The sequence below is a fragment of the Pelodiscus sinensis genome, chromosome 1, assembly GCF_049634645.1.
Source record: "Pelodiscus sinensis isolate JC-2024 chromosome 1, ASM4963464v1, whole genome shotgun sequence".
Classification (NCBI taxonomy): Eukaryota; Metazoa; Chordata; order Testudines; family Trionychidae; genus Pelodiscus; species Pelodiscus sinensis.
Genome location: NC_134711.1, coordinates 15218504 through 15424237, shown reverse-complemented (window position 1 = coordinate 15424237; position 205734 = coordinate 15218504). Strand labels below are relative to the sequence as shown.

Here is a 205734-nt window from a genome sequence, read left to right as displayed (position 1 = left end):
AATTTGGGGTTATGTCTACAGTGGAGCTGGCGGTGTGACTCTCAACTGTATCTGTTCTTGCTCTCGTCAAAATGGCACATTACAAAAGTATAGCCACTGTATCATGGGTAGTACCAGGCAGTTGCATGGCCTAGCCACCATGGGTACAAATCCACCGGAAGCCAGTGGATACATACTCAGCACATCTAGCCTGTTTGTGCTACCATGGCTACATTACAATTCTTAGGCTGTGTCTACACTGGCCACATAACCCGTAATAACTATGGAAATGAAAGAAGTCAGAATAGGGAAATGCGCGGGGGATTTAAATATCCCCCGCAGGATTTAAATAAACATGGCCGCCGCTTTTTTCCAGCTTGGGGAAAAGCCGGAAAAGAGCCCCCTACTTGCAAGTAGGAATAAGAGATCCTCTTAGGGCTTTATTCCGGAGGATTGCGCCAGTCTGGACGCTCTTTTCCGGCTTTTCCCCAAGCCGGAAAAAGCGGCAGCCATGTTTATTTAAATCCCGCGGGGGATATTTAAATCCCCCGTGCATTTCCCTATTCTGACTTCTCTCATTTCCATAGCTATTACGGGATATGTGGCCAGTATAGACACAGCCCCCGTGTGCTGGGCTTATGACAGCAAATGCGAGTCTACGTAAGCTGGGAATCATACCCTTAGCTGTAGGGAGAGGTATAGCCTAAGGTTCAGGAGTGCAAGGTTCAAGCCAACCCATTACAACTGGTCATTACAATGGCACCTAAATGGGTTCAATCTGTGAGTGTAAATTGGCCCTGCTACGCTTAAGGGCTGTTGCAGGACATCCAGCCCTTAACCCCAAAAGCAATATTATCTCTAAGGATCAAAACTCAGCCCCGGATCTGTTTCAAGTACCATTCACAATTTTGGTTTGAGAGAGACTTGAAGCCATGCTACAAAAAGGATAGGACAGAACCTTTGCAGAAAGATTCGAACCTCTCAGAAAATCAGTTCTTGAGATGTATATGGACAAAGTGATTATGAACTGAAAAGATACCCATAAATCACATGACATGCCTGAGGAATGCACAGGTGAATGTAAAATTTAAGTCAGTTGCAGTATGTATATCTCTTCCTGAGTTAAGTTTCATTCCTAGTTTGGAATCCAAGCCGTCTGCTCTTGTTTTGGCAAGGTACTTGACCACAAGATAAGGCTACCCAATCTTTTGTTTTGATTTCCACCCTCTTTTCCCTCCCTCCCCTTAAATGGCTCAGCATTTCTCACTGGGATCATCACTCTGCTATCTGCAGCAATGTGTTTAAAATGTGGTCCTGTAAAAATAGAAATCAGGTTTGTTTCTTTGAAGGTAGCATTTAATCCTCATATATTTTGTGATCTTGAAGATTTCAGCTGCACAGATTCAAAACGATCTTGTTTTTCCTGCAATGAAAAGAGACAAGTTCCCATCAATCATGATTTCTCAGATTCACTCCGAAGTGTACTAACATCTCTTCACTTGGTATAAAAAGTCAGGCACCAAATTTCTGGTCTCAGTAGCTTGAGTGAAACTCCTCTTAAAGACTTTATTGAGATAGTGCCACAGTAAGGGTATGTCTAGACTGCATCCCTCTGTCGGCAGAGTGATGCAGATTAGTCAAGTTGACAATGCAAATGAGGCAGGGATTTAAATATCCCGTGGCTAATTTGCATAAAAATGTCCACCACGTTTTGCCGACTCAGCTCTTTGTCGGCAAAAAGCGGCAGTCTAGAGGGGGATCTGCCGAGAAAGAAAGCCTTTTTCGACAGATCCCTTATGCCTCCTGCAAGGAGGTTTAAAGGATCTGTCGAAAAAGGCTTTCTTTCTCGACAGATCCGCCTCTAGACTGCTGCTTTTTGCCGACAAAGTGCTGAGTCAGCAAAACGTGGCGGACATTTTTATGCAAATTAGGCACAGAATATTTAAATCCCTGCCTCATTTGAAATGTCGACCTGCCTAATCTGCATTCCTCTGTCGACAGAGGGATGCAGTCTAGACATACCCTAAATGAGAGCAGAAGATAGCCTTTAATTCTGAACTAACTTTAACATTTCTAGATATAAAAATTCATAATCTTCAAAATTCCACTGTGAGGTAGAAAGGATAGAAAATAGTAGTGTCTGCTTTATAGGATTAAACTGATAGGCCCTTAGGTACATACACAAATGCACGGCAGTGACAGAGAAATCAAGGTTACGGATTTTATGACCGAATGACAAAGGAAGTATTATGCATTGCTGCACAAAAACACAAAACAATCCAGAGTGAGAGCAGATTGAGCAAAAAACCGAGAATGAGAAACTCCTGAAATCTAATCCCAACACTGACCCGAATTCCTTTGGTAGGCTTGACCCATTAGGCCTCCGTTCAACAGAACACTTACCATACTTAACAGGCGTTGACCTTTCTGCGCATGAATTGCCCCCTTTCCGAGGGCTACGTCTACACCAGTTTACCTCAGCACTAACCTATGGCACTTGGGGGTGTAAATAAGCCAACCTTGAACAACATACGCTACACTCATGTAAGTGCTCGTGTGCACAGCACTGTGTCACTGAGGTAGACCCAGCTGTTTGCGGAGCTGGTTTTATTATGCTGATGGGCAGTGCAGGTGCATTGACAGGACTGCACTGGTGCAGTTTTGTACTAGGGATGTAATTGTTTAACCAATTAACTGATACGTTTATGCTTATCAGTGATCAGCACTGGTTAAACTCCTCATAGGACTGCTGGCAGCCCAACGGGGCTGAGAGCACCGGCCGCCCCACAGGAGCTGCAGCAGCCCAATGGGTCCCAGAGCACGAGCCCCGTCAATGAGACCAGGAACCCTGGCAGTCCTGTGGGCCTGGGAGCACCTACAGGGGAGTCACACTAGTCCTGGCAGCCCTACAGGGCCAGGAGCTGCAGCAGCCCCAGAGTTAATGGTGCAACTGACAGAAATTTCTATCGGTTACATGGTTAATATTTCCCCCTCCCCATTTTTTACATCCCTACTCCATACATGTAGACATGCCCTAAGTCAGTGGTTTTCATAATTATGTCTCAGGCTCACCCAGGTAAACTGCTGGTGGGCCCATGACATTTTGTTTATCTAGGTGTCCTTAGACATGGTTCATCATTGCCAGACAATGGCACTCAGCTGGGCTGTGAGAAACCCAGGTGCAAACCTCTGCTCCGAATCTAGGTGAGAGCACTAGGCACCAGCCTGCAGAGCCAGTTTCGAGTCCAATTACTCCTGTGGGCACTGTTCCACAATGTACAAATATTTAAATATGCACTGGGTCAAAGAAAGAGCCTGCATCTGCAGCCCAGTGGTTAGGGAGCTTAGCTGAAATGCAGGTAACACAAATTCAAGTCCCTCTTGCAAAGGAAGCATTAAAAGAAAGATCTCCCACAGTCTGGGTGAGTGTCCTAATCACCAGGCTTGTCTATGACATGTCAGTCTCTTGTTTATGAACATCAAATGTTCCACATCAGAACGAAAACAAATCTCAAAACCTCAAAATATGTCCTGAAAAGGAATTGTTATTTTCTAGCCTTCCCTAAAATGTACCTCTCCAGAACATTGTGGATACACCCAAGTTGAGTCTCCTGCAGAGTATTGCACTGACAACACTGTAAATGATTGTAGCTGGTGCAAAGTGAAACACTGATGTAAAGGTGGCAAACTCTAAACAGATGAGGAAATACGTTTTCATTTTGTGTAGAGTGTGGATCTCATTGCCACAGGAGGCTACTGAGGCTAAGAACTCCAGGATACTGGACAGAGGAAAATATTGGCTGGTTTTGAGACTATTGGTGTGTAAAGGCTGAGAATCCCTGTAGCTACTTAAAGCTTTGTGACTCAACACACTGATGAAATTAAGCTTTCATAAGAGACTGAGCATTTATACGGCAGGCAAGAACATCCACAGCTGTACTAGTTAATACTAAAAAATATTTTGGAACGAGATGAATCTAAATTCACACTTTGGAGTTTAAAACCAATCTTTAACTATTATGACCTGATGCATGTGCAGGGTCAGACTTTTCCATAGCTGCACATTGGAGAGTTTCTTGCACATTCCTCTGTACAGGCAGTCCCCAACTTACGCGGATCCGACTTATGTCGGATCCGCACTTACGAACGGGGCTTTCTCGCCCCGGAGGTCGAGGTGGCGGATTGCTACCTGCGAGCTCCGGGGCGAGAAAGCCCCGTTCGTAAGCTGCTCCGGTGCCCCTGGTCTGCTGGAGACTGTCTCCAGCAGACCAGGGGCACCGGGCAGGTTCCCGCGCTTCTGAGGCTTTGCTAGAGCAAAGCCTCAGAAGCGCGGGAACCCGCCGCGGCTGCCGCTTCAGTCCCGGTGCCTGTGGTCTGCTGGGGACGGTCCCCAGCAGACCACAGGCACCGGGACTGAAGCGGCAGCCGCGGCGGGTTCCCGCGCTTCTAAGGCTTTGCCAGAGCCTCTGGTGCCCCTGGTCTGCTGGAGACTTTGCTCTGGCAAAGCCTCAGAAGCGCGGGGAACCGCTGCTGCTGCCGCTTCTGTCCCGGTGCCTGTGGTCTGCTGGGGACCGTCCCCAGCAGACCACAGGCACCGGGACTGAAGCGGCAGCCGCGGCGGGTCCCGCACCTCTGAGGCTTTGCCAGAGCAAAGCCTCAGAGGCGCGGCACCCCGCTGCGGCTCTGCTCCCCGTGTCCCTGGTCTGCTGGGGGGGGGAGGCGCAGCTAGTGTGCCCCCCCCCAGCAGACCAGGCTTTTGTTTTGGACCCTGGGGCAGAGCAGCTGGGGCGCTGCCAATTGGTCCTGCAGCGCCGCTCTGGGCACTACTGGACCAACCCAGCAGCACCCCAGCTGCTCTGCCCCAGGTCCTGAGTCAGCCGCTGCTGGTCAGTTTCAGCAGCGGCTGAATCAGGACGCCTGGGGCAGAGCAGATGGGGTGCTGCTGGGTTGGCCCAGTAGCACCAAGGAACAGTGCTACTGGAGCAACCCAGCAGCACCCCAGCTGCTCTGCCCCAGGTGTCCCCAAGTCAGCTTCTGCTGAAACTGACCAGCGCTGACTACAGGAAGCCCGAGGCAGAGTTGCTCTGCCCCGGGCTTCCTGGAATCAGCTGCTGATCAGTTTCAGCAGCAGCTAACTTGGGACCTGGGGTTCTTAAGTTGATTCTGTATGTAAGTCAGAACTGGCGGTCAGTTTCAGCAGCCGCTGAATCTGGACGCCAGTTCCGACTTACATACAGATTCAACTTAAGAACAAACCTACAGTCCCTATCTTGTACGTAACCCGGGGACTGCCTGTACTTAGTCTTTTCCAGCATAGAAATTCCTCCATTTGGTGTTGCCATTACAATAATACTGCAAATACAGTAAATATTTTCCTTTTTCACATTCAGGGCCAAGCTGTGCATGACTTAGCTATTCAAACACCTCAATAATGTCAAGAGAAGTTTTGGAACACTGAAAAGACATGCCCTAGGATCTGATAATCCTATTTTTAATATATTTCTGATTTTTTTCTCTCTCTTAGTTTATACATCTTTACATTGTCCTTGTCCCTTACATTTTTTCCCTCTCTCATCTGTTTTTTAAAAGACATTGTACTTCTCATCTTTTGCATTAATGAAATGTGTTGCCTATCAAATGTGTTTTGAGACACTATATCATCAATCCTCAAATCTGGATATAGGATGCAGATTTGAGCAAGCTAACGAGATCCTCAAGGCTGAGTTTGGCACCTCTGATTATCCAGAAGATGAAAAAAAGAAGTCAGAGATATCTGACAGGCTTATTTGAAAAGGTAATAATGAATATAGAAACCTGAGAAAAGAATAGTCTGAAAACATTGCACTGGTGTGCATGTGATCACTACTTTCAATATAAAGCACTAACCTTATTTTTAAAGTATGAAACCTATTTCTTCCATCAATTATTCCTCTTTTCTTCCAATCATTACAGGCCCAGGCCCAGAAACTTCCTCACCCACACATTTAAACTCATCAAGATTATTCATGCTAGTAAACACTACAGTTAGCAACAGAAGCGATCAAAATTTTTCTCTACACTCAGCAGGAGAGAGCTGATCGATTTCACAAAATCAGCACTTCTGAGTCATTTTCTTTTTTTGCAAGGGTCAAAATGGGGGAGAGGGGGACTTTTGGGGGAGAGCCAGAGGAAGGAGGAACACTTTGCTTTAAAAAAAAAATCATTTTTGAAATTGTTGAATTTTCAGTATGCTATATTTCCCTCCTCGTTTTTGTTCTTACCACTACAATACAATGAATTAGATCCAAATGTGGGGTCCTTTCTCCACTTTTTCATCTGGCCCTTCTAATTTTTCCAAAGTTGAAGATATGGGAAAATTTCATATGGAAAAAAATTTAAAATGGACAAAAAAGGGGGGGGGAAGATGTCCCTCCATGTCATTCATTCTGTCTCATTCACTGGCCAAAAGGAATATCTGAAACAAGAAGGGCAAAAAGCCCATCAATCTGAAAATTTGAAAATTGGGGTTTTGGTGAAGAACTGGAAAATTTTAAAAACAAAAAGCTTATGAAAATTGTCAGTTAAAAATGCAATTTTTCAGCAAAGGGCTGATCCACTTTGAAGAAGAAGAAGATATCTGTATAGCTTAACACTTAGAATTTCCCAACTCTCCCTCATCTTTGGCTTCTGTTTTTTGTTTTTGTGATTTTGGAGGGCGGGGTTGTTTGTTTTTGGCTTTATCTAATTTAGAGCCCTAGTCTGTAAACACTACAGATTACTTTTGTGCTCTCCCTTGCTATAGATGGGATTTCTCAGGGCAATAAATGCAACTCCAACCATTAGATGTGCATGTACAGATTGGTTCCCAAACTGTGGTCTGTGGACCTCCAGTGGTCCACAGAGCACTGGGAGATCAACTATGGAGAGCTGACTAGATAGTTGACACTTTCATAATGTTGATTTTCCATGTAAGCTGCTATGGAAGCCCCTGGGACGATGTTCAATCAGTGATGAGAGGTGACCTGTGTGAGCATGAAGGGAGAAGTGTTCATCAGACAAACTCTTTTCAGTCGTTCTCCATACTCTGAAGATCCGTGATATTAGTTCTTTGGGGAAGAGAGAATCCTGCAGCATTTTCTGTTGTGAGCAGTCCCATTGGCATTAATGGAGCCCTGTGGATCTATGATGTATGCGTTTGCAAGTTAGTTATTGTAGCCTCTATTTAAAATGGAATGAATAGTTCTGTGTTAAACTAGTGTCCATAGAGCAGGAGTGGGCAAAAGGGCCTCCGTGGGCCGGATCAGGCCTGCCACGCGGGTGGATCCAACCTGCGGAGGTCCTGCTGCTCCCCTGCCCCCAGGCCTATTACGGCCTGGGGGCAGGGGAGTGTGCGAAGCCATCTCTGCTCTGTCCCTGTCCTGCGAGCAGTGCACGGCGCTTGAAAGCATCGCGTGCTCCTGGAAGGGCGGAAGGAAGCTTCGCGCACTCCTCCACCCCCAGGCTCGAATTGGCCTGAGGGCGGGGAAGCAGCGTGGCATCCGCGGGTCGGACCCACCTCCGTGGGTCGGAGAAGCTTCATGTGCTCCCCCCGCCCCAGGCCTTAATTGAAGCTCGTGGGGAAGGCACAAGCCCTTTAAATAGAAGCAGCTGAAAGGGCTCGCAGCTCCCGGCCCCGCCGCTAACGTGTTGCCTAGGAGCTGGGGAGGCGAAAGCCCTTTAAAGTGCTTCTATTTAAAGGGCTTGTGCCTTCCCTGCAGCTGCTAAATAGAAGCAGTTGAAAGGGCTCACGCATCATGTTAGGGGGCGGGGATGGGAACTGCCACACGGGCCAGATAAAGAACCTAGGCAGGCCAGATCCAGCCTGCTGACAGGCTCTTGCCCAGCCCGGATATAAATTCTAAGGTGGTGGTTCCCAGCCTTTTTTATACCACGGACTAGCAAGCTCATTCAAACTATTGGTGGACCAGCACTGGAATATTTGCACATTCATTATGGTAATTAATGTATTTGTATATTTGCATATTCGTTGTGGTGATTATAAGAGGCCATGTGTTATTTTACATTGCATCTGTAGGCATACAATGCATGTCATTGTAACCATAGCCCATGGCATATGAGGCAAATCAAAGGAGGGGGGACATGGTTAAAAAGAATTTGAAAAACTGCTGCACACACACATTTTAAAAAAACAATAAAATAGTTGCTAATACTTGCTAAAGGGTATTCTCCAGTCCACACCTTTGGCCTCAACTGCACCAGAATTAAAGAGGAAGTGGTTAACAGGTCTGACAGTGTTGACACATTCAGCACATTAATATTTTTCTATGCACTTAATTATGCATAATAATGCATAATAATAATGCGTGTGCACGCTGGCTGGGAGCAGCTGGAGGCCAGGGGGAGGCTGCTGCCAAGCAGGGAAGGAGGAGAACGGGCTTGCAGGGGCAGCCGCTCCTTTTGTCAGACATGCATCTGACGAAGTGGGTCTTTGCCCACGAAAGCTTATGCTCCAACACTTTGGTTAGTCTATAAGGTGCCAGAGGACTCCTCGCCGCTTCTGCAGATTCAGACTAGACTGTACTGCTCCCAGCCCCCAGCCGAGGGGGAAGCTTGGAGCCTCCCCTCCCAAGCCAGATATAGTTGGTTGTAGTTCTTGCCACTTCCCCAACAGGTCCCCAAGAGCAGCTTGAGGAACAGGACATGTGGGAAGGAGTGCAGGCAAGGGCCAAGGACATAAGAAGTAGAGAATGACCCCCGTGAGAACAGTCCTTTAAAATGGAAAATGACAAGGAGGTAGCATGAGCTACAGACTCAAAAGAGCCATTTCACCATTGCATACTTTTGTATCCAAATGGTGAAATCCAGGAACTTTGGATACTAGTTCCTGATGGATTTCTAAATGGAATTTCTGTTCCTTGAGCAATTACGCAAGCGGGGAACAGAGAATGGACAAGTAGCCCTCTACCACATCTGTCTGGTCCCTTGAACACCATGGTGTGCGGCATAGTGGCAACCATGACTCTTCTAGGTGATCTGTTGTTATAAAGTTACTACGTCTTTAATATGATTTAATTTGCATTTTTTATCATTTCAACTGATATCATCAGTGTTTGGCCTTTTTATTTTTATTAATTTAAATGTCCATGGCTGTGAAAAATTATCATTTTAAGCAATTTTTTATTCTTATTGATTTAAATGTTCACAGATGCAGGAAATCTGGGGATCAGACAATGGGAAGAGTCGGACAATAATTTACTGACGGTAGGCACTGAGATTCAAAAAGCTAAAGCTTTATAACCATTAAAACACAAATTGTTAACATCATGTGGGGGCAAAATATTCTAAGTGAATATCCATAAATCCAACTCTAATAAGCTGTCAAGTAGTATTTGTCTTACTTTGCCGATCTCTACATTCCAGTCCAATCATTGGAAATATTTTTGTTCATTTGTGTGTGAATAATGAACTTGAGGTTTATCAACATTTATTAATAAAAATCACATTCTTCTAAGTCTAAGTACTATACTTCCTTACCTTCCTGCCTGTTTGGCTTATCTCTGCTAAAAGCATTTCCTCCGATGAGATAAACAGACAATTTCTCAGTTCTGCTGCATATCAGCTTACAATTGTGTGTGGCTATTACTAGAAAGATAACCCCCTAACCATCAGGGCAAAGTTGGTGGTACAGTACATAATGCTGAACCAGCATGATATTTATAGCTGGCATAGTGTACCAGGAAGAGAGGCAGCCGAATGTATGCTGCTGGATGGTCCATGCTGACAGTACCCAGCCCTTCCACATAGGGTCTCCTCTGTCTGTACAGCAGCCAGCCCCGCCAGGAGACAGGGTGGAGGGGTGGGGTTGGGGGGCGGGGTGGCAATGCCGGAGGAGCTGCAGGCCTGGGACCACCCAGTGTCCCCACGTTCTGCTCCTTTCCCTGCTCTGGTTCCTGGATCCTGAGAACTGCAGCAGGAAAAGGAGCAGAATCCCCAGCCCTGCCCCCTGACCTTGCAGAGAGCTGCATCTGCTCAGGCTCCCTGCGCTGTGGGATAGGGCTGGGAGCATTACAGGCACTGGAGGAGCTGCCAGTGTCCTCCCTTCCCCACTGCTGTTCCCAGGTGGCCGGGGTGGCCGCCCTTCACGCGGCGCTTGGCCCCAGTCAAGCACCACAGCCACTCTCCACGTGGCACTTGGTCCCAGCCAAGCACCGCAGCCGCCCTCCACTCAGCCCCGTCAGCTGGGTGCTGAAACTGCTGCAGACCAGCAGTTGGGAACTGCTATTCTAAGGGATCTCATGAACTCTCTAATGCTATGTTCATACTCACATACTCAAAGAGATCAGAGTTTGATGGATCTTGTAACAAGCAGTAATCAATAGAAGAGGAGTGGTTCCTCTTGGGGTTGTCACAAAGCCGTCTTCCCGTAGGGTCTTCCCACCAATCCATTCAAGGCACCCCCTGTTATCTTGATGTTCTGACCAAACCTAACACTTAATGCATATGCATGAAGGTTCCAACTTCCTTTTCCTTTTCTGTTCTTCCACACCTCATCGGCTTTGGGGTTTCCTGCTTTTCACAGGTTGTTCTTTTAGCTGCCTTATTCTAATTAGCATTTATGTATGCAAATCTGTCTCCATAGTGACCTGCGATCAGGTACCTTGTGCTCCAGATGGACATGTTGAGGTCTCTTTTTCCAGAGCATCACCTATTAGCACATTCTTAACAGTAATCTTGAAACCTTACTGCCAAAAAGTCATTCTTAGGTCACCCATTTGTGTCAAGTCTCCTTTTAAGACTGAGTCCTAGTGTGGCTAAGCTGAAATCTTCTAGCCTGTAGGCCTTAGATTGCTTCCTTACATTACTGGTATTGCTAATGCACACGTATCACTCCTAGGTACATGTCAGATTTATATTCTTATAAGCCTCTCCTACTTCTATCTATTCATCACACATTGATTATATATGAAATAACATAACCACCACAATAACACAATTATATAATAAAATTAGCTAATTAGCCACATTAAACGAACAGTACTACATCAGTGTCCATAAAAATAATAATATTAATGCTCACCTTTGTGGCCAAGGACTTGAGCTTTCCCAGCAATGACTGTTTATTTGAATATACTATTTCCTCTTCATTATCTTCTCCTTCCATTATAGCACAGCTGTCAGCAGCTGGAAGCTCACACTCCTTTGAATTAGCTGTCATCACTAATTTGGAATATTTATACTCCAACCTAAAGGTACAAACATGGACAGTTATTTTTTAATACCTCGTGCTCTAGCTGCAATAGGTAAAGTGGTCAGAACAGCATCTGCAGCTATTCTGTAGGGTTATTTGTTAGGCGTTCTTTGAGAATTAGAAGTTGTATTTTAAGAATCAGAAGTATAAAAGCATTTCCTGTTTTCCAGACTAGAACAGAAAAAATTCTGTCCCACGAAGTTTTTAAATCAAAGACTTTTTTTTAGACTTTTTCGAAAATATATGCTCAAGAGAAAGCAGAAACCATTAGCATGATTCAGGAATCAGTGGGCAGAATTCTGTGGCTTGTATTATACAAGAGGTCAGACTACATGGTCATAATGGTCCATTTTGGTTTTGATATCTATGAATTTAACAAATCGCTATTGCTTTTTGACCTTAAGCCAACCTATGTCAGGGGTTAGGAGGACACTTCTCAGGGGTATCTTGCACCTTCCTCTGCAGCATCTTTTATGGTCTCCATTGGAGACAGGAAATTGGGCTAAGTGGACAACTCAAGTAACCAGGTATGGCATTTCCAACACTGTATTAGGGTTTGAATTCAAACCCAGTGGAATCTTCGGGAGTCTTTCATAGAATCATAGGGTTGAAAGAAACCTCAGGAGGTCATTGAGTTCAATCCCCTGCCCAAAGCAGGACCACCCCCAACTAAATCATCCCAGCCAGGGTTTTATCAAACCGGACTTAAAAACCTCTAGGGATGGAGATTCAACCACCTCCCTAGGTCACACATTCCAGTGCTTCATCACCTTTCTAGTGAAATAGTTTTTCCTAATATCCAACCTAGACCTCTCTCACTGCAACTTGACTTTCCAGTGACTTCACAGAGCTCTGGATCAGGCTTTTGATTCATTTTGGTATGTCACTTGAAATGCACAAAACTCACTTCTGATTTTTCTTCCAGAAGTAGCAGGTTAAGGCTACGAGCAGAACAGCTGTGAATGCACCAACACCCGCTCCTACTTTTAACCAAAAGTCCATAGTTTCACAGGTGTTGACTCTTTTCTCAGGCAAGGGAATCCCTTTAATGCACTGCTTTGGCTCATTCCAGACATACAAGGTTTCCTTAAAAAAACAAAAGGAGAGAGAAAACAGAAAAGTGAAGAGAAGGTAGAGAATGTTCATGGACATTTTGAGATAGTGAAATTATAAGAGAAGTGATGTGGTATTTACTTTTTAAAAAATCTATTTTTGACCTATTAGGGACAGAATCTCCACTGGGTTTTGCACCTTTTCTCCCTGCACTGGGAGGATGTATACTGGGTGTAAATGCCAGGGAGAACTCCCTGCTGGCACAAGGATATCTCTGCCAGGTCTCTGCCTGTGGAGTCCCCTCATTCAGCACTGAACAAGAGATGTTGAGTGCGGGAGTGGTGTAATTGGGCTGTGACATTCAGCACCCTACCCCGTGAAGCAATTTAGCATATGTCTACATTGCAATCAGAGGTGTGATTGCACCCCAGATTGGCATATCCAGGCTAGTTCTTATGTAGTTCTAATCTAGCTTCCTCTCTAAAAATAGCAGTGAAGATGATGCAAACCCACATTGCAGAAAGAGTACCAGGACCATCCTTACAAATTACAGGGCCATACACAACTGCAGCACCTTCACCATGCAGTTTCTGCCAGGGACCTGGGGCTTCCTTCTCCTCACTCATGTGGCTTCTGCTGGGGACCTGGGGCTCAAGGCTTCCCTACTACCCCGCCCCTGCTTTTCTCACTCTACCCTCATGTAACTTCCAGTGAGGCCTGTGGGCTTCCCTGGAGCAGAGCGGAGCTGCAGAGACTAGGGGCTCCTCTCTGCCACCAGCCTGGAAGCAAGGAGGCATCACTAGCTGGCTGCTGCTGGCCAAGAAAAAGGACCATGTGGGGAAGGGGAGAAGGGACAGGGAGAAGCCCTGACAATGAACAGGACAGAGCATCCGTGGAGAGGAGCCAGAGTAGAACTAGCAAGAGGCATATCCTCAGGCATACAAGAACACATGGTGCCCTGCATTTTCAAGTGCCCTATGCAGCCACATATTTCATGCATGTCTAGGAATGGCCCTGAAGGGTTCGTACCCTGGATTCTGGTCCAACTGACTAGTCCATGCTGCTGTGTCTTATGTGCGAGCTACTAGAGCTAGTGCAGCTATACCTACAAGAGCTGGAATCACACCTCCGATTGCAGTGTAGACATACTCACAGAGCAGTGTGGTAGCTACTTCACTCTACACAGGGGCTTGGGACAGCCCTGATAATTAAGGATTTTAACGGGCTCACCAACACCCCAACCCCTTGCTCCTGCACAGACATGAGTTCTTGTGAAGGGCAGAATATAGCCCATGTCTCCAAAATGTCTTGGCCTAGTAACCTGAGATTTAAAGGTAGAAATAATTTTGGGATGAGACTGACTGCATTCCCCCCATGTCATGGCTGCAGGCACAGGGACAGAAGAAAGAATGTGCGCTCCTCACACAGGCTAGCAGAGATTGGGATGAACAGAGGGGGGAATGGGCACCACTTGCCTCTGACATGGGGGTCAGCATAGCAGGTCTGGAATGGGGAAGGCTAGTGGCAGATAACTTCTCCCAGGAGTACAGAAGGTATAGGGAATGAATTGTGAATCTTTCCCTGATCTGCTCTTGGAGCAGTGCAACTACATGATGTGCAGACACCACCTAGCCCTGTAGCTCTCATACAGGCAATTTAACAGCACCCCCGACCCCACACAGCTCGTCTCATTTGACTCAAAGGCATCAGCCCTCTACCTGAAATCCTTTTTTGCAAGCTCCCTCAATCTCATGGTAGTCATGCTCTGTGCACAAAGGGCAAGCCTCTGCACTTTCCCACAAGAAGTAGAAGATGCATCCATCACAGGTACCAGCGGGGCATGTGCTAGAAGAAAAGCAAAATTTGTTAGGTTGCATACCAGAGAAGGGAGAACTGGTCTGGATTCTAAGCCTCCAGCCTACTGCTAATAATAATTATGATAAATCCATTGATTTATCTTTTCCAAAATAAACCAAAAAAACCCAGAGAGTTTTCAATCAGTGATTTCAATAATTCATTCAACATTTCCAAAATAAACCAAAAAAGCTGAGGGAAAGAGTTCTCAATCAGTGAAATATCTTGCTTCAAGTGTAAAAAGTGTTAGTCTTGCAAAATTTCTGGCAATAAAAGTCCAGGTACAACTGATACTATAGTAAGGAGAAAGAGGATATAAACTTCTATAGACTAGAAGCAGGCAATGAAGGCACTGAAGTTAATCCAGATTTGCACCAATGTGAGGTGAAAATCTGAGCCATATTAAACTCGGAAAATATGTTCTAGTATCCTTTAAAAGCACTTTCTAAGATGACGTTACATCAATTTCTGATTTCATAACTGTGTTTTATAAATCTCCCTTGTACATAAGGGTGTCTTTCTGATGTTGTCCAATCAATGAATTATAGAAATTAAACAATTATGTTTTATGAATTGAGCTATATTGCCATGTACTGTAATACACCAAAGGCCAATTTTTCAAAAGTGGTCAATGATTTGAAGTGTCTCAAGTTGGACATGCCAAAATTGAGCCAACCTAAATCAGGATCCACCTTTGAAAATTGTGATTTGAGCATTTTTCACTTTGTGTCTCTCTGCCTGCTTCACCTAAATGAAAGCTGTCTGTAATTTATGTAGATGTCACTGTTCTGTAAAGACAAATGAATTTGCATAAACTGTCAAAATTACAGCTATATTTCATCCACATAATTTATACATCTGTCACTAAGTGGCAAGGTAATACAGATATCCGCTCTAGTGACTCAGATACAGAATACATTTGCAGAATACATTTTGTATGTGAGGGAAGCTGAGAAACAAAATTTAGCAGGCTGTATTCATCCTTTATATAACTCTAATCATTTCACTGGCAAATGTCTAGAATTATAGAATCATAGAATCATAGGACTGGAAGGGACCTCGAGAGGTCATCGAGTCCAGCCCCCCGCCCTCAAGGCAGGAGCAAGCTCCGTCTACACCATCCCTGACAGATGTCTATCTAACCTGTTCTTAAATATCTCCAGAGAGGGAGATTCCACCACCTCCCTTGGCAATTTATTCCAATATTTGACCACCCTGACAGTTAGGAATTTTTTCCTAATGTCCAATCTAAACCTCCCCTGCTGCACTTTCAGCCCATTACTCCTTGTGCTGTCCTCAGAAACCAAGAGGAACAAATTTTCTCCTTCCTCCTTGTGACACCCTTTTAGATATTTGAAAACCGCTATCATGTCCCCCCTTAATCTTCTTTTTTCCAAACTAAACAAGCCCAGTTCATGAAGCCTGGCTTCATAGGTCATGTTCTCTAGACCTTTAATCATTCTTGTCGCTCTTCTCTGTACCCTTTCCAATTTCTCCACATCTTTCTTGAAATGTGGCGCCCAGAACTGGACACAGTACTCCAGCTGAGGCCTAACTAGTGCAGAGTAGAGCGGCAGAATGACTTCACGAGTTTTGCTTACAACACACCTGTTGATACAACCTAGAATCATATTTGCTTTTTTTGCAACAGCATCACACTGACGACTCATATTCAACTTGTGGTCCACTATGACCCCTAGATCCCTTTCTGCCATGCTCCTTCCTAGACAGTCGCTTCCCATCTTGTATGTATGGAACTGATTGTTCCTTCCTAAGTGGAGCACTTGGCATTTCTCTTTATTAAACCTCATCCTGTTTACCTCTGACCATTTCTCTAACTTGCTAAGGTCATTTTGAATTATGTCCCTATCCTCCAAAGAAGTTGCAACCCCACCCAGTTTGGTATCATCTGCAAACTTAATAAGCGTACTCTCTATCCCAATATCTACATCATTGATGAAGATATTGAACAGTACGGGTCCCAAAACAGACCCTTGAGGAACTCCACTTGTTATCCCTTTCCAGCAGGATTTAGAACCGTTAACAACAACTCTCTGACTACGGTTATCCAGCCAATTATGCACCCACCTTATCGTGGCCCTATCTAAGTTATATTTGCCTAGTTTATCAATAAGAATATCATGCGAGACCGTATCAAATGCCTTACTAAAGTCTAGGTATATGACATCCACCGCTTCTCCCTTATCCACAAGGCTCGTTATCTTATCAAAGAAAGCTATCAGATTAGTTTGGCATGACTTGTTCTTCACAAACCCATGCTGGCTATTCCCTATCACTTTATTACCTTCCAAGTGTTTGCATTTGATTTCCTTAATTACCTGCTCCATTATCTTCCCTGGGACAGACGTTAAACTGACCGGTCTATAGTTTCCTGGGTTGTTCTTATTCCCCTTTTTATAGATGGGCACAATATTTGCCCTTTTCCAGTCTTCTGGAATCTCCCCTGTCTGCCATGATTTTTCAAAGATCATAGCTAAAGGCTCAGATACCTCCTCTATCAGCTCCTTGAGTATCCTGGGATGCATTTCATCAGGAGGAATGCTATAAATTATTAGAAAAAAATGCAATATGTTTATTATTGGAGGAATGCTATAAATTATTATATATTTATATTATAGGAGAAATGCTATAAATTATTAGAAAAAAATGCAATATGTTTGGGAAGAGTTCATCTCTGGCAAAACCCACTGGCAGCAAAAAGGGGTGGCAGACCTGTGCTAGTCCCTGGGGTACCTCGATTGGGGGAGATTTTGTCCCAATCTATTTTTCTAGTAATATCTAGCATTTCCCCTGCAGTTACAGATATTTGTGTGAATGAGAAACAGGACCCCAGGTTTCTATTAATGTTGTGGGTAACCCCACCATTGCTGCCACCGCAAAACCAGAAGCCCATTTCTTTTTCTTATTCAAGATGTTCAGGCAAAAACTCTTATTACTGTAATTACAGATGCTCTTTCTATATGCTCTGAACTGATAGGGAAACATTCCTGGACAAGAGCCTTGAGTGACTGCAAGGAAGTAGTTGCTATTTCAGTACACTAAGGGGATTGTTAACCATGCTTAGATCAGGTCTACACTACCAGATTACTACAGGATTCTTAAGAAGAGAAAAAAAATGAATCCTATTATAATTATCACTTTTAGTATATGGAAAAGTTCCTATAGAAAATCCAGCTAGAGGCCTCACCTCTCTCCATCTCTGCTCTGCCCTCTTCCTGCCCTTGCCCCACACCACCCCTGCTCTGATTCTTGCTCTGCCCCCTGCTCTACCCCCGCCCCACCTCTTCCCCCAATCAAGGTACCCCGGGGACTAGCACAGGTCTGCCACCCCCAAATACTCAATGGCATTTGGGGTGGAGGAAACGGAGCCAAGCAGCCCCAGTTGTTTTGCTCCCCTGGCCATGTGGCTCCACTTCCTGCCAGGGAGTGCAGGGGCTGTCCTGCCACCTTGCTCTGCTTCCTCCCACTGCTGCCAGTAAGTGCAAGGGGGCCGGACCCTCCTGCAAGGCCAGCTCCCATCCCCTGCTAGTCCTCCTTCCGGCTAGCCCCTCCTGCCCTCAGCATTTGGATGACCCCTTGGGCCCCCCCACACCCCCCCCCCTCTCTCTCTCTCTCTCTCACACACACACACACACACACACACACACACACACACACATCACCCCTACAGCTGCTGCAATTGTGATGCTTTGGGTGATTTCCTCTGTAAGTGGCAGACACACTATATAATAGCTAATTAGCAGAAGGATGTTTCCCAGCCTACTGAACAGGTAACAGCTTCTCCACAAACCTGAGAAGTCTAAATAGCCCCATTTAATGATCAATTAGTGGAAGAGAACACTATTTGCACCTCCATGACACTTGCTCAGTTGTTGTTAACGGCAGGTAGATTGGATCTAATGTTGACAGTAACTGGGTCTATTCAACAGTGAAAAATATGCAATTGGTTCATTAAATCTGGATCAGGCTCGCCACAGTAAAACTGATTTAAGAGAGATCTGTAATGTCCCCCTGAAACTGGTCTCACATTTCTGACCTAGCATTAATAAAATCCAGAGAGCTAGAGAACCAACCTCACTTGCCTTGATATAACTAATTCAGAACACAGCCTCTGGATCATGAGGGGCAACACGTGGAAGGAAAACAAAGGGGGCATCAGCTAAACAGGGCATGTGAGCTCCCCATGTGACTCCCTACCCCAGGGCCCTGCATTCTACCTGTCCATCCCTTCCCCATCCCACGTTACCTGGGGAGGGGAGGGGGGCTCTGTCCCATGCAGCCAGCAGTGTCCCCTCCCCGGCAGTGTAGCCAGAGGCTGCTTGGGAGAGTGCAGCCTCTGCACTGCTGCACCAGACTGCATGGCCAGAAGGGGAGAGGATCTGGCTTCACCGCCTCTTTCCTTCCCAGCTCTGGCCCCAGCAGCCACGCTGGTGCACCGCATGGCTGTACTGCCCCCTCCCCCAGCCCTGTCCTCTGGCAGAGCTGCACAGACCCCAAGAGACACAGCTGCGTGGAGGGGCTGCTGCTGCACCAGAGGAACTGCCACGCTTCATTCACCAGTGCCGTTAATGTGCCCGGCCAGGCATCTAGAGAGGGGCATGTGACTCTCTCTGCCTCTCCCCACCTTCATCTCTCAGGAGCACTGGTAGGCCTGTTTCCCATGTTCCTTTCATCTCACACCCTGGCTAACCCAACAAGAAACTACAATGAAGGCATTGCTTATGTAGACATTTTGTTACAGGTACAGACATTTACTTTGATACTAAATACTCTGCTTGGACTGTTATTGGATTACGATCTTCTTCAGTCAGTCCCAGGTGAGGGGAATCATACATCTGAGCACCTCGCTATCTTTAATGTATTTATCTTCTCAACACCCGTGTGAGTTAGAAAAGTGCCACATTGTATAGCTGGGGAACTGAGACACACAGAGGCTAAGTCACACAGGAAGACCATGACAAAGTAATGAGGAGTCCTGTGGCACCTTAGAAACTAACAGATTTACTAGGGCTAAACTTTTGTGAGTAAAACCCACTTCCTCAGATGAATTGGAATGGAAGTTACAGAAGCAGGAGTATATATAAGGAAGAAGTTTCTTGTATTAAGGAAGCTAGTCAAGTCAAGGTAGAAGTGCTCATTCACAGCATTGGTGTGGAGAGGTGAATATACAGAGAGGGGAAATTGCCTTTGTAATGCATCAATCAGTGGAGATGCTTATTTAATCCTAAATTGATAGTGTTGAATTTGCAAATGAATTCCAGTTCAGATGTCTCTCTTTGTAACCAATTTTCAAAATTCTTCTGTAGAAGGCTGGCTACTTTAAAATCCATCACTGAATGCCCAGGGAGGTTAAAGTGTTCCCCTACAGGTTTATGCGTGTTACCATTCCTGATATCTGATTTGTTTTGTTTTATCCTTTGGCATAGAGACTGTCTGGTTTGCCCAACATACATTGATGGCACTTGATGTCATAGATCACATTAGTGGATATGCAGTTGTATGAGCCCCTGATCTTGTGACTTCTGTGGTTAGGTTCTGTGATGGTGTCACTTGTATAGATATGTGGACAGAGTTGACAATGGGGTTTGTCGCAGGGATAGGTTCCTGAGTATGTGTTTCTGTGGTATGATGTGTGGCTGATGATGAGTTATTTGTTTTAGGTTGGGGGGGCTGCCTGTAGGCTAAGACCAACCTGTCTCCTAGAGTCTGTGAGCATGAGGGATCTTTTTCCAGGATTGTATGTACAGGCAGTCCCCGACTTACGTGGATCCGACTTACGTCGGATCCCTAGATACGAACGGGGTGAGGCAACTCCCGCACATGCGCAGCAGCATTCCCGGGGCTCGCTCACCTGGGTCCTAGGATCCTCCTCCTCCTCGGGCCGGCTCCGACTGGGGTCCCGCAGAGCTGCCGGGCAGAGGAAAAGTGCCTCCCCACGCCCGCTGCCCCCCCCCACCCCCCTGCCAGCAACAGGCTGCCCCCTCCCCTGAGCAACAGGCTGCCGAACAGACAAAAGCAGCCTCTCTGCCCCTCCTCCCCTCTATACATGCCGGCTCCCGGAGCGCAGCAGCGTCCCCGGGGCTCGCTCACCTGGGTCCTAGAATCCACCTCCTCCTCCTCTTCGGCCGGCTCCAACTGGCCTCTGCCTGCAGCAGCTGGCCACAGGGACAGAGATCCCGCAGAGCTGCCGGGCAGAGGAAAAGTGCCTCCCCACGCCTGCTGCCCCCCCCCCCCCCGCGGCCTCGCATCCTGCACGCCTCCCCCCTCCCCCCCTGCCAGCAACAGGCTGCCCCCTCCCCTGAGCAACAGGCTGCGGAACAGCAGACAAAAGCAGCCTCTCCGCCCCTCCTCCCCCTATACATGCTGGGCTCCCTGGGCAAACAAAGACTCCACCAAAACAAACAAAGTGCTGGCCTCATTGTGTTAGCAAAAAAAGGACCCTCCTCCTAGAACCCTGGGTGGTGTGTGGAAATAAAGCTATTAGCTCAAAGCATGGTGCAGAGCTGTTTGGTATTTGATGAGTTACTCCTTTAGTCCTGAGTTTGTCACAGGGAAATCTTCTGAACAGGGGAACAGACAGCAAAACAAACATTAGAGGGGAGTTAACCTTTCCCTATGCTATCCAAAACTAAAAAAAATGTTTGGCTAGAGTTTCCCCTACAATATGTACCAGTTCCGACTTACATACAAATTCAACTTAAGAACAAACCTACAGTCCCTATCTTGTACGTAACCCGGGGACTGCCTGTAGTTTGTCAATGATGCACTGGATGAGTTTTAGCTTGGGGCTGTAGGTAATAATCAGTGGTGTTCTGTGATTTACCTTGTTGGGCTTGTCATGAAGCAGGTGACTTCAGGGTACTCGTCTAGCTCTATCAATCTGTTTCTTCATTTTCTCAAGTGGGTATTTAAGTTTTAAGAATATATGATATAAGCCCTGTAGGTGTTGGTCTCTGTCTGAGGGACTGGAGCACATACAGTTGTATCTTAAGGCTTGGCTGTATACAGTGGATTGTGTGATGTGTCCTGGATGGAAGCTAGAGGTATGTAGGTAAGAATAAAGGTCAGTAGGTTTCCAGTATAGGGTGGTGTTTATGTGACCATCATTTATTTGTACTGTAGTGTCCAGGAAGTGGCAATGGAACTAAGGTCTCCTGAATTCCAAGCTAGTACCCCAAGCTCTGCATCATCCTTCCTATCTTCTTCATCATCATCATCTTCTTTTCTTCCATAAATTGAGGAGATGGCCTGTACAAACATACAATGTAGTGGTCCAGCTGAGAGGGGTTAAAGGAGACTAGAGACTAGAGGGGTTAAAGAAGACTAGACTGCACATAACCCAGCCAATCAGGGATAGGCTTATTAGGAGCCAATCCGAAGACAGCTTGCTGGGGCAACCCTGCTATAAAAGGCAGCTCAGCAGAGCAGAGATGAGTCTCTCCCTGAGAAACGAGTAGGACTAGCTGCTGAGGGAAGCACTCTGAACAGAGCAGTGTTGGGCAGGGCAACAGTGCAGCGAGAGCTCTGGCCACTGCCAGACAGAAGGCCTTGACATAAGGGTGGAGTGAGTTCAGGGCTACAGGGAAGTGGCACAGGGAAGGCAGGTAGTAAAGGGGCACAGAGGAGGGCAGTAAGAGGCTGCCACTCAAGGGTTCTGGTCCTGGGACCCAGAGTAATGGGCAGGCCTGTACCACTGCTTTTTCCCCCACTAGCCGCTGAAGAGAGTGACCAAGCAAAGGACTGCAGCTTGTCCCTGAGGGAGGGGATAGATTTGAGACTGCAGTTCACCACTGTAGCGCAGGGCCGGACTGAGCTGCTGGTACTCCCAGAAGGGGAGAGAATGGAGTGGTGGGCACTGCTGGAGGCTGTGTCCTGAAGCAGACACTGCGGTCCAAGGAGTGACGCAGCTCCGGAACCAGAGGGTGGAAGTAGGGACATGAACAAAGGGCAAGACACGAGCCAAGGCTGTGCACTCAAGCTGCACAGAGCTAATTCCCAGACTGACTGGCAGAAGGCGCTGCAGCAGTGAGTCCAATCCACTACAGGTAGCGGGTTCAAAACAAACAAAAGGAAGTTTTTCTTCACACAGCGCACGGTTGGCCTACGGAACCCCTTGCCAAAGGAGGTTGTGAAGACCAAGATATTAACAGGGTTCAAGAAAAAACTAGATAAATTCATGGAGGTTAGGTCCATCAATGGCTGTTAGCTAGAATGGCCAGGAATGGTGCCCCTAGCCTCTATCAGAGGCTGGGAATGGGTGACAGGAGATAGATTTCTTGATGATTTCCTGTTCTGTTTATTCCCTCTGGGGCATCTGGCATTGGCCACTGTTGGAAGACAGGATACTATGCTAGATGGTCTTTTGGTCTGACCTAGTCTGGCCCTTCTTATGTTCTTATTACATATGAGCTTTGCATTTTGCCTGAAGGTGAACAGAACTTTTTGATCTCTGATCATTATATATGCAAGGGCCTGGGAGCTCCTGAGGAGTGAGGAAGCAGACCTGGGAGAAAGAAGTGTTTGGGGAGAAATCCTGTTACTGTTTCTTTAACAGGCCCAGGACCAGGAGAATGGTAGAGGGGGTGGGCAAAGCTCTCCTCTCCCCCAAACAGTTGGGGATGAGCTGAGAGACAGAGTCCAACATAAATGCAACATCCTCTCTCTCAGGACCAGGAAAATGCAAGGAACTGCCAGTAGGTAAAAGCTGGCCTGCTGAGCAGCCTAAGGCCAAGGGATCTGCTGAGAAAGAAGCTGTAAAAGCCTTATAGCGGGTTAGTGCACCACTCAGTTCCAGGAAGGAGGGCTGAGGATCTTTGCTTAAGAAGGACAAGATGATCTGACCAACAGAACCCAGCTCCAGAAGGAGAGTGGGAGACCGTTTAAGGAGAGAGTGAGGGTATGTCTACACTGCCACCCTAGTTCAAACTAGGGTGGCTAATGTAGGCATTCGAAGTTGCAAATTTAAATATCCCGGGCTTCATTTGCATCTTACCGGGCGCCGCCATTTTTAAATCCCCGTTAGTGCGGACTCCGTGCCCGCGGCGACACGCGGCACGGAGTAGGTAGTTCGAATTAGGCTCTCTAATTCGAACTACCGGTATGAGGTGTACCAGTAGTTCGAATTAGGGAGCCTAATTCGAACTACCTACTCCATGCCGCGTGTCGCCGCGGTCACGGAGTCCACACTAACGGGGATTTAAAAATGGCGGCGCCCGGCAAGATGCAAATGAAGCCTGGGATATTTAAATCCCGGGCTTCATTTGCAACTTCGAATGCCTACATTAGCCACCCTAGTTCGAACTAGGGTGGCAGTATAGACATACCCTGAGGGATTAATTAATACAACCCCATTCCAGAGAGCTAGGGACTCCTGCTTAAGGAAAATCTGAAGAGGAGTAATCCAAAGCCATCATTCAGAAACAGAGACCATTTCTCCTGCAGGGAAAAATCACAGGGTTAGAAGGGTGACCGCTCGGGTCACCAAGGCTAAACCCCTGCCAAGAGGCAGGCTTTGTTGTGTCTAGACCAGTGGTTCCCAAACTTTTCAGCATCAATCCCCCTTTTTGATTTTTGAGAAACCCTCATGGCCCTCCGTTACCCCCAGCAGCCAAACTTGTTGAACAAAAAAAAAAAAAAAAAAAAAAAAAAAAAAAAAAAAGGAATGGACCCGGCTGAAAAACAGCAGAACTTAGAGGGGAGGCCATGCGCCCTCTGGAATTTCTGCACGCCCCCCCAGTTTGGGAATCCATGGTCAGCCTCTTGCTGAAATCTTCCAATGATGGAGCTGCCATAACCTATCTGGGCATCTGCTCCATTGTCCTACTGTTCTGACAATTAGGAAGTCTTTCCTCAGATTTAATCTAAATCTGCAGTAGTTTTGAACCCACTGCTGTTTTGCCATGAAGGAGGATGCCTGAGGGAGCGCATGGCCTAAGTGTTTCCGAGTAAGAGCCTATTTATGCTTATGGCTGTGATTAATAAACAAGGCCCTGGAACAAAGGGGGCACTTAGATTAAAAAAAAAACTTTGTATGGGCTTGTTTATAACCCAAGTGAATGGAACTCAGGTTGGACTGACCTGTGGCCCCATGCCTGGGTTGACCTCCATGCTATTGCACAAGCCTCACCCCCCAGGCCTTAAAACTCTCCTTAAAACTGTCCTTTGCTGTGATGCCTACAAAACATTTGACAACAATTGGTCTGCAGTCATGCTGAATTGACTGTATGTCATGCTGACCAGCATGGCCTCATGGTTTCCTTGTACTGCCCTATCGGTTGCCTCTTGTCTTATCTTGGACTGTAAGCTTTTGGGGACAGCTACTGTTTCTTTGTACCGCACCAAGCACAAAAGGATACATGATTGGGAGTCAGTGGCACATACAAAGTATTGGCACTGATTCAGAGAGTATAAGGCCTTCTCTTTGTTAAATTAAACAGACTGAGCTCCAGGATACTGTCACTATAAGGCAGGTTTTCCAATCCTTTAATCATTCTCATGTCTCTTCCCTGAACCCTCTCCAATTTATCACCATACGAGAACTGGACACAGTATTCTAGTAGAGCAGCCCTGGACAACCTAGGATAGTGAGGGGGCCAACTGAATTGTAGCAGCTTTTTGGTTGGAAGCAGAGGGAGCGCACGGCACGTACACTCAATGTTGTGTGCATGCACTTCACTTCACGTGCCTTTGCTTCATGTGCATGTCACTATGCAGACGGAAACCAGGGGAATCTGGCATGGGCAACAGTAAACAAAATGTCTCATGGGCATAGAACCTCGCTGGACCATGGATTGCCCACCACTGTAGTAGAGGATGCACAAGTGCAAAATAGAGAGGTTAAATAAACCCCCTATCATACACTTTTTCCGGGCTTTATTGCCTAAGAGCGGGTATGGAATCTACAATCATGGGTATCATAGCCAGCAATAGCTAGAATATGCTGCCAGCAGTTTACCTGGAGGTGATGTATGCATGGATCACAGTGGCCTGGTACTCACCTGGAAGAAATGTGTGAGATCTTTTGGACACTCTCTTCTCACTACCTGCTAATATAAGGCAACTAAAAGAGTTTTACCAAGGATGGGTTAAGAGGACCGGGCACTACTGTAATACTCTCAGTTCAATACCTGGGAACTGAAATATCGCCTTGGCCTGGCTTGGTGGGATTACACCTCATCACCACAACAGTTGCACGTCCATTTTCACAGGAAGTTGTAACTGTAGAAGACCTAATATGAAATAAGACCATAGTTTGCAATGAGCATTGATTTCACTTTAAAAAATGACAACTTGCACAGTAAATGTACATTTCCATGTATGCACACAATTCTAATTTATATGTACCTGCCTGTAGCTATTGGAGCGGACCCCTAGGCTCTCCTTCCCACTAGGCAGAAGCCAAAGGCAACATGAGGTAACATGAGGTCATGTCCCCCCCCTGCCCCCAGATTTCTACCAGGGTTTGCTGGCCCTGTTTGGTCACATGATGCTGCTAGGCCCTCTCCCTGCATGGCAGCTGCTAGAGCGTGCAAGCTGTGGCCATCAGGAGAGCCAGGGCAAACGGCTGTGAGCTGCAGAGAGAGCTGCTGCTTTTGCAGCTGGCTCTCCCTGTAGATCTAAGGCAACAGCCCCTCCCTGCAGCTCCCAGCACTCTGTCGCTGCCTCTCCATGAGGAGCTAATTCTTGGGAGCTGCAGAGAGAGTCTGCTCAGTGTAAGGGGGGCCATGACTCCTCACACCTCCTCACCAGTCTAGTAGGCAGAGAATGGGAAGGCATGGAGGCTCCTCAAGTCTCACTGTAACTGTAAAAGAGGTGCATGAGACTCATGAACTGTGGTTTAGCCACCCCTGCTATAGAGAGTTGGGGGACTCTGCCTGGCTTCCAGCAGTGCTGAATCACTCTGACCCAAGTCAGCCCCTAAGCCAAAATAACAGTATTAGAAAATCATAACCACAGAGATCATGGGCTGAATGTTACTCTGCTAGAGACTGGCAAAGTTTATTAAACGAATGTTTGTGAGCAAGTTTAAATCACAAGTTCAACAGCAATGGAATGGACAGGGTATCCAGGGACAGATTTTTGGGTTGGGGGAGAGTGGGTACATAATTTAATTTACATTTTAGTTACACAGAGATACTACAATCATCTCTCTCTCTCTCTCTCTCTCTCTCAGATACTACAACCATCTCTCTCTCTCTCAGGGTATGTCTACACTACAGCGCTAATTCGAACTAACTTAGTTCGAATTAGTTAATTTGAACTAAGCTAATTCGAACTAACGCAGCTAGAACTAAAAACTAGTTCAAATTAGCGTTTTGCTAATTCGAACTAGCGCGTCCACATTAAGTGGACCCTGAAGCGGGGTTAAGGATGGCCGGAAGCAGTGCCGGCAGGGCATCAGAGGAGGACTTAGAGCGTGGAAATGCTGTCTCAGGCTAGCCGAGGGCTGTGCTTAAAGGGTCCCGACCCCCACCCCGGACAGACAGTTCTCAGGGGTGCCCTGCTTGCAAAGCAGCCCTGGCTTGGAGTGCCCTGAGTGCCCACACTGGGCACATCACAGCACTCGGCCATCAGCCCGGCTGCACTTGCCGCAGGCTGTCATCTGGAGAGAGGGGGCAATTGGGGGGCTGCAGGAGAGCTTCCACCCCCAGAAGCCCGCAGAGCCAGCCCAGTCCTCCCCATCGGGGGCTCGTGCCCCATTCTTCCCTCACCTCCTTCCACTTACCCTTCCCTAGCCCCTCTTCTTGATGTACAAAATAAAGATAACATGTCTTCCAAAATGGAATCTGTCTTTATTGAACAAAACTGGGGGAGACTGGGAAAAGGAGGTGGGAGAGGGGAAGAGAAAGGCTGGGAGAGGGGAGGGCAACTACAATGATCAGGGGTTGGGAACAGGTCCCATATGAAGAGAGGCTAAAGAGACTGGGACTTTTCAGCTTAGAATAGAGGAGACGGAGGGGGGACAGGATAGAGGTCTCTAAAAGCAGGAGTTGGGTGGAGAGGGTGCATACAGAAAAGTTCTTCATTAGTTCCCATAAAGGAGGACTAGAGGACACCAAAGGAAAGGAATGGGTAGCAGGCTTCAAACTAGAAACAGAAAGTTCTTCTTCACAAAGCAAAGAGTCAACGTGTGGAACTCCTTGCTGCAGGAGGCTGTGAAGGCTAGAACTGGAACAGAGTTTAAAGGGAAGTGAGATCAAGTCATGGAGGTTGGGTCCATGGAGTGGTATTAGCCAGGGGGTAGGAGTGGTGTCCCTGCCCAAGGTTTGTGGAAGGCTGGAGAGGGATGGCACGAGACAAATGGCTTGGTCACTGTCTTCGGTCCATCCCCTCCAGGGTCCCTAGGGTTGGCCGCTGTCGGCAGACAGGCTACTGGGCTAGATGGACCTTTGGCCTGACCCAGGACGGCCATTGTAAGCTCAGGGCACAGGGTCGGGGGTCTCAGTGGACCCCCTTGATTTTCATGCACACCTGCTCCTGGGTGGCCAGGCTGGCAGCTATCCTGCCCAAGCCGGCCACTTTCCTGTGCCTAGTGCGGAGATCGTGGACGAGGTCCATGATGTCCGCACTAGCCCAGGAGGGTGCCCGCCTCTTGCGGTACCGGGCAAGCTCCCGGGAGCTGCCAGCCTGGTCCCGGGAAGAGGGGGAGGGCTGGGGGGCATCGGGTGGGTGGCTCGATCCGTGCCAGGTGCAGGGTCTGCTGGCTGGGTGCTGGCAGGCTTGCACCTGGCACGGGCACCGTAGCCAGCCCGTGCCCCTTTAAGGGGTCCGGGGCCGGGAGGGGGGGCAGACGAGTTTCCCTGGTGTTGGCCAGAGTGGCCACCAGGGAAACCTGGGGAGGGCTAGCCTCCCACTAGTTCGAATTAAGGGGCTACACATCCCTTAATTCGAACTAGCTAGTTCGAACTAGGCTTAATCCTCATGGAATGAGAATTACCTAGTTCGAACTAAGCGCTCCATTAGTTCGAATTAAATTCGAACTAACGGAGCGCTAGTGTAGCGCCTATGAAAGTTAGTTCGAACTAACGTCCGTTAGTTCGAACTAACTTTGTAGTGTAGACATACTCCCAGAGATACAATATATTCATTCTCTCTCTCTCTCTCTCTCTCTCTCTCAATAATAGAGATGCAGCCGTATTAGTCTGGTCTTGCTGAAACAAAAAACAGGACTATGTAGCACTTTAAAGACTAACAAGATGGTTTATTAGGTGATGAGTTTTTATGGGCCAGACCCCCCCCCCCCTCACCCTTCCTCTGTTCTAAAATCTGATTTGTCAATTTTATATGTGTTCACTTTTTTTTATTGTGTCCCTTTGGTATATATGGTCATGCCAATTTTCTTCCACAATTTGATCTGAGGAAGTGGGTCTGGCCCATGAAAGCTCACCGAATAAACCATCTTGTTAGTCTTTAAAGTGCTGCATAGTCCTGTCTTTTATCTCTCTCTCTCTCAGTGATACTACAATCTCACACACACACACACACACACACACACACACACACACACACAGAAGTGGCAAACTACAATTCCCTGCAAGTGAAAAAGTTGGACAGGACTCCCTGGATGACATATGCTGCACAGATAAACCCTCTAAACCCTCTGTAGGCTAATGGCTTAAAACCACAATAATCTTATCCAAAGTAGGGTTGCTGGTCAGGATAGTACCTGGAGGAACAAACTAGGAAGAGAACACTGCAGGCTGAGAAAGTTTCATTTTGTAACAACATGTAAAAATAAAAATAAATGCAAAAGGACGCATATACACGTAAAGCACTCTTTCAAAAAGGAAACTAAGAAGCAGCCAGGACCCAGAATACAAAATTGAAGATGGCACCTGGAAATATCCAAGCTCTCCTTTTTTAAATCAGAAATAACTCAGATTTGTGCAAGCCCCGCTGCATTTCTTGATTTTAGAGCCTACACGTCAGCATGCCTATCAGTCTGAGCCCAGCGCTGGATGGGTGCCTCAAAGACCTTACCCTACATCTACATTCTCTTTAAACAATTAAAAGAGCATTGATGATCCTCCAACAGAGAGTTTTCTACCTACTTGAAAAAGAAATTCACATCAGGTATTGTCCTTGGAGGAGATGGAAACATTTCTGTTTCAATGTTAATGTTTCCCAGTGTGGTTTCAACCGTAGCTCCTAAAAATAATAGTGACAAATTAAGCATGTGGTTTTTGAAAGGTGCGTGCTTTGTATTTTATAATGTGTGCTTACCAGTAAAGGCATTTGATTTCTAATTATGAATTTGTCTAGTAATTTGCATTATGCACAATTTTTTTAAAATAAACACTGTGAATTTCTATCCCTTTCATAAGGTACAATTTTATTATTGAAGGATAAGCAGTAAAACAAAGTGCTAATATTAAACTTCACAGTCCAAGACAGTTTTACATTTTTCAAAGGGAATGGCCACTTTGTGCAGGATTCCATGTTTTCAACCCTAGCGAGTGAATTCCTAACCAAATGACAGAGATCGTGTAATAATTAACAGGGTGAGCTTCCCTGTGCTACCCTATGCTGTCCTGTCACAATGCATGGGAGGACTGCTTCTTAGGGGTTAAAAGTTTGTGCTCCATGCTCATTCTATGTCTGCAGAGACAGCCAATGAGGAGGATGGTCCTAGTCAACTAGGCCAGGTCTACACTAAAAGGGAAGGTCAGATCAAGATGTGCAACTCCAGCTATTTGAGCTATTACGTAGCTGGAGTTGACATACCTCGATTCGAGTTTTCACATTGTCCCCACAGCAAGAGGCTGACAGGAGCAAACGCTCCCGTTGGCTTCCTTTCTTCTTGCAGAAGCAGGAGTACGGGCTGCCAACGGGGCAGCCCTCTGAGTCACATTTAGCAGGTCTTAATTAGACCCGCTAAATCAAACTCCAGTAGATCAATTGCAGCAGTGTCAATCTTCCACTGAGTGAAGAGATGGCCCTAGAGACAGGTAAAAAGTAAAGGGTCAAATTCACAAACTTTCTTTTACAATAAATGTTTTGCCATTAGGTTGTAATGAAATTCCTAAGCAACTCCCTTATCTCCCTGCACTGTGACCCTTAGGGTTAGGGGGCCTACCAAGGGTAGTATGGGAAACAATGAATTACATATGTTGTAGCTTCACCTCCTAAGTAAGTGAAAAGAAGAAAGCTAAGGAACGGGAGGAGCTTTAGTTCTTTCATTGGCCAGCACAGTGGGAAAACAAATTAGTTCATGGTATAGACCAGTAGCTGCTTACTTCTCCCCTGGAGCAAATGGGGAGCCAGATATCGAATTGTGGCTCTAATGTACCTTTGGCTTGCTCATGTGGTGATGCAGCTCTTCACTGCTCCTTACTCTGGGCTACACTCTTAAACTACTATACTATATATTTTAGAGTATTTGTTTAATCAAGAACATCTCCTAAATGGTAAGAACTAGGACCACCAAATTTGGTGCACTGCTTCCTCTTATCATAACTTAAAGCAATGTCAAGGTTTGTTTGTGCCAGGAAAACAGGATGTGCCTGGAATGGGACTGTCTCATATAAAACCAAACAGAAAACAGAATCACCAAACCAAGCATAGTCCTCAAAACTGACATAACTGAGCAAATGTTGAAAGAGACTGAACCAAGATGAGCCAGAAAAATAGGATGAACCTGCAATAGGACTGCTTTTCAATTAACCTTACCACAAAAAAAGAGAGAGATAAAATGGAGAAATTCAGATTAGTGCTCTGTTTTGGCACAGCTAAATCAGTGCATAAGGTTTGAAAACTAAAAGACAATGTTATTGGAAACCCAACTGACTATAGCCCTTTTTTGTTAAAACACAGTGAATAATAAGAGTTTATAGGGCTGAAGAAAAAAATACACTTGATGGAATTCCCATTTTAAAAAAACTACTAAAAAATTTTCAAATGAAAAATTTTAACAATTCTGGATTTTTAAGAAATCCGAAATAAAAATTAACTTTGTACATATAACACTGTATTTTTGAAAAATAAAAGCATTTTAATAATGCATGTACATTTCCTTTTTATTTTCAAAAAAACTTACGTGAGTTACAGACCTGAGCAATACCGAATAAATCTGCCAGTCGTAAATATAATATTGTGAAACCTTGAAAACAGGTTTCTTCCCTAAAATACCTTCTCCATTCCCCCTGCCAAGGTGCCTGAAAGCAATCTGATGACAAAACACTCTCGCTTTTGTTTCTGTGTGGTTCTTTGTTCACTGCTAGGCTTGAAGCATGACAGCACCTGCCATACGTGGGGAGCACCTAGTGCACAGAGCATCCCTACTCTGCCAACGCCTCAGTGATCAGAGAAGTGAAAACACATTAGGAGTGTGTGATCCTAAGAGCACTGTTGGAGGGGAAGGGCTCACTGGTCTCAGGCAATGGCTTTCAGCTGGCCAGACCAGGTCAGCGTACCCCAACTCACATACGTCATACTCTGTAACTAACATCTCCTATCATATGTCATTGGAAAACTAATAACTCAGTGAACCTTGGTAAGAAATCGATCCTGCACAAAGACCATCAGTTGTTAAGTCATAGTTATTAGAAAGTATATGTTCTATTGTTTCATTTATAATTGTTTCTATCTTCATTTCTTATATGTGAACTCACTGAATTCTGGGTATATTTGTTAATAAATTGGTTTCATTTTTCTATAAACCCACTCAGTGCTGTGTTTGCAGGGAATAGTGTATTTACCCCCATTGAGTTAACAAGCTGTAATGTGCTTTTGTCTCTTTACAGGAGCAATGAACTTTATTCTTTCTCTGAGCAGTCCAAATGAGAGCTGGACACATCAAGGCCCATGGTTCTGAGGAAATTCAGGACTGGGAGAGTGTAGGGGGTCACCTGGCTGGTTATAACCAAGGCTGGTGGAAGTCAGAGTGAAGCTGTAGACAAGTTGCTGTGGTCAGAGCGGCCTTAGCACACTGACACTCAGGGATGGTCTACATTGGGAACATACATTGGCATAGCTACATGTCTCAGGCATGTGAAAAATCCATACCCCTGAGAGACATAGCTATGCCAATGTATCCTGATCGAATTTCAGGTATAGAAGTTGTAGGTTCACAAAAGAATTCTTCCATCAACCTAGATCGTGCCTCTGGGGAGGCGAATTACCTACACCGGCAGAACACCTCCCATCAGCATAGGTAGTGTTTACACTGAAGTACTACAATGGCACAGCAGCAGCTGTGCTGCTATAATGGTTTAAGTGCAGACAGACCTTTAGGGTGTAACCTGCATGCTTGTAGGCTGGCAGTGAGCGTCCCAGCCTGGAAACGATAACAGCAAACCAACATACGGCATTCCGGGTTGCAGGGTATGTGCCGACACAAACCCTTAACAAACTGGTCTGAACTGTACCACTAGAACCAGAGCCGTCCTGTCCATTGGGCAGCCCAGGGGACTAGGCCTGTCCCTGAAATTCACTGGCGGCAGTGGGGAGTGGAGCAACCTGGCCACAGCCCGCTTCGCCAGCTCTGCATCCTCGGCTTCCCATTGCTGGTGAGTGGGGAGGGCGAGGGTGGTTTCACCCCTTCCTCCAAATCCCCTTCTTTGAGCAATGCAGCTGGGAGCCAGGAGAGTGGCGGTTCACTCCACTTCCCACCACCGCCGCCGGTGAGTGCAGAAGTAGGCCCAACCCCTGCTGCCAATGCCAGACCCCCTGCTAATCTCCCAGCCACATCACTCGGGAACAGGGTCTTGGGGGAAAGGTTGCAATGGGGGTGGAGCAGGGCAGGAAGAGGCGAAGCAGAGTGGAGTGAGGGTGAAGCAGGGGCAGGAAGAAGCAAAGTGGAAGCAGGGCCTGGGGCAGAGAAGGGCTTGTCCCAGCACCCACAACCGCCTAGGAATGGCCCTGACCACAACAATGACCACCTGCAAACTAATAAATAGTGGGCCTTCTCCACAGAGAGACTAAGCCGCTGCAATCCCCACTGATGTGCACCGGCTTTGCAGGACGAGGCCATAAAGCAATATCACCCTTTTTCTTAGCTGCAGGTGAACAGAACAGTCTGCCGAGTCTTCCTCAGGAACAAAAAGTAAAAGGCACGTACCTAAGAATGTATCAGCCAGGCTGTTGGACTGCAGAGCCAGTGCTGTTCTGAACCCCTTACTGTCGGATGGGATGATCGTAGACTGGCATACAAAAGATCCCACCCAGCTTGAATAGTCTTCTGATTCAGCCACCATGTCCTTTACGGTGACATCTGTTATATTGTCTGTGCAAATCGCCATCTTCTTTCCCTAAGGATATTAAACAATAAAGGGGAGATATTAACTTTCAGCCTTATTTTCAGCCTTAGGAGGGAGGGGTTGCAAACACAGCGTACTTTCCCCATTCCAGCTTAAAAACAAGTAGCTATTGGCAGCAAGAAAGAGACAAACTGCAACATTATTTTTTCAACATGAAGCTTTCCATTAAATTCTGGTACAAATTCTGAAGCATCAGTCTCCTACTTGTGATACTAAGCACCTTTATTTCTTTATCTTGACAACATGGTGTTTATTTGCAAAGCAAAATAAAATGCCATATAAAAGAAAACTGTATTTCCCTTAACCATAAAATGGTACGCTATAAAATACCTTATTATCTTGTGTTTAAGCTGGAAGAAAGAGTATAAATGCATATAAAGCATAAGCGAATGTATATTAGGTTTTAGCCTGCATTAATATGTCCTGGAGTCATGCGTATATTTCATTACAGACTGATGGTAAAATTGCAGAGCCACAACATTAAAGCAATTTACTCACAAAGGGCCCAAATTTGCAAGCTAATGAGCACTCCATGTTCCTGGTCCAACAAACCATGTAAGCACAGGCTTAACTCAAAGGATGTGTGTCACTCCAAAATGAGGGGACTTCTCCACTGCTTAACATTACACAGGAAGAGACCAGATGCTGAGCCCTGAGGATCTGCTTCAGTTAAGCAATTAAGCACCTATGCATTTTAAGCATGCAATTAGGCCCACTGGATTACTTACATGCTTTCATTTAAGCATGGCCTTCAGTGCCTTGACAGATCAGGGTACATACTAGCATTGTGTTGGTGCATTTCAAGACACAGATTTAGCCCTGGTTGTTGGAAATCCTGGTTTTCTAAATGAACCAGGAGCATATGCAGTAAACTACATAGGTTATATGCTTTTCACCACTGCTCCAAAAGCCTGAAAACAGAAAGCCACAGGAAGTGCAGGCTGTGGCATAGCTGGGCATCACCGGGCACCATAGACTGAAACCCAGGGAGCCTTGAGGAAAGATAGCAGCAGCAGAGTCTGACTGCTAGCTCAGCAGCATACCACATTAACAGCAGGTTTATGACTGGATTTAGGAGACCCCCCCTGTCATGAGAACAAAGGAAAATCAGTGAGGCTGCACAGCTAGCAAGCTCCATTTCTGTACAGCAATTCAGCCATCAGCACTTCCGTGCCCTCACCGGAAAATCATTCTGCCATACACAGCAGCCTCATGCAGAGCTGCAATCAAAGCCCAATGAAAAGTGGTTGTGTTAAGCAGGGCCCATTTGCATAAGGAGCTGAGGGAGCCGAGGACTCTTAGCTGCAACTAAGTTCAAGTCGCAACAAACTAGTGAGATGCTGCCCTATACCGATGTCAGGAAATTCACACTCTGAGGGTACGTCTAGATTACATGCCTCTGCCGAGACAGGCATGTAAAGTAGGCTACTCGACACAGTCAATGAAGTGGGGATTTAAATATTGCCGGCTTCGTTAAAATAAAAATGGCCACCGCGCTGTGCCGGCTCAGCTGATCGTTGGCACAGCGCACATGTCAAGACATGGATTGGTCAACCAGGAAAGCCTTTGTCGACCGCTCTCTTACACCTCATGAAACAAGATTTACAGGAGCGGTCGACAAAGGCTTCCTTTGTCGACTGAGCCACGTCTTGACTCAAGCGCTGTGCTGACGATCAGCTGAGCCGGCACAGCATGGCGGCCATTTTTATTTTAATGAAGCCGGGGATATTTAAATCCCCGCTTCATTGACTATGTCGGGTAGCCTATTTTACTTGCCTCTGTCGGCAGAGGCATGTAGTCTAGACATACCCTGAGTGTACAGCTAGCCCTGCCTGCCTGCAAAAGCCAACACTCACCTCATTCCCACACAGGCTGATGTTAAAGAAATGAAAGAACTTTGTCCCTTTGGATGTAAAACTGGGTCCATTCATTAATGACCCCACCCCGCTGAGGTTGGTAAAGTCATAATTCAGGCTCTGGTTGTCCTTGAGGTAAGAGAGCGTGCAGTCACTGAAGCAGATGGAGTGATCCTTTGGGAAGGAGAGAAGGTAAATATTACTGGACAGTACTGACCCCAATAACTCCCCTTCCTTTGTTAAAGTAAAGAAAGAGTACTTTCTATCTCTCTGGCTCATCCCTTCCCCTCCTCCTAGATTGGTCAGATGACAGCTCCCACTCCTGTTCCAAACTACCTGAACCACAGTTTCTGTCTGCTATACACTACTGTTATTACATCGCAGTCTGAAGTGAGACTAGAATTCCGGCCAGCAGAGGTAGTGGCAAATTTATTTAATCCCAATTAAATCAGTCTCAGTCTTTGTCCTCTACAGCAGCTAGATAACATAGAGCAGTTACAAGTCCATTACTACATTTGCACCAGTGAGCTGGTGTTTTGAGTCAGCCAGGAGAAGCTTGTAGATCCCTGGGTTCAATCTGTGCAGATTGACTAGACAGGGTTTCATTACACATTGCGGGATGCACAAAAATAGAAATGTAGAATATCAAGGCACATTTACAAACGGAAGTTACACAGGGATGAATTTAGAGCTATGAAACATTGATTTTAACTACACTGTAGAACTAGTACCCCGGTGGTTTTTTTACAGTGAAGCAGTAAGACCTGCCCTTTGAGTGTTTATATTACACTCTCCCATTCTGCCCTTAGTCAGGGATAGAACCACTTTTGGTCTCTGTACCTTGTTGCTTTTACTGCCAGGCCCACATGGGATACAAGCTTCTCTGCCGTACGCCTGATGTATAGACAGATATGTGTTGGTTGGGCACTCCTTGCATTGGTTGGTTTCCTTCTCAATGTAGTGTCCAGCAGGACAGGGTATGCAGGATGATCCAGACTGTTCAGACCCCAGTGCACAGGCCCGGCAAAATGAGGCAACTCCATCTAACACATTGGTCACCGTGATCGAGTAGATCTTTGCCACGTCATGTATGAATTGCCTGCTCTGAAACAAGAGCAGAAGAAATAATCCCAGAGCTTCTCTTGAGTCACACTTTAAATAGTTAAAGAGACAACTTCCGAGCAATGACTAAAACTCAGCAGTTCCTGGCTGACGTACGCTCAGAGCATTCCCTCCACTGACAAATTCCTACAACTCCCGGCCATTCCCCACCTCCACCTCATTCTAGATTACAAAGTTCACAGCCTGTACCAGTGCAAGTCTGTTTCCATTTGAAATCCAAAAGTTGGCTTCTAGCAGTACGTGATTATCAGCACCTGACTGTGCTAAATGTAACTCCTACATTCATATCTCAGGGAGGAGATCATACCTGAACTGTATATACATTTGTTTAGCTAACTCATGTGTGGACAGGTGGAAAATAGGGGGAATGAAATCAAGCATGGAAATGTCTTCTTTTTTTTTGCCTGTCTAAAGAAATGATTAAGTGAATTTTGAGCTAGGTTGATAAACGTGGAAGTGAAGTCCTTTGCCTCGGAAAAGGCAGCAGCAATGCGCAGTTGCTCACAATCACATCATCTAGGTACTCGATGGAGAAGTAGTCTCCATGCTTAGTTACTCCTATCTCTACTGAGATTACGAACCATGGTGCCAAGACAACAGTAGTGGCTTTGTGATCTCTCTACTTAGACTTCTAAGTGCTCTACCGCTTCATGTCACATAAGCAACCAAGCAGTCATTTGATGATGATGACTTGGTCTTCATAGAATCACAGAACTCTAGAACTGGAAGGCACCTCGGGCCCCACTCCCTGGCCGTGTACGTCACCGCCCCGTCCCCTTCCCCTCCAACCGTGTCGCTCGGCTGACTTCTGCCACTCCGCTGGGCCACCACAGGGGAGCAAGCAGCACAAGAGGCCATTTGGGTGCTGCATGAGGAGCGTGGAGCCCAAACAGCCGTTTGGGCTCTGTGGTCCCCCGAGTGAGAGGCAGGAGAGGGAGAAGAGAAAGAGAGAGACTGAGAGAGAGGCAGGGGGCAGAGGCGAGCTGAGGGTGGGGGGAGGCAGGAGGAGGAGGAGGAGAGAGAGAGAGAGACGGACATGGAGGAGAGACACGAAAATCCCGTTTTATGATGGGCTATTGACTAGTTACTCCAGAAGAGTCTATAAAGAACACAGAAAAACTCAGAGATAAATACATAGTGATATCTCCCTTAGGCTGTCCTCAGTGAAGGTATTAGCAGAACCTGTGATGAAGAAAAGCGCTGGGCTACCTTCAGAGGTGAACTATAAAAGGAGACTTCATCTGTACATAAAGACTGCCTCCTAACGCCGCCAGATTTAAGGAGACTTTGAGTGAACTGCAATGTAGATGCCGCTCACACAAGTCAGAACTTCCCCAAAACACTTCTACACCTAATAAGGATGAAAGACCCAAGTTCAGCAAGGCTCTTAAACACCTGCCTAATTTCCAACACAAGAAAAGTTGCAATGACAGTCTTTTCACATTTTCCAGTGGGGCTACTCTCAAGGTCAAAGCTAGGCATTAGGGATGTTAGGGTCAGTTAACTGAATAGTCAAGTGAGAGCATTATTTCCTATCGGTTACTCGATTATTCTATAGTCCTGGGGAAGGGGCAGCAGCCAGTGCTCTCCGGCCCCATTCCTGGGGAGACCCCTGCCACCCTGTGCTGCTGCCTTTGTATCTGAGGCAGCAGTGCAGGGTGGCAGCAGACCCTGTCCATGTGGGGTTTGAGCTCCCCACGGACAGAGGCTGCTGTGGGAGGGAAGGGGGTGTGGGATAGGGATCAGCCTCTGTCTGTGGGGAGCTTGGACCCCTCGTGGACAGGGGCTGCTGCCACAGAGCAGCCTCTGTCCACAGCAAGCCTGGGTCTGCTGTGGGCAGAGGCTGCTTCATGGCAGCCTTCCCTGCCCCCGCCCCCCACCCCTGCAGCAGCATGGTGAGGAGGGAGGGAGGCAGGCAGCACTGCAGAGCTGGTGCTGGGGGGAGCTGGCTCTTATGCCGGCTCCTGCTTCCCTCCCCATTTGTTGCCTCTGATACAGCAAGGGGAGGGGAATGTGAGTAGTTGAGAAGATTAACCAATAAGCCTTGGTTTATTGGTTAATTATATACTTGACTACTTGTTTACATCCCTACTTAGGCATGTACCTTGCTGAATCATGGCCCATATGCAGGGTGCTGAGAAAGACATAACAGGATGGACAACACAGAAGTGCAAGCACAGGAAGTTTATACAGTGGGATTCGTTCCCTTAATATTTATAACATTTTATCTTTCTTTGGGGTCCCAATTCAGCACATTTCATGTCACTCTCTAATACTACTAGGGCAAGACTACACCTAATTTGTATCAGATGGAAGCAAATTTGGGTCTGAAATGAGGGTCATCCTTTCCAATAATGGGGGATCAACTGGATCATTAACCTGTTTGGATATAGCCCAAGATCTTTTTCTTTTAGGAATTTACACAATTTTTCTATGTCATTTCTTCCTTTTGACCCAGGTACTTTCCATCTTCCTATTCGACCACTATTGGAAGTCCAATATATCCACAGCCACAGATCTAGATGGCAGAATCTGGAAGTTAAGACGGACAGGAGGTCTACTATCTACCAGTTTTCTCTAGATTATGAACAGAGAAACAGGGTGGAGTGGGGTAGGAACTCTGGGCACTTTGAGCAAATGTCAAGAGGAGGCTATGTTGTTAAATTTTGTACTTAAAGCAAGCATCAAATACTTACATCTTGGCCCTGGTTTGTCCTCTGGAAGGCCCATGTGAATGTGAAGGAAGCATTTTTAGAGATAATGTGAGTGTAAGACTGTTTCTCCTTCGTCCTGCCCCAGGATTCCACCACATTCGTGTTTTTCCTATTAATATCCTAAAAATGTACACAGTAAAATTAAAAACAGTATCGTGGAATAATACTAAATGTCAGTGCAATACAGGAATAGCTATAAGACCTTACTTAGTGACTCCTCCAAGTTACACAGTGAGTGAATGGCAGAATCAGGAATAGAACCCAACTTTTCTGAGTCCAAATCCCATGCCCTGTAACCTGAACCATGCTAGTATTATACTTTAGGGACCAAACCCTTAATCATATTGAAGTCAGTGGGAGTTTGCCAATGGCTTGAATGATTCAGTTTAGTCCTTTCTCATTTTCTTTTAAAATAATCTGGTAACGGAAAAGAACAGGCTCATTACCATGAGTGATGGAGAAGACCTGCTAGATTATCAATTAAATATCCCTGCAGGGCATTGCAGGTATAAACGAATGCCACATTTAATCTTAGTCGTAATACACCTAGCACGGCTAATTCATGTCCATATACAACTATTAAAGAGGTATGTGGAATACCAAGCTCCTATCCCTCTGTCACAGGGGGAGAGGTCTCACTTACCACCATAAAGTACATCACGCAATCTGCTGAACAGATGGTCTCAAAAATAAAAGTAATCCGTCCTAGTTCTGACCCAGTTGCCCCTGTCACAGATGTTGGAGGTCTGTTTAACAGAGAGGAAATGAAATATGTCACAGGGGCTACATCTAGACTGCAGGCTTCTTTTGGAAGAAGCTTTTCCAGAAGAGATCTTCCGAAAAAACTTCTTCCGAAAAAGCGCGTCCACACTGCCAAAGCGCATTGAAAAAACAATCTGCGTTTTCGAAAGATAGCACCTGCACTGAATGGATACTATCTCGCATTTCAGCTGTGATTACTATGGACAGAGTGGCCACCAGGGCACCTGTGCTTTTTCCTCTTTCCTCTTCTTTTGAAAGAACTCCCTTTTCCCAGTTCACACACGCTTTTTTCCAAAAGAGCTCTTTCGCAAAAAGGTTTCTTCCTCATAGAAAGAGATTTACTAGTGTCGGAAAAAAACCTTCTGTTTTTTCAATTTTTTTTCAAAAGAACACAATTGCAGTGTGGACATAAGTGAAGTTTTTCCGGAAAAACGATAGTTTTTCCAAAACACTCTGTAGTGTAGACATAGCCAGGTTGTATAAGGACAACTAGCCATCAGTTATGAAACCTATCCTAATGTAACTGAGTTTTGTATTGGTATCACTAATTCAATGCAGAGGGTGATTTTTATTTACTTATTTCCCATAATGAACATACAGTTCTACCTGTCTGGATCTCTGGGGAAGTCCAGTCAAATGTCATGCCTAATGCCTGGCATGTTCTCTCCAGCCCAGTTGCTATTCAAGCAAAAAAAGCATTTGCAGGTTTCCAAACAGGCTCAGTTAGCATCTCTCATTGGGCTTCTTTGCACGGACTTCCTGCCCAGGTACTGTTACCCCATAATTCCCATACAGGCCTGCATCCAGCTGGGAGCTCTGGCAGCCATACTCTGTCCCACATGCATCTCTCTCCACAATTCCCAGTGTCTCCCTCCAGTTCCCTGCTGTTATGTGACTCCCACCTCCAAAAAGACTGGCCAATTCCCATTTTGGGTTTCGGACTCTCCCCTTTACCTGGCCGGGGAAAGGGAAAGTGCATGGGGAGGATGCTGATGGGAAACACAATCCCTGCAGAGCCAGGAGAAAGGGGATGTATGGTAGGGAGGAGGTTGCTGGGAATTGTAGTCCACCTTTCTTCTTGTGAAACCCAGACCCTAGTGAAGCAGAGCTAATAGAGCACATCAGAGAGGGGACACATGCACTCAGAGACACTGTAATCTTTTTCTTTTGCCTTACTTGTTGGTTGTCCTTCCTTAATCTAAAATAGAAGTTAGCCATATGGCTACCTGTTGTGTAAAGGAATACACCACACCGCTGACTTCTGCAGGACTGCTTACATAAGTAAGCTCTACAGCAGGGGTGGGCAAAAGGGCCCCCGTGGGCTGGATCCAGCCGGTGGAGGCCCTGCTGCTCCCGCGCCCCGAGGCCAATTAAGGCCTGGGGGTAGGGGAGTGTGCGAAGCCTCCTTCCGCCCTGCCAGGAGCATGTGGCTCTTTGAAGCACCGCACACTGCTCGCAGGGCGGAGGGAGAGCGGAGGAGGCTTTGTGCGCTCCCTGCCCCCAGGCCAATCAGGGTCTGCGGGCGGGGGAGCTGCATGAAACTTCCTTCGCCCTGCCCTGGCCCTGCGAAGAGCCTGCAGCACTTCTAAGTGCCACATGCTCCTGTCAGGGTGGGAGGAGGCTTCCCGCACTCCCCCTCCCCCAAGTTCTGACTGGCCTGGGAGTGGGGGAGTGTGCCAAGCCTCTTCCAGGGCATGGGTGCCTAGTGGGAAGAGGAGCAAAGGGGCTTCCCCACCCCCAGACCAATCATGGTCTGGGGGTAGGGTAGCCCCACCCCTTCCTGTTTAGGCCCTGCCCCTTCCAGGGTGGCCCAGAGCCACTTCAACATTTTTTGAAGTGACCCTCAGGCAAAAATTATTGCCCACCCCTGCTCTACAGGGTCACAGCCTACAGCCTGATTCAGGTCTCACTGGTTTGACTTCAGTGGACTTGAACCTGATTTGTTCCAGTCTAACTGAGAGAACAATATGGCCCTTTGTCATTGGCCAAGGCCCTGACCCTGCTTTCACACGCAATGATTTCACTCCCTGCAGTTGTAAGAAGAAGCCTGATTGCAGATTCATCATGTCGCCGACAGTCCCAACCACAATAAAATACTAGATAATGAATTACTTATGCATGATCTAGTACTGGAAAATCAGGCTTGGTCGACACTACTGCTTACACCTGTGTAACTTGTATCACACAAGGGTATGAATAAGATACACCAGCCTAAGTGCCGCTGTGGACAGCGCTATGTTGACGGGAGAGCTCTGCCCACTGATCAAACGTCTGCCTTTCGCGGAGGTAGATTTATTACGCTGATGGAAGAGATCTCTCCTGGCAGTGTAAAGTGTCTACACCAGATGCACTACAACAACACAGCAGCGCTCCTAGTGTAGACTCAACCACTATAACTTTCGTTCCATTGCATTCCAAGCATAAGCCAATATGAAACAGAGAAGAGAGGAGAATAGAAGAAAAGCTGACAAAGAAACTAGGTTTCTTACTTAAACCCTGGGATGTGCAGGTTCAGGATAAGATAATCATTGTCAGAGCCTCCTGCCCCACTCCGGATGTGATCACCTGCCACTTCCCAACCTGCAAAGGGAAAAATCCATTTTTTTTACAAGAAACAGTGCATTTAAATTTTCAAGTCTCGCTATATAAAGTACTTTTGAAAATTATTTATTAAATACATTATTTAAAACAAATCTTTAGAAGAAATTGTAAAATCCTAATCAACTGTTTTAAAAGAAAGAAAATAAGGAACAGCTAATGCCTAACTTAACACAGACCATGCTGGGTCAGTCCAATGGTCCATCTAGCCCAATATCCTGTCTTCCAGCAGTGGCCAGTGCCAGACACTTCAGGGGAATGGACAGAACAGGTCAATTATCCAATGATCCAATTCCTGTTGTCCAGTTTCAGCTTTTGACAGTCAGAAGTTAAGGGATACCTAGAATATGGGCATGCATTCCTGACCTCTTGGCTAATAGCCTTTGATGGAACTCTTATACATGAAATTAATTAATTCTTTTTTTGAATCACTTGTATTTTGGCCTTTACAATTTCCCCTGGCAACAAATTCCACTGGTGGACTGTGTGTTGTATGAAGAAGTACTTCCTAACATTTTTTTAAAAATCTGCAGCCTATTAACTTTACTGGGTAAACCCCTGGTTCTTATGTTACATAAAAGGTTAAATAACAATTCCCTGTTCACATTCTCCATAACATTCACAATTCTATAGATCCCTATCATTTCTCTCTTTGGGTATGTCTACACTACCACCCTAGTTCGAACTAGGGTTGTAATGTAGGCAACCGGAGTTGCAAATGAAGCCCGGGATTTGAATTTCCCGGGCTTCATTTGCATATAGCCGGGCGCCGCCATTTTTAAATGTCCGCTAGTGCGGACTCCGTGCCGCGCAGCTACACGCGGCACGGACTAGGTAGTTCTGACTAGGCTTCCTATTCCGAACTACTGTTACTCCTTCCTGGGCTTCATTTGCAACTCCGGTTGCCTACATTACCACCCTAGTTCAAACTAGGGTAGTAGTGTAGACATACCCTTTGTTGTCTCTTTTCTAAGCTGACCAGTCCCAAACTTTTTAAATAAGTCCTTGGATGGAACAACTTTCATAGCTGCAATCAGTTGTGTTGTCTTTCTCTGTAACTTTTCCAGTACTAATACAGTAGAACCTCTGAGTTACAAACACCTAAGGAATGGGGGCTGTTGGGAACTCTAAAATGTTTGTAACTCTGAATAGAACATTGTGTTGTTTTTTCAAAAGGTTAGGATTAAATCAATGGTGGCAGTTATAAGATGCAAGGAAAGGCCCAACCTCTCACCTCTTCCTATCCCTATTCAGTCTTCCTGAAGGCTCCCACAATTTTCTTTAGAAAGAAATTTTAGAAGAGTGGGGGTTTTTCAAATACCATTTACAATAAAACTCCAGTGGTCCGGAATCCAATGGTCCAGCGCTCCTGATAGTCCGGCACCATCTGGAACCCGGAAGTGCTCCGGGCAGCCGGACAATTAGAGCTGCTCTGCCCCCAGTTTCTCCGATTCAGCCGCTGCTGAAACTGACCAGTGGCTGACTCCGGGAAGCCCGGGGCACAGCACGCTCTGCCCCAGGCTTCCTGTAGTCAGCGGCTGACTTGGGGACGCCTGGGGCAGAGCAGTTGGGGTGCTGCCGGGTTGGTCCCGCAGCGCTGAGGGGCGCATCCTCCCCCCCCCACTCCACCCCAGACTCTTCATAGCCCCCCCTTCCTATAGTCCGGCATATCTGATAATCCGGCACCCCCTGGGTCCTAAAGGTGCCGGATTATCGGAAGTTTACTGTATTACATTTGCATTCAAGGATTTGGCTGGGAGGGACTGAGCGGGGAGAGGAAGGGAAGAACAAAGGGAGACAGTGGGGAAGAGGGCAGGGCGTGGGCAGAGTGGGGCAGGTCTGGAATGGTGCAGGTGTGGAGTTTGGATGGGGCCACTGGCAGGGGAGCAGTTTGACTCCTCAAGCAGCAACTTCACCCACTGCCTACTATCTGAACAATGACTTAATGCAGCTTTGAAACTTTACTATCAGAAGAAAATTGCCGCTTTTAACCATCTTAATTTAAACAAGCAGTGAAGCGGTTTCTTTACCTTGTCAACTCTTTCTTTTATCTTTCTCTTAGATATTTAGTAGGTCATGTTTAACACAGTACTGGATTGCTACCTGATTGCGTACTTCCGATTCCAAATGTGGTGTTTGGTTGACCGGTCAGTTCATAACTCTGGTGTTTTAACTCTGAGGTTCTACTGTCTATTGTCTTGGAACTGGAGTAACCAAAAATGCATTCAAATTTCATGGTGTGGAAGGGTGTAGATTATGGTATTTTCTGTCTATATCCCTTTCTTACTGGTTCCTAATATTCATTTGGTTTGTTGATTGCCACTGCAGATTGAGCAGATGTTTTCAGAGAACAATCCATGTTGATTCCAAGATCTCTTTTTTTGAGTGGTGAAAGCTAATGTCTATCATCCTCCTGCAATTTCTGGAAGTTAGCTATTGTCAATTTAAGATGTAAATATCAGTCTAAAGTCATGATTTAGCAAACCAAATGAAATTCTATGAACTGTAATACAAAAGATCTATCTAGATCAGTGTTTCTTAAACTGTGTTCCACGGCATATCAGTGTGCCGTGGAGAACAACAGAATTCAAAATGGCAGCCCTTAAAGGGGCAGGTGACTTTTTTTTTTCCTCAATAACTTTCCCCTGACCCTTTTTTCTCAATAACTCCCCCCCAATGCTTTTCCCCCCCTCCGCGACCTTTTTTTTAAGTTAAGCATGTGCTTCTTTCTGTGCTTTGCTGACTCAAGGCCTGACTTACATCATCCTAGAAGTCTGACAGTGTAAAATAGAAAGCAATTGTTCACCAGGGTCTTACACAGAACAGAACAGGAAAAATTCTTCACAGCACTAGCAGAAGGATGGACTGGGAAATTTTTTAACAGGAATATTTTCAAGGTATTCTGTGACATCTCTCTGCTGCCATCTCAGTGCACATGTAGGGCATTAGATTGGCTTGACACAAAGATTGAAAACTTGGTTTGTTTTCAAAAATGATAATAAAATGTCCTTGAACATCATAGTGATCGTGTTCAAAAGCTTCAGAGGAGGAGCCAAGTTAGTCTGTAACAGGAAAACTTAAAAAACAACAAATAGTCTGGTAGCACCTTAAAGACTAACAAAATATATAGATTTACATGTTTTGTTAGTCTTTAAGGTTCTATTAGATTGTATGTTGTAGGTTTTTTATAGTGATCATGAGGCATTAGGGAAGGCACACATGGAGAGAACCAAAAGAGAACTCAGACGACAGATTGTTTTTTCTAAGATAGACTTCTAGATGCCTAACAGTGTACTATGAGCCAGATCTTCATCTGGTATAAATTGGTGTAGCTCCAGGGAAGTCAATGGAGCCAAAAAGGTTACACTAGTTGCAGATGTGTATTTCTTCTTTTCTGTTATTCAGCAAGCTTTACATCTGGTAGAGTTATCTAATCCTTGCACAGTGAAAGGAAGAAAAGCTGCAAGTTGGGATGAACTGCATAAAGCAAATATATTCCCTAGGATAGACATTCAAATGTGGTGAGCAGCATCCATGAAAGGCAGGCAAGTAATGAGATAGAAAGGCTGGCTTACCATTCATTCCATCACACCGTGAATTGCCAACATTGAAACAAGAAGTCTTCATATTGGCCGGCAGAACATTCCACCATTTATATTCAAAGCCAAGAGCCGGTTCAGTCCCAGCAGGGCAGGGCTTACATTCTACAGGAAGAGAAAGGCAAGACAAGAAAATGACACGCAGTAAGTGAATATCTAACACAGCGCTTTAAGACTTTTAATATGTTCATACCAGCCAACAGACATATCCAGGAGTCATCATGTTAAATAACGGCAGCAAATAATTAAAACAAAGCATTTTGGGGATTAACTGGAACACTTCAGTTCTTCATCTCTCCCTCCCTCCCAAATCCTGCTCCAGTCTCATTTAACCAATAGTTATTTTATGGACCAGAACACTGACTTACAGGGACATGTGAAAAAAATGTAGGCAACACACAAACACATGACAGCCCCCAGAAAAACAAGCAAAGTCTGTGGGTGACTGACTGCCATGAGTTACTGAAAAGGCATGTTCTCATACCCTGTTTTCCATCTGAATACATGCCCTGAGGGCAAGGAGCACAGGAAGATGATCCGTTGTTGTAAAACCCAGGGTTGCATGGCGGACAATCCTTCTTCTCTCCAGAAGGAGGCAGTTTCAATGCATCAGGAAGATCCTCTCTGCAGATTTTAGGCTCTATCCATTTGTACATTATCTGAGTCTGAAATGGAAAAGTATGAGAGTCACATGTTACATGAAGCAGTATTAGGATTCAAACAAAGCTCATAATTAACATTCATCTGAAGGAGCCGAGTGTTTTTGGTGGGGCACAGACATGAAAAATGAGAACCAATCAGAACATTTTGGACTCACATGTTAAGTGAATACAAGGTAGTCATGGGAGGAGACTGTTATTCAGACTGGGAATTAATCTGCTGTTAAGAGTCTTACTACAGGAGTGCCATAGTAGAGCTCAGGCTGATCCCGGGGAATGCAAGAGATAAAGTTGTGCTCTCAGAGCCATGATGGGAGAGCAGACAGGACTACTGATTGCAATTCGTGGCAGTCGTAGCCTAAAAAGGGTGGAGAGACGTGAGTCCGAGCTGGATGGTTACTCATTATGAGAATGAGAGCAGTGGTCCCCTTGGACTCTTCTCAGAAGTTCCCATATGGTCACTAGAAGAGCATAGCCTTGGGATGGCTGGAAAGGATAGCCAGCACCCCTAGACTCACCCCAATAGATGTGACAGCAAGTCCCACTTGCCTCTCTGAGCTGGGCTAGGGTTTGGGGTTCCCAGATGCTTTGGCCAACAGAGCCCTAATTTTAGATTAGTTGTTGCGGTCGGCTTTTTTTTTTTTTTTTTTTTTTTTTACTTAAGTTTTCCTTTCTTCCTAAGTTGTTCTTTTCTCATTCCCCTTCTCACCATTTCTTTTCCCTCCCTCTCTTCCTGATCTCTCCTCTTCCTCTGCTGCTTTTTTCCTTTTAGTTCTTCCAGCCTGGCTGGAGTTGAAGCAGGAGACTCAGGTAATGAGACGTATCCTCATTACTAAAGAAACAGAAAAAATTCTTACATGGTCAAGTCTTTGCCACCCCGACCCATTAACCTTTTTGTGGCTGCCCCAAGAAGGCGGGATGGGTGCCCCACAGTTTGAAAATTAATGGATTAGGCATTGGATTAGTCCCATAATGATTTAATAACTTAATATCAGAAAACCAGCTATGTTCCAAAGTGGAAAAATATACATAGGATCCAATTTGACAATGTTTTTAATGGTAAGCCACTGACAGCATGTATGTCTCTCTTTGCCTTTCTGGAGACAACTGCCACAATAGAAGACAACTGCCACGTAGTGACAGGGAAAATCCAAGGTAAATATGCAGCCCTTTTAGTGTTCTAAGCTGCAGTGCAGTTGACATGGCCTTGCCAGCATATAGTTCTATCTGTAGCAGGTGTGCATGCCATTAAAATAAAACATTACTACTACTACTACTAGCTCGCATATAGTGTTTTCCATCTGTAGATATCAAAATGTATCATTAGCCCCATTTTGTTAATGGGGAAACCAAGGCAAAATGATTTGTCCAAGGTCATGAAGCAAGCCACTAGCAGATCCAAGAATAGAACTCAGATCTCCAGAGCACCACTGAAGGGCAGACTTCCATTAACTTCAATAGGCTTTGGAACAGTCCCATAGGGCATTACTTCTCAACCAAGGGTATGCATACTCTTGGGGGCATGCAGAAGTCTTCCAAGGGGTACATCTACTCATCTAGATATTTGCCGAGTTTTAAAACAGGCTACATAAAAAGAAATACCAAAAAGTCAATACAATATAAAATTTCATATAGATAATGACATGTTTATATTGCTCTATACTCTGAAATATAGTTGTGATGAGTTCATTTGATAGTAGTTTTAGAAAAAGGTCACGAAAGGTGTATCTACACAGTACCCTTATCTCAAAATAAGCTATGCAATTTGCATTATGCAAATTGCATAGCTTATTTGGAGGTAATTTCAAAATAAAGTGCTATTCCAACAAGTCCCTTAACCATCATGGAACAAGGATTACAGGGATGCCGGAATAGTACACCTGTCATTTTGAAATATATTTTGAAATAACGGGGGTGTTTAAAGACACAGAATTGCTATTTTGGGATATTTCCAGGATCTTGAAATAGTGCCACTGTCTAGACATAGCCCAAGAGGGCAGAAGTGGTGGACTGGATCTCAGCGTTGGTAGGCTAATCAAAGCAAGTAAGTCTTGAGAAGGGACTTGAATTTCACAGATCAATGATAGCAAAAGCTGCCAGAGACTGCAATTACAGCCTGCTACCGTGGGGTGCAGTGGTAAAGGTGATTAATTTGCCGAGTCATTAGAAAGAGGTTGCAGAGTATCATGCGGCTTGAAGCGTGTGTGTGATGAGTCAAGGTTACGCATGCTGCCAGGTTCTGAAACTGAATGTTCCAATAGGACTTTTGCTAAAGCAGGTGACACTACAAAGAGAGGAATAATCAGCAGCCAACCGTAAGCTGAAAGGCTCCATCTTTTTAGCAGGTGTAGCTCCAGCTGGGTATCAATTAAATAGATTTTGATGACTTGCTGAGGCAGATACCTTGCTACCCTTGTTCCCCTCCCCCTCTTCTCAGATCTAAGGTGGGTGAGACTCACTTGGAGTCAAAGCATCTAGGGTTTGGCAATGTAGTTCTGAAGGATCAACTCCCAGACCATACAGGAGCTATGGTGGGAAGTGCTGTAAGGAACAGCTGCTTCAACCTCTAAATCCAATCTACAGTCCCACAGAGCTTTGGCCAAGGAGTTCCCATGAGACTACGGGGGAGGGGAACGAGAGTAGAGCCACAAAACCGGCACATTCCAAATGCAGCTCATTCTCTAATAAATCTGGCCGCCCTTGGTTTACACTGTCTAGTCCAGGGGTGGCCAACCTGCGGCTCTCAAGCCACATGCAGCCCTTTGCTCAAAGAAATGCTGCTCTTGCTTGTTTGGAGCCACACGCCCGTGACTGCTCACGGCCGCTCTGCGCACATACCCCAGCGCCTGGAGGGAGAAGTGCATGGCTGCAGCAGCTCTGGTGAGACCCAGGCATTGGGTTAGAGCAGGGAGGCTGGGGGTACCTGGCTCTTGGGGAGGGCTGTGTGCATTGGGTTAGAGTGGGGTGGCTGGGGGTACCTGGCTCTTGGGGAGGGCTGTGTGCATTGGGTTACAGCACCTTAAACTCAAAATCTTCATGGATGCAGAATAAGGCAGCCAACGTAGATGTCATATTTCAATTCCAAAGCAAAAAAAAGAATCAACATCTACCTGGTTTACACTGTGTTTCTTTAAGGAAAATTCAAAGGCAATTGTTTGCCAGGATGAAGCAATTATTCTGAGATGAGTCTCTCCTTTATTGTTTTTGAACCTGTCATATTTGCAGTCTGGGACAGACCTGAATTTTTAGAACTATAAGTAAAAAAAAAAAAAAAACTAGGAAACCATACCAGAGATCAACAAGCTGGAGTGAAACAGGCACTTCAAATTGTGCTAATTTACTTCTCAGTTCAGTTTAATTTAAAAAAACTCACAGGCCATAATAGGGCAATAGTGTGACATTTAAAATATATGGTGGGGATGCTTATTTTTAGAGTGAGAATATTACTGTATTTTCAAAGCATTTTTTTTTATTTGATATTTGTTCCTTGTCAAGTTCTCTGAAGATCTATGGACTGGCTATGAATTTTTTAAATGACTAGAGACTTTTTTATTGGTTTTTGTCTGAAATGTCCTGTAATTGTTATTACTTATTTTTATCACTACATTTTGTGTGGTGTGATATATATGAGAGAGAGAGAGAGAGAGAGATAGCTCTTTGTGCTCTATCCACAGTTATTTTGGCTCTTAGTCTCTAACTGGTTGGCCATCCCAGGTCTAATCCTAGTGAATGAATCCTCAAGATGCTCCAGTGAGGCACATATGTGTCATTTCCATCAAAGCCCTGATGCTGCAAACACATACACTCATGAGTCATCCTAATGACCTAGTCAGACTGATCACACATGCAAGTGTTTACAAGATTAGGATCTTCCATACCATGGTGCTAGAGATCTTAGAAAAACCGAAGAGTGACGAGCATTTACAGATGGATGAGTTGATAGAGGGTGTGGTTAAGGGACTTGCCCGAGGCCACTGAATCAGTACTTGACACAGGATAAGAATTCAGAAATTCCTGGCTCCCTCTCCTGTGCTCAGGTCATTAGGATCTCAAATGACTCCACAAACTAGTGAATAATATGAAACTGAGTGATCACTTGACTTACCTTTCCTTCCCTATCGCACAGTGTGTGGATCTGGAAAAAGTCTTTGTTCGTACAAGGAGGACGCTCTGTACATTGACTGGATCCTTCATCTGAAAAGAGAAGAGGAGGAACAGAGTGGTAAATGATTTCCAAGGGGCCAAAAATGGAGGTATCCTGCCAGACTCCAAGATGAGACAGGACAAATGCTAATTCGGGAACAAAACTACATTAACTGGAATTTTTGAAGGAGCCTAAAAGAACCAAGCACTCCAGTCCCATTGAAATCTAATGTGTTCCTTTGTGACAAGCTCAGCCATTATTGTACTGTCTGATGCTCTGCGCTGGCATCTGTACAGTCAGGCAAGCACCTAAGCCCTTTTCTCCATGATAAAAGTGAAACCCCAATTTGCATCGGCCATGCAAGCATTGTAATCGAGTCCTTATCTGGCAAGAAATGAAAAATGACTTCTCTGTCCCTTCTGAAACATTTCACTGTGCTGGGGCCAGAATGCGTTCCCATTGAAGTCAATTGCAAAATTCCCCTTAATGTCAATGGGAGCAGGCACAGCTCCCTAATCAGTGTCCGTATTAACATGAGCAGTTAAACTGATAGCAGAGCTTTCTGGCAGGTAATCAGTTCTTTATACAAAACGTTTACCTATAAGAAAAAGAACTGTAGATGCTCACTTCCCTGCTAGAGCAACAGCACAAAAGGGCAGTATGTGGGATAGCATCACAGTATTGTGTGCGTACATGCCCCAAATATGCTACTTATCACAGTCTATTCAACAAACAAACAATCTGACTTCTCTTCCATACTAGCTATCCCCGCGCTCGCTATCATTTCTCATATGCCCACGCGGATGAGGCCGCAGCTGGAGTTCTGTGTTCAGTTCCAAGTGCCACACATAAGGAAAAATATGGACAAATTGGAGAATCCAGAGAAGAGCAACAAAAATGAGACAAAGTTTAGACAACCTGACCTGTGAGGAAAGGTTAAAAATAACGGGCATCTTTAACCATGAGAAAAAAGCATTGGGGTGGATGGAAACCAGACACCAATCTTCAGCTAGTGAAGGACTGTTATAAAGGGGAGGATGACTGACTGTTCTCCAAGACCACTGAAGGTAAAATGATGAGAAATGGGATTAATCTGTAGCAATGGAGACTCAGGTTAGATATTAGGGGAAAACTGTCTAATTCTCAGGGTTGTTAATCTCTGGAACACACTTCCAAGGAAGATTGTGGAAACCCCATCATTGAAGATTTTTAAGAACAGGTGAGACAAACACCTGTCAGGGATGGTCTAGGGCATGATCGTCCCAAGGAGTGTGTGAGGCCTGGGGCAACCCCCACCTGCCAGAGTCCCCACCCTGCCCCTGCTCTGCCCCTTCTCCAAGCTCTACCCCTCCTCTGCTTCCCCTCCACCACCTTGCCCCTGAGCAATGCAGACCAGGAGATTACAGGGGGCCTGGCATGGCAGCAACAGGCACCACCCCATCCCCACTCACCCAGCAGCCTCCTCCACTGCCCTCTCCTGGCCCGCTGCTCCTATGGTATGCCCACATCTTGAATACTGTGTACAGATGTGGTCTCCTCACCTCAAAAAAGATATTTTGGCCTTGGAAAGGGTTCAGAAAAGGGCAACTAAAATGATTAGGGGTTTGGAACGGGTCCCATATGAGGAGAGGTTAAAGCGACTGGGACTTTTCAGTTTAGAAAAGAGGAGACTGAGGGGGGATATGATAGAGGTCTATAAAATCATGAGTGGTGTGGAGAGGGCTGATAAAGAAAAGTTATTTATTAGTTCCCTAAACAGAAGAACTAGAGGACACCAAATGAAATTAATGGGGAGCAGGTTTAAAACGAATAAAAGAAAGTTCTTCTTCACACAGCGTGTAGTCAACCTGTGGAACTCCTTGCCAGAGGAGGCTGTGAAGGCTAGGACTATAATAGAGTTTAAAAAGAAGCTAGATAATTTCATGGAGGTTAGGTCCATAAAAGGCTATTAGCCAGGGGATAAAATGGTGTCCTTGGCCTCTGTCTGTCAGAGGCTGGAGAGGGATGGCAGGAGACAAATCGCTTGATCATTGTCTTCGGTCCACCCTCTCTGGGGCACCTGGTGCTGGCCACTGTCGGTAGACAGGATACTGGGCTAGATGGACCTTTGATCTGACCCAGTACGGCCGTTCTTATGTTCTTATGCTTCTCTGCAGCAGCAGTGAGAGGAGCACTTTGGGGCTGGGACTCTCTGATTCCTGCTGCTGCGAAGCTGAGCACAGCGGGCCAAGAGGGTGGCATGGTGGGGTGGAGCAGACTGGCAACTGTCAGGCTGCTTCAGCTCCCGCTGCCCACATGATGAAAGCAGGGGCTGAATCCTGCTGTGGTCCCACGCCAGGACCCCGTAATCCTCCCAAGTCTCTCCCATCCATAAGATGGCTGCGGGAGCTGCCACAAGGCTCCCACAAGCATGGGGCTTTGGTATATTTGGTCCCACCTCAGCTCAGGGGCTGGAATGGGGGACTTCCTGACATCCCTTCCTTCATATATACACATGACAAACCCCTTGCCTGATTCTACCCCAGAATCCCAGGCAGAAATTGGCACAGAAAATATATATATATATTAGAAGCATCTGGCTGTGAGTCCATCTATCTGTCTGCAAGTCCATTTATTCAAGAGCTCCTAAACAGCAACAGCTAGGATGACCAAATTTGATATGCAGCTTCCTCTACTCCTATATTAAAGCAAGGTCCAGGGTTGGTTGTGGCAGGAAAACAGAATGTGCCTGGAATTTGATTGTTTTCCATAACATGGAAAAGGGGGGAGTTGATTGAAGGGAGAAGATATTGCAGTCACCATTGAGGACAGCGAGGGTGAAGGACAGCTATACTGCAGAGTGGCCAATGGGGGCAGCCACACCAGGAAGGGAGGGGCTGCTGGAGCTGGGGTGCATCATCTTGCTGGCCCAGGAAAGCGTCCCCCCAGGCCAAACCCCTCCCCATGGCACTCAGCCGCAGCATCGGACTGAGTGGGGGGAAGCCCTGCCAGCCCCACTGCTGCAGCCTCATGTCCCCGCCCCCCCAAACACCACTGGGGCCGGGAAGCTCAGCCCCAGCCCCACCCCACCCCCGCAGGACCCACAGGCAGCCCTCCTCAGTACCACCAGGTCGCCCTGCATGGCCACACAGGCCCCCTCTCTCTCAGGCCCAGGGAGCACCACTGGGGCTAACCTGAACCCTACCCCACCCCCCCTCCACCTGTGGGCCTAGGCCTGAGGAGCACCACTGGGAGGTCTCCACGCCACCTGCACTCCACCCCAGGCGGGAGGCCTTCATTCCACCCTGCCCCTTCTGCCCCCAAGCCAGACCCGGGGAGCACCACTGGGAGGCCTCCATGACCCCACCCCAGCCCCAGCCCAATGCCCCTCCACTGCCTCAAGTCGGATCCCCCTCCCCCAGTCCCAGTCTGGACTCAGGCAACTCTGGTTAAGTCTTAAAAGTAATCCATAATTGGACCACTTTTATTCCACCACAAGTAACACCTGCCTACTCTCTCCACCTTCAAATTCGCCAGAAAACATAATCCCAGCTGCATAATCTCCCCTCTCCAACTCTGAAGTGGTCATGGAGGAGACTGATCAGTGGGTGCACCACTCTGAGGCCCTGAGTGAGAAAAGTACTTACCACATGCTTAACTCCAAGGACAAGAGTAGGCCCATAGGGACTGCCCACAGGGACTACACACGTGCCTGCAGTTAAACCTGTGCTTAAGTCCAATGAAGCTCTGTCGTGGATGAATTTAGTCAATTGTACTTGTTAGTGTCTAGTTGCTCCCATGGTAGGGACACAGAGGAGCCCCAAAGGCTATCACATGACCAATCTGCAGCCAATCCACCATGTGCTCTGATTCTGTCAAATCTCCCAACACAAAAAGAGGTGAACCAGGTGACTGTTGGATGAGAGACCTCCAGGAAAAACTTGAGTGTGCAAGAAAGCAGTGGGGAGCTGTCAGTAATAAGTACTGAACCAGTGGTTACCACACTACTGATGCCATCATTTAGAGGCAATCTAAAACCAGGGCCATTGTAGATTTCATGCTGTTAAGAGCATGAGAATTATAAATTCTGACCACATTCCAGTGGGAGCCATTATAAATTGCCAGCATAAATTCCCTCTGCAATGTCAGATGGTCACCATATTAATTTTGTTTTGTGTCCCAATCTCTTATGACTACATCTCAATTGTGGACAAAGTAACTTCTCTGTATGCATAGGTATGGAGAGCTGATGATAATACTGAAGCAGACTCATGTATTCATGTATTCTTTTTGGCTCATGCCCTGTACCTGCATAATGTGTTTCTTCGCTGCAGCTGATGCATTCCTTAGCTCCTTTCTCTGAGTAGGTATTTCTGGGACACACTTGGCAATTGGAAGACCCAGGTCTATCACTGAATGTACCAGGTTTGCATGGAAAACATTCAGATGTATATGCAACTCCTGTAAAGCAAAGCACAGGTTAGGCACAAAAATAGAGAGCAACTGCATATACTCAGTTGTTTTGGGGGAAACTGAAATGGTATAACACCACTGAACAATCACAGGCTATGTCTACACTGCAGGCTTCTTGTGCAAGAACTTTTTGCACAAGAGTTCCTGCGCAAGAGCGCATACACACTACCATGTACTTCTGCGCAAGAGATGTGCTTTTGTGCAAGGGTGTCCATGGCAGCATGGACGCTCTCTTGTGCAAGAAAGCTCTGATGGCCACTTTAGCCATAGGGGTTTCTTGTTCATGAAACCCCTGTTCCTGTCCACACTAGCCTTTTTGTGCAAGAGTTCTTGCACCGAAAGGATTATTTCTCATGGTGAGAGGAATAATAAGGGTCTGTTTTGGGGCCCGTACTGTTCAATATCTTCATCAATGATGTAGATATTGGGATAGAGAATACGCTTATTAAGTTTGCAGATGATACCAAACTGGGTGGGGTTGCGACTTCTTTGGAGGATAGGGACATAATTCAAAATGACCTAAGCAAGTTAGAGAAATGGTCAGAGATAAACAGGATGAAGTTTAATAAAGAGAAATGCAAAGTGCTCCACTTAGGAAGGAACAATCAGTTCCATACATACAAGATGAGAAGCGACTGTCTAGGAAGGAGCATGGCGGAAAGAGATCTAGGGGTCATAGTGGACCACAAGCTGAATATGAGTCAACAGTGTGATGCTGTTGCAAAAAAAGCAAATATGATTCTAGGTTGTATCAACAGGTGTGTTGTAAGCAAAACTCGTGAAGTCATTCTGCCGCTCTACTCTGCGCTAGTTAGGCCTCAGCTGGAGTACTGTGTCCAGTTCTGGGCGCCACATTTCAAGAAAGATGTGGAGAAATTGGAAAGGGTACAGAGAAGAGCGACAAGAATGATTAAAGGTCTTGAGAACATGACCTATGAAGCCAGGCTTCATGAACTGGGCTTGTTTTAGTTTGGAAAAAAGAAGATTAAGGGGGGACATGATAGCGGTTTTCAAATATCTAAAAGGGTGTCACAAGGAGGAAGGAGAAAATTTGTTCCTCTTGGTTTCTGAGGACAGGACAAGGAGTAATGGGCTTAAAGTGCAGCAAGGGAGGTTTAGATTGGACATTAGGAAAAAATTCCTAACTGTCAGGGTGGTCAAATATTGGAATAAATTGCCAAGGGAGGTGGTGGAATCTCCCTCTCTGGAGATATTTAAGAACAGGTTAGATAGACATCTGTCAGGGATGGTGTAGACGGAGCTTGGTCCTGCCTTGAGGGCGGGGGGCTGGACTCGATGACCTCTCGAGGTCCCTTCCAATCCTATGATTCTATGAATTCTTGCGTAAAAAGCCCTCTCTTCTGATGATCTACTCTAAACATTCTTGCACGAGAACAGGCTTCTAGTGTGGACGCTCTGCAAGTTTTTGTGCAAGAACAGTCGTTCTTGTGCAAGAAGCCCGCAGTGTAGACATAGCCACAAACAATTGTGGCTAGTCTGAGCCAGTTGGGGTATGCGGAGACACTGGCACTGCAGTACTCACTCAGGCCAAACTCCCATTCCCTTTAACAAGAATTTGAATGGATGAGCATTATATTATAAGAAACCAAGGGCCTACCTATACCTGGACATTTACCAACATAGCTATTCTGGAATATTACAGTAAAATTCCCAAGTGTACCAAAGTCCTGAGTGTTTTATAATGTAATGCACTATTCTAGAATAATTATTCTGTAACAGTTATTCAGTGTTAGTCCTCACTCTGATTCTGGAAGAGTTATTTTGGCACATTTCCAAGTGTAGACAAGCCCAGCTGTAATAAAGGCCTGCTATGCTGTGCTGTTGCAGACTGCCGGAGTTTTTTTTCTTTTTGCAGTTTCCAATCTTCCCCAGCAGGTGTCAGGATTTACGAATTAATTCCATGCATCGTATTTCTCAGGACAACAGTGGCCTGGCCTGGATAGTTTCCTAGAACAGTGGTCACCAACCAGTAGATTGAGATTTACTGGTAGATTCTGGAGCCTCTGACAGTGATCCTGACTGGTTTGGCCAAAAAGATATCAAGCACTAGCACTTCAGTTGCCCTTCCATCCACTGTCCTGCTGCCTTTGAGTTGCCCCCTTGGGAGCCTCCTACTTGCTGTGCAGGGTATGGAAGAGAGAAAGGGGGATGCTGATATCAGGCTGTCCCTCCTCCCCCCACTCATGTATCCTATCTCCACACAGAGGGCATGTTTACACTACAGAGTTTTTTTGGAAAAACAGCCATTTTTCCGAAAAAACTTCAATTACGTCCACGCTGCAATCACGTTCTTTTTGAAAGAAAATCAAAAGAACAGAGGGGTTTTTCCGACATTGGTAAACCTCTTTCTACGAGAAAGAAGCCTTTTTCCAAAAGAGCTATTTGGAAAAAGGCATGTGTGGATGGGAAAGAGGGAGTTCTTTCGCAAGAAGAAAGAGGAAAAAGCACAGGTGCCCTTGTGGCCATTCCACCCATAGTAATCACAGCTTACTTGCAAGATAGCATCCATTCAGTCTGGATGTTCTCTTTCAAAAAAGCAGATAACTTTTTCGATGCACTTCAGCAGTGTGGACGCTTCCGAAAGAAGCTTGCAGTCTAGACATAGCCAGAGAGATGTGGATGGAGGGAGCTTTGCAATGCAAATCTGTCACTCACACACTGTGTGTGTGTGTCTGTCTTTCTCACAAACACCCACTGTCCTTCCCTCTCATCTCTTGACCCAATACATACATGGGGGGTTGTTTTTACTCCTTTTACTGCTTGCAAAGTGTGCTATTTTTTGTTTTTGACTGGTCTGTGCATTTCATCATTTTCATTTCTCTCTCATGCTTAAATTTTATTCTTTGAGTAGTGAGTTCTAAAATGTCGAACCTGTTGTGGCTGGAGTCATTATCCCGATGGCAACTGCTGCTCCTGGAAGTGGCTGGCATGTCCCTGCAGCCCCTGAGAGAGGCTGAGCAGGGGGGTCTCCACATGCTGTCTTTGCCTGCAGACACCACTCCTGCACCTCCCATTGATCAGTAATGGGGAAACATGGCCAGTAGAAGCTGTGGGCTCAGTGCACATGGCGCAATGGAGCCACTGCTGAACATGCCAGCTGCTTTCAGGAGGGATGCAGGGCCAGGGCAGGAGTAAGCCTGCCCTTACCCCACTGCTCCACCACCTGGAAGCTGTCTCAGTTAAATGGTGCCCAGGCAGACCCTGCTTCCTGTATCCCTATCCCAGCCCTGAACCTCCTCCTACACCCAAACTCCTGCCTCAGACGTGAGTCCCCCTGCACCCAAACTCCTTCCCAGAGCTTGCACCCTGAAGCCTCTCCTGGATCCCAGTTCCCCACCCTGGGCTAAAGCCTGAGCCCCTCCACACTCCAAACCCCTTGGCCCAAGACCAGAACCTGCATCCCAACCTCCTACCCCCACCTGGTGCAAGTGAGTGAGGATGGGGGAGGAAGAGGAAAGGAGTGAGCAGGGGGAGGCCTCGGAGAACAGGTGGAGGAGGAGCAGGGCCTCAAAGAAGGGGCGGGAAGGAAGTGGGGCAAAGGTATTTGGGTTTGAGGTAGATCTTACATTGCACTTAAATTGAAAAAGTGATCTTGTGGTTAAAAAGGTTGGAGACCACTGTCCTAAAGATTTGGAAGAGTAAAAAAAGGATGCATGGAATAATTACTTTAAATAAGGCAGACAGAAGGAAAGAAGGAAGGAAAGAAGAGAAGAGTTTACTGTGTCAATGATGTCAAATGTTTTCTCACAAAACAAAGTATCTGTCCTTAAAAGAAAAAAACATCAATTATTATTGCAATGTACAATAGACGTAGTTAATGGTATTCCATACCTTCAATTGTGATGTTTTTCACCAGAACAGGTTTCACCACTTTAGATCCCATGAGAATCCCTGTTGTTCGCCAATATAATATATTTGTACCGGATTTCAAAGCTACCTGCGAGAACAAAAGTATGATACTTCACATCATCTCTCTATCGACCCTCTGCCTGCAGTTGTTCTTTTATTCCCTCATGCGTGTCACTCATTTCAGTGACTCATTTTCCTCACATCTTTGGAGCATTTGCAGACTTTCTGGGCAACAGCTCTGTAAATCCAGGGCTGTAGGAGGCACAGATCAATAAGAAGGATGCAACAGTGCCCTCTCTATGGTGGGCAGAAGCAGCTATTATGGGAAACACCTGGCTCTGACACCTCTCTTGGCGAGATGCACTGCAAGTCCCCCTGAGCCAATAGGAAGCAGAGTGTGGGGTGGGGAGGGAAGAGTCATGTTCCCATCCCCTATCCAGCCAAACAACAGCTGGACATGCCCACCACCCCAGGAGTTGCTAAGCATTCCCCTGGTGCATCCGCTCAGTCATTTTTAACTCTACTTCTGGACTCTGTTCTGGATCTAGGATCATAATCAATGGGATTGTTTGTAAAGACACACAATTCACTTTTTAAGAAAACAGGGTCTGTATTTGAACTAGCCCTACTTTTACATGAGTTCTCTTTTATGACTTGGGGTTTTCAAGAGCGCTCAGCCTCGGCCTATCTCTGCTATGTTTGATATCAATGGGCTTACCTAGTGCTTGAGGGCACTAAAAATGTGAGCCATTTAAACTGTAGTGAAAGCAGTACAACACCGCAAGAAAAAATGTTTATGAGTAGACTAAGCCTGAGTCTGGGGGTTAATGGCTGATGAAATTTGTTCACCACAAAGAAACTCAGGGCTAGTTTACATGTTTTGGGCCCTGACTGAACACAACCTATGAAGAAACCAATTTGGTTCAATGAGTCAATCTGCGGACCTTTAGTCCAATTTCAGAGGAGCTGAATGTGCAACGCTTGCACCAATTCAGCTAAACTGTGACACAGGGCCACAAAGGGTTACACAACTAGCAGGCTAACTGACCCAAATTCAACTTTTAGAGACATATTAGTAGATAAGATTTGTGGTTTTGTGTGTTTCTATATATAGTTAGAAGTTAACAATATAATCAAAGAGTTCCTGTCTGTCACTGTATAATTTTAATTCACAGATCAAACGGAGATATTAATATTTAAATTAACTGTAAATGTAGCCATATCACTGTTTTGATTTCTCTTTGAAGTATATAGCAAATTACCAGCAAATGGTGAGATAGGAAACTGCCTTCTGTGAATCCATGTCACTAATTACTGGTGATATTTAGGAAATCAGTTACTTCAAAGACACTATTGGGTTAAGAGGCTGCCTAGAAAATGCATAAAGGGTTCTTGAGACCTGATCCTTTCATCTTAATTCTTCTCGTGCTTCATCAGGGGAAGTTTGAGCCACAAGATTGAAATCTCCAGTTTCATTCTGGAACACCCAGATATTGAACCTATAGACTCATTCTGAAAGACTTTGCAACTCTAAAGCTCACCGTCTCTGCTAAGAACTATATTCATGACTATATGTATAATTGGATAATGATATTTTAACCAACTCTCTTTCTCAATAAATTGTAGTTTCGTTAAGAAGACTTGGCTGTGTGTATTTGGATAAGATCTGAAATATTCATTCATTTGGTGGGTTAATCTGTCCGATTGGGATTGGTAGAACTTTTTTGTATGATGAACAAGACTTTCCGTGCTATTTTCATTCTATTTGACTTGGCTGGGAGAAAGTCCCTAGCTGGGCTGCTTAAAAAGAAGGATGGTTTTAGCTTCTGGGCAACTAATAAGGTATTGTAGAAGCTGTTTTGGCTTGGTAAATCTAATTAGCAGAATAACCATCAGTTTTGAGGGTTGTCTGACCCCTTCTTTGCAGTTTGCCCTAACTAAACAATCTCTGTTGGGACCCCAGTCACAACTGGTTTACAAACTGCTGAGAAAAATCAGTGCAGCCTAGCCCCTAGAAATTCACTTGAAACTAAAAGGCTAGAACCTACCCTCAAATGTGCACATACAACACCAGAAGACTGCAGTCTCATTCACTTGGCGGGGAATAGTCTACATGCATGTGAATGAGCAAGTGTTTAGGAAGATAAGGCTCAAGATTAATGGGAGCGCCCCGAGGAATTTGAATTCCCATATATCTGCCTGACTTCTTAAAGGACCTGATTCAGTGCAGTCAGTGGGAAGGCCTGCATAGACAGACAGGCTTTGGATCTGGCCTTTTGAACATGCATCCGTTTAGAGCGTGTATCACTTGCTCCTCAGAAAAGCTGTGCTCTTCTCATTGAATTCACAGGACGCAGCCCTCCCTTGCTCACATATAGGAATCAATCATTATAAATGAACATAAGAGAAGCTCTGTGGTGTGATACTTAGCACTTACGGAATGAAAACGCCATTCGCCATTGTCTGTTAATTTCACCCATTTGTCGGCTGTGGAGTCCATCTCTTTGCACTGATCATTTTGAATCTGTCAATTAAAAACAGTAGCCACAATGAGACACCAGGCTAACAGGCTGAGGCAGGATGCACCACAGGAGGATGTCTATAGACCAATGGCAAGGTGATTCTGTTTTCTATCACCACCACACTGAGAGGGCTTCCAAATACAGGGCTAAATTCTGTCTTCTGCCTGAGGAGAAGGGATTGGACCAGGGATGTGCCACCTCTCAGCTGAGTGCCTTAGCCACTGAGCTGAAAATACAAAAGAGATTCTCCTCCTCATGCTTCTGCTTTGTGTAGACATAAGTGGCGTCTGAGCCTACTTAACAAGTCAGCTCACACTCGGGGATATTCTGATGTGGGTCTCTCTCCAGCTCACCCAGTGAAGTTGTTCCACTTACACTGATTAATTAAATATTAACTGAGAAAGTGCAAGAATCCCTGGGTAGGCAAGCAGTGAAAGCACCAATCAGAGAAGCAGCACATCCTTTTTCCAATCCTTTCCCCTGTTCAGCCAGAGCAGGATTTGAACCTCAGGTCTCCTCCTGCCACTCCCCCAGAGAGTAGCTTAGCCTCCTGAAGCATGTCTTGCTGCTGCTATTTTGGGTAGAGTTAGGGGTGCTCTGAGCATACCTTTAGATCAGGCTCTATAGGTGAATGAGGGAAGGAATGCCTATTTTTCCCTGGTTTGCGGCTCACGCAAGGATTAGGTGAGAGACAGGAATCCAGACACCTAGAGTGGGACAGCAGTGCATGTGCCCAGAGGCACCAACAAGGACATCAAGAGAACTTCTACTGCAAAGCAATAGGTGCTGAATGAGTTTAGTATCAACAGGGTTAGGTGGCAGCTAAGCAGGGACTTTGTGCATGATAGCGGAGCCCAAACGAAGGCACTTAAAATGGGGATTAGGACCTAAATAGTGTACTTTTGTGCATCTGGGCCAATGTGTCTCTGTGCCTCGGTTTCCCCATCTTTAAAATGATGTTAATGGGACTGCCCTACCTCATAGGGATGTGGGAGTTTAAACACATGAAAAGATCATAAGGTATTTAGGTACTGGGGGCCATATAAATCTTTAAGACAGATAGAGTTTATACCTAAATTCTAGGCAGATGCTGATGAAAGATGAATAATATTTACTTAACCCTGCATTCTGGGGAAAAGTGCATTCTTAAAACCTTATTACATATGGAACCTTAAACAGTAGAGCATCAGAATGAAAATCTAGCTGCCAAGTTACAATTATTTGGTTAACGGCTTTTAAAATGATAGCCTGCTAATTGATATAGAAAGAGGGGATGGCAAACCTAAAGAAGTGAACAACTATCAGTGTTAAGTTGATAAGAGCAAATAATAAGTGGGAAGCAGCTTTTAGACGTAGCGCTCAAACATTTTTGCTTTTGTGTAAGAGAAAAATCAATCATTAGTCAAGAAACCACAGGGAAAATCATATTCTACTATATGCATCTGGCAGTAAAAGCACATTTTGCTGCTTACTTCTTATGAACCAGGTACGACCTATGATAAAAAGTGAAAGAGGTTTAATACAGTATGCACTTTCTATTATCAAAGTGCAGTAGATTTTATTGAAGCAGCAGACGCAGCAATAAAGTGCCTCAGGCGTCAAAATCAAGTTATTTTTGTCTTCCTTTCTTATCCCTTACGAAGGGCAGTGGTGCTTTGCACTTAAATAGAGAGGCTCTCAACCCAGCATCTCAGAATACTGTACAAATATTAATTAAGGCCTAGCACCACTGTGACAGTGCTTTGCAGACGGCAATGACTCATCTGCCAGAGAACACAAGGGGGGAGGTGGACAATTTCCAGCATACTTATTGTGAACTGCCGTCTCTCTCTGTTTTAGGTCCTCATTTGCCCTCTTTCTCAACATTCAGCAGCAAATGCAACACTGACCAGCAAAGCAAGATAGCTCAGGGTGGAATCTTTCAGAGCCCTTAACTGACTTGTAAGTCCCATTGAAAATTAATGAGATCTGTGCTCCTAAACCTTTTTATCATTATTAATTTTTATTTGGATTACCATAGCTCCTAGGAGTCACAATCATAGACTAGGCACTGTGCTAAATGCTGTACAAATATAGAACAAAAAGATGTTCCCTGCCCACAAGGAGCTTAGAATGTAAGAGACAACAGACAGATACAGACAGAAGTACAAGTAAACAATGAGATTGTCTTGGTCAGCATGATAGGCTGTCTCTGCAAGTTGTCAAGTTTTTTGTAGGTGTCATAGCAAAGGAGAGTTTTAAGGAGGGATCTGAAGGTGGATAATGAGTTAGCTTTGTGGCTGTTGACAGGGAGCATCTCCCAAACAGGAGAGGACACATGGGAGAAAGCACAAAAGGTACATGACTGAGGAAAGTGCCAAGTGGACAATGAAAGCTGTGTTGGGCTCTTTTGAAAGTCCCAATCGCAAGCCTCAGAAATAGCTCACTTTTCATCCTTCTCTCTGCATGATAGTGACACAGACTGAGCCTTTCCCAAAGATGGACACCAAGATTTGCAAAGATGACTAGTGATTTTCAGTGCCCTGCTTGAAACACCTTTCAGAGGAAGCAGGTTCTCAGCTCTTTCTGAAAATCAGACCCCTTATAGGTGTCTCAAATCAGACAACCAAAAACCAAGGCTTCCATAATCACCAGCCATTTCTGAAACTTTTGGCTTAAGCTGCCACCTATGAGATTGGGATTCTCAGTTCCTGAACGTCATAAGGACATTCACATATGCAGATTCACATAACTCACAACGTAAACAATGCTACACAAACAAGCCAAACTAGATTACATTTGTTTTAGCATTGGCTGAACAAGAAGTAGGACTGTGTGGATTTGTAGGCTTTAAAGTTTTACGTTACCACACTTGAAAACAATGTAACAAAAAAAATCTACATTTGTAAAGTGCACTTTCCCAAGAAAGAAATTGCACTACAGTACTTGGATGAGGTGAATTGAAAAATACTATTTATTTTGTTTATCTTTTTATAGTGCAAATATTTGAATTAAAAAATAATATAAAGTGAGTTCTGTGTTGTAACTAAAATTAATATATTTGAAAATTCTCAGAGGGGTAACTATGTCAGTCTGTAATTTTAGAAACAATGAGTAGTCCTGTGGCACCTTAGAGAATAACAAAAATATATATAGTATCATGAGATTTCATGGGCAAAACCCACTTCCTCAGAAGAGATGGAACCTGGAGTAGAAATGACAGGAACCCAAGAATTTATAATAGGAAAAGAAGAGTGGGGGAAGGTACCTGTCAATTGGAAGATAACTGAGTGTGCTGGAAAGCTCCCATACTTAGTTTTTTATGTAAATGAGGTGTTAAATGCACAGAAGGTTGGCTTTATAATGTGCAGTTCAGTTCAAGCCTAGGGAGAGAGTATCAAATTTGCATATGAAGGTCAATTCCGCACTCTCTCTCTCTCTGTAACTGGCCTTTGAAATTTCTTTGTAGAAGAACGGCTACTTTTAAATCCATTAATGAGTGCCCAAGCAGGTTAAAATGTTCCCCTACAGGTTTATGTGTTACCATTTCTGATGTCAGACTTGTGTTCTTTGTTGTAGAGACTGCCCAGTTTGGCCAATATACATGGCAGAGGGGTACTGCTGACACCTGATGGCATAGATCACATTAGAGGATAGTTTTATGAGCCCCTGATATTGTGGTTTATGTGCTTAGGTCCTGTGATGGTGTCACTTGTATAGATGTGTGGACAGAGTTGGCAACACAATAAACCCCATTGCCAGATGGCATGCCACTGACAGAACTGTGCAAACTATGGGCAACCTGGATGAATAAAATGCAAATAGTAAAGTGGAAGCATAAATGGTAGAGAAGAAATGAGATTTTTAAAATATGTTCAGATTTAATAAGCCAAAGAGACACTAATAACATGGATGAGGAGAAAATAAAATTGATTCCAAAATACATCTTTATCTGGAACATATCTCTTTACTTTGAGGTTAAATTTGGAATATAAAAGCCTTACAAAAAACTCAAAGAAGATGTTGTTGTCAATATACTGGTATTCAAAGAAGACAGAACCAGACTTCTTCAGATGTACAGCATAGATCAGAGAAACAGTGCAGTCATCTCTGTTTGACTCTATGTAATTCCCATGAGGAGTCCACGAAGAGCTGGATAAACAAACCAAGGTTTATTTTACATCACAGACAGCCTAACCACATTTATAACATTCTTATTTAAAAATATATATTCATATATAGGATGCAAACTTTAGTTTCCCACATATTTTTCACAGGTTACCTTTTGGAAATCCAAATTCTGAATGGGGCAAAAGCATGTTGTTTCCTGAAACTTCTAATGCATCCTAACTGGGAAGGCTTTCATACCACTTGTCTAGGATACAGAGGGACATAGTCTTAAGAACAGGCCTTCTGCAATCAGCATGGATCATGCAGGGTGTAAAAGTAGCTTTAAGCTATCTTTACTTCTCTATAATCTTGGAGCCACTCAGGCACAAGTGAAAGCAGCTCAGGGCTGATCCAAGTTTCTCTGGCTGTTAATGATGTCTAATAGGCCATTATGACAGCAAGGGATTGATTGACAGTAGGGGCTACCTAGCCTGTCCGGTCATGCCCCTCTGCTAGTCCTACACCACCTGAAGAGTCCCCCCGTACAGAGAAAGGCTCAGGTAGAGGATGAAGCTGACTTCGTGCAAGTGGATCAGTAGGATCAAATAGGTTCCTTTTGATTTATCCTTCAGTTTCAACCATTCAAAATTGCCAAAGTGTGATTTTTGGCAATGTGCAGAGATTGCTTTTATATACTTTTCTATACTTACACAGCCTAGCATGCTTAATTGTCCCATGTTATCCAGCTAATGGCATTGCCAAGTTCCAAGAGCCTCCACTAACACATAACCAGCATTCCACGCTGAGGGGCAGAGTTTACCCATCACCACCTACTGTGATAATTCCAGGTTAGTATGCTATTGGAGCAGCTGGTTCCCACAACAAACTATAGGCTTGATCCATAGCCCATTGAAATCCATGAGCATTAAACCAGCCCCTTCACTGGTGTGGCCACAGACCAACCCAGACGCCTCTTACTTGTTACAGCTGTCTGCTTTATTCTCCGCTGATTCAACAGCAGTGTCCATGAAAGTGGCTACATTGGAGAATCCTGCTGGCAGCTCATCCCATTCATCAAACTTGATCCCACTGCCCAAGGAATACGTCCCCTCAGCACATTTACTGCACACTTGATTCTTCATTTCGAGGTATTCACCGGAAGCACAAGAAAAAGCTGTGAAGACAATCATTTACATCTGATTAACCATAAAGGCAATTAGCAGTAGCAGTTAGCTGTCACTAAAGAAACCAGTCATGAAAGTCCCAGCCATGAAAATCAGGAACACGATGAATCAGTTCAGAAAACCACTGTAAAACTCGGCTTCTGTTTTTCTACTTAACCGACAGCACTGGATAGCCCCATCTCAAGTCACAGCAATTGATCTGATTGTCTCCATTAGCAAAGAGGAATTTTTTAAAAATCGACACCTACAGACTGCATGTGTAGCTTGCCTATGGAAAAACATGTTTATGTCACTGTTATTACAGTCAGCGTCATCACCTGCCTAATTCCTTTCACCCACCAGTTGCATCTTGTGTTGGACTAAGCTTGCAAGCTCTTTGGAACAGCACCTGCCTTTTGTTGATGTCTGTATAATATACAATAGGGTGGGCCTTTACTGTGAATGCTGTTATTTTTATTCTATCAAACATAAATTTCATCTATGTGTAGACTAAATACAGTATCTCAATATATGTAACAAATAATAACAATTTAATGGCCAAGGTCTCCATTTTTTCCCCACCCATGATTCCAAAACCACCAACTTTACTCTCCCACTATCTAGGTATTTATATGGCCATCATCACTGTGGTATCCAAACATCTCTCAATAATTAATTAATATTGTACACACAGCACTCCTAACCAAGTAACTCACTCAAGGTTACAATGGAAATGGCTGAGCTAGGAACTGAACCCACAATTCCTGAGTACCAGTCCAGTGCACGATCCACTAATAGACCATCCTTCCAATATAGCTATTTCCTTCCATGATTTAATATAGCTGTTCCAGTCCCCATCGCTGTACCTTTGCTGCCCCCTGTGGTCATTCTACAATATAACTCCCTCCTACCAGACCCCCTCCCTTTCCATTTTATCAGAAACAATGAAATTCCAGGCACATCCCATTGTCTTGGCACAATCAAAGCCTTACATTGCTTTAAGTTATGATAAGAGAAAGCTGTGTACCAAATTTAGTGCTCCGAGCTCTTACTGTTTAGGAGCAGTTCTTGAACAAATGGACTCACAGACAGACAGATAGATGCACATTTCTAAAATATATAGTAAGATGCAATTAATTATTACTATGATTTATATCTCCACTCTTTAAAAATATATGATGAGGCACCATAGCCAAGTGGAGGAATTCCCAAGCTAATCCACCAATGGCCCCCAAACCATCCACTTTTGCCTTCTGCAATCTCCAACCCATTCATTCGTTCATGGACTAATGGATTTTGCAAGCCCCATCCTATGTGATTAGTAAAGCACCATTTATACTCATGGAGCCAGAGCCTCATCTAATGTAAACTGGCATAAATCAATTCAAACCAGCCAAGGATGTAATACGTGATATTGTATACATGTACTGATGTTTATCTAACAGCAGAAGAATCTGTTGGATGTAAAACACTCTGAGAAAAGAGTGATATAGTAGCAGAAATTGCAGGTCCTATTCAAATCCAGCTAAGCCTGAATTTCAAGTTCCTACTCAGGTATGACTCACAACCAGCATTCCTTTGTGTAAATCATACTTGACTGGCCCCGCTAGAAGGTACTAGATGAAAGATCAATAGACGGGACAAATTCTCCTCTCCGTAACATTGGTGCAACCTCCATAAATTTAAAAAAAACCACTGTATCCAATCTCATACCATACTCACGAAATGAACAGGAATCTATTTAGGTCTCAAAGTAGGAAAGAATCCCTTTTCAGGAAGGGGGCTGGACTTTAAACAAATGTTTAAATGCCACTGAAATGGTATTTAAAACACAGGGTTTTGTTAAAAAATAAATGGAGAATACTGCTACACCACATTCCAAATTTGTGAACTTCAAACAGGGGATTGGTTTCCAAGAGAAAGTCACTGCCAAACTGACAGTATGGCAAGCCTCAGAGCCTCTTGTTTGGCTTCTAATGGAAGGGACCAGAGAGGACTGAGCTAATTGAGTTAGTTTTGTTCAATTCCTTCTGCTCTGATAATTTCAAATGAGGGGAAAGGAAAAATCATTGCAACCTTTTGAAAGAGGAACAGCCTCAATGACAAGGCAGACTGCTGTCCAGGAGGCTCGAGCTCAAACACTGACCTTCAGCACTAGAGACAAAGACCACTGGAAAGTGTTGTGTCCATCCCACCCCACGAGGCCCAGAGGGAGACCATTCCCCCTTGCTGCTGTGTCTCTAAAGACTGACATAAAAGAGAATTAGCAGCCTCGGAGGCCCTGGGGAGGGGGAAGCATCAAACAGTCTAGGGTTTCAGACAGGGCAGTGCAGCAGTAGTCCAGGGCAACAACAGTCAGCCCATCTTGCCTCAGGCAGATGCTTAAGATGGGGAGGTAGAGGTGGCCACCCAAGGAGTGTGAGAGCAGCAAGGCGGCTTGGGGACCGGGGCAAACCCTACTCCATGGGTCCCCAAGAGTGCTGGAGGGCTCCACACGCTGACCAGGATTCTGGTCACAGACCGATTATTGTCTGGTGCCCCTGGGATACTTCCTATGATCCTCTCACTGGGTACTTTCAGCTCATGGGGGTCCTCTGTTTCCTCAGGTTACACAGCTAGCAGCAATCCCAGCAACTCTTCAGCATCCTTGTCGACTGGCAGCTCTGGCAGTCCCTTTAGACCCTCAGCTCTGCAGAGGTCCCCCTTGGGCACAACCCCCAGCAGTGGGTTGGAGGGGGGCTGTCTCCTTTGCTGACACCAGCCCAACTGAGCTAAAAAGCCTGCCTGCCTTTTATACTTTCTGTCCTGCTCTACTGTGTCTTATGGGATGGACATGATTTCCTGGCTCTGACCTGGCCTGGTCCCCATCCTCCAGGCATGACAAGAGGCCACCCTTGCATGTTCCTTCCCAGCATGATGCTGTATCCTAAATGCAAAAGGCTAGAGGCTAAGGTACCCGCACTGGTGTCCTTCATGACCTGTTGCCAGTTTAAGGATGTGTGGTTTTTCACTATGATGGAAGACCTGCCCACAAGATAATGGAGAGCTTCTATCACCCACTTAACAGCTAGAGCTTCTTTCTCAATGATGGAATAGTTGTGTTTCTGTGGGAATAGCTTCTGGGTGATGTAGAAGTCTGGATATTCCTCCCATAGATGTTCTGGGAGAAGAGAGCATCAAGTCCTACCACTGACAAGTCCATTGGGACAATGAAGCCATGAGTGAAGTCAGGACTGTACAGTACTAGTTCTTGGCATAGGTGGTCCTTCAGTCACCGAAAAGCCTCTTTGCATTTGGGGGACCAACACGCCCATTGCAGGCTTCCCTTAGTGAATAGCTTGGTCAAGGATGCAGTAATTATGGCAAAACCATGAATGAATCAACTGTAATACCCCACCATTCACCTCACTTGTGTTTGCGGTGGTTGAGGTTGGGTAGCCTGTATAGTCTAAATCAGGATTACTCAACATGTGGCCCATGGGCCGCATGCGGCCCGCTTGTTTGCGGCCCGCGTTGCAATGTGTGTTGTCATGGGGCTCAACATGTGACCTGTGGGTGGGATCCTTTCAACATGACCTCCACTGGGAACATGCTCCTCAATGGCAAGGAGTCTCCCAGGTGGAGTGAGCACTGAAAGACACAAGTGGATGGGCTGGCTGGAACAGATGGGTACAGGGTGTTGGCGTTTTTAGTCCCAGAGAAGAGGTACTGGGAGCACCGGGGCATTGTAGGAAGTGCTTTGTATTCATGCCCATCAGTGTGAAAGAAGCTATTTGCATATATATTTGCACGAATATGCAACCACACTTAAGTTGCGGCCCTCGGCATGTGCTCTCGGGGCTTCCAAAGTTGAGTAGCCCTGGTCTAGATCTTTCCAACTAGGGGAGTGCATCTTATCTTGCCTGAGGGTGTAATCAATGTATGTGGTCTCTTGCTCTCTTCTTAGGGTTTGCAGTCAGTTGTGGCTCCTGGAGGGTCCCTAAAATGGTTGCCACCTGATTCAGGTGGTCCTCCCAGTAGTGACTGTAGATCACTATGTCATAGAATTAGGCCACAACATACTCAATATGAGGCTGCAGCAGATGATCCATCGGCCTAGTTTAGAAGATTGCAGGGGCTCCATGAAGGCTGAAGGGCATGCTGGTAAACTGGTAGAGACTGCTGAGTGTAGCAAAGGCCATCTTTTCTTTGACCCAGGTTCCAGGGGTTACTAGCATATCCCCCTGGTCAAATCCAAGGTGGTGATGTAGCAGGTCTCTGAATCAATCAAGTAGCTCATCAATCCAGGGCACTGGACATGGGCTGAATTTAGAGATAGTGTTGATCCTCCAGAAATGACTGCAGAATAGGAGGTTCCCATCTCGTTTGGGAACCAGCACTCTGGAACTGCACTACTCACTCTGGGTATGTCTACACTACCCTCCTAGTTCGAACTAGGAGGGTAATGTAGGCATACCGCACTTGCAAATGAAGCCTGGGATTTGAATTTCCCGGGCTTCATTTGCATAAGCGGGGAGCCGCCATTTTTAAATCCCCGCTTGTTCGACCCCGTGTAGCGCGGCTACACGGGGCTCGAACTAGGTAGTTCGGACTAGGTTCCTATTCCGAACTACCGGTACACCTCGTGGAACGTGGAATGAGGTGTACCAGTAGTTCGGAATAGGAATCCTAGTCCAAACTACCTAGTTCGAGCCCCGTGTAGCCGTGCTACACGGGGTTCGAACAAGCGGGGATTTAAAAATGGCGGCTCCCCGCTTATGCAAATGAAGCCCGGGAAATTCAAATCCCGGGCTTCATTTGCAAGTGCGGTATGCCTACATTACCCCGCTAGTTCGAACTAGTGGGGTTAGTGTAGACATACCCTCTGTGGCTTCTCAGCGTCCCGTAACTCTGCATTGCCTGGTCTTCCTGCTCTACCACATACTGCATTTGACGTGGGAGAGGTCTCGTTACCTCACGAGCCACTTCCCGGTATTGGTCTGGATACTCTGCCAGACCAGGGTGGTCTGTCCACACAATGCTGCAAAGACTTGGGAAAGGCCTCCAGCAGCCACTGGTCTGTTTCTGCTGCTCTTTCATAGGGAGGTTGTCACACTGGGGTGAGGTTGGCAATAGTGGGTAGGGGAACCTGGACCCATCCTGCTCCACCAAGGCTCAGGCCAGAGCCCCCACACTGGAATTCCACCAGCAGGGATTCCACCACAACTCACTGCCCAGTATTCTGGCCACACAACTGTATTGTCCGGTGTCCCTGGGCTGCTTCCTACGATCCTCTTTCTAGGTACCTTTAGTTCCTAGGGGTCCTCCATCTCCCCGGGGTACATAGCTAGTAGCAGTCCCAGTGGTTCTCTGATGTCCTTGTTGGCTGGCAGTTCCTCCAGGTCGTTGGTGCTGCAGAGGTGCAAGCCCCAACAGCGGGCAGGAGGCAACTGCCTCCTTTGCTGGCTACGGCCCACCTTTTATACTTCCTGTACCTCCCCACTATTTTGAGCAGAGTGGGCGTGGCTTGCCTGGCCACACCCACTCTGGAGTGGATGGTGGTTCCTTTAATCAGGCCCACAAGAAGGCTATGCCCCCTTGCTGCACCCACTCTAATTATGTTTCCGAATTGCCTAGCTTATATTGGCCATATCGTACATTACTCCACAGGAGGCTGCTCTTCCTGTCAAAACACATATGTCTGCAAGCAAAACTAGCTCTGAGCAGGCCAGCTGCTTGCCAGGTTCAATTAGAGGCTGAATGTGGCTAATGGCAAAGTGAACTGCTTCTGACATTGGAACAGCTGCATAACTTGAGTTTATTCCAGTCAGTACCGAGCAGCAATGGGGTGGGAGGGCTGGGATGAGAAGCACATTGCTGTAGAAGCATTTGTGTGATGAGCAGAGCTACGGTCTTATCGCATGCAGTCGTTAACAACAAAAGAGAACCAAAAAAAAGCCACCTTATTTGAATCTAAGCCACATGTGTCCAATGCAGGAGGAGTTCCTTTTAAATCTATTGTCTCCCAGACCGCTGTTATGGTTATGGGATTATTTTGATGGTGGGCGCGGTGTGACAGAACCCTGAACATTTTGTAGAGACGACATCCTCAAACTCTTGGCCCATGAGACACCTGCTAGTGGTCCACAAAGAGATAATGAATTGGTTGTAGTTGCTGGCTCTTCTTGTCCAAGCTGCTAAAAAATTCACTAAAATACAGATAGATGTACACTTAGCGCTTTCTTCTTTTACTTGTTCATGTGAATTGCAGCAGTTGCCACAACAATGTAACATAAGCATGAATGAAGTGTCCACAAGATAATCGCACTGGTAAGTTGGGGGGTAAAATTTTCAAAAGCGTTCAAGAGGCTTAGGAGCTGAATTCCAGTTTTCAAAAGTGACAGGCATTGAGGAGACTAAGGGTGCATCTACACTGCACCCGTAGGTCAAAATAAGATATACAATTTGAGCTATGTAAATTGCGTTTTTTATTTCAATCTAACTTCAAAATAAAGCGCTATTCCAAAATGTCCCTTAACCCTTGTGGAATGAGAGTTAAGGGATGCCGGATTAGCACACCTGTTATTTCAACATTTGTTTAGAAATAATGAGAGCTTTTTAAGATATGGAATAGCTAGAGGTAGCCTAAATGTGAACTTTCAATATGACTTAGATGCCTCAATTCCTTTCAAAATCTGGGCTCTAAGGCTACGTCTACACTGTGGGGGTTTTCCAGAGGTAATCCTGGAAAAACTCTGCTGCGTCTAGGAAACGCATCTGCTCTTCTGTTTTTTTCTGTGGACGTGCAAACGAGCTCTTTTGGAAGCCCTGTCTTCCTCATTTCATGAGGAAGAAAGGATCTTCCGAAAGAGGGGGTGTCATGGCTCCTTCCTCACTCTGGCATAATAAATGCAGAAGTGGGGGCCAGCAAGTGTACCCCAAAGCCTTATCTACCAGGCTTTGGTATAAAACTTCCCCCAAAATCTTAAAAACCTAGATCTTGGGAATAAAACTTCCGCTGCCACCACCCAAATGTTGATAAAGAAATCAGGGGAAAGATCATTTGGGAAATCTCACCCCTAAAATAAAAATCAGGGCACACAATTAACCACTTCCAGGTTAATAAAAGGAAAAGAAAGGACTTTTATTATTACAACAATATTCCTGTTGCAAGTATAATGACTAGATAGGAAGGTAACAAAATATACTCATGGAGAAACTCCATGGGCCTAGAACTTAGTTACAAAGAAAAACCAAAACATCTTTTAAACAGTGCCAGATCTCAGATCCCAACCCTTAAAACAATAAAGCCTAACGAAACTACCTAAACTTTACCCTACTCTCAGAAAATGAAGAATGGTGTCTTGGGGAGAGAGAGAGAGAGAGAGAAAGAGAGAGAGACATGCTTGTCCCTCTCTGTAGCTGCAGAGAACACACCCAGAGAGACAAAAGGGAGATAAGAAAAACCCAAATTCCTTTGTCCCAGTTTGAAAGTCCCACCTACATTCCTACTGGTCACTCCACCTGGCTAGGTGTAGTTAACCCTTTAATCCCCAGGCTGCTGGGTAACCCTCAATCATGACAGGGGGGTTTTCCGAAATTTGGCCCAGTGTAGACGGGCCAAATTTCAGAAAAGCCTCTTCTGAAAAAAAATATTGGAAAAAGCTACGCAAAATGCAGAGCATGTTTTGCGTAGTTTTTTCTGACAAAAAAAAATGCAGTCTAGACCTAGCCTAAGTACTGAAGTCACTTTTAATAATGTGAATTCAGCTCCAAAGCCACTTAGATGCTTTTGAAAATTTTACCCATGGTTCACACTGTGCAAAAGTTTGGGAACACCTGCTTCAGAACAAATTCTCCCTGGTATGGAATGCCAGTGGCAGCTGACAGATCTTCTATATACGGTTCAAGAATTAACTCTAGGGATATACCTATATACACAAGCAATAGTTTATATGCAGTAACACAGATTATGAATACAAAGAATTATCTAGAGACCACTTGCATCAATCTATTGAAGGTATTTCTAATACATAAGCCTAGGCACAAAGGTATGTAAGCGAATGTTTTTCCTGCCATGCCTATTCATGAGTATTTTAGATTAAGAAAATACTTTCACTGTCCACTAAAAACAGTGGGTCATATTCTGCTATCAATTACACTGATGTAATTCTGGAGTACTGTAGTTCTACTGATGCTGCTGGAATTTCTTCAGATTTACAGCAGTATAAACAGAATTTGTTCCTAGGTCTCTTGCTTGGCCTGGCGCCAACTGCTCAATGTTATAATCCTATCAACTTTCCCAAACCAAGCAAAGGTTGTTGTAGTTTACAGTACAGAAGTCTCAGGATAAAAGGTACTGTTATGTATTATTACATATCACTTCTCACAGCCTCACTCCAACAACCTGTACTGCCAGGACCACCTCCTCTGCTGATTCACCCTTTAAGTAATTATGTACATCTAAGCTATGTGGCTGCAAAGCACCACCAGTTCCCTTTGGTACCATTTCGTGCTCACTTTGCATGGGTATAAAGGGCTATATCAGGAGAAAAGCAGCACAGAGTTAGGCACACAAGTTAGCTTCTTATTAAAAGATTTGTAGGGCTTATGGGCTGGAGGGCCAGCTGGAGATGAGAGCAAAAGAATTGGCAGCCCCAAAGAGTGGAGCTCCATGGCGAACTGGGCTGGGGTCTGACACCGCAGGCTCACTCCCACCCCTCAAGAGGAGCTGGGGAGGGGGGGAACCCAGCAGATGTGGTACCATCCTCACTGCCATGGGCACCTACATTGAGCCCTCCAGAGCTATTAGACCCCTTTCCTGAGCCCCCCACCGCTGCCCTGAATCCTGCACCCCACCTACCCTGCACCACCCATACAAGACCAGCCCCCTGCCCTGACTCCTCCCCGTACTCAACCTCCTTGCTTTGACTCCTGCATCCCCCCATCCCCCCCCACACACACAGTCAGCTCCCTGCCCTGATGGACCCAAGCAAGGCAAGGTAAGTCTTCTAGTAATTAATATTGGACGTGTCATCCGTGATGAGACTGAATGCTGTCAGGCCTGTGATCTCCTTGAAAAGTAGTTTAATCTAGGAGGGAATGTCCTTCGTATTATAAACGAAGGAGGAGTAACGGTAGTTCGAACTAGGAAGCCTAGTTTGAACTACCTAGTTCGTGCCGCGTATAGCCGCGCGGCACGGGGTTTGAACCAGCCGGGATTTAAAAATGGCGGCGCCCAGCTTATGCAAATGAAGCCCGGGAAATTCAAATCCCGGGCTTCATTTGCAATTGCAGTATGCCTACATTACCCTCCTATTTCGAAATAGGAGGGTAGTGTAGACATACCCTCATATCCTGGGACCAACAGAGCTACAACTTCACTACATCCAACACTTAAATATTCTATGTAACAGCATCCTTTTGGGGATGCCTCAGATAACAATATATATTAGGGTGAAAAGGCAGACCTGCCAACAGGGACGAGGGAACAAGGCAACTGCTCTGGGGCCCGGTGATTCAAAAGGGCCCAAGACTTCTAGATGCCGCTGCTGCTACAGAATCCAGGGCCCTTTAAATCACCACCAGAGCACCACATGGCACTTTCCGGTCAGCTTTAAGGGCTGGGGGGAAGGGCAGCATGGCATGCTCTGATTGGCGCTGAGGACTGGCAGCCCCATCTCTTCTGTCTGAACCTGCCCCATCTCACCTTGCACAGGGGCCCAGCATGGCTGTCTGCTCCCCTGTATGTAAGCACAGCTTTGAACCCCAAGTTCAAGAAAGCATCCTCATTCAAGGTAACACATGAAATGTATATGCTTAAAGTTAAAACCACGCATTAGTGCCCTAGACAGAGATGGAATTAGGCATCTGCTTACTGCGCTTTTCTGAACCAGGGCCTTAAAAAGCAAATCCTTCTTTTTAGCTTCTGCAGCAAAGCTTCCTTAGAAAGCAGATAAAATCCTCCCACAGCAAAGACAGAGACCATGCAATTGTAACTGACACACCTAATGTGGTTCACTGTCCCATGTAGTGGCACTTAGACCCCTTACAGCAAGAGATAAGAACAAAAGAGCTCTACAGGCTAAACTGGGAGCCAGCTGGCTCTATAGCTCAAGCTGTAGCGGCTCCTACACTAAGCACTAAGCTCCAGAAATCCCAGGGTTGACTCTGCCCAGTGATGGTTACACAATGAACTAGTCCTGCAGCCCATGTTAATACACAAGAAGCCTCCTTGGAGTAAATAGAATGTCTTGGATTATTAAGTAAATCCCATGAAAGTGAGGTTTGGAGGATTGGGCCAATGAATTCTGTTGGCCTCATTCAACAATCAAAAGAGTGAGTCAGGGACCAAACCTATGTATTGAGTGTCTTCAGTGGAAGCTTCCTCAGTTCATCATTAGGTCCATTTTCTGATATCTTTACTCATGCTGAGTTGCACCTTACTGCATGAGCAGTGCCACTGATGTCAATGGAACAATGAATAGAGAAAGGAACCAGTAGTAAGTGAGTTAAGTGCTCAGCTCCAGAAAAGGTGGAATTAAAGGGCCTGTCTCTGCAGTACATTTTTAGTGAATAATCTCAAAATATCCAATTTCCTATAATGCAGGTGGCATGTTTTAAAATATGGACACCAAAAAGCATGCGTGTTTGTATTCATTTATGTCAGTGTATATGAACACACACGTTATCTCTAGAAGATACAGTAATTAAATGTGAGCCGTCAGTAACATCTTAGCTACATAAGTGCCCCCAGCACTATTGCTAATGGTGCAGACGCACTGCTTGTAGCCAAGATGTAAAATATTAGGGGAACAAAGCCAGCAAAGTCAAAGCCTAATGCTATAGAATCAAGAGAGGGAGCATGAATAGACAAGTGGCCTTTTCTCAGAGCTGTGCCAGTTTCATTGCTAGTGTTCATTCATGAAAGTGAACAAGGTAATCATTAGAGACCTGAGGAAGATATCTGTGTAGCTTGAAAGCTTGTTTCACACACCAAGGGTTGGACCAAAAAAAAAAAAAAAAGATATGTCACCCACCTTGTCTCGCTAATATATTGGAACCAACACAGCAACATAGGCAAAAAGTAATCCTATTTATTTCAAGGTGCAGTAGTGAGACTAGAAAACAAAATCAGCAAGCATCAAAAGGAAAAAAGGTGAAAAAGCTGATTGATTTCTTATGATTCACACATTCTCTCCAAAGGATTTGAACTCTGACTCTCTTAACTACTTGTGAAATGCAGTTATTGTGGGTGAGCAATGACCATGAACTAAACATTTGCTAATGTAATATCTATTTATGTTAAGCTACATAAGGAACCATACCTTGTTATTTAATACCTTGTAATTTTGCTTCGTAGAGGGTAAAAATACGAGAAACTTAAAATTATAAAAAGCAATTTACTATTCTTTCAACCAACATTTGCACAATTTAAGAATAAATTCCAGATAAATCTCTGAGACTGGAAGAAACACAAATGTTCAGATTGCAAACAATTTGTCCACAGGAATATAAAACCAATGAAAATAAGATTTTTTTCCAGTGGAAATGGCATAAACTCAAATGCATGTGTCATAAAATGTTATGAGCCAAATATACAAAGAGTTGTATAATATACATTTTTATATTCTATACACATACAAATGCGATGTGAATTTACATTATTCCCCAAACTCCCACTGACTTCCATGAGAGCAGAATCAGATAGGACCCCGTACACTTGTAAGAGAGCCATTTCTCACCTGCTCTGGGGTTCCAATGCCCCAAGGATGGTGGCAGCCTCATAGAAACTCGGACTGCAATTTTGACGGATACTTTGCAAGCTGGAGACTCTGGGCATGTCTACACTAGGAAATTATTTCACAAAACTAAATTTGAAATAACTCCTGAAATAACAAAATCAAAATAGCGCGTCCCCACTACGGAAGAGCATTGAAATTAGTCCGAGGCAGGGTCTTTTATTGTGGATGCACTACCTCAAGTTAGAGCCCCAGGAAGCACTGGGGAGTAATTACTTTTAATGGCTCTAGGGAGTAGTTATTTTGAAATAGTTGGAACTATAAAGCCACTTGGCTCCCAGTGTAAGTTGTAGAGTTCCCTTGTTCTTATCTCTCACTATTAGTGGTTTAAGTGCCACTACATGGGACAGTGAACCACCCTAGGGCAACCTCTACACTGTTTGTTTGTTGAATTCTGAATCTGATTTCAGGTGACTGCAGTTTCAGTTTCAGCTGCTGTGGCAGTTGGGACTGAGTGCCTGACCCTTTGTTCCCTCAATTGCTCTCTTGATTGCATCTGGTCAGCCTTCCCTGTGTGATTCATGAGGGGGCAGGCCTGGCCTAGGCAAGCAGGCTTTAAAAGCCAGAGGCAGAGCAACCAGGGAGCGAAGCAGATAGGAGCTGCAGACAGGGGAATTTGAGAAGGTGTTTGACAGAGGGAGGCCTACGATGGTCAGAAAGACCCGCAACACCTGTGCCAGCACTGCTTCTGTCTCCTCCACTGGCGCCTGTAGCCAGACAGAGCGCCTGAGCATGGATGCCTCTTCCCAGATCCTGGTGTGGTTTTGCAGGGACTGTGGCCTGCAATTCCCACTTATTATCCAGACTAGGGAGATCATCCAATGCGAAAGGTGCCTGCTGGTAGAATCTCTCAGGTAGCAGGTGGGAGAGCTACAGGAGGAGGTGGCTAGGTTGAGGAGCACCTGCATCCATGAGGAATTCCTGGACCATGTTCATGAAGAGATAGCTGAGGTAGCTGTCCCAGTACACAGGACTGTGGACACACCACTGGTGGAGGGGGAGATGGTTCAGGGTGGACAGTGGCAGCTGGTTACTTCTGGCAGCAGGCACTGCTCCACCCCTGCTCTGAACCCTCCCGCTGTGGTACTAGGAAACCGTTATGCTCTTCTTTATTCAGGAGATAAGCAATCACCCCCTACACCAGAGAAGGAGAAGTCCCGTATCCTCAAGGTTGGGAGGTCTGCTGCCACCACTGCAAATAGGAAACGTAGGGTAGTGGTGGTCGGAGACTCTCTTGAGGGGAACGGAGGCGCCCATATGTCGCCCTGACATTTCATCTAGTGAGGTATGCTGCCTGCCAGGGGCCCGTATCCGAGATGTTATGGAGGCATTGTCGAGGATTATCCGGCCCTCTGACTACTACCCCATGCTACTCATCCATGTAGGCACTAATGATACTGTGAGGTGTGACACTGAGCGGATCAAGAGTGATTAGAGGGCTCTGGGAGTACGGGTGAAGGAGTTGGGAGCACAGGTGGTATTCTCTTTGATCCTTCCTGTCAAAGGTAGGGGCCCGGGCAGAGACAGGTGCATCCTGGAGGTGAATGCCTGGCTGCGAAGATGGTGTCACCAGGAGGGTTTTGGCTTCCTCGACCATGGGATGCTATTCCAGGAAGGACTGCTAAGCAGGGATGGCGTCCACCTTTCAAGGAGGGGGAAGACCCTATTTGGACACAGAATGGCTAACCTAGTGAGGAGGGCTTTAAACTAAGTTCGACGGGGACAGGTGAACAAAGCCCACAGGTAAGTGGAGAACATGGGAACCTGGGAGATGGGTCGGAAATGGGAGGGAGCGTGGGCTACAATGGCAGAGAGAAAGGAGGGTCAGGGCAAAAAACTGGGAGGCAAGGTCAAATCAGAATCTTAGATGCCTATATACAAATGCGAGAAGTATGGGAAATAAGCAAGAAGAACTGGAAGTGCTAATAAATAAGTACAATTATGACATTGTTGGCATCACAGAAACTTGGTGGGATAATACACGATTGAAATGTTTGTATAGAAGGGTACAGCTTGCTCAGGAAGGATAGACAGGGAAAAAAGGGAGGAGGTGCTGCCTCATACATTAAAAATGAACACACTTGGAGTGAGGTAGAGATGGACATAGGAGATGTAAGTGTTGAGAGTCTCTTGGTTAGGCTAAAAGGGATTAAAAACAAAGGTGATGTTATGCTAGGAGTCTACTACAGGCCACCTACCCAGGTGGAAGAAGTGGATGAGGCTTTTTTTAAACAACTAAAAAAATCATCCAAAGCCCAAGATTTGGTGGTGATGGGGGACTTCAACTATCCAGATATATGTTGGGAAAACAACACTGCAGGGCACAGACTATCCAATAAGTTATTGGACTGCATTGGAGACAACTTTTTATTTCAGAAGGTTGAAAAAGCTACCAGGGGGAAGCTGTTCTAGATTTGATCCTAACAAATGGGGAGGAACTAGTTGAGAATTTAAAAGTGGAAGGCAGCTTGGGTAAAAGTGATCATGAAATCAGAGTTCACAATTCTATGGAAGGGTAGAAGGGAGACCAGCAAAATAGAGACAATGGATTTCTGGAAGGTGGATTTTGGTAAGTTCAGAGAGCTGATAGGTAAGGTCCCATGGGAATAGAGACTGAGGGGAAAAACAACTGAAGAGAGTTGGCAATTTTTCAAAGGGACATTAAGGGCCCAAAAGCAAGCTATTCCGATGTGTCGGAAAGATAGAAAATATGACAAAAGACCACCTTGGCTTAACCACGAGATCTTGCATGATCTAAAAATAAAAAAGGAGTCATAAAAAATGGAAAGTAGGACAAATTACAAAGGATGAATATAGGCAAACAGCATAGGAATGCAGGGGCAAGATTAGAAAGGCAAAGGCACAGAATGAGCTCAAACTAGCTACGGGAATAAAGGGAAACAAGAATACATTAGAAGCGAGAAAGACCAAGGAGAGGGTAGGCCAACTGGTCAGTGAGGAGGGAGAAACAGTAACAGGAAACTTGGAAATGGAAGAGATGCTCAATGACTACTTTGTTTTGGTCTTCACCGAGAAGTCTGAAGGAACGTCTAACATACTGAATGCTAGAGGGAAGGGGGTAGTTTTAGAAGGTAAAATAAAAAAAGAACAAGTTAAAAGTCACCAGGGCCTGATGAAATGCATCCTAGAATACTCAAGGAGCTGATAGAGAAGGTATGTGAGCCTCTAGCTATCATCTTTGGAAAATCATGGGAGACAGGAGAGATTCCAGAGGACTGGAAAAGGACAAATATAGTGCCCATCTATAAAAAGGGAAATAAGAACAACCCAGGAAACTACAGACCAGTTAGTTTGACTTCTGTACCAGGGAAGATAATGGAGCAAGTAATTAAGGAAATTATCCGTAAACACTTGGAAAGTGGCAAGGTGATAGGGAACAGCCAGCATGGATTTGTAAAGAACAAATCATGTCAAACCAATCTGATAGCTTTCTTAAATAGGATAACAAGTCTTGTGGATAAGGGAGAAGTGGTGGATGAGGTATACCTAGACTTTAGTAAGGCGTTTGATACAGTCTAGCATGATATTCTTATCAATAAACTAGGTAAATACAACTTAATTGGGGCTACTCTAAGGTGGGTGCATAACTGGCTGTATAAGCATACTCAGAATAGTTATTAATGGTTCATAATCCTGCTGGAAAGGCATAACAAGTGGGGTTCCTCAGGGGTCTGTTTTGGGACCGGCTCTGTTCAATATCTTCCTCAGCCATTTAGATATTGGTATAGAAAATACGCTTATTAAGTTTGCAGATGATACCAAGCTGGGAGGGGTTGCGACTAATCTGGAGGATAGGGTAATAATTCAAAATGACCTGGACAAACTGGAGAAATGGTCTGAGGTAAATAGGATGAAGTTTAATAAAGACAAATGCAAAGTGCTCCACTTAGGAAGGAACAATCAGTTTCATACATACAGAATGGGAAGCGACGGTCTGGGAAGGAGTATGGCAGAAAGGGATCTAGGGGCTATAGTGGACCACAAGTTGAATATGAGTCAGCAGTGTGATGCTGTTGCAAAGAAAGCAAACATGATTCTGGGATGCATTAACAGGTGTGTTGTGAGCAAGACAGGAGAAGTCATTCTGCCGCTCTACTCTGCGCTGGTTAGGCCTCAATTGGAGTATTGTGTTCAGTTCTGGGCACAGCATTTCAAGAAAGATGTGGAGAAATTGGAGAGGGTCCAGAGAAGAGCAACGAGGATGATTAAAGGTCTAGAGAACATGACCTATGAGGGAAGGCTGAAGAAATTAGGTTTGTTTAGTTTAGAAAAGAGAAGATTGAGGGGGGACATGATAGCAGTTTTCAGATATCTAAAAGGGTATCGTAAGGAGGAAGGAGAAAACTTGTTCATCTTGGCCCCTGGGGATAGAACAAGAAGCAATGGGCTTAAGCTGCAGCAAGGGAGGTTTAGGTTGGACATTAGGAAAAAGTTCCTGTCAGGGTAGTCAAACACTGGAATAAATTGCCCAGGGAGGTTGTGGAATCTCCATCTCTGGAGATATTTAAGAGTAGGTTAGATAAATGTCTATCAGGGATGGTCTAGACAGTATTTGGTCCTGCCATGAGGGCAGGGGACTAGACTCGATGACCTCTTGAGATCCCTTCCAGTCCTAGTATGCTATGATTCTATCTCTCTTGCGCAAAAATGGCCCCTAATTAATTATGCAAATGAAGTGCAGCAATATGTTAATCCACGCTTCATTTACATCGGCTTTTGCGCAAGAGGGACGCAGTGTAGATTTAGCCTAGGTGTGTGGGTTACAGGAGCAGAGAGATTATTTCATCTCTATATCTGGCACTGATGTGATCACTCCTAGAATACTGTGTCCAATTCTGGTGCCCGCAATTTAAGGAGGATGTTGATAAATTAGAGACACATCAGAGAAGAGCCAAGAATATGATTTGTGCACTAAAAACATTGTCTTATAGGCTGTGGCTACACTGCTTTTTTTGCAGAATGCTCATATTTGCATATCTTCTTCTGATTCTTTCTGTAGAAGAGGTTTTGCCACTATTTGGCCCCATGTAGATGGGGCCAAATGTCAGAAAAAAACCCCTCTTTTGCAAGACCCCTTATTCCTCGTAAATTGAGTTTTACAGGATCTTGCAAAAGAGGGTTTTTTTCCGACATTTGTCCCCCTCTATACAGGACTAAATAGCAGCAAAACCTCTTCCACAAAAAGAATCAGAAAAAGACACGCAAATGCGAGTGCAATTTGCATATCTTCTTCCGGGAAAAAAATGGCAGTGTAACCGTAGCCACAGTGATAGACTCAAGGAGCTCAATCTGTTTTGCTTAAAGAGAAAGTTAATGGATTAATTATAGTTTATAAGTATCTACATGGGAAACAAATATTTAATAATGGGGTTTTCACTCTATCAGAAAAAGGCATAACATGACCAATGGCTGGGAGTTGAAGTTAGACATATTCAGACTGAAAATAAGACATACATTTTGAACAGGGAGTAATTAACCAATAGAACGATTTGCCCAGGGTTGTGATGGATTCTCCATTGCTCACCATTTTAAAATCGAGATTGGGTGTTTTTCTAAAAGATCTGCTCTAGGAATTATTTTGGGGGAGACTACAGGAAGTCAGACCAGGTGATCACAAAAGTCACTTCACCTTTGGAATTTATAAACAAGTTTCTACCCCCAAAAGCAGAGCTGATTAAAAATCAAAGTTGTCCCTGCCATTTATTCGCCTTCAAGAGTTATAAAATCCCCAACCACTAAAATGGTCATTTATCTGAACTATTGTCTATAATACACTGTAATTGGCAGGGCACTGTATCTCTTCTCCAATGGTTGCCAGCATGTAGACTGCACACGTCAGAATAAGTTCTTCAAATAAAAACAGAGCAAAGGCACGACAGATAGGGTTGCCTGGCATATGGTTTTTGACTGGAACTCCAAGTCAAAGAGGAACCTTAGCAACTCCAGTCTGATTGACCTGCTAAAAGTCTGGCTGGCCACAGCAAGGCAGGCAGACTCAATGCCTGGCTCAGCGTGGCTCCAAGGAAGTGGCCAAAATGACCCTCCAGATCCTAAGTAGAGGGGTGGCCAGAGGCCAGAGTTCCGTGCACTGCCCCCCATCCACAGGCGTCACCCCGAGCCCTGGCTCTGCAGCTCCCATTGGTTGGGAACTGCAGCCAATGAGAGTTACAGAAGCAGCACCTGTGGGCTGGTGTGCTGAGCCCCCTGGCCACCCTTCCATCTTGGAGCTGAAGGTACATGCTGTCATTTCCCGGGAGTGCAGTGGACTTGCTCTGTCCTTAAGAAATGTCGGGGCCACTTGAGCTCAACACCCTCTAGAGCCTGCACCCAGAAACCTCTCCCACACTCTAAATGCCTATCCCATCTCAGAATCCCCTCCCTGCACCCAAATACCCTCCTGGAGCCCCAAGGGGTCTTGGAGAAGGGGCAGGGCAGGAGCGGAGCTTTGCGGAAGGGGGCAAGACAAGGGTGTTCAGTTTTCTGCAATTAGAAAATTGGAAATCCCAACAACAAATCAGGCCAAATTTTGCCCTCTGATCACAATTCAATACATTTCTTGAGCATGTGCCTAATTTTAAAGAGGGGGTGAAAACCCATTGAATTAAAGGAGCTAGACACATGCTCAAATAACTGTCTGAATGCAGGCCTCCAAACTCAATCATACCATTGATTTCAGTGGAATTATTTCACCCTTACTGAGGTTGTGAGCACAGAATATGGCCCAGTGAGCCTGTCAACAATGTCAGTGGACTGCATTTGATCAAATTCTTCTTTGGCATTAGAGCTACAATATTTTTTACTATTGTCTAACTACAGACAGTTGCACAATTAACATTGTTTGTGCACCACATTTTTTTTAAACAGAAAAAAATAGCTCACAGTCAGTGGCCTTTGCATGCTAGCTGTGACAAGTGACTTCACGATGCTTTGCCTTCCTCAAAGTGAAATCCGCTGCTTTTGACGGGGTCACATTTTGCCATGCTTACTTAGGCTGAACAGAACCTAATGCTGCATCCAGCTCCACTGAGGTCAATGGAACTACTCTTGCAATAAAAAAGAACAACCTTCTGCAACGTAGGGTAGCAGAACAGGGGCTTGTTGCTTTACAGGGTGAAAGGTTCAATGTTAAAGTGAATGAAGTGTCCTATTGTGAACCCTGTCTTCCCTCACTGGGGAGCAGCTATTCACACAAGTATGTCTATGGAACTACACACGTCACTTACAGCTTACTGGGGGAGTAACGAGTTAAAGTCTAGTTCCAGCATTCACATGATGAGGATGATGTGAGCCATATAAGATTAATGGGTAGATGCTCTACACTCAGGATTAATTCATTTTATAAAAACTTATGACATGAAGTTTCAGTTGGCAAAAGGCCCGATTGTGCTCCCACTGAAATAAACTGCAAAGCCCTCATTAATTTCCTCTCCATCCCCTCTCTCTCTGCTATTTATTTGTCCCCTGCCCCCTTAACTCCATTCATCAGAGTAAGTGGGCTATGCCCACAAACGCTCATGATACCATCTACATTTTTGTTAGTCTCTAAGGTGCTGCTAGACTATTTGTTGTTTGCCAATTTAAAGGGGCCTGTGGACAGCCAATCAGGGCCAAGCCAGGCTCTATAAGGTGGCTGCAGAGCAAACAGGAGGTCTGTCTTGCTCTGACCAGCAAGTGCAAAGGACTAGCTCCCCGTAAAAGGAGCAGCACCTTGGACAGAGCAGTGCGGGTGGGCTCAGCTCTAGGCAAACTGCCAGACTGTTGCTCTGATACAGGGAGGAGGTAAGTGCAAGGGCTACAAGGAAGTGGTCCAGAGAATATTGGCAATAGAAGGGAGTGAAGGAGGGCAGTAGATGGGACCCACAGTAGTGGGCGGGTCTGGATCGTCTTCCCCCCCCCCCCCCTTGCACTACACTTGCCATGGAGGAACCTGGCTGAAAAACTGCAATTTGCCCCTGAAGCGAGGGGCTAGATTTTGCTGCTGTACTGGACCATCGAGGCTGCAGATGGACTGCTAATTCCCCCAGAAGGAGGCAGAATGCGGTTGGGAGAAGACTCTGCAGAGTCAGAATATTATCTAAGTATAATGAAATGTTATGATAATTTAAAAGTCAGGAGCCAAAAGTAAACAGAGCACACTTCTTATCAAAAAGGAGAAATAGAATGATTCAAGCAATATGCAGAGAACTAATGGATTTTTACTAAGGAAAGAGCTTTGCCTGCAAGCCCTTACACATGCGTAGTCCTGGGAGGATAGTCATTATGCAATTTTAAAGCTGTAGTAGGAAGGTAGAAGGTCAGGTGTCTGGGGAACATTTCTTAGCAGTGAGGGTCAGGGGCCATTTGTGGACAATCTAGCATAGCAGTCGAAGCTCAGAGAAGAGAATCAGGTCACAAGTCCCATGAAGGGTGAAACCAAAGTCAGAAGTCACACCAGGAATCAAAGCCGCAGTCAATAACTGGGGTTAGCATGAAGGAACAGAAACATGGAGCAATGTGATAAGGACCAAGTAGCACGAACCAGGCAAAGATATAGGCACTTGGCCTTAGGGGTTCGGTCAGCAGCAGGCCTAGTCAATATTTGCTGAGACAAGTGGTGTGATAGGAACCGGATGCTTAATATTAGGAGATAGAATTGGCAGTAAGCTATTGATCAACTGATCCCTCTGAGGCAGCGGGCGTTGTCTCTGTTTGCAGGGTACAGCTGCAGTTTCCCTAGCTGGCATTGCAGTCCGGTGGCACAAACAGTAAGGCTCCTGATTTACAACCCTTCCTGGGCCTGTATTTGAGACCTGTGGTCTGTGACAGTTCCTTGGGGCCAGGCTTTTCAAGGCAATCCTTGTGGAAGGCCCATGGTTTTGCAGGGACATGAACAGGCTGGACTGGCTCCCAGGAATATTCTTTGGGCCCATAATCTTCCCAGTCAATCCAATAATGCAATGCTCCTCTGCATATGTGGGAATCCACAGCTTCATGGGTGATTAATCAGCTCCGCCCAGCCAGTCAGCTCCATGCACGGAGCCCTGAGCCTCTCACTGGGGGGGCTGATTAATCATCACCTGTGAGGTTGTGCTGCCACGCAGCGTAGAGGGAACACTGATCCAGGATATTCTGAGCTATGGAGACCTCCTGGTCCTGAATTTGAGCCGGGATGATAGAGGAGCACACACTGAGTAGTGTCAGCACTGCTGCAGAACTTAGAACCAATGAAGTCAATAACACTGATACATAACAATAACCTGTTTCCAAGAATATAAAACACAGCTGGCTCAGTCACCTATTGGGGGTCTCAAAATACAGCCCATAACTGCCACACAATGGGAGGTGAGTTCTCCGAAGCTGAATGTCACCTGCAGTAATTGCAACATAGTCCCACAGGCCTTGCAATATGACGCAGTAGAAGGGATATGCAAGGGCCTCCACAAAAAAGGATCCCAAATGTCAATATGCTGGCCCAGCACAGGACAGGATCTAAAATAATAGGTGGAATCATGCTAATGTTACCCCATTTTCATTTCTACTTTCTGTTGTTGAGCCAAAAACCTCATTGCTACAATTACAGTTGCAGCTTCCGCTTGCTCGGAGTTTAAATGAAAACTTTTCCAGAAAAGATGGCAGTGTGGAGCCTTGAGTGACTGCAAACAAGTAGTTGCTATTTCAGCACCCTAGCAGGAGGAGTGCAGAAAGTGGTCACACATGCTCAAAAGCTGTGCTGAAGCTGTGTGTTCATTAAGGGCTGACCTTCCTGTGTGTAAATATGCAGTCCTTTAGTTAGAACCTTGAACTTGCTCCTGATTGACCAGGAGCTTTCATCAGGGTACAAACTGGCAGCCATTTGAGCACCAGTCAGATCCAACCTTCCCCTTCAGAGAGAAGATAGGGCTGCCAAGATAACCAGACTGAATCTGTAGGCTGGATCTCATTACAGTTGCCCATAATTGTATAAAACTCAGTGGGACTGAGAAAATACCATCCAGGAGGAATTGCAGACTGCAGACCAAATGTCTTTGTTAACTGCATGAGATCACTGAATCAAAGACACCTCAGCAATCTTAACAGCTACGTAATTGACATTTTTTTTCTTTCTTAATCAAAGTAGTATCTATGCTCAATATTGTGGGTGCTGAAATATTTGGTTATGTGATACCACTAAATGTTCTGAATCTAGTTTTAAAAATAATACCTATGGTGAGCCTTTGTGAAAACAGAATAGCTGATTGTCAGAAATTCCAATCCCCAGGGCTTAGGTTGTGTATTATAGAGTCCATTTTAAAGGAAAATAAAAAATCTCTAGCTAGTGATGTTGGTTTAGCTAGGCTGCGTTTTAACTGCTGTACTGTAACATTTTTTCTTTGGAATGTTACTTAGTAAAAAGAGTTTTGAAAAGGCTGAAAGAGAGAGAATGTTTGTGTGTAAATGCATTATATGGTAGGGTTTTCCTAAGAAGAAAAAGAATGTGAACCCTATTATAATAGCCACTTCTAGCATGTGAAAAGTTCTTATAGAAAATCTAGCAATAGATTTCTTCTACGTGTTGAATTCCAGGTCTGTGCAAACAATTTAAGTCAGAGAAAGGAGTACTGAGACACAGAACTGGTGAGCAAATTGACTTACCGCCCCCTTTATTTAGGTTGCACTAACTTTGCAGAATAACCAAAAAGACACCACATAATGAGTTTCTTAAAGCCTGGACAAAAAAATACTACAGGTGGGATGATCCTGGTCTGGCACTCTCAGGACCTGAGCAGTCCCAAATGACTGCACTCCTGGGTGCTGACCCCACTGCCTCTGGCCCAGCTGGGGCTACGTACCCAGTCCCAGCTGACAGGGTTGCACTCCTGGCCGTGCTAGCCCCGCTGCATCCAGCGGGGCAGGGCTGAGCTCCCCGTCGCCAGCCTCAGCCAGCCCCACGCTCCTCACCACTATGAGCCCAGCCCCTAAACCTGGCCAGCCAGGACTCTCTGGTCCAGAAATATCTGTGGTCCTTCCAGACCACAGATTTTGCCAGACCAGAGAGTCCCAGATTTTAGAGGTTCACCCTCTATGAGTAGGAGAAAGAACATTGCTAGACCTGTGTGAGAGAAGATTCACCCCATCTGAAAGCCATTTGTTATTTTTTCTATGTGTTGAAGTTCTACTTACAGACTCATAGAAACATAGGGCTGGCTTCAAGGGACCTCAAAACATCATTTAGTCCACCCCTTATGCTCAGACAGGACCAAATAAATCTAGACCTTTCCTGACTTTCACTGACAGAAATTCCACAACCTGTCTTGGAAGCTTATTCCAGAGCTTAACTAGCCTTATCCTTAAAGGATGTGAGTCTCAGAGATGCCAAATCTAACAAGTCTTTGGCCATCAGAATTCAGTCAGAAGTTTATCAAAGTTAAATCAGGAGACCTAGTACAAAGACAACCAAATGAACCCAAACATTGGACAATACCAGCGGTTATCACTGAATGGAGTAGCATCCTGTGATCCTGAAAATCTGAAACTGATTGAAGTACTTGACAGAGAGGGAAAAAAGGCAAAAAATAGAGGCACATCAAGCTGGTTCCCAACATGGTTCAGTTGCCATATGATCCTAGCAGCAATGACCCAGGAGGGAGATAATTCTTTGGGAAAAATTCCTAAATGTGTTAAACAGGAGCCCATGTAGAAGCATGAGCTACAGATCTGTGACTGCACAAGTGCTGCTGTGACAGATTCATATCGTCTCTAGATCACGCACATTTGTGTTACACTCAGTAAAAGACAGTCCCCAACCTACAGTCTAAACCGGGGGTGGGGAACCTTTTTTAGGTTGGAGGCTGCTGACCCACAGAAAAATCATTCAGGGGCCACACACAAGAGAGAAGCAAAAAAAATAAAAACAAACAAAAAAAAGAAACCCTCACTGACACGGCCCCCGACTGAGAAGGAGAAAGACACTCCCCCCATTCCCCTCACACACCAAAGCCTAGAAGGCCCAGGCTAGTAGATTTTGTGTGCTCCAGCCCCACAATGGGGCAGCGAGAGGCTGAAGAACCAGTGAGGGCTCCCCAATGTTGGGGGAAAGCCCTAAACCTCGGGGGACAGATCCAGGCGAGCAGGGGAGAGGGGTCGCATGCGGCCCCCAGGCCTTATGTCCCCCACCCTTAGTCTAAATAAGCAAGACAAGGGTGAGAAGGGAAACAAATGAGAGGGTAAGCAAGTTATTCAAGGTTGCATAAGAAGTCAATGGGCAAAGCTAGGAGAAATAGTACCCATCTCCTGAATCCCACTCCAGTAGCCCGCACTGGTAATTAACCAGTGCCAATGGTTATTATCAGTACATTAACATTAAACAGAGAACAAATATGCATTACTAATAAAGATCTGCAAAATGAAAAGGACAAACTTACTGCATTCTTTTCCTTTCATGGGGTCAGGTAATCCAGAGCACTCCACCGATGGATTGGGGACAGCCACTCTCCACCTGGATCCACTGCTGTCACATTCTGTGTATTCATAATGGTAATCTGTCTGCAAATAATTACAAAGAGTCTCAGTTTCCTTATAACAATTGCTCCTCCATTTCACCAGGATCATTAAACAAGAATCCAGTATTTAGCCATCTCTGTTATAAGCAACAATATACCATGCATCATTCCCATCACACTGTTTTCATTTATTATTCCATATTGCATGTGCAAGTGTGGTAGGCTGTGTACAGAGCAAACAGAAAGATACTGGCTGGGATTCTCTAAAGCACATTAGAGATTTAGGAACACAACTCGCACTGAAATTGTGCTCCCAACTTGCTTAAATGCTTCTGAAAAAAAAATCACACTTATTTTCCTTGCCCTGAAGAACTTATAAGGAGATTTTTCAAAGCACACAAGTATGGGTGCAGGTCACAGTGAAAGTCAGTGACTTATGCTCCTAAACCCTTTAGGTACTTTTGAAAATTTTCCCTTTAAACTCTGAGGCATGACCCTGAGGGCCAGATTTCCAAAAGTGCTTAGTTCCTACCTAGGAACTTAAATGAGTGGCCATTTGTTGCTAATCTGCTTTTTTTTTTTTTTAATCTGGCCATCAGTATCAAAAGGGGAGTGGCTACTGAGCACTTTTGGAAATCTGGCCCTTATATAGGTGACTAAATGGGAGCTGATCTCGAAAATCAGGCCTGAGGCCTCAGCTGTGCGTGCTGAGCACTTGAAAATCTGACCTCTGGACCCTTTGAAAACTCGGCCCAACAAATAACACAATAGGGTCAGGAAAGATCAGGTGACAGTAATAAGATCACAGGATCACTCTGTTTTGAAGTGGATGTAAGTGACAGATTTAAAATGAAATAACCAACAAAATAACTCACAACTTGTGGGCTATGATCAATGACAGTGAATCAGATTAATGAATGCATTGGAAGCGTACTTGTAGGAGGAATGCACTTTAGCGCCCACAAATTCCAGCCCACACCAACCATCAACAACCCACGCTCGTCCATGCTGCTCTCATGATGATTCCTCCAGGCACGCTGGCAGGGCATGGGGAATCACCCCCACACCAATGCATTCCATGATTCTTCATGGCACTGGCTTTTCACATGGTGCAGGAGAAGAGGAAAGGGATGGAGTGGCTTCTTGTAGTTGCCAGGTTCTCAGGGCAGATCAGTGCTGCCACCAAGGTACATAAAATCAGTCACCAGATATACAAATTGTCACACCCACAAGAATTGCAACTTTCCTTCCTGGTTCATGCAAGAGGGGGAAAGCAGCACCGAGGTTTCATATTTCTGAATCTCCTGAAATCTTGGATAATAATCCAATTGCATTTAACATGATTAAAGCTTAGTATTGTACACAAAGCTGAAAGATTTGCTTTAGCACAGATATCTTTAGGACTCAACGTGAGGTTTCAAACAAAACACCACAATGCATTAGAAACTACAGATTCACGAAAACGTTTGTCTTCTAAATTATACAGTAATGGAGAATAAGACACTATTATCTCCTGAGCTGCAAGAGACATAGCTTTATTGCAATCTCTAGACTATGAATATATTCAATTTTCAGTTTTCCCCTTCTCATTATATAATCTTCAAGAAAATGGGCCAGTCCTTAATCACCTCCTTATTGAAATCTTCCCATACAGCAATCAGAATATTTAAATAACTTAGAGGTAGTGGATTGAAACTATCTCACGGCTTATATCATACACAGAAAACTCACAGTCTATATTAGATACCTGAGACTGGAATAAGCAATGGAAGAGAACATTTCAACTCTATAATGGTGTCTCACTCACATCATCAGCTCTCATTTTTTGCTTCACAATAGCAAAATTATACAGAGCAGGTGTGGTGCCAGTCACCATATGTTGGTCTTGTAACAGGGAGTGAGACTCCAGCCCTAGTCATGGGTGGTGCAGGCTAGGGATGTGAAAAGTTAACTGGTTATCTTCACCCTTAACTAGTGAGGTTTATACTGCAGGCAGGTGCATTACAGCCATGGCAGGGGGAGAGGGCAGAGGGGGAGAAGGGCATTCCATCCCTGCTACAGCAGGCAGAGGAGCAGCTCCAGCCTAGCTGGGCTGAAGCTGCCCCCAAGCCCACCCGTTTAGTTAACTGGTTAAACAAAGTTAAAATGGTTAACTCATTAAACAGGATTTTACATCACTAGTCCAGGCTCAGGAGGTTTAAAGACCACCTAGAGCCCAGCGAGCTGAGCTCCAAATTCAACAGGAGCACCCACCCAGCCAGCACCCTACCCAAGTGCGTGACCATGATGGATGCGTGACAATGATCCAATCTGTTCAGCAGTAGAATCTATGGAATCCAACCTAATCTGTCTTTCCTGTTCAGTTTCTAGCTAGATATTGCAGCATTTCACATTTACCTGTTTGCTTTTAACGCTTCTCACGTTTATAGTCTTTACATTTGGCCATGTGCCTATTTGTTTTACTCCATAGTCAGACACTTTGTTACTTTTCTGGGATAAACCTCCAGGACCTGAACTGGTCCCTCCTCCAATATAGCTGTCATTTCCATCCAATCTTTTTATTGCACAAAAAGTGGAACAACTGGCTTGATTGTCAGGTATTAAGATTGTGTTTTATTATGAACATTTCTCCCAGCAACTACTGAAAACCCACTATAAATGGAAGACTCATTCTGGTTAGTTTCTTGGAAAAGCACCAACATGCAAGGTCAGCAGCATTACATTTCAATTGACAGAGTAATAGCAACTGGAACAGCACAACTGAAAAATAGGCTGATTCACTCCAGTGTTCATTTATTTCACTCTATACTGAATTTTATTTTCTTCTCGACAGTTGTGTCTAGGGATGTTAAATTTCGATTAATCAGCTAATTGAGCAGTCGATGGAAATTCCATGGACTACTCGATTAGTCGATAAGAAGGAGGTGGGGGACAAGCTATCCCAGCTGCGTCTCTGCTTTTAAATGTAGTAAGAGCCACCTGCAGCTCTTACTACATTTAAAAGGCAGAGGTGCAGTAGGGAACTGCAATGCTTCTGCCTTTGAAATGTAGCAGAAGCCCCATGGGTTGCCGTGGCTCAGGGAGAGAGAGCCCACCCCCAGCCCAAAACTAGTCCAGCCCCAGACCTGCTGCAGCGGAGGCTTCTCTCCCACAGCCAGAATCCAACCTTAGCCTAGACATGCTGTGGCTGAGTGAAGGGAGCTCTTTCCTCCCTCCCTCCAAACCTGGCATGGCCCGGGAAGAGGTACCTATCTTGAAGCCCCAGTCCGGAGTTGCCACAGCAGGGAGAGGCACCTCTCCCCTGCCAATACCCCAGCCCAGGTGCTGCTGAAGGGAGAGAAAGCTGGGGGAAGTCTTCTCTCCCCACTGTAGCCCTGAGACCACCTGCACACTAACCCCTCATCCCCAGCCATAGACCTCATACTCCAGCACCCCAATCCTCTGCCCCAACCCTGAGCCACCTCCCACTCTGCACGCCCTCTGTCCCACCCCACCTAGGATTGCCAGGTGTCCTGTTTTCTACCGGACAGTCCAGTATTTGCTCTCTCTGCCCGGTAAAAAAATTCAGAAAATACTGGACATGTACAACGTCTGGTATTTTCTGAATTTCTGGCTGGGCGCCGGATGGAAGCCTGGCAGGGGCGGGGGAGCAACTAGGAGGCGGGGTCGCGATTGGCACTAGGAGCCTCTGGTTTTGTGCAGAAGCCGGGCGGGGGGAGTGGCTGGGAATGTCAGCCACTCCCCCTGCCCCAGCCTGGCTTCTGCTAGCAACTAGAGGGAGTGCCTGCTGGGGGCTCAGCCCATTAGACTCCGGCTGCAGCCAGTGGCTGCCCCGGCCCCGCGACATCACAGGGCCCCACCTCTGGCACAAGACACGGACCCACCACTCGGGTCCCTGCAGCGGGAGCACTCTGGCTTGGCCGGGTTCGGGACCCGCCCCACACACAAACCTGGCAGCTGCACCCAGAGCACCATGCGAGGTCAGAGACACGCAGCACGTGCAGGCGGCAGGTCCTCACCCTGGGCTGGCAGCTCCTGCCCCCCCCTCCCCACACACACAGCTCCCACCTTGGAGACCCCACAACTACCCCTGTGAGCCCCTGACCCCCCCATGTGCCTCCTCACAACCTCATCCTGTGAGCCCCCCTCAATTCCCCACTTCATCCCAGGGTGCTTTGCCAGACACCCCAAAATCCTGAAAAGTCAAGCAGTGAAGTGTCCCTGGTCTCTGTTTGCCAGATGCTGGGAATGGGCAATAGGGGGTGGATCACTGCGGTTTTTGCGCCCTCTGTCCGGTAAAAAAATTCAGAATATACCAGACATGTGTAATGTCTGGTATTTTCTGTTTTTCCGGCTGGGCACTCAACGGAAGCCTGGTGGTGCCTCCTGTGGTTGTGTGCTGAAGCCAAGCGGTGTGGGGGTTTTTTTTGGTATGCCAGACACGCGTGATCTTTTCTTTTTTTTCCCCCCTCGACAAACATTTTTATCCCACGTGTTCAGTATTTTTTGGGAGAGCATTACCCCCACCACATGAATTTTGTTATGTGCACCTTCCATATTGGTGCACATAACAAAATTAATTCCACACATGCGTAGGAAAAATTGGAGGGAACACTGCTCAGAACCCTCACATTGAGAAAGCTACACTCTCTATTCTCAGGCTACTTTCCCATGTTACCTTTTGACCACATCGGGCAAGGAGCTCCCGTCTTACCTACCACACTGTTGTTGTAACACAATACACTCCAACAATGTTTTTTTTCTTCCCTCCCTTTGCTTAGTGTGTGAATTTGTGTTACCTGTTCCAGAAATAATTGGGCTAAGCTCAGCAAAAGTAAGTGCCCCCAATGCTATCCAAAGCTACTGTTTGCCAAAAGGGGCATCCATAATCTTTAGAGACCCATGAGCTATCTATATTTAAATGTTAAACAGGGATTAGCTGTGTACTAAAAAAGTCTCTTGGAGGAAAGAACAGTCAGAAAGGATTAGCAGAGGCTTTGACCCAGACACTCTAGTGATCCCTCCAGACTAACCATACCGAAAGGGAGAAAACGTTTTCATTCCTTTTGTGCACAAGGGGATGTGACATCCCAAAGAATCACAGAAATCCGAGAAGGGGAAAAGATTCATTGGGTCACCCCTTCCCCCATCTCCCTGCCAGGTCAGGACTGTTCGCTGAAATGTACCGTGTAGTGCTCTGTGTAGTCCATTTTAATGCAGCCAGGAATGATGTTCCAACACTTACCAACAAGAGACTCTTTCACCTGTTATGTGGGGCTTGTCTAAACAGCAAGTCAAATGTGAATCTACAATGCTCAAGCCTGCCATGCACTAACTGGTTGTATGGACCCACCGGAAGGTCTGTATCATGCTGTGACGTATTCCCATTTCGAACTACAGAATTTTTAGGTCACAGCAACAGGGTCCATCCTGTGCAGCAGGCTGGTGTGATTCAGAGTCACTGTGCATTAATTCCCCATGTAGACAAACCCTTGGGGGCATCCTTTGGATTTATGGGACACTGCTGTACAATTAAATTGGTCATCCGATGATGGGAGGGGAGGATGACTTTTTTTTAGACGTGATTTCTTCAGCGACACACCAATGAAATAATTTTTTTTTAAACAAATGTTAAAGGTCCTATAGAATCCTAGGGCTGGAAGAGACCCAAAGAGGTCATCGAGCAGGACCAACCCCAACTAAATCAACCCAGCCAGGGCTTTGCAAGCCGAGACTTAAAAACCTCTAGGAATGGAGATTCCACCATCTCCCTAGCTAACCCATTCCAGTGCTTCACCACCCTCCTAGTGAAACAGTTTTTCCTAATCTCCAACCAGGACCTCCCCCACTGCAACTTGAGACCATGGTGCCTCGTTCTGTCATCGGTCACCACTGAGAACAGTCTCTCTCCATCCTCTTTGGAACCTCCCTTCAGATAGTTGAAAGATGTTATCAACTCCCCCACCACACACACACTCTTCTGTAGACTAAACAAGCCCAAATCCCTCAGCCTCTCCTCAGAAGTCATGTGCCTCAGCCCCCTAATCATTTCTGTTGCCTTTCATTGGACTTTCTCCAATGTGACCACATCCTTTCTGTGGTGGGGTGCCCAGAATTGGATGCAATACTACAGAAATGGCCTCACCAGAGCTGAATAAAGGGAAATAATCACTTATCTAGATCTTCTGGCAATGCTCCTCATAAGGCACCCTAACATGCCATTTGCCTTCTTGGCTACAAGGGCACACTGTTGACTCATATCCGGCTTCTCGTCCACTGTAATCCCCAGGTCCTTTTCTGCTGAACTGCTGCTTAGCCAGTCGGCCCCCAGCTTGGGATTCTTCCTCTCCAAGTGCACGACTCTACACTTGTCCTTGTTGAACCTCATCAGATTTCTTTTGTCTAGATCACTCTGGACCTTATACCTACCCTCTAAAGTATCTAACTCTCCCCCTGGCTTAGTGTCATCTGCAAACTTGCGGAGGGTGCAATCCATCCCCACATTCAGGTATTAATAAAAATATTGAACAAAACCAGCCCCAAAACCGACCTTTAGGGCACTCTGCTTGATGCCAATTGCCAATCAGATATTGAGCCATTGATCACTACCCATTGAGCCTGACAATCTAGCCAGCTGTCTATCCACCTTACAGTCCATTTATCCAATCCATACTTCCTTAACTCGCTGGCAAGAATATTGTGGGAGAAGGTATCAAAAGCCTTGCTAAAGTCAGGGTATATCATGTCCACCGCCTTCCCCATGTCCACAGAGCCAGTTACCTTGTCATAAAAAGCAATCAAGTTGGTCAGGCATGAGTTGCCATTGGTGAATCCATGTTAACTATTCCTGATTACTTTCCTCTCTTCCAAATGCTTCAGAATGGATTCAGTGTGGCTCCCCTGCTGACCCCAGTGGCTGTAAGGCTGCCACTGCCAGATTCCTCACCCGGGATGTGGTGGAGTAGGGAGGGCCCACATCCCCCCTGCCATCCCTAGATTTGGGTGGCAGTCTCCTCCTGGTTCAGGGCGGGGCAGACAAGCAGTCTCGGCAGCACCAGTGGAGAGGGGGAGACTTCCACCCAAATGCAGGGGTGGCAGGGGGGGATGTGGGCCCTCCCTACTCCACCACATCCCAGCCCAGGGATCTGGCAGTGGCAGCCTTGCAGCCACTGGGGTCAGCAGGGGATCCACACTGAAGCCCGCTGACCCAGCTTAAAGGGTGATCAGATCCGCCTGATCAGCTGTTGCTTCCCCTGGGCCACTTCCAGACTCCCACTCTGGTTGTACCTGTTCCACTGGTCAGGATGGGTCCCCAGGGTCTGTACGGCCCCAGTCTAGAGATAGGGAGAAAAGGATTTTCTTCTCTGGACCAGGGCCTGGTGGCCCAGGCCAGTTGCCCTCCTCGGCCTTCTCAGGGTAGGCCTCCGCTCCCTCCAACAGCCCACCCCCTACCGAGCTTCTGGACCTAGTTTTTATACTTCCTGCCACTCCCCCAGGCTGCTGTGGACTTAAAGAGGCAGGCTCCAGCTCAGCCCATCTGGGATCAAGAGAGGTTCTCCCTCCTCAGGATCAGTGAGCGGCCATCCCTGCTCACTACAGTCTCCCAACAGACCTCAGGGTGATTCAAGTCTCCCATGAGAACCAGAACTTGTGATCTGGAAGCTTCTGTTAGTTGTACAAAGAAAGCCTCGTCCACCTCATCCACCTGATCGGGTGGTCTATAGCAGACACCGAGCACATCATCACCCCTGTTGCTCCCGCCTCTAAACTTAATCCAAAGACTCAACAAGCTTTTCTCCCACTTTATACTGGAGTTTTGAGCAATCATATTGATCTCTTACATAGAATGCAACTCCTCCACCTTTTCTCCCCTGCCCGTCCTTCCTGAACAGTTCATACCCTCCCATGACAGTGCTCCAATCACATGAGTCATCCCTCCGAGTCTCTGTTATTCCAATCAAATCATTTTTTGACTGCCAGGACTTCTACTTTTTCCTGCTTGTTTCATGTGCAGACACCTTCGATAACTAGCTGATTGCCCTACCTTCTCTATATAAATCCAGGGTCCTCCTCTGTTGCACCTTCCTCCTGGTGTTTCTTCCCAGTATCCCACTTCACACTCACTTCAGGGCTTAGATTACTGTCCCCCGATAAATCTAGTTTAAAGCCCTCCTCACTAGGTTTGCAAGCCTGCCTAGACTAACACAATAAATTCAGAAACTAACAGTATATACCTGGGATTGGCAAAAGTCAGTTGAATGGCTTCATTACCACTTGAATGATTCTTTCACAGGTCCGATGTTATGCTAATAGGTCTGGCAAGGCTTGTTCACTTTTAAGAGGAAGCAAAGCCACAGAACGAAGACAAAAAGAGGCAGATGAGTGGCTATTACGACCCAGTGGTGCCCCAAATTTTTGGGTGCCCTATGCAACTGTGTATTCTATGTATGGGAAGGATGGCTCTTCAAGCTCTTTTAGGTCTCCTATGTTTTTTCCTGCTATTCAAGGCCTGGAAGGGAAGATACAGGTGCTCAACTCCTCTCAGGTTCCAGAATTTAGCCTATGTTTTTCTTTCTTTAATTTCAAGCCATTACTCACAATTATAGCCTCTTGTAGAGTAAATATTTCCTCTTCCCTCTTTGTGATTATACTCGCCATTGTCTGTGAACAAGCAACATGTCCACACTTAGCTAGAGCTGTCCACACAGTTAGGGCCTGATGCTGGAGCAGTTTCTCGCATGGAGTAGTTCTTGGGCACCTAAAAACAATCACTGAAGTCAATGGGATTACTTAAATGTATCAGTTCTACTCAGCTGAAGGAAGGCTCAATAATCTGCATCTTTGGGTATTTGTCTCTTTCCCTCACCACCCCCACCCCACGTAAATCTCTCCATCCCCTTCTGCTCTACTCCTCAAAGCTGGCTTCCAGATTTGAATCCAGCACTCTAGGCAATGCCAAAAGTAGCTGTTCTTACTCAGAACTTCTGGGGGAAAAAACAGCCCCATTTTTTATGTAGTGACCTAGGCCCACCGAACTGCAGCATCCATCACCCTTCTGGAGTACTGAGAGCCTGATCAGCAGAGCCCTTTAGCATGGGTTAGCATTAAGCACACACTTAAGTACCATTGACTTGAAGATGAGACAGACTGTGGATAAGTACTCTGCTGACTCAGGACTTCTATTCAGTACAACACATTAGTGTTTACAGATCAGAATGAGTAAGCAGCAGATACAGCTATTGCTCATACAGCCACATACTTCAAGTGTGCCAGGCAGCATCTTTGAGATCTTCCCGGTATTCACTCCCCCTGACATGCCCACAATGGTGCTGGAAGATTTTTCATAGTGGGGATACTGAAAGCTCCCTGTCCACCCTGGTCCCCTCTCCCCGCCCCACCAAGGCTGGGAGCAGGGCTCTAACTCTGGGAAGTGGGTAAAGGAGGGGAGCCCACACCTAGGGGCAGGCATAGGGCAGAGGCCAGCAGCTGGAACCCCATATTGCAGGTCCAAGAGCAAAGCCCTGGCCATAGAGCCAGGCACAGGCGCCAGCAGCTGGGAGAGTCCCAGAGCAGGGCCAGAAGGGGGTCAGGCCCGGCAAACAAGGGATGGGGCAGGGCATGGGACCAGGAGCCCAGACCCAAGTAAGATGAGGTGCTGAGGAGCAGAGTGTGGGTGGAGAGTTGAGAGCCGGGCATAAGCATGGGATATATCCCCAGCTTTTATGTGCTGAGCCATTGGCTGGGGAGCAGGGCCCGGGGCAAGAGACCCTACATAAAATCTGGGTGTACTGTCATTCCCCTACATCCTGCGCCTATGCATGCTGATAAATGTTTAGTCCAAACAGGCTAATGGGCACTAGGCTTTCCCTTGCAGAGAGAAAGGGTCACTCAAGGAGCCTTGAGCTGCTCTAAAAGTAGGCAGGAGGACAAAGACAGACTGTCTTTATCAGTATTTAGAAACAACTAGTTCACAGGAAAGCATTGGAAGGTATATTTTGACCCAGATAAAATGGTGAGAGCTCTATAATTAGACCATTCTCACGCAAACTAGGTCAAAACACTGCCCTAACTTTGAGAAGTGGCTCCAGTCCATAACTTTGTTACCATATAGAGAGCAGTGGTTCTCAAGCAGAGGTACACATACCCCTAGAGGGTACATCAGTTTACCTAGATATCAGCCTAGTATTAAAAAGGGCTACACAAAATACAAGCAAAGTCAGTACAAACTAAAATTTCAGAGACACAATGACTTGGTTTAACAGCTCTATATACTAAAACTCAAGTATAATATTTATATGTCCATCTACTTATTTTATAATTATGCAGGGAAAATGAGTGCCAGACATTTTTCAGAAGTCATGTGGTCTGACTCCTTTGTATTTCTATGTCTGATCTTGTAAACGAGTGGTTTTAAATGACTTTGGGGAACCCAAGACAAATGAGATGCCTAAAAGGGGTACAGTAGTCTGGAAATGTTGAGACACACAGATACAGAACAAACTGTCTGTGAAACTTCTCCCTTATGTACCTACACTGCCCTCATCACTGTAGTATTTGAGCATCTCATAAGCTTATAATATGTTTATCCTCACAATATAAGTCCAAAGGAGGAAGGGCAGTGGTGTTATCCCCATTTTACAGATCAGATATCAAGGCACAAAGAAGCTAAGAGACTTGCCCCTGATCATAAAGAAAGTCTGAAGTGAAGCAGGGTCAAGTGGAGCAGGAGAAAAGTCTCCCAAGTCTTTATCTGGTGCCCTAATCAGTAAATCTACCTTCATAATGCTACCTCTCCTTAAAAATATCCCTCTGCTAGGATGCCTACAGCCACTGGTTAGACAAATGACAAGCGATGATTCCTGCTCAACTCTGTGCTTTTTACCATTACCTCATCCTCCCAACCTAACCGCAGCCCAGCTGACTGTTTTGTTCACTTTTTACATCCTGGTGGTCATTTAGATAGTGAGCTTTCTGGGGCAGGAAATGTCTTTTGTTACACGTCTGTACAGCATCTCATACAACAGGGTGCTGCATCTTGATTAGGGTTCCTACGTGCTATCCCAATAATAATATATACTAACAACGATCCTCACATATTTTTTTACCTCAGTGAAATGATAGTGATGTGCATGGATCACCCAGCCTAATCACTAGGTTAGGGGTGCATGCCTGGTAGTGAATGCCTGACAAGCCCACATAGGAAACAGTCTTTTCTGCTCCTTGGCCATTACCTGTTAGAGAGCATCACCTCCTCCATATCACTTGGCATCACAGAGCCAGGTATGAAGCATTGTGTGTCTACACTGCACACTGTCTTCATTTATGTTTCACCAGTTCCAAGTCAGTGGAATTTTCCCATTGACTCAATGAACATGGGACTAGTTCCCAAATAATCAGACATAGTTTGCCTTGGCAGAGATGCTGCTATTTGTCACAGTGACACCTTCAGCCTCTGCCAAATCTTCTTCAGCAGCAGCCCACAAGTTGCTACTGGGTTTGTTTTATTTTATTTTTCTCTCCATGGCCATTTTTAGCAGAAACAAATTCAGGTTAGACAGTGGGCCTTTCAGCCAGCAAAAGCTTTTCCTTTTACCACAAAACATTACAGAGAACCTACACATGGCACTAGACATCTTTGAAAGTGGTATTATTAAAACTGGAAAGACAAGTACAGGTCGACCCTCCCTTAATCGGGATGCCCTTGTCCGGCAATATCCATGGTCTAGCACCAACCACGGATTGTTCCCTGGCTTTGTGGTCCAGGAACAGAGAGGTCTGGTGGCGGGGCAGAAGCACCATAGAAGGCACCGGCGACACAGCAGAGAGCACCAGTGTGGGGGAGAGGGGGTGCAGACGGGCGGCACAGTGGGGAGTTCTGGCCCCAGCGGTGGCCAAGGAGCTCTGGCCCCTGTCCAAGAGGCAGCCAGGGAGCTCCGGCCCCAGATGCAGAGCTCCGGTCCCAGCCATGGAGTCAGGCAGCTGCGGAGCTCTGCCCCAGCTTCAGAATTCCAGCCGTGGCATTCCAGCCCCAGCAGCAGCAAGGTAAGTGGCATCTACAGAGCCCTGGAGGGCTGGAGCAGCAGCAGGGCCAGGCTGGAGCCCTAATCTGGTGGCAGCCCAGGTCAGAAGAGGCAGCAAATCCCCTCGTTTGGGACCAGTCAGCGAGGTCCAACCTGTAATGGTCAGTAAAGCAGAGACCAGCAGGGGCAGGGAACCTAACGCCCAGGAACTGGATGTACTCCCCTCACCCACCTTCAGCCCCTGCTTGTGTGGATCCGTCTCCCGAGGCTCAGGGCTCCCCCTTAGCATCGGCGCGCCAATTTCCCACTCCCTCGACATCACACTCGGAGCTGGAGCGCACGAAGTCTACTAGCCTGCCCCTCCCCCAAACAAGGCTCTGATGTGCAAGGGAAATGTAGGGGAGTCTCTTTCTCCTTCGTGAGGAGCCATGTCAGTGAGGGGTGTTTTGGGTGGAGGATTTTTTGCAGCCTCCAACTGATTTTTCTCTGGGTCAGCAGCCCCCGACCCAAAAAAGGTTCCTCATCCCTGCTCTAGAGCCTACTCCAATGCCCACTGAAGTCAATGGAAAGACAGCAGTACATATTACACAACAGAGAGTGGGTGTCGCCACCCTTGTATATAAGAATCCTATCTAAGTGCTTTAAATCCATCCTATTAAACTCAATACTTATCTCCATTACAGAATTCTGTAGGATGGTTTAAAATCCTGTCAAAAGCTTATTGTTTGCTATTTAAATTCTCTGTGTGTTTTAGAGTCATTTCTAAAGAACCTCTTTATATTTCTTCAGAAGCCCAGTGGTTTCCTCCCTATTCTATACACCTTTTCCTATAGGGTACAATGGTTTCCTAAGCAGCACGTTTTGGATGAAGTTCCTAGGATCATCTACATCAGTATTGTACATGACAACTCCAAGAACTTTGGTGACGTTATTCCCAGTTTAGAGTGGCAAAAGTGACGTATCAGAGTCTCCATGATGAGTGACCCTTGGTGCATTTTTCAGTGCTTGGCAGCAGCTGCACATTAACACTAAAAGGTATCAGAATTCCCACTATAAGTTGCACCTCCTAAAACTAGAATTCTCTGGTCTGCCAACATCCATGGTCCAGCAGGATCATGGATATTCCTGGATCAGAGAACCCCGGTAGCCTAGTGGCAGGAGGGAAATCCAAGAAGGGCTGGGCTGAAGCAGCAGGACTGGGGCTGGCGGCAGCCCCCAGCAGTCCCTGACAACCTGCAGCACTGGGACGGGGTCGAGGCAGCCCCCAGCAACACGGGATCAGGCCAGCGACAACCTGTGGCAGAGGGACCAGGGCTGGGGCCGGAGACTTGGACAGCCCGTAGAAGCGGGGCCAGAGACTGCAGGCTGCCCCTGGCAGCCCGACCAGGGCCAAAACCAGCCCGTCCAGCAGGCAGTCCAGCCAAAATAGCAGCAGTGGGATCAGCAACCCTGCAGGCAGGGGCTGGAGGTAGTTCCCCCGCCTCTCCCCTTGGGCTGGGGGCTCTGGCAGGGAAGCTTCTCTAGTCCGGCAAATTCCCTGGCTCAGGCCCGGTCAGGTCCCGAGGGTGCCGGATAAGAGATATCCAACCTGAACTACCTGATTATGTCTGCTTCAAGCCAGGGGCTGTTTCTTCACAAGGTCCCTGCTCTCCTTCAGGACCTGATCCTGCTAGATGCTGAGCACTTCTGAGAGCTTGGACTCCGACATGGAGTGGAAGATGCTGGGCATCTCTCAGTATCTTCCCAGGCTGGTCCCTACATGAATGCTAGGATCCACTCAGGTAAACTTAGGGATTTCCCCCTCATTCATAAGCATAGTGGTACAGAGGTATGTACCGCACTACCCAGGGCCATAATCAGGGTTGGGGGTCCCAACGCACTGCGCATGGTACCAACATAGACAAGGGACAAACCTTGAACTAAGGGCTTGCCATTTGGAGACACAAACGGATGAGAGGTATAGGGCTGGCCTTACCATGAGGCAAACTAAGGTGGCTGCCTCAAGTGCCAGACTGTGGGGGCGCGACACTAGGACCCAGAGTGTAGAAAATTGTGTCTGCTGCTGGTGCATATGTATTCTCTCTGCTCTAGATGCACAGAGATGGTGGAGTGCCATGACAGAAGTAGAACAGGAAGGAGGCAGAATTGAGACCTTTCAAAGTTTTGGCCCAAGCGAGGGGGCATCATTTGAGCTCCCCACCTCAGGTGCCAAAATGTTGTGGGCCAGCCCTGGAGAGGTAGAGAATGGGGTTGCAGAATGGTGCATCTTTGTTAGTTACCTGGACTTTGGGCAGTGCGGAGAGGTGATTTTTAGTGGGGGGAGGGATAGAGGTAGGAAATAAGGGAGTAGGAAAAGGGAAGAAGAGGGAGAGTCATTTCACAGAACCCCAAAGACTGGATTCACTGAGCTACAAGCTCTGCTTGGGTCCCTCTGAGCACAATACGGAAATGGCTGTCTGGTGCTGGCTACCATGGAGCCTACTTTTCTCCCTGCCTGTTTGTGCCATGTGTCTGGCCTTTTTCTGCTCACAGCCGTGGTTAGGGATCCTGTTCTTAGACCAGAAAATGAAGTCATCTCTGGTCCAGGAATGGGAAGCAGCCACACATTTGTGTTTACAGGAATACTGGGTTTTCAGCTTTGTTCAGCCTCACATTGGCCTTAATAAAAAGTCACAGGCACAGATCTCTGTAGCTGGCAAATTATGGCAACAAAATTCCCAAATGAATATTCTAGCCCCTAGCAAGGAAACCACTCAATTTTGCAGCTAACTCAAAACAAGCTATAAAAATAAAATTAGGGAATTAATTATTTAACTTGCAATTAGACTGTGTCTTTGAAGAGACATTGATTCTTCTCAGTGTTCCCTGTAAACTAAGCTCTTAGGTTGCCACCCAGGAGAGATTCAAATGCCACCTAGCTGATTAGAAGAGCGCCCACAGCCTCCAGCACATGTTTATTGGTGGTGTACATCTGCACATGCTTTGGTGCACATAAAATTTATTCCACAAATAGATGGAAAATATTACTCTGTTTTATACTAATGAACTGCTAGGAAAATCATATGAATAAATGCCCAACCCTGATATGGATGCACAGGGGAGTATGAGGGAATTAAATCACCCCTTCCTCTAGATGGATTCCCCACATGTTGGCTTAGACACGGAGGCAGAGCAAAAGCTGCATGTAAAATATGCTTCTCCACAAATAAAAGTAGGATAAGTAATCACTCCCTTTTTAAAAAAGGTGGCACAGATTACCACCTTAGAGCAGAGAGGAGCAGGGAACAAACCATGGCTCTTCTATTCTAAGGGCTGGTCTACACTAAATCTGTAAGTCAATCTAAGATATGCTACTTCAATTATATAACGGAAGTAGACATAACTTAGGTCAACTTAGTGCAGCTAAGGAGATACCTATGTCAACAGGAGACACTCTACTGCCAAATTACTTTCCTCCTCTTGGGGAAGTGGAATACAGACATGGACGGAAGAGTGCTCTGCTAGCAACTTAACTTGTCTTCACAAGACCTGCTAAATCAACACCGTTGCATCAATTACAGCTGTGCCAATTTAGCTGTACATATAGAAAAGCCCTCTGTCTAGCCTTGATTAAAGCTTCCACCAGTACATGTTGTCTCCTTTATACATGGGTGGGGGGAATAACACTGGGAAGTTAAAGCCTGACATGCAAAAGTAGAGTGACTATGTAAAAAAGGCAATGTTCACTTCTGTCTGGAGCATATATGAGCTGGAAACAGGTGGGAGAAAGAAACACGAGGCCCCATGATGGTCTCTCTACAGTCCCTTCATGGACTATGACGTACCTGAAGTCAAAATGAGGAAAGTGAGAGATAAAACCCAGGCATCCTGACTCCTAATCCCCTGCCCTTACCAGTGAAGAGAAAGGGATATATATTTAAATATAACTCTACAATGTTTCAGATGTTGCCAGTATAGCAGTTAATCAAAAGCTCAGAACATCTGTTTTCCTTGTGTGGTATTTTATAACCCTCTCATTGCCAGTAGGTTTAGATCTGTATCAGGAAAGGTCTCTACAGGTATGTCTACACTACAGCATTATTTCGAAATATCTAATTTAAAAATAGTTCATTCGAAATAGCTTATTTCGAAATAACGCATCTACACACAAAATGCATTTCAAAATAGCATTTTTCTATTTAGAAATAACGTGTCCACACTGAGTGGACGTTAAATCGCATTTAAGGCTGGTTGGAACCAGTTCCAGCAGGGCATCAGGTCAGAAGTTACCTTGTGGCGGGGCACCCTGGGAAGGGCTAGAGGCCCCTATTTCGAAATAAGCGTCTACACAGCACTTATTTCAAAATAGCAATTTTGAAATTGGTGCTATTCCTCGTGGAATGAGGTTTACCAATTTCAAAAGCCCTCTGCTATTTTGAATTAATTTCGAAATAACAAAATGGCTGTGTAGACGCTAAGAAAGTTATTTCGAAATAACTGCTGCTATTTCGAAATAACTTTGCTGTGTAGACGTACCCTTAGGGATCAAGTTTAAAATACAAACTTTATCCTTATTGGAAGTTTTCCTCTTTTCCTTTGAGTTTCAAGAGTAGCTTTACTGCTTCTGAAGAATGATGAACCAACCACCATAGAGAACCAACCCTGTCTAGCCACAAACTGGGCATTACCTAGCCAGCAGCAGCATAGGATCCTCCTCACACTGCTCCACCAGTCCTCATATGAAAAGAGAAGAGAAAGACCAGGGGCGGATATACCAGGGGCGAATATAGGGCAGGGCGAACGGGACAGCCACTCCAGGCCCTGCGCTTCAGAAAGCCCCGTGCATGCGCCATGGCGCCGCTGCGCATGCGCGTTGCGTCACTGCGCATGCGCCGTGGCAAAGGGGGGGGGCCCCGCGGAATTATGCTGCCCAGGGCCCCGCAAAACAGTCATCTGCCCCTGAGAAAGACACCTCTAAAGATTGCCAGTTGACTCTCCATATCCATTAAGAACATAAGAATGGCCAGAGTGGGTCAGACCAAAGGCTATCTAGCCCAGTATCCTATCTTCCAGCAGTGGCCAATACCAGGTGCCCCAGAGGGAGTGAATAGAACGGGTGATCATCAAGTTATCCTTCCTCCGTTGCCCTTCCTCTGACAACAGAGGCTAGGAACACCATTCATACCCATCCTAGCTAATAAGTATTGATGGACCTAAGCTCCATAAATTTCTCTAAGTTCATTCACTCTTTTGCCTCTTCTGCCCGAGACTGAACATCGGTGCTAGTTATTGCCAGCTAACTGGGATGTTGGTTTCATAATGGGACATTAACCACTGGGAAGCTGAACTGGCAACACCAAAGCCAATTCACATAAGCCACTAAAACAGCCCTCCCCCACCATAGAACCTGAGTCACACAATCTACATGTCTTTTGTTAGTGTTTAACTTGGAGTCCAGACCTTCCTCATCTGGTGAAATTTGAAGATGCTCCGACAGAGCTACAGTGATATAACCAGGTCAGGATCTGGCTTCCTGGGGTGTTGGGTTTTTTTTTAGACAGCTGAAAGATGAAGAGTAATATCTTGCTGCAAAGAAACACAGCCTGCTCCAGGCTGAGATAGATGCATAGGCTGTAAGGTCAGAAGAAACTGTGATAATCTAGTCTGACCTTCTGTACATTGCAGGCCACAGAACAGTGGTGGTTAATAATTTTTGCAGGGGGGCCACTCCAAGAATTTTGGAAAGTGGCCAGAGGGTGCACTTTTCTACTCTATTAGCAGAGGGGGGTATAGAATCTAAAAAAGCTTGGGTGCAGGAGGGGTCTGCAGCTGCCCTTTTATCGCAGTCAGCTGTGCCCTAATTAGCTGCCTGCCACTCAGCCTCCCTAGACTGGTTTGAACCCTTGTAGGGTTAGTGTGGCTGTGACAGGGCGCCTGCCCTGCACTGGCCCTTTAATACCAGGACTCCGGCCCGGAGCCGGGGCTAGCAGAGAGGAGGCCAGCGGGAGCTAGTTAGGGCTAGAGAGGGCCCAGCTGGCAAAGACCCAGGACTGCACGAATGGCTGGGAGAAGCCAGCTGAACCTATTAGGGCGTGGGAGAGCCCAGCTGGCTAAGATCCAGGACTACCCGAGTGGCTGGGGGGGCAGCCAGCTGAACCCATTAGGGCGAGTATGAGCACAGCTGGCTCGTATATATAGAGAAGCCCAGGTTGCTCAAGAGGGAGGAGAGAGGCCAGTGAGGGGCTGGCTGTGGAGGAAGCAGGAGCTCCCAGGAGGGAGACCCGCTGGGGCTAGCCAGCTAGAGCTGGGAGAGGGCCAGCTAAGGCTACCCTGATGAGGGGCCGGAGGAAAGGCCCGGGCGTGGAGACAGGTCGCAGCCTGGCTTAGGTAAGCGGGGCCACGGAGATAAGCCCAAATGCCTATGATGAGCAACCCATACAGACTGTATTCTGCCCTGAGATGGGCTATATGAAGACAGTCAGGGGGCACTGAGGCGCACTGGGGTGTGAACCCCTGACAGTGGCGCAGATACATTTAGGGACTGGGATGGGGCATGACCCTGTACCATTAAATTTTATCCCAGTCCTATTATTCCAGTTTTCAAGTTGGTAGAGATCATCGTGCATTGTCCAGAGGGTTATTCCCAGGCTGCATATACAGCCAGAAAAGTAGTTCCTACTCCCTGCTTGTGACTCCCTGCACAGAGACTACTTCACACCAAACTAGCTATTGCAGGATTTGCTCATATTCTCCTGGGCCTGGCCTGCTGGCTCATTGTGGGTATGTCTAGACTACATGGCTCTGTCACCAGAGCCATGTAGATTAGTTTACTAGACATACCCAAATGAAGCGGCAATTTAAATAAACACCGCTTCATTTAAATTAAAATGACTGCCGCACTGTGCCGATCAGCTGTTTGGCGGCACAGCGTTGTAGTCTGGACGTTCCGCGGTCGACATCAAAGGCATTTGTCAACCTCCCCGGTATGCCTCGTGGGATGAGGTTTACCAGGGAGGTTGACAAATGCCTTTGATGTCGACCGCAGAGCGTCCAAACTACAGCGCTGTGCCGCCAAACAGTTGATCGGCACAGTGTGGCAGCCATTTTAATTTAAATGAAGCATCGATTATTTAAATCGCCGCTTCATTTGGGTATGTCTAGTAAACTAATCTACATGGCCCTGGCAACAGAGCCATGTAGTCTAGATATACCCTGTGATAGGGTCACTCACCTCTCGAGAGCACCTCCATCAGGTGTATGCAGACCTGCATAGAATCATAGAACTGGAAGGGACCTCAAGAGGTCATCGAGTCCAGCCCCCTGCACTCAAGGCAGGACCAAGCTCCGTCTACACCATCCCTGACAGATGACTATCTAACCTGTTCTTAAATATCTCCAGAGAGGGAGATTCCACCACCTCCCTTGGCAATTTATTCCAATATTTGACCACCCTGACAGTTAGGAATTTTTTCCTAATGTCCAATCTAAACCTCCCTTGCTGCACTTTAAGCCCATTACTCCTTGTCCTGTCCTCAGAAACCAAGAGGAACAAATTTTCTCCTTCCTCCTTGTGACACCCTTTTAGATATTTGAAAACCGCTATCATGTCCCCCCTTAAATCTTCTTTTTCCCAAACTAAACAAGCCCAGTTCATGAAGCCTGGCTTCATAGGTCATGTTCTCTAAACCTTTAATCATTCTTGTCGCTCTTCTCTGTACCCTTTCCAATTTCTCCACATCTTTCTTGAAATGTGGCGCCCAGAACTGGACACAGTACTCCAGCTGAGGCCTAACTAGTGCAGAGTAGAGCGGCAGAATGACTTCACGAGTTTTGCTTACAACACACCTGTTGATACAACCTAGAATCATATTTGCTTTTTTTGCAACAGCATCACACTGTTGACTCATATTCAGCTTGTGGTCCACTATGACCCCTAGATCCCTTTCCGCCATGCTCCTTCCTAGACAGTTGCTTCCCATCTTGTATGTATGGAACTGATTGTTCCTTCCTAAGTGGAGCACTTTGCATTTCTCTTTATTAAACTTCATCCTGTTTACCTCTGACCATTTCTCTAACTTGCTAAGGTCATTTTGAATTATGTCCCTATCCTCCAAAGAAGTTGCAACCCCATCCAGTTTGGTATTATCTGCAAACTTAATAAGCGTACTCTCTATCCCAATATCTAAGTCATTGATGAAGATATTGAACAGTACGGGTCCCAAAACAGACCCTTGCGGAACTCCACTTGTTATCCCTTTCCAGCAGGATTTAGCACCGTTAACAACAACTCTCTGACTACGGTTATCCAGCCAATTATGCACCCACCTTATCGTGGCCCTAAGTTATATTTGCCTAGTTTATCAATAAGAATATCATGCGAGACCGTATCAAATGCCTTACTAAAGTCTAGGTATATGACATCCACCGCTTCTCCCTTCTCCACAAGGCTCGTTATCCTATCAAAGAAAGCTATCAGATTAGTTTGGCATGACTTGTTCTTCACAAACCCATGCTGGCTATTCCCTATCACTTTATTACCTTCCAAGTGTTTGCATATGATTTCCTTAATTACCTGCTCCATTATCTTCCCTGGGACAGACGTTAAACTGACCGGTCTGTACTTTCCTGGGTTGTTCTTATTCCCCTTTTTATAGATGGGCACAATATTTGCCCTTTTCCAGTCTTCTGGAATCTCCCCTGTCTGCCATGATTTTTCAAAGATCATAGCTAAAGGCTCAGATACCTCCTCTATCAGCTCCTTGAGTATCCTGGGATGCATTTCATCAGGACCTGGTGACTTGCTGACATCTAACTTTCCTAAGTGATTTTTAACTTGTTCTTTGTGTATCCTATCTTCTAAACTTACCCTCTCTCTGCTTGTATTCACTACGTTAGGCACACCTCCAGACTTCTCGGTGAAGACCGAAACAAAGAAGTCATTGAGCATCTCCACCATTTCCAAGTTTCTTGTTACTGCTTCTCCCTCCTCACTGAGCAGTGGGCCTACCCTGTCCTTGGTCTTCCTCTTGCTTTTAATGTATTTATAAAAGGTCTTCTTGTTTCCCTTTATGCCTGTAGCTAGTTTGATCTCATTTTGTGCCTTTGCCTTTCTAATCTTGCCCCTTCATTCCCGTGTTGCTTGCCTATATTCATCCTTTGTTATTTGTCCTAGTTTCCATTTTTATATGACTTTTTTATTTTGAGATCATGCAAGATCTCCTTGTTAAGCCAAGCTGGTCTTTTGCCATATTTTCTATCTTTCCTACACAGCAGAATTGTTTGCTTTTGGGCCCTTAACAACGTCCCTTTGAAATACTTCCAACTCTCCTCAGTTGTTTTTCCCTTCAGTCTTGCTTCCCATGGGACCTTACCTACAAGTTCTCTGAGCTTATCAAAATCTGCCTTCCTGAAATCCATTACCTCAATTGTGCTGGTCTCCCTTCTACCTTTCCTTAAGATCATGAACTCTATTATTTCATGATCACTGTCCCCCACACTGTCTTCCACTTTCAAGTTCTCAACTAGTTCCTCCCTATTTGTTAAAATCAAATCCAGAACAGCTTCTCCTCTGGTAGCTTTTTAAACCTTCTGAAACAGAAAGTTGTCACCAATGCAGTCCAGAAACTTATTGGATAGCTTGTGCCCCGCATCTTGCTTGCCTTGCTCTCCCGCTCTCCTTTGGGGGTTAACCTTGTCAATCAGGTCTTCTTGGACTCAGCCATCAGGCTAAGCCACACATACTCTATATGCCTGGGTGCACAAACAAACCTCTTCTTGGATCTGAAAGATCCAACAGTCTGGACCTGTGCTCTCAGTCAGGTCTTTAGCCCTGTCTCTGGGCTAGCTTCCAATCTGTCCCTGCCCTATGACCCAGATACTGAATCCTTTAACAATTCTGCGGTGTCTCCAGCTGAGTGACTCCTTCACTTTAGTCTACTTCTAGCGCTTTGACCCTCTGCCAGCGGGGGGAACAGAGACCAACGCATTACTCTGGGTCTGGACTAGCAACTCTACGAATATCAATCCAGGCTGCTTCCTTCAATGATTGTTATTGCTATTCCCTGGGCCACTTCCTACATAGCCCCTCTGCTTTGCCCTTCCCGCAGGGGCTGAAGATCTCACTTGAGCTCCAGCAGCCAGCAAAGAGCACTCTCCTTGTTCCTCTGGTCCCAACACGCAACTGATCTGCTCAGGCTTTGCAGCACCATTTCATTGGCCTGCTGTGAGCTGATTGGCCTCTTCGGTGCAGCCTCTCTAGGCAGGTTTGGAGGACTCATCTTTACTGTTCCTTTTCTAGGGTGGAGGCGTGGTAGGAATGCCAGGCCTCCAGCAGATGTCCGCAAAGGCCCAGTATACCCCCATCACTTATTTCCCCTGCAGAAAAGATTGGGATGGGGAGAGTAGTGAGTGTAACATCCCCCTCCTATCCAGGCCCAGCCAAAGAGTTTGTGGGGCCCAAGGCAACACACTGTTTGGCTGAGCTGCACAGCCGCGTGGCTCCCAGTCAGGGCAGCGAGTGAGCGGCCACATGGGTGGGGCCGGGAGCTGGGCAGCGCAGGGCCCTGAATGCACGTGGCCATGGGGCCCTGAATGCATGGGGCCCAAGGCAACCACCTCGCTCACCTTGTTCAAAGGCCGGACCTGCTCCTATACAGTCTTTGTCTTTTTAGTTAAGTTTCTCAACATACAGAGTTCTGTCAAACAAGAGCGAGGTTTCATCAACAAAACAGTAGAGGTGTACGCATAACAGTGCCCCTCCCACTGATTTAACTCTCCTGTTTTGCCAACATCATAAAACCACCTCACAGAGTGGCACAGCGTTTTTTGTGACAAAGTTAAAGCGACACAGTGTCAGTGCAGACATTGCATTTGCTTATGTCGACACAGGCGGCCTTCAGGAGGTGCTTCATAATCCCTATTATGACCACTCTGATGAACGGTTTCTACTCTGTTGCCCTGCAGGCAGGGACACAGGCGTGCCCCCCACCTCCTTGAAAGCCCTAGGAACTTTTGAAATTCCACTTCCCGTTCAATGTGGACAGCTCACATCACATCTTCCCAGATGACCATGCCGGCTTTCCAAGGCAAAGAAGCTCACGCACAGAGTACAATGGGATTGCTGGATCGTAAGGTCAGTGAGGAGAGGAAGCTGAGCAGACTCAGTGCTGATCCAGCCATAGGCACTTTGACTTTCATCCATGCCATTAGCAGTCTGCTGATAGGAGGGGGCACAAAAGGGACACAGAGCAGAGAGACTCTAAGATCAAGGGGGTGAGGCAGATGTACCAGAAGTAAAAGAAGGCCAATTGTCACTCTGGTGTGGTACTGAACGCATGTCACTTCTACAAGGAGCTGCACACCGTCCTCCGTGGTAATCCCAAATCAGCTGCAGAGCACACCAGGAATAATTCGGGAGGGACCGGAGATAGCAGACAATGGAGTCAACCCCCAGGATGAAGTAGTGGACAAAGAAGTTGAGCAGGAGGAGAATGGAGAACAGGTGATAGGCTCATCCAATGGTGTGGAGAGCCAGGACCCCTTTTTTACTCCAGAGTCTAGCTCTCACGTATTTGAAGTTGGAGAGGGAAGCTCCAGTAAGTACTCATTTTTCTTTCATAGTACATGGTTATAGGCGACAAAGGCATTCTTTATTTTGTTACATGTGGGAGAAGGGGAATCAAAATTAACAACTCTGGGTACTTTTTTCCATCTGCTTTGCATTCCCCTGTTCAGTTATGCAGTGGGGGCCCTGAAGAAAAGTTTATTAATGCACACTGAGATATCCTCGGAATCCTTTTTAAAGATCTCTAGGAAACTTTCCTGCAGATGTTCTGCAATCCTCTACCTAAGGATTCACAGACTGGCTTTGTTTCTTCCCCTGTGGCAGGAAACTTTGCTGCACAATTGGTAATTACTTCTGGAGGAACCAAAGCATCTCACAGGTGAGCAGATATAATCCCATTCTGATGCCACACACATGCACCCTTACATCTTCGGTTCCCCTCAGTAGCGTGATTTCAGCTTTGATCACCCTCACCAGTGGAAAGCAATGACTGTTTTCAGACTAGTGTTCACAGGCATTATTGATCCACTTCTGAAAACATCCAGACCCTTTGCTCTGTCTTGCATCCCTTCCCTCTCTGGGCTGAGCTCCCCATGTTTAGGCTGAGCTCTGGCATTGTAGCATGCTTGCTATAGTAAAGCAATAAAAAGGCACATATAGCTTTTATGATTCAAGACTGGACATGCACACGTGATACTAACTCTGTGCTCTGTTTTTGTTGTTTTTGCAGATGTGCCCTTAAGAACCAGCTCCTACATAGCCTGGAGCACCTCTGTCAGATAAGAAGGCAAGGAAGGAGAAATTAGGAAGATATGTTTTATGAATTGCTACAATCACCATATCAGGCCAAGAGTGAGCACAGAGCATGAAGGGAGACAGTAAAATGAAACAAGAAATGGGTAGCCAGTGAGAAGGCAGGATCAGGAGCAGAGCGCTGCTGTGGCCAGGGTAGAAATGCACTCCTCTGACCACAGCAAGGCCAGAAGAGAGCTGCTGTGGCCCAAGGAAAAGCGCACTCTTCCAGCCCCAGTAGGAACTGCAGAGGCCAGGGAAGAGGGGCCTTGTAAGGGTTAATTGCGGAAGAACTTTGTACATGCTAGTTTAGGGGTGGTGAGGCCTGCATTCTTTCCCCCCCTTTCCCCTATATCTGATGAGCCAGAAGCAAGTCTTTGGGAACATACGCCATTTAAGATAAGCATTGTTGCCAGTATAGCAATAACAAGTAAGTATAAGATAAGGGTAAAGGGCAAGAACGCATAAACAATTCTGTTTACTCTAATGTACTGATCACGTAAACAAGGCCAAAGAACAAGTAGAACTAGATCAGAACCAGATCGATAACTAACAGCTAAGCCCTACATCAGCACGTAATGAATAACCCCTGGAAATTTCCAAACTGCAAAACAAGGAAAGAGAACTGTATTTAAGGCTGTACCAAAGCACAGCAATTTGGACCTCACCAATGGGCTTTGGGTACCAGTGCCTCGGAAGCTGAGACAACCTCCCACTTCGTCCACAGCCGACTCGGGATCCCCAGATACCAGAAAGGGATGTAAGATATGTCGCTTCTTTGTTATGTTGCCCTTCTAATTAAGGGGTGCAGCTGTTAGCTGCCAGGAAATAAACTACTTGTGTTTGACAGATACCTGTGTGGCATCCTTTGTACTTTGAAAACCCAGTGTCGGACCTGAGACTTACTCTTGCCGACAACAGGCCTCTCCCGTGGTCATGGCATCTCCATGTGCAGCAGCCCTGAGTCACTGCATAGGGCTTATTAGGCAGCTGTGTGGCCACAGAGTTTGGAGGGAACCTTGGTTGAGCCTCTTTAATAGCCCTAGTGTCTGCCTGCTCAATTCACCTCAATGCACAGCCTCTAGGGAAACTTTTTCCTGTTGGCTTCACAAAAGTTATGCAGAGCACAACAGGCTGCTATGGCCATGGGACTATTTTCCCCATTGAGGTTTCACCTGCCAGAAAGGCAACTCTTCTAAAGTCATTCAGCCCTCACGGAGGCTGTTGTTGAAGTGCTCCTTGCTGCTGTCAAAGTTTCCAGTGTAAAGCTTCATGAGCCATGGGAGTAACTGGTAGGCTGGGAGAAGCAGGAAGGGAAAGAGGTAGAGCAGAAGCAGGATCATCTGGCAACTGAGCAGTGGTAGCTGTACCAGGGAAAGATTAGCCTCCAGGGCCCATTATTCCTGCCACTCATGGTGACCTGTATCAATCTGCAATTGCCAGCTTCCACACAATGACAGTTCTCAATTTGGTGTCCTTGCACTGCAGGGCAGGGGTGAGCTCTGCACATAGTTCGAGGGAAGGGACTTAGCCCATATGGAGCTTGGCAGACACTGCTCACCATCCTATACCTGCATCCCACCCATTCTGATCAGGGTCTTCTTCCTCAGACCTCTCTGCCTTGGGAGCTTCTAGTATCCTCTAAGGATGTTAAGTACTGGGTAACTGACTAATCAAATAGTCAATGCATTTTGCATCAACTATTCGATTAGTATATGGGGCACCTCCATTTCTGAAGTGTAGCTACAGCTGTATGGTGGTTGCTACACTTCAAAGGCAAAAGCGCTGGGTAGAGCCTGGAGTCAGCTGGGGACTCCCCCGCTGATCCCGGGCTCCATGTGGCGCTGCCGCTTTGAAATGCCACGACAGCATTTCAAAGTGGCAGCGCTGCACGGAGCCCAGGGCCAGCGGGGGAGTCCCCAGCTGATCCTGGGCTCCTCACAGCACTGCCGCTTTGAAACGCTGCATGCAGCCCGACGCCAGGCTCCCCGTGGCATTTCAAAGTGGCAGCACCGCACGGACCCCAGGATCCAGCTGGTCCTGGGCCCCATGTGGCGCAGCCGCTTTGAAATGCCGCAAAGAACCTGATTTCGGGCTCCCTGCAATGTTTCAAAGTGGCAGTGCCATACAGAGCCCAGGGTCTGCTGGGGAGACCCCAGCTGATCCTGGGCTCCACACAGAGCTGCCATTTTGAAATGCCCTGGGCTGTGCACCACTATTCAAAGCAGCAGCGCCACGTGGAGCCCGGGGTCTGGCCCCAGGCTTCAAGCAACACTACAACTTTGCAGTGCCCCTCTTCCCCCCCACCACCCATTGCTGCCGCTATCTGATAGAGGCATCAAGAGGTGGAAGCGACTAGTCAATTATCCTGTTGACTATCCAATAAGCATTTGCTTATCAGATAGTCGACTAGTCCTTCTAGTCCCTAGTATCCTCTGTCCTGGTGTCCCAGGATCCATTCTCCCAGACCTCTGTTTCTGCAGGAGGCGGATCAGGACTGTGAGGGTACGTCTAAACTACATGCCTCTGTCGGCAGAGGCATGTAAATTTGTTTGCTCAGCAAAGGCAAATGAAGCCGCGATTTAAATGATCGCGGCTTCATTTACATTTACATGGCTGCCGCGCTGAGCCGACAAACAGCTAATCAGCTGTTTGTCGGCTCGCGCTCTAGTCTGGACGTTCCCCCTGTCAACATCAAAGCCCTTTGTCGGCAGCCCCGGTAAACCTCATTCCACGAGGAATAACGGGGCTGCTGACAAAGGGCTTTGATGTCGACAGGGGGAACGTCCAGACTAGCGCACGAGCCGACAAACAGCTGATCAGCTGTTTGTCGGCTCAGCGCGGCAGCCATGTAAATGAAGCCGCGATCATTTAAATCGCTGACAGAGGCATGTAGTCTAGACACAGCCTGAGAGCCCTGTGCTCCCTTTGTATCCAATCAAAACACTGCTATAGTTCAATCAGCACACCCCACAAATTCTAGGTCCACAAGCAGAGTTAGCAAAACTATCCTATCCAAAGAGACCATCTTGGTTACAGCAATCTTGCATCTTGTGTGACCCACTCACTAAGTTGCCCATCACTGCCCTACAGTATAATATTTTCACTGGTCTCTGGTTGGTACCTCTCACCCATCCCCCATTTCCTGGTGCAGTTCTTGCTCCAGGAACCTCAGTTGGGTCCTTAGCAAATTATATACACGTTAGAGATGTAAAATCCTGTTTAATGGGTTAACGAGTTAAACGTAATGTTTAACCAGTTAACTAAATTAAATAGGGGTGGGCGGCCTGGACAGAGGCTGCTCTGGCCCAGCTGGAACATCCTTGCCTGTGGTGCACCTGGGCCGGACCTGCTGTGGACAGGGGCTGCTCCAGTCTCCACTGGTTAACCAGAACTAGTAAGTCTCACCCTTAATCAAACCTGTATTAGGGATGTGAATGGTTAACCAGTAAGCCTCACCCCTGGTATGCAAGCACCTTAATGGGTGGGGCTTATTGGTTAACCATTCACATCCCTAATTCAGGTTTGATCTTGACATTTACACCATACAAGCATTGGGCCTGTATCTTTAGTTTCCCAAGGTTGCGTTAGCACATGCTTAACTTCCATCTACGAGAGTCTCATTTTATAAAAGCAGGTCCATGTACTTCTCTGGCCAGTTACACAACCTTGCTACTGACCCGGCATTCATTGTGCAAACAAAATTCCTCCAACTGAGGTCAATGGGAGTACTGGTGGCACATGGAATGCAGACCACAATTCCCAACTCATAGCAACAATCATCATCTATCTTATAGCAATCTGCATATTGGAGCCAGCACAAGGTTAATGTAGTCTAGATGTGTAAAAAAATAACACCACCACAAAGAAAGTTAGTGGGCATACAAAACAGCAGATTCCTCAGTATTTAACTCAGCACTCAAAGGATAATACCAGCATGTGCAAAATAGCATCTGTCAGCCAAAGTTCTCAGTGCACTTTACAAACATTAAACAAACCTTCCAGCATTGTGTGTAGCAGGCAAGTATTAGACAATATAACAGGCCGAGGTTTTCAAGTGTTTTATAAGATTGGGCACCTCATTTTTGAGTCCCCACAAAGGGACTGGCTCTCAGAGGTGCTCACTTCAAGAAGTACTTGCTCGTAGTCTCTGAAAATTAGACTCAGATGTAGCGTATTTCAAGTTGACTTTGGCAGCAATAACTTTTTTTTAAGTGGTGTCAAGTCTTCTCCACCACTCAGGTTCAAGGGAGACCTTTAACAATGTGTTTAACACAATCTAGAATTCCCAGCACTAGCACAATTCTGAATATCAGGATATTTAGGCAGGAGGAGAAGGAAAGCATAAATATTTTCATTTCACAATGAAAAACAATGTTTCATGTCAAAATGTCAATTCAAGGCAAGGTGTTTTGTTTAATTTCTCCAAAATCAGAAAATTTAATCAAGGCTGACATTTTCACATGAAAAAAATGTTCGGTTTAGTCAAAACTACATTTTCTGACAAACTTTTTTTTTTTTTTTGACAGAAAATTTCAACCACCTCTGTAGTAATAAATTATCAGGTTCTTTCCAGCCTCAAATTTATTTTATCTCTCAAAATTTGTCCAGATGGTTTTCACTAAGGACTGGCGACAAGCTGTCATTCTGGTCCCACTGCCATGCTGGAGATGGGGATGCTAGCCAAAGAATTAACATATAGGATGGAGATATAATCAATACAATTTTGGTCACCATAATATGTATTAGATGTATAACCACATTCAACAATATTTAAAGATTTTCTGTAGCATCCAGGGAGATGGCTGCAAATCAGAGCTTTGGCACTATGAATCAAGTCACAGAAATGCCCTGCCTTTTCTGTATTGCATTTGAAAATTGGATCCAATAGGTTTACGGTGTAGGTGTAATATTCTTTTCTGCTTATTTTTCACTTGTAAAAGATAAAACAATTACCCATCCCATGCTCTGGGGTTTTACATGATTTGATGTTCGTAACAAAGTGTTAGAATTAGTCTATTCACCCCCATTCCAGCAAGTTAAAATGCTAATGACACACAGACAGTAATAAAATATAACCGCTCCTTCACAAGCATGATAAATAAAAAATACACATAGATATGCCTCCTCATGCAAACACAGATTCATAGAACCTAATGCAGTGAGGAGTAACATGTCAGCCCCTTAAACACATCGTGTAGGAGTGAGGGATTCTAAAGGCAATGCCGGTTGTTTGCCTGTTGGGTGTCAAACAGCTTACTGGACAAAGGAGTCAAAATGTGGAAGACGGATGAAGGGAGAGATGCTAAATCAAATTATCTACTAGCAGTCTGGGCCACATCCCCTTACAAACCAGTACTGCCCACTTTCTGAGCAAGACTACTCCCTGAAACCTCCCCAGTTGGTCTCTATCAAAGTCTACACCCGGCTTTCCCTGAGCTGAATTTAGCTTGCTGTATATTAGGCCTTCAGCCCCATCCTAGATGAGAGAGTTGAAAACACTGCATATTAAAAGGGGAGGGCATTTTTAAAAATAATGGAGTACAAAGGACCCACTCCTAGGTAAACTACTTAGGGATTAACTCCACATACACCATTATATTTAATTTTTACAAAATAATAATTCCCAAATATTGTACTGGGCCTTTGTGTGAAATGTTCTAGTCTGAAACAAAAGTGATATGTTCAGCTAACAAATCCTGGAAAAATCATTGTTTGCAGAAGGAAAACACTGACCAATGCAGAACAATTACAGCACTACCAGGCACCATTAAAATGAAGGATTATGAGCACAGACCATCTGCCTGGAGTTTTTTTTTTTTTTTTTACTGTATAATGCAACAGCAAATGATTGCAAAATTAAACCCAAGAGTGACCTATCCATTTCCACACTGTGCTGCTGTGAACAATTACCATAGAACACTGCAGATGGGTTTAAAAACAAAATGCAAATTAACTTTACGATTTATTAATGATAGTGCAGCAGGATTTGAAATATGCCACCTAAAGCAAACCCTATTCAACATGTAAATAGCATAAAATGAAACAGAAGGATTAAATCAATATTATCGATGTAAGCTGCAGTGTTAACTCGGATTCCTTCCACCATAGAAATACATTATGATGAGTCACTGAGACAGCCTCAGAGAAGTGAGCTACTCTGGATCATCCCATACTACCATGACAGGTGCTTTGAAAATACCATATGCAGACAGATGGTATTAGCACTTCAGTGTGCTCTTGTGACAAAACTAATATAAGTAGTGGCAAAGCCAGAGAATGTAGGACAGGATACGTCCATCCCATTCTTTGGACGGCAGTGAAAGGGTTAACATGTTATCCTGGAGCACAGAAAACACAGCTGTTCAGTCAGTGAAGAAATTACCAGGGAGTTCAGTCATTAGGGAAATGAGGCTGGGCTCAGCTGGAGTTTGTCAGTGAATCCCAAAGGAACTATCAGATGAGCATGCACTTGGGGAAGACTCTCTCTCTGGTCTTGTCTGCCTTAAGAGCTGGTCTTGTCTGCCTTAAGAGCTGCATCCTTCTTGTGGAGACAGGAAAGGAGCTTTTGAAGTCAGCCGCTGATCATGCAGTGCCATAGTCGTTCATTGTGGTATATGAAGGAAGAGGATATGGTCCTAGTCCATCAGAACAAGCTATTGGGCTGCTAGTGAAAGGGGTAACAGAGATCAAGGGAGTATTGCTCTAGAAGAGCATGTGGCAAATGGTTAAAATGGTATTGTTTATTATTAGTTACAGCAGCATGTAGAGGCTCCACCCTGATCAGGAGCCCATTACGGTAGGTGCTGTACACACTAGTAAGAGAGTCCTTCTCCCAGAGCCTACACTTTCTCAGCACAGAGAGACAAAAGGCTGGAGGTGCTGTTCACCCCTATTTCATGGAGCCGGCCAGGGAGGAGTGTGACTCACTGAGGACTGAGGTGAGGGCAAGCAGTTTAACTTGGCACAGAAGCAAGACAGGAAGCCAATGACAGGTGATTGAACTTTGGCTGTGTAGAACTTGGCTCAATTTAATTTAGACATCGTTATTGTGAGGAGCCTTTATTTTCTTTCATTACTGGGCTGCAGAAAGCCCAGTCACTCAGAGATGGTCTTCACTACCGTTTACCTGTCCCATCAAGGGGATGGCAGAGGGACATTGTTACCAACAAAGCCTCAGTTTCTCTCTCATTTTATTCTTCCAAATAGCTTGTAACAGACACTGGTTTGGATCCTGAAAACTCCTGGGTGGTCTTACCTCCCATTGGCTCCAACGAGCCAATGGTTCAGCACCTGGAATGACTGGGCCTATACTAATCACTTCAAAGTGTACACACACACAAAGCTAAACTGGAATATTAAAGGCAATTCTCACACTCTCCCACAGAAATCTATGTGTATTGATGCTAGTGTAGGAGTAATTAGCTAATCAGTATTTTGCAAGGTCACTGCAGTCTCACTCCCAATATAAGGGCTTTTTATTTTGTGTTTCTTAATTAGTGTGAATTCTTAAATTAAGTTAGTCAAGTACTGTTTTTTTCTTTCAAGCATACATCCCTGTTCTGGGGTTTTAACAGACCAGGTCACACTAATATATTGTCTGTGTCCACAAGATAACTTGTTGAGCTCGAAGGTAAAAGCGTCTATTACATGCTATACTAGAGTAGATCATGATACGTTAAATCAGTGGTCCCCAACCTTTTGGGGCTGCTGGGTACCTAGGGGTGGAGCCACGCGTGCACAGCACGCCCACAGCGGAGGCCGCTCATGCGCCGCACGCCCGGGGGTGGCACCGCGCATGCGCCAGGCGCCCAAGGCCCAGGGCGCAAGAATGGCTCGGGCTGGCCCTGGTCACTAGGCAGGCGCACATAAATGCCCCGGCGGGTGCCATGGCACCCACAGGCACCGCGTTGGGGACCACTGGTAAATGATAGCAGCTTATGTTCTTAGACTCATAATATTAGGTTTCTAATCTCAAGACCCCATGAGTGTTATCTAGAAATCACATCTGGCTTCAGAACATATGGATTTTAGTGTGTAGTATTTCTCCTGTGTCTCTGACTAGTTGAGATTCTCCTGTCTGATCAGGAGGCTCTGCTCAGCTGATGTCATTTTCATTGGATATCTGAGAGAGAAGTAGTTCTTTGATCCACCTACATCAGTTTAAAACACAAACCCTTCCTAGCACCTGGGTCTGAAGTAGCATCGGTTCCTGTAACTAGCAGCAACTTGCCTACAATTTCCCTAGTTGTTACTAGGAGCAGTTTCATTGTGTTTGAGTGATTATAACACTCTTATAAAATCAAACATTCTGTTTTCCCTGCTGGATCAGAGTTCTAGTATGTCGGGCTAGTCTCATTTCCAGTACTGATGAACCTGCAAACCAGCATGAATTCATTGACACTAACAGGAACCCAACCAGCTGAAATCTCACCTACAGGTTTGGCATGGGAAGCCATACAGGGGATGGGGAGTGGAAACAGTGTCATTAGAATAGCTCTCCCCAAAATCTGTGAGCTACATTTGTAACTCTGCTCTTTTTCTTCAAGTCCCAGCTCTTGGCAATCATGTGAGAATCTCAGCTTTCCTCTTTGAAAAAAAAAAAAAACCACATTTCATAGTTGCTGAGTAAAGTTGGAGAATACGAACACCAAAGACTCAAAACCCAGAAGGCAAAGAAAAAGAATCTAAAATCTATTTTTTTTTTAATTTGCAGATTGTTGGCCCAGTCTGTGAGGATCCACAAGTAAAGAACTCAGCTTTTCTGGCTCCTGAGCTGCTGACATAACCACACTGCTAAACTTGGCAAAGTAGAAAACAGCAGCCTATGGGTCCTATGGCTTTGAGCACGACTGATGGTCCCACACATAGAGATCCTGACTAGCATAGCCCACCATATTCCCTGGGTGGCTCATATTTGGTATTTCAGATGTAGGTGAAACACTTGGAAGCTGTCTGTGCAGCTAGGCAAATCCTGGCTTGGTGCTACAGATAGACTCTTCTGCGCACTCCTGCTACCTTGGCTGCCTCTCCTTGTTTCTAGTCCCAGCTAGGCTCCTGGTATCTAGTTTCTCTCCTGGTCCCTGGCTCTGCTCCTCACTCCTCACCATGTCTCTGTTCCACTAACCCTACATTCGCTGAGTTGCCTGGCTCTGGCTATGTCTAGACCAGGGTTTTCCAACTTATGGCTCGGGACCCAAATATAGGTCGCCATTACATTTCAAAAGGGTCGCTAGGTGCCTCCCCAGGTGGCTTTTAAGGAGCCATTTACTTTTTTTTTTTAATTGCCCTGGATCACCCAGTCTTCCTGAATTGTCAAAATGGGCCCCCGTCTGAAAAAGGTTGGGAATCACTGATGCAGAAAAAGGTACACAAATTGCGTTCTGCGTTTTGTCAGAAGAGGCTACCCTGGGCCAAATTTTGGAAAAACCTCCTCTTTTGGAAGAGCTGAAGACAAGGGAAGAGCAAACATGTTTCCTGGATGCAGCAGAGTTTTTCCAGGATAGGTATCCCAGAAAAGCCACATAGCCTAGACATAGCCTCTGACTCAGCATTGTGCTGGTCCTACAGCATCGTACTGGTACATGCTGCAGCTTCTGCCCTTGACCCTCTGGACTGAACCCTGACCATGTTCAAGCCCCTTCCACCCAGGCCCCAATCTCAACCGCCAGCCCCCTAAGCTGAAGTCATTACAAAGTTTCCCAATTCTGGGTGGCTGGCCTCAGGACTATTAAGCTCTTAGTGTTGGCAACACTGCAATTTTACACTAGGAAGTTCTAGTCACTTTCACTAGCAATTTTACTGGAGAGGCCAAGGGCTGAGTTTACATGCAGACTAATGGTATGTCTACACTACAGCGTTATTTCAAAATATGTTATTTCAAAATAGTTAATTCGAAATAAGTTATTTCGAAATAACACATCTACACACAAAATGCATTTCGAAATAGCATTTTGCTATTTCAAAATATCACATCCACACTGAGTGGACGCTGAATCGCATTTAAAGCCAGCCGGAACCAGCTCTGGCAGGGCACCAGGTCAGGAGTTAGCCTCATGCAGCAGCCACACAAAGTATCTGAGGCCTGGGCTTAAAGGGACCCCCCTGGACAGCCAGTTGTCAGGTTTCCCTGCTTGCTTGCCTACCTCAATGAGGGACAGCAAAGCATTTTGTCTCTGTGTGCTCTGGTTGCCCTCACTCGGGACACCACCGCCCTCTGCAACATGGAGCCAGAGCTGCCCCTGGGCACTCTGGTGCTTCTCTTGGATGCGTTGCTGCAAGCCTGGCTGCACTTTCTGCAGACTGCCATCCAGGAGGTCCATCGGGGGGGGGATGTCAGTATCCAGGAGGCCCTGCAGGAGAGCTTCCATCCTGAGGAGCACTACCAGCCTCCCTGGTCTGCCCCACTGGGGGCTTGTGCCTCATTCCTCCCGTGCTTCATTCCTCCCGCGCGTCCTTCCACTTACCCCTCCCTAACCCTCCTTCCTCATGTCATTTTCATGAACACAAACTCTCTTTAACAAAACTGGGCAGGGGGGATGAAACTCTGGTGAGACTGGGGAAAGGAGGCGGGAGAGGGGAGAAGACAGGGTGGGAGAGGGGAGGGGGAAATCAGGGAGGAGGGAGTTGGAAGGCGGAAACAAGGGGAAGAAAGGGGTGGGGAAGCTCAGGGTCTCCCCGGACCAACTTGATTTTCAGGCAAACCTGCTCCTGGGTTTGCATGTGGCCTTTCTGCAGGTGAAGATTTAGCACTCCTTTAACAGGCAAGAAAAAGTCTACAATAGGGAAATTACTATTGCCTGCCACACAGCAATCCATGCTCCACTTTCATAAGAATGGCCATACTGGGTCAGACCAAAGGTACATCTAGCCCAGTATCCTGTCTGCCAACAGTGGCCAATACCAGATGGCCCAGAGGGAGGGAACCCAACAGGTAATCCTTACATGATCCCTCCCCTGTCACACATTTCCAGACAAACAGAGGCTAAGGACACCATTCCTACCTATCCTGGCTAATAGCCATTGATGGACCTAACCTCCATGAATCTATCTAGCTCTTTTTTTAACCCTGTTAAAGTCCTAGCCTTCACCACATCCTCTGGCAAGGAGTTCCAAAGGTTGACTGTGCACTGAGTGAAGAAAAACTTCCTTTAGTTTGTTTTAAACCTGCTGCCTATTTTGATTCAGTATGATGGCATTTGCGACATTGGCATCTTGCAACTTCTAAGCATAGAACCAAAGTGAACCACACAGAACCGACAGGCAGCCCAGCTATATGACTTATATAACCTACAGCAGAGGAGGGTTCAGGAACCCCAGCCACCAGTCGGTTCCAGGTGGCTAGTGGCCAGGGCTCCCACTGTCTGCCACACACGTGGCAGGGATACTGCTGTCAGCTGCCTGGCTGACAACACTGTGGTGGAAGCCATGATCATTTCTATAGCAACAACTGGTTTAGTACATACTGTCACCACAACAAGCAATTATGCAGTGCTATTCGGCTGGTGAGTTTGGTGCTAAAAAATGGATTTGTACTTATTGCTGAAAAAGTGGTAGTGATCTGAAATGAACAGCAGACACTGAAATCGATACAGAGGGGGAAAATCTGCAAAAACAAGAATACGGTGAAGCGTATTTGGATTCTGGTTTTACTTCCATTGCAGTTTATAGAGAAATTGAACCTCATGGTGTAGTGTGTGCAGCAACTTTAGCAAGCGATAGGCTGAAGCTGACAAAATTAACATTAAGATGCTCTTTAGAAATAAGGCATGGTGATCTTGTAGGAAAGAAGAGAGGGGTTGTTTTTGTTTTTTGATGTGGTTTTTTTTGTTTGTTTTTTCAAAAAAAGCTACAAGTACAAGAAATTAACCCAGAAAAATCACTATGAAACATGTGGTGTTCACTCCTGCAAGTGTTTTAAATGCATCCTACTGTGGTACAGTGCACAGTCAACCTTTGGAACTCCTTGCCAGAGGATGTGGTGAAGTCTAAGACTTACACGAATGGGGGGAAACTGATTCTCCAAGCAGCAAATTACATTTGCTAGAAACCCCAAGCCTGGGAAACCCCACTCTGGAAACCCCAATTATACTCCAAAACCCTCATCCTACCCCACCCCAGAGCCTGCACACCCAGATGGAGCCCTCTCCTCATCCCATACACCAGCTCCATCCTGGCCCTACGCCATCTCCATCCTACCCCAGATGAGACCTGTACCCACCCTGGAATCCACCCCCACCCTAGCCCAGAGCTTTCTCACACCCTGGATCCCTTAACTCCATTCTTCTGAAGAAGTGGATTGTGCCCACAAAAGCTCATGATACCATCTACATTTTTGGTTAGTTTCTAAGGTGCTACAAGACTATTCACTCTTTAAAAAAAAAATCAGTTACAGACTACCACGGCTTCCTCTCTGTAACATTTTAAATGCTTTCCAACTTCCAAGTTGAAGTGAGGAACCTTGGTCACAATCTGTATGGATGGAAACTCTCCTACCTTTGGAAGTAGGGCAGGCTGAAAAGCCAAAGTGTCTGAAATTGCTCCACATGGATCACGGACTCACTGTATAATACATTGCAACTCAAAAAATGGATCAGAAACTTATTTGTCTGGCTTTAATTCCCAGCCATTGGCTTTAACTAGGTGTTTTGCCACTAAATTAAATAAATGTTCATAGGTACCAGATTGTAAGTCTGAACAAACCAAAAGCCTGGTATTAAGATTCCACATGTACTGAGTTCCTAATGGACTCTGTTTTAATTCAGGGTGTGAACTGCCTCTTTGGTTTGACATATCCTCTTCTGAGCATAGTGAATAATGTTCGTTCCTTCCCCTCTGATTCCCAGCACATTCCAAATACTCCCTAACCCGCAGCTTGTTCCTAGATATTATTAGCAGCCCCATGTGAGAGCTTCCACTGGGTGTCTTGGAGCATGGTTGGAAGGTTGATGACCTGCAGTGTTCCTCCTTCTAATGAATTCCTTTTGGAATGAACTAACCCTTCATTTCTAAGTATGAGTTTCTTTCCCTGTTGCAATTATTTGGATAACATTCCCAGTCCTGTCACTGTTGCATTTTACAGGTGATGTGCCTGCTCTCTGTAGATTCACATACCTCACACTGATATATGTACACTGAGAGATGCCTAAGAAATTCTAGCTTGACCATATGTGTGTGGGTGCCTTAAGTGCCTGTCACTCTTTGTTAGCCAGATTTTGTAACCTTTGTCTCCATTTCAGCATGCTGGGAAAGGGAGCGGCTGAAGTGACAGCTCCGTGGGAGTACCCATTACTGATTTTTCTGTTAGCAAATTAGAGCTGCTGCATGCAACACAGTTCACTGCATCTGAGCTTGTGGAACTAATTCTATCCTGGATCCCTGAAATTTTGGGCTTTGTAACTCAGTCATAAACACTGGCTCTGAGCTGAAAGCTGGGGTAAATAGTCTCCTCAGCAGTTTCTCTTCTTAAATAAATTCATGTATTGCATGCAATGAAGGCCTCATATTTTTAGACACTTCCCTCACTTTTTAAGGTTTTCTCTGTCATGTTCACTGTAGGTCAGCAGTTTTCAAATTTTTTGAGCTGCTTCCCTCCTTTTGAATTGCAATTTTTGGTTGTACCCCCTCATCCCAAACAAAAATAAACACATGCAAAAAGTATGCTTCATAGCCTATTCATAAGCCTACCTGAGACTTTGGAGTTGTCCTGCTCTTGCAGTTTTGAATGGTGTTTTTGTCTTTAGCACAGCCAGTGCACAGAATCCAATCATGCACAAATAAGATTAACCAAACAGTAAAAGAGCTTTAACTGCACAGTTCAATAAAGCTGGATATTCTGAGCCATATTTCAACCAAAAATCCCTCAAATACTGTTTTTTTTTAAATTGAGTGTCCAGTGTCCTATCGCTCTGACATTCAATCAGCTTCTCCCAAATGTCAATTGAGAGATGGGATGAGGCCTCAGCTGCAAAAGATGAGATAATCTGTCATTTAAGGGTCCATATTCTCTTGAGCCAGTTTGTATCAACCTTTTCCAGAAGAAGTCGAGTGATTCTGGATTTGCTCCACAACACTTAGTAGTTCAGATTCTCTTTCATCGATAGCAAGAGTTAAAGAGAATGGAATGATTAAACCACTTTCAATCTTTGTTTTCCAGCAATCCAGTTCTCCTGAATGTTGATACCTTATTGTACAGGTCACAAATAGTATTTTCCACTCCTTGGATGAGACATTTAGAGATTTCAGTTTGACAAAAATATCAGCAAGGTAAGCCCAAGGCACAAGCCAGCAGAGTTCTGTGTCTCTACATTGCTAAAATTCAAATTCCCTACAAAAAATGGAACTTTGTTTCTCAGTTTATAAAGGTTGCAACTCTTTCCCCCTGGATAGCCAGTTGGCTTCCAAGTGAAAGAGCAAAGTATCATACTCTGCTCCCATTTTTGCACAAAGCATTGGAAAGTCTTTGAGGGCTGTGTCTTGATAACATTCACTATTTTAATAGTAGAACTCAGAATCTGGCCAATGGAGTAGCAGGAAGTCATGCCTGAGACATGGAGCCTGAGAGCAGCACAGGGCACAAAAAGCAGACTGGCCACCATCTTGCCCACAAAGGACCTGTTGCGCCATGGTCATGTGCCTGCTGTTCTGCACACTGCTCCACCCCCACCTCTGCTGCCCGTGTGCCCCACGGCAACCCTTCTTCCTGTTGCTAGTGGCCTGGATCCTGGCCAGCCTGGAAAGGTACAAGAAGCACAGCTGAGTGGGCCAGTTCCCATCAGCGCCTGGACCTGTCAGCCATACTCTCCATGCTCCAGGTGAGGCATAGCCTCCATTCCACACTCAGCCCTTGGGTCACTAACTTATTTGTGGCCCTTGTAGAGCAGGTGGGAGTGACTTGCATCTGTTACTTTTTTCCCCCTCCTGTGTCTATAACAAGGTTTAGTCACTGTAAGTGCTGCTAGTCAGACCCTGCACCCACACCCTGCTTCACCTTCTTCCTTGGCCAGACACCACCCCCAGCCAGACATACACCTTCCCCCCCAGACAGACACCCTACCCCTAGCCCTCTCCTGCATCCTACTTCTGAACTAGATCCTGTACCATCATCCCTATCCCATTCACTGGCTGCTCTGTGTCACATACTGGACCCCTCATTTTCTACCCCACCCCAGAGCCTGGGGACCCACAAAATCCACTAACCCTGGACTCCCAGAAGAGTTAATCTGGCCTGAGGCCTTGAACCGCAGTCCTCCCTGCCCCTCTCCCCGATGGGGCTGGAGTGCCAGGGGAGTGAGGTATCTCAGTTGGGGGCCACATCACTGAGGGTTGAAGATTTTTGGAGGGGTGGGTTTTTTTTTTTTTTTGCTTCTCACTTGTGTGATGTGACTGATTTTTCTGAGAGTCAGTGGCTCCTGATCCAAAAAAGGTTCCCCACCCCTGCCATAAAGAAATACAATGTTGAAACCCTTTGTGTTGGACATATTTTACTTTATTTAAAAATGAAGCCTAGCCAACAAGCCCCCATCTGGCCACAGCATCAACATTCCTGCACTCCTGCCCTCGTCATAAACCCCAACCCAGACTCCTTCACCTCCACATCCCCAGCCCCAAGATTGACAGAAGACAGCCTGAATGCGTGTCTGAAACTGGATTTGACCACTTACAATGTAAACTTCAAAGAATTGTGTGAAGAGATGGAGCAGCAGAAGTCCCATTAAATAGAGTCTGGGGTTTCATTTATACTATTATTAATCATTATGTCAAGTCAAGAATATTACATTGTATATTTTCAGTCATGCAAATGGGCATTCTTATACAGCTTTTTGTTGAACACTTATTCTGAAATCTGATGTCGTTTGGCTCCTTGGTTTGAAAAGGCTGCCGACTCCTGGCCTAGCTTGTCACTTTCCTAGGTGCTGGTGATCATTTTTTGTTTTACAGCACCCTGCGACAGTGTTGTGAAGGAAGCTCTAGGAAGAGAAGCTGCAGTATGTCTAACATGAGAAATAAGCTAGAAAGGTAACAAAAATGCCAGGGGTGATGCGTGTAATGAAGGAGAAAAAAGTGTAACCCCCTTTTTCCTCCCCGGGTTACTGGGGAGCAGGACACACTCACAGGTGTGCCTGGGCACCTGGTGTTTTAACCCAAAAGAGATCCTGAGTACCCCAGTGGTGATGGTGTCTAGTGGGGAAAGCCCTATCCACCCCCTTGCTGGCAATGAATGTAAAGTGGCGGTGCCTCCACCTGGCTGGCCTTGTACACACACTGGTGCCTTGAGAGCCTCCAGGAATATACTCATTCCAACATAAAGCTGGATCTAATTCCAGAACAACTACAAATCATATACATCTAATAGAATACTTTAAAATAAACCATCTTTACTTAACTACACAGGGATTAACAGATTAGCAAGGAATAGCATTGACAAAACACATAACAGTAACCGAAGCTTATATAGCTAGACAACAGTTACTTCACCCCAGAGTGTGCACACCCTTAGACTCAGTCCCAGACGCTTGCGTTGGCGCGCTGATGTTGCAGCTGTAGTGAGGATTTGGTCCAGGCTAAACAGCAGCTCTGTCCCAGGCAGCACTCTTCCAGCAAGGCCCAAACTTACTGCCTCATGCTGTGCCTATAGGAAGCAGCCTGCTAACTCCCAGTTCCAACAGGCATCCAGTAGCTGCATCCAACAGCCCCTGCACTGGGTCAATGTCCTTGGCAGCAGCCTGGCTTCCCCTTTGGTTCCAAACTGCAAGGAAGAGTCCCAGACTGCTAGGCCTCTTCTTCAGGCACATGGAGAGAGCCTCTTCTCTCTCACAAGAGTCCCTCCTACCTCTTTTGTTCCAAGGGCTCATGCGAATTGTAGTCTGGATTTAAGCACACAGGGTCTTTTCAGAATAAAACAGAGGCCCCTTTGGTAAGAGGACTACAGAAGGAAAAGGGATATGAGCTTATTCCAAAGGCCATTGAAGTTGGACACACACACACATACACCCCCCTTTGGATCACTCCTATTTGAGTAGGATTTAAATAAAAGAAAAATAAGCCTATTTCATTTTTGAAAAAAAAAAAAAAACACACCTAAAAATACTGTGACAAACTTTCAAATCTCGAGGCTCACTCCTGCAAGATACTGAATGTTCTCAACTCCCATCGGCTTCAGTAGTAATCAACGTCAATTCAGATCCTTGCAGGACTGTATCTTTGAAGCACACTGATAATAGTAAGGACATACCAATTCGCAGGAATTCCTAGTCTAATTTTCATTTACTTTTGCTTTCTTATCAGTTTCCTGCTACAGCAACTATTTCCTTCCTTGCTTTTCTCTGGTGTGATATGTTTCAACGCCACAACAATTGCATGCACAAATGATCATTTCAGCCCTTCAATATTCCTGTTTATTTTAATTGTAATACAGACTTTACATAAAGAGAAAATGGATTGGTTATTCAATAATTCTAGGCTCTACTCTTGAAACATTGGTAAAATTGTTCTCTAAAGAAATAATCTATTTCCTGAAATAAAATGGAATTATAGTGTTTCTTTCTATTTTAAAAGCTGCAATGGGCTTGGTTTTCATGGTGGACTGCCATTGCATTTAGATGGTAAGGATTCAATTCACACTTTGCTACACAACCATAAATCCAGAAAAGCCTCAGTTTAAGCCAATGAAATGATCACAGATTTACCCATATGTAACTAAGAGCAGAATTTGGCCCATTTTAATGCATCTTAGCTCTGTGTTTTCCTGTCTTAAGTTCATGGCTAAGTGTATTTTTATATCTCAAAGATGTTCTGTAAACTGACCCTGTACTCCTTTAATTCAAAGTGGCTTCAGAAATCTCCACTTCTACACTAAAGTGAGTAAACAACAAAAAGTTTAAAATAAAAAGGATTTCTTAATTTCTCCATTGAAAGCGACTCATTTCCTCCTGAGTGATCCTCCTTTAACATGTGCAACAATTCTGGTTTTTCCAGTAGATGTATTATCCAGGAAAACATTCCACATCAATGTCAATACAATTCAAAGGGTCAAAGTCCAATTTTATTTGCACCACAGTAGTCAATGGAGTTAGCAATTAGCATAACTAATAGCAGAATCTGACCCAGTGATGCAAGAAAGAAATAATCAGATGCAGAACTCAATGCACCATGAAATTTTATAAATATTAGATCTCTTCCACTGACTCATTTCAGACCTGATCCTTTTAAAAAAAAAAAAAATCAACTGGTGCACGCACACACACCCCTCTCTTACAGGTCAAAGTCTTGAATCGAAGCTAGTTTATAAAAGCCAGCGGTTTCCAAATCCAGATATGGAAATGTTATCCCTATGATGTACCACATCTCACTGGAGCAGGAGAGCTGGAACAATTTGTATAGTGGGGATGGTGAGAGCCACTGTACCAAACTGTAAACCCTGTGGCTACGTCTACACTGGCCCCTTTTCCGAAAGGGCATGCTAATTTTCAACTTCGGAATAGGGAAATCCGCGGGGGATTTAAATATCCCCCGTGGGATTCAAATAAAGATGTCCGCCGCTTTTTTCCGGCTTGGGGGAAAAACTGGAAAAAAGCGTCTAGACTGGCCCGATCCTCCGGAATAAAGCCCTTTTCCGGAGGATCCTACTTCAAAGTAGGAATAAGAGATCCTCCGGAAAAGGGCTTTATTCCGGAGGATCGGGCCAGTCTAGACGCTTTTTTCCAGTTTTTCCCCCAAGCCAGAAAAAAGCGGCGGACATCTTTATTTGAATCCCACGGGGGATATTTAAATCCCCCGCGGATTTCCCTATTCCGAAGTTGAAAATTAGCATGCCCCTTTCGGAAAAGGGGCCAGTGTAGACGTAGCCAGCATATATAATGCAAACTGGTTAAAGCCACAGAGTAGGGATGTTAACAAACATGTATTTGTGTAAACCTGTAGCTGCTAAAAAATTTAACGGTTACTCATTTACATGCAAGGGAGCAGGGGGAAAGCCACTGCTCATGGGGCGCTGGCTTAAAAGCCAGTTTCCTGGTGCTTACAAGCTCCTCCTGCCTGGACCCCTCCCCACTCTGCCTCTGATACTGAGGCAGCAGCGGGAGCTGGTACATGCAGAAAGTCAGCCAGCCATGATGGGCAGGGTGTCCAGCCCAGTGGGCTGAAATGGTCCCCCTACCCACCCTCATTTGATTAGTTAATCAGTTAAACTTAACATTTAACCATTAAACAAACATGATTTTTACATCCCTACCTTTCATAATGAAATGACAACTGAATACAGCGGGATGCAAGGTAAAATTCAATTGCATGCTTTACCCGACCGAGTCAAAGAGTGGTGGCAGATAAAAATATTCTGATGAGATCACATGAAAGAGGCTGGGAACGGGGTTAAAAACATTCCAATAATATCTGGCCTTGCTGAGTGGATGTTGTTTGTAAAAGTATTCAAACAAAAGCTGTTCCATCAGCAGTTTCCGAGGTCATTTACACTAGATTAGACAGTAAAAATTCATCTTTGCTTTTTAGGAAGATATTGATATGTTGTGCCTTTGTTCCCAATGGAAAAGAGAACATCTCAGAGACCACTCACCGAAAACGGAACAGGTTTTTCCTTACAATGTATGCAGACAGACTCAAGAAGTCTTAAAATCAATCAAGTTATAGAGATGGAACAGATCTGTAAAGTCATCTAGTATTTCCTCTTGCTAGGACAGGATTGTCATGACACATTTAGTATTTCATTTAATATTTCATCCAGTATAGTTTTGCACCACCTCCCTTGGGAGATTACACTAGAGCAGTTGTATTCATGCTCTTAGGCTGAGTTTACATTTGCACTTGCTCAACAAAATCTGTGTCATTCACAGGCGCTCCAACCCTGCCATCCTGTGAACAACAAAAGTTTTGCTGCAGCAGGTGCACATGATTTTTACCACCAAGATATTCTCTGAAGCCATATTGACTTTTTTTGTTTCCTTTTATTTTTTCTGCCACATTAGAATGTTGAAACTATCCCTTTGATTACATCATAATCACTAAGGCAGTGACTCAATAAAGCACTTAAATTTGTGCTTAAGTCTCACTGCAGCCATGAATGTGAATAGGGATAGCTATAACTTTAACTGAACTGCTTTCCTGAATACAGGTTTAAAAGAAAAGGCCCAACTCAGTTGGTGCCAATGGAATGTCTCCCATCAAATAGAATCAGGTCTTATGGCCCAGTGTTGTTAGCCCAGAAATAAAAGACTATATGTAACATTAACAACCTTTCAGAACGTTTGGGAAATATTTTAAAGCTTTTCTTATTGTGGCAAAGTTCCAGCCATATCCTGTATGTCCTGCACTTCTAGACAGTTATCATTTGCATCAGAGGCTCACTGTGAACCTCCACACTGCCTCTTACTTTTTCTAGAGGCCAGAGTCACTGCTTACAGAGCCTCTCTCATCACTGGCAAAGTCAAAGGATTGAGGGGAAAACCCCTCTAATCCTGGCCTTCCTTTCCAGGAGCAGACTTTAGTGGCATGGAGAGGGTTGGGGGGAACCCAGGCCCATCCACAACTTGAGGTTCTGGCCCAGGGTTGCCAGATGGTTGAAACAAAAATACAGACCCCCCCCCCCCCCAAAAAAAAACACCAGGGAAAAAAGTCTGTTTAAGGGAAAAAGGGGGTGGGGGGAGGGAGACCAAAATTGCTGGGCAAATATAAATAAATAAAATAAAACAGCATGTCCCCTTTAAGAGTGAGTGCAGGGATAGAAATAGGGGAGTAGTTGAGCACTAAGACCCAGGGGCTTCCCCTTGGTCAGCAGCCATTTTGTGCTGGCAGCCTTGCAGAACCAGGTGAGCATGGGGCTAGGTCACCTCCTGGCCAGGGAAAAAGAAATCAGAAAATACTGGACATTTTAGGTGTCTGGTATTCTCCAACATTTTTTTTTTAAACTAGACAGGAGGCAAAAATACCAGACCATCCAGGTGAATACCAGACACCTGGCAACACTACCAGGGATCCTAGGTAGCAGCAACTGATGGGGTTTTTCCTCTAGCCCCAATACAACAGCTACCTCCCCCAAACACTCCCCTGGTACCTGAGTGCATCTTGCCTGCTTCAGCATAAACACACTTTCCTTCCTCAACAATATACTTCCTCCTCTCAGTCCTGCACTCTTCTCCTTCCCCCTCTCTTGAGGGGAAACCTTTTAAAATAACCCAGAAGGCCTTAATTGGCTGCAGGTGCCTGATTAGCCTGCTGCTTCAGGCAAGCTCTTAATTAGCCACAGGTGCCTACCTGACTTGATTAAGTGGCAGCAGTCTCTGGCAGTTTATTCAGGAAACAGAAAAGCATTCACCCAACTCCCTATATGTCTATCCTCCACCCAACTATTGTAGCCAGCTGCCTTGGGTCTTTCACAATATTCTGGTGCATATGCAACTGCTAATGGAAGGCATATTCGTTTGAATGTTAAGAACCACCTACTGCAGCTTGCTATGCTGAAAATATTAGAAGTCTTATGAAATCAACCTCAAAAGGGAAAACAATTAAATGGGGAAAAAGGTGCAGCTAAGACAATAGGTCCACAGGACTATGCAAAGAAAGTATTTTTTCAAAAGACTAATCTGTCCTTTACCAACCTGATTATTCAAACAGGCAAGTCACTTACAGAGGTAAACTGCAGGAGGCTTTTATCCTATGCTCACTTTAAATAATTATAAAGCAGTGTCATTGAGTGCCTGTCCCTCTGCACCATTTGCCAAAGAGACTGTGGTGGAATCAACAGTGCTGCACATTGACTTCAATGAAGTGATGTTGAGTTACATCAGCCATGGGTCTGGCACCTAAGTTGTAAGCTCTTTGGGGCTAGGACAAGCTAGTCATGTATATGTACAGTAGCACCCAGCAAAACACAGATCTGATCCTTGCACTGGCTCTCTGGGCGCTGTGCTAATCGAAAGGAAAACATAATGGAAACCTCTTCCTAACCCAGTGTTTCATTTCAGTCCCTTAATGTTAATTAACACTTTACATCAATGGGCTGCTGCTGAGAGGTGCTCCCCATGGATCTGGGGGGTCTCCTACTCTAAATCTATATGGTTTGAAAGTCTCATCCTTGCCCGTGGCCACCCAAGTCCATCCTAACAGAGGCAATTATGCCCAGCAAACTTGGAAGTCCAGCTGAGTTTTTATACCCTCCCAAGTTTTTCTCCAATGGAAGGTGAAACTCTGCAAGGTGACAGAGCTGTTCAGACTTCATATCCATTCACTCCTTGAACTTTCTGCTGACAGTGTTATCAAGGGTGCTCAGAAGTGCCAATTAGGAAGACGCTGTATCCCATTAATTAGGAGTGATCCTATACATCATGAGTGCGTCTAGACTGGAAAGATTTTGAGCAAAAGCAGCTGCTTTTGCGCAAAAACTTGCCAGCTGTCTACACTGGCCGCTTGAATTTGCGCAAGAGCACTGACTTTGTAATGTACAAAATCAGTGCTTCTTGCGCAAATACTTTCACACTCCCATTCGGGAAAAAGCCCTCTTGCACAAGAGGGCCAGTGTAGACAGGGAAGTATTGTTTTGCACAAAAGAGCCCCGATGGCTAAAATGGCGATCAGGGCTTTCTTGCGCAAAATCGCGTCTAGACTGGCCACGGATGCTTTTGCGCAAAAGCACTTTTTGAGCAAAAGCATCCTTGCCAATCTAGACGCTCTTTTGCAGAAATACTTTTAACGGAAAAACTTTTCCGTTAAAAGTATTTCCGCAAAATCATGCCAGTCTAGACATAGCCTCTATGTATCTTCTCTTGGCCTTTTAGAGTAAAATAAGATTTTTTTGACACATGCATACACAGAACATGAAATGAGAAGTAATATTCATCTAATTAGATGCATCCAGTGTAAAAGTGTTTATCACTTTAAAGGGAAGATTATTTTAATTCAGTAAGAAAATTACATATTTTAATCACCTATTATTGTCAATATGAATAAACAAAAAAAATAATGTTTTTTCATACCGTTCCCAGAATGCCATCCAAAAATCTTTCTCTAGAGTAGTTAGCTAGCCTTGCTGCACTATGAAATCCTCTTTGCTAATTAAAATGTATTATCACATACTGAGCACTCAGTTTTTAAAGACAAGAAGCATCACAATCTCTATTAACAGAAGAAATAGCTTTACCTTGACATTTATAATTAAGAAAGAAACATTGCTCATAGATTCAATAGTGAATGAGTTAGCAGATGCTCGTTTTTATATAGTAGAAGAGAAAAGGGAATTTATCATGCCAAAATTAAACTACTAGACTTGTCCGTAGCATTCACATCCCAATACTATAATAATTAAGGAGTCATTGACCCACTGCTGCTCGGGTATGTCAACAGGGAATGTTATAGTGAATGTTATAGTGGAAGACTTGCAGGTGTGATGCTGTAGTGCTGTATTGTGGACACTATAGCAACAGAAGGGTGTGTCTTCTATGAAATCCCTCTGAATAGCAGTAGCTAAGTGAATGGATCAATTCTTCCATTAACCTAGCAGGTGTCTATAGAGGGGCTTAGGTCAGGAAACTGTTCCATAGCCCTGAGCTTTGTAGTTAAGATGACTTATATTTTTAGTTAGTATGCAATGTACTTGCAACCGTATTGGTCCCAGGACATTAGAGAGACAAGGTGGGCGAGGAAATATTTTTTACTGCACCTTGCATTTAACGTTGAAGTTTAGAGTATCTATCTCAAATCTGGAGAAGAGCATTGTATGGCTCAAAACCTGGTTGCTCACCAACATAAGTAGGTCCAATGAAAGATATTGCCTTACCCACCTTGTCTGTCTGGGAGAATGCAAACTGCTTGCACACATCAGTGTGACTAGAGACAGCAGCCAAAGTGTCTGGTGCTCATTGGTGTGGGCAGGGTTGGGGATTGGTACACCCATGCTGGGGGAGCTGCCCTGGGTGGGCACTGACTCCTGCGAACAGTGACCCGACATGCTGCTGCTTTTATCACTACAGTTACTGGTAGAGCCCTGCACTTCTGCGGATTTAAATTTTGTATCTGCGCAAGGCACCATAAACCAACCCTCAGATGCTACAGCACCTCATATAATACATTACATATTTTGATTTCTCTTCCATAGATGTCTGCTCATAATTAAGCCTCAACCATTTAGCTGAAATACTTCTACTTCCCACCGATGGAACCTCTTGGTTGATTGGTAGGTCTGGCAGTTACCTTTCACTATGCATTGGTTTCACTTCGAAGCTAAGAAACTATTAGAGCTAATCTTGAAAACATATCATTGTGTTAGCGTCATTGTTCACGGATGCATGGAAAAGCAAATCAAGCCTGTGGTAATAAATTGTAGCTCCTAAAATACTGACTAAACTTGTTTGCAATATTGATTTTGGTGCTAACGATTTTTCTCAGCAGCAGAAACACAGATCAAAACACTGACAATGCTGGAGCCACTGGCAGTGTGCTGCCTGAATAAGGACAGCCATTTGGAGTTCAGTAGGCGAGAGGGAATGCCCCTTAGTGTTTAAAGTGGGGACTAAAAATAGGGATTTCTAGCTTCTGTTTCTCTTTCCACTGCTGATTCATTGTATGGCCATAGGTGAATCATTGAATCTCTTTGTGCCTGTAATAGTGCTGGAGTAGTTATTTGCCTCTTTCATCAGCATGTTGTGAGGCTTAAGGCATGATCTTGCAAACATGGTAGGTTAAAAATTCCCACTGAAGTTCCCCATGTCTAGATCTAGCAGGTCTGGGCCTTTAATTGATTTTTTGCAACTGCTTTGGGAACCTCCGATGGAATACATTAAGGGTCAGGTCTAGTTTCCAATGAAGTCAATGGGAAGATTCCCACTGACTACAATGAGTGCTCGATCAAGACTAAAATATATTATTTAATAGATTATTAAAACCCATTAGTCTTATTTTGATCAGGCTGCACTACAAGGACAGGTCAATCTAAGCCAGTGTTTCTTAAACTGTGTTCCGCAGCACACCGAGACAGTCAGAGGTGTGCCATGGAGAACAACAGAATTAAAAATGGCCACCCTTAAAGGGGCAGGCGACCTTTATTTATTTATTTATTTATGCTCAATAACTTTCCCCTGACCCTTCTCTCCTCCCTTCCGACTTGTTTTTTTTTTCCCCTCAACAAAAAATCCTTGGAGTTCCTCATAAAAAAAATTGTTTGGTGTTCTTCAGTCTTAAAAAGTTTAATAAACACTGATCTAAGCTATGCACTCTGAGTTACATTAGTAGTGTAACTCAAATCGATGTAACTTACATCTGTTTACTGCAGTGTCCACACTTCAGGGTGGGGGAGTCAACAGATAAAGCTCTCCTGTTGACTCTCTTTCCTCATCTTGTTCTGCTGGAGCACCAGAATCAACAGGAGAACGATCAGCCCTCTATTTAGCGGGTCTTTACTGGACTCGCTAAATCAACTGCTGGTGGATCAATCACTGCAGTGTTGATCCACTCATAGTTGAGAAAAGCCCTTAGAAACCTTTTTTTTTTTTTTCTGGACAGGTAGTAACTCAAAGCAATTTTCTGTCTAATAGTTTCATGTAGCTTTACAAATAGGAAACCTGATAAGGATGCAAGTTAGAATTAAGTAGCTTTCAAATCACAAAAGGATATAGCTAAAACTTCACCAGTGATTAATCTCAGTTATTAAAAAACCCCTACATTATACTATTCATTCTAGGTAGGGCAATGGAATTCACCAGTCCTACAAACATAAGTTTGGTTACATTGGGTCAAAATTTAAATCTCAGACTTAGTGAAATGTATTTCTTCCTTTGCATGCCCTGCTACAGGGAAGAGCCTTTTATGCACGGTCATATTCAGAAGTGAAGTTGTATTCTAGAAATCCAGGACACAGTGCAAATCACAATCTCAACTATACAAACAAAATGATGAGGTCTATATTAGCTGTTACAGCTCGAAAGAGAGATCTTGGCATTACCATGGATAGTTCTCTGAAAACATCTGCCTAGTGTGTAGCCAGTGGCAGTCAAAAGAACTAAGATAATGTTAGGATCTATTAAGAAAGGGATAGATGATAAGGCAAAAAATATGCCACTATATAAATCCATGGTGCACCCATACCTTGAATACACTGTGCAGTTCTGGTTGCCCCTTCTCCAAAAATATTAGAATGTAAAAGAATACAGAAAAGGGCAACAAAAATGAAGAGAGACATGAAACAGCTTCTATATGAGGAGTTATTTTAAAAAGCTAGGACTGTTCAGCTTAGGAAAAAAGATGACTACGATGGGGGGTGACAGAGCTTGATAAAATCATGAACAGTATAGAGAAAATGAATAGGGAAATATTATTTATCACTTTGCATCACTAGAGCCCTACCCAATTCACAGCCATGAAAAATGCACCATGGACTGTGAAATCTGGCCTCCCCCCAAGAAATCTGGTTCTTTGTGTGTTTTTCCCTCTCCTATACAGATTTCATGGGACAGACCAGCATTTTTCAAACTATGTGTCCTGATCAAAAGGGAGTTGCAATAGGTTATTTTAGAGGAATAGCGGTACTGCTACCCTTATTTCTGTGCTGCCATCAGAGTAGGGTGGCTGGAAAGCAGCAGTTGTGGGCTGGGTATCCAGCTATGAAGGCAGTGCCTCACCAGCAGCAGTGCAGAAGTAAGAGCAGCAATACCACACCGTGCCATTACTTCTGTGCTGCTGCTGCTGGCAATAGCTCTGCCTTTGAAGTTGGGCTCCCAGCCCATAGCTACTGCTCTCCAGCTACCAGCACTGAAGGCAACACCGCTGCCAGCAGCAGCACAGAATAAGAGTAGCAGTACCGCAACCCCCTTCACAATAACCTTGCATTGCCCACATACACACACCGCCACTACAGTTACAATATGGTACTGTGAAATGTCAGATTTAAATAACCGAAATAATGAAAATTAGGTAAGTTCAGGAAGGTCAATAAATGGCTATTAGTCCAGGTGGCTAGAGACACAACCCCATTTTGTGTGTATCTCTAAACCTCTGACTACCAGAAGCTGGCACTGGAAGATAGGGAATCAATCACTCAATAACATGCCCTGATCTCTTCATTCCATTTTACCTATCCATCTGCTTCTGTGCGCCTCACATAATCGTGTATACCAGTGCGAAGTGGATATAATATGCTACCATTTTAACTTCATGGCATTTTTCACTCACTTCGCAGTAGGTGTAATTGACTACAAGAAGTGTGAGGCAACAGGGAATGGAGCCCACAAGCTTTACACACTCTATACTGAAGGTGGAGGGTGACCAGATGTCCCTATTATATATAGGCAGAGCTGATATTTGGGACCTTTGTCTCATATTGCTTTGCTCTTTGTCTATTCATTACCGGTTGGACCTTCTTGGTCTGGCACCCCAGATATCTATCAGGGATGATCTAGATGGTGCTTGGCAGCTGCCATGAGGGCAGAGGACTGGACTTGATGAGCTCTCGAGGTCCCTTCCAGTTCTAATATTCTGTGATTCTAGAATTCTATGATATGTGCCTATTTCTCCTCTCCACATTCCAGGTTTTCCCATTTGTTATCTGGTCACCCAGTTCAAATGCCAATATTGCACAAAAGAGTCCTAGTTGTGGACCCTAAAGCACTACGACAATGCAAATAATAAAAAAATAATAGTAATGCAGGTTGAACATCTGTGGTCTGGGACTCTCTGGTCCGGCAACATCCGTGGTCCAACAGGACCGTAGATGTTGCTGAAAGAGAGCCCCAGCCACAGAAGTTGCCAGCAGCTGGGAGCTCAGCTGGTCTGGCAGCAGGCAGCCTGAAGGGGCAATGGCCTGGGGGCAGGGAGCCTGGCCAGTGGACCAACAGCTGTGGGTGTGGAGTCCCCAGCGCCCAGAGTGGGGATGCAGCCTGGAGTGGAGCCTGCCAATGGGCCAGGGGCAGAGCACTGGCCAGGCCAACAGCCAGAAGGGAGAGCACCAGGAAAGCCTTAGGCCTGATCTCCCCTGGTCCAGCAAACTCCCTGTTTCAGAAACACTCCTGAGGGTGCTGGACCAGGATGGTCCAACCTGTAATGAATAGACACAGAGCAAAGCAATTAAGCATGCTTCGAGGAAAAGGCTTCTTCTTGCAAGCTAAGAACACCAGAACTTTGCAAGTACTTTTGTTACTCATGCAGTTGCAAGAACTCCAACAGACTTGCACACCACAACGTAGCTTCCATACATAAGATTACCTGCGTACTTCTGCACTGAGGGCAGTAATTTTTGCACCTGCTATTCACATTCAGTCAGTATTCTAAGTCATCTGCAGATCACAATGACTACAACTTCATACAAGATGAATGCTCCCAGGACGTTTCAATACAGCGTACAAACAATTTATATATGCCAGGACTGGAACACACTTTGTTTGTTATACAGGCTTGATGCTCGTGTTCTTCTGCAAATACTGTTTGGCTTTTTATTCAGAGCTATATTATCATTACCATTAAAAAGGCCTGGCAATATTGAATGTGATCATTTCAATCAGAATGCCAATATTCTGCATCTAATTCACTCCTTTCAAGCTTGTTGATCTCTCCCCTGTTGTTAGGGGGGAAATTATTTGTTTTCAAAAGACAGCAAATGCAAAAAAATCTGTCTGCATTATAACTTCAGTGGGAATAATATTGCCCTTTATAAGAAAAAGCAAAAGTAGCTGTGGTGACAATAAATATATGTCACTTATTTAGGAGGCTTGTACAATTTGAATGAACCATTAATGGCAACATGAACATCTTTTTTGGCCTGCATTTGTGTGTATATGATATGACAAGATGTGCTTCTCTTTCCATATGTTCATTAAAATAATGATTCAGTTAATGCTCTGAATAAAGTTTTATTTCTACAGTTACAGTATCTGAGGGAAAATACATCTCCAAGGATTTGATACACAAAATACAAACAAACAATCCTCATGTCTCATTCTGCAGTGATTTGAGGAATCAATGCAGCCTTTGTCAATGCATTTCCTCTATTGTACTGGAGTCCCAAAGAAATATCATGTCCAATCTGCTACACAAATTAAGTTAAAAAGAGCATTTAGAGGGACAAACTCAGTTTTAGAACTCCTACATGTAATAATAATTTTTAAAAAGTGTCTCATCAAAAATCCAGGATCAACCAAAAAGTTTTCAAAAAAATTTAAAAAGAGAAGGATGTTTTAAGACTAAAATATTTAGAGAAAAATCAAGTTTAATATCATACAACCTTTGCCTCACTTTCAATGTGCTTAACTTTAAGCACTCACTAAAGTGCTTTGCTGTATGGAGAGCTCTGCAAAGCTTCAATTTCAGTATTATCTCTGTACCATCAGCTAGACAGCTTCCCATTGTTTTGTGGGAAGCAAGAGACAGAAACATATTTCAAAGCAACAACTTTGTTACTAGAGGGCAATTCTGCATGTTAGTTACCTGCCTAATACTGAGACATTTCCTACCCTCTTCTCTTTTCCAGCATTTCCTTCAATACACATTTTCTTCACCTTTTCTTTGAGAAACACTAACAGGTAAAAAATCATGCCTGTCAAAAACCCAAATCTTTGCCAGCATAAACTGGTGTTCCATTAACTTCAATGGAACTGACAAATTATACTACTCATTGACACTGGCCTGAATTTCTTTCTCACTATTTACACAGCTTTGTTTAGTTTTGGTGTGTCCCAGAGCTCACAATACAACCAGACTAGTCAGTTTTACATTTCCTTCCTTTCACTCCCAGCCCTTGTCTACATGCAGAAGAGTGGGATAGTGGTTTGACCAGTATAGGTACAGCAGTACAACCCCCCTTGTGGGGATTTAGTTACACTGATCAAAGCAGGCTTAGGTGTGTATAGCTTATTCCTGTATGGAAAGGGAAATAAAATATATCAGTATAACTGCATCCACTTTAAAGGGGTTGTACTGATACAATTGCACTAATAAAAACTCATCAAACCCCAATCTATTGTTACACCTGTAGAATGACTGAGTGCAGGCCAAAATGCCTGTTCACAAGCACAAAGCTATCAAGTTTAGGATGCCAGCATAACAAGAGAATGGTGTTGTTTGTCTGGTGTTTTTATTTCTTTTGGAATTAAAAAAACAAGCAAATGTCTTTTGTTTGGTTTTAGGTTTTGTGAAAGCCCAATTTTGCAAAAATGATGGTCATGACTGGATGTTGATTTTATTATTTGTCATTTTTCACCAGCATTTTATGAAAAAATAGTGCCACATTACAGATTGTTTGGGAACTGTCTACTTAGCATATTAACCGTCTGACTGCCAGCATTACATGGTATTTTGTCTGCTCCCAGATTGGATGATTGAAAGTTCTTAAAGAAGAAAACAATGGATAATATAGCAAGCTAGGCATTTCCTACAAACTTTCATACAATTTATTCAAGCTAAACCTGGGAAATTCAGATTTGTGAACATTTTCATGACTATTTCATTTTCACTGATGAACAAGGTATGGTAGGACCCCCTGTATATGTAAGGAATGAATTATTTGTCAAATATTAGTAAATCATTTTTTTATTCTTCTACCAGCCTCTAGGCATTGGCAGGTGCAGAATGTAGCTCAGTAACTTAAATTGCAGTTATGTCTGTATACCTGAAAGCAGGATTTGGCCCAGTGTGAATGCATAACAACTGCACATACCTGAAATTAAGCAGTCAAAAGCACAAATAAAAATTGGATGCTACCTAGTAAAAGTACTTTGTAGCTTAACAAGCAGCAAAGAAGAATGAATGGAGGTTAGGAGAAGCCCTCTCCTAAGTCTTCTCTCTCTTCTCAGCCATCGGGCTGACTCCGTTTTTTGGACAATAACAAATGCAGAGCTTACTACTGGCTAGATTGTGACTTGGTTTACAGCACTGGTGGGCAACTTGCAGCCCGTAGGCCACATGCAGCTCAGAGTTCCATGTGTGGCCTGGGAGACATTTTCTTTTACTGTTGCCCACATGCAGGGTTGCCAGATTCTGCTGGTTTCTGTCCACGTAATATTTTTCCTATCAATATTACTAAAGTGATATGCACGTAAAGCAAGGGCCCATGAAGTGAGGTGCGTGCCGACTGCACACACTGACTGTGAGAGCGGAGCACTTCCTCTGTCTCCAAAGAGCTACTATTGTTCAATTGGCACACCCTGCAAATTCTAGGTACGCAAGTAGGGTTGCCAGGTGTCCAGTTTTGAACTGGACCATCTGATATTTCAGATTTCTATCTGGGAAACAAATTGAGAAAATACTAGACATATAAATGTCCGGTATTTTCTAATTAAGTTTTATTATTATCATGGGTATCAATACGTAGTTGCATACTGCCTGGCTGGTAGACACACTCACGCTGCGTGAGCGTGTCTACCAGCCAGGCAGTAGGCAACCATGCAATAGAGAGGAGTGGGGCAGAGCCAAGGTGGGATGGAATTCCCAGGGCCAGACTTGCCCGTGCATGGGATGGGCAGCATCCCGGGATCTGCGTGCTCCCTGCCAGCCAGTTCCCACCAGCCAGCCCTGCTCTCCCCAATCCCCTCCCGGCCAGCCCTGCTTCCCGCCGTCTGGTTCCCCCCCACACACACACCTCCTCCGGCCAGCCCCATTCCCCCCGACCCCCTCCCGGCCAGCCCTGCTTCCCGCCATCCGGTTCCCCCCCACACACACACCTCCTCCGGCCAGCCCCGCTCCCCCCGACTCCCTCTGGGCCAGCCCCGCTTCCTGCCAGCCGGTCCCCCCTCCTTCCTCTCCCCTAAATCTGAGATCAAGTGTGTCCAGTATTTTTTTAAACCATCTGGTAACCCCAAACACAAGTGCAGTTAGCAAAACTACCCTATCCCGGGAGACTGTCCAGGTTATGACAATCTTGCAGCCCACTGAGATGGAGAGCCATTCATGTGGCCCACTCACTAGCCTAGGTTGCCCATGTCTGATTTACAGGATCACACAGGGGAATGAGAAATCCCACCACCACCCTCATACGTTACTCAGACCTTGGGTTCAGGTGTGCCGGTGTGAGTAGGTTCTGTTCTGTGCACCACTTCCATCCCTCCAAGAGCAGACAGGCAAGGACTGATGGCAAATAGGGGGTAATTTGCTATTGATATGCTAGTGACTGTTGGAGGATTCCATTCTCAGTGTAAATGTTAAACTAGAATTACAGCAAAGTTTGCTTTTCATAGCACACCATCAGTATCTGACACCAAGCATTCCAAATATCATGATTATTAAATATGATAAAGTTTGGGTTCCTTTTCTTTGCCACCTTGGTTTTGAGCTTTTAGGGTTCACATTTTCCAGCTCTTATCTACAAGCAGGAGGGCCAGGCTGGCAGATTCGAGCACAATTCAGACTAATAGCAGCTGCGCCACCGGTGCCCTGCAATTTTGGGTGACTTACCAGGCTTTACTGATGTAGCTCGCACACACAAACAGCCTTCCAAGATGCAAGCCAAACCCTAAGTGTTCATGGATAACTGCAGCCTGCCAGACCCACTGGGTTACATTCTGGCTCCTGCCAACCATGATTATACTGCATGGTGACCCCAACATACACCTCAATTTTAAATTTTTCCTTGGAAATATATGGTCTATACTGCCCAGTCCTCTCCTGGACAACACAAGTCCATTTATGTAACAGAAATAAACCCCAGATTGAGTTTCCCAGACTTCAATTTAAACACACTGGATTAAATTAAATAAAACAAGTTTATTACTGGAAAAAGAGATTGTAACTGAGGCAATCACCAGTTTAAGTGAGCAAATGTCGGACTGTTTAACTAGACAGTGGCTCCACTCACACAAGCTCGTCCTTTATCTCCTCATCTAACCATGGCTGTAAATAGTGTCTCATTCCACCCCACGTTGGAACCCAAATGATGAAAATCAGCCGCATAGATGTAACTGGCCCACCTCCCTGTTGTAAGTCCTGCCTGCTGCCTCAGCAATTTGCACACAGTTGGGAACATCAAAGATAAGGGACCTGGCTTGAAAGAATGCCTCCAATTGTTGCTAGAGAGGGCTGGATTGTTCCAAAAGAGGCGGAGCTCAGGCCTCTCCCATCAACAAACAGGACATGTCCCACACGGGCCTCCTCTGTAGGGAATGATCAGGGGGGTAGGAGGAACGTGAGTCAACGCTGGTTCGGGAACCTCCCAAATGTGCCCAAGTCTCTGTCAAATTTGTTGGGCAGCAGAACCTTCGACTCTGGGAGGGATGGAGTAGAATAAGCCAGCAAAGAAACCTGCACCTTCAGGGCTGCATTCTGTGATTGCAGAGTGTTACTGGCCCTGCATCTTCCACTCCCACAGGGTCCTGGATAAGGTCCATGCTAGTGCCAAGGACCAGTGTCCATAATTTTAAGGACTCCTCAATCTGTTCACCAACTGGGACCAGGGTGGTCTAGCTCAGTGGCTGAAGTAGGCATCATGTCTAATGGTCAGAGCAGGTGCCATGAGCCAAGGACTAGGGGCAGCGCTGGAGTCAGTAGTCAGAAGTTGAAACCAAGGGTCAAACTGGAAGGCAGGCCCTGGAGTGAGCAGAGTAGCAGGCAAGGGGGAGTCAAGGCAGAGTGCCAGGAAGGAGCAGCCAGAACAAGGTAATTCAGGAGCAAGCAGAATGGTGGACATGAGCATGCAGGAGCCAGTGAGCTACTCCTGCTCTTTTATGCCTGCAACCAGTCAGGTGGCATGGCCATTCAAGCAGCCTTTTGCGGGCCAGCTGTACTGATGAGGCTGCCTGGAGATGAGTTCTACTCCGGGCCCTGATTCCTGGCACAATCCAGTTTTTGATATTACAGCAGAGCACAAAGAAGCAAGCAACTCTCTGTGCAGATCGCTATTATATAACTAAGGTTGACCTTAGCTGACCATGGGGCCTGATTCCCATTTACACCAAGGCCCGTTTACACTGCTCTGGCTGTGTAAAAGTGTAAATGGGAATGGAGAATGACATTCAGGCAGAAGGCTTGTGCTGGCCAGAGAGGCAGGGGGGATGATAGAAGGCCCCACTTGATGGGACCTCCACCCTGATCCCTTCCTCAGCCCCCAACCCTCACTCTCACACCCTCCCGTGCCCCACTTTCCTGCCCTGCCCCCCATATCCTCAAGGCCCTGCCCGGACTCCTGCACCCCCCCATACACAGCACCAGGTCTCTGCCCCAAAAGACCCAGGCAATGTCAGGTAAGTCTGTCAGTACACATTATAAGGAAGGTATGATCTGTGTGAGGATGACTTAAAGACAGGGGCACCATTATGGACACTCCAAGGAAAACATCATCTCAGTGTGCCGATATAATCAAGAGACAGAACAAAACTTCAGGATTATCTTTAATCGTCATATCAACGAATTTACCTGGTACTTCAGAAAGGCTAAATGATTTATTCACAGCATCATACTTAGCACCTATTTTAAAGATAGGTTTAACATTTTTCCACCCTCCAGCACAGTTGTTTTTTAATGAGATTGTACGTGTTTGTTAGCAGAACAGACACTTCACTCTATTTTCTGTTCTATTTAGATTCTGATGCATATTATTGCTATAGCATCCGACTGCCTAACGAACACCACTATCTAGTTCTGGTAACTTGTTGCTGGTTGAACTAACAATTTGTTTTAACATTCCCTTTTTTGATGCTTCCATGTCTAACCGTGTCTCATCTTTATTCCCTGAAGAAAACAGGTTTGGGATAGCTCTCCAACATCTTCCGTTGAGAAGATTTATGCTGGTGTCATTTAATGTCTCTGCAATGTCTTAATCTTCCTTAATTGCCTACTAGCAGTATTCTTAAAGAGCATGTGAAAGGAGGAGGAAGTAAATGCACTTTGGGATCTTTTCCTTTGCTTTCAGTCTCTGAGCCCCTAGGGTGCAGTTGCTTTAGGTTTTCCACCATTATGAGGGCAAGACATTTACTTTTATTTCAAACACTAGCTGAGATTTTCATGCAATCTCTTTATTTCAGCAGCTGGCCCATCAACAGTGGCAGCATCCGGCACCCCATGCCCTTCACAATCGCTGCCAGGTCGCCATCCCACATGCTCCAGAGCCCCATGTCATGCACTCTGAATCAGAGGCTGCAGTTCAGGAGAAGGGGGCAGTGTTCCCTCTAAACTGCATGGCAGCACAGCTTCACAGGGTTCCCTCTAAACTGCATGAAGCCCTGAGCCTCTGACTGGGCAGGACTGATTAATCACCTGTGCAGTTTAGAGGGAACACTGAAGAGGGGCAGGTGGAAGCCAATACGCATGGGGAGGTAATTTCTCTCTAAGGTGCGCACCTGCACAGGTGCGCACTAACAATTTGAATCCCGCCCACCTCCTTAGCAGAGTTGCTCAGATGCTGCTCAGCTGCTCCAGGGCAGAGCCATGTGGCAGGCAACTGCCCCGCTCCAGGAGCAGCTGGGCAGCCACCACTTGGCCCTGGCCCTAGGTTCAGCCCTTCTGCAGGGCTGGAGCTGTGGCCACAGTGAGCCACATGGCAGCTGCTGGAGCTGGAGCCAGGGCTGTGGTACTAAAAATAGCATCACAGCCCTGATCCAGGAACAGCTGCACCGTGGTCACGACTACAGTCCCGGCACATGGGGCAGCTGCCTGCCACGCAACCCCGTGTACCAGGACTGGAGCTGGGGCCACAATGGTAGTTTTAGTACCACAGTCCTGGCCCCAGAAGCCACCATGCAGCCCTGGCCTCAGCTGCTCCTGCGGCTGGGCCGTGTGGTGAGTGGCTGCCCTGTATGGCAGGCCTGGAGCTGGCCCGCAGTGCAACTACTCCTGGGCCGGGGCCAGGGTAGTAAAAATAGCAACATGGCCCTGTCTCCAGTCCCGGCACATGGGGCAACTGCCCACCATGTGGCCCTGCCCCGGCACCAGGGGACTAGAGGGGGGTAAGGGGTGCATGTGTCCGGAAGGCAGAAGGGAAGGGGAAGAGTGAGAACTAAGGGGAAGGTGGGGTGAGGAGATAGGGTTGTCAGGTGTCCGGTTTTGAACTGGACAGTCCAGTATTTGAGCTTTCTGTTCGGGAAACAAATTGAGAAAATATAAATGTCTGGTATTTTCTAAATAAGATGTTATGTAGATTGTGATGTCAAGTGTGTCCAGTATTTTTGTTGAAACCATCTGGCAAACCTATGAGGAGAGTAAGGGGCTTGTGTTGAGGGGAGAGGAGGTGGCCAGAGCAGGAGAAGAAAGAGGAAGGTACCTAAGGGCAGGATGGAGGACAGACAAATGCCATGGACCACAACTTTTTGGCATGGACAATGCAGGTCATCTGATCTGTCACATTGACAATGAGGGGAAAGAGCAGGAGAAGGGGAGGAGGGATGGAAGGTGTCAGTGGGGGTGAAAGAAGGGAGGGGACAGAGTGATGTTGGGAGAGGAAAGGGAAGGGGTGGAGGGGAGAGGCAATAGGAGCAAAAGGAAGAAGGAGGAGTGGGTGTCAGGAGAAGAGGGGTTGAAAGGATAGGCAGGCATGAGGAAGGGAGGAGATGGAGCAAGAAATATTCAATAAACTGTTGTCTAGGTATGCAATAGACAGTATATCCTATACAAGCTCAGAAATGTTAGTCTGAAAGGCCAATTAACATAGATCCCTGAAAGGGGAGCCAGATTTCATAGAGAAGGAAGCCCAGCTGTGGTAGATCTGGAAGAGGACTATAAACAGAGAATGTTGGCTACTGGAAATTTTTCAGTATTAATTTTCTTTTTATTTGACTTCACATTAAAGAAACTTTTAAAGTCAGGTACTTAGTTACTTGTCCTGTTTTAGTATTCTTTCTTCCATAACATTGTAAAAAATAGTTATAAGATATTTGTTAATAACTTGGGTGCCACAGTGGCACGCATCCAAACAAGTGCACATGACCTCAATATTGGTGCACAAGACAAAACTCACTCCACTCATAAATGGAAAATCTTAGAGGGAAAACACTGGTGGGAGCTGGCTTTTAAGCTGGTTCTCCATGCATGCTGGCTCCACTGATCCACCTGCTGCCCCCGCTGCGAGGACCAGCTCCCCGCCTGTATACGTATAACCACTAAAAATTCCATTGGTTACATGTTTACATAATTACATGATAATTAACATCCCTAGGCCATACTGTAGCCTTATTTAATAGATATAAACACACATGAGGGAAAAGAATAATTTAGGCTAGTGAAAAGGTGAGTAACTAGGAGAGACGGTATGACATTAAGAGGTCAATTTAGAATAAATGTCAATTACCACAAATGTAAGAAGCCCCATTGCATAGGAGATTTAAAAGTAAAACTAAATACAATAAGTACTAGGGAATATAATGTAGCATAGAAATGAAAGACATACCCCTACACAACATTTCCATGATGGCTCAACATTTTCACATTGCCATTGAACAAGATGAGACTCTTAGATTTCCAAATATAAAACTCAATTAGTCATTTACTTAATATGGAGAGTATTCATGCTGATATCTGGTTCAACCCTGGCATGAGCGGACACAATTCCACTAAACAGATTAATAGAGTCCATGGCCAGATGGCACCATGGTAATCAGCCAGTCTGATAGCCTTATCTTTCTCTTGATTAAGCAAATATATTGAGTTCCTTGAGTCTGTCATTATAGGGAATGTTTTCTAATCCTCTAATCATTCTCATGGCTCTTCTCCGATCTTTCTCCAATTTACCAACATCCTTCTTGAATTGTGGGCATCAGACCTGGACACAGTATTCCAATGGTGGTTGCACCAGTGTCAAATATAGAGGTAAAATAATGTGTATTTACTTAAGATTGCCCTCTTTATGCATCCCAGTCACATTAGCCCTTTTGGCCACAATATTACACTAGGGTCTCATATTCAGCAGACTATCCACCATAACCCTCAAATCTTTTTCAGAGACAAAGAACATAGTCCCCCATCCTGTAAGTACGACCTATAATCTTTGTTTCGAGACATAGACATTTATGTTTTACTATATTAAAATGCACTTTGTTTGCTTGGATTCGTTTTACCAAACAATCTAGATAGCTCTGAATTGGTGACCTATGTTCTTCATTATTTCCCACTTGCACATCTGTAAACTTCATCAGTGATTTATGTTTTCTTCTAGGTCATTGATCAAAATGCTAAATAGCATGAGGCCAAGAACCGAGCAAAAAAAGTTTGATCTATCTAATAGTCCAGTGGTTAGGGAACTCACCTGGCATGTGTGGAACCCAGGGTAAAATCCCTGTTCTGCCTAAAGAGGAACAAGACTTGCTTCTGGTGTGGTAAGTCCCCTAATTATTGGGCTACCAAGTCAATTATCTGACCCAATAAATATTTACTTACTCCAGTGGGAGAGTAAGAGTTGCTAGCCTCCCGTTGTCAGAAACTCTGAATGAGCAACAGGGGATGAATTACTTGGGATATGTCTACACTACAAGTTTTCTAGGCAAAAAATACGCTAATGAGGGGCTCATTTGCATGAGTTACAATCTCATTTGAATATTTTCTGCCGATCCGTTTTTGCTCTGAAGTTTTTGCGCAAAAACAAGCAGTGTGGACATTTTTTTTTTGCGCAAAAAACCCTTTTCCCGCAAGATACTTATGCCTCAAAAAAGGATGTTTACTGATCTTGCAGAAAAGGGGGATTTTGTGCAAAAAGAAAACATCCACACTGCTTGTTTTTGCGCAAAAACCCAGCGCGAAAATGGATCAGGAGAAAATATGCAAATGAGATTGCGACTCATGCAAATGAACCCCTCATTAGCATATTTTTGCTGAGAAAACTCGTAGTGTAGACATAGCCTTTGATGATTACCTGTTCTGTTCATTGGTCAAAAGACAGGATTCTGGGCCAAATGACCCAGGATGGCCATTCTTATGTTCTTAACCAATTCCTTCGGGAGCCCACTGGAATCAGACCTGCTTGATGTTTATTACTCTTTTACAGTTACATTTTGAGACCTATCAGGGAGCCAGTATTTAATCCATTTAATGTATGCCATATTAATTTTATATCATTCTAATTTTTTAATCAAAATGCAATGAGGTACCAAGTCAAATGTCACACAGAAGCCTAAGTATGTTATATGAAAACTATCGTCAATCAGACTGGTAATCTCATAAAAAATATATCAAGTTAGTTTGACAGGATCTATTTTCCATAAACCCATACTGATTTGCATTAATTACACTATCCTCCTTTAATCCTTCATTAACCAAGTACCACATCAGCCACTCCATTATCTTGCCTAAGATCAATGTCAGACTGACAGGCTTATAATTATGCAGATCATCCCATTTACCCTCTTTAAAAACTGGGAAACATTCACTTTCTTCCAGTGCTCTAGAGCTTGCCCAAAGCTCCAAGACACATTGCAAAATGTTACTCCTGTCCTACAAAAAGGGAGTAATAAAAAAAATGGGTCTGTAGCTAATGGAAAGATCCTGAACAAATTTCAAAATGAACTACATGCCCACACATTAAAACAAGCTTTTCAAGCCCATAGGATAGCCAGTAATAATGCCTTCGATTCTGACATGCATGAAGAAAAAAAACTATAATACTTTTCAAATGACAGTCTGAATCTTTTGATTCAGAAATATGGTGCCTAATCATGCTGTGACTGACATATATCACAATCAGAGCTGTGCCATTGATTTAAAGTGCAAAAGAATTGAATCCATTAGCTATGGTAAAGCATGAAGGGTTGAGTCTTAGGCAAATCAGCCAGATCTAGGCAAATTCTAGATAAACCACAACTTTTTGGCATGGACAATGCAGGTCATCTGATCTGTCACATTGATTCACTGCGTCCGAAATTAGGATGTCTCTTTCCTCCTATTTCCCCAAAATGTGCAAAACTATATTTTGCAGCACACCATCCATTAATGTGCACACAGACACAGGTGATCATTGTGTCTTATAAACAGGTAGGGAGGACATCTCTATTCTGAAGAGCTTGCAATCTGACTCAACTTTTAAAAAACTAGCATTATCTAACATACTTTAAAGAAAGAAAACACAGGAGTTACTTCTTAAGAGTCAAATAAAGTCTCCCCCATTCCTGCCTCAACACAGCAGCGAAAGATACAAGTTGCCCAAAATTTGTATCTTCCCCTATGTTAATGTTCAATCTAGAATAGTGTTTTGCAACCTTTTTTATAAAGTACCCCTTTTTCAAAAAAAAAAGTGTAATATCCCCAGTACCTACAGTTTTCAGACACGCAATTTTTTTCTACCATTGGAACACATTTGTTTAAACAACTTAATCGTAGCCTGGCAGGCAATGAAATTTTTGGGTGTAAAAAGTACAAAAATAATAAAGCACTGTAAAACTTAAAACAAAAATTCAGTTTTCTCCAAATTTCAGTTGTGTTGACGTACCCCCTCCCCAGACTTCTTTCAAGTATCCCTAAGGGTACTTGTACCACTTGTTGAGAAACACTGATCTAGAACACCTAAGGACTACTGCTACTCTGGGTAACCAACTGAACATCAGCTCAAGCTGCGTTCACTTCTCCCCTCCTAATTTGTACGCTTTCTGCTGATTTGCCACAAGTATTTGACACAGTGATAATAAATTGCCAGACCTGCCAAATCCCACTTGTTTGGAGGAAGCCTGTGTCATTTTGGATTCATTTTGAGGAGTTTTTTAAAATAAAACATCTCACTCTTGGGTTTGGTTACAAATGTTTCAACCAAGGCATTTCACTCCTGTTTCCTCTGCCATCCCACTATTACAGAGTGATGTCCCGGGAAACAGCACGACCAGCCAAGGGAAAACAGAAACTCCTTGAGAACCTAACACAGGCATTAAAGAAAAAGAAAAAGCTCAGCAATCAGGGAAACATTTTGTTTTATGACGATGCTAAGTTAGGCAGGCAGGGCAGCCAGACCTCAAAACCTAGTGTGACTTGATCCAGAACGAAACCAATCATGTGAAGGCCACAGCATTTATAACTACTGAGGAGACAGCTCAGGGAACTGTTTAGGAGACTTTGGAACTGCATTATCAAAAGGATGGAACAGTATTCAAACTGCAGACACACATTGCGCCTCTCTCGCTGGTACATTCAAAGTGTCGGGGGCGCTGTGGTTTGTGGGGCGCACACGCCACCCGCTGCTCTGCAACCCGGGGGATCGTGCATCCCACTGCAACGTGGGAAGTGGTTGCATCGCAAGGGAAGCAGCGGGTCTAACTCCTACTGAGCCACACGGCGGGGAGAGAAGAAAATCTCACCTCCTGGCACTGAGGCAGCCGCACGCCGGAGGAGGTCTCCGCAGCATCCCCAGTCCAAGCCGCTTGACAGCAGATTAAAGCCCAGCAGCAAATCCAAGCGGGGAAGCAAGAGCGCCAGGGAACCACCCAGCAGCCGGGACCACAAAACCATCTCGTCTTCGCTGCCCGCCGCGGCATCTTCTGCACGCCGAGCTCTCCCTTGCGCTCCTGCCCCGCGCCTGGTCCTCGGTGCTTGCTGCGGGTTTCCAGCCCCGCGGCCGGCCGGCTGCTGGCAGCGGCTCTGAGCCTGGCCGGCTCTTTGCTTGCCAGGGGTCTGGCTCGCTGGGCTCCGAGGGCAGGAGTGTCCGAGCTCGGGCTCCTCTCCCCGCCGGCGGTAGCGCCCTGGCTCGCAGCCGGGCAGTGGGCGCGGGTGGCAGCGGCCGCTCACTCCCGGACCGCCAGGGCAGGGCTGACACAGCCGGCGAGCGGCACCGCGCGGAGAGGAGGGGCCCCGGGGAGGAGGAGGAGGAAGAGGCGGTGGCAGCGCAGGCGCGGGCCTGGAGAAGGCGCTGCCGCCCCGGGGAGCGCAGCTGCTCGGCTCCCAGCTTGGAGCGCGGAGGTTCCGCGCCTGCAGCGGCCCTGGCCGCAGCCTTCGCCCGCCGAGCTCCCCGGGGGGATGGGGACCCCCTCTCGGCCGCAGCCCCGCCGGGGCAGCCGCAGCGGGCTCCTTACACGGCCAGCCCAGGACCGTGCCCTGCCCCCGGGGCGCTGAGCGCCCCCGGCTGCCTCCCCGCGGTGCAGCCACCCTCCCGGGCTGGGCTCCGCCGTCAGCATTACCTCTCTGCACGAGGGCAGCCCCTAGAGGCCAAGGCCATGTGGCGCTGCTGGGCTCAGGCCAAATTGTTCCTGCCGTGTCTGCTGAGGTGGGTTTATGCCCCAGGGGTTTGTCTCTGCCAGGAACTGGGAGGAGAAGAGGGTTTGTTTCCTGCGCACGCTGGCAGGGCGGGTGGCTGAGATGTTCCGCAGAGCAACAGGCTCTTCGGTGCTGTTTTCATTTCGTGAAAAAGGTGTTGGCCCGCTCCTCTGCAAGAAACGTCCTGCTGATGTTTGCTGAGGGCCTGGTTTTAATGACAAGCAGTACCTCATACCTTGCCAGCAGCGACCACCTGCAGTACCAAAAGCTTCTTCACCTATTTTTTTGTGCTCTGGCCTATCTACTGCTCTTAAATAAGGTTCAGGCACCCATTTTAAATAACCCATCCCATGGAACTGTGAGCTGAGTCAAGTATGATACAGTCTCTCCTGAAAGAGTGCTCTGTGTGACCTAAAACCTGTTGTCCCTCCCCAACAGAAGTTTTTTTTCTCTCCACTCTGCTCATCAGAGGAAGTGGGTTTTTCCCACAAAAACTCATGATACTATATGCATACATATTTTTGTTAGTTTCTAAGGTGCTACAGGACTATTTGTTGTTTTTAAAGTTACCGTCTAAACATGGCTAAACCTCTAAGGGTACGTCTAAACTACATGCCTCCATCAACGGAGGCATGTAGATTTGTGTATTCGAAAAAGGGAAATGAAGCCGTGATTAAAATAATCGTGGCTTCATTTAAATTTACATGGCTGCCGCACTGAGCCGACAAACAGCTGATCAGCTGTTTGTTGGCTCAGCGCGCTAGTCTGGACGCTCCCTTGCCGACATCAAAGCCCTTTGTCGGCAGCCCCGGTAAACCTTATCCCGCGAGGAATAATGGGGCTGCCGACAAAGGGCTTTGATGTCGGCAGGGGAGCTCCAGACTAGCGCACTGAGCCAACAAACAGCTGATCAGCTGTTTGTCGGCTCAGCGCGGCAGCCATGTAAATTTAAATGAAGCTGCGATTATTTAAATCGCCACTTCATTTCCCTTTGCCTGTCTGTCTAATCTACATGCTTCCATCGACAGAGGCATGTAGTCTAGACACAGCCTAAGATTTTACAACAGAGAAGTTGGGCTGGTTAAAAGATATTACTGTCCTCTCCCATCTTGTCTTTCTAATATCCTTGCACTCACACATCTGCAACTACCCCGCATATGACTGTCTCGCCATGTCTGTCACTGGCTATTTGCTTTCCCTCTGGTTTTTATCCTTCCATTTCACAGAATCTGCACCTCAGCTCATTAAGAATGACATTGTCCCAGGTTAGCCCTTCCTCACCTGTGCAAAGGAGCATAGGAAGCTATATGTCTCCCTGCTACTGCTACAGTAAGTAGGCAGGGAAAGGGGGAGAAGGAGTGGAGTCCTGACTCCATCCACCCACACCCACAAACTTTCCAGCTACAGGAGATACCACATTGTACAGGAGAGGGAACGATACCTCCATAAGGATGAAGTTTCTTAGAGTTCCCCAACGCAAGTTGGGAATAGGGAAGGAATTGTGGTGCTGACTCACAATTAATGTTCTTGGGCCCTGGGTTTGTGCCATCCTTTACTCAGAACAGATTGTAACAGTCTAGCCTGGAGAGCCGAAACATTTGCATTGCTTCAGTGTGTATTGGATACAGCCTAGGGTGAAATCTTGTCCCTAAGGCACTCACAAACTTCCCATTGTCTTCAAGCAGGCCAGGATATCACCCTTAATTTCTTAAAGTTTGAGAAACAGCAGGCACTATAAGTTCACTCTCAGGGTGTGTCTAGACTACATGCCTCCTTCGACGGAGGCATGTAGATTAGCCAGATCGGAAGAGGGAAATGAAGCTGCGATTAAAATAATCGCGGCTTCATTTAAATTTAAATGGCTGCCCCGATCTGCCGATCAGCTGTTTGTCGGCAGATCGGGGGAGTCTGGACGCGATGCCCCGACAAAGAAGCCTTTCTTCATCGACACAGGTAAGCCTCGTGAAACCAGGCTTACCTGTGTCGATGAAGAAAGGCTTCTTTGTCGGGGCATCGCGTCCAGACTCCCCCGATCTGCCGACAAACAGCTGATCGGCAGATCGGGGCAGCCATTTAAATTTAAATGAAGCCGCGATTATTTTAATCGCGGCTTCATTTCCCTCTTCCGATCTGGCTAATCTACATGCCTCCGTCGAAGGAGGCATGTAGTCTAGACACACCCTCACTCTCTCTCAAAAAAAAACCCCATAAACATAAACATACAGACTACAACTATTGTTGGATCCAACATATCCCCTGTATCCGGAAAGCCAAATACTAATGCAAAGAAGATTCACCCTCGGGTATTGTGCATCTCTCTCTAGCTCTTGATCTTTAGTTGGGCTATACAGTTGAAAAGATTCTTGAGCTTTTTGTTTGCAGGATTTCTCTCCACAAATTGAGGTTCACTTCCACTAATAGAAAATGCCTTCACAGGAACACTGGCAGGGACACAAATGAATGTCACTAAATATAGCCACAGCAGGAATGCCATTCTAGCAAGGAATCAGACCTCCCTTATCATCATTATTCTGGTAGCACTGGTGATAACTGTTGGAAATGGAAGGGGCAGTGCAACAGCAGGTGCTGGTTTTTTATTATTATTTAGAGAAAATAAAGAGAACTATTTGAGGTGCACTCTATAGTCTTCATAGTGGTATGATTCTGATTACAATGTAATTATACTGCACTTTATACAAGATGTCTTGTGACATTTCTATGAAAAAGTTATGACTTGCTGAATATGATTATCCTATTTGTGTGTATCATTTTTTTATCTGAAGTTATGAATATTGACTGGATCTGTGCAGGCAGTCCTCAATTTTATGATGCTCGACTTAAAAACGGCACTTATGACATTTCTGAATTAACACCCTGATTTGACTTATGACCATAGGTTTTGATTTTACCTGGTTCATGTGATGTTATCTGCTTAAAATATGACCCTATAGATCATTGTTGCAACTACTATTACATATTTGCAACAAATCTTGTACAAAGGTTGTCAAGTGATGTGTCTATAGATAGGTTATAATTTGCTGGTTGTGATTATGCTATTTGTATGCATCTATTGTTTCTATATCTGAATCTGTAGATAATATGTAGATATATTTGTAGTTATGTGTTTGATTTTGAGTCGCATCAATGAAGCATTTGGCCAGCATATTGCTAAGGAACTATTCAAATTGAATGACCCAGCAAGGAGAACTTAACTTAAAATGGACTTCTGGAGATGCCCAACCACATCTGATGAGCCTTCCTGGGAACGTTCGAACTAGCATGTGGGCAATAGCTTCCACCTGTCATGCATGGACGAGTGATTTGCCCATATGACTAGACAACAACTTGTTACTATACTTGTCCATGGTAAGAACAATGGGATTACCTCCACATGACAGAAGAAATGGAACGCCTCCATTTTGCCCTTTCCTGTTCAAGTTTCTCTACTGCTCAAGCCTCTGGACTATGAACTTATAATGAGAACATTCTAATCAAGGGACTGTGGTCCTTCCAATGATTTCAAAGTAATCAGAGACTTGACTTAAACCAGCAGTTCACTCCATCACTTCTATAAGCCTGAACCAAGAACTCTGCAACTGTTATATGTATTTGATTCCTTGACCAATTTTAACTCTCACCTTTCTTTCTATAAATAAACCTTTAGATTTTACATATTAAGGATTGGCAACAGCATCATTTTGGGGTAAGATCTGAGTTATATGTTGACCTGCTTATGTAGCTGGTCCTTTGGGATCAGAAGAACCTTTTATTTGACAAGACTGGTTGTAAAGAACCACTCGTCTCCAAATCCAGTCTTTGTATCACCACCAAAACCACTGGAATATCTCACAAAACTGCTTTTATGGCTGCTTGTTAACCAGAAGTTTATTTTTGTGGCTGGTTTGATACATCATGGGAGAATAATTAATAGCATTTTGAGGTATATTAGCCCTAATTCTCAGCAGTTTGGACTCAATTTGGTATTCTCAGTAGTGATCCACAAAGGCATGGTTCAGCTCAGTCCTACAATAGATTGTAATGCCATTCTGATTTACATTTCAACTTACAACACAGTTTTCAGGAACCTATTGTATTGTAAGTTCAAGGGCTACCTGTATTTCAAATGAGCTTACTTTGGGTGATGCCCGCAGTTAGCCTTTCAGATACAACAATACAGAAGCCAGATAGTGCTGGTGCCCCATCAGCAGAGACAATGGAACGTGGAAGAGCTGTCCTCTGATGTTTCAGCCAGCTCAGGAGTAGTGGCTGCTGTGACTCACTAAAGGCCTATGACCTGACCATATGGCCCTGAAATCCATTTTGGTGCCTATATTTTTCCACAAACTGGACTGGGAACTGACTTTGAAACAAAAGGTTTCCACCATATGAAAAAGCTGTGTAAGGTGGGATGTGACATCATCTCTTCACTCCTCACACATGAGAACACCTGGAAACACCTGAGCTGTGTCTAGATTGGCATGATTTTCCGGAAATGCTTTTAACGGCAAAGTTTTCCATTAAAAACATTTTTGGAACAGAGTATCTAGATTGGCATGGACGCTTTTCCGCAAAAGCACTTTTTGCGGAAAAGCGTCCGTGCCAATCTAGACGCGCTTTTCCGCAAAAAAGCCCCGATCGCCATTTTCGCAATCGGGGCTTTTTTGCGGAAAACAAATCTGAGCTGTCTACACTGGCCCTTTTGCGCAAAAGCTTTGTGCAAAAGGGACTTTTGCATGAATGGGAGCAGAATAGTATTTCCACAAGAAGCACTGATTTCTTACAGTAGGAAGGCAGTGCTTTTGCGGAAATTCAATCGGCCAGTGTAGACAGCTGGCAAGTTTTTCCGGAAAAGCGGCTGATTTTCCGGAAAAACTGGCCAGTCTAGAGAGTCCTGAGGAACAAAGATTGAACTGGGGGGGCCGTTCTGATCCCAGACTAAAGGGATTTCAAGCTTGCATATGAAAAATTGGTTGATTGCTTGTATCATCAGTCAGGGTATGTCTACACTACCACCGTAGTTCGAACTAGGGTGGTAATGTAGTCAATCGGAGTTGCAAATGAAGCCCGGGATTTGAATTTCCCGGGCTTCATTTGCATGTTGCTGGGCACTGCCATTTTTAAATGTCCACTAGTTCGGACTCCGTGCCCGTGGCTACACGCGGCACGAACTAGATAGTTTGGACTAGGCTTCCTATTCCGAACTATCTGTACGCCTTGTGGAACAAACTAGCGGACATTTAAAAATGGTGGCGCCCGGCAACATGCAAATGAAACCCGGGAAATTCAAATCCCGGGCTTCATTTGCAACTCCGGTTGACTACATTCCCACCCTAGTTCGAACTAGGGTGGTAGTGTAGACATACCCCCAGAGTGAAAGATTATGGACTCAAATCCTATCTAATATTTTAGGCTGTTAGCATTTTATTTAATTTCTTAGGTAACCTGCTTTGATCTATTTGCAAACAATTTGAAATCTATCTGTAGTTAATAAACTTGTTTTATGTTTTAGCTAAACCAATGTGCCTTTAAGTTAAGTGTCTGGGGAGAATCTTAGCTCTGTGAACAAATGCTGTTGCAGATCTTTCACACATCAAAGGGAAGGCGATCTTTATTAATGAGCTTATGACATTGTACAGATCTCTGGGCAGTGCAATACAGTATAATTTTGGGTCTATACTCCAGTAAAGGTACAAGGCAGAGGATCTGGGAAATTGACCGTTTGCCCTGGAGTGGCTCAGTTAAAGCACTCTGGTAACTCAGCTGGGTTTGTGGCAGCACCTGCTATTGTGTCGGGTGATAGTCTTGTGAGACTGGCTGAAACAACATAGTGTGGGAGAGGATCCTCACAGCATTCCTGCAACTCATCAACTGCACTCCAGGGGTGACAACCCATCAAAATGCTAATATCAAGTGCCTGGTATATATTCCTAAAAAACCCCTATGACAGATGTTAATTTCTTAGCAAGAAAAAAAATTCAATTTGCCACTCTTTATTTCACAGAAAAAAAAATTGAAGTTTTTTTTTCTGTAAAACTAGTGCTAGTAGTGTTTACTGATTTCTTTAAATATAACATGACAGGATGAAGACAATCCTTCAAATCTTAGCTGCAGCTATAAGGGCAGGACTTCTATACTTTATTTAGAAGTTTGAGGTTTGACAATAATTTGTCTGCAGTGTTTGTAAAAGTAATCACCTTAGCTTAGTCTGAGGTTGTAGAAAGCATTGTTGCATTTGAGAATTAGTAAGTGGTCACAAAGAATGTGTCTCAATGTACACACACAAGAAGGCAGAGTTAAGGTTGCTGGTTCAACTTGAACTTTTATAACCTTTGTCCCAACTGGTGCTGGCAGCAACCAGGACCAAGTTCAATATGTAAAGATTCTTTTTCAACAGTAAAACATGGCACCAGCTTGAATTATGTGACAGGATCCCTGGGGTGCAACTTGGAACTGGGGTGCCACTGTGCCCTCTTAACTCTGCAGCCTGGGCGGCCACCTACAATACTTTGCTAATGACAAGCAGCAAACCCTTTCAGGTGCTGTTATCACTGTACACCTGTGGGGCCTCACACCCAGTTAGACATGAGTTCAGAGAGTTGTATCTGTGTGAGTTCACCTCCCATACTGGGAGTGAGGAGCTGGGGAGAAGGTACCTTCCTCAATCCACGATCCAAGCACTTGCCCCGGCTTCACCACTCTGCCAGCCAGTCACTGCTCTGCCAGCTACTTGCTACCCCATCAATCCACTATCACTGGTGTAAGCCATTACTTTCTACTGCCACTTGGGTCAGTCTCTTGAGCAGGGTTTGGCAAAATATAGCACACTAGCTGAATCTTGTTCGCCAAGCCTCTGGATCTGGCCCATGGACACAGCAAAGAGTTTGAGGCAGGTTCCGTGCCTGCCCCGCCCACTGCATGCTGCTCAGAAAAGCAGATATGGGGCCCTGTTTGTTTTTTAATAGCTACACACCCAGGGGAGGATGGACAGGCTTTGCACGATGCCCCTGATCCCAGCACAATCCCAGGAGCTGCTGGTTCGAAGACCAGGCAGCACATGAAGCAACCCTTCTCCTCTCTTCAGGCTCATAGGGTATGTCTACACTATCACCCTAGTTCGAACTAGGGTGGTAATGTAGGCAACCGGAGTTGCAAATGAAGCCCGGGATTTGAATTTCCCGGGCTTCATTTGCATAAAGCCGGGTGCCGCCATTTTTAAATGTCCGCTAGTGCAGACTCCGTGCCGCGCGGCTACACGCGGCACGGACTATGTAGTTCGGACTAGGCTTCCTATTCTGAACTACCGTTACTCCTTCACGAGTCCGCACTAGCGGACATTTAAAAATGGCGGCGCCCGGCTTTATGCAAATGAAGCCCGGGAAATTCAAATCCCAGGCTTCATTTGCAACTCCAGTTGCCTATATTACCACCCTAGTTCGAACTAGGGTGGTAGTGTAGACATACCCATAGCTATTCACAGACCCACATGACCCCTGCCATGGCCAATTAGGCAGGGAGCCTGCCTGAGAAACATGCTGGGCTGCTGGCCAAAAGTCTCCCAGCCATAGTCTGCCTCTGGCACCCTAGCCCCTCCCTCCCTCAATCCTCTGTTTCCCCCATGCACTCTACATAACCCAAACCCTCTGCCCCCTCCTACACCCATATCCCCTCCCAAACTCTATACCCCAATCCCCTGCCCCAGATCCCAGCCACCCCCTCCTGCCCCAGGTCACAACCTATACCGCTGCACCACTTCCCAGAACCTGTACCCCAATCCCTTTCCCTAGGTTACAACTGCCTCCTTCACTCAAAGTCCCTCTCGACCCCATACTCCCTCCTGCACCCAACTCCCTTAAAGCAAGCTCCCTTCTGCACCTAGCCTCAGTCCCAGACCCCTCACCTCCTCCATTAATATCACGGAAGAGTGCAGCCCTTGACTCCTTTCCAAATTCTTGGAATGTCCTCCTCCCCGCCCCCCTGCATGAAAAATTATTGTGCAGACCCCATGGGACTTGAGGGTCTACCCATCTTTCATGGGGTGTCTTGCCACACTTCAAGAGGGGGAAGGGCGGTGTGCTTCCATGCTTCTCAAATAGTATTCAACCCCATGTGTGTCAGTTCCATCCATGGTCTTCTCCAACCATTGGGGCTGTTGGGCCAAGCTTCTAGAGCGCTCTCTCTCTAGTCAGTAACAACACCCCTCTCTCTCATGACAGAGTGGCCTAATAGCCAGAGTCTATACTAACACCCTTCTCTCCCAGGGCAGTGTGGCCTAGTGGCCAGAGTCAGTAACAATGGCTATTGGAGAAGTATTACAAACAACTTTAATAGAATTGCTTTATAAAATCTATCCATTAGTGGGATGTAAGATAAAAAAGCTCTTAAAGGTTTGTGTATTTTTGTTGCTGCACTAGTAAAATCTATGCCTAAAACTTGTCAGCTTTTAAAGAGGGCCCAATTCTGCCCAACCATACCTTAAAATTCAGGAGTAGTCAGAATGAAGTCAGTGGATCTGTTCACATGTTAAAGTTAAGCACACGAGCATTTGCAGATTCTCCATATATTCAGCAGAACTAGAGCAGAAAAGGCAGTCATGTTGCCAATAGTGAATCACACCAGCTGAAAGTTAAAATTAAATAGATGCCAATTTCTGTTTAGGTGATAACAGTTAACAACTACCCTGAGTATTACGCCTCTAGATGGAGAATGCCTTGCATGGTACTACATCATACTGTAAGTAAAATCATTAATGCCTGCCTACAATGGGAAACTGAAAAGTGTATCATTGTAGATATATACACATCTTTCCAAATACATTTTAGTTGGTTTTCTTTCTTAAAGATAGATACCAGGACATTCCACAGACTCATAGAAATGCAAGGCTGGAAAGGACTGTAGTAAGTTGAGGGTCAGTAACATGGAGTCAGCAGGCCTAAATAGAGGCCTGTAACATGAAAACAGCAACAGGCCTGCAATCTAGTGAGCAAGACTTTGGCTCAGTAACAGGAGCCAAGAAAGAGGCCCTAATGATAACTGTGTGATTGTGTAAGTTAGGTCGAGCATGGAAGGACACAGGGAGGCACTATAAAAGGACACCGCAGAGGGTGCTCTCCGGCCGACCTTGGGGGGGGCACACTAGGCGCCTGAACGGCAGGTGTCATTGCCTAAACTTACAGAGTGCACAGTAGCTTAACTTTGACTAACTGCTGTTAATATCTGTTATATGGCAATAGGCCTGCCTGGTGTTGGTACCTTGTCAACGCGGGCCATAGTGCCCAGTGGTGTAACATTGTACTGATCTCTGTTACCAACTGGTAGAGCTTCGCATTTGACAATAAACCTGCTCGACTGATTTCAAACCTTGCCTGCATCTGTCGTTTCCGGGGCCTCTCAGAGATCTCTTGTGTTGACCCAAGTGCACGGGGTCTAACACTCTAGATAAAGGGAGTACCGATTGTTACGCACGCAGCCGAAAGTTTATCAACGGAGTAGAGGTCCTGTCAGGAGCGCGCCAGGACAACCCTGACCAGACGACGCTGACACTGACAGTCCAGACCACCGAAGGTACTGAGGTACGAAAACACCGAGGTACGACAAGGACTTCAAGACATCCTCTAGTCCAGCCCCCCAAACTGGCAGTACCAATTATACTTAGGCCATTCCTGACAAGTGTTGGTCTACTCTGTTCCTTAAAATCTCCAGAGATGGGAGTTCCAATTCCACCCTGTGGTAATCTGCTCCAGTGTTTAACTACCCTTATAGTTAGGCAGGTTTTCCATAATCTAATTTATTCCAATTTAAATCTACCTTGCTGCAATCTACATACCCTACTTCCAGACAAGAGTGAGAATACAGACTGCTGGGGGCCTAAACTAAATCCTGGCTTAATCAGGAACAACTCTGCTTAATTTGCCAACTCCAGCATAGTTAATTTGGTGCAAGGACTAGCTTTGTTTGCAACCTGCTTAGACTCTCTAGTCTGGTCAATGTCACGTGAGTTATTAGGACACCGCTGGCAGTAAGGTTCTGAGGTTTTGGAGCTAGTTTTAAGACATCCCCAAAGAGTTGGAGTCTCTAGCAAAAAAATCCTGAGGCCAAACAGGCTATATCTACACTAGGAAATTATTTCGAAATAAGTTATTTCTAAATAATAACTCATGAAATAATTATTTCAGAAATAAGCGTTATTCCTCATTACAAGCAGGGGTTATTATTTTGAAATAACAAGCCTGTTAAAAATAATTTCAAAATAATGGACTTGCTGTGTGGATGCTCACTTTGTTTTAAAATAACTCCCTAATATAGACATGTCCACTGGCTTTGTTCACCCTCACAAATGCACCCTCTTTATAGATGTCTCTTTTACAAAGGACTATCGAGGTACTTCTATATTATGTGCTGAAAATGCAGCAAAGATCATTGGAAGTCTTTCCGCTTACTCTAGTGCAGTGGCCATCAACCAATAGCTCAGGATCTACTGGTAGATATTGGAGCCCCTGACAGATTTGGCCAAGAGGCTATCAAGTGCGGCACTTCAGCTGCCTCTTCCCCACATCTGCACAGCTCCTGCCATTGGCCTTGGAGCTGTTTCCTTCTCCCACTCTTTATTCTATCTCCACAGAATGAGGGTGGGGGGACACAACAGGTTTTGGGATGGAGGGAGTTTGCTGGCTGCTTTTGAGAGTGGTACAGGGCCAGGGCAGGGGTGAGCCTGCCTTAGCCCCACTGCACCGCCACACGGGAGCCACATGTGGTAAGCAGTGTCCAGCTGGAGCCTGCATCCTGAATCCCTTTCCCAGTCATGTACCCACTTCTGCACCCCAAGACCTGCCTTACTCCTGAGCATCCCTAGACCCAAACTCCCTTCCAGAGCCTTACCCTGCACCCCCTTCTATACCCCAACTCCTGCCCCAGGCTTAGCTCAGAGCCCTTCTCACACTCCAAATCCCTTAGCCCAAAACCACAGCCTGTGCCCCAACCCTCTGCCCCTGCCTGATGTAAGGGAGGGAGGAAGTTAGAGGGAGGAAGGATGGAGTGAGCAAGGGCAGGGCCTTAGAGAAGGGGCACAGAGGAGGTGGGGCAAAGGTATTTGGATTTGAGGTAGATCCTGGATTGCACTTAAATTCAAAGAGGTCTGATTCTGTTGGCTTCAGGAGTCCTTCATTACACTCCTGTACTACCTCGTAATATTCAAAACACGTGCATGCAAAAAGAGACCACTGCTCTAGTGCACAGGCAGTGAGTTATATGGGCCCATGGTGCTGGTGTTCCACCACTGTTCGGGAATATGGGCCCAGCTCCACCAATGTTTGGGCTCCCCGCATCGCTAAGGGGAGAGGGAGGATACTGGAAAGAGGTGGGAAGGGGAAGAGGTGGAATGGGGGCAGGGAGAGGTCAGAGCAGGAGTGGGAAGAAGCAGAGTGGGAGCAGGGTTTAGGAAAGGGATGGAGTGAAAGCAGGGTGGGGCAGGGTAGAGTGAAGCAGGTTGGGGGAAGATTACTTGCTGCTGCTGGTGCCAAGCCCCACTGCCCTCCAAGCCACAGTGAACCCCACATCTCCATGAAGCACAGGGTCCCACACAGCATGGGGCCTGGGGCAGTTGCCCTGGTCCCTCCTATGGACAGGACAGCTCTGCTTGGACTCATTTCTGGGCACCACCAAAAATTATACAAACCTGGTGCCCATGCTCCAGTGAGTTTTAGACCTGGCCTGCAGCCACCACTACTGGATCTGTATTAGTGGAGTAACATAACTGATACAAACAAGAATGTGCTGTAACAATCATAACCATGGAAAGAGTCCACGCTTCTGGCTGCAGAAGAGACAGCCTCAATTTTCACTGTCATTTCAGCATTCTCTCCATTTCTCCTAATACTCTCCATGTACTGATCTCCCCTCCCCCGCCCTTTTAACCTGCTTGATCCATTTCGTCATCTTCTTGTAGTTTTACCAACATTCTTCCATCTGTTAAGATTTCTAAATACTGTGTTTCCTGTATTGTAACAGCAGCCGTTTGAAACCCCTGCCTTTTGCTTTTCTGACAAACATCACTTTTTAAAAAAACCCTCTCTTTTCCTCTGCTTAATGCTATTTGTTTAGTCATCTAAATTCTCTTTTTCCTTTCATAAATCTACCATTTTTTAAATCAGAAGACTTTCAGTTGACTTGCTTGTCTGTCATTGCTCTCCATTGTGATTTGTTTCATTCTTCAGTAAACCTTATCCCCCGCTTTTATATTAAAGATGGTCTATAAATGTATAGAATTTAACATTGTCTATGAAATGATAGAAAAGAGCCAAGACATCCTGCATCATTTTTATCCATGGCTTTGTAGAGCCAGATTAGAGAATTAAAGCTTCCTGCTGGAATCTAAGCAGAAGAAATTCAGCCATAGCAAGAGACCGTCTCAGACAATTGTTATAATTTAACATCTACTTGTTTACAGAGTTTAAAAAATCCCATTTAACTTCAATTTTAAGATACATCACTAAGCTGTTTTTATTTTAGTGCATTTAGTGTCAAAAGCAAATTGCGCATTGAAATAAGGCTATGTGTTTCTTTGTTGTAAAGAAGAACAGCATTTGTGAAAAATGGTGGTAGGCAAATGTAATCACATTCCTTTTACTATTGATAGAGCTTCATAACAATTCACTGGCATACACATTATTCCCATGAGACCTGTTTATCTGCTACTGAATGCTGGCCAGAGTTTGACTGATGATGCCCTGACTTTGTATGCAGAACCAAGGCTTGGTTGAATGACCCTTCGGTATCCATGTTGGCACAGTTGTGCCCACAGGGATATACAATTCAGCAGGAAAGGATGGGGAGGGGAATCACAAGACAGACACAGTTTTGGTTTTTGTATTGGACCTCAAATGCAGGCATGATCTACCCCAAAGCTATACCAGATTGATTGTGTCCAGCTGGTGTCTGAGCCCCAGGATAGGGAGAAGAAGGATTGTGTTAGTCCAGAGACAGTCTCTCTGCAGTGCAGAGGTATTATCTGGGCTGGTCAGGCTTCTTGTTACAATGATCCTGGAGATGAGGCCAATAGTCTTTTTGTAATTTCCGTGTCCCTGCAGAGGATGATTCTTCTGGATGAGCTCAGAACCTGCAGCTCGCCTACGATCTGCCTGGATCTCTGGTTCTAAGAAGCAGCTGGAGGCAGAGATCCACCTGTCCAGGAGTGCTCTGCCTTTGCCCCGACGCTTCCCTCCAGAACCTCGGGAGCCCAGCTCAAGGATGCCAGATTGGGGGATTCACCATTATTCAGATTTATTCCAGGGGCACTGAGGCAACAGGATTCCCCACCTCCACAGTGGTCTGGGCAGGAAGGGTTCTCTCTGCCACTGAGACCCAGAGTCAAGTTCAGTTTCTTTGCGGTTGGTCCTTAGAACATTTCTCCTATTCTCCAGCCCCCTCATGTGAAAGGTAATGACAGCTCTGAACTTGTTCTATGCTGTTTGGGGCCTGACCCAATGCCCTTGGAAGTCAATGGAGGCCTTTCCATTGACTTCAGTGAATGCCAGAGCATGCCCTTTATGACTGAAGGACTGGATTTTCAAAGGTGCTTTTTGCTGATCTGACTTGACTCCCACTGCACTCAGCGGTAAGATTCCCATGGACAGCAACAGAGTTAGGCCAGCGATGAGCACTCCCATTGACTGTATCAGGAGTAACGTTAAGCCTATGGCCAGGCCCACCTAAGAGGGGGAAGGTAGGAGGAAGGGGCAGTTGCCCAGAGGCCCAGGGCACTTAAAGGGGCCCAGGGGCTCTAGCCATGTAGGAATAATTCAAGTGCTGCCTGGATGATTAGCAGAGCACGGTCGGCAGCATGTGTTCAGGTGCCCCTCCCCCACATTGCTCTGTCCTGCTGCAGCTGGTCCAGGGACCCTCACCCACGCTGTGCAGAGCTGGGTGAGGGAAAGGGTGCGGCTGTCAGGGTGTCCCCCTGCCTCTGTCCCTCATCTCTTGCAAGGGAAGAGAGCATAGGCACGGCCGCTCAGGAGGACTCCCGTTGGACAGAGCTCACTGCCTGCGGTCTAGGATGAGCTGTGAAAGTGTCTGCCTGCCTCACTCGGTTTTCCCAGCAGCCAGCTCACATTCTCTCTCTGTCCTGTCTGTCTCTCTCACACACACCGTCCCTTCCCCTTTCTGTCACACACACACACACACACACACACACATTCTCATTGTCCTGTGTGTATCTCACACACACTCACACAGTGTCCTGAGTATGTGAATCTCTCTCTCTCTCTTGCGCACACACACTGACAGGACAGTATGTGTGTGTGTGTGTGTGTGTGTGTTTTACACACACACACACACACACACACACACACACAGAGTCTTGTTTCTCTCTCGCACACAGTCTCTTTCACACTCATCTCCCAACATAAACTTGTATTATTGTTGTTACTTCTTGGTGCTTCCTGCGATGCATACATATGCTACTCAATTTTATTCTTTTAACGTGTTATTTTAGTATTTTGATTGGTCTTTCCTTCAGGGCAGGGGGCTGGAAGTGGGGGGTGGTGCAGGGTCAGGGTTTGAGGGTGTGACAGGCTCAGGTCAGGGAGCTGGGGATATGGGAGGTGTTGGAATCAGAGTTGGGGGCTGAGGAGGGGCTATGGGCGGGGGACTGTGGGGGGGTATCAGGGTTTGGGGTGAAGAGGGGATCAGGATAAGAGATATGGTAGGGGTGCAGAATGAAGGGTTGGGGGTGAGGAGGGGCTCAGGGCAGGAGGTGTTGGGAGGGCAGAAGCCAGCATAAGTCGCAGCAGCCAGACGGTGGCTCCCTGCAGTTGGCTGTTGTAGGAGCCACGCCAGCTGGGTGGCGACTCCCTAGGGCTGGGCATGGCGGCAACCTCACTTTCCAGGCAGTGGACAAGAAGCTTACCTCTGTCTCTGCCCACTGCTGACACTATGGGGTTATAGATGCCCTGGTGTCCACCTCTGGCCCCTTGCTGCCCCCTGTTGTCATTATACAGTATAACTGTCCCTGCTAACAGCCCCATCCCTTTCTGTGTTATGAAAAATAGTCACATTCCAGGCACATCCCATTATCCTAACACAACCGAACCCTTACCTTGCTTTAAGGTATGATAAAAAGAAGCTATGTACTGAATTTGGTGGTCCTTGCTTTTACCGTTTAGGAGGAGTTCTTGAACAAATAGATGGACAGACAGACAGACAGCCTCGCTCACTCCCAAAGAAACTTTCTCAAATATATAGTAGATACTAGGCATTTTTGTTTCTGCTGGTGGTGCGCATCCACATATACCCTGGTGCGCATAAAATGTATTGCTCACAGGATGAGAAAAAAATAGGAAACATAGAATCATAAAATATTAGAACTGGAAGGGACTTCAAGAGGTTAGCCAGGGCAGGGCATCAGCAGCACAGGTGCAGCACTGGCCAAATGTCAGGTGGATCTCGACGTAGAGGGCCCATTGACTGTTCTGCCCTGAGGCCCAGAATTGCTGACAGTGGGCCTGGCCCATATTAAATGTTTTTTAAAATCCCACCTGAAATGTTTGTCAGATTTACATGATGCCCTACTAAACCATATTTATTTCCATATTGTGGTTCTGGATGACAATAAAATTAGTTGCACTGCACTGATAATGTGGATGCATATAATAGCAGAAAATGATGAAGTATTAACATCAGCATTAACTTTTGCTAAGGGATGCTCCCCATAATTTCACCAAAATTTGTCATGGCAAAAGAATGAAGTAAACCTCAGAGCTTACAGCAAAGTCATTTTAGGGGGAAAAAAAGGCAAAGATGCCATTTTCCATGGGAATGCCCACATTCTGATTTGAGTTATGCCAAGGTAAGTACAGAATATCTGAATTCAGTGTAATTACACCAGGGTAAGGGAAATCAGTATTACAGAATATCATATTCCTATCATCTGATGCACACAAGTGGACTCATAAGTCCACACGCAGGCCCAGTCAAATCAGTGACAGCAGTAGAGCAATGCAGATAAGTTTGCAGCATCAGGACTTTATTAATAAAACGTTATGTGCCCCCAGCTATGCAGATATCCTGGAAGAGAACAAAAATAATTATAATTTACATAATCATTTGTTTAATTATGAATAGCAGAAGCTTTGAACTTACAGTGCTATTGATAATGTCCTCTGTCCATAAGGCACATTCCATCTCCAACAGATGCCCCAAAATGAAGCATCAGCTTCTTCAAACTTGCACTCTAATACAGAAATGTAACTGTGATCTCATATGAGCTGTAGGAACTGATGTGCAGATCTGACTGTTCACACACTCCATTTATTTAGGAAGTTATTCTGCCTTAATGTGGCAAAGGTGGCCGTTAAAATGTCCTGTATCTCGGTATTAGAGGGACTGGCTGGGTGCTTTGAGCCACAGGGCCCAGTTTTTGTTTAAATTCTATATTACATTTTTTACAGCACATCAGATGTTGGTGGATGATGCTTTATCTACTATATAGTTGTGAGAGCCTGTCTGTCTATACATCTATTTGTTTGTTTGTTTCTTTGTTCAAAAACTCTTCCTAAACACTAAGAGCCAGGACCACCAAATTTGGTATTAAGCTTCCTGTTATCATAACTTAAAGCAAGGTAAATGTTGGATTGTACCAGGAAAATGGGATGTGCCTGGAATGGGATTGCTTCTCCTAAAACCATGTAAAAAAGAGACAGATTCACCAGGTAGGTGAAAAGGGCTGGCTGGGGGCATGCCTCCCCCTCCCATCATGGAGTATCCCAACCCCGAGTGTCCCAACTCCTACCCCTTAGACACCCTTTAGGGAAGAGGGGGGCTGAAGTTATCTTCTTCCCCCACCCCCAATTCATACAGGGTGGCTGTTCATTGCTGGCTGTTCTCCTTGGTCAGGGAGTGAGGGGAAAGTGCACAGTTTGCTGAATTCCTCACGGTGTCTGGAGCAGTCAGGGGGCAGACGATCCTGTACTGCCCCAGCAGGGGACATACAACCCTCCCCCAGCTGTACCCATGGAGAGGCACTTCTCATGTGGCCCCAAGCTTCTGTATTGAGAGAGGGCTGGGGTAGTCCTCTCTCCCCGGGCAGCCTGCATATGGAACCCCTCACCCCCAACTCACCACAGTGCAATGATTTAAATGAAGCATGGACATTTTCATTTTATATTCCAAAAACACCAACAATTAATCGAGTTAAGGACCCAAGAAATGCCAAGTAAATCTTCTAGTACATTCATAAAGAAAGAAAACTGTTCACCTGCCTCACTGTAGGCCAATATGCAAACTCCACTCTTCTCAAACTCCAGCACATTTTAATTGAATGAATTGAACTTGATTCTCTGTGCCCTTATTGAAATTGAGCATTCAGAAGAGAGGTGGGTCCAAGGCAAAAGCCAGCATTGGGAAAGTTCAGCTCCAGATCTAAGCTATATGGCTTGGGCCAATTACAAGAAAGAAAGGGAGAAAAAGCTCATCTTGGGGACAGAAGTGGTGTTCAGTTACAGATAGTGTGTGACTAGCCCGTAGATGCTTGCTCAGGGGAGCAAGGCATAATATGACCCTACACGACCCCCCCACCACATCTCTGCTACAGACATTGGGGGAAGCAGGGGCTGCATGCCCAGAACTTCCACATTGACACACATTGGAGTGGCGTGAGGAATTGTCAGAGCCCAAGTCCAGTGCAAAGCCATTGCAAGGTGGGATGATATAATCTATGCTGGGTCCAGGCAATCGCCGGTTACTTTCCTCCAAAGCAATGGACTGCTACTGGGTGGCACAGATACATGCCACAGGCACAGGGCTACATGTAAAGGCACATTCTGTTACATTGGTCAGTTCTGCCCATGGACTCTGAAAGAAGAGCCAAGTACATTCTGAGAGCAGCTCAGCTTTGCTGCTTCCATGCTGCTTTTATCTTCTAAAGCAAGGCAGCGTGGGTGGTATTTGAAAGCTTATCTCTAACACACTTCTTTCCATTCCTGAAGGGGAGCTCTGTGTAAGCTCCAGAGCTGGTCTTTCTCGCCAACAAAAGTTGCACCAATAGAGGATATTATCTTGCCCACCTTGTCTTTCCTTTCCATCAGCCACCTAAACATTCAGGAGAACACAATCAATTTTGATTACTTCACATATGGAGTTCTGAACTAAATTAAACAGCTGTTCTGTGTTCCATAGATTAAAAAGCATTATATCTGCTTTAAGGAGTATAAAACCACTAAAGAACAGAGAATGTAACAATATTTTAGCATGGACTGCTCCTTTGGCTGCAAGTGTTTGATGTACCAAAGCCCTCAGGATAATATTATTTTGACATAGAGTCTCAATATATTACAGTGATTAAATACAGGAGGAACAGATGATTCTGTTGGCTTCAGGAGTCTTTCATTACACTCCAGTACTACCTCGTAATATACAAAGCATGCAAATTTGCAGTTTAAGGAGTACATTGATATATTTCAATACAAATATCCTGCCACATTAACACACAGTATGTTAAAGTAGCAATAAGCAAAATAGAATAGTTCTGAAATTAACTTTTCTGTGCATTAATCATTGCCCATGATTTTGCTTTTGTCTTTCATATGTCATTTTTCTTAACTAGATTCATCCCGACCACTTAAACTTCTGCTATATTTATGACTTTATCTAAAGAGGCAACAACCAATTCCCGGCGGCATTTCCCCAATAACCCTTTTTCCTCTTAAAAAAGTTGAAGAAAAATTATGGATTTGTCTCTTGCTGTAAAAAGTTTCTGAAACACTGTAAAGATAGTGAACCAGTTTCATGGTTAAGCTTCAATGGCTGTGGACAAACTTTAGCAGTGCAGAATAGAATGAGCCCTCTGAGGGTACGTCTAGACTGCAGCGCTATTTCGGGATACTGGAAGAATCCTGAAATAGCAACACTATGTCTTTACATGCTCCCGCTAGTTCCCAAAATTGCAGGTGCGCTATTCCAGCATTCCTGTAAACCTCATTCCAAGAGGGTTAAGGGATTTGTCAGAATAGTGCCTTATTTTAAAATTTGGTGTACATTTTAAAATTTTGTCTACACAGTGCCAAATAGCAAAATAAGCTCTTTCTACCTAGACTGCTGTTATTTCACATTAAGTTTGCAGTGTAGACATACCCCTAGAGATGTTCTATTGTCCTGGCTTGGCCACAGACTCAGTGTGGGTGAAATTCTCTCTTCTGCAGAGTGCCATTATATACAAAGGCCTTATATGACACTTAAGCTCTCAAAATGTGACTTAACAGTACATTGTCCTTTTCTGGCCTCCTCTATGGGAGAAATCTTTTATTTTTTTATCCTGGGACAAATCGCTTCACATTTCTGTGCTTCAGTTTCTCTGTGAATTGGGAATATTAACCCACTTTTTAAGAATAGTTTCAGATATTTTGATGAAAGGTATTTCTAAAGGGACAGCTGGCCTGTTCTATTAGCAGGTGATAGAAATATAGAGAGAAGAGGAAGAATGGTGCCGCGATTCTGAGGCTAACTTGGGACTAGCTAGTTCTGCTCTGACACAGACTTCATGCATGCCCTTGGACAAGGCACGTCTACACTGGCAGGTTCTTGCGCAAGAACTGTTTTGCGGAAGAGTTCTTGTGCAAAAAGTCTTCCACAAGAGCGCGTCTACACTGCCATGTGCTTTTGTGCAAGAACATCTATGGCAGTGTGGACACTCTCTTGCACAAGAAAGCTCTGATGGCCATTTTAGCCATAGAGGTTTCTTGCACAAGAAATTCATGTTGCCTGTTTACACTGCCCTCTTGCGCAAGAGGGCTTATTGCTAGTGGGGAGAGGAATAACTCTTCTGGAAGAAGCCTTGTTTTCCGACGCTGTACTGTAAATTTATTTGTGCAAGAACACGCATGCAGTGTAGACACTCGGCAAGTTTTTGCGCAAGAACAGCTGTTCTTGTGCAAGAAGCTGCCAATGTAGACGTAGACTTAGGGTATGTCTATACTACAGAGTTTTGCTGGAAAAACAGCTGTTTTTCCAACAAAACTTGAGGAACGTCCACACTACAATTGCGATCTTCCACAAGAAAATTGAAAGAACAGACGGCTTTTTCCAACACTGATAATCCTCATTCTTCTAGGAAGAAGCCTTTTTGCGAAAGAGCTCTTTCACAAAAAGGCATGTGTGGACGGGGAAGAGGGAGTTTTTTTTGCAAGAAGAGAAAGAAGTAAAAGCACAGGTGCCCTGATGGCCATTCCATCCATAGCAATCACAGCTTACATTCAAGATTCATTCAGTCTGGATGCTCTCTTTAAAAAAAAAAACAGGTCACTTTTTCAATGCAGAATAGTGATAGAAGTGTAGCCGTGTTAGTCTGGGGTAGCTGAAGCAAAATGCAGGACAATGTAGCACTTTAAAGACTAACAAGATGGTTTATTAGATGATGAGCTTTCGTGGGCCAGACCCACTTCCTCAGATCAAATAGTGGAAGAAAATAGTCACAACCATATATACCAAAGGATACAATTAAAAAAAATGAACACATATGAAAAGGACAAATCACATTTCAGAACAGGAGGGAGATGCAGGGGGGGGGGGAAGGAAGGAAGGTAAGTGTCTGTGAATTGATGATATTAGAGGTGGGGAGAGTGGGATGTTTGTGAGTTAATGGTATTAGAGGTGATAATTGGGGAAGCTATCTTGATAATGGGTAAGATAGTTCAAGTGTTTGTTCATTCCTTTTTGGAGAGTGTCGAATTTTAACATGAATGACAGTTCAGAGGATTCCCTTTCAAGTGCAGATGTAAAAGGCCTTTACCTGCATTCTGCTACAAAGACCTTTTACATCTGCACTTGAAAGGGAATCCTCTGAACTGTCATTCATGTTAAAATTCGACACTCTCCAAAAAGGAATGAACAAACACTCAAGCTATCTTACCCATTACCAAGATAGCTTCCCCAATTATCACCTCTAATACCATTAACTCACAAACATCCCACTCTCCCCACCTCTAATATCATCAATTCACAGACACTTACCTTCCTTCCTCCCCCCCCCCCCCCCCGCATCTCCCTCCTGTTCTGAAATGTGATTTGTCCTTTTCATATGTGTTGATTTTTTTTTTAATTGTATCCTTTGGTATATATGGTTGTGACTATTTTCTTCCACTATTTGATCTGAGGAAGTGGGTCTGGCCCACGAAAGCTCATCATCTAATAAACCATCTTGTTAGTCTTTAAAGTGCTACATTGTCCCTTTTTTTTCAGTGCACTTTTGCAGTGCAGACGCTTTCTTTCAGAAGAAGTTTTTTTGGAAGATCTCTTCCAAAAAAAGCTTCTTCCAAAAGAAGCCTGCAGAATAGATGTAGCCCATGTCTCTCTGTGCTTTAGTTCCCCATCCGTGAGATGGGGATAATACCACTATTCCATCTTCCAGGAGTGTTAGGAGAAAGACTACATTAAAGATTAGGAGCTGCTCAGATACTACGACAATGGGGCATATAAGTAACTAAGCTAAATACTATAGTTTGATGCTATTGGAGCCCTGCTGACTCAATGTGGCAGGTGCACATTAACCCAGCATCTAGATTGTTCTGGCGTAAAATAGAAGTACAACTTGTTCACAGTGCTTTGTAAATGTGAATTATCATTGCTATCTTGTACAAATCAGTTTTAGAAACCTTTCAAGTTGGAACATTAGGGAAGCAATAGGCTCTATCATGGTCTAGTTGCATGCTATTAAGCGAACAGAAGTGGTCATGTCAGTATAACAAATTAACCAACAATTTCCCAGAGATAGCTGCTTTTCAGCAAGTCTAAGGCGCTGGGAAAGATTGAATATAATTGTTCTTTTACCCCTACACTTTATTAATGCACATTCTAATGTCATTAAAATCTAACAGAACTGCAGGGGCTTGCACATATAAAATTAACCTTGCAAGGTAAATAGTATGTATGAATCAATCTCTAAAAATGCTTTGTCATGACAGTAAGGTAGGAATAATGTCAGTCTGCAGTTAACAGCCTCATCTGAGTGATCTCTGCTTTGGAAACCAAAGTGACCTTTGGTATTTATCAAGGCAATGAAAATACTATAGGTATATTCAAAAGCTGATGAGAGGTCTTAGTGAATAAGACAGTAATAACCAGGTCTTTCTGCAGTAGCTGGGCAACTCATACCCACATCGCTTACCACTATGAAGCACCAAATCATGTAGCCTCTTATTTATAGTCCAATAGCACCCAATCAAAACAAGCAATGTGTCAGAAGTACAGAACTAGTAAGCTGTAGTGTCTCACCATGAGCCACAGACCCTCCGTACAGAAGCTATAGCTAATCCACACTACCATGAATCACCCCAGCTGCTCTCCTTCCATTTAGGCCAGGCCCCAGTGGAAAATATTTAGCCTCAATCTGCAAATAAAAAAATACAAAAGGAAAAGATCTCACTTAGAATATTCAGAAAGCATAGTAGTGGGACAAGGTATAAAGGTTATATTGGCAGTCATTTAGGAGAAGCAGTGATAGAGATGCAGCCGTGTTAGTCTGGTGTAGCTGAAACAAAAGACAGAACTAGGTAGCACTTTAAAGACTAACAGGATGGTTTATTAGGTGATGAGCTTTCGTGGGCCAGACCCACTTTCTCAGATCAATATGTGGAAGAAATATTAAACTCATCACCTAATAAACCATCTTGTTATTCTTTAAAGTGCTACATAGTTCTGTCTTTTGTTTTATGAGAAGCAGATTTTCTCGGTGGTGCTCATGTCCTTCTCTCAAATAATTTTTTTTTTAAATAAAAGAAAAAGGTGCATGTTTTATTTAAATAATTGTATTTTTCAAAACTATAGTATTATTTTATTAAGTTAATTTTTATTTTGGATTTCTTAAAAAAGGAATTGTTAAAACTTGTCCATTTAATTATTTTTAGTAATTTTTTAAATGGGAATTCCATCAAGTGTATTTTTTTATCACTAAAACACTTGTTCTCTAGGGATATGTCTATATAGCAGCGTTATTTCAGAATAACATCAGTTATTTTGTTATTCCAAAATAACAAAAAGCGCACCTACACTACAAGCCTTTATTTCGAAATAACGGTGACCTGGAGGACTTTTTACTCTAACTCCTGTAACCCTCATTTTATGAGGAGTAAGGGAAGTCAAAGGAAAAGCGTTCTTCCTATGACTTCCTGCTGTGTAGACATCACCTAAAGCCAAGTTAAGCTATTTCACTTTAAGCTACACAATTGATGTAGCTGAAGTTGTGAAGCTTAATTCAACTTTAGCCCTGCTGTGTAGAAGTACCCTAGGTTTTAGCAAAAATGGGGGCTATAGTCAATTTGGTTTCTAGTTTTCAAACCTCAAGCATTGATTTAGCAGTGCCAAAACAGGAACAATACTCTAAATGTCTCTGTTTTATCTCTTTTCTGTAAGGTTTATTGAGAAACAATCCTGTTCCAGGTTCATCCTATTTTTCTGGCTCATTTTGGTTCAGTCTCTTTTAACAGTCACTGAGATATGTCAGTTTTGAGGACTGTACTTGATTTGGTGATTCTATCTCTTTTCCATTTGGTTTTATGAGAAGCAATCCCATCCCGGGCACATCTCGTTTTCCTGGCACAACCAAATCCTTGTGTTGTTTTAAGTTATGATAAGAGGAAGCTGTACTCTTACAAATTTGGTGGCTCTTACTGCTCAGGAAAAGTTCTGTCAGACAGACTCTAAAATATACAGTCGATGATCTGAAAACTGCATTCTGTTCTATTCCTTATATTGCCCAAAGTATTTTATGCTCTTGCTGTTGACAGGTCTACTGTCTAATGGAGTTGTTGATGGCAAATCACACCCTGGTTTCCATGCTTGATGTTACCTTCTGCAACTCTATAAATAACAGCTGGGTGAAAAATGACAATTGGTTATGGAGCGTTTCACACATAGGTTCTAAATTACACCAAGTTGATAGTGGTAAGTATGAAATGAGTTGAGGGTTTCACGGCACAGTCTAAAGTCCACTGAATCCAATAGAAACCTTTGAATTCAATGAGCTTTGGATCAGGCCCTCAGTTAAGTTCTTAGTAGGACGATTCTACATGAAAATCAGCCCCACAATTAGCATTTCATAGTACCTTGGCCATCAGGCTAACCAGGAGGAGATACAAACATGAAGACTCATTAATCATCTCAAACCTAGATGCTTTAGCTGAAAAATCATGGCAGGGTAACATCGAGGAAGCTTGAACTGCTACTGCCCACGCTGTGGATATACAGTTCATTCTCTATGACAGTTATCCCAGCAGTATTCACTTGCACTAAATGACTTTCAAATGGAGTTTTGTGTTCATCAAGGAATGCACTATTTATTAAATAGTAATTCATAGGGATCGTGTAAAAAGGTTTGGAACTGTCGTGGCACAGTGACAGGTTGCTGTTAAATCATATGCAAGAAAAGCTAAAGCAGAGCCCATGTTAAGTCTCAGACTTGCAGGAAAGGAAACAATCTCTGGAGCAGTGGATGTGTACCTCATCTACATTCTAAACACTGAAATGCACAGCTTTGTGCAACCTCCATGGAAAATGTATAGGTAGAGCCCTGAAATCCACAGATATCCTCAGGTATCTGCATCTGCAGCTCATTTCTGTGGATATGGATGCAGATATGACTACAAATTTTGTTATGTTGAACCCTGCAAATTTGTGGATATCTGCTTTATATCAATGAATATCCACATCTGCAGATATGGGTATCTGCAGATCATTTTTGCAGATGCAGATACCAGTTTTGTATCCACGCAGGGCTCTATGCACAGGGATAGAATAGTCCAGAGACTCAAGAGTTATTTTGTATCAGTCATAGTAAAAGCCTAACAGGTCCTGCAGTCCTTAGCATTCAATGTTGTGGGGAAAGTTTCACTTTTCATCTTGCTGTAGACTGGGATGTTCAAATCCTGGCCCATGAGCCAGAGCCATCCTGTTTAATTCATCACTGGCCCCAACAAGAGTCAGGCTCCCTGTGATGCAAGTTTGCATTTATTTTTAAAAATTAGTTTCCACTCATCATGGTTTGCCAGGATCCCATTTCAGATTGGATCCAATATAGGAGCATTTTAAATAGCCTGTAGATGTAGCACAAGGAAAGAGAAAGGTGTGAATTGTTCCTGATTTTTTTTCTTCTATATGACAAATGTGAAAAGCAGCATTAAAGGTTGACATCTAAGCTTGTCATTCACTCTATGGCTTCCGGTAACATGGAATGACTCAAGGCTCTTCCTCCAGAGAACTATCGTAGAAGACAACAATTCATTAGATGAGCCATGGTTTGGATAGCTCTGCCCTTTTGCATATTAGGCTGTCCTTCATTTTCCATTCCCATTAACTGCCCTATTCATCATCAGCATTAACCCAGGAGCATAACCGTGACAGGTTTTCAAATGCACGCCCAATTTGCACAGTTACTGCGTGGGAACACAACTCAAATAACTGCACAAGCAAATAGCATACAGCAGAAAAACAGTAGTCCTCAAGGAGCACTCCAGCTATCTTCTGATTAGAGAGAGTTTATCAAAAATACATACAATATACGCATCTCACCAAATGTAGGTTCCAGGCTTGCAGTGGATTTAAACAGGCAGAACCCTGCTGACTGAAGTTGAGTCCAGCTCAGGTATAAGGGTCCTGCTGCATTATTAAAACCGTGAGACAAGGAACCTTGTAGTGCTTTGTGACTAAGATTTGCTTTGTGTCTCACAGACTGCTTAAGGATTGTCAGCTATCTGCTCTAATTTTGTAATTGTAAGAAGCACATACTGCTGAACCAGTATGTTCATTCGTGCCAGTATTTTAATCAATATCCAGGGAGTTCCAAGTCACTATGTTTGTACTGTACATTACAATGATGCATAGATGGATTTAGATGTCTTATTACACAAGAGTTCAGTGCATCAAGATGAGGGGTGGCTGGTCTTTAAGTAGTGCAGAATTCATATAAACAGAATCTCCTTTGGGCAAAAAGCAGAGGGAAAGAAGTCTTGATGGTCTTTGCCTGGGGAAACACCCTCTGTTTCTATTTTAAAGAAATAACTGAACCCAAAACACTATGATCAGCTCTTTCATGTGACTTGGAAAGCTTTAAATTAGTATCTATCTCTGCTACCAGACCAACTTTGCAAAACCAGATTAGTCCATGTTCCATCACTGGTCATTAGCCCTTACTATGGAAATGGATTGAGAATGAAAAGTAATATTTTACTCATACCAAGACAAAAAAAAAATGATCCTCCATATGTATAAGAGAATGTGGTACAGCCACACAAAGAAGCCTCAGGGGTCTCAAATTAAGAGCTGAGCAGAAAGCTAAAATAGAGGAGAGGTGTTCTGTTGGCAAAGAAGGTGCCTTAACGTAACATTTTTAGAAACTTCAGATACAGATTCAAATACTTCAAAAGGGCCAATTCTGCTCTGAGACACCTATATGTATCTGGAGTAATACCAGTCAGAACTGAGTCCAGTGTTCCTTAGATCAGAAACCGGCTTTTATAATCATGTTTATCTGGAATTCGATTTTCTGTTAAAAAAAGTCTTCTACAATGCACACCAAATCCACAGAGCCTCCAACACATTCACATTTCCCAGCACTTGGTTACAGGTACAAAGCAAAATCAAAAGTGCAGCATCAGAATTGTAACAAAATATTAAAGGATATTTTATTGTAAATCAAAACAAGTTGAAAACATCCCCTCTCCTTTATGTATGAACAATGGGCTTAACTGTCTCCTATTGAAACCCAGATTTCACCATGTTACATCTATTTTCTAGACAAGATAGGGCAGGAATCAGGTGTACCATGCTTTTATCAGCCCACAGACTGATCTACAGTACAGGGCTGAAGCATCCCATCAGAGGGAGAACCAAACAGTGCATTGCCCGCTAGTTGCAAAGGACCGGATCTCACAAGATATTAAGGTAGCCTTATAAGTAGTGCTGGGCAGGAACCATTGGTCATGGTACAAATAGGTACCAGTAACAAAGAGAAAAGTAGGAAAGTGGTCCTGGAGACCACGTTTAGGCTGCTAATGAGATTAAATTCTAGGACTTCCTTAGTAGCATTCTGTGAAATGGTTCCAGTTCCATGCACAGGGCCAGTAAGACAGGCAGAACTGCAAATGTCTCAGTCAGTGGATGAGATGATGGAGTAGAAAGGAGGGATTTAAGTATAGACACTGGGGAACCTTTATGGGAAAGAAGTTGCCTATACAGGAAAGATAGGATCCACCTAAAGCAAAATGGAATCAGAATGCTGGTACATAAAATTAAGAAGTTTGTACAGGATTTTTTTTTAACTAATGGCTGTAGGAAAGACAACAGATGTGGAGGATCACATGGTTCAGGCAGAGACATTCCTTGGGTATGAATTTATTAAAGGAGGAATCTCTATATCTTAACAGAATAACATACCCATAAGATGAAGGATTGGAAAGAAGCTGGTAAAATACAAAACTTTTTGAAATGACAGTGATTCCCATTTAAATACAGTACATCAAGGCAAATGTGATGCCGACAGACACTGGTCACCTATGTGCAGAATCAGACCTGAGCTCTCTGGAACGAAATGCCGACTGTGTATCAGACAAGGCTGTAGAGCACACTCATTATTCGCTATATAAGTGGTCTCGGTGCCACTAGATGGGACAATACACCACACCCAGGATGTGTGTGGGTTACACAAGCAACTGAACACTGGGATATTGATATAAAGGGCATGAAAGAAGCTTGATGGAACGAAGATGATCAATGGGACAAAATACTACAGAAATGCCACGGTACAAAACATATAGGAATGACTGAATAGTTTGCACTGGTTTAGAAGTGGCATTAAATGTTTAAAAAGCCTAGAGTCAAATAAACTAAAAGTCTGACATGAAACAAACTAGTCCATAGAATCTTCTATGGATAGAAATTCCATGCTTGCATAAGAAGAGGAATATACTATTGATCATGTGAGCAAAATGGTGATAGAGATTGTGTGAAATGCTCAAAGAGATTAGAGAGACAACAAAAAACTCTCAGTAATAATGGAGGTTTCAACTATCCCCTCATTGACTGGGTACATGTCACCTCTGGAAGAGATGCAGCGAGAAGGGACATAGAGATTTCTAGGCACCACAAATGACTTATTATGGTCTTGAAACCCACAAAAGGAGAGGCAATTCTTGATTAGTACTAAGTGCAGCCCAGGGTCTGGTCCAATGGTGATTATAGCTAAACAGTTCAGGAAGAGTGATCATAATGTAATTAAACTTAACATTTTATAAGGCAGGTAAGAAAAACACCACAGTAAAATTTAACTTTAAGAAAGGGAACTACAGGTTGTGCCTCCAAAAACTGGTACTCTCTAGTCCAGCAACATTCATCGTCCGGCAAGACCATGGATGCTCCTGGATCAGATAGCCTGGGAGCCTAATGGCAGAAGGGCCAGACAGACAGGGCAACAGGGTCTGTAGCCCGGCTGGGGGCAGCGTGAGACCAGAGCCAGAGCCCAGTGGAAGCCTCCAGCAGCCCATGGCAGTACGGGGCCATGCAGGAGTCCCTCATCAGCATAGATTGGCTGGAGCCCCATGGCAGCTCTGGAGCCCTGTGGCAGCCCCCAGGGGCTCAGGGATGAGGTCAGAGCCCTGCGATAGCATGGGACCAGAGTCCTCCAGCAGCTCTCTGGAGCATGGGGCTGGAGTTGAACCCCATGGCGGCACAGGGCCAGAGCCCAGAGCAGCCCACTGGAGTGCAGGGCTGGGGTCAGAGCCCCACAGCAGCCCCCGGATGCCCAGGGCTGGAGCTCCACAGCAGGAGTTGGAGCCTCTTCCGCTTAGGGAGCCGGCAGCAGCTGGGGAAGCAGCCCAGCCAGGTTGGGTAGGAGGAAGGGGGAGGTGAAGCAGGGTGCCTGCTGGGGCAGCCTTGGGAACCGATGGCAGGAGACCTCCCCCAGTCTAGCAAATTCTCTCGTTCAGGACCAGTCAGTTCTCAATGGTGCCAGACCAAGGAAGTCCTACCTGTACACAGGAATGTGGATGCTTGATAGAAATTAAAAGAAGCTGTCACAGGGTTAAATGCCTGAAAGTAGGATGGGGAATATTTAAAAACACTGTAACAGAGGTTCACACTAAAGGAATATGCAAAATCAAATAGGAATGCCACCTTGGATAAACAGAGTAAAGGAGGCCAGTAGAGGCAAAAAAGCAATCTTTAAAATTTTCTCATTCCACTAGTCTGTGCTTCCTCCTGAGATGTAAACTGTTCGTATTAGTGTGGGGGTTCCTACCAAATAACAAGAACAAGGAAAGAATTCAGACAGAACTATTTCACTCAAAATGTAGTAAGCACATGGAATAAATTACCTGGGAAGGTAATTGAAGCAGAGAACATTAATGAAGTTACAAAAAAAAGGAAATAAGGAGGGTTGAAGGACATGGCAATAAAGTAGAAAGTGGATTTAAGATCAGTCAGAAAAAAACCAGATAGCTCCAGCTGGATGGAATTGATGGCTTCTATTTTCCTATCCTGATAATTCCTATGCTCCAGTGTTCCTATTTAGGTTCTCACTCTGCTCCATACACTTTGCAGTCACACCGCTCAAAGACACAGACTTCTACTGATGGGTTGGATGGTAAGTGTGTAAGTCTGGTAATAGTGAATAATGGTGGGTTATGACAGTAGGGATGCAGGCATGTAATGGGTTGGACTCACTGCCAAGACATCTCTTGCTCATCAGTCCAGGAATTAGCAATTCTCTGGCTCCAGAGTACCCCCTTCTAGTCGGTGTCTTATCTGCTGTAACCTGCCCTTTTGTTTCTACCACTCATCAGGATCCATGTGTCTCCCAGACCACAGTGCTCCTTCCCTCTGAGTACTACCCTCCTGGTAGCGCACACATCCAGCGTCCTCGACTCCCAGGGAACCTCATTACCCCTAAGCCCACCTTGCCTCAGTGGCCCACTGAGATTCTTCATCTAGTCCCTTTCCTCAGGGGCAAAGTGTAGTCTGAATCGGCCACTTATAATTCGCAAAGGGGGGTTGGACCTGTTGCCTGCTCCTGTCCTGGCTGCTCCACTGCAACCTTCGTTCCTTCTCAGGCCTCTATCACTTTTTCAGCCTGGGAGTGGTATGGATCAAGCCAGAGTTCCCCTGCACTGCTCTGTCCAAGGTACCTTCCCTAATAGGCAGCTAGATCCATCTCCCTTCAAAGCTGGAAAGAAACTGAGCTCCCTCCAACCGGTCATTCTTTTCATACTGCCCACCCAGACCCTGTATGGCTGTCTCAAGCCTCTCCTGACTGGCTCATAGTCTCAGCCCTCTCCCAGGGCAGTTTTGTCACCTTATATGCCAGTGAGAGGTAACCACCCCGTTACAAGGCAGTTCCCTGAAATGTTGGTTTCCAGGCTTAACAAACTTGGGGATTTTCTGAAGGCATAAAATGTAAGTTGCAAAAGAGCATTGTTCTTGGTGGGAGAAGGGGAATCTATCGGACTTCAGCTGAAAATCTCAGCAGCTAGGGTACGTCTAAACTACATGGCTCCGTCGACGGAGCCATGTAGATTTGTTTTTTTGGCAAAGGGAAATGAAGCCGCGATTTAAATAATCGCGGCTTCATTTAAATTTACATGGCTGCTGTGCTGAGCCGACAAACAGTTGATCAGCTGTTTGTCGGCTCAGCGCGGCAGCCATGTAAATTTAAATGAAGCCGCGATTATTTAAATCGCAGCTTCATTTCCCTTTGCCTATCTGTCTAATCTACATGCCTCCATCGATGGAGGCATGTAGTCTAGACACACCCTTACAGTTACGTGCACCTTCAGCATGGGGTGGCAGCCAGCTCTCTGGGTGCCAGTATGCACTGTGAGCCGGGTTTTAAGCCAGTTCCTGATGTGTACAGGCTCCTGCCTGCTGATGCTGCCCCGAGGAAGCCAGCTGCCACCCTATGCTGCTGCCTCTGATAGAGGGAGCTGGATCCTGGCACATACTGGCTGCTGCCCTGCACTGCAGGCTCTGATACAGAGCCAACAGTGCCAAGTGGCATATGGCTCCCTGGAAACAGGGCAGGAGCCTGCGTGTAACCCATTCACAGTAACTGATAACCCCAGCCTTTTTGGTTAACCATGTAAATGGTTTTCCTATTACATTCTTTCTTGCAACCTGAATTCTTTTAACAAAGTTTAGTGTCTGGGATTTCATTATTATGTTCTTCAGTGTTAACAAGTTATTTTACTGTCCCTTTAGATATGTGCTAGCACATTATCTTGCATCATTCCCCTCTCGCAAGGGTCCCAAATGTTTTACCCAATTTGAATATTTTAATTTCCCAAAAATAAACACTACAGTCGACACTGTTCTAGCAACCACACATCAATCTCTATGTATGCAAGACCTTCTCATTATCAACTATCTTAAAGCTGTTTTTTAAAAAATCCACAAAGAATAGCAATTCTCTCTTCAACTGTCTTTCTAGTGCTGGAGAAGAATAAATAATGCAATAAAGTGGCAGAGCAAGAACTGATATAGAAGGACATGTAGTGCCTTAGTCACTTCTTCAGGGCTGTGATCCTTTTATTTGTGTTGTGGATTATAAAAATCCTTTTATTCACATATCCAGCTCAGCCATTCATGCATGTATAATGCATCTACTCTATACTGCATATTGTCAAGTTAAACAATGGCTATACAGAAAGAATGCAGCTGCATTCCCAAAACTCCATGCAGACAGCGGAACCAGTTACTTCCTTTCACAGTGTCACACAGTGGTTCATGTAAATATTTATCTGACTGATCTTTGAGATCAACCTGAACCAAATGCCCTGATCTGGACACCTCCAAAATTTGAGGAAAAGTTTGGATTTCAGTGTGAACTTCACATCTGCCCCTTGCTATGGCTGAACCAAAACCTCAGATATGAATATCCTCCAACTTTGCGACAGAGTACAGACTGGATCTGGATTAGTATCTGCAAACTATTTCGAAGGGTAAGATTCCAATACCATTACTCCAGATTAGCAGCATCTTACTACAAAGGTAGCTCCATCAACATAAAGACCAGAACATAAAGGGCCTGATCCTTAGACACTGGTGTAAATCTGATATTGCATCAGACCTGAAATAGGGCATGATCATTGACGCAGAACTGCTCCTACATTTAATGGTACAGAACACACACATACACACACACTTCTTAGTTTGGCAAAAGGTAAATGTATTGAGGAACTGCATGATCTATGCAATGGCTTCTGTTAAAAACTAGATTATTTCATGAGGTGGATTTTTTTCTGTGTTTTTTTTAAGTATAACAAAAATTAAAGTTTATTTTTAAAAGAATAAGAATTTACCCTCCATTCTAATCCCATGGCTAAATAGACTGTTGAGAGCTCCCTGCTGTTTGATACACATTGGACAGTGCTGGAAGGCTGAAATTTTCAAAGGAGCCACAGGGGAACTGCGTAACTAAACTCCTTTAGAAGGCTTTGGTAATTCCAGCCCAAGAACTTGATACAACACCCATTAAAACTAGTAGAGATACTGACATTCTTGGGCTTAGGTCCTAAACATCCACATGTTAATTAAAAGAGAGTATATTTAGGCCTTGATTCTGTCACGCAGGAGCAGCTTGAGGAATGCTGCCGGTAACTAGCGCCCTAGGTGGAATGCGCGATCGGCGCCCCCGCCTCCATAGCCCTCAATGGCGTGACATCATCATTGGGCACCCCGTTTAGGCAACTGCCAAGGTTGCCTACATCCATGGGCCACCCCTGATTCAGTGAACATACATGTGCTTCATTGCAAGCAAATGAGTAGCTCCCTTGAACTCATGGGGCTAATCATGTTTAAAATTAAGCATGAGCTTAAGGGTTTCCAAATAGGGGACCCTAAATATGCTCATTTTAACCTCTTACAGGAGGTTATTTTGCTCAGTTTGTCCCTGCTCCTGCAGAGACTTACACACATGCTTAATTTTGCTCACATGAAAAGTAACATGAGCAAAGTTAAGCATGTGTATTAAGTATTTGCTGGATTGAGGCCTTCAAAACACAGGATAAATTCCACTTTATTTCCAAATCGCCTGAACATTTTCTTTGGATTACTTTCCATTTGAAAAACCTATTTCATTTCTTTTCTTCTTGTCAGTCCTGGAACCAGATATGCCTTTTTGACTTGAACACCGATTTTCTGATTCATGGTGACATTCTTCAGCAGCTGTGGGGATGAAAAAGAATTTCCTAAGCAGATAGCTCAAAATCACTTGTTAAAGGTAGGCTAGATATGCTTTCACAGGTAATACTGCCTTTTTCAGGATTTAATGACTTCATTTTTTGCTGGCATGTTTTCCATTTTATCAATGTTTGATAAGTCGGTGGTTTTCAGATTTCAAGTACATTTTGGGATTTAACAAGGAGAGAAGTTATAAGTGTCAGAGGAAAGTCTAGATCTACATGATGTGTCTGGCTCTCACCAAAATATTCTCTTAGGCTATGTCTACACTATGAACTTTTTGTGGAAGAGGCAATGCAAATGAAGTGCTCGTTAGCAACTTCGCATGCTTCATTTGCATAGTCTCTTCTGACCCTTTTGTGCACGAGGTTTTTGCACAAAAGCAAGCAATGTGGACGTGTCCATTTTGCGCAAAAACCCCTTTCTGCGCAAGATCCTTATGCTTCTAAAATAGGATCGGAAGAGACTATGCAAATGAAGGGCGCGAAGTTGCTAATGAGCACTTCATTTGCATTGCCTCTTCTGCAAAAAGTTCATAGTGTAGACAAAGCCTTAGGGCCCAATTCAAAACTCATTGACATCATGGGAGTTGGAGCCTGATCTTTAATGTAGTTTTTTGATGGAATAACTAAAAAGAGATGATTTTTAATAGACTAACTACAAATGACTAATGCTTTCAAAATTTAAAAATGAAAATAAATTATTTATGTTTGAGAATGTGGGAAATTTCATTCATTTGTTTCAGAAACTTATGAGCAGCTGAAAAAAGCAATTAGAATGGGAGTTGGAATTCACAGGTGACTAACTGTCATTGATGCTGATTGCTATGATACAGGAAATGTGATCTCAAAAGCATAATATTACTCATTTTTATATAATTTTGAGTAATAGTGGGAGAGGGATATTTCAGTGGTTTGAGCATTGGCCTGTTAAACCCAGGGTTGTGAGTTCAGTCCTTGTGGAGACCATTTAGAGATTTGGGGCAAAAATTTGTCAGGGATGCTACTTAGCAGGGATGCTACTTAGCTGTAAAAGCAGGGGACTGGACTTGATGACTTTTCAAGGTCCCTTCCAGTTCGGGGAGCTAGACAATCTCCATTAATTTATTTCAAAAGGGATTAGGAAAATGTTAGCAAGACAGCTAGGGAAATGAGTCATTTATTTTAGGGCTAATTCCTGCTTATTAATTAACAATGGGTTACCTATGGAGGTGATGGAATCTTGATCCTTAAAGGTTTTTAAGGTCCGTCTTAACAAAGCCGTGGCTGGGATGATTTAAATTGGGTTGGTTCTGCTTTCAGCAGGGGATTGGAATAGATAACCTCCTAAAGTCCCTTCCAACTCTATTATTATATGATTCCATGATTCAAAAGTCCTATTGTTAGATCCTTAGTCTTAAAGTGAAAAACCATGCTGAAAAAAAAATTGGACAGATGTAAATGTAAAGTAACTCTACTGACTTCAGTGAGATTGCTCCAGATTTAAGGCATCATAAATTAAGAGAATTTGGTCCCATGGGTAGTAAAGGAAAGCAGATAAATAGACAATAGAAAGATATTGCTACTACATTTAAATCATGGAATGATCACTACTTTCTCTTAAAAAATGGATTAATGTGTTTCAGTCATGTAGAATGATAAAACAATTTATTATTAAATATTAATAGAGAAAGCATAATATAGTGGATAATTTTCATATTTAAAGAAAAGTTTCATGGTTGGACATGATCTGATTAGCCTTACTGGTAATGTTGACATTTTTCATGGTTCTAAACAAATTAGGATACAATTAAGGTCCTACTTAATTTACTCTCTTGAAAAAATTGTGAATCCTGCAATATTAGGCTCCCATTGCAACTTTGATTTAAATTAGCTTAATTTGCACAGGTCACAATTTTCCCTACATTTTGAGGTTTGCAATACACACTTTTCCCCTACTAGTAACATACAATCCCATTTTGCCAGGATGATAGCAGCTGGGGCTCAGGCTGTCATCCCTGCACACAGCAGTGCTTCTGCTCTCAGCCGTACCCACTAATGATTATAAAATAGGTGCAGCACAATGCCTGGTTATCAAAAAAAAAAAAAAAATAGCAGGCATAACATAATACTTGAGTGTTTATATTGTTCCAGCAAATGTTTCTTAAACTAATAGGCCTTCTCTGGCTTTTCCAGATTACCACTATTAATAAAGGTTCATTATTCGTTTTCTGCAATTTTCCATTCTTGTACGCAGCTCAGCCACAACTGATAATCATCCCACGATTCAAATAGGGCCTAAGATATAATTCTGTATTATATCTAATGTACCACAAAATTACTACTCTGTAGTCCTTTTCCCCACAAAATACCCACTGAACTAAAAGTTCTGTGCATAAAACAAACAGCAGAATCTGGTCCTAAGGTGAACTGAAATGCTTTAAGAGCTATATCTATAAAATCATAAACTCGCTGCTGCTCTCGTCCAGCAATGACAAGTCCCTTTGCAAAAGCTGCTCCTTAGAGTGCAAGACATGCCCCATCCATCCCTTTTTAAAGATGTGTCTAATCTACCAATCTAGTACTAGTTCAGTTCAAGACACCCTGTTTGGACAATTCGGGTGTGTCTAGACTACAGGGTTTTGTTGACAAAAGTGGACTTTTGTCGACAAAACTATACCTGCGTCCACACTGCCTTTGAGTTATGTCGACAAAACTCAGCATTTTTGTCGACGTATGTAAACCTCATTCTACGAGGAATAACGCCTTTTGTTGACAGAGTTCTGTCGATAGAAGGCATTATTGCATCTACACTGTCCTTTGCGACCACACTGTTATGTCAATAAAGCGGCTTGCTTTGTCGACAGAACTGGATGCAGTCTAGAAGCTCTTCGTTGACAGAAGCTTTGTCGACAATATCTGTCGACAAAACTTCTGTCGACAAAACCCTGTAGTCTAGACGTACCCTTCCTTAAAAGATTATCAAAGTCACTTCCAAATAGCATACTAAGTGTCAAGGACAAGCTGCAAATATAGCCAACGCCTGTCTCATGACAGGTCCAGCAGGCCAGCCTCTGGTTCTGCCCTTCTATGCCATCTGCAGGCAAAAATCAATCACTTTGGTTGCTGAGTGATCAGATGTGCAACAAAATGGCTGCAAGTGGGACCTTCATGTCTCTCCTAGAGTTGCCAGATGGTTTCAACAAAAATATCGGACACACTTGAAATTACATCACAATCTACATTACGTCTTATTTAGAAAATACTGGACATTTATATTTTCTCAATTTATTTCCCGAACAGAAAGCTCAAATACTGGACTGTCTGGTTCAAAACCGGACACCTGGCAACCCTAGCCTCTCTCTTTTTCCACTGTGACCATGATGTAGAGCAGACCGTATTCTTGCTGGTTGTATCTGGACAAGAGTTCCCTGATTCCCTCAGGCTTGCACAATGCTCCCTTCCCCTCAGCTATTGAAAGATTAACACATTTAGAGTAGCACGATTGGCTTGAGTGTCTGTGTAAATGCAATCACAATAAATGAATTTTAAAAACCCTCCCAAATAATGAACCATCTACATGTGTGGATTTAAAAATAAAAAATACAGGGTTTGTTTTGCTCTGCATTGAGGCAGTTTTAGGCTACGCTGTAGATGTTAACCCAGCCTTGGAGGCTAACCCATGTGTGGGACAACTTGTGGGTGTGGATATGGAATAGGATATGGTTAGCAAATGTAGGTAGGATGTCCCAGTGACTTAGTGATCCCCCTTTGGAAAGGCCCTAAGAGCTATTGGCAGCCCAAGGACTGCTTTAATTTTGGCTGAAGGACCAGACTGTGGCAAAAACAGCCCCAGGATCAGGAGAGTGCAATTATGCTTTAAACTCATTTATGTGCCCTTTTTCCTCACCATAACCAAGGATCAGGGTCACAGTATATTCTGGAATTGAAATAATTTTTATTCCCAAAAGCTGGGTTCAGAGCTCTCTGGGCATGTCTACACTGCAGGGCGAAAGTAGAATTAGTTATGTCAATTGCATAGCTGAAGTCAAAATAGCTTAATTTGGCTTTTGGCGCTGTCTACACACTCTTCCTTCGACTTCCCTTGCTCCACGTGAAATGAGGGTTATAGGAGTTGGAGTAAGAAGTCTTCCAGCTCAAAATGATTTCGAAATAATGGATTGCTGTGTAGATACACATTTTGTTATTTCAAAATAATGTCAGCTGTACTTCTGTGTAGACATACCCTCTCTGTCCTTAAATAGCTGATGACTTATTTATTATCTGCAAATGTTTTGGTGTAACATCACAGCACAAAGAAATTACACACTAAAGGCTGGACTCTAGTCTTGGCAACTAAGTAAATGAGGAATTGATTGTCAGTTCTTTTGTATGAAATGTATCTATTTGTTAATTTTAAGAATAAACTCATGTGATATTAACACCCATATCCTGTCCCTCTGCTCTCTATTTGTGCAGGAGAATAGTTTCCAAAAGGCCTTGTGTGGTCTTGTGTGGTGTCACTGTAATGTGACTGCCACAAAGTGAGGATGGGCCAGATTACAGAGAGCAACTTCAGAGCAGTCTGTGATAGGGATGTCAATGTTTAGTCAACTACATGATTAACTGATAAACCTATGTTTATTGGTTAATTTTATTGACTACAAGCACTCCCCCTCCTTGCTGCCTCTCTATCAGGGTCCCCACAAGCACTGGATTCGCCTGTCCCCTCCCCATCTCTGTGCTGCTACCTCTGATAGGCTAGAGCCGATACACACACGAAGCCGATTCAGAGGCAGCAAAGTGGGAACAGGCAGAAGCCGGTGTTAGGGGAGAGCTGGCTTAAAAGCCAGTTCCCCCCATCACCAGCTCTACGGTGCCGCCTACCCCCTTTCCTCTGCACTTCTGCCTCTACAGCAGAGTCAGGATGCAGGGGTGCAAGGGAGGCTGCCACAAATCAGCCTCTGTCTGCAAGGAGCCTGGACTCCCGTGGATAGGGCTGCTGCTTCCATACCACGTTGCTGCTCCAATACAGAGGCAGCAGCACAGAGTGGCAGGGGGCTCCCCAGTAACTGCTAAGATTTCATGCAGTTACATAACTATTCAATAACACAATATCTAACATCCTTGAGCTGTTGGAGCTCCATCCATGCAGTCCAGAGCTGAACTCAGGGGTGGACCAGGAGGCAGGATGTGGCCAGCAGTTCTATGCCTATCTAGAGAGAACAACTTCCTCACCACAACCTCAAATACAGCATCCTTAACTGCTGTAAACTGGAACAATTCTATTGGCTTCAATGGAGCTGAAGACTTGGCCCAGGAGGAGTAAAGAGTACTGAAACCCAAGAATAGCACTGTTGCTAATCCACAGCTTGAGAAATGGGATCCATCCTTCTGACTCCTTGCCACATGGTAATTGGCCCCTTTTAAGAGGAGATAGGGCAAGCCAAACTTGTGCCATTATTAACTGCTTCTCAGGCTGGGGTGAGGGGAGACTAAGGAGGGTCAGGGGATAACTTAATGGATGCTTGGGCCACATGAAAGAGTTGAGTGATCTCATTCTCAAGACTGGAAACACAGGGGTTGGGCAGGACCTGAGCTGGAGCCAGTAGGAGGCTGGATACTCCAGGGCAACCAGATTAGGGGTTGAGTGCTCTAGTCCCTCTAACCCCAGAAAGGCTCTTAAAGGTAGCCCAGAAAGAGGCTGGAAAAGGGGCCCATCAGTTAGCTGAAGAAAAGCCAAGAGAAGCAAAAGAAACTTTTTGTTTGTTAGAATGTCTTAGTAGGATTTTTGCTGCCCCAGAAAGGAATGCCTGTGATGTAGCCAGATGGTTAGCCTAAGCCACATCTCTAGCACAGTCCAAAGACTGGAGAGCTGATGAGATCCACCTTGGAGAAGAAAACAGAGGCAGGGAGTACCAGCAGTGCTATGCTCAATCAGCACAAGGGTGTTTCAAGGCAGCCAAAACCTATCCCACTACCGCAGAAAACCTGTAAGCAAAACCCATTTTCTTGGGCTTTATGAAAACAGAGAACTTAGGCATGGATAATTGAACTAAGAGTTGGGAAAAGACCTATTAGCACATTGAGTTCATCCCCCTTCTAGGGCTGGATGAGTTTGGGATCTGAAGCAGTTACCTGTATTTCTATATTACAGAGCCTAGATTTTCTCAGTGTTGCTTGGGTCATTAACTCAAATAAGTTTTGTTTTTCTTCATTGAAATCATTGCTCTGGGGTGGGGCTGGGGATGAGGGGTTTAGGATGCAGGCTGCCCCAGAAAGGGAGGACTACCCCAGTCAGGTGAAAAGTGTCTCTCTATGGCTGCTGCAGCTCCAGCGGGCACAGCCGGGAGAGGAGTGCTTGTCCCCTGCTGGGGGACAGACAGACACACAGTCAGACAAACTCTCTCAAATATATAGTAGATTACATTTCACCTTAATTCAGTGGCAAAAGTAGAGTGTAAACTGCGCAACAGCTGTTTGCAAAAGTTAGTGAAGAGTTCAGATGTGACAGGCACTGTGAAAAATTCTTTAAATGAGCTGGAACATACACTTAGCTAGGTGATTTCAGAAATGCTAAAACTTTCTCTGAGGCAACCACAGCATTACTGAACGATGTAGATGCTCAGGAACATCTACACTCATCCCATACTTGAAGCTCCAATCCATTCATGCCAGTGGCAGTTCTGCTTATGGAACAAATTCAGAAGCTGGCCCTGAATAAGCAGATTTACATTAACTTGACTGTTTCATTCCAACTCTTCTGCAAATGAGTCTGATTCAGTTAATTCATTGGAAACAAGTTTATTTCAATAAAGCTATTAATACAGCCACTTCAGTTTAGGCTCCTGATGCCATTAATCATCTTACATGCTGTCCAAAGAACAGAATGCATGACTGTAATTATAACTTTAAAATATTTCTATTTTGTTCTCTTCTAAATGGTAGGTATTCAGAATACGTTAGTATGGCCCCACCAAATTCACAGTTCATGTAGGTCAATTTCATGGCCTGCGAGAGGCGGAGCTAAAATTAATCAATTTCATGTTCTCAGATATTTACATCTGAAATGTCATGATGTTGTAACTGTGGGTAGGATTGCCAGCTTTTTAATTGCACAAAACAAACACTCTTGCCCTTCCTCAGCTTCTCCACAGGCCTGCCCCTGCCCCACTGCTTCTCCAGAGCCTCCTCTCACTTGCTCCTTCCCAGAGTTGGGGATGCAAGGTCCTAGCAGCTGACTGTGACTCAAAGAAAACAGCTACTATGTCCCTGCAGCCCTTAGCACATCCATGTGCCGCCCTCGCAACTACAGTTCCCATAGGTCATGATTCTCAGTCAATAGGAGCTGGCACTCTACATGCCGCCTCTTCCCCCAAGTGATGGCTTCACAGCTCCCATTGGCTAGGAACCATGACCCATGGGAGTTGTGCCAGTGAGGCAGTGTGTGGACGGAGCCTGTCTGTGCATAAGGACTGCAGGGACCTGGCAGCTACTTCCAGGAGCCATGTGGTGCCAAGGCAGGTAGGGAGCCTGTCTTAGCTCCAGGCCCCTGCTGTGCTGCCTACCTGACTTTTAATGGTTTGGTTGGCACTGCCAACTGGAGCCTCCATTGTCCCTTTTCAACCAGGCAGACTGGTCATAAACCAGATGCCTAGCAATCCTAACTGTGGAGATCCCAACCCAAGAAGTGGCCGGAGGGGTGGATGTCACAAGTCTATTGTGCGGGGGTCATGGGATTGCCACCTTTATTCATGCCCTGCTGCTGGAAGGGGAACTGCCTTCAGAGCTGAGCAGCCAGAGATGAAGGCTGCTGGCCAGGCACCCAGCCCAAAACCACTGCCACTGCCAGCAGCAGCACAGGAATGAGGGTCATCATATGTCCAATTTTCCCATCAGTCTCTTGCCATGGCCTCCCTGTGTCAGGACATGACAGCTGGAGCTGAATCTCCACTGGAGCCACAGCCTCCCCATGCGGAGGAGGGATAACAGCTGGAGCCACCACCTCCCTAGCCCAGTGGAGATAACAGCTGGAGCTATGGCCTCCCTGTGCAAGGTGGGAGAAGGTAGGAGACAACTGGAGCTATGGCCTCCTGCTCTGGTCAGGGGGCTGACAGCTCGGGTCACAGAGCTTCCTTCACTTCTTGGTGGTGGGTGTGACTTGCCCCAGGAACAGCCTCTGAAGTGGAACAGCAAGCCTTGTCCTTCCCCATCCCGGACCAGAACTAGCTGCTGGGGGCATGTGCATATCACCTGGGTGCCAGGTTTCCTGGGGGAGATCAGATATCATAATCTACTATACATTTTTCAATGCCATGAATTTGGTGGGGCCCTCTACATAACATATGTTCTTCAGCCAATCTTATCTTTCAACACCAAATCATTACTAATATGACAGCTGTCATGCAGCATTATTGATTCAGTTCGCCATTTTAAACTGAAGCATAAAATACTTTCTGTTAACCACCCATAGAAATGCATAAAGCACAAATGTGTCACTTATGCAGACAGGAGGTGAAAATGTATACGATTATCCAGGCTGTGCTTTGCAGTGTTTTAATTGCTTTTTTCTTATTTGCTTAGTTCTGAAGTGCTTTCTCGCCAACTTTGCCACACCTCCTTCTGGACACAATAGACTGTTAACTCAGTTTTAAATTCTGGGTGCTTCAAGACCCAATTCTGCAATGACTTTTCCATTCCATTCCTGTGCCCACTGGCCCCACTGAAGTCAATAAGGTACCCAGTGGACACATAGGTCTAGACTCATGGAGCTCATTGAAGGATAAGGGCCTAAAGTACATGAATCCATAAGAGCACCCACAGCAGGGATTTGGACACTCCAAGTTAACTACCAAGTTAGAAAATTGGCACTGGGCTCAATCTTATGTTAAGTATCCTCAACTCTCATTGTGTTAAAGGGGGTTGGAATTAATGGAAGAGGTGCTCAGAACTTTGCAGAATTGTCTGATTCTTCATTAGACATTCAAATTAGTTTTCTCCAAGATTTACTTTAATTATTTACAATAACTTTCTCCCCAGGAAAAAAATCCATTAGGATGTCTCTTTTACTCCATCCTATCCTGTGGCAAAAACAAGTGAGAAGTAGCAAATCTACAACATCACAAGTAAGATAAATACTGTTACGCATACTGAAAACAATTCCAATAAACAGTATTAAAGGAACATTCTCAGGCCAGCTTAGGCCCAAAGCACCGGTTTTGTGGCGGCAAAGGGAAATCTGGGATCCACAGAAATAATGCCATGAATATCTTTTCTTCTAATGAAAAAATGTGGCTTTAGACTTAAACATTTTCAGCTGGCAATGATTGTAGCTCCAACATTGCAGAACTGTGGTAATGCATCAGAGCCAGAAATAAAAATGACTTGTCTATTTTAATTGTGAAAACTGAATGCAGAACAAAAGCCAAGCCAGGAACATTAATGGTGATGAGTAAATTAGAGTTTTAAAAGTGACGTTGTTTTAGAAAACTAAGAATTTATTTATAAGCGTATTTTTTTTAAAGCATTACAGTATTTCAAACTTGCCAGTGTTCCTGAATGTTTGGTTGTAAATCCTGAACATGTAACAGCACCACCTGCTGACAGAAGAGGAGAAATTCCACAGTAAATGAAACTAAAGAATAAATCCAGGTCCCTTTAAAATCAATGGGAATTTGCCATTGATTTCACTGGATGCAGCATTTGTCACTGAATGATAAAGGGCCAAGCCTTGCTTAGGCTGAGGTAAACCTTAAACAGTTGTCAGCATGTAGCTCTAAAGCAGGTATTCTCAAACTGTTTTCTCCACGTGGAACTTATTAGAGATACAAGGCCAGCTCCTCAATTGGTATAAATCACTGTTGTTCCATTGAACCTATGCTGAATTACACCAGCTGAGGATCCAGCCCCATTCCACTGGTGTAACTCCTCTCCCATACACAGCTGCACATATAGCATCTCCTTCCAAGCACAATTATGCAAAATCCCAGCGATGATTACAGGGGAAAGTACTGATGTATTTTTCTGTCTTTAATGCAATAAGGGCCAGATTTGCCCCCCCCCCCCCCTTATTCATGTAGCACACTGCTTTACTCTGTAATTGCTCCCTTTGTTTTCAGTGGCAATAGTAAGTTACTTCCTGACATGAATAAGGCTGTCTGAATCTGCCCCTAAATATTCCCTTTTTTTGAAAAATATTGATCAGGCTGGCTGCCTTTTGCTCTTTATTCCATCTGCCACTCCCATCTGTTCTACTCCTTTCTCTCCTCTCTGCGTGGTTCTCTCCCATCTGGTCCATCCCCTGCCTCTCCCACTGCACATGTTCCCTTATCCCTCTGCTCATGCTGCTCTGCAGCCTGGCTGTCTCTTCCTGCTCACCTGGATGTTCCTTCCAGCCCACCTTTCCATTTACTGCTTTGGATGGACTCCCCCTCCCCCTGATTCCCTTCTTGCTGTCTCCCTTGGAAGTTCCTCTCCCACGGGTAGATCTAGTCCCACTTGCAAAACTTCTGATGCCAATTTGTTGATGGCTCCCACTGGTGCCTGGCAACTCCAGTCCGTACAGACAGCTCCTGTTTTCTCTCTTCCTACTCTTTATTTAGATATACAAATACAGACAACCTCTATGCAGGTACCCTGAGATTTAATACTGTCCAACTTGAGGATAAAACTAGCAGCAGCTTCTGCAATCTACATACAGTGGACATGCTCAGTTAGACCCTCCAGCAAAATATACCCTCCTCGCAGCTCCACAGGCTGCAGTAGGAGATTCACTGGGTATGCTGAAATATGGAAATGTTTTCCCTGAGCACTGAGCTTCCAGACTGGGAGGATAACCAGCCAGCCTCATGATATCAATTACAGGAAGGAGCATTAGAAGGGTAGTGCCAGAGGGCATTGCTGGCAGCATCAATCCTTTTAGCACAGCACCGAGATGCAGGTAAGGGAACATGTGTGAAACTGATGGTATCACCAACCATGGACAATCTCTTCATAGGATGGAAAATGACCCACAACTTTCTCCCCAGGCTCCTTCGCAGCATGGCTCTCATGCAGGCAACTTAACAAGAGTTTTATCTGACAGTAACTTTTCTGAAAAAAAACCTTTAAGAGAGGTTCGAGGCTGCAGAGGAGAGATCATACAACTTCACTATCCACTTTTGCCCTTGCCCTTCCCCTTTAGACTGTGAGCTCCTCAAAGCATCCTAAAGTGTTTGCACAGTTCCTACCACTGAATGGCTGTGTCTAAACTGGCAAGCTTTTCCGGAAAATCAGCCGCTTTTCTGGAAAAACTTGCCAGCTGTCTACACTGGCCGCTTGAATTTCCGGAAAAGCACTGACGATCTAATGTAAGATCGTCAGTGATTTTCTGGAAATACTATGCTGCTCCCATTCGGGCAAAAGTCTTTTTCCGAAAGACTTTTGCGCAAAAGGGCCAGTGTAGACAGCACAGTAGTGTTTTCTGCAAAAAAGCCCCGATCGCAAAAATGGCGATCAGAGCTTTTTTGCGGAAAAGCGTGTCTAGATTGGCCACGGACGCTTTTCTGCAAAAAGTGCTTTTCCGGAAAAGAGTCCTGCCAATCTAGACGCGCTTTTCCGAAAATGCTTTTAACGGAAAACTTTTCCGTTAAAAGCATTTCCGGAAAATCATGCCAGTGTAGACGTAGAATGAGTGCAATTGCAAATAGATAATAACAATAACCTAATACTGAGAAGATTCTCCACAGGATTAGGTGGGAGGGAAGGATGTGTTTCCCTCCTAGCCTTGCCCTTTGCCTTCCATCACTTGCTTGTTCTTTTCCTACTCCTGGATACCCAGCCATAGGGAGAGCCCTCCACAGGTATAGGGAAAGGAGGCACAGATCTTTGGAAACAACTAATCCTTATCCCCCCCACACACAAAAGGGTAGGACCACACACAAATCCCCAGGTGCAATCTGTGTCTTGTACAGTGACTTGCATTCTGCCTGGAACAAATTGTTATCTGATATAAAAATCAGTTTTATAATGAAAAAACCTAATAGTGCCAGGACTATTGTATGGAACCACTGTCATCTGTCACTGTTAATAAAGATTTGATGGAGATGCACTGTCGGTTTGTGGGTCTGTGACAGGGTGTCTGCTCTGCACTGGCCCTTTAAAGGTTAAAACCCAGCCCTGGGAAAGGGCTGGGGTTGCGGAACCTGCGCCTGAGGCAGATAAGGGCTCCTGGAGGGAAGGAGAAGACACTCTTGCTCTATCTTGGGAGCAAGAGGGATCTGGCTGCCAGGGAAGCTGGAGGTTTCCTGAGACAGAGCAGTGTTGGGAAAAGGCAGGCAGAGCTGGGGAACTCTGGCCTGACCTCACTCCCAGGCTGCAGAGTCTGAGGCAAGGCCTGAGTGTACTAAGGCGGCAGGGAAACAGCCAGGATAGGAAAAGGCAGCAGGTCCATACTCCCTTGCCAATGATGAGTGGCCATTTCACACAGCAGTTTGCCTTTGAGGTAAGGGGCTAGATGACGGCTGGCAGTGGGTCAATGAGGCAAGGTAGGTATAGAGGAATTGGGGATTCCCTGGGAGAGGAGGACCCTAGGGTGAAGGGGCATTGACATAGGACAGTACTAGGAGGAAGGGGGCGCTCTGGGGCTGAAGAGCTGATTCCCCAGGTGACAAACAGGGCCGGCCCACAACATTTTGGCACCTGAAGCGGGGAGCTCAAACGCCCCCTCGCTTGTGCCAAAACTTTGAAAGGTCTCAATTCTCAGGGTCCTAGGGGCATCATCCCCCCCCCCCCCCACACACACACACAGTTTGGCACCTGAGGCGGCTGCCTCAGTTCGCCTCATGGTAAGGCCATCCCTGGTGACCAATAGGAGGCACTGTGGGGGTAAGTGCTTGCCCCATGACAGGGTCAAATCAGTGATCTGACTGAACCAGTCCAATGTGACAAAGGTAGCCTCTCATGCTAAACAGATAAATTCAGAGCAGCAAACAAAAAAAAATCTCTGAAAATACAGATAGCATCTGGCTGGAAAAATAGAAGATGTCTCAGAGCATTTTCCTTGAAACCTGTATCTCAAAATAATAACTAAACACAGAGGGCTTATCTAGACTATGTGGAACAGTCACAAGAGGATATGCAAATTCCGCGTCGTCACAAGTCACCCGTTATTTCAAAATATTTTTCAAAATAATGGGAACGCTATTTCGGCATCCCGGTAACGCTCATTCCATGAGTGTTAAGGGAAGTCTTGAAATAGCATTTTATTTTGAAATAAACTCGAAATAAGTACGCAATTTGCATAGCACAAATTGTGTATCTTATTTCGAGTTTAGAATGTAGTGTAGACGTAGTTTAAGAGTCCCAACTGAGAATGTGCTAGCTGAGGTGTTTAGAGGCTCATAAGTTGGCTAACTTTGGGCATATGTTCACAGGGATGGCAAAAGCCATCATTGCCACTTGTGAAAATCCTCTGGCAAATTTCAAGTCCTTACTCCAAATTATGGAGGCACTAAAGCTTCTCAATAAAACTGTTGTAAGAACTTTTTAACATGCGTGAAATAATATTTTTCCCCAAATCTCATTTTGATATTCAGCTGAACAACTTTGGATGAAATTTCCCAATTATTCATCCTGAGGCAGACACCTGACAAGGAAAACGTCAGCCTGCACTGTTAAATATGGCAAAGTTATAAGCAACTGTCAACAGGTTTTTTTATAAGAAGAAATGTCAGGCACCATTAAGTGTAAACTAGTGCTATCTCTGCTACTATAACCATGAAACATTCACAGAGAAAAACATGTAGGCTATATCTACACTGTCCCCTCTTGCGCAAAAAAAAAATGCAAGTACGGTGAAGCATGGACTATCGCCGTGCCTCATTTGCTTAATTAATTAGGCTCCATTTTGCGCAAAAACCCTTTCTTGTGCAAGAGCTGTTCTTTCTCTTTTTTTCAGGAAGAATGGCTCTTGTGCAAAAGCCTCTTGTGCAAAAATGGAGCCTCCTTAATTATGCAAATCAGACATGGTGATAGTCCATGCTTTGCCTCATTTGCATTTTTTTTACGCAAGGGGGGCAGTGTAGACAGAACCTTACTGAAGTAAAGAATGACTGAAGAAATGTGGGAAGCCTTAACGATTACAAATTAAATCTTCCCTTCTGGATTAGCGGACACCTCTAGTTCTTGACTGCTAAAGCCAGTTAACAATGTATCCAGTGTATAGCCCTTCTCCTGATCCTCTTCTTGCAAAGCTATGTGAAGCTTAACCAACATTAAGAAAACCTTGTAACATTCCTTCAAGACAAGACTTGGTATTATCCCCACCTTACAATTCAGTAAATGGAGACAAAGAGAATTGTCTTTGATGAGTAAAAGTACTTAGTTTTAAAGCCCCTCTGAGATACAGTGGGAAGAGCAGAATGTGTCTAATTTGCACATTTTATAATTCACAAAACAAATCTGATCTCTCCCATCCTCTGCAAGGATTTAATAAAAAAAGTACCGTCGTGATGTCCCATTTTCCTTTGACTGAGTATATTAGAGGATACTTTGGACAATTTTCATGGCTGCAAATACGCTTTATTTATAAAAAATAGTTCCAATGTCCTCAAAGATGTAAGGACTGAGCCCATTATGAAGTATTATACAATATCTCATATGTAATTAAACTATCTAGATTAAAAAAGAAATAAACGAAACACAGTTTGTGAACCAGTCCCATGTCTGGTTTTGTGTTATGTCTATTCTAATTACTAACTTGCAAAATTCACTGATCCACATCAGGTCCTCTGCCATTAAAACCAAATAGTGACATTCTCCTGTATTAGATAAGTAACTCAAGAGACTAATACAGTACAAGTGTGAAGAGGGAAATGCATGAGTCTATGAAATGGAAAATCACTGACAGAAAATAGATATATGTCAGTTTTTTTCACTAGCATATTCCTATGAAT

At 45.1% G+C, this 205734-nt stretch overlaps 1 protein-coding gene and 1 long non-coding RNA gene across 3 annotated transcripts; one reads left to right on the top strand and one right to left on the bottom strand.

Annotated features, from left to right (window-relative positions):
* Positions 1-561: 561 nt before the first annotated feature.
* ELAPOR2 (endosome-lysosome associated apoptosis and autophagy regulator family member 2) lies at positions 562-157362 on the bottom strand. Of its 2 annotated transcripts, none has more exons than XM_075926150.1 (22): positions 156731-157362; positions 91122-91242; positions 66756-66951; positions 65672-65819; positions 61604-61690; positions 59149-59254; positions 55132-55284; positions 50806-50894; positions 46526-46706; positions 46018-46146; positions 42334-42424; positions 39726-39828; positions 39065-39202; positions 36087-36350; positions 35247-35420; positions 33192-33381; positions 29185-29281; positions 25261-25362; positions 13978-14104; positions 12114-12292; positions 11036-11201; positions 562-1402 (listed from the first exon to the last, which is right to left on the bottom strand). In XM_075926150.1, exons 1-22 carry the CDS (start codon positions 156905-156907, stop codon positions 1343-1345), a joined length of 3078 nt encoding a protein of 1025 aa, XP_075782265.1. In that variant the 5' UTR covers positions 156908-157362; the 3' UTR covers positions 562-1342. The 2 variants fall into 2 exon arrangements, with proteins under 2 accessions (XP_075782265.1, XP_075782273.1); XM_075926158.1 differs by lacking the exon at positions 156731-157362 and adding an exon at positions 136618-136696.
* On the top strand, positions 114176-116395 carry LOC112544803 (uncharacterized). Its single transcript, XR_003088135.2, has 3 exons — positions 114176-114792; positions 115086-115140; positions 115492-116395. It is a non-coding gene; the product is annotated as an uncharacterized LOC112544803 (long non-coding RNA).
* Positions 157363-205734: the final 48372 nt, after the last annotated feature.

Coding starts and splice junctions, on each gene's coding strand:
- ELAPOR2 (XM_075926150.1), bottom strand. CDS start 156,907: ATGCCGCGGCGGGCAGCGAAGACGAGATGGTTTTGTGGTCCCGGCTGC. Junction 25,363..29,184: donor GATGTGAATTTCTTTTTCAA/GTAGGTAGAAAA, acceptor ATTTCATATTAG/GTCTTCTACAGTTACAACTT. Junction 14,105..25,260: donor GGCGATATTTCAGTTCCCAG/GTATTGAACTGA, acceptor CTTTTCTTCTAG/CACATGCCCCGCTGGTACCT.